A 246,094-nucleotide genomic window follows, 5' to 3' on the forward strand; every position below is an offset into this window, starting at 1 on the left:
TGATTTTTATCAAACTGAAAAAAGTGCATCGAACAATATGTGCTATTGAATGATTTGTTTATAGCCCAAATGGTGGCAGTTCTTAGTTTGGATGCAATTAATGAAAAGGCAGGGGGGAAGGAAGATTTTTACTTTTTGACTTGCTGATTAGCATTCAAAGCAAAGCGAAAGAAAATTGGCTGGTTCTGATAACTATATATCTTCAATGCATCATCAATGATTACTCTTATCTCCACTGAAAAACAAAAAGGAGAACATTTCCGAGGATGAAAACAATAACACTCTTTCAGGAGTTAAAAGGTTAACTATTAACGTTTAGACTTACCCAATCTCAAAAATATTCTCATCTTAGAAAAACAAACTTCTACCTGCATACTTACGCTTTCACTTTAAGCATCAAGTGTTGTACAGAAGAAAAAGCCGTTCAGGAGCCGAAAGACCCGGTTCTTTAAGGTGAGCTGCGCCCAAAGATCCGGATCTCAGAAAGGATTCGGAAGTCCCAGCCCAGCCCAGGAGCGCTGACAGAAAGCTGCGGGAGGAGGAGGCGGTGTGAGGGGGATGGGTCGCTGAAAGATAAAACCAGAGGTGGAGACGGTTCGATATTGTGGTAAATTTATGTCAATAGCCAGTCGTTTACTTTATCGCTTACATGATTATGTTTATGCTTCATCAATGTAGAAGGTGAGGTAGTTTGTTAGCTTTCTGCTAAAGTTACCGTTAAGCTCAATATGCTGACAGTTGCTGACTTCCGAAGAGATAATGAGAGCTAGCTAGCTAAGTCTGCCTACCAGGCTAGCCTGATCAAACTAATGCTCAGTCAGCGTCTCCTGTCTGCTGTGGAGACTACTCTGACTAATGCATGGCTTTAGTAAAAATGTGCTATCCTGTTATTTCAAATTATATTTAACAATTTCAGTGTTATACTCATTCTGCAAGCTAATCATTTCTTGTTAGCGTTAGCCTAGCCTTACTTGAACTCACCTGATTTAACGATAGGATACATTATACTTGCTGGGTGAACAATTGTGCAGTGGGGATTTCCAAATTGCAAATGAAGGATATTGTAGGCCCGTTTTTACGTCTGTTTAAATTAAAACTGTGGGCTTCATCTACAAATAACATCTATGTTTTTATCTTTCTCTTTATCATCAATGTCTCATGGCTCAAATATTTCTTCTGCAGCTTTTTGTTGCCTTGTGTATTGAACAGGTTGGACAGGACAACGTGTTACTTACAGGTCATAAGCTGCATCAAAACCTTTCAAAATCAGACTTTTGGTATTACTTTCAGCAATAGTTGACCAAGAAATGGGAAGTGGCTGGAAGCTTGTCTGCAGACAGTTTCTGTGTATCTGAACGCATCTGTTATTTATGGTTTGATTGTTAAGTGATACACAAACGGTTAACTGTTTATGCTTCTTTCTTTTCCTGAAGGTGACAGCAAGTGAGGATGACGATGCCGCATGTAGGGGCAGTATTTTCAGCAATGGCAGGGATGATGGCCATCCTTTTGCACTCCTCTATTCACAAGATAGAGGAAGGACACCTTGCTGTTTACTACAGGTATTGTTGTGTGTAAATAATATGGCTTTATTTGACACCTTAAAATGTTAAAGTATATAATATCACAAGACTTTGCATTTTTCTTTCTACAAGATCAGTCAGAATAAATAAGTTGTCATATTTAAAAGGGAAAAAGCTCTGATTTGCTGTTAAGTTAGATTGTTAAATCAGCAATTGTGTGTAACTATAAAAATACTACTTTTTCAGTCATTTACAATCATTTGTTTTTCGAGAATATGCGATGCCACTGTGTGTGTGTGTGTGTGTGGGGGGGGGATAACAGTTCGTACACAACTGTTGATCTGGATTTAACTGTTATTTCAGAACTGATTAATTAGTGTTAACATCTTCTGCTAGTGATTGGTGCCATTCACCAATATCTGTGTCTGTTCCCTGTTGAGCTTTACTGTAATTAAGAGATTTCCTGATGATTGCAAGTCATGTCCACGTATGTGGTCAATTCTGACCAAAGCATTTGTTTATATTTGTTTCAGAGGTGGCGCATTGCTGACCTCTCCCAATGGCCCAGGATATCACATTATGCTGCCTTTCATCACCACATACAGATCAGTGCAGGTAATTTCTGTTTTTTTATTTTTAGTAGAGGGGTTGAAAAGGTCTTGCGTCCTTCAGTGATGATTATGATTTACATTGTCATCACAGAGCTACAAGATAAAAAATGTAATTTCTGACAAATTATAATTCCAAGAACATTAATGAACTCATGCAGTTTACATATTTGACAACATTACATTGTTGTTTTAGTTAACATGTTTCAACACTAGTGTTACTTTACAATAATTTGGGCTTTTAATAAGATATTATAAAAATGTGTATTATTGGGTCTCTGTTTCAGACTACGCTTCAGACCGATGAGATCAAGAATGTGCCTTGTGGAACAAGGTACGCCCACACTTAATGATGCAATATCTTTTTGGAAACAAACCCACATCCAGAAAATTATTTTATTGAAAATGTATATATATATTTTTCTGTTCTCTTTCTCTACACAGTGGCGGCGTGATGATTTATTTTGACAGGATAGAAGTGGTTAACATGTTGGTCCCTACAGCAGGTAAAACATGTTAAAAAAGTTTTTAACATGGACATTCACTTGACTATCCTTAGTCTGCATAGTTTTTGCTTTAACGATGCGAATCTGTGTTTTCAGTGGTGGATATTGTTAGGAACTACACAGCCGATTATGACAAAACTCTAATTTTCAACAAGATTCACCATGAACTGAACCAGTTCTGCAGCGTGCACACTCTGCAGGAGGTCTACATTGAGTTGTTTGGTAAGAAATTGGCTTTGCTTTAATGTAGTTTTTAGTTGTTGTTGTTTTTTTCTTCCTAAGTCCTTCAAGTGGTATTGATTGCATGTTGACACAATTTGCCTTTTTGTGTCTCACAGATATTATAGATGAGAATCTGAAGACTGCATTACAGAAAGATCTTAATGCGATGGCACCTGGACTAACAATTCAGGTATTTAAAACAAAAAACGCTTTACTTGAACTGTGATTTCTTCATTTCTCTACTTCATGACACAAAGTTGGTAAATGATTAATCATTGAACTTTGACTATACTATAAAAATAATCAATTTTCTATCAACGCATATTGTTTTTCTTTCCTCTTTACGTTCACTTGTTGGTTAAAGGCAGTCCGTGTTACCAAGCCAAAGATCCCAGAATCTATCAGGAGAAACTTTGAACTCATGTGAGTTTATAATAATTTAGTGCACATTTTCTAGTAAATACTGTTACTTATTTTTAACTCATCCTCTCAGATGAATGATGGCAAAACACTTTCCAAAACTTTTTTTTGTGTGTGCATGTACAGGGAGGCTGAAAAGACCCGCCTGTTAATAACGGCGCAGACTCAGAAAGTGGTAGAAAAAGAAGCAGAGACCGAAAGGAAGAAAGCCATTATTGGTAAGTCTGTTGTTTTACTGTAGATGAATCTGCTAATGTCTTGGTGCAGAGTTAACTGTTTTCTTCCCTGTTTTACCCAACAGAGGCTCAAAAGGTTGCTCAAGTAGCAGAGATCCAGTACAAGCAGAAAGTCATGGAGAAAGAGACGGAGAAGAAGATTTCTGAAATAGAAGGTTAGCATCGCGTGATGAGATTCTCAGAAGTTTCTGTGACGTCTTCGATGGTTTTAAAACCGTTTCTCTGTTTTAGACGCTGCTTTCCTGGCAAGGGAGAAGGCGAAGGCTGATGCAGAATACTACACTGCTGCCAAATCTGCAGAAGCAAACAAGGTAAGAAGATGAATAAATCACTTCTACAGTGGGATCCCAATGGAGTACAATATCATTGAATAGCTAATTTTTGTCGCTAATAAAACTAAAAAAAGGAAAACTATGGATAATATAGATTCAGTGAAATATTTCTTACGGTTATTTCTTGTTTTGATGAGTATGGGTTGCAACTAATGAAATCCCAAAATTCAGTTTCTCAGAATTAAACATAAAACTAATAAAACAGATTTGTTTTTCTTCACTGACTGAAAACTTCACACCGGGCCTCATGTAACTTGGATTCTGTTCCTCTTCGCTCCTCATCTAAATTCTGGGACCTTGATTTCTAAATAAAGTACAAAATTTACTTGAATTTCAGTTTAGATGCTTGTGACGTTGTCTTGCGTTCAGGAATGCAGAAGTGTGATGGCGTTAGTTCATTTCCTCATGTCTGTGTGATAACACTTGAGGTAACGTCTCCAGCTCCCGCCCACACCTTGGGAGCCTCCCTAAAACTCTTTGATTCAATTCAGTTAATTTTTGTGTAAATAAACTTTACAAAAACTGATTCAATCATGCATATATTCCAATTGATGGCCTTTGCTTCACAATCATCTTAAAACTGATTATCCCTGATGCTTCTCCACCATTTTCTACTTTTTCCTTCCACTCAACTCTCCAGTCACATGCCTGCATACAGTCAGGGTTAGGCCTTAACATTCCTGTTAAAAAATAATAATATTTTTTTTATTGATCTCAAGTATTATTCTCCTGAGACTGAATTTAGCATTTTTTTTAGTCGTGAGCCATAATGATAAAAAAGAACATATGCTTTAAATATATCATTATGTGTGAAGAAAATGTATATTTTCTATTTCTTTTTATCAAATTAAGTTAAATTTTTTATTCAATTAATTAATGAAAGACTTATTTGACTTGTCAATAAGCACAAAGCTGCTGTGCGGACAGGATTCAGTTTATACCATCTGACTGACAGAATATTTAAAGACTGAATATTATATTTGATAAATGAGGCCAGATGGCAATTTATAGAAAAAAGCCTTCACATCCTCTTCCTACCTTTTTTATCCTCTAGAAATGTGACGTTTTGATTACCCATAAAATTATCCTCCTCAGCTGAGTCAGATCCTGAACCTGTTATTAACTCCTCCCACCCTCTCAATCAATCAATCAATCAATCAAATTTTATTTGTATAGCACATTTCAGCAGCAAGGCATTTCAAAGTGCTTTACATCATAACAAACACAGAATCACAATGCAATATAGAATCAATCATTAAGTCAAGTTACATCAATAAATTTGTAATTGATTACATTTCAAATACAATTCTAAACAGGTGGGTTTTCAGTTGAGATTTAAAAGAAGTCAGTGTTTCAGCTGTTTTACAGTTTTCTGGAAGTTTGTTCCAAATTCGTGGTGCATAGATGCTGAAAGCTGCTTCTCCTCGTTTGGTTCTGGTTCTGGGGATGCAGAGCAGACCAGAACCGGAAGACCTGAGAGGTCTGGAAGGTTGATACAATAAAAGCAGATCTTTAATGTATTGTGGTGCTAAGCCGTTCAGTGATTTATAAACTAACAACAGTATTTTAAAGTCTATTCTTTGAGCTACAGGGAGCCAGTGGAGGGACTTTAGAACTGGTGTTATGTGCTCTATCTTCCTGGTTTTAGTGAGAACGCGAGCAGCAGCATTCTGGATTAGCTGCAGCTGTTTGATTAATTTGTTGGACAGACCTGTGAAGACGCTGTTGCAATAATCAATACGACTGAAGATGAACGCATGGACGAGTTTCTCTAGATCTGGCTGAGACATTAGTCCTTTAATCCTGGAAATGTTCTTCAGGTGATAGAAGGCCGACTTTGTAACTGTCTTTATGTGGCTCTGGAGGTTCAGGTCAGAGTCCATCACTACTCCCAGGTTTCGGGCCTGATCGCTAGTTTTCAGTTGTAATAACTGAAGCTGTGCATTGACTCTAGATCGTTCCTCTTTAGGTCCAAAAATAATAACTTCAGTTTTGTTTCTGTTCAGCTGGAGAAAGTTTTGGCACATCCACACATTTATCTGTTCTAAGCATCTGTTCAGTGATTGGATGGGCTCTGAGTCACCTGGTCACGTCGTAATGTAGAGCTGTGTGTCATCTGCATAGTTATGGTAGCTAATATTATTTCCTGTTATAACCTGAGCTAGTGGGAGCATATAAATATTGAATAAAAGGGGTCCTAGGATTGAACCTTGGGGTACCCCACATGTGACCTTTGACCTCTTTGATGAAAAGTTTTCAATTGAAACAAAGAAATCCCTGTTCTTTATGTAGGATTCAAACCAGTTAAGCACTGGACCGGAGAGTCCGACCCAACTCTCTAGTCGATTCAGTAATATGTCATGGTCAACAGTGTCAAAAGCTGCACTGAGATCCAACAGAACCAGCTCAAGTTGTTCCAACACCTGTATTGGGTTTATTTTCAGCCATGTCGTGCTAAGAGACACGCTAGTATTTTCATGAGATGATATGCATTAATAATAAGCTGTTTTTCTTCTAAATCTTTGCAGCTGAAATTGACACCGGAATACCTGGAGCTCATGAAGTACCAGGCCATAGCGGCCAACAGTAAGATCTACTTTGGCCAGGACATTCCTAACATGTTTGTGGAGGGGACGAACGGCGCCACTAAACCCGTGCCCTCGCCTATTTTACACAACGCTGAACCAGAACTGCCTAAAGCCAAGTAAAAGTCTCAGTGAGTCCACAGCTGAGCCTCTGCACAGGGCAGGACGACCTGATGCAAAGCGATCTTGTCACTGAACATGTGTTGCTTTGCCGCTAGTTTGGTGAACAGCACACTTCAGTCTTAAATCTACATGGCAAAGAGACAGAAAGCGAAAAGTAAGAGTTTGGGATACAGTGTGAGTCTTACTAGGAAAGAGAACGATGCCGTCTTTATGTCTGGGAAGGTGACAGAAAGTACTTACACCTGCTTTTTTTTTCCTATTTTAATTTTTTTATTTTTTTTAAATCAGTGCAGCGTTTAACTTTGCTTTTGGAGCCATTTTCATGACATATGTGCAGCAGCTGTGATTTGTGATCGCCATGAGTTACTGGTTTTCCAACCTCTGGTTTAGCTACATTGAAACTTGACTGGTGACACTAATTAAGTTGATGGAGACGGTTTCTAAGTAATTAAAGTCATCTGTGCCATTTGTTTTCTTTTAACAAGTTAGTGGTTAGCTGTGCTCTCTTAATCCACGCCTGAGAACCAATTGATTAACGCCTCATGTCCCATGCTGCTCATGGTGAAGTTTTGACACTTAGTCTGGTTGAATACAGATGTTTCAACATTAAAGATACAATAAAAATAATCCCAGCTGTTAATCTTCCTTTGACTCAGAGATCTTGAAGCTTTGTGGAGGAGAGTAGTGGATAAATCAGATTGTTGGCTGTTTGCTTTATTTTTATGGATGATTTTTTTGTAATCTGTTGGTTTGCTGACTTTCTGTGACACTTACTGTGAAGGAAAAGGGACATAACTCATATTTTTTGTTTTATGAAACTAAATTAAGATGCTTAACAGGGAGTAAATCAGTAGAGGTGTGGGAATTTGTTTTGTCAGGATGTCGGCATGCTTGTTTGGTTTTGATTAACAGGGCTATGCATGTTTTATTTTCTTTTGTTGTTTTTTTAATTCAGATAAATAGAACCCATGACTTTCTCCTTATACAGCTTGTTCAGATATAATTAAATGTAAATTCTCAGGACGTTTTATTTTATTCTAATCATTGTTTGATTTATTATTCAGCAACGCTTTGCTTTTACGTAAAAAAGAAAAAGTAAAACAAAAAATTGTATTCAAGCCTAAACTGAACGACTGATGGTGAATGTTTGATTGCACCTAACACCTTTTTGTATGCAGTCAACTCACAGTAGCTGTCTATATTGTGAGGATAAGGTTTTGTTGAGGTTGAATTAATTGCGTAAATCTTCCAATTTTGTCATTGTTTACTTTCTCTGCTCTTAAAACTTGACTGGAAACTTCTGATAATTTGCTGATGATTGTAATGTTGATGGGTTTTCAGGGTCTAATGGCAACACACAGCTCCTGATTAGTAATAAGCTGTTAAACATACAGTTGTGCTCAAAATATAAGCAGTGGGTTTAAAACGGAACGTTTTTAACCTTAACTTTGCTTTCCATTCATCGGAATTATTATTTTTGTTCTCAATTACTATTGAGAACAAAAATAATCGAACTTGCTATAACTCTACAGAAAGTGAGGCTAAGGGAATATTAGAATCTTCAAACTCAAACATTTAATGCAAAAACTGAAGAAAATTCTTGAGGTCTCTTTGACTCGCTGGAATAATATTTAGTTGTTCATCATTGTTCCTAAGTGCTTCACATCTGGAGTCTACTTCTGGTTCCTGTGGTCACGTATTCCAGCCTCCTCAGCTTAGGAAAGTGTTTGGTGGTTAACTGTTTTGTCTCTTTGTCCACATCTTTCTGGTTTTGGGTTCAATTATAAAGCATTTAAGATCATTTTAGCAAAGCAGCCACCATTTAACACACTGTTTCCTTTTTTCCAAGTCAACTTTTTAATCAAATTACTATGAAAATATTTCTGTTGTACTCAGGTTCCATTGACCAATATTTCATACCTGCAAACTGAAAGCCCGCAACTTCTGCCCTTAAACAAGGGCTGCTCTCTTAATTAATAATTAATGACTCAGTAACATGAACACTCATGGCTGTTGTCTCTGTTGGTTTTCTATTACTCCACTACACCTGCCAGCAAATTATTAGCTTTCACCCAGAACAGTGATTGATCTAGTTAGTGATGTTGCACTGCTATTATTTTCAACACAACTGTGTTTGTTCAGTTTGATTGTAATTTAATTTTAATCTAGTCCCAGGAACAAGCAGCTTCATTTCAAGATAAAGGCTGAAATTGCAAGTTGGTGCTAGAATTTAATGGGTTTTTGGGTTTGTTATTCTTTTCTTTCACTTTAGGCTTCTTTAACTTTAATCATCTTTTGCTATACAGAATTCAAGCCTTAATTATTAAAGGGGGTCACTCCCAGAGATACACTCACAGACTGAAACATTTAGTTAGTCCTATAAACTAAAAAATGGCACCACCTGGATTCTAGTTGACTGAAAACGCAGCTCGCAGTGGACACTACTAATGCTCGTTTACCTGACCTCTACGCTCTGCATTGCTTTGGTGACGGGTTCAAATGTTGATGCAAAAGGAGGGGTATGATTCACTTATGAAATTTATTTTTTTTGTTAATATTTTGTACAATCTGTGAAATTGAAACATTGTCTTCTTGTTTTAAAAGGTTTTTATGCAAACATGTTTTCCAGTTTTGACAATGTTCTTATGTAAAAAAAAAAAAAAATAATAATAATAATAAAACCTATTTTGGTACCTCTCCTGTCTGGTTTGATGTGTGTGTGTGTGTGGGTTGGTTGATGGGTGGGTGGTCAGGGTGTAGTACTCCTCAGTGCCAGCAGATGGTGAGTTTACAGTGTGCTGAACAAAGACAGCCAGCCTTATACATGTAGGAAATATTTAGCAAATAGAGGAAGCTGGTGAGAAATAGTCAAACTTTGGGGTTACTGTGTATGAAAGATATGCAGTTTTTGAAAGGATGCTGAAGTTGAATATGTCCAATTTCTCTCGGTTCTGCATGTTGTTTGGATGGACTTTATGGTAAAATAAGTGACCACGTCTGTAACATTAGCTGACTTCAATTTGCATCAATGGCCAGTAAATCCTGTTTAAAACACTAAAAAGTCTTTATTTTGAGATCTTCAGTAGTTCTTAAAGCATTTTAAATGTTTGCAGATTCTTAGCTCCTTTTTGATCCCATTTCATTTTCCTACATCAGCTTCTTTTTAATCTAGTTGAGAATCTAGGAATCTGTCTTGTCTTGCCGGTGGTTGTTTGGGCTGACTCCTCTGGCCCTGTTGAAAGGACTCTGAAATTGGACAACAACTATTTGTTCCATTGCTTGAAGTGTTTTCTTTAACATTTTGTCTTTGTTGTGTATTATTGAAATTACTATTTTTTGTTTGTTTGTTTGATTTACTAATTTGTTTTCTTTTGCATTGCATGTTTTTGTTTTTCTTTGGAATAATTGAGTTGGCCTTACCTCACATGTCACCTTTTCTTTCCATGGACCGAGTAGTTGGCCTGAAGTCATGTTTTTAAAAGAGAAATGTTTTAAGGAAATTGTTAAACTATTGTGTACTACTCAGTCTGTGTTCTGGTGCATCTTGTACATGACTTTTAAAAAAATCCCCACCCTGCTGGTCACAATTTCATATTCCACAGTGAAGCTCAGAAGCTAACCTGACTTTCCAGTATAATGTTAATTGGATAAAATCCATCAGAAAAAAAGATAAACCACATTTTTCAATTGAAAGAACCGTTTGTTTTTAGACTGCAGGATGAGGAACACTTGACTATATTTGGTCATCTCTGATCAATGAACTGATTTATTCTGAAAGGTCATCACTGAACTGTAAAAATGACTTCAATAAGAATCGTGTTCTATCTTTGGATCATTTTCACACTTAGATACTGTTTTCTTGAAAATGTCAGTTTAATTAGAAAATGACTCATACAAACCTACAGCTGCAACTAGTTTGCTTTCCTGTCAAAGGTTCAAGAGCCGCTTGCTCACACATCCAGGGGGAAATTACATAGAAACAAATTACTGCAAGACCTGTAATATGAAGATATTTTTTTAATTGCATTGTTGAACATGCACAAAAATGTACAGTTTTGAAAAAGTGATCCGACTCAGTTGCACATCCCTTAGATCGTGAGTCTGATTTGGCTTTTTCTAATAACTGCACAATATTTCTGCTATAAATTGCTACACCTGAATTTCAACTGTGTCCTAAAGATATTCAAGATCAAATGAGACACATCATTCACATCTATCAATCTGGAAAAGATTGCTTTGACTCTTCTTTTATGTCCAAAGCTCTCAATAATGCAAAATTAATGGGACTGCAGCAACATAATATGACTAATTGCCAGTTACATAAAAATCTTTAGTATTTTAATTTTGGGACAACCAGTCAGATTATTTGGATATTTTTTTTCCCTTAAGAAACTAAATCATTATTTGGAAACTTCATTTTGGATTTCCTAAGGTTGTGGTTGTCTCATACTGAATTGTTTTTTTTAAATGGTAATGGGAAGAAAGGAGCTAAAATAAAACATTTATAATATTGCAAATAAGTTTTGCATATACAGTATCTAATAACTTATATATTTAAAAAAAATAATTTATCATAATTTAGAGCCAAATGTGTTTGAAATGATATAGAATAAAAGGAAGAATGGTCATGCAGTTATTCTTTAATAATTACATCTTAAAACAAATACAGATGTGGCAAAAGACAAAAAAAAACCACCAAGGTTTTTGTCTGCTGAGCCCGTAGTGACTCACAGACAGGTTAGCTGTATTTTACTTTGGTAGAAGACTTGTCAGATGTTCAATGCGCTTGTCCTTCAATTGAATCACCTTCTCCAACTTCCTCACTTTTACCTGAACGTCCTAAGTACAAAATGAAACAGAAAACAGAGACAATGTCAGTCTGGAGGTAGTTCACCTAAGGAGACATGAACCAGAAGGAGAAATTGGAAATGTAGGTCACCATTCTGTTTTTTTTTTTTCGTCCTTTTTAAACCAATGTGGAAAAAGAAAAAAAAAAATTTATATCCACTGAGCCGATGGCGACTCATGGACTGCTGCTGATACAGGGTGTGACACATCACACACACACACACACACACCCACACGCACCCCCCCCCCCCCCCACACACACACACCCACACACACACACGCACTTGCACAACAACATGAGCAAGCTTCCCCTCACACACAGCATTATAAAGAAAGATGGATGTTTTTGCAGATGTTTCACCAGTCAGCAGTTTGAATTGAAGTGAGCTTGCATGATTGTACCCTCAGAATATCCTGAAGTTCCAGGACCTGAAGTTCTTTTTCCACCATGACTTTCCGGCTTGCTAAAAGGCTCGTCTCTGGGGTAAATTTCCCTTTATGCGGTTTCCTTTGTGATTTAAAAGTGAACAAATCAAATGTTGGTTTATTCTAATCGTCATCACAAGTAGAGCAGCTGATTTTTATAAAAACAAAAACATTTAGGTTCAATTCAAAGTGTTTTCCCATACTTTGTTGGATCTGTAATCTTCATCTCTGCCAGTTGAGCCATAATTCCTGGTTCGGCCCTTTGAATTTCTACATCTAACAAAATAAACACACAACAAAAGCAAAGAAATCTTAAGAGATTCAATCTAACAAATCTGGTGAGCATAATAACTGAAAGTAAAGAGGTTAGCAAATAAATGAGGAATACAAAAGGAAACAGACAATGTCAGATAAGAGGACAGAGAGAGAAAATCTGTCTTTCAGTCAACAGTGCTGAGCTCTCACTGCTTGATAAGGACCATCTGGATGTTAGGAGTTGATAAAGAGACCCGAGCTCCCCTTGCTGATAGAGGATGGGTGCAGATGAAGGTGGAAAACGAGAGAGTATTAAAGGGAGGGGGCAGTGGTCTGAGGTCAGCTTCACAGAGTGAGCTTACTGGGGCAAACGATGTGTAGGAAACGGAAGAGACGCATATCCCCAATTCACACCATCGTGCTGTGGCGTTTTCTAATCAGACTTTGGTCTGGTGTCTTCAAAGGAGGCAGCTGCTATATGAGGGGGGCTGTCAGGACGACCAGTGATCTCAGGATTGGCAAGACAATAGATTTAAAAATCACGATAGAGCTAGAAACAGCAGTGATGGAAGTTGGTAAAGAGTTTGTAGAAACACAGAAAGGCCATTTGAAAAACGGATTGTACTGATTGGTCAGCTCAACATAAAAACCTCTTAAAATGTATATTTTTCTTAATCTTGATTTTTTGTTTTCATATCTATAATTTTAAAATCATGTTTCCCTTCTCTTTCCATATTTTTCATTAATCCCAGATTTTTTTCTAGGAAATGATTTTTCGTTGCAAAACTTTTTCTTACTTTATTTCACAGGGTGGTATGTGATCACTAGTGACAACAGACTAGTGGGGACCTGTTTGTTTTATCAGAATATTAAGCTGAGTGGTTTTATTTGAATTGTCATGTAAAATAAAGACACTAGAAATCCACAGTGTGTTTAGTTTTTATACTGGGAGTTTTCCTTTTTATGACCTAGTGGGTCATAATATGGTCTTTTTTACATATTTTATTTCCACTTGAGTTTATAAAATAACATTCTAACAATTTTAGCAAAAGGAACAGATAAAATACATATTATTCTGAATATTTATATTTAAAAAATGTCTTGTTAGTTTAACACCTCTGAAACAAGTTTTTAACCCTGAATTGGACTCCAAATAATATTATTCTCTACTTGATATATTTTTAAAAGTAAATTTGCTTGTTGTCAAATTCATTTATCCACATCATTTGTAAAGAGTAAACACTGCTCGCAACGATCATAGCTTTGTTTGCAGTTGTAAAGTTTGCATTTATTGACTTGTTCAGCCATTTGGTCAACTTCCATTGTTTTTACAAGAGCTCTATAAATAAACTTTGAGTTAAGCTGAGTATAGCACCACATTAGAAAGTCTAAAATTACACTTTTCAGACCAAAAAGACAAAAATAGAAACATTTTGGGCAGTGTCATCTAACATTTTCCACAACATACCCCATTTAAGTTTTAAATCCTGCATATATGGCAGGAAGTCAGCAGAGTCATCACACTTTGCTTGAAATCAGCACTTTAGCTTGTGTAATTACATTTTTGTCATCAACCTAATGATAGTTTTGTAATTTTTCTTCATCACTGTTCCTTCTGAAGCTGCTAAACCCGCGAATGGATGGCACTGTCTTGTGATGAATTGCTCCCATGAAAACCACATTAATGATAAAATAGAAGATTTAAGATAGTACCTGAAAACGCCAGTTTCCCTAACTTCTGCTTGAGGGAAAACAGCACTGGCAGTATCACACAAGAAGTGCTTGAAACAATCTTCTCCACCATGTCCTCTGAGACGTAAAAGTCCAGCTTGTAAAACACCCTCCTGACCATACAGAGAAACATATGTTTCTACTACAGAAAAAGTAAGTCGAAAGCAAACGGCATGCAATTTACTAATGAGCCCACATGGACAGCTATGTTTACAGTAGGGGCTCATAAATTTGTTCTTGGCTGTGTGTAACTCCAGTTACCAGGATGTGGGTGAGGGAGTGCATGTTGGTGTTTTCTGATGACTTGATGAAAAGTCCCAGAAAAAAAATTTAGTTTAACATTTGCATTGCATAGAAAACCAGTCCAGTACCTGAAGACCAGTCTTTCTGTCTTTTTTATAATTTGTAAAAATGGGTTAAACTTGTCTGCGACAGACTGGCGACCTGTCCATGGTGAACCCCGCCTCTTGCCCTGAACGTTATCTGGAGATTGGCACCAGTATCTCTCGACCCCACTAGGTAAAAGGGTGTAAGAAAATGGATGGATAGATGGAGGTAAAACTTGTTTTTTAAAACTTGTCTGCGACAGACTGGCGCTTTTTCACTTTTGAAGACATTTCTATCAGCTCTTATAAAACATTTTTAAAATTTTATATTCATGAGTAATGTTTTGGATTTGATCAGAGTGGCAATGAACAATTTAATCTATGATCAATAAATTCTGGCTTCATATACATGACAAAGCCCCATTTGTTTTAGCCACTGGCTAAAACAAATGCCTTAACAAACTTAACAAATGTTAAGTTGTCTCCTTAACAAGGAGACAACTTCACATTTCTACTATCTACTATGGACAGTGAGAAAAATGGAAAGGATTTAAAACAAAACCAAAAACAAACAAAAAAAAAAAACATGGTTGACTTTTTTTTTGTTTTGCTTTTTTGTTTTGTTTTAAATTACTAGTTGTTTGGAAAAACCTTTTTTGTCCTGCAATGACAAGCCTGAAGCTGCTGGATTTTCTAAAAGCTAATAGGACAACCATAACTGTGTGCTTTGGTTAGTATGGGAAGATTTTGCTTTTCAGCATCAAACACACCATAAATGTTTCAACATAACAAGAATAAATGATGGGTAATCTATGGTGCTGAGGGCCAATTGTTCTGTGAACCTTGTCACCGTGAATAGAACAATAAACATGGAAACATCAGTTTTTAATACTAATCTTGAGGTCATTACTAATAAACTAAAACTTGCTATTATTGGGTATTTTTACAATATAATGATCCAAGATTATTTTTATTTATTTATTTATTTATTTATTTTTAACATATTTTATTTTAGTTATACCTTCACCGGGACCCTGACAGAAGAATACCAGAAATAATTCCCATGAATCAGATGTAATAAAATACAAAGCTGCGGATCGTCTTACTTGTTGAGAAGGTTCCAGTTGTTGCGTTTCTGCTGCGTATTGCAGGAAGTAATATAGTTGTGAACGTCAACAATCCTTGGGAAATAATGCTCAACAATCTCCGCAACCATCACTGCAGGAGGGTCCAGCATGTAGATACACAGAGAACCCATGTCAATAAAAACACAAACTGACATATACAAACTGAATAAACAATCAACTAGCAGTTACAGACACAAGACAAGATCTACCTCCATCACTGAAGTCCCTGCTGACGTTTCTTATGGACCTGGAGAAAGGTATTTTATCTATCCAGGTAAACGTATCCCGCTCTTCCTTATCGCTAAGTAAACGATCCATTCCCAGAACCATACACATCTCTGAGCGTAAAACAATTGGCTGTTAGCTGTCTGCTAATGTGTTTCATAGGTTGCTAGGAAACCACTTTTAACCCCAAACAAATGGCTTCTGAATGAAAACAGGAAAGAATAAATAGTTTGAGTGATTTATTTAAATGGAATACAAATGAAGGCACAATCTTTCCATCACCGTGGTTGCAGACAATTGCGAAGTATAAAATGGGATGTTTATGTAATGTAACAAATGACACCAGAATAACTATTTTAGGACTTTTGCTTACTTTTGCACAACTTATCTGAAAAACAGATATAGAAAACTGATTTAGAGAAAAATGTAAAAAGGCTGCAATGATCAGGTTGCATATGCATCCTTAAATGCTGCATTGAATCATCCTTTGATTTAACTTCACACACACACATAGTTGTGTTTTCATTGTGGGGACGATACATTGACTTCCATTCATTTTCTACAGCCTAACACTTACCTTAACCCTCAACCTAACCATCACAGACCCATAAACCCTAGTCACAAACCATTTCCCCTCATGGGGACCAAGAAAATGTCGCCACAAGGAGCAGTGGTCCTCACAACCCCACATTGTAGACAGAAATAGTCACATACGACTAACATACACACGTGACCACATATAAATATATGGTCACGTGTATGGAAGTCACATAAAAGCTTAAAAGATGAAATGTTATCAAAAACTTGCATCTTGGTGTACAATGTTTTATATCCAAATATGTTTAGAATATAGAATAAAAGGAAGGATGGACATGTACGGTAGTTGTTCTTTAATAATTACATCTTAAAACAAATACCGATGTGGCAAAAGAAAAAAAAAAATAGCCGGAGGTGACTCACGGACTGGCAAGCATTATTTTAGTTTAATACATCTCTGAAAGACTTGTCAGATGTTCAATGCGCTTGTCCTTCAATTGAATGAGCTCCTCCAACGTGCTCACTTTCACCCAGAGGTTCTAAGTACATGAAAACAGAGAGAGAGAAAAAATGTCAGTCTGGAGGTAGGTTACCTAAGGAAAAATGAACTAGAAGGCGAAATTGGAAATGTAGGTCACCATTCTGCTTTCTATGTTCATTTTAAACAGATGTGGAAAAAGATCAACAAAAAGGTTTAAATCCGCTGAGCCGGTGGCGACTCAGACTGCTGCTGACATAGGGTGTGACACATCACACACACATGCCCGCCTCCACACACTTGTGCAGCAACATGAGCAAGCTTCCCCTCACACAGAGCATTATAAAGGAAGATGGATGTTTTTGCAGATGTTTCACTAGTCAGAAGTTTGAATTGAAATGAGCTTGCATGAGTGTACCTTCAGAATATCCTGAAGTTCCTCAATCTGAAGTTCTTTTTCCAGTATGACTTGCCGGGTTGCTGAAAGGCTCATCTCTGTGAAATATATCACTTGATGCGGTTTCCTTTGTGATACAAAAATGAACAAGCCAAATGTTGGTTTATTCTAATCGTCATCACAAATAGAGCAACTGATTTTTTTAAAAACAAAAAACTTCTAGGTTCAATTCAAAGTAACAGTTTTCCCATACACTGTTGGCTCTGTAATCTTCATCTTTTCCAGTTCAGCCACAATTTCTGCTTCGGCCTTTTGAATTTCTACATCTAACAAAAAATAAGCACACAACAAAAGCAAAGAAATCTTAAGAGATTCAATTTGACAAATCTGGTGAGCATAATAACTGAAAGTAAAGAGGTTAGCAAATAAATGAGGAATACAAAAGGAAACAGACAATGTCAGATAAGAGGACAGAGAGAGAAAATCTGTCTTTCAGTCAACAGTGCTGAGCTCTCACTGCTTGATAAGGACCACCTGGATGTTAGGAGCTGATAAAGAGACCCGAGCTCCCCTTGCTGATAGAGGATGGGTGCAGATGAAAGTGGAAAACAAGAGAGTATTAAAGGGAGGGGGCAGTGGTCTGAGGTCAGCTTCACAGAGTGAGCTTACTGGGGCAAACGATGTGTAGGAAACGGAAGAGACGCATATCCCCAATTCACATCATCATGCTGTGGCGTTTTCTAATCAGACTTTGGTCTGGTGTCTTCAAAGGAGGCAGCTGCTATATGAGGGGGGCTGTCAGGACGACCAGTGATCTCAGGATTGGCAAGACAATAGATTTAAAAACCACGATAGAGCTAGAAACAGCAGTGATGGAAATTGGTAAAGAGTTTGTAGAAACACAGAAAGGCCATTTGAAAAACGGATTGTACTGATTGGTCAGCTCAACATAAAAACCTCTTAAAATTTATATTTTTCTTAATCTTGATTTTTTGTTTTCATATCTATTATTTTTAAATCATGTTTCCCTTTTCTTTACATATTTTTCATTAATCCCAGATTTTTTTCTAGGAAATGTTTTTTTTGTTTCAAAACTTTTTCTTACTTTATTTCACAGGGTGGTATGTGATCACTAGTGACAACAGACTAGTGGGGACCTGTTTGTTTTATCAGAATATTAAGCTGAGTGGTTTTATTTGAATTGTCATGTAAAATAAAGACACTAGAAATCCACAGTGTGTTTAGTTTTTATACTGGGAGTTTTTCTTTTTATGACCTAGTGGGTCATAATATGGTCTTTTTTACATATTTTATTTCCACTTGAGTTTATAAAATAACATTCTAACAATTTTAGCAAAAGGAACAGATAAAATATATATTATTCTGAATATTTATATTTAAAAAATTTCTTGTTAGTTTAACACCTGTAAAACAAGATTTTAAGCCTGATTTGGACTCCAAATAATATTATTCTCTACTTGATATATTTTTAAAAGTAAATTTGCTTATTTTCAAATTCATTTATCCACATCATTTGTAAAGAGTAAACACTGCTCGCAACGATCATAGCTTTGTTTGCAGTTGTAAAGTTTGCATTTATTGACTTGTTCAGCCATTTGGTCAACTTCCATTGTTTTTACAAGAGCTCTATAAATAAACTTTGAGTTAAGCTGAGTATAGCACCACATTAGAAAGTCTAAAATTACACTTTTCAGACCAAAAAGACAAAAATAGAAACATTTTGGGCAGTGTCATCTAACATTTTCCACAACATACCCCATTAAAGTTTTAAATCCTGCATATATGGCATTCAGGAAGTCAGCAGAGTCATCACACTTTACTTGAAATCAGCACATTAGCTTGTGTAATTAAATTTTTGTTATGATAGTTTTGTAATTTTTCTTCATCTCTGTCTTGTGATGAATTGCTACCTTGAAAACCACATTAATGATGCAATAGAAGATTTAAGATAGTACCTGAAAATGTCAGTTTCTTCTCTATCTTCTCCTTGAGGAGCAACAGCACTGGCAGTATCACACCAGGAGTGCTTGAAACAATCTTCTCCACCATGTCCTCTGAGACATAAAAGTCCAGCTTGGAAAACACCTTCCTGACCATACAGAGAAACATATGTTTCTACTACAGAAAAAATAAGTCGAAAGCAAACGGCATGCAATTTACTAATGAGCCCACATGGACAGCTAAGTTTACAGTAGGGGCTCATAAATTTGTTCTTCGCTGTGTGTAACTCCAGTTACCAGGATGTGGGTGAGGGAGTGCATGTTGGTGTTTTCTGATGACTTGATGAAAAGGCACAGAAAAAACATTTAGCTTAACATTTGCATTGCATAGAAAACCAGTCCACTACCTGAAGACCAGTCTTTCTGTCTTTTTTATAATTTGTAAAAATAAGTAAAACTCGTCTGCGACAGACTGGCGCTTTTTCACTTTTGAAGACATTTCTATCAGTTCTTATAAAACATATTTAAAATTTTATATTCATGCCTAAAGTGGAGCAATGAACAATTTAATCTATGATCAATAAATGTCATGAACTGGTGTGGTGAAGGGTGGCGAGGCAGACGCAGTAGACCCAGGATGAGATGATTATGGTGATTTAATGGTGAAAATAGGCTCAAACAATATCCAAAGTCCACAAAACCTGGCAGCACAGTTGAGCAGAATGCTAGTGCTCAGCACTGGTAGCAACAGGCTACATGCATGGACAGGACACATAGACAAGGACCCAACAACACACAGAGACACAGGTGAGACTAAATACACAGGAGGTAATTGGGGAACGAGAAACACCTGGGAGCAATCAAGGGGAAGACAGGACAACACGAAGACTCAGAGACACAGGAAACTCAAAATAAACACACAGAAAAACACGGAACATGACAATAAATTCCGGCTTCATATAAATGACAAAGCCCCATTTGTTTTAGCCACTGGTCCCCAGGCTGTTTTTTTTTTTTTAAATTACCAGTTGTTTGGAAAAATCTTTTTTGTCCTGCAATGACAAGCCTGAAGCTGCTGGATATTCTAAAAGCTAATGGGACACTATAACTGTGTGCTTTGGTTAGTATGGGAAGATTTTGCTTTTCAGCATCAAACACACCATAAATGTTTCAACATAACAAGAATAAATGATGGGTAATCTATGGTGCTGAGGGCCAATTGTTCTGTGAACCTTGTCACCATGAATAGAACCATAAACATGGAAACATCAGTTTTTAATACTAATCTTGAGGTCATTACTAATAAACTAAAACTTGCTATTATTGGGTATTTTTACAATATAATGATACAAGATTATTACTACTACTACTACTAGTACAAATTTTATTTTAGTCATACCTTCATCGGGGCCCTGATAGACGAATACCAGAAATAATTCCCAGGAATCAGATGTAATAAAATACAAAGCTGCGGATCGTCTTACTTTTTGAGAAGGTTCCAGTTGTTGCGTTTCTGCTGCGTCTTGCAGGAAGCAATATAGTTGTGAACCTCAACAATCTTTGGGAAATAATGCTTAACAATCTCCGCAACCATCACTGCAGGAGGGTCCAGCATGTAGATACACAGAGTACCCAAGTCAATAAAAACACAAACTGACATATACAAACTGAATAAACAATCGACTAGCAGTTACAGACACAAGACAAGATCTACCTCCATCACTGAAGTCCCTGCTGACGTTTTTTTTGGACCTGGAGAAAGGTATTTTATCTATCCAGGTAAGCGTTTCCCGCTCTTCCTTCTCACTAAGTAAACGATCCATTCCCAGAACCATACACATCTCTGAGCGTAAAACAATTAGCTCTGTCTGGTAATGTGTTTGTTTCATAGGTTGCTAAGTAACCACTTTTGAACCCAAACAAATGGCTTCTGAATGAAAACACGAAGGAATAAATAGTTTGAGTGATTTATTTAAACGGAATTCAAATGAAGGCACAATCTTTCCATCACTGTGGTTGCAGATATTTGCGAGATATATTTAAGAATTACAATCATGACACAAGAAATATCTGATTATTTTGATTAAAAATAAATAGAAACTGAAATTATAATGAAAAGCTACACAATGGATAAAGAGCCAATCATAGTGCTGAATGGTGCATTACAGAGCAGCTTGCGGAGCTATAACGCCTCTGCTACTGATGCTGTAATATAAAACCCACATGATAGACACAAATACCAGGATGAAGAGAGATTTAAAGTATTCTTACTTGCTCTTCTTCACAAAGTGAAGAAACAGTGTGTTTAGCTCAAGATGGGAACTTTTTAAAAGGTACTTGTTGGGTAGGATGTAAAGTTTGTTACCTTGTGTGCAGCAGCAACATCGTTTGGAAGAGGCATGCCCTGCAACCTCTGAGGTGTCGCTGTTTGGTACTTTATCACATGAGGCAAATTCTTCACATTACCGGCAATTACACCTATGAGTATCAGAGATGGTTTTTACAGATTTATAGTGGAAGAAAGGAAATAACGAAAAACAGAAATAAAGGAAAGAAGAAAAGAGGAAGGAAGGAAGAACAAAATAAGGGAAGAGAAAAGAAAGAAAGAGAGAAGAAAAAAAAGAATAAAAGAAACAAAAGAATATAAGAAACAAAGAAAGGAATTTTGCTTACCACATGAGGAGATGAAAATCCATATAAAATAGCCAGAATGTGTCATGTTGCTCTGTTGGACGGACTCTGTCATTGTCAGCGTCCAAGCTCAGAGGAAACGTCTTCAGTTCTCCGCCCATTTGATATGTAATATCCTGGAAATTAACATCTTAAACTGACCTCCCAGGTCAGCCTAAAGAACTGTGCCATTTTTCTTTTTTTTTACGAGTATCTTTTATTATTTTGATGCGAAAAAGTAAGCACAATTACCAACATGTTTTAGTTGCATTACAAAAACAGTCACATTAACAAACGAAGCATTCATACGGTCGTCAAAGTGGCCTCTCAATTATTTGATTATTCAGAATTTTTATTTTATTTTATTTTAATTTTTTTTATTTTCGGGGCCAGTTTGAAACACAAAAGTTTCTTGGTTATAGCATTCAGTTGTTTAATACAGTCACATTCCTGAAATGCCTTGTTATTTTGTCGCCATCTTGTGGTGGAAAATCAAAACGCCTGACTGACGCAATGAAGGAAAATTATGCTTGAAGAAAAAGCTAATAAATAAATAAATAAACTGGTCAAGAAGCAAGATATTTCAGGAGGTCCACAAACCAGATGTAAATAGAGGAAACAAAATAAGATTTTGTTTGTATCCTATTTATAATTGTGAATTTGTGTTAAATTATGGATTCAGAGAAGCAGCAAAAACCACATGATGTTTTACGATGGTTTCGTTTTGTCTGGTGTTACAAAAGACATAACTTTCTAAAAGATAAGAAACAAAAGCTGACTGTTCTAGATTGTGGAAATTTAGACAGCATTTCCACGTAACATTCATGTGACTGAATGAAAAGCAGTTTTGTTCCCAGTTCTGATATTAATTTGACCATCTTTAACGGTGTGAATCTGTGTTTTCAGTGGTGGATATTGTTAGGAACTACACAGCTGATTATGACAAAACTCTAATTTTCAACAAGATTCACCATAAACTGAACCAGTTCTGCAGCGTGCACACTCTGCAGGAGGTCTACATTGAGTTGTTTGGTAAGAAATTGGCTTTGCTTTAATGTAGTTTTTAGTTGTTGTTTTTTTCTTCTTCCTAACTCCTTCAAGTGGTATTGATTGCATGTTGACACAATTTGCCTTTTGTGTCTCACAGATATTATAGATGAGAATCTGAAGACTGCATTACAGAAAGATCTTATTGCGATGGCACCTGGACTATTCAAGATCAAATGAGACACAACGTCATTCACATCTATCAATCTGGAAAAGATTGCTTTGACTCTTCATAATAAGGACCGCCATAAACAAATGGAGAAAACATAGAGAGTAGTGAACTTTCTGAAGACTGATCAGGAGCTCCCGAAACAACACATAATTACATCTAAAGCACTGAAGGCCTTATTTGCCTGACTCAAGCTCAGTGTGCATAATTTAACGATAAGATAAAAACTGAAAAAATGGCTTTTATGGGAGATTCCCAAGGCCAAAACCACTGCTGACCAAGAAGAACAGGAAGGCCTGACTCAGTTTCTCAAAAAACATCTACATTTCCATGAAAAAGAACAGATGATACTTTCAATCAGAAAATCTTGAGGGAGAATGTCCAGCCATCAGTTTGTGACCTTTAGCTTAAGCAAATCAGTGGTATGCACAATGGTCCAAAGCTGATCAGAAAGCCTTAGTTTGAATGGCACAAAAACATTCAGACAAAATCAAAATGTAGGATTTGAAGTTGCCTAGTCAAAGTTCAGACTTAAATCTGGTGGAGATGCTGTGGCAAGACCATTTGGAAATTGGACCTTTCAGAGAAAATAGTTATTCTAATTGACCTTGAATTGAGTTTTCATGTCCAAAGCTCTCAATAATGCAGAATTAATGGGACTGCAGCAACATAATATGACTAATTGCCAATTACATAAAAAGTTTTTGTATTTTAATTTTAGGACAACTAGTCAGATTATTTGGATATTTTTTTCTTTAAGAAATTACATAATTATTTGGAAACTTCATTTTGGATTTCCTAAGGTTGTGGTTGTCTCATACTGAATATTTTTTTTTAAATGGTAATGGGAAGAAAAGGAATGAAAATAGAGAAATTTATAATAGGGCAAATGATTTTTGCATATATCTATTAACTTGTATATTTTCAAAATATAATTTATCAAAATTTAGAGCCAAAGGTGTTTAAAATAATATAGAATAAAACAAAGGATGGTCATGCAGTTGTTCTTTATTAATTACATTTTAAAACAAATTAATTAACGTATTGATACTCCCTCATCTTCAGTATTTTTAGTATATATTCCAGAAAAAATAAAACTTTAGTGACTGGGAGTTCCTTTTTAACCAGGTAGCAATAGTTTAGTTTTGAACACCTCTGGAAGACTTGTCAGATGTTCAATGCGCTTGTCCTTCAATTGAATGAGCTCCTCCAACTTGTTCACTTTCACCTGAAGGCTCTAAATACAAGAAAACAGAGAGAGAGAAAAAGTGTCAATGTGGAGGTAGTTTAGCTAAAGAGGCATGAACCAGAAGGAGAAATTGGAAATGTAGGTCATCATTCTGCTTGTTTTTTTTTCCCTTTATAAACAGATGTGGCAAAAGAAAAAAAAAGGTTTATATCCGCTGAGCCGGTGGCGACTCATGGACTGCTGCTGACACAGGGTGTGACACATCACACACACACACACACCCACACACCCACACCCACACACACACCCACACACACACCCACACACACCCACACACCCACACACACCCACACACACACACCCACTTGTGCAGCAACATGAGCAAGCTTCCCCTCACAAAGAGCATTATAAAGGAAGATGGATGTTTTTGCAGATGTTTCACCAGTCAGCAGTTTGAATTGAAGTGAACTTGCATGAGTGTACCTTCAGAATATCCTGAAGTTCCAGGACCAGAAGTTCTTTATCCAGCAAGACTTGCCGCAATGTTAAACGGCACATATCTGGGGAAAACATCAGTTGCTGCGGTTCCCTTTGTGATATAAAAATGAGCAAGTCAAACGGTGCTTTATTCTAATTGTCATCACAAGTAGAGCAACTGATTTTTTAAAAACAAAAACTTTTAGGTTCAATTCAAAGTGTTTTCCCATACTGTGTTGGCTCAGGAATCTTCATCTTTTCCAGTTGAGCCATAATTCCTGCTTCGGCCTGTTGAATTTCTACATCTAAAAAAAATAAAAGCACACAACAATAGCAAAAAAATCTTAAGAGATTCAATTTGACAAATCTGGTGAGCATAATAACTGAAAGTAAAGAGGTTAGCAAATAAATGAGGAATACAAAAGGAAACAGACAATGTCAGATAAGAGGACAGAGAGAGAAAATCTGTCTTTCAGTCAACAGTGCTGAGCTCTCACTGCTTGATAAGGACCACCTGGATGTTAGGAGCTGATAAAGAGACCCGAGCTCCCCTTGCTGATAGAGGATGGGTGCAGATGAAAGTGGAAAACGAGAGAGTATTAAAGGGAGGGGGCAGTGGTCTGAGGTCAGCTTCACAGAGTGAGCTTACTGGGGCAAACGATGTGTAGGAAACGGAAGAGACGCATATCCCCAATTCACACCATCGTGCTGTGGCGTTTTCTAATCAGATTTTGGTCTGGTGTCTTCAAAGGAGGCAGCTGCTCTATGAGGGGGGCTGTCAGGACGACCAGTGATCTCAGGATTGGCAAGACAATAGATTTAAAAACCACGATAGAGCTAGAAACAGCAGTGATGGAAGTTGGTAAAGAGTTTGTAGAAACACAGAAAGGCCATTTGAAAAACGGATTGTACTGATTGGTCAGCTCAACATAAAAACCTCTTAAAATTTATATTTTTCTTAATCTTGATTTTTTGTTTTCATATCTATTATTTTTAAATCATGTTTCCCTTTTCTTTCCATATTTTTCATTAATCCCAGATTTTTTTCTAGGAAATGATTTTTCGTTGCAAAACTTTTTCTTACTTTATTTCACAGGGTGGTATGTGATCACTAGTGACAACAGACTAGTGGGGACCTGTTTGTTTTATCAGAATATTAAGCTGAGTGGTTTTATTTGAATTGTCATTTAAAATAAAGACACTAGAAATCCACAGTGTGTTTAGTTTTTATACTGGGAGTTTTCCTTTTTATGACCTAGTGGGTCATAATATGGTCTTTTTTACATATTTTATTTCCACTTAAGTTTATAAAATAACATTCTAACAATTTTAGCAAAAGGAACAGATAAAATATATATTATTCTGAATATTTATATTTTAAAAATGTCTTGTTAGTTTAACACCTGTAAAACAAGATTTTAAGCCTGAGTTGGACTCCAAATAATATTATTCTCTACTTGATATATTTTTAAAAGAAAATTTGCTTATTTTCAAATTCATTTATCCACATCATTTGTAAAGAGTAAACACTGCTCGCAACGATCATAGCTTTGTTTGCAGTTGTAAAGTTTGCATTTATTGACTTGTTCAGCCGTTTGGTCAACTTCCATTGCTTTTACAAGAGCTCTATAAATAAACTTTGAGTTAAGCTGAGTATAGCACCACATTAGAAAGTCTAAACTTACACTTTTCAGACCAAAAAGACAAAAATAGAAACATTTTGGGCAGTGTCATCTAACATTTTCCACAACATACCCCATTAAAGTTTTAAATCCTGCATATATGGCATTCAGGAAGTCAGCAGAGTCATCACACTTTACTTGAAATCAGCACATAAGCTTGTGTAATTAAATTTTTGTCATCAACCTTATGATAGTTTTGTAATTTTTCTTCATCACTGTCTTGTGATGAATTGCTCCCTTGAAAACCACATTAATGATGCAATAGAAGAATTAAGATAGTACCTGAAAACAGATTCTCCTGTCTCCGAGAGTAATGCTACGTAGGAAGGAGATAAAAAAAAAATAGACCACAAAAATTTATATTCGCTTCCACATTAAAGTTTTTGACAAAATGTGACTTAAAGTTTTTTTGTGCAAATACAAACCTGTGTCCTTGTTGCTTGTGCCAGTTTATTCTCTATCTTCTCCTTGAGGAGCAACAGCACTGGCAGTATCACATTAGGAGTGCTTGAAACAATCTTCTCCACCATGTCCTCTGAGACATAAAAGTCCAGCTTGGAAAACACCCTCCTGACCATACAGAGAAACATATGTTTCTACTACAGAAAAAGTAAGTCGAAAGCAAACGGCATGCAATTTACTAATGAGCCCACATGGACAGCTATGTTTACAGTAGGGGCTCATAAATTTGTTCTTGGCTGTGTGTAACTCCAGTTACCAGGATGTGGGTGAGGGAGTGCATGTTGGTGTTTTCTGATGACTTGATGAAAAGGCCCAGAAAAAACATTTAGCTTAACATTTGCATTGCATAGAAAACCAGTCCACTACCTGAAGACCAGTCTTTCTGTCTTTTTTATAATTTGTAAAATAGGTCAAACTTGTCTGCGACAGACTGGCGACCTGTCCAGGGTGAACCCCGCCTCTTGCCCTGAACGTTATCTGGAGATTGGCACCAGCATCTCCCGACCCCACTAGGTAAAAGGGTGTAAGAAAATGGATGGATAGATGGAGGTAAAACTTGTTTTTTCCCTTTTGAAGACATTTCTATCAGCTCTAATAAAACATTTTTTAAATTTTATATTCATGCTTACTGTTTTGGATTTGATCAGAGTGGCAATGAACAATTTAATCGATGATCAATAAATTCCGGCTTCATATACATGACAAAGCCCCATTTGTTTTAGCCGCTGGTCCCCAGGCTTAACAAGGAGACAACTTCACATTTCTACTATGCACAGTGAGAAAAAAGTAAAGGATTTAAAAAAAAATAAATAAATAAAAACAAAGGTGGTTGACTTGTTTTTTTTTTTTTTTTTGTTTTGTTTTAAATTACCAGTTGTTTGGAAAAATCTTTTTTGTCCTGCAATGACAAGCCTGAAGCTGCTGGATATTCTAAAAGCTAATGGGACACTATAACTGTGTGCTTTGGTTAGTATGGGAAGATTTTGCTTTTCAGCATCAAACACACCATAAATGTTTCAACATAACAAGAATAAATGATGGGTAATCTATGGTGCTGAGGGCCAATTGTTCTGTGAACTTTGTCACCATGAATCCATAAACATGGAAACATCAGTTTTTAATACTAATCTTGAGGTCATTACTAATAAACTTAAACTCGCTATTATTGGGTATTTTTACAATATAATGATACAAGATTATTACTACTACTACTACTGGTACAAATTTTATTTTAGTCATACCTTCATCGGGGCCCTAATAGACAAATACCAGAAATAATTCCCATGAATCAGATGTAATAAAATACAAAGCTGTCTTACTTGTTGAGAAGGTTCCAGTTGCTGAGTTTCTGCTGCGTATTGCAGGAAGCAATATAGTTGTGAATGTCAACAATCCTTGGGAAATAATGCTTAACAATCTCCGCAACCATCACTGCAGGAGGGTCCAGCATGTAGATACACAGAGTACCCAAGTCAATAAAAACACAAACTGACATATACAAACTGAATAAACAATCAACTAGCAGTTACAGACACAAGACAAGATCTACCTCCATCACTGAAGTCCCTGCTGACGTTTTTTTTGGACCTGGAGAAAGGTATTTTATCTATCCAGGTAAGCGTATCCCGCTCTTCCTTCTCACTAAGTAAACGATCCATTCCCAGAACCATACACATCTCTGAGCGTAAAACAATTAGGTCTGTCTGGTAATGCGTTTGTTTCATAGATTGCTAGGTAACCACTTTTGAACCCAAACAAATGGCTTCTGAATGAAAACACGAAGGAATAAATAGTTTGAGTGATTTATTTAAACGGAATTCAAATGAAGGCACAATCTTTCCATCACTGTGGTTGCAGATATTTGCGAGATATATTTAAGAATTACAATCATGACACAAGAAATATCTGATTATTTTGATTAAAAATAAATAGAAACTGAAATTATAATGAAAAGCTACACAATGGATAAAGAGCCAATCATAGTGCTGAATGGTGCATTACAGAGCAGCTTGCGGAGCTATAACGCCTCTGCTACTGATGCTGTAATATAAAACCCACATGATAGACACAAATACCAGGATGAAATATCAAAAGAAGATCATAAAACACAACAAGTAAAAATAAAACAAAAGGGAAAAACAGTTTAAAGTAATGCACAAAAAACACTTAGCATTCATTGGGCAGCCACACGCCAACCACTCAGTAATAAAAACATAAATAGACATTAAAGTGACTATTTGAAATATAAAACAACCATGAAAGCCCACAACAACAGTTCTCTGTAACATTTCCTCTCAGTTTAGGTCAGGTTAGATCATGTACCAGAAATGCAGTCATGTACATGAAACATGAGGAATCTGATCATTTATTTCCCAGTACATACATGTTTTTTTAATCCTATAACATCCCTCATTATCTCCAGAGATGGTTTCAACAGCATTTTTATTTTTTGTTCTCTAACTATCCAGATTAACATCTTATAGTTAGTTAGCTAGTTTTAATTACCATAAAAAAATAAGAAAATGTGGGGAAAACATAAATGTATAAACAAACAAACTAATTAATTCATCTCATATGGAGACATGTAAAATTAAGTATTTTCATGTTGCAGGATGTCCTGAGAGTCCATTCTTCACTTTGAATTGGACACACTGACCAATGTGCCACAGCTGCTCAGTGAAATCTGCCCCCCCTGTCACTTTCATTTAGCAGAGACAAGCTGTGACAGAATTCAGTGCCAGGTCAAACTCTCTCTGTCTCTCTCTCTCTTGCTCTCTGTAAAGTGTTGCGTAATTTTCTGCTGCTTATTAAGCCAAGCCTAAATAAGTACTTTGTCCTATAATTCAAGTTTACCAAATAAAATGCCAACAGCAAACAGGAAATGGACATACCTCATAGTTGGAGGAAGTTGAAACTTGGGTACCCTGATCAGAATTGTAGGTCACAGCAAAACTTTTCCCAATAAAACCTCTGAAACGGTGACAATATAAAAATTATTAATAGTAATAGATTTAAGAAGAAGAAGAAGAACAAATAGATAAACAAGAATAGACTTAGAGAGATTTAAAGTATTCTTACTTGTTCTTCTCCAGGTGCAGAGTGTGGTTTTTCCCAGCAATACTAACAGAGTACTGAACTACATGGGTATTTCTTCATAAAATCACACAAAGTGAAGAAACAGTGTGTTTAGCTCAAGATGGGAACTTTTTAAAAGGTACTTGTTGGGTAGGATGTAAAGTTTGTTACCTTGTGTGCAGCAGCAACATCGTTTGGAAGAGGCATGCCCTGCAACCTCTGAGGTGTCGCTGTTTGGTACTTTATCACATGAGGCAAATTCTTCACATTACCGGCAATTACACCTATGAGTATCAGAGATGGTTTTTACAGATTTATAGTGGAAGAAAGGAAATAACGAAAAACAGAAATAAAGGAAAGAAGAAAAGAGGAAGGAAGGAAGAACAAAATAAAGGAAGAGAAAAGAAAGAAAGAGAGAAGAAAAAAAGAATAAAAGAAACAAAAGAATATAAGAAACAAAGAAAGGAATTTTGCTTACCACATGAGGAGATGAAAATCCATATAAAATAGCCAGAATGTGTCATGTTGCTCTGTTGGACGGACTCTGTCATTGTCAGCGTCCAAGCTCAGAGGAAACGTCTTCAGTTCTCCGCCCATTTGATATGTAATATCCTGGAAATTAGCATCTTCAACTGACCTCCCAGGTCAGCCTAAAGAACTGTGCCATTTTTCTTTTTTTTTCCCGAGTATCTTCTATTATTTTGATGCGAAAAAGTAAGCACAATTACCAACATGTTTTAGTTGCATTACAAAAACAGTCACATTAACAAACGAAGCATTCATACGGTCGTCAAAGTGGCCTCTCAATTATTTGATTATTCAGAATTTTTTTTTTATTTTATTTTTATTTTTTTTATTTTCGGGGCCAGTTTGAAACACAAAAGTTTCTTGGTTATAGCATTCAGTTGTTTAATACAGTCACATTCCTGAAATGCCTTGTTATTTTGTCGCCATCTTGTGGTGGAAAATCAAAACGCCTGACTGACGCAATGAAGGAAAATCATGATTGAAGAAAAAGCTAATAAATAAATAAATAAATAAACTGGTCATGAAACAAGATATTTCAGGAGGTCCACAAACCAGATGTAAATAGAGAAACAAAATAAGATTTTGTTTGTATCCTATTTATAATTGTGCCTTTGTGTTAAATTATGGATTCAGAGAAGCAGCAAAAACCACATGATGTTTTACGATGTTTTCGTTTTGTCTGGTGTTACAAAAGACATAACTTTCTAAAAGATAAGAAACAAAAGCTGACTGTTCTAGATTGTGGAAATTTAGGCAGCATTTCCACGTAACATTCATGTGACTGAATGAAAAGCAGTTTTGTTCCCAGTTCTGATATTAATTTGACCATCTTTAACGGTGTGAATCTGTGTTTTCAGTGGTGGATATTGTTAGGAACTACACAGCTGATTATGACAAAACTCTAATTTTCAACAAGATTCACCATAAACTGAACCAGTTCTGCAGCGTGCACACTCTGCAGGAGGTCTACATTGAGTTGTTTGGTAAGAAATTGGCTTTGCTTTAATGTAGTTTTTAGTTGTTGTTGTTTTTTTCTTCCTAACTCCTTCAAGTGGTATTGATTGCATGTTGACACAATTTGCCTTTTTGTGTCTCACAGATATTATAGATGAGAATCTGAAGACTGCATTACAGAAAGATCTTAATGCGATGGCACCTAGACTAACAATTCAGGTATTTAAAACAAAAAACGCTTTACTTGAACTGTGATTTCTTCATTTCTCTACTTCATGACACAAAGTTGGTAAATGATTAATCATTGAACTTTGACTATACTATAAAAATAATCAATTTTCTATCAGAGCATATTGTTTTTCTTTCCTCTTTACTTTCACTTGTTGGTTAAAGGCAGTCCGTGTTACCAAGCCAAAGATCCCAGAATCTATCAGGAGAAACTTTGAACTCATGTGAGTTTATAATAATTTAGTGCACATTTTTTTTTAGTAAATACTGTTATTTATTTTTAACTCATCCTCTCAGATGAATGATGGCAAAACACTTTCCAAAACATTTTTGTGTGTGTGCATGTACAGGGAGGCTGAAAAGACCCGCCTGTTAATAACAGCACAGACTCAGAAAGTGGTAGAAAAAGAAGCAGAGACCGAAAGGAAGAAAGCCATTATTGGTAAATCTGTTGTTTTACTGTAGATGAATCTGCTAATGTCTTGGTGCACAGTTAACTGTTTTCTTCCCTGTTTTACCCAACAGAGGCTCAAAAGGTTGCTCAAGTAGCAGAGATCCAGTACAAGCAGAAAGTCATGGAGAAAGAGACGGAGAAGAAGATTTCTGAAATAGAAGGTTAGCATCGCGTGATGAGATTCTCAGAAGTTTCTGTGACGTCTTCGATGGTTTTAAAACCGTTTCTCTGTTTTAGATACTTCAAAAAAAACAAAACTGATTCAATCATGCATATATTCCAATTGATGAGCTTTGCTTCACAATCATCTTAAAACTGATTATCCCTGATGCTTATGCACCTTTTTCTACTTTTTCCTTCCACTCAACTCTCCAGTCACATGCCTGCATACAGTCAGGGTTAGGCCTTAACATTCCTGTTAAAAAATAATAACAATAATAATTTTTTATTGATCTCAAGTATTATTCTACTGAGACTGAATTTTGCATTTTTATTAGTCATGAGCCATAATCATAAAAAATAATATATGCTTTAAATATATCATTATGTGTGAAGAAAATGTATATTTTCTATTTCTTTTTATCAAATTAAGTTTAATTTTTAATTAAATTAATTAATGAAAGACTTATTTGACTTGTCAATAAGCACAAAGCTGCTGTGCGGACAGGATTCAGTTTATACCATCTGACTGACAGAATATTTAAAGACTGAATATTATATTTGATAAATGAGGCCAGATGGCAATTTATAGAAAAAAGCCTTCACATCCTCTTCCTACCTTTTTTATCCTCTAGAAATGTAACGTTTTGATTACCCATAAAATTATCCTCCTCAGCTGAGTCAGATCCTGAACCTGTTATTAACTCCTCCCACGCTCTCAAGTTGTTCCAACACCTGTATTGGGTTTATTTTCAGCCATGTCGTGCTAAGAGACACGCTATTATTTTCATGAGATGATATGCATTAATAATAAGCTGTTTTTCTTCTAAATCATTGCAGCTGAAATTGACACCGGAATACCTGGAGCTCATGAAGTACCAGGCCATAGCGGCTAACAGTAAGATCTACTTTGGCCAGGACATTCCTAACATGTTTGTGGAGGGGACGAACGGCGCCACTAAACCCGTGCCCTCGCCTATTTTACCCAACGCTGAACCAGAACTGCCTAAAGCCAAGTAAAAGTCTCAGTGAGTCCACAGCTGAGCCTCTGCACAGGGCAGGACGACCTGATGCAAAGCGATCTTGTCACTGAACATGTGTTGCTTTGCCGCTAGTTTGGTGAACAGCACACTTCAGTCTTAAATCTACATGGCAAAGAGACAGAAAGCGAAAAGTAAGAGTTTGGGATACAGTGTGAGTCTTACTAGGAAAGAGAATGATGCCGTCTTTATGTCTAGGAAGGTGACAGAAAGTACTTACACCTGCTTTTTTTCCTTTTTTTATTTTTTATTTTTTAAATCAGTGCAGCGTTTAACTTTGATTTTGGAGCCATTTTCATTACACATGTGCAGCAGCTGTGATTTGTGATCGCCATGAGTTACTGGTTTTCCAACCTCTGGTTTAGCTACATTGAAACTTGACTGGTGACACTAATTAAGTTGATGGAGACGGTTTCTAAGTAATTAAAGTCATCTGTGCCATTTGTTTTCTTTTAACAAGTTAGTGGTTAGCTGTGCTCTCTTAATCCACGCCTGAGAACCAATTGATTAACATCTCATGTCCCATGCTGCTCATGGTGAAGTTTTGACACTTAGTCTGGTTGAATACAGATGTTTCAACATTAAAGATGCAATAAAAATAATCAGAGATCAGAGATCGTGAAGCTTTGTGGAGGAGAGTAGTGGATAAATCAGATTGTTGGCTGTTCGCTTTATTTTTATGGATGATTTTTTTTGTAATCTGTTGGTTTGCTGACTTTCTGTGACACTTACTGTGAAGGAAAAGGGACATAACTCATATTTTTTGTCTTATGAAACTAAATTAAGATGCTTAACAGGGAGTAAATCAGTAGAGGTGTGGGAATTTGTTTTGTCAGGATGTCGGCATGCTTGTTTGGTTTTGATTAACAGGGCTATGCATGTTTTATTTTCTTTTGTTGTTTTTTTAATTCAGATAAATAGAACCCATGACTTTCTCCTTATACAGCTTGTTCAGATATAATTAAATGTAAATTCTCAGGACGTTTTATTTTATTCTAATCATTGTTTGATTTATTATTGACCAACGCTTTGCTTTTACGTAAAAAAAAAGAAAAAGTAAAACAAAAAATTGTTTTCAAGCCTAAACTGAACGACTGATGGTGAATGTTTGATTGCACCTAACACCTTTTTGTATGCAGTCAACTCACAGTATCTGTCTATATTGTGAGGATAAGGTTTTGTTGAGGTTGAATTAATCGTGTAAATCTTCCAATTTTGTCATTGTTTACTTTTTCTACTCTTAAAACTTGACTGGAAACTTCTGATAATTTGCTGATGACTGTAATGTTGATGGGTTTTCAGGGTCTAATGGCAACACACAGCTCCTGATTAGTAATAAGCTGTTAAACATACAGTTGTGCTCAAAATATAAGCAGTGGGTTTAAAACGGAACGTTTTTAACCGTAACTTTGCTTTCCATTCATCGGAATTATTATTTTTGTTCTCGCTGGAATAATATTTAGTTGTTTATCACTGTTCCTAAGTGCTTCACATCTGTAGCATGGAGTCTACTTCTGGTTCCTTTGAACGCAGCTCGCAGTGGACACTACTAATGCTCGTTTACCTGACCTCTACGCTCTGCATTGCTTTGGTGATGGGTTCAAATGTTGATGCAAAAGGAGGGGTATGATTCACTTATGAAATTTATTTTTTTTGTTAATATTTTGTACAATCTGTGAAATTGAAACATTGTCTTGTTTTGCATTTTTATGCAAAAATGTTTTCCAGTTTTGACAATGTTCTTATGTAAAACATAAATAAATAATAAAACCTATTTTGGTACCTCTCCTGTCTGGTTTGATGTATGAGTGTGTGTGAGTTGGTTGATGGGTGGGTGGTCAGGGTGTAGTACTCCTCAGTGCCAGCAGATGGCGAGTTTACAGTGTGCTGAACAAAGACAGTCAGCCTTATACATGTTGCTTAAAAAAGGAAAGATTTAGCAAATAGAGGAAGTTGGTGAGAAACAGTCCAACTTCGGGTTTGCTGTATGAAAAATATGCAATTAATGGAAGGATGCAGAAGTTGAATATGATTGAGAAATAAACACTGAAACTTCATAACCTATTTTAAAATCAGAAGCACACATGGACAAAACCATGATTTATTCTATAATTGTTTTGTCCAATTTCTCTCGGTTCTGCATGTTGTCTGGATGGATTTTATGGTAAAATAAGTGACCAAGCCTGTAACATTAGCTGACTTCAATTTGTGTCATTGGCCAGTAAATCCTGTTTAAAACACTAAAAAGTCTTTATTTTGAGATCTTTAGTAGTTCTTCAAGCATTTTAAATGTTTGCAGATTCTTAGCTCCTTTTTGATCCTGTTTCATTTTCCTACATCAGCTTCTTTGGAATCTACTTATTGGTTTTAAATAGTTTGTTTCAAAGCTTTCACAGAGGCACAGTGCATTCCTATTACTTTAACTAAACCTGTAAAATACCAGAGATGAGAGTTTGATCATAAATTAGCATCTTACATCACAATTCTTTAAAAAGCTGTCAAATAACGGCTTGGTGAGCAGTGTGTCCCCACTAATTTGTGGAGGACAAAAAGCGAAGAACATGAGTATTAACAGTGTCCGACAGTCACGTTTTAAGGAGCTGCAAATAAAAACTGACTCATCCTTTAAAGTGTGGCGTTTGTGTTTTATTTTTTAAGCATCTGCACATTTGAGATGCATCAGGAGAGAAAAACAGCTTAGCCATAAATAATTTTCACAAAGACTAAATGGGACAAATCTCTGACTCATCTACGATAAAACACGAAGATAAAATATCCCTAGGTGTTACTGATTGCTGCTGCATTATCAAGAAAAAACTATGACCTTATGCAGTTTATGCACATATAAACCGCAAAAGGTTTAAATGTGCATAAACGGCTTACACACCTCTGTCAAAATGGGACGTTTATGTAATGTAACAAATGACACCAGAATAACTATTTTAGGACTTTTCCTTACTCTGAATGTGACATACACCCTGCGCAAGTTATCTGAAAAACAGATATAGAAAACTGATATGTCTGCAGGGCTCTGCAAATCAGAGAAAAATGTAAAAAGGCTGCAATGATCAGGTTGCATATGCATCCTTAAATGCTGCATTGAATCATCCTTTGATTTAACTTCACACACACACATAGTTGTGTTTTCATTGTGGGGACGATACATTGACTTCCATTCATTTTCTACAGCCTAACTTTGACCTTAACCTTCAACCTAACCATCACAGACCCATAAACCCGAGTCAAAAACCATTTCCCCTCATGGGCACCAAGAAAATGTCGCCACAAGGAGCAGTGGTCCTCACAACCCCACATTGTAGACAGAAATAGTCACATACGACTAACATACACACGTGACCACATATAAATATATGGTCACGTGTATGGAAGTCACATAAAAGCTTAAAAGATGAAATGTTATCAAAATCTTGCATCTTAGTGTACAATGTTTTATATCCACTGAAATTTAACTGTCACACTGTACACTTTACTGTGACTCATCATGTATAGATATATTTCATAAAACAGACATAAGTATTTTGAACAGCTTGATGAGTGATGGCTTCCTCTCGGGCCCTCTGGAGGTCTCTGGCATCCTTTAACAATCAAATCATGAGTTCTTGCTTCCTCAGGGATTGTGGTTAACTCTTGTTTGACCCCTATTTATTTTTTTCCTGAGAGAAATCCAGTCTGTAAGTGGAGTAAATATGAATAAACTTCCTTTTTGGTTCACTGCTCCACTGAAGGTTTGTTTGTTTGTCCGACAGGCTGTGCTAATTCATTTGGGTGGTCTACTTATTTGATATCCGTGTTTTTCTCTCAGGGCTGTGAGGGCTTGTTTCAGCTTCCTGTCTGACCTGTCACTTTTCTTTCCTTCCTTTTGTCCCAGTTCTACCCAAGTCATATCCTATAAGATACAACAAACCTTGGCACTTTCCAGCATGCCCATCCCCAGTTACATGAGGGTGGGGCCCCTCATCTCAGACCAAATCCGGCCCTGAGAAAGCAGTGTGATACCAGTGTGAATCATCCGCAGTAAACTGCACTTTCAATGGTTGCTCTGTTCTGCTGATTTTTCTCACATTCTTCTCCTGTGTGTGTTGTTGCTTTTTCCCAGGATCCCTCACTGATCGAGCTCCTTTTCTGTTTCTGTGATAATTATCAAAACATTACTCAAGACTGCTCTATAATTTACTTTTGTGTGTGTGGCTGATTCTTATCTAAGCCCCCTCCTTACTCTAAACCACTGTGAAAATGCATATGCCTTCTTTTGGGAAAATGATATCAATTCATACAAACCAAGAACTGAAACCTGGAAAACCTGATTAAAGCTACTAGTTCACCTTTTCTCAACCAGTCAAACTAACTGTAGCTACAATCTAAATTTGTCAGATTTAGAATATGACCTGGTAAGATTATTTTGTTTTGAAATGTTATTTAATCAAGATCAAATCCATCCTCCCAAAAAAATACAAACCTCTAAGTACATGTGTCTCTGGTGACATCAGATCAGAGATCTTCTGTGAATATCCATTTGTACATTTGTATTTTTCAAGTTTTTTTTGCTTTGTTTGTTTGTTAGTTTTTTGGGGGGGCATGTTTTGAATCAAATTCTCTGTTCAGACGTGTTTACTTGCTTTCTGTACAGTTGCAGCAACACCTTAGTAATATGTGAAAATACTTAATGGATTCTTTTAGAACATTTGGCAGATGATAAATACATATCATGTATTTATCGGTACATATTTGTATGTACTGCAACTTCAAAACTGCTTAAGTTCTCATAATATTTGCATAGAAAAGCGTAACATTACCCTTCCCTCACTCGTTTCTGCTCACCGATTGTCAGCTGGCTGTTAACAAAACTACTGCACTTTTCTTCACTTCTAAGAAAAAGCTGACTTAAAATATTTCTAGTCATGAAAGAATTATATTGTGGAAACTAAAGGAGCACAACTGATCACTTTTATGAAAATATCATTTTAAAATTGCAATTACCAAGCCACATGAGTGGCTGTATAAGCAGCACCTGCACGATTGTGAATCACAAAGCCAGCAATACTATTCAACCAGATATTATCAGCTTGTGATTCTGGTGTTCCTTACAGGGGTAACAATATTACCCCTGTATCAAGATGTTCCTTGATACACTAAGGTGTATCAAGTTGAGGGTGTTTATTCTCTTTTCTTGAGTCTGTATCAAAAACTTCAATGGTGTATATATGTTATATAATTTTATCAGTAGTGGGAATATTTTTTCTGTTTCTGTTGCAAATAAAAGCACTTCTATCATGATTTTCTTTATATTTTAAACTTTTGTATAGCTAGCATACAAAAAATTGCTATTTATTTTCTGTTTTTACTTCAGAACATAGGAGAATCTCCGACGGACCCTCGTGTGGTGTTTACTAATACTAGCAAATCAGACTGATTATTATAAGCTTTCTGTAATGACACTGATTCAAACACACACAAATCAGAACTAATAGTTATGTATTTAACTAACTATCTTACATAAATAGTTCAATGGTTTATCATGGTATGATATTTCATATTATACAGTGAAGCTCAGAAGCTAACAGGACTTTCCAGTATAATGTTAATTGGATAAAATCCATCAGAAAAAAAGATAAACCATATTTTTTAATTGAAAGAACCGCTTGTTTTTAGACTGCAGGGTGAGAAACACTTGACCATATTTGGTCATCTCTGATCATTGAACTGATTCATTCTGAAAGTTCATCACTGAAGTGTAAAAAGGACGTCAATAAGAATTGTGTTCTATCTTTGGATCATTTTCACACTTAGATACTGTTTTCTTGAAAATGTCAGTTTAATTAGAAAATGACTCATACAAACCTACAGCTGCAAATAGTTTGCTTTCCTGTCAAAGGTTCAAGAGCCGCTTGATCACACATCCAGGGGGAAATTACATAGAAACAAATTACTGCAAGACCTGTAATATGAAGATATTTTTTTAATTGCATTGTTGAATATGCACAAAAATGTACAGTTTTGAAAAAGTGATCCGACTCAGTTGCACATCCCTTAGATTGTATGTCTGATTTGCCTTTTTCTAATAACTGCACAATATTTCTGCTATAAATTGCTACACCTGAATTTCAACTGTGTCCTAAAGATATTCAAGATCAAATGAGACACAACATCATTCACATCTATCAATCTGGAAAAGATTGCTTTGACTCTTCATAATAAGGACCGCCATAAACAAATGGAGAAAACATAGAGAGTAGTGAACTTTCTGAAGACTGATCAGGAGCTCACGAAACAACACATAATTACATCTAAAGCACTGAAGGCCTTATTTGCCTGACTCAAGCTCAGTGTGCATAATTTAACGATAAGATAAAAACTGAAAAAATGGCTTTTATGGGAGATTCCCAAGGCCAAAACCACTGCTGACCAAGAAGAACAGGAAGGCCTGACTCAGTTTCTCAAAAAACATCTACATTTCCATGAAAAAGAACAGATGATACTTTCAATCAGAAAATCTTGAGGGAGAATGTCCAGCCATCAGTTTGTGACCTTTAGCTTAAGCAAATCAGTGGTATGCACAATGGTCCAAAGCTGATCAGAAAGTCTTAGTTTGAATGGCACAAAAACATTCAGACAAAATCAAAATGTAGGATTTGAAGTTGCCTAGTCAAAGTTCAGACTTAAATCTGGTGGAGATGCTGTGGCAAGACCATTTGGAAATTGGACCTTTCAGAGAAAATAGTTATTCTAATTGACCTTGAATTGAGTTTTCATGTCCAAAGCTCTCAATAATGCAGAATTAATGGGACTGCAGCAACATAATATGACTAATTGCCAATTACAAAAAAAGTTTTTGTATTTTAATTTTAGGACAACTAGTCAGATTATTTGGATATTTTTTTCTTTAAGAAATTACATAATTATTTGGAAACTTCATTTTGGATTTCCTAAGGTTGTGGTTGTCTCATACTGAATATTTTTTTTAAATGGTAATGGGAAGAAAAGGAATGAAAATAAAGAAATGTATAATAGGGCAAATGATTTTTGCATATATCTATTAACTTGTATATTTTCAAAATATAATTTATCAAAATTTAGAGCCAAAGGTGTTTAAAATAATATAGAATAAAACAAATGATGGTCATGCAGTTGTTCTTTATTAATTACATTTTAAAACAAATTAATTAACGTATTGATAATCCCTCATCTTCAGTATTTTTAGTATATATTCCAGAAAAAATAAAATTTAGTGACTGGGAGTTCCTTTTTAACCAGGTAGCAATAGTTTAGTTTTGTACACCTCTGGAAGACTTGTCAGATGTTCAATGCGCTTGTCCTTCAATTGAATGAGCTCCTCCAACTTGCTCACTTTCACCTGAAGGATCTAAATACAAGAAAACAGAGAGAGAGAAAAAGTGTCAATGTGGAGGTAGTTTAGCTAAAGAGGCCTGAACCAGAAGGAGAAATTGGAAATGTAGGTCATCATTCTGCTTGTTTTTTTTTTCCTTTATAAACAGATGTGGCAAAAGAAAAAAAAAGGTTTATATCCGCTGAGCCGGTGGTGACTCATGGACTGCTGCTGACACAGGGTGTGACACATCACACACACACACACACACACACACACACTTGTGCAGCAACATGAGCAAGCTTCCCCTCACAAAGAGCATTATAAAGGAAGATGGATGTTTTTGCAGATGTTTCACCAGTCAGCAGTTTGAATTGAAGTGAACTTGCATGAGTGTACCTTCAGAATATCCTGAAGTTCCTGGATCTGAAGTTCTTTTTCCAGTATGACTTGCCGCAATGTTAAAAGGCTCATCTCTGGGAAAAACATCAGTTGCTGCGGTTTCCTTTGTGATATAAAAATGAGCAAGTCAAACGGTGCTTTATCCTAATTGTCATCACAAGTAGAGCAACTGATTTTTTGAAAACAAAAACTTTTAGGTTCAATTCAAAGTGTTTTCCCATACTGTGTTGGCTCAGTAATCTTCATCTTTGCCAGTTGAGCCACAATTCCTGCTTCGGCCTGTTGAATTTCTACATCTAACAAAATAAACACACAACAAAAGCAAAGAAACCTTAAGAGATTCAATCTAACAAATCTGGTGAGCATAATAACTGAAAGTAAAGAGGTTAGCAAATAAATGAGGAATACAAAAGGAAACAGACAATGTCAGATAAGAGGACAGAGAGAGAAAATCTGTCTTTCAGTCAACAGTGCTGAGCTCTCACTGCTTGATAAGGACCATCTGGATGTTAGGAGTTGATAAAGAGACCCGAGCTCCCCTTGCTGATAGAGGATGGGTGCAGATGAAGGTGGAAAACGAGAGAGTATTAAAGGGAGGGGGCAGTGGTCTGAGGTCAGCTTCACAGAGTGAGCTTACTGGGGCAAACGATGTGTAGGAAACGGAAGAGACGCATATCCCCAATTCACACCATCGTGCTGTGGCGTTTTCTAATCAGACTTTGGTCTGGTGTCTTCAAAGGAGGCAGCTGCTATATGAGGGGGGCTGTCAGGACGACCAGTGATCTCAGGATTGGCAAGACAATAGATTTAAAAATCACGATAGAGCTAGAAACAGCAGTGATGGAAGTTGGTAAAGAGTTTGTAGAAACACAGAAAGGCCATTTGAAAAACGGATTGTACTGATTGGTCAGCTCAACATAAAAACCTCTTAAAATGTATATTTTTCTTAATCTTGATTTTTTGTTTTCATATCTATAATTTTAAAATCATGTTTCCCTTCTCTTTCCATATTTTTCATTAATCCCAGATTTTTTTCTAGGAAATGTTTTTTTTGTTTCAAAACTTTTTCTTACTTTATTTCACAAGGTGGTATGTGATCACTAGTGACAACAGACTAGTGGGGACCTGTTTGTTTTATCAGAATATTAAGCTGAGTGGTTTTATTTGAATTGTCATTTAAAATAAAGACACTAGAAATCCACAGTGTGTTTAGTTTTTATACTGGGAGTTTTCCATTTTATGACCTAGTGGGTCATAATATGGTCTTTTTTACATATTTTATTTCCACTTAAGTTCATAAAATAACATTCTAACAATTTTAGCAAAAGGAGCAGATAAAATATATATTATTCTGAATATTTATATTTAAAAAATGTCTTGTTAGTTTAACACCTGTAAAACAAGATTTTAAGCCTGAGTTGGACTCCAAATAATATTATTCTCTACTTGACATATTTTTAAAAGAAAATTTGCTTATTTTCAAATTCATTTATCCACATCATTTGTAAAGAGTAAACACTGCTCGCAACGATCATAGCTTTGTTTGCAGTTGTAAAGTTTGCATTTATTGACTTGTTCAGCCATTTGGTCAACTTCCATTGTTTTTACAAGAGCTCTATAAATAAACTTTGAGTTAAGCTGAGTATAGCACCACATTAGAAAGTCTAAAATTACACTTTTCAGACCAAAAAGACAAAAATAGAAACATTTTGGGCATTGTCATCTAACATTTTCCACAACATACCCCATTAAAGTTTTAAATCCTGCATATATGGCATTCAGGAAGTCAGCAGAGTCATCACACTTTGCTTGAAATCAGCACATTAGCTTGTGTAATTACATTTTTGTCATCAACCTTATGATAGTTTTGTAATTTTTCTTCATCACTGTCTTGTGATGAATTGCTCCCTTGAAAACCACATTAATGATGCAATAGAAGAATTAAGATAGTACCTGAAAACAGATTCTCCTGTCTCCGAGAGTAATGCTATGTAGGAAGGAGATAAAAAAAAAATAGACCACAAAAATTTATATTCGCTTCCACATTAAAGTTTTTGACAAAATGTGACTTAAAGTTTTTATGTGCAAATACAAACCTGTGTCCTTGTTGCTTGTGCCAGTTTATTCTCTATCTTCTCCTTGAGGAGCAACAGCACTGGCAGTATCACATTAGGAGTGCTTGAAACAATCTTCTCCACCATGTCCTCTGAGACATAAAAGTCCAGCTTGGAAAACACCCTCCTGACCATACAGAGAAACATATGTTTCTACTACAGAAAAAGTAAGTCGAAAGCAAACGGCATGCAATTTACTAATGAGCCCACATGGACAGCTATGTTTACAGTAGGGGCTCATAAATTTGTTCTTGGCTGTGTGTAACTCCAGTTACCAGGATGTGGGTGAGGGAGTGCATGTTGGTGTTTTCTGATGACTTGATGAAAAGGCCCAGAAAAAAGATTTAGCTTAACATTTGCATTGCATAGAAAACCAGTCCACTACCTGAAGACCAGTCTTTCTGTCTTTTTTATAATTTGTAAAAATAAGTAAAACTTGTCTGCAACAGACTGGCGACCTGTCCAGGGTGAACCCCGCCTCTTGCCCTGAACGTTATCTGGAGATTGGCACCAGCATCTCCCGACCCCACTAGGTAAAAGGGTGTAAGAAAATGGATGGATAGATGGAGGTAAAACTTGTTTTTTCACTTTTGAAGACATTTCTATCAGCTCTAATAAAACATTTTTTAAATTTTATATTCATGCTTAATGTTTTGGATTTGATCAGAGTGGCAATGAACAATTTAATCTATGATCAATAAATTCCGGCTTCATATACATGACAAAGCCCCATTTGTTTTAGCCAGTGGCTAAGTGAACTTGAACTTTAGCCAGTGGCTAAAACAAATGCCTTAACAAACTTAACATATGTTAAGTTGTCTCCTTAACAAGGAGACAACTTAACATTTCTACTATGGACAGTGAGAAAAATGGAAAGGATTTAAAACAAAACCAAAAACAAACAAAAAAAAACATGGTTGACTTTTTTTTTTGTTTTGTATTGTTTTGCTTTTTTGTTTTGTTTTAAATTACTAGTTGTTTGGAAAAACCTTTTTTGTCCTGCAATGACAAGCCTGAAGCTGCTGGATATTCTAAAAGCTAATGGGACACTATAACTGTGTGCTTTGGTTAGTATGGGAAGATTTTGCTTTTCAGCATCAAACACACCATAAATGTTTCAACATAACAAGAATAAATGATGGGTAATCTATGGTGCTGAGGGCCAATTGTTCTGTGAACCTTGTCACTGTGAATAGAACAATAAACATGGAAACATCAGTTTTTAATACTAATCTTGAGGTCATTACTAATAAACTAAAACTTACTATTATTGGGTATTTTTACAATATAATGATCCAAGATTATTATTATTATTATTATTATTATTATTATTAATATATATATATATATATATTTTTTTTTTTTAACATATTTTATTTTAGTCATACCTTCACCGGGACCCTGACAGAAGAACACCAGAAATAATTCCCATGAATCAGATGTAATAAAATACAAAGCTGCGGATCGTCTTACTTGTTGAGAAGGTTCCAGTTGTTGCGTTTCTGCTGCGTCTTGCAGGAAGTAATATAGTTGTGAACGTCAACAATCCTTGGCAAATAATGCTTAACAATCTCCGCAACCATCACTGCAGGAGGGTCCAGCATGTAGATACACAGAGTACCCAAGTAAATAAAAACACAAACTGACATATACAAACTGAGTAAACAATCGACTAGCAGTTACAGACACAAGACAAGATCTACCTCCATCACTGAAGTCCCTGCTGATGTTCTTTTTGGACCTGGAGAAAGGTATTTTATCTATCCAGGTAAGCGTTTCCCGCTCTTCCTTCTCACTAAGTAAACGATCCATTCCCAGAACCATACACATCTCTGAGCGTAAAACAATTTGCTCGTTAGCTGTCTGCTATCGTGTTTGTTTTAGAGGTTGCTAGGTAACCACTTTTGACCCCAAACAAATGGCTTCTGAATGAAAACACGAAGGAATAAATAGTTTGAGTGATTTATTTAAACGGAATACAAATGAAGGCACAATCTTTCCATCACTGTGGTTGCAGATATTTGCGAGATATATTTAAGAATTACAATCATGACGCAAGATACATCTGTTAATTTTGATTTAAAAAAAAAAAAAAAAGAACCTGAAATTATAATGAAAAGCTACACAATGGATAAAGAGCCAATCATAGTGCTGAATGGTGCATTACAGAGCAGCTTGTGGAGCTATAACGCCTCTGCTACTGATGCTGTAATATAAAACCCACATGATAGACACAAATACCAGGATGAAATATCAAAAGAAGATCATAAAACACAAGTAAAAATAAAACAAAAGGGAAAAACAATTTAAAGTAATGCACAAAAAACACTTAGCATTCATTGGGTAGCCACACGACAACTACTCTCAGTAATAAAAACATAAATAGACATTAAAGTGACCATTTGAAATATAAAACAACCATAAAAGTCCACAAACAGAATCAAAAGTACAAAAAAATTACATAAATGACCAATAAATTGGTTAACAGTGGGCCAAATCAAACCATTCCTTAAAAATATAAAACATAAAAAAAGAAAAAAAGAAGAAAAAAGATATGTAAAAATTAAACACAAAATGATGTAAACTTCTGCTTGATGTAAAATCTGCCAGAGGAGTTTTGACAGGTTTTATTGTTCTCTTTAGCCAGCGTGTCTCTCTGATTCATATTATTATTTAAATAAAGTATAAAAGTACCAGAACCAAATTAGAAATAACTACGAATTTAGTACTCCAGAGATTGTTTACATCCTTTGTAACATTTCCTCTCAGTTTAGATCATGTACCAGAAATGCAGTCATGTACATGAAACATGAGGAATCTGATCATTTATTTCCCTGTACAGACATGTTTTTTTTTTATCTTATAAAAAAAAAACATGCAACCATCTCCAGAGATAGTTGCCACAGTATTTAGATTTTTTGTTACCTAACTATGCAGATTAACATCTTATCCAAGCTTCTGAAAACAGAATATGTGCAACCATGCTTAGGAAATCTAGTCTCATCCAAGGTATGTGTAAACAAAGACATTGATAGTGCAGGCGACTTACAAAAGCTGGGAAAAACCCAACAGAGTGAATAATTTCCCTATAATACAAAATCTGTCATCATCATAGCAGCAGCGCCATTTGTCATCCATTAAGCACTTAAGATAAGTTTTGTCAAACATTGCTCCAGGTACACCAGTTGAAGACTGGCATGAGCAGGACGCAGATAACAGGTCATCAACGGGTGACTGTAACATTCCTGGTTTCATTACAGATCTCCCTGTGGGTCTTTTTCCCAAATGTAAAACAGATGAACGTCTCCAAAGAGGATCTCAGCATCTCTGCCAGAGAATGTCAGTATTTACAACAGTGTGAATTATTCCCACTGTCATCTCGGCCTGCTGGGGGGCATCAACGGAGCTCTCCTACCAAGCTGGAAAAAAAAAAACATGAATAAACAGTTAACACACTCAGTTTAGATAAACGGCCTTCAGTCTTCTTTATCCAAACATGTTCTCCTGTTTAATTCACAGAGCAGCAGTCCCAGTTATTAAGCCCCGGGACGACTCCAACAGTGAGCTGCTGCTTATTCATTACACTGCTATGCTGGGGCAATGCCAAAAGCCACAGATCTCTGTATAAACGTGAATGCCTTTTATAACATGTAGGGATGTCGGGATGGCAATAGCAGCTATGTCAGAGGTTGGAAAGTCTTAATCACTCTGTCTGCTTTGTGATTACATACCAGCTGAGAATGTGGCAGGGCAGACTGGACTGGAGAGGGCTTCGGCTTCAGCGGAGGCATTGGAGGTTTTGGCTTCATGTTCTTAGCGGCAGAATATTAATTATTAAAACAAAATACAACAATGAAATTCATGAATGTAAATAAGAGGACTTGCAACATCACTTACTGGTTTTGATGCAAGCGGGGGTAGTGGTCTAGAAGGTGGCAGGGGCTTATTCTGTCAAAAACAACAACAAAAGACAACCTCAGGAAACTGAAACTATTGTCACACTCATTTTTGTGGGCAATCAGTATATTTGGCAATTAATACTTCAAAATGCTATTGTGTTGATTCACCTCAGAATAAATTGGCAAGTTTGAAACATTTGGTGGCTGCATAAATGTCCTTGCAACCTATAAAAGAAACATTCATTTAACTCTTGCAACACCAGAGGGGCAGAAAATATAAATTGTCATACATCACAACAATCATGGCTTTACAGTTTTAACTTGCACCAAACTTGGTAAAACTAAAATTTACCAAAAAACTCACTAGAAAGTCAAGATATGAGAGAAAAGTTAAAGCACCAGCACAATCATGGCTTTACAGTTTTTAAGGTATTTAAATAAAAAAATTAAACAAGTGTCTATCATTATCTAGTTCATTTTATTTAAAACAGAAAAGCATTAAATATTTGCAAAAATCTAACATTCTAATAGTTTCAGTAGCAATAACGATATATACAATATTTGTTTACTATTTTGATTTGTTAGGTTGCAGAACATAATATTGAATTTTATCAGATTGATTTTCATATATATTTCTCTATGAATAGAGATTAACAAGGATAATTTTCATGTGACGTGGCTGAATATGACTTTTATTCTTAATTGGTGCAAGTTAAGCAACCTGGCTTGAACTAAATATGAATTAAATATACATAGTGTGAAACTTTTCTTCCTTTTTTGTTATTCTGCTCTCTGTAAATTAACACTAAAAGTGAATAAGGGGCTAATATGAGCTCGCAAATTATTTGGGTTATTTGTCTAGGTGGTGTGCAGATTAACACACGTTTCTTATATTTTTCCAACTTTTTAAAATCAGAGTTACTTTAAAAAGAATGAAACATAATGCTGTTATTTTAGTTTCTGCAACATGCTCACCATCTCAATTAAAGGGCTTTAAGCAGCAGGAATGACATATAATTTTAGCCATTTGGCGTATCTTGGTGCAGAAACCTGGCCCATGACTGTAATTGACAAAATACAAAAGAGCAAAAAGAGAAACTCGATTACCTGATGAACCTTTGATAAATGAGATGCAACTGGCTCCTTCTCTGGAGGCTGAAAATTGAAGAAAATTAGAGAAGAAAAAGAAGTAAAACCATTATTATGTTTCCCTTTGGCCTCAGTTGGCAGCCTTAAATTTGTACCCATAACCACTAATGGTAATATTCAGTGTGATGTATCATAGACGATGTAAGTTAAAACACATGCAGTCTCGGGGTGTAACTGCAGCTGGGTGTTGAGGCTTTGGGCTTACCGCTGGTGCTGCCCTACAGGGCTTCAGAGCTCCAGTCTGTGGTTTGACAGCAGCGGAGAACAGAGGTTTACAGGGCTGAGAAACAGACGACTCCACAAATGTAGGCTGGCTGATGTGAGTGGACCCGAGGCGAGAGCTGCCTCTCCTGGTGCTTGACTGAAACACTGGGTTGGATTGTCCTGAGGTCACAGGAAGAAACCTATAAAGAAAACACAAATTAGATCAAATTAAAGACATAAGTGTTAAGTAAAGCTAACTTAAAGAGGTAAACTGCTGTCTCACCTTTTTGTCGGTGTCCTTTTTCTGATGAAGCACGTCAGACTCCCAATAAGAATGACCAGCAGGAGAATTAAGCCAACGATCACTGATACAATGACAATGGCCAGGCCTGACTCTAGACACATGCACACACACACACACAAATACACAACCGGTTATGATGGCGTATGAGAAACAACATACATCATCTGTCCTGGAGACAAAAATTCAAAGTAATGTCATTTGTGTGGACTAATGGGGGAAATTGAATTAATTCACCGTTTGTTTTTGCTCATGAGGACAGACAAACTGTTTTAGAGTCTATGAATATTAAATCATGTAAGAAACAGTCATGTGTAAATCAGAGTCCTAAAAAGGTCAAGCATTTAAAGAGGCAAATTCACATGGGATAGAAAAACATAATAACAATACCTTCAGTCAGCTCTGACTGCTGTACAGCACAGAAAGGCGGAGCCCAGCCTGGATCGCAGTGACATTTACTCTCATGGTTGCATACCTATCAGAGATCCCACTGTTAGCTGCATAACTATGCTCTCACAGGACTTTAGAGAGAGTAATACCTCGTCGATGTATTAAGGCAGGAGCCAAAAGGCATTTTTAGCATGCATAGCTTTATATTTTTACAACAAAGATCAACTATCCAAGAAACATGGGTGAGCTTCGTGGAAAGACACACAGGCAGATCTGAATCTTAGATTTAAAGGAAAGTTCACCAGCAGAGAATCTTTTCATTTATAAAATGCAAACATCATAAGTCTTATTATAAGATGTCTATTTATATGTGGATCCAAAGAGTTTGAGGGTTGTGTCTTGGGAACACCAGTTAGATCGCTGTAGTGCAGTTAAACCCTCAGGAAGTAAATACTGACTGGTTCTGTGGAGAAAACTGAGACTTTCATAATAACTCCAAGGCGCCATAATATTAAGTTTTTACGAGAAATGGCTGGCATTCATGTGCAACAGAGAGACAATGCTGGTCAGAATTGTAATTCAAATTGCAACGACTAATATAACTGCTGCCAGAAGGTTTTACCATGCATTGCTTTTAAATTCCTACGTAGGGTGCCACTTTGTTAAAAATCCCAACTACTGCAATCAAAAAACAGTGCCCACTCCCCTTCCCTGAAATAATCGCTACATAAACCATAAAGAGCAGGGTTGGATCTGCAGGCTTTGCTTTCACTTTGTTTGTAAGAGTGGCCACTGCACTGTACACTGACACCGGAGTTACAAAGGAAAGCCTGGGAAAATGACAGATGGCGTAGCACTGTGGTTTATGACCTTGACAGTTTTACATAGGCACTCACCCCATGGTTGTTACATTTGGACGAGCAGTCATTTGTTCCATATGCTTTAATGCTTTTGATATCTTCACATTTTTGATTGTAGCATACCTGATAGAAACATTACAAAGACATTAGGTCCCATGGGTTTGTAATGACAGGGATTTTGGTTACTTTAACCGTAAAAACTATTATCTCACCATATTGTTGCCACACTTGGTACCAGTGGGTACCATGCCCAGATCGGAGGGGTAGTTGTCCTCAGGGTTCATGGTTGCCTCATTGCAATTTATTATGTTTCCTACTGTGTAAAGGGACTTCCTGGATGTTATGGGAAAGTCCCATCCTCCAGAACAGAAAAGCTTTCCACAAGATTGATCTCTGAAACCACAATAAATACTCAAAAAAAAGATTGCATAAAACATTTTCTTCAATGTGGCTTTTAGTTACATACCGACTGGAACATTTTTGATTGAACAGTGTCCTTCTGCAGGTTCCATACTGAAAGAAGCAAGCATCTACGGCAACTACAGCATCTAAACAGATCCATGAAAATGCAGACAGTAAGGGAAGTGTTAAAATACTGAGACAAAAGAACTCATTAAACAAACTAATAGTTAGAAGTATTTCACCTGGTCCCCAAAGTCTCTTGCAGTGATCTTGCCGAGATGGACACTGCCCGTTGTAGCAGTATCCTCTTCCACGGTTGCACTGCTGGCCGTTTTGGGTGAACGCATCAGTGGGACAGGCAGCAGAAAGGCCCGTGCAGTATTCTGCCAGGTCACAGTCCCCAGCTTTTGGGCGGCAGATGCTGCCTGTCGGCTTCAGCTGTAGTGCGGACAGAAACACAGATGGTGATATACTGACTAGTCAAATACATCCACTCACACAAAACCTGCCAGACAGAATAGTCATTCTGTGTCTAGATATACAGTTACATAATTAGCATCAGTCTGACTCCTCATCTAGCGAGTAGTAGGCTCAGTGAGTAGTACTTACTTGGCATTTGTGGCAGCACTGTCCTTCTGCACACTGAGCTCCTACATTCAGCTTGCAGGTTGTTGCGTTGCAGCAAGGATTCTTGCATTGCTGTCAAGACAAAAACTGCAAATCAGCTTCCTGTGTGTGCTTTCATGCAAAACGCTAACGTCTACCTTTTGAGCGTGAACAAACCTCCACAGTGCCACAGTCACACTCCTCTCCAGGCTCTAAGAAGGCATTTCCACATACTGGGCCTCCGTAGATGCGATCGGTGGAAGGAATATTGAGCAGACAAGCAGGATTGATCTCCTCCAGGAACCTGCTGAGCTGATGTTGACTGCAGCTGCTGAACTGCTTGGGATACACGAGGCTATGGAAAGAGAAATTAAATCTAAAAATCAATAGAAAAACTTTATTTCCACACTAAAGTATTGAAGATAGAGGGTGTAAAGTGAAACTAGCTTTACCTGCTTAAATTTTCATTTACTTCAAAAAATTCACTATGTTGACTTGAATTATCACATAAAATCCCATTTGAAAAAGTTAAGGGGACATGAATTATTTTTGCTAGGTTTGTTTGAGCTTACCCAACACTTTCAGCCATGATGCAGCCTTTCTTTGATACCTGAGAGCCGCAGACACAGTTCTCTGTATCATGGGACAAACCTAGATTGTGACCCATCTCATGTGCTATGGTGGAGGCCACTCCAATTGAATTGGTGTTATGATCCTGTGAGGATAAATACATTTTGGTATGTAGCACTGATACCATAGAATTCTTTAATCACTTAATTTTCAACATTTTCACAAAATTAATTATTTTTCAGCACATCATAATTTATTACCTCATTGACAGCTCCAGAGTTCGAGGTGCACATTGCATTAGTGTTAGCTAATCCGACAGTGGAGCCCTCAAAGTCCACACCCCTGATCGAAGAAGAGGGGAGGGGGTACATTTAGGTAAACAGTCTAGCAGTGCGAACATCAGTTCTTTTTACTGGAATTTTCAATTCATAGCATCTTACGTGATGAACTGTGCGTTGTCGTGTTTGGTCCTTGGCAGGAGGTGCCGCTGACGCCACTCCAGAAATCGACCAAGAGTGACCTCGGGGTTGGTGCTGACCTCGATCTCATCTTTGTATGACCACACATGCAGGCCGACCAACATCACCCGAACACCCACGGAGTGATACAACTGCAACAACAGAGTAGAATCTGCAGTGGTCCGGAAATCATCGTGAGTTTGGGTGAATGTGAACGTGTGTCCAAACACCTAATGCAACGAGTTGCAGAAGTAACAGAAAGTCGCTGCTGAGGGGATATGTGTGAATATTTTCAACTTGGGTGTGAAGACTCGCAGTTAATGGTAGTGAGAGAACTTTTACTTCTAGTTATATTTTAGTTATTAATTAATAAAATATGAGAACAGTTTCCTGCACGTTTTCCCAAACTAAAAGTAGAGATATGTAAAAGACCAAAAATTGTTATCTTTCTGTTTGAAGCTACACTGAAACAAACTTACCTTGTCCACATGGTTTGCTACTTCAAGCACTCTGGCCTCCACTGCCTTCGTGCTACCAAACTTCTTGTACTAGAAGAAGAATTCAAACACGTTTTGCAAACAACTATCTCCTTCCATATTTTCTCTAGTAGAAATCTGTAATATTGAGTTAAAGAATAAAATTAGTCAAACCTCTGTATTGTCCACCACTACTGCCAGTTCCACAGTCCTTGGTTTGCCTTTATGGTCTTTGGTCTGGGCTCTGCTTTTCTAAGTGACATAAAACATAGAAGACATGAACAAAACAATGATAATTGTAATAATTTTTACATTTAATTGCTTAAGTTACTTATTTTTTATTTTTTCCCCCCAGATTTATAGTTAATGAAACAACAGACTCTTGGTGCAAATGCAGAAAAAGCCATAAGTTTTTTTGTTTTTTTTGTCAGATTTCTGTGATCTTCGTAAAATGTAGGATAATTTTCTGGTTTCAGATGATTTTATCTGCATGTGTTTTATTGAATGTTACTTGTACAAAAAATTTTTTATGCGCTTGAAAGATGCACAATGTCTGAAACTGTCTGCACCATGAATTATTAGCTGTGTAAATCCACATAATCTGTGAATGTGTCCGTGCGGCGTCCTCACCAGACTGCCAAGCTGGAATAGTCCAGACGGACGAGCTCCATGGTCATAGAAAGTGGTTGTGTTTCCATGGAAACAGGAGCTCCTCTTCCTCCTCAGGTGTTTGTAGTTGTAAACGGCATGCAGATCGTCGTCACTGTGAGCTCCATCCTGCTGTCCCGTCGTCTCACCAGGCAGGGGTTCAATGAGGTACATCTGGTCTTGGAGAGCAATGAACCCTCTGTAGATGAGAGCAAGAAGGATGAAGTACTGTAAATCTAACTTGTCATGACTAAAATAATGCAATGTGACTGCCATTGCTTAGATTTTTACTCTTCTATAGGCTTGGGCCTAATGAGATCCCAGAAAAAGTACTCTATCTGTGTTTACAGAGCACAGAGTGCTGCAGACTTGCCCCCCCCCCCTCCCCCTCTGTTGCTGTGTGCTGCTGATTAGCTAGCTAATAGAAGACTATTACTTTTTCTCCTCCATTCAGAAAAGACCAACTCAGTTGTTTGCAAATAATTATGGTTATAAGAGTTAAAGTGCAGAAACTGAAGGAATCCCACTCATTATATTTATTAAAGTATTTATGACAAAAGAAAAAACATTAGAAGCTGTTTTTTTCAACCTTTTAAACAAAAAATAAAATAAAAAAGTTTATATTTTATCTCTATTTTTTTGTTATTGTGTGCCCATATCTAGTTTTCATTTGCATAAAATAAACAAAAAAATGGGTGTAGGGGGGAGAACATAAATACTTAAACTAATTAATTAATCTCATATGGAGACATGTCTTGAGAGTCCATTCTTCACGTTGAATTGGACACACTGACCAATGTGCCACAGCTGTACAGTGAAATCTGCCCCTCCTTAAGCAGACATCTGGTGCTGCTAAGATCTAAGAACAACATTTTACTTACTTCATTCCTGAGCACAACCCAATGCTGGCAGAGGAGTCCTCCACTCCTACAACATGTCCATGGTAGTAGCAGTGGACCTAAAAATTAATTGAGTTCCTATTAATGTTGAAGAATTATGAAATTTTCTAAAGAATAAACTCTGCTAGAAAATGTGATGTTATTCCATGTGAATGAGGTAAGACAGGAAATGTACAAATATGTCAGTTCCTTTTCTGAAAAAAAATTCCCTTCCTCACAATGCGGAACTTTGATGATGAGAAATGTATACGTCATCTGATTTCTTTGTAATAATAAAGGTGATTGTGATAGAAGGTTTGGGATGTACAGACCAGTGTGGCCTAGAATTGTAAGAACAGTCAAGGATCTGCCTTTGATAAAAAGGCTTTCTCTTATATTTAGCAGAGACAAGCTGTGACAGAATTCAGTGCCAGGCCAAACTCTGTCTCTCCCTCTCTCTCATTCTCTTTTTCTCTGTCTCTCTCTTGCTCTCTGTAAAGTGTTGCATAATTTTCTGCTGCTTATTAAGCCAAGCCAAAATAAGTACTTTGTCCTATAATTCAAGTTTACCAAATAAAATGCCAACAGGAAATGGACATACCTCATGGTTGGAGGAAGTTGAAACTTGGGTACCCTGATCAGAATTGTAGGTCACAGCAAAACTTTTCCCAACAAGACCTCTGAAAAGGTGACAATATAAAAAATATTAATAGTAATAGATTTAAGAAGAAGAACAAATAAATAAACAAGAATAGACTTAGAGAGATTTAAAGTATTCTTACTTGTTCTTCTCCAGGTGCAGTGTGTGGTTTTTCCCAGCAATACTAACAGAGTACTGAACTACATCTGGGTATTTCTTCATAAAATCACACAAAGTGAAGAAACAGTGTGTTTAGCTCAAGATGGGAACTTTTTAAAAGGTACTTGTTGGGTAGGATGTAAAGTTTGTTACCTTGTGTGCAGCAGCAACATCGTTTGGAAGAGGCATGCCCTGCAACCTCTGAGGTGTCGCTGTTTGGTACTTTATCACATGAGGCAAATTCTTCACATTACCGGCAATTATACCTATGAGTATCAGAGATGGTTTTTACAGATTTATAGTGGAAGAAAGGAAAGAACGAAAAACAGAAATAAAGGAAAGAAGAAAAGAGGAAGGAAGGAAGAACAAAATAAGGGAAGAGAAAAGAAAGAAAGAGAGAAGAAAAAAAAGAATAAAAGAAACAAAAGAATATAAGAAACAAAGAAAGAAATTTTGCTTACCACATGAGGAGATAAAAATCCATATAAAATAGCCAGAATGTGTCATGTTGCTCTGTTGGACGGACTCTGTCATTGTCAGCGTCCAAGCTCAGAGGAAACGTCTTCAGTTCTCCGCCCATTTGATATGTAATATCCTGGAAATTAACATCTTAAACTGACCTCCCAGGTCAGCCAAAAGAACTGTGCCATTTTTCTTTTTTTTACGAGTATCTTTTATTATTTTGATGCGAAAAAGTAAGCACAATTACCAACATGTTTTAGTTGCATTACAGAAACAGTCACATTAACAAACGAAGCATTCATACGGTCGTCAAAGTGGCCTCTCAATTATTTGATTATTCAGAATTTTTATCTTATTTTATTTCATTATTTTTTTCGTTTTCGGGGCCAGTTTGAACACAAAAGTTTCTTATTTATAGCATTCAGTTGTTTAATACAGTCACATTCCTGAAATGCCTTGTTATTTTGTCGCCATCTTGTGGTGGAAAATCCAAACGCCTGACTGACGCAATGAAGGAAAATTATGCTTGAAGAAAAAGCTAATAAATAAATAAATAAATAAACTGGTCAAGAAGCAAGATATTTCAGGAGGTCCACAAACCAGATGTAAATAGAGGAAGCAAAATAAGATTTTGTTTGTATCCTATTTATAACTGTGCCTTTGTGTTAAATTATGGATTCAGACAAGCAGCAAAAACCATGTTTTCCATTTTACCATGTTTTCGTTTTGTCTGGTGCTACAAAAGACAGATAACTTTCTAAATGGTAAGAAACAAAAGCTGACTGTTCTAAATTGTAGAAATTTAGACAGCATTTCCACGTAACATTCATGTGACTGAATGAAAAGCGGTTTTGTTTCCAGTTCCGATATTAGTTTGGCCAGCAGGTGGAGCTAAAACATCATTTTCTTGTCAACTCGGAAACCGCCTGAGTGACGTAATCTCCCCGCGCCAAATTCTAACCAAAACAAACGCAGAAGCCGTTCGGCTGCCAATGATTCAACAAAGAAGTTATGAAAACGTCTGTACGTGATGCTGCAACCAGACTTGCTCCAGCTTATGGCGATGGGAGGAAGTCAAACTCGTAACGGTGACGAAGAAGAGGGTTTTAGAGAAGCGGCGGAGCAGCAGGAGGAGGGAAACCCATTCACTTTTAATCCGCAGCTCCTCCGTCTGCACAGAGACCATGAGCTGTTTGAGGTAACAACTTCACACGGAGCTCTACCAGACGACAAAACAACATTAGTTACCATCTGTAATATAAACCTTTGTTGACAGGATGGAGATGTTTTCAGACACATGTATCTGCAGGACCTGTTCATGTCAGAGGCAGAGGAGCAGCCAGCGCCCAGGTAGCTTACAGACAAAACTCTGGACATCACAGCTGTGACGACAAACCTCTGACACTGATGGAAATCTTGCGTTTCACAAACTTTACTCCATCAGTCGAACTGGTAGCAGTTTGGGTTGACTCTAGATTGCTGTGAATAGCGATCAGATGAAATCAATAATCAGTCTTATTGAAACAGGACAGCAGCATGATTGCTTTGAAAAATAGTGCTGCTTGAAATAGTTTTTCTTTTGCCAGCTTTGGTTACTTCCAAGGAAACATGTTGTGTCATCATCGCTTTGCAGCCCTTCACAGGCAAATATATTATAATAAATAAGGTGGCAAAGAAATTAAAACAAGTGCCACAAATGTCTCCTAATACAAAATCAACTAATTAATTGCCACCAGTGCAGAGCTCGCTGGGGAATGGCAGTAGGCAAGTAAGTGAGGCAAAGACTTTTACATATTGGCCTGATTTCAAAGAGGGGAACAAAGGAGCAACTTCAGTAGACATACTGAGATTTTCTCGAATTTAGCATCCCTCAGAGTGGGATGCTACATCTGGAAGAAAAAGCAGCACAGAGAAGAAAAGGTGGCCCTGATGTTGGCTCAGGTAGTTCTTAGTCAAACTGTCAGTGATATTTCCCCTCTTCCTCCTGATCTCTTCCTCAGTGTTTCAGAGTTTGGCTGTCACATCTCCGGCTGTAGAGCCGTCTTCAGCACACTGGATGAGTACGAGCACCACTACAATTCCCTGCACCGACACGTGTGCTGCTCCTGCCGCCGCTCCCTGCCGAGCGCCCGGCTCCTGGACATTCACATTCAGGAGTGGCACGACTCACTTTTCACCATCCTCGCCCAAAAACAAGACATGGTGAGCCCTGGATAATCTGTTGGTCAAAGAATTAAACAAGTGATTTATTTTAAGCAATATTAAATTATACTTTTTCTTGGAACCTTGATTCCTTTCAGTATCTGTGCCTTGTGGAAGGCTGTGGACAGAAGTTTAGGACAAGTCAGCAAAGGAAGGACCACCTGATAAGACTTCACAAGTATCCACCGGACTTCAGATTTGACAAAAACAGAAAAGAAAAAGGGTAATACTGTACATCCCATAGCACGTCCACTAGATGGCGCTACAATGTTCATATGCTCACTTACCAGGTCTCTACACAGTGTAAAAGACTGTAACCATTTTTTTCTCACAGTCTAATATCAAATCAAACTAAACTGTTCCTGTTTTAGGTCAGGTACGATTATTGTTTTTTGAGGGTTTCATATTATTTTTTTTGAAATTCAGAAGTTTTCATACTATACTTAGAGTTTGGTAAAAGTACATTTTAAACTGTCAAAAACTTTGTTGCATCTTTCCTCAAACTTCTTTCAATAGTTTTCTGTGATTTTCAATATATTTCTGGGATCTTTGGCCCATTTCTCCCAATAGAACTGGTGTAATCGAGTAAGGAATGCTACAAGACTTGCTTACACACACCTGTTCAGTTCTGCTTCCCTAACCCCTTACCCTAACCCTACAGCCCTGTATACTGTAGGAAAAAAGGGCTAAAACGATAAAAGTTTGACTTGAACCTAAAGAGAAATATTGACATTGAAAAAATGTAACTGAATTTTTTTGTAATTCATTTGTATTGGAAGTGAAACAAAAATTGATATTGAACAAAGATTCATTTAAACGCATATTTATTTTACTGTATTTAAAATAAATAAATTGAAACAAATAACTTGTGTGAAAACTCATACGCTAACAAGTTTTCACACTGACTGGCATTTCAGGTTTTTCAGTGCTCCTGCTTTTCAGTTTCACTTATATGTCACTGATTTGGCGTCTGGGTGGCGCCCGAGGGGCGGAGCTTCAGAGTCGTATATCATTTGCATATATTATATGCAGTCCAATGGAATACCAAAGAAATATAACAATGTTACTTTCCTGTGTTTTAGAGGGTCCATCTGAACTTGAAGTAACCATTGCATACATTTTACCCTGAGAATGACCGTAGCACTACTGTCAGTCTCTATAATGTATGCAAATGATATGCGGTCCTGAAGCCCCACCCATCAAGCGTCTGTGGATGCCAAAACATCCACAGACAGAGAATTGGAACATAAAAACAGCAGCACTGAAAAAACTGTCACTGATATCTTGCCTGATTTTGTTAGATTTTTCTATTACATCATCCAAAGGAAGCTGTATGATGTGTTGCCATTAAATACGTCCAGAGGTGTGTCTCCATTTAGGTAATATAAAATTATCTTAAAAATATATATATACACTGCTCAAAAAAATAAAAGGAACACTTAAACAGGTGTTTAACACTTAAAGTGTTCCCTTTATTTTTTTGAGCAGTATATATATCCTCTTTCTTACTCTGGCATTTAGCAAATAGAAATAGTTTTGAAATCCTAGCTAACTTAAAACAGGAAAAGTTACATCAGTGACAAAAGAATTTCCGGTATCCCCTTATATAGGGTAAATAAATATTTTGTTTCAACTCAACAGTCTGTATTTAAAATAAGATCCACATTTTTTTTTTCCTTTTGCAGCTTTGTTGAAATCATTCAGTGTCCTTAGTTTTGAAATTGTGTTTTTCTGGTAGAACCAGAGAAGCGAGCAGAGAGCAGAGGACAGACACGGCCATGGAGGCAGCAGACGATGTTTGTAGGTCGGAGGGTGTGTGTGAGGTTATGTGCAGCGTTGAGTCCAACCAGCTTGAGCAGGAGGAGTCCATGGAGACGCATGCAAGCAGGGAGGAAGCTGCTCAGTTTGAGGACTTTTCTGCTTCAGCTCAGACCCCAGAAACAAACACAGAGCGGCTGAAACCAAAATACTCCTACAGGTTTGTGTTTTCTAAAGCACTAAATTGTATAAAATGTAGTTTAGGTTTGTTTGTCGAAGAGAACCTTTAGTCTGCTAAAGATAAACATTTGATTGTATGTAGTTAAGTCATATTAAAGTAAGTTTTGTGAAGCATTTTCTGCAGATTGTCTTATAAAAAATAACTGACTGTAATTTAAAGGGTTTGTTCTGTTTTCCACAGGGTGCCTAAAACTGTGTGTTTTGGTCACGGCTCGGTCCGAGGCTTTAGAGGCCAGAGGGGCAGAAGGAAATGAAACACAGCATCTGACCACTCTGTTCTCTGTGTTTTAGGATTAAAATATGATGCATTTTGTTGTCAGTAATTCAATTCAATTAAAGTTCTTTTTGCATTCTCAGATGAGATGCGAGATGATTAACATGCTTCCTGTTGGAAAATGTGATAAAAGGATGCAGTGAAGCTCAGCACTTTTATATTAAGGATGTACTTGATTTCACAGAAGTGATAGGAAATTAGAAGAACATTTGCATTTTTTAATAATAGACTTTAATACAAATTGTGTTTTCAGCCTTATAAAATACACTGTACATTAATGACTGCAGTGGGATCGATGGATGCAAAAAAACAACCCAGAATATTTGTAATTATATTTTATAAACTAAAATGAAAGTTCTGAAATCAGCCCTTTTTTTAGAAAAATAAAACATGAGGAAAATATATGGTTTCATTTGTATTGCTGAAACAGACAGGGATTTATGGGTTATAATTTCACCTCATAATATCTTGTGGTTGTGTGAAATGACAACAATTAATTAAGGAACATTTTGCTGTGAAAACCAGTAAAACACTCATAACAACAACAGTCAAAGCTAACAAACAAACTTTATAGAAAATTGATCAAATTCCCTTTGGATATCAATATCTCGGTCAGTTTTTCCAGCTTGTTTTGCTATTTTGTCCTAAATTGTTATTAAGTCAGGATAAAATCTAAATCCAAAATACAAGCTGTCACACATCACATAAGATTAACACGCCTGATCCGAAAGTTTCTAAGTGAGTAAATTTCTGTGTTTCTATTTATTTTGCATGGTTTTGCTTGTAGTCTGTTTAGCAGCAGCAGATTATTTAAGGTGTGTTTAAAAAAAAACAAACAAAAGTTGTTCCCAGATAGTGAAAAGTAAGAAAGCAGCCCTTCCGTTTGGTATTGAGAAAGAGAAAAGTTATTTATTTAAGCTAGTAGGTTGAGTTCAGACCCCTTGCAGTGCTTGCTCGGGCCCAAAAGATTAATGTTGAACCCCTTTCAACTCAAGTGCAACTTTAATTATTCAGTAAAATCTGTCAAAAGTTACTCATCTGTGATGTACTAATACCAGCTGTTCAGCTTTGATGCTTGTGTGTCTTATTAAGTTAATTAGTTCCTCAATTATATAGTATATATAACACTGGTGGACACATTTCTTCTGCCTGGAAATAATATTTATATTTTGGAGCAGCCAAGCTCCAAAACATTCATGTTTTAGAGCCAGAAGTTTGAATCTGACAGAGAAACTCAGAAGACTTGGATTTACCAAAGATGAATCCTCATAAGATCAATAGAAACAACCAAGAAACTGGTCAACAGCTATAGGAAGGGCATCATTGACGCTATGATGCCATACAGATTATTGAAGCGACTATAAATAATTTTCAATTACATTTTTTTTATAATAGTTATCTGTTAAATTGTTACTCCTTTTATTATGTTTTATCATCTTTTAAGAGATACTGGTCTCATTTCCAATCAGGAGCAAACGTTTTCGATGAATGAGAATAATTTTAAATGATCTGGCAAAGGGTGTGAATAATTTTGGGCCTAACAGCAGTGTTTTTAAAATGTAGATCATCTTTCAAAACACAAAAAGTCCATATCAATTTAAAATGGTTCAATCTATTTTTAAAAACTGGTTGATGGCTGCAACAGGTTTGGTGTCAGGTTTGTTTTCATAAATTTTTGGGTCTTTGTATTAAGAAAAAGGAGGATGAGATGTTCTGGCCTTCACTTCTTATACAGGTTTAAAAAGAAATACTTAAGACTGACATTTTTCCAATCTGTAGTCCAGTAATATTTTTGAACAGTACAGGAAATCATGATTTAGACCTTACTTGTAAATTTTCTTTTCGTTTTATTCTTGAAATTAAAATATATTGGTCGTGGTGTCTTTAAATAATTTATGAGCCATAAAGCACAACTACACTGAGGAGTCAGTTTTAGTCACTCTGTTTTAGGGTTACTTTCATGTAATTTGTTAATCATAACGAGGGTAAATATGGCAGCAAAGTTCTTAAAAAAGTAGGAAACGTGGTACTTTGTTACAGCCTTAGAAAAACATTTTCTAAGGCTTTGCAACGTCAAACACGCAAGTCTGGATACCTTTCCAAATATATATATATATATATATATATATATAGTCAATCCAGAACAAGTTGGCCTTTCAAAATAAAAAAATAAGTAATTGCATCTAATGGAATTAAGCTTTAGTAAGTTAAACCGCTTACAACACAGCGGAGTGCGATTTAATTTTCATCTTTTGCGTAAAATGTGCGCAAAAGATGCGCACATTTTACGCATCTTTGCCTAAAAGTTTTTACGCAGCAAACTTTTAGGCAAGTTTGCTGGCCTAAAAATAATTCATCTCTTTATAAACGTGATCTGGTCTGACCTCTTTAAAATCTATTACTCCATCAAATTTGTCTCCAAAGAAATAAGGTAGACCACGCTTGTAAAATATATATATATATATGTAAAAATATTTCTCACACCAATTATAACGATATAAATGTCATTGAACTTACAAGAACTGTAAAAATAAAAAAAAAAGAAAGAGAAAAAAACAGAGGGATATGTTTTGTGACATTTGTTATTTTCTTTCTAAAAACATATTTGATTAACGCTTTTCCAACGCAGCGTCCTGGATATTAGTTAAGACAAGTAATACATCCCGTAAGGCCTGCTGAGTAGTCCGGGTACGGGGAAAGCAGGCCGAGCTCCGTACAGAGGCGCTGCGCTCAGCGGGAAGGGGAAGGCGAACGCCGGCAGCAGCGGCTTTGCGGCCAGCTTTATCTTCTCCAGCTCGGCCTCCTGCAGTCTCTTGGCTTTGGCTCGGCGGTTCTGAAACCAGATTTTGACCTGGGTCTCTGTGAGGTTCAGGGAGTTGGAGAACTCTGCTCTCTCCGCGATGGACAGGTACTGTTTCTGACGGAACTTCCTCTCCAGAGAGAGCAGCTGGGATGTGGTGAAGGGGGTCCTGGGTTTTCTGTTGTTCTTGTGTTTCCGCAGGTTGCACGTAGTTGGGCTTGGGATTCCTGGAAGCAGATTGGTCAAATGAGAAAATGCGTTCAAGATGAATCATGGTTTTTATGTTTGGTTTCCTGTGTCACTTAACAAAACTAATGTTAATCAACCTTTAGTTTTTTATAATGTAAATGTGAGCGAACGGCAAAATCTGCCATCACATTTTGTAGATTTTAAACTATTGCCTATCAGTGGCCAGCCGACATGTGAGTGTGGGCCCCATTATGATTTTTCTTTCAGGTAAAACTTGAGCCAAGAGTTGTCCTGCACCAAAAATACACAAAATGCAAATAACATGAGTCCAGTAACAGTTGGCGCACAATATCAAGCCATTTAGCTTCTCATTTTCCCAAGTTTTTTTTTGGTAATGGTTACTTGTATTGAGCAGAAAACGTCGAAAAAAAAAACTTTCTTGAAGACAGAAAACGTGACATAGTGACCTTCTGCTTGATACAACAAAGTTTTTAAAGAAATCTATTCTGAGACCCATTCAAATCAATACAGTTTTATCATACTTTACGATGAAATCGTAAAGTATTTATGACCGTAAATATCTCTAAAGAGTTTCATTTCTAGACTTTTTTTAAAAAATTGTCCTGTAACCGAACTGAGGTATAACCATAATACTAACACAAATTATTATTAATAGTAGTAACAATAATGATAATATCTCCAACTTACTTGTGTGTGCATGGTATGGATCCTGGAGCCAGGTCCTCTCCTTGTCGCTAAGGTCCACCGCCTCCAGTTTGGACCCACAGATCCCTCTCGGTGACGCACACTCTGTCTCCTCCGTGCGGACGCAGCCTGACTTAAGGTCAGAGGAGCGGGAGCTGCTGCACGGAGAGGTCCTGTCCGATATGAGGGATTCCACACTGAAAGGCAGCTCGAAACCTTTGGTTTTACAGCTCCTTCTGGGTGCCATGTCCAGCTCCTCGGCTCCAGTTTCTTCAGCGGCTTTATCCTGACGCGATGTGTCCAAGGCCGGTGATCCTTGCGCAGGATTCATTACGCACGACTGCGGTGCCATGCAACCACTTTCCCCCCACCGTTCTCCCCGCTGCTTTTTTAATGTTTGCGTGTGTTCACTTGATGAAGATCAGGGTCATCGTTGTGGTTCCGCTGACGCAGCGCATCCGCTGGTAAGCTGAGTTTTACGCACAGGCTCGCATTTTCTTCAGTGAAGAGCCAGAAGTTTCTCTCTCATCTTACCGCGGGCGAATCAGACATTAAAAGTCTTCCACGTGACTCTCCTGGTGCGCGCTCTGATAGGACAGATGGATGATGAGGTTAGTTTGCTGTTGGTGGGCATTGACAGTTGTAAAACTTGTAAGCGATGGCAGATAACTAATTCAAGGAATGTGGCGCAGATGTAAACTTTCCATGATTTACTAGAGACCTAAGCAGCTCAGACCTGCAGTTTTTATTGTACTTCTTATTCTTGTTTTTATTCTTTGTATAGTTTAACGTTATTTTTTGTTGTACAGAGCTTTGTGATTTTATTTGTGTGCAAAGGATTTTATAAATAATATTTACTTACTTTTATTCTTCTCCACTTTTTGGTGGTCAACTATTACTTGAGGAAAGTTTGCATTATATTGAAAAAAGTAGACATTGTGGAGGCAGGACTATTTCTCTGACTTAGTCATTTGTTTCTGGAGTTTAACATTTTAGAGAGTAGCTTAACGGATTTTTTTTTTTTCAGCGCAACTTGATTTGCCAGAATGTTTAACTTTACTTTGGCAGTCAATTATGAGCGTGTCAGACCTGCGTGGGGTCCAAAGTCGGGCTGTTTACATAAACCAATACAACAATTATGGGTTGAAAGCCTATTAAATTCACTCGAAACTGCATGGAAACAACAACTGATTAATTAACTGCGCCGATCCGGACTGTGTGCTCACGCAGTAAGCTAACATAAAGCATGGATCTGTCTCAGCGATTACGTTTTAGAATGTTAACTCCAGTAAAGCCAGTCCAGGGCCAATGGAAAGGGCTGATTTTAACAAGCTGTAAATTAATTTTGCTCGAAGGAAAGTCTATGTCTCTTAATCTAAGAAGGTGTCATAAGTTTCAAAGTGACTACACTCTGAAACTGAAAAAAAAATCACTTCTAAACTAAAGGTTTTTAATATTTACATATAGCCTGTCAGGTGTGTCCGCAAGAAGCATTAACTAAGAAGTCACGGGAGTGTGTGCTTATTTTTTTAAATTCCAATTTAGCACAAACCCTGGAATATCTGAGTTTGCATGTAGGAGCTTAGATGTTAAAAAACTTTAAAAAATTAACAATCGAAATCCCAAAAATGTGTCTGGTGAAAGAATTTCTACTTGCCACAGCACATATGCAGAAAGTCCATGTTTCATTTAATTTCTTTAAATAAGGTGTACATAATAGTTAGCTAATCTACTGATATATTGTAAGCTCTGCAAAGCAATGTGATAATAAAATACTGTTTGCTAATGCCATAGGCCGGCTCATCATTTGATAGCTTCTGAGTATAACAAATAGTAAAGACTTGTGAATCGGTTGTGAATGGGTAAATTCCTGCTTAAAAAGGTGACTAAAAAAAAACAGACCCAAAAACCTCATAAAAGTTGTGTTACAAAAGCTCCTTCTATTAATAGACATTTTCACTGAATTATGTAGGAAAATAAACATAGCTTCAGTATTTTGTTGTAATTAAAAATCAAAGTTTCTCGGTTTATATTGATTATCCATCCATTGTCTTCCATGCTTATCCAAGATCAGGTGATGGAGGCACCATGTCCAGAAGAGAACTCCAGTAATAACTCCCTCTCCTTATAGTGACATCCTCTGGGTCATTCTGCGGGATCATAGTGAGTTCCCACCAGTGAGTTCCCACCAGTGAGTTCTGAATCTTCCCTGGGGTCTCCTCCCAGTGGGTCGTGCCTGGAAAACCCCCTAAGGGAGGGGCCCAAGCAACATGCTGAACCACTGCAACTGACTCCGTTTGATGTTGAGAAGCAGCGGCTCTACTATGAGCTCCCCCTGGATGGCAAAGCCCCTTATCCTGTCTGCAAGGCTGAGTCTAGCCACCCTTTGGGGGAACCTCATTTGTATCTTTGTATCCAGGATCTCGTCTTTTGGTCATGATCCACATCTGAGGTCCATAGGTGAGGCTCAGAATATTGAAGGACCAGTAAATTGAGAGCTTTGCTTTTTGGCTAAGCTCTTCCTTCACCTCAACTGTTTGTAGCAACACCCACATTCCTGCAGATGAAGCTCCAATCTGTCTGTCCATTTCATGTTCCACACCATCATCACTCGTTAACAAGACACCAAGATGCTTAAGCTTTTCTTCTTGAGACAGAGACCAACCTCCCAAGCCAGACGGGGCAGTACACCTGAGCGAGCCCATTCTCCATGGCCGTGGCTTTAACTAGTCCCAGTCAACCCTGGGACTAGTTATTGTGCTGTTCCTTTCCATTTTTTTGTGGAACCACCTCATGTGATACAAGCTGGACCTAGATGGGTTTTTGGTCAGATGCGATTTGATTGTCAGTAAACTGCATTCGTTGATTTACGTCAGATCACAGTAGTTGGTGAGATAACGATAATTCTCTGGTCAAACTTTGAGGTCCAAACCTTTTATCAATAAGAAAGATAAGAGGGCATAGAAGCGACAAGACAACCCCCAACAAACAAATATAACAGAAGATTTTGGAAAAACTGACATCCCAAGGGTACACACGCAAAATGACATCATTGGAGCATCGATCGCAGCACTTTCACGCTCACAGACTGCCCACGTTCTCGCATTCTCCCCCATGTTTCTGCCCATATTCACTCCCACACAGTTAGGAACACACTGACAATAGCAGCACACCCAACTTCGCTAGAACCAAACCAGATGTTAATCAGCTAGAGTGAGACTTGACAATAAAGAAGAGGCTCTTTTACCTGTAGAGAACCACGGCCTCAGATCTAAAGGAGCTGACTCTCATCCTAGCCCCTTCACACTCAAGTCTTCACTCTACAGTGAACGCTGAAGATGCCAACAGAACCACACCATCTGTGAAAAGCAAAGATGAGACCCTGAGTGTCTGAAACCAAACATCCTCCTCTGTGCAACTAAACCTTTAGATCCTGTCCACGAACACCACAAACAACAGGCAGCCCTTTCTCAGTTATTCAAAATAAAATAATCTGATGAGTTTGTGTATACCACTTGTTTAAACTGTTTAAATCTAAGCTGTAGAGCAAAAAGTAGTGACAAGGCTTGTTGAAAGCTGTTATAGAACACAGTAGTTCATGGTCCTGGTTCATTAAAGCAGCATAGCTGTTCAGGCTGTGATTTACCGCTCTCAGTGTATTTCCAAGAGTGATTGTCACTGTAAATTTTCATATCGTGGCCTCTAATTTAATTGTCTATGCCCATATATTTCAGCCTGTTGTGCTCATTGTCTGCAGCCCCTTTGAGAGTCTCTAAAGGGCCTTATTGAAGAGGCTCGTCCAAATTAGTTTTGTTCCGGAGCTCCTCGCATCAAGTCCAATAACTCCCATTGAAACCAAATATGTGAGGCTTTTTTACTCTGCTGCTGGACAGGCCTGAAGCAACACACTGACTTTCTGTCTGTCTCCGTCTTATAGGACAATTGGTTAAATGGAGTTAACTGTTTCCCTCCCTGAGGTATGTTCCTGCTTTGATCCTGCTGTGCCTGGCGCCTGTCTGCTCGGTCTCCCCCCTCTCGCTCTTTGTGTGACAGTGATAGATTGCTGGGTAACCATACAAGCTTTGAATGACTGTAATTTAGGGCAACATTACATTCTCATCTACTTACAGCCAATATTATCACTCTGAGATGAAAGAAGGTGCACGGTTGTCTGTAGTCTTTTTCTTTGAAAACAAAAATGGGTATTTTTATTTCTTTGCTGACAGTTCACATGCAGACATCTACAGCATTGATTGCCTGTATAGTTTTATAGAATGTCTCCTTATGTTTGTTATTATTAAGAATACGATACCTTTTTTTTTTTTTTTGCAATTTATTTGTGGTTGTTCTCTTACATCCTATTTCCTGCTTTTATGCAAGAAGTCCAAAATGTTTCTTCCCTTTGCATAAAAACTTCAACACACTCCTAAACCTATCGGCCTTGCCCCAAAGGAGAATAGCTTAGGAGTTAATTGAGGTTTTCAAAAATGCATTTCCTTTCCAAGCAGACATGTTGTAGCAGGTTCTACATGTTTCGATTTACAGATTTTTGACTCCTAAACCTGTATTAAATGCATTCAGAAATATGAGAAGGAGGTTGAATTTTATTAAACTGACTGTCAGATTGCAAAAAACAACAAATACGATCTAATACAAATGCAAAGACAAATATTACAAAATTTCACTAAAAAATATTTTCAGCACAAAAATATGTTATGAGTTATGACCCACACACAACTATAGGGAAGGCTGCTGATGTATCCATTAGTCCAGCAGATAGTCACAGGTTCCCCCACAAGGAGGTTAAGCTGCCAAAATTCATTGCTAAAGAAGCTAGATGTTCACAGAGTGCTGTGCTGAAAAAGATTAATGGAAAATTGAATGGGAGAAAAAACTGCTGAAGAAATATGTCTCACTCTTCCTGTTATGTCATTTAAAAAGCTGATAAGAATCACATGACAACTTTCCTGGAACAAACTGGGGTCATGCATTGTGCTAAACATACTGGTTTCCACTTCTTGCATTCGTCTTGCGGGTTTGAAAGATTGATGCGGTGTTGCACAGGCTCCAAGAATATTAAAGTGAAGCAGGTCTTGCCTCCTGCTCAGTTTCTCTCAGGCCAATCAGCCAGAGATCAATTGGCGACCCTGAGGTCTCCCCTGTGATGTTCCTCCTTATCTGCAGGAAGAGTTGAAGGAAACTACATCAACACGTCAGTTTCAGTTGCTACTGACTCTGTCTTCACTCAGGTTCCAGTCTAACCTGCTGAACCATTATGACAAAGGTGCAACTTAACCTTCCTCTCTTTGTCAAATTGTCACAGAATATAGCTGAGCCACATTGTTTTCACGGTACAGAGTACACTGCCTTGTGAAGTTCTTCATATCACTTGAAAGTTAGCACCTAGACTCACAATACAAACACAAACCTGAATATATATTATTTGGACTGTGTGAGATAAACCAACACAAAATAATTCATGGTTGATAAGTGGAAGAAAAAATGAGAAATAATGACTGTTTATGTATGTACAGTATATATATATATATATATATACTGTACATACATTAAATGTTACATTAATGTTATTAATGTAACATTCCTAAATAAACAAAGACAAAACCTACTGATGTTTGGCGATCAGCATAAACTGACAGGCTGAGCAAAGAGCACGAATCTGAGAAACAGCCAAGGGATCACAAGTAGCTCTGGAGGAGTTGCAAAGATCCACAGCTCAGGTAGGAGAAGCTATTGACTTATCAATTGCTTCTCCCAGTAGCATAACTTATAAGGTTTTGCCACAAGAGAGCACAGCAAACATGTTGAAGATTCACCCAAAGTTGACCTGGTCTACATGCAATGTGTGACATAAAAGCAACTGTAAACATCACTGTCAACACATGATGTTGGTTTGGTTTCCCTCTGCAGAGATAGAGAAATCGGGCAGAATCGATGGGATCAGATCAAAGTTTGTTGAAGGCTGCTGACGTAGAAGGCGGTTACTCACCCAGAGCGCTACTCATGCAAGAAACCCCACTGCAATGGAAACTCGCATGGCAGATAAGGCTTGAAATTATTGTAATTAGCTGACAGGCTGCTGATTGGTTAAGTGCTTTTCATTTATCTACTATATGTTAGCATGACTTTTAGAGGACAGTGCTGACAGGTGAGCTGAGAGTGGTTTATTGTCCCCCTGTTTGTTTTGTACGTCTTAGTTTGGATTTGGTTACAAGCGGGTGAGTTCCACATGGCGTCTGATGGAGATGAGCTTGCTCTGACAGACGAGGAGCTCTGCACTGAGCCTTGCCCATGGTGCCAGGTGCTAACAGACAAGTGCAGATACATGGATGCCACATTGTTGTGGTTTGGGAGAAAATGGATGAGGACAAAGGGAATTGGACACCCTCTCTGGACTCAGGGAGAGATGGGTGTTATAGCGAGCTCAGTGATGGTGCTGACAGCAAGGGGGTCATTATACTCCCTGCGCTTTGTGATAATGATGATGAGGAGGATGATGATGTTGGAAAATAACCCAGGAAGACAGGTTGGAAATGCTGGTTTATGATGCAGCACTGTTCATGCTGATTTAGTTCCCATTTAAGTGAAAGTCATAGCAAAGACAGCAGGAAATGATGCTGGATTTACAGAGACAAGCGAAAGTTGAAAACTGTCATGATATACTTACATTGAACAAATTTAGCTAAAGAAGTCTCCTTGATGGGCAAAGTTGCTGCTGTTGCTTCTGCAGAGAAAGGCTAGTGCTACAAAGTATTGGCCTACGCAAACTTTTTAGAAGATTTTCAAAATCACTTTTGCTCAACTTCACAATTAACTGACCTAAATGTTACTCTATCACTAAGTGATAGAGTAACATTTAATTTAATTCCAACAAAATGCATCAAAGTTTCTTTTTGCAACATCATCAAATGGAAAAGAAGTAGTATGGATACTTTTACATGGGTTTATAGGCTCATTCAGTCCTAAAAACTCAGATCTAGTTTCAAAAGCAAGATCAGTTTGACACCATCGGCACTGCTGTGTGGAAGGACTACAAATTTGTAATGCATCAACTTACTTAACCTACAGTGTACATTTATTATTTTCAAAAAGTCATATGTATAAATATTACACAGGAGAACCCCTAAAATGCGTGCCAGTACTAAGCAGCAAGATCTAAGATCCTCAGTGTTATTTGCTAAACACTTTAAATAAATAGGTCATTAATAGCCATAAATTATTTGACTACACTTTGAAGGTTGTGGTTTGTTTTGATCTATCCACAGAAGTAGTAACTGCCAGTGCCGACAATGTCCCCCGCCCCCAACATATTTCCTAATCTGTTCTGACTCACACTTGCTTCAAAAGATGTTCCAGGCACGTTGATTATGTCTGTAAATTATGGTTTCATCTATCAGAGCCTCAGATAATGTTCACCACATTAGAAGAAGCCAAAACTGGAACAAATTGGGGTTTCATGCTTTACTCCGGGGCATTGTTGTTGTTCCTCTAAATGGTGGGAATTGCCCATTGGATTTATTTCCTCTCAGTGATAATGAGGTCATATGCCTCTTCAAACTTTAGGAAATAACTGTACTTTTGTTCAACTCCGATGTTGAAGGTCTTGTGTAAATATCTTGCTTAATTTAAAAATATTAAGGTACTAGCTTAATTTTGGGAGTTTCTAATTATATTAAGAGGCTGAACAAATATGCTGAGATTACAATAGATTTCACGTCGTCTCATGGAGCCCTGAAAGGAATAGGAGGGTGCAGCAGAGGCCCCTGAATAAACAACTATTAAATCCCTCCTGCACCACTATGAGGAAAATCTCCAGTCTTTGCATTAAAGCAACCAAAACACAAAGCCAGGTTACAAAGAGAGTTTAAAGAACGAGGGAGAATGAGATGTTTGCCCACCATACCTTTCCTTCATCTTTTTAGGCCTGGAAGATGTTTGTAAACTGGAAAAAAGCAGCGGTAGATGTGTGAAGCAGGAGAGAGGTGGGGGGGATAAAGTAGATGAAGGAGAAGATGAAAGCTTTGTTGTGTTGATGCTTAATGAGCTGGAAAACACAATTGAACTTCTCTGACTGTGGAAATTGCTGTGAGGGCATCGTAAATTAGCACCAGTATGGGAGCTGGCCCGCTGATAGAAAGAGGGCTTTGTGTGGTGAGGACATCCTCAGAGGCCCAAAGCTGCTGAAATCTTCAGCGTTTTCATAGAGAGATCTGTCACCAAAGTTCACCAGTCATTCTTAGATATGGACAGATAGTGTTAGAGTGTTAGCTTGTTTCTCTGCTCTTAAATCTCACTTGATCCCCATCAGCGTAGAGGCCGTATTATTCAAAACAGTAAAGCCACAAAACGGCTAAAAAAAAAGGCAAAGATGTGTCTAATTCTCCTCTGATATTCGGAGAGCTCCAAAGGATGGCTTTGCAGGCTTGGCACATGCCTTCTGTTACTAAGTGGCTTCATATTGAAAGGCTCTGCGGCCACTATTCTCTCTCCCACCGGGTGCCAGCCTCTCTGCCCTGGCAGCTGCTGGGCTTCAGAATGGACCCATAGTTTCAACTCTGCAGGTGAGCTGCACAGCCAAAACAGGGCCCCTCAAAGGCCTTTTCAGAGTCTCAATAGGAAACTGACTTGGGGAGAGAGGAGCGGGCACACAATGGCCGCCTTCTCTGGACACAGAGAAGATGGAGATGAGCTATTGGGCTTGTGCTTTAGTGTTGCTTATAGCCATGTCGGGGAGAGGTGAGGAGTGAAGAGAGGAGAGGATGAGTCCCCCCTTTTTGGGTCTGTGAAGGCGTGGCTCCTTCTGCTGTTGTGATCTGACACCCCTGCATGTTGAAACCAGATGAAGCACCGTGTTTTCTTCCATGTCCAGGAGGACACTGTTATCTACACAATCCTCTTTCCGTACACCTTATTTTCATGTCCTTTTCCTGACAAGTTGGACTTTAAGAGCTCTTCCAGTGTGTGGGAAGAGAATAAAAGACCTGAAATCCTGTTGCTCTTTGCTACCTAATTTTCATAGATTGTTTTAAGTGTCTATTTGCTAAAGACATTACAGAAGGGATAGCAATGGAAAGGCTGAGTGACAGAGGGTGGATATTCACTTAAGGTCAGATAAAGTCACTCTTGATGAAATCACACAAAATTCTAAAAGAAGAGTGTATTATGTAAAATTTACTTTTTTAAAGCTTTATATCATGTTATTTTTATGATGACGAGAGTGTTGCTATGATTCTTTCATGCATGTCTGAGGAATAATCTCCCATGTCAGCTGCTAGGAGGTGCCTAAACGCTTGCTCTCACAAGGTGCCATCTTCACAGAGCACCCTTCCCTGCATCTTCCCCTCTCAGTTCCTACAGACTAGCTGCAGCAGCAATTACCAAACACTTGTTTGAAATGCGGGTCGACTGCTCTTATCATACGAACTACTTCTCAGGTCAACGCTCCCAAGAACGGTTGTAAACAGTATAGTGGAAGAGCATGGTTGTGATGACGTGCTGAAGGCGGAGTGTCGGAAAGAAATTGAGTTTCTTAGAGACGGAAGCCTAATTTCAAGGCATCAAATTGAGAAGTCAAATTTCTTTGAAGTCATGTTTGTTATATACAGCATTTTTGTAACAACTGAAGGCAGCACAGTTACTTGACTGCTCTAAAAAAACACAGGTCAGAGCATCAATGATACATACTGATGAAACTCTGCGGAGATTTTATCTTTTTTCTTCTGGAAGCAAAACAACAATGAAAAGTTTTTATTTTGGTCATTTCCATGGACATATTAAGAGTTTTGAGTTATTTCACTAATAATTCTGACCTTAACTGTAATAAAAGATGGGAAACAGATAAGGCCACTAATTGAAAGATGTCGATGTCGATTATCCTATTTTAGTCATATGACATGGAAAAGCTAGCTGCCTACATGTTCTAGGGGGATTTTACGCAACAAAAACAATGGAAAGGAAAAGCTAATTGGTCCCTTGAATTAGACTTAATATGTTGTAAAACTGTAAGAAAAGACAAGTACTGCTTTCCTCATAACTCTTTAATTTTTTATCCAGAAATTTAATGGGAAAAGTGATAACTTTTCTGCTGTTTCACACGGACAATCATGGGACTGTTTTTTCAGACATTTGTTACAGTCACAGTCAGAAGTTTACCAGCACACATCACCAGATGAGAGTCACAACATTTTGGGGGTTTTATTGGTGCATAATCTTTTCCACGGTGGACATAGAGCATATAATTTTAGTCTCTCCCAAGTCCCGGGAAAGACCCATATCCTCTCTTGACTGTGAACACCTTGGGGCCTTCCAGAATGAGCTGGAAAGGGTTGACGAGGAAAGCAATGTCTGGCTTTCCCATGATGGCTTGTGGCGAACTGCAAACAGACCTTTTCATTACTTTCTCTCAAGAGTGGCTTTATTTTTTACCACTCTATCATAAAATCCAGACGTGTCGAGTGCACAACTAATAGTTGTGTTGTCAACAGATTCTCCCACAAGAGTTGTGGACTTGTGCAGCTCCCCAGGCTCCTCTTGGCTGCCTCTTTGATCAATGCGACCCTTACCCAGCCAGTTCAGATGGATGGCCGGGTCTTGTTAGGTTTTTAGTTGTATCGTGCTCTTTCTATTTCTAGAAAATGGTTTGAGCAGTGATCTCTGGAATGCTTGAAGCTTTGAATATTGTTTTAGCTTAAACTTCTCCAGAGTCTTATCCTCAGTCTGTCTGCTGTGTTTCTTGGTCTTCATGACTCTGTTTGTTCATTAATGTTCCCTAATAAACTTCTGAAGCCTTCACAGACAATCTGGATTAGTAAGACTAGGTTGCACACAAATGGACTTTAGTTATTCTGGGGTGACCTTACAAGCCAATTGGTTTCACCGCAATATAAATCAAGGCATCAGAAACTGTCTAAATATGAACACACGCTCAATTTCTTACATGTTTCTGTAAAAAACAACAAAAACTACACCCATACACCCTTTTCCTTTCGCCTTACAATTATTTGCTAATTGTATAATGTTTGAATAAAATGTATTGAAGTTTATAGAGACAAAACATCAAAGATTCATGCGAGTGTTAGCTTTAAGAGGAGGTTGACTCCAATTAGTGAAATCAAATGTGTTCAAATCAGGACTCCACTTTCATCCTGATGCAGTACTGTAGATTGTTTTGGAAAATTGTGTAAATTCCTGTCAAACTTAAAGATAACAATTGTTATTTTAACTATAACTTTCAGTCCACTGCCAAATGTTTTCATATAGTAGACTTTAGTTATTGTTTACATTTCTGAAGCAGCTAAAGAAACAGCAACTTCTGAGAGATTATTGCGCCTTTAGCTCTCTAATATCATCATACTGGTGAAAAAGATGTTATCAGTCCCTGTCTCGTTTTTCCTCTCTCCTCCCTGCTTCTCTCCTCTTCTTTAATCAGTTCCACTCTGTTATTGCTGGCCTGAGGCTGCTTGCCTCCTTGCTAAACTGCTTTCATAAGCCTGACACCAAAGCCAGCTCAGATGTCCATTAGACCTGTTAAATACTGTGCAGCTGACCTCGCCGTCATTAAGGAATCACTGACATGATGCTGTTCGCACCTTCTGAAGCCAAGAGTTGCTTTTCCTTCTGAACATAGCTGACCACTTTCAAAAGGTCAAGTGAGCTCTTGTTGAAGAGGAGGACGGCTGACCATAAAGGACGCTTTTAAATCCAGCAAAGACAGCTCAACGCGAGTTCTCAGCGGAGACGTACTCATAAAGCAACATGCTTCATGTTTCAGCGAGGGCTTCAGGAGAAAGAAGCATTTCCTGTCATGAGCCCAGCTGGGAGTGATTAAGAGAGGTTGGTAAAATCCTGCTCTGGCATGCGTTTCCTCAGGGAAGTTCACAGGGCTATGTAAACCAACAATGTAACAGTAACCCTCGCAGTAACCCTGCTCAGTCAGACTCATCTTGTGTTGGCGTATTTACAGCGGGCAGCACAATGAGCATCATCATTGTGTTAGTTTAAATCATGGTGACTTTTAAATTTCAATCTTTTCCGTTAGAAAAAGTCAACGGTAATTGCTGAAGCACATTGGAGTAAGCGCGTAAATAAGGAGGAGCTTAAAAGTTTACATGCCTCTGTTGAAAATCCATGATAATTTATTTTAAGCCATATAGGCGTAACATTTATGTACAATTCAACAAAAAACAAAACTATCTGCCAGGGAAAATAAAAAAAAAGAATGCTCAGCATTAAACTAAAGCTTTATTGAATTTTGATTCAATTTCAACAATCACTCTTTCTGTTTGTAGTCCTTCAGCGAGCCCAAACTTGGTTTGGTAAAAATTTCCCATGTCTACTTTGAAGAAGTTCTTTAACGCTTTCCAAATGAGGGGGAAAATTCCTCAAATTCTCAGTCAAATTGAATTCTGGACTCTTCTTAGACTCTTTGACCATCTTTTGAGTGATTTGGATGTAAAGCTGGACCACTGCAATGGCAAGCAAGCGGTTTATGCTCCATCTTCTGCTTTCAAGCAAAAATCTGAAGGTTTAGGTTCAAAGCTAACTGAGTTTCTGCTCCATTCATAGTTCTTCTGAAGAAACTTACCCCATAGCATGATGCTGTTTCACTGTGGGTTTTGGTTTCATCAGACTATAAACACATTCCCTCACAAGGTTTGAATTGTTTCTCTGGAAGGAAAAAGCTTCCCGTCCTATACCTCGGTCCAGTCACATGGACTTATTTGGAAAAAGCTCCTGTTTCTCACAAATTATTTATGTTCTCACACTACAAAGAAAAAGCCATAATAAGTCAATTTTAACCACACAAAATGGGCATGCAAAATCTAAACTTGACTTTTTATCAGACAAGTTTCATCACTTTACTGCAAAGTGTGACTTTATCTGACTTTAAGTCATGGATAATAGTTTATTCCTAATTTCTCTTTAATTTGATTGATTGTGCATCTTAGATTTGGATTTCTGTTCTTCTTTGTAGGCTCTTTAATTTCAGCCTTATTTTAAAAATTATTTTAGCAAGAATAGTGTGGTATTGTTTCCACACTAATCCATATGATAGCATATTTCCAGGTAATAAAAGAACTTCACTAAATTGATTGTCAATTTGTATATTCATCTCTATTTACTGACTTTAATTGTTTTTGATTTTATAGAATACAAACACAGTAATAAATATACAAAAGAATTTTAGTATTCAAATTCACCACAATAAAGAAAACTAAAGAGGTTAAAGAAGACATTAAATTCTTGCCACATTAGCACATGTTTATCTTCACGTCTTATGCATAAATCTGTTTACAACACAATAACTCTCGTCCTCTGTGTTAACAAGGGTGGTGAAGCACCATTGGAATTTCAAAGTTAACGATAACCTTCTTGAAGAGGTAAAATAAAAAAATTCATATGACCAATTTAATATTCTTTGCCAGTAAAGAGTCTATATTTTGTATTTTCATTTTTGCAACACTGGTGTTTGAAATGTGAGGCAAAAACTTCACCTCATATCCTCCCTCCTTGGCTAATGTTGTTTTGTTGTAGTTCTCTTAAAAGACAGCATAAACTAACCAGGTTTGTGTAAAATGTCGTCTGTATTGAAAGCAGAAGGAGGCACATGTTTCTTCAATAATGATGAAAGAACCTTGTTCTTGTAACTCAATCTTTCTGTAGCAGACAGCTTTTCATTAAGGAACAGCAGGGTCCTCTCTTTAAACCAGGAGCATCAGGATAGATGGAGCCTTGACACGCAAACAGAAACCAACACACACTCAGAGCGTGACAAACACACCCTGAGGATCTATGGATTCGGTGAGTCCAGGGGAGTTGGAGAAGTGGAAAAACACGTGTCCCACCTGTATTCGTGCCTAGCACCTGTTCTTGCTCAGTATTTCTTTTCTGTAATATGCTCCCCTCTGTGTTCGTCCAGCTGAGGCTCTGTGATGAATTTTGTGATGCTGGGGGTCAGAGGTGAAAGGTTAAGGGTACTCCAGCTGGCAGCCAGGGCTACTTCAGACTCCAGTCAGGAACCTTTCAGTGTCTGCTGAAGGAGGAAGACTGGGGGATGAAGAGTGAAGTAAAGTTGTCTTTGCCTTTGTGCGTCTTAAAGGCCTTTTTGCCAGCATGAATCATTTGAAAGTATGATCTTACAGGAAAGCCACTGAGGTTTGTGAAGTAACTCTCCTCAAAATGTGGATTCACTTGTTTTACCAATCAATCAATCACATTTATTTGCATAGCACATTTCAGCAACAAGACAGTTCAAAGTGCTTGGCATCATGAAAACATAACGTCATAAGCACGTCATGCAGTCAGCATTTGTGAAAATCCTTGGTAACATTGCCATTGTTACCAAGGAAACAGCAAGAAAATATTATTTACCTTATAAAAAAACTGGGTATTATTTAGAGGTGTCAGAGTGAAAGGGGGCTAAATTAAATTGCACACCACACTTTAGAGTTTTATTTGGAAAATTAATAAAATAAAATGAGAAATTATGTGTAATTTTCCTTTCACTGCACTATTATGCACTACTTTATGTTCTACTATTGTACATAAACACTTTTGCTTGACACGTTTACTCAAATCTCAACTGTGAGGTTTTGTTGCCTGTGGAAACGCAGCAGGGTGCACACACCCTGCAGGCAAACATTTTAAGATGCTTTAAGAAAACAAATGTTACTTCTACATCATTATGCACCAATTGAAGAATTAATTCTGCCTAATAAAGTTTGTTTCTGACAGCATGCTAAACCGTAAAAAGAACTGCGCTGTATCACATTATGAACTACACATAATCAAGTAATTTTTCTAGGAATTTATATTTAACTGTGCAACATCTGTATTTACCGTGGGATTTATTACTTCTCTCTATTCAGTCATTTGGATTCAATTCTGTCCTGTATATCGATACCAACCCCCTCATAGTGGCTTGTATGGTTCCAAAAAGCACACATTTGTTCACTTTCCTGGTTTATTTGCTGTGGAAGACTTACCTTATGCATGAGTCAGTTTATTAGATGCACCTGTTTGTTTACTTGTAAACACAAATAGTGATTCAATCAATCCCATAGCAGCATTTGGACTTTTAGACATCTGAACGTAATAAAGATGACTTGTGTTTTTGTTGTTAAAGGTCAAATGGCCTACACCAGCAGAAGATCGTCTGTCAGTAAAGAACTGGAAAATAAGGTTGCATTCCACAGAGACTCATGAAAAATAAACAAGGGAAAAACATGAAGAAAAAACATTGCCTGGTCCAAATAATCTTGATTTCATTTTCAGCACTCAGATGTCTAGGCAAGGCGCTTAGCTCCAAGTGGCCAACCGAACTGTGTTTCAGCGTAAAAGTGTGTGTGTGCTTGTGAGTGTGAATGTGGTGCTAGTGTAAAGCGTTTAGAGTAGTCAGTATGACTGAAAAAGCAGTATATAAGTTCAGTCTGTTTATCTTTTTTGTGATGCTGGGAGTCAGAGGTGAAAGGTTAGGGGTACTCCATGTTTATTACCATCTGAACATGTTTTAAACACCACATCCTACCTGAGCATTGTTGATAATCATGCTTCTTCTTGTATGAGCACAAAGAAGAATCTTTTGAGAACTACTTTCTGCCAGAAACTCCACAGTACAAAACTCAAATCAGACCAAAATGGCTTCTAGACAATGAAACGTCTTCACTGTACTTCAACGGCCTCCGCAGTCACCAGATCTTAACCCAACACGTAAACGGGAGATTTTCAACATGAATGTGAAGATGACAAATCTGCACCAACCGTGTCATGATGTGAAGCCAATATAAAACAAAATATCTGAGAAATTCTTCTGACACAATTTTCTGTTTTCAAATTTACGCTTTATCAAATTAAGGCAGTTCTCAATGCGAAATGGGTCCATCCTCAGCCTTGTACCAGCAAAGGTTCACCTAATAAAGTGCCTGCTGAGTGTAAGTGATTGCAATATTAAAAAATAACAATATTATGTTTTATCTTTAGAGTCGTGTTTTGATCTGTCAAATTTAGCTCAGTGTTGACACAAATTTCCTTACAAATACAGTGCGCAAATTAAGCTGTTTACATGATGAATTTGACATGAAATACAAGGGCAAGAAACTATTAGGTATAACAGGCTAAAAAGTTAAAAGCTTTCTATACGTGTCTATACAAACATGTGATTAAAGATGAGGTTTTGTGAAGAAAATAGGCTGTGGTTTCCCTTGTTTTTCCAGTGGTTGGTAGATCCCTTAAATTACTGAAGAGAGCCACATGTGCCGCTTATTGGCATGAAGTGTGTTTGATTTAATAGAGTTTTCCAAAACATTAGCTCTCCTCAAGTGGAAAATCTTTTTAATGAGAAGTGCACAAAACATGGTAAATAGCCATTAGACTTACTTTAACAGCTCCCACATGTTTACTGTGTTTATGAGGGGTGTGACTGAGAGAGGAGAAGGTTGTTTGACTCGTTTCTGTATGGGGGAAGAAACTGAGAAAGACCACCTGAGCTTTTCCTCCTCAATTGTATCTTTAATATGATATTTCCATGGGTAAAACACACAGAGTCAAAGCTGTGTAAAGGATTAACTGCAGCAAACAAAAAGACGAACCACCTTCTTATGTGTCTCTCTCCAACAAATAATCTCTACTACCCTGTCATGAGCCTCCTGTGTCTGTCTGCTGTAGAGTGTTGCTGCCCCTGATCCATCTCCTATTGTTACCTAATTATATGAAGTCATCAGACGGCTCCAGATCTCAGACTATCTGTATAATCACACTGCTGTTTTACGCACACAAAGTCTCTCACAGAAACACATTTTTCATTAAAAATCAAAATGTTAAAAGCTTTACAATCGTTAGATTTATTATCTCTGCTCTTCCCTGGAGGTCCTTCCCTCACGCTCTTTAATTATAACTCTAAACTCCATTAGATGTCTGATGTGTGTTTAATGAATGTTGGTGAGGCATCCAACGTTAAGTTAATTGCAGATCATTGAGATAATTTCAGTTATTTAGAAAACCCGCAGCTTTTCCAACTGTTATGAGGGTTGGGGGGGGATTTGACTGCAGACTGAGTGAGCAGACAGAGCTGTGGTTAGCCTCAAATAGAGCCCTGTGCTGTGGGACAACCTTTATGGGATTTACTGACAGTAATGATGCTCATGATGAGGTGTCAGATTATTGTTTTAGAAAGCTGAAGCTCCTTTTATGTTTTTCCTTCCCTTTTATGACAAACAGCCTTACAAACTGTGCTGAGGTTTAGCGTGGAGCCTCCTGTCTCCGGCTGACTGCCACCTGTTAAATAATATGTTCTCTATTTGTTGCTTTACCACCAGAGACGGCTTTGTTACAAAGAAACGTGACAGCTGCATTTACAAACTCGGTGCTATTATTAACTACACAGCACAGCTAATATCCTACACTTTAACTACAGTTAAAAGATAATAAAAAGGTATTTTTATTTCCTGTATCACACAGTCACACATAAAACGTTTTGTGTCTGTACATGAGATACAGTAAACATATACTCATGGGTGGTTCTAGACAGGGGCCAGCTGGGGCCTCTGCCCCTGCAGAACTAGTCCTGGCCCCTGTACTGAAGACACAAAACTAAATCAATTTCTTAGGACGAAATGTACTGGCACAAAAGCCATAGCTAATTGGTTATTTGGGCTAATTAAATTGTTTACCTTCACAATTTTACTTTAAAAATTAATTTGAAATGAAGTTGTTGCCCTTCAGCCTCAGCTGTATTGAGATAGAATCAGTTTTCATCTTCTACATCAGGCGTCAGCAACCTGCAGCTCTCATGAACCATCAACTGGGGACAAATGCCAGTTTCTATCGCTCCAACATCATCAGGCAATGGTTTGTGACCCACAACTGGATGCCGATGGAGTTCCTCTCACCGCACTCCTCATTCCTCAACCCTGTTGGGGAATTTTTCAAAGTGTGGTGGTGGAAAGGAAAGGAAGATTGCACTGCAATTCCTACAGCCTTTAATGTACAGTTTTGGTTAAGGAGATGTTCACATTTCTACTTTTGTTTTCTTTTCTTTGTGCTGTGCAATAATTCTTCACTAAATTAAAAAATACTTGAACTACAAAGAGAAATAAAATGTCATTCAAATTTCTCCAAAGACTTGATGTAGATAGTGATGACTGTGGGCAGGAATATTACAGACTGTAGCAGTCTGTAATACAGTGAATCTGAAGAAGCCTCTGACTGAAGACACCATGTTGTTATATAACAGTCTAATAAAAAGGATGGTCAGGGCTATCCATGTTTTGAATATTGCTATGAAACAATAACAACTATGTTAGACTCAAAGGTCCTGAGCAGTGGTGAGGACATATTTATCATTTATACATGTGTGTATAATAAAACTAGCTGATATAAAATGAGCTGTCACCACAATTCTCCTGATGAGGAAGCATAATACAGCATGTCTTTTATAAGATAAAATACTGCATAAATGCATTATTGCTATTCTGGATAGAAAAATTTAAACTGATCAGTGGTTCACATTATTGTTGTTAAAAGTGGTTTTAGGTGCATGATAAAGACCAGATAAACGATGATGAATTACTCACAAATGCCCTCACTGAGTTAAACAAAATACAAAGGTCAAGAAAACACAGCAGGTTTTATTGCTGGGACTTTGCTCGTTTTTTTTTCCACAGCAGGTGAACGAAGGGAGCGTTTCTCATTGCAAAGCTGACAGCAGAAGCAGACGCCATGATTCGGTAAGTACGTTACAAATCTCTTGAAAATATTCCTGGCTTTTATTTGAACTATACTGGAATTTGAATTAATCTACATTCTTTTCACATGCAGGGTTTCTATCATAGTCAGCGTTTTGCTGATGCTAAGAGTCAATGCAAAGCCCTTGGTATGGAAATGTGCTGTTTAGGTTTAGATTGAATCATAAAACTTTAAAAGCTTTTTCCTTTGGTGATAGATGTCTAATATTTGCTCTCCTCTTCAGAATAAACCTTCAGATGAACACTTGGAGCAAAGGGTTGTGTAAGTTGACATCTTCAACCAAAAGTACAAAACCCAGTGGCCTCTTCAGATGAAGGCTGACACTGCATTGTCGACATTATTACAGGTTCATTGATGACAAAGGGAAGTTGTCCTGGGGAGCAGAGGTTGAGCCTCCAGAGGACATGGACAGGATCGAGTATGAGGTCGACCCTCGTATGAGGATCTGGAACAGCATGAAGGCCAGCGGACAGGAGAAACACTACCTGGAGCCTGAGGAAGATCTGGATAAGATTTACCATCCTTCAACAGTCGAGCTACAAGCTCAGATCAGAGAGCTTGGATACAAAGCTGAAGAGAAGGAAGACGACCAGCATTTGCCTGCACAGATGGAGCAGGTAGTTTATCTGCAGCCTGAGAAAGACATGGATGATGTTTACCACAAAGAGCCCCTCTTACCCGCCCTTCAACGAGACGTGGCTGAAGCTGCTGCCCCTGTTGACATTCCCTCTCAAAGAAAGTACACTGAGCCAGAGGAAGATCTCGATTATCTTCACCATAAAAGGTTTGACATGCCAGTCCTTCAACAAAAGGTAGCTGAGGCTCCTGTCGACATTCCCTCTCAGAGGAAGTACACCAAGCCAGAGGAAGATCTGGATGGACTGTACCACCAGTGATCCAGGCTTAGCATTTATTTAAAACATGTCAGATGCAACACACAGACGCATCTGTGTAATTTGATTCTACTAAACTGCTTTACACTAACATACATGGATCAATCGCTATCTATTTTACATTTCATGTTGATAGAAACTCATGAGAGATTTCAGGTTTTATTTGATGAAGACAAGGAGAGAAGGCGTAGAGGAGAGATAAGGTCATATCTACTGCATATGAGAGCAATTAAAACATATTTTTCATATTAATTGCAGAACAATAAAGTATGATGTTTTCTGAGCTTTCAATAAAAACACAGCCCAAAATAACCAGGTATATATTTTTTTATTTAAACAGAAAATAATTACATTTGTGTCTCAGATTCCTAAAAAAGTATTAAAAATTGGAACCTCTGGCAAAACTACGTTTCCTTCACTGCAGCATCTCAGCAGGAATGACTCCCTTCTTCAATATTAAGTTTCCATAAAGAGCAGTTTCCCTGAGCAAAAACAAAACACAGAAAAATATCAAACAATTCTTTAAAAAAAAATAAGAACTTGGGTGTAGACTTTAAAATTTTTGGAGTTGAAGGCCAAAACTGAAATAAGTAAATAATTAAAGAAGTAGGTAAGAATGGGAAGAGGAAAAATGGAGCTTAGAGTCCCTGAGTTTTCCCACAACATTTATTTCAAATGTTCATGTTTGTTTAAGATGTATGTTACAGTTTCAGAAAAAATAATTATTTTTAATTAAAAAGACTTTAAAGACTGTTGAAGATTTTAAAGAATTGAACGAATCTAAAACATGCAGGACACCAGCTCTTCTGGACTGCACTTGGACACCCCCGCCACCTTTAAGTTAAAGCAGAAAAATACGCACCCTGTTGCCACGACAGCGTATGCCTTTTTAGCTCGTTCGTAGAAATTAAATCTTTCCATTTTCTCCAGAGAGCTCTGCATGTGAACAGCAATCAGTAAAAACTTATTTTGTTTTAAGTTCAGCCCATACGTAATTAGTGTCATACCTGTGAGCCTGCCTGGCTGAGGAGCTGTGTGTAAGTGTCCCACACTGGGACAGCTAAACGTCTCTGCTTGTCACTCTTTACCAGATCCATGACTGCTGCCTGTCGGCAACAAATTTAACATGCAATATTCTTGAAGATACAGTTGTTCTCTTCCTATTTCTGCATTTGTTATGTTTCAGCCTTATTCCAAAATTAGTTTAATTCAAATAGTCCCTCTAAATCTTAGAGAAAATACCACCATAAAATGGCACAATGTCAAATGTTTCTATGGTACAGATAATGTGCCACATTATCTGGGTACATTATCTACCCAGATAATGTGTGCAGGACTTTTGTCTAGTGTGGTGTCCAACAGCAATTGTGTAATTTGTCATGAATGTCAACTAGATCTGTGCTAATAAATACTACATTGAGAAGGGCCTACAGTAGTGAATGCTTATATTTGTGACTTCTTTTAAAGAAAAATCAATTTTATCATTATGGATTATTCCATGTAGAATGCAGAGGAAATCCTACATAGAACTCCTTATTGGAATTGGAATAAGGCTGCAACATAAAACGTCATGGTACTGTAAATACAAAATAGCTGGAGATTAAACTCTGATTTTGACATGCATGTGTGGGCCCTGTACCGGTCTGTCGACGTAGGTATCCAAGGGCAACAACTTTAAAATCGCCTCTAAAAGTTGTGGGATTCCCAGACCTGCAACCAGAATGAGTCAAAAGTTAAAACAACAGTGTAGTAACAATCCGGTATAATGTTTTCATTTCACCATACCATCAGCTCTGATCTCTTTTGGACCACAGGCACAAATAGAAGACGAAGGGAAATTAGCATCTGCAAGTACTGAAGATGATAAAACATGAAATTAGTTTCACTGTTGACATAAATGAGCTTTCTGACCCCGTGCAGTTCAAACACCACAGGTTGTAACCACCGCAGGACATGAATGACACGAATAGAGCTGTGGATCATACCCAGTTCATCCCCATGGCCCATCTTGGCCAGCGCATACAGCAGCTCTGGTGATAAAACAGAGGGGATCCCCTTCAGAACCACCATCCTGCAAGCCGAACAACTTAGAATTCACAGAAGCAGAAATCGAGGCGAACCGAAAGGATTTCCCTGAATCTACTTCCGTCTTGTTTAGCTTTACAGCACCTACTGGTCAGAAAATGAACTACAAACAAAAAATCAAAAGTATTTTTGTCAGGAGCCTCTTTGGTCAGTAGAAGGATGTTTATTTTTTAGATACAGAAAAATGCCCTTTATAATTTTGGCACTTCTGGTGAAGACTGGCAAATGTTTTTAAAATAAAATGTTCTTTTATTGCTGTAAAAACATCTCACACATTGAATTAGTGAAAAACAAAATGCAATTTTCTAAAAACTGCAACTTAAGATTATTTTTAAATGCCGCTCTCACAAATAGCCACGGAAAAACACCATTACATGCTTATGAATACACAAAAACTAAGTATGCATTTTTCCAGGTCAGACAGGTGCAGCAAAAGATCTAAAGTATCCTTAAATGAATCTGTTAGCAAATTTCACACAAAGAAGGTTTTTCTAAGTATGTTTATTACTGATGAAGCCTAGGCGCAAATTCAAACTGGAAGACTCTTTAGCCCCACCTGCATCATCCAGTCGGCGCGTCCCGCTCATCACCACCGACCTATCAACGCTGGACCAAGCCACGTCACGTCCAATCACCGACCAAGGCCCAGTTGATAAGGACCTCCATCCATGGCATCTTCCGCTTTCCAGCTGCGCTCAACCCTCCTCCACCCCTTCTCCACCTCCACTCTTCAGGCTCCCATCCTTCACCGACCCCCACCACCAGTGTCGGGTCCCGGGGGATGACATTCCTAACCTACATCGGGAATGCTCATCCGAGCTGATCGCAATTCACAGCTCAATGTCCTCAGCCGGGGCCCGAGCGCCAAAGAACTTTAAATTCATGCATGTCAATAAACCTTTTTAATCGCTGTTTTTCCGTCTGAGTCTCTCCAGATTGAATTGCATTTGTTGACAAGTCCTGAGCCAACTCAGGTTCTCCTGAGGCCCACAGTCAAGCAGGGAGCCTTAGACAGTTGCAACATTTGCTTATACTGTGGTTCAGAGCTAATGAGAACTAATTTGTGTTGGTCACACCAATTAAAATATGTTCAAGTTTTTGCCTCAAATAATTTAAGCTGCAACGTTGTAAAGTAGTAACTATAATGGTTGTTCATTCATGATTCAGTTTTTCTCCCTTGAACGGAAAAATATAATAAGAAAAAAATATGCATATATATATTTTATATATGTTCAGATGTTACATAAATAGCTATATCTCTTCTATTTTGGGGTCTGTTTGCAGCAAAGTAAAACAACAGACTGAACCTCCTTTTGGAAAAAAAATGATTCTGTATTTTTTACTATGGCTTGTAGTTTGAACACTGACCTAATCGTGTCCATAGAAGCTCAAATAGAGCCAGCAATGTGACTAAATCTCACAGCTGCTGTGTTATTTTGGGAAATAAAAGTGACTTTGGGGGAAGTTATTTGAGGCTGCTGAGCAGGAAAAAAAGAACCTTGCAGGAGTCAGGCCTGTCTGCCAAATCTGAAAGCCCCTTCTCTCTCTCTGGACCCATGCTGCTCTCGCTTTATTTCGGCTTCTTTAAATGAGTTTATCACGCTATGAGGGACTGCGCTGCCAAATTGCAACGTTTTGCCCCCTTTGTGTGCAAGGAGAGCCTCATTTAAGTCTACATTTATTATTTTGACCTTTCGGCAGCCTCAAAGACGAGCTCCTTTTCTGCTCCTCTCAGTGTTCTTTTGTGCTTTCCTGCAGAGTGAGGAGACAAGTTTTTTTTCTATTCCTTTTAAATGTTTTGTTAGAGGTGCTGACAAGTGAGCAAGATCCAGGGGAATATTGAATAATAATAAAAAAAAACAATTAGGCCATTGCCTTGTGGAGATATGAAGCACTGCCGTGTGAAGATCAGAGAGAGAAAAGATGCCTCCTGATGATTGGAGCAACAGTAGAAAGCACACTTTAACCAAATTAGTTCTGGTGGTTCTCTTTGCAGATCAGTAGTTCTGCATTTACAGCATAATGGATTTCTTCAAACAACAAAAATGTGCAAATTTACTAAGTTGGTAATTATTTTTTTTATTTACAACAATATGTATGTTATACAAATGTATCTGAGTAAATTGTCAGTTTATTTCAGTAATTCAATTCAAAAAGTGAAACTCAGACAGACATATTGTTAAATGTTTATTTCTGATTTTTTTTATTCTAATGGCTTCCAGCTAATAAAAACCTAATGGACATTTTCTCAGAATAACATTTTAATATGACAATTTTCCAGCATGTTTTTTTCTAAGCACTAAGCATCTAATAATATGTTTGAATATTCTGTCCATTGTTTGGAGGTTGGACACAATCACCTGCGATGGAAAAACACAAAGGAAAAGAATATAAGCAGGTTGTCTATACCTGCTTATGTTTGGAGGTTATGGGATGGGTTGGTTCTTCTCTCCAGCAATGATTAGGTGAGAGTCGGGATCCACCCTGGACACGTCGCCAGTCCGTTGTAGGACAGCAAATCTAATACAAATTCACACGTCATTTATCACGCTGTTTTCATAGGTTGTCTCATATGACCTAAATCAGGGATGTACAAAATGTATCCTGCATGTTTTATTCCTCTCTCTGGTTCAACACCCTGGTAACAACTTTCTGAGCATGTCCAAGCTCTGCAGAGACCTGCTAATGGACCATCATTTGATTCAGGTGTGTGAACCATGGAGAGAACTAAAACATGCAGGACACCGGCCCTTCAGGATTAACTTTGAACATCCCTGACCAAAACAAAGTGCTTTTCTTAGAGAAATAAAATTCACAATCCGCATTTAGCTTCCACGTAAAGCCTTAAACAGCTCCACCTAGTGGTCTAGCGTAGACAACGCAAAATCACATGCTACTTTACCAACACAGCTAAGGTCATACTAATGAAAACTATGGAACACACCACCTTACATCTTAACATTTTTCAAGAATTCCCACACAATAATTAGTGTTAAAAATTGTTATTTAGCTTTATTTGCTAAATGCACACACAATAAACTGCTACAAACATTTGAAAAATGAAAAGGCAGAACTAGTACAAATTATTCATCCAGCTTCATCCTTCCTGTACACACAGACTATAAAACAGTTTTCAAGTCACCACCACAGTCAAGTCTCCAGATCCAAAACAGCACTTTATTAACACTTGGCACCAGCAGGCTATGATGGGACACTTTTCACTTCACTGTTTATAATTTTCAGCTGGTATACAATCAGTATCTCAGTATTACACAATGCATTACCAGTGAGGGAGTGATCAACTGATTGCCAAAACCCAATGATGTTCTTTGAGCTTTTTATTTACTGGTCCTGGAAATTGGCTTTTCTTTTCTCCACAAATGCAGTCATGCCCTCCTTACGGTCATCCTGCAGACAAAATCAGATTTAAACATCATTGATCAGCTGTTAGAGACAGAGTTAACGCTCACAGTTGATCACCAAACAGGCTTTTCTATTTACCGTTGCAAAGGTAGAATGGAACAATCGCTTTTCCAAGCGATTTCCTTCAGCCAAAGTCAGTTCATAAGCTGCAGTTTAACAAATGATCAAGTTAAACAAAGTTGATGATTCAGACTTTCGTTTGACAATAAATAAATTCTTCACATACCTGCATTCACAGCTTCTTTAGCCATGGAGCTGATCAGCTTGGAATTGGCAGCAATTTTCTCCCCACACTTAACAGCCTCCGATATGAGCTGGTCCACAGGATAAATTTTACTCACCAAACCTGAAAACACACAAAATGAACAATAGAATATGCTTCATTTTACGTCTGACATTATATATTGCATCACATATGGCTCTCTGTGGGTCATTCAGATTAATAAAAAAAAAAATTAAATAATCAGCAGTTACAATTGCTGATTTATCTTCTATTTTAATATATATATATATATATATATATATATATATTTTTTTTTTTACAATTTCTTTCTATATATGCTTCTATTTTAAAGATAAATTTCATAGAATAGAATAAACACCCAAATTAAGAAAATAATTTTCTGTTTTACTTTTCAAGAAGGAACACAAAAAACACAACATTTTAATTAAACTCTAGTGAAGCAAAAACTATTAGCCAGTTTTCCTGTTATCAGGCCTAGCAGGTCATCGGCCAGTCATGTAATGAAACATTTCACTTTTTTTCAAATGACGTTTTAATTGTACATGGCTCTGCGGCATGCATGTTCAGATAATCATCAGGTAAAGTTTAGAGGTGCATGATTTGATGCCTAAATAGGGATAATCTTGTAATCCTTTATTTAACTGTTGGATTCAACGCTAGAATTTATATCCAAAAACCTAAGATTATTATTTTATATATATACTGTATATATATATATATATATATATATATATATATATATATATATATATATATATATATATATATATATATATATATATATACTCTACAAGCTAGTGAACTATAACCACTGACATTCACACAAATGTACAGAGATGAGAAGATATTTTCTGCAGAGGTTGTACAAACTACCAAAGGTAATTTTTGATGTTTGCATTATTTTACTTTACTCACATAACTACATTCATTCCACAAAACAAACAAACAAACAAAAAACACTATGAAGCTCCTTCACATCTGATGTTCCTCTGGCATGACTCTTTATCTTCAGGTCCTTGCATTGATAGGATATGACACATTCAGACACACATTCAGTCTGGCTTGAATGTGTGTCTGGTCTGCAACCCTGCAGGAAGTTCAGATCCTAACTTGAATGAGTCTTTCAGTAATGTTGTGCTCTTTTTCTCAAGTTTAAACTGGTGTGTTTTAGTCCCTGGGTAAAAGTGAATACAGACAGGTTTGATGCCAAATAAAACCAGAAACCGATGTAGATTAAGTAAAGCCTGATCACTGCATCTTTTTCATAAAGTCACTATATACTGTTGCCATTACCTGACTGTTTGGCCTCCTGAGCATTAATCCTGTCTCCTGTTAGTACCATCTCCATTGCCAGGGATTTGCCAACAGCACGAGTCAGGCGTTGGGTACCTCCCGACCCTGCAAGTAAAACAGTCATGGAGAGTCAAAGCAACAGCGCTGTAAGATCTACGTAGGACAGAAAGAAGTCTCTACCTGGGATGGTCCCCAGCAGGATCTCTGGTTGGCCAAACTGCGCCTTCTCTCCAGCATAGATGATGTCACACATCATGGCTAGCTCACAGCCTCCACCCAGCTGCAACAGAATCAGAACAAGGAAGACAATCAGGCTGCATGTGTGCAATTTCCTTGGAAACACGTTTATTTAACAAAATATGAATGTCTGCTGGTTTTAAGGTATTACATTCAACAGTGGGAGTGTGCCATTGTGCACAGAACAGAAATCTGATATGAGGATAAAATAATGTTGAACTCTATAAGTGTGAAGAAGACTTCTAAAGGTGCTTTTCCACTGGCAAGTCGCGCACCAATAGGTTAATGTGTGGTTTGGTTCAGGTAGTGAACTTCTCCATTATACAGGGATTTGCCCTCCTTCCAACCCAGAACTGGTAAGCGTACCTGGGTGTTGCACTGAAGGGAAAATGGGTGCACTACAATAGGACTGATGAAACCTCAATATAGATGGATGGTTTGGAAGCCGTAATATTGGAATAACTTTATGACAGTTAAGGCCTCATGGCTAAGCAGCATTAAAAGGTGTTTGTTTTAAAATGTTAAGTTTTTTTTTCTTCTTTTGGTTGGATTTCAAGTGCTAGACTCTTCTGGAGAAAGATATTAAAAAAAAGAGAAAATAAAAAGCTTTGTGATACTTACAGCAAATCCATTAACAGCTGCGATTACAGGTTTCCTCACTGTGGACACTCTGTTCCAGTGAGAAAGAAAGTTCCCACCATAACATTCCTGAAAAGTTCGATTCTGCATCTCTTTAATATCTGCTCCAGCTGAAAAAACACAACAGCAGAGTTCACCTCTAAAATAATCACTTTAATCCAAACAATCTGCCAATATAAAAACATGTGATGCCACACCAGCAAAGGCTCTCTCGCTGCCAGTGATGACAACAGCGCCAACGTCTTTGTCGGCTTCAAAGGCGTCCAGCGCCTGTCCCAGCTCCTTCATTAGACCGTCACAGAGAGCGTTGAGAGCCTTGGGTCGGTTCAGCTGAATGAAGCCTACATTATTCTTGTCACCTCGCTTTTCCACCAAAATATACTCGTACTGACCACCTGCATGAAGAAGAAACTACCTTTACGATCACGATCCACAACTTGCAAAGTTAGCTGCCACTTTCATCTATCTGGTGGGAGCCATTTTTAAAGTAAGTACACTCATTCTTTTTCTTAAAGTACACTGATGATTGAATTGTTAAGTCAGTCCATCCACCAAGGAGAAAAGGTAAAATTAAAAAATGTAATAAACTGAATGAGAACATTCATTGAACTCTGGTGGATTGTCATTTGTTTTATTGTGTTATGCAACCAGTTAGTGCACTGATCAGAAAGTCACCCTCAGATTAAATGTATTATAATTAGAAAACAAAAGCAAGAACAATGCAATAAAACACATGTTTGAAGTCATCTTATCTGGAGCAAGCCAGCAGCTCTTATAGCTCACATTTGACAAGTTAGATGTATTCACAGCAGAAAATCATAACAAAACGTTGCAAGGTTTGCGCCACCTTTTAGTAAGTTTGGAAAAATAAAAGAGGAACATATGATCAAGTCAATAATTAAAAATGTGTTTTTTCTTCAAAATGAACAAAATCTTGGTTTAAATAAGTGCATTCGTGCTTTTCTGTAAACGAACAAACAAAACAACAATCTAACAGTGCTCTACTGACAGTTGCAACAGCAACATTAAAGTTCTAAAAATATACTTTAAAAGACCAGATAACCTCGTTCCTTCATAAATAAATAAGTGTAATAAAATGCAGCAACAAGGTTAAAGATCCGTTTATTTGCTGCACACTTGGACAGCATCCAGATATCTTGACATTGTCTTATTGCAGCCAGGTGTTCGCCCCGCGGACCCCTGGCTGCTTTCTGACCACACACCTGAGCTGTAGAGGCGGCTGGCGGACAGCAGGGCCGGCGCTGCTCTGGAGGACTTCAGGAGCAAAGCTGCGTTTCTGCACAAAAAGGCCATGACTGCAGAGAGACACTGAACTTCGCAACAAGCTGGTTAGTGGGACCTTCCTCTTACAATTTCTTCTTTGGTGCTTGGTTTTTGTGGCAGCAGGCTAAAAAAAAAGGCTTCACCGCCATCTAGAGTCTCTGGAAAGGCATGCAAGCACGGGTTATGAATTTTTGAAAATCTTCACCTCACTAATAAAATGTTTTTCATTGTGATGTTAACAATCCATTCATCCACCAAACATGAAATAGATACATTTACTTTCATTATATATAATTATTAGCTAAAATAATAATAAAAAAAATCTAAACACACTTTACAAAAACAAACAAATAATAATAATAATCCAGTAAAATTAGTTTTCTCCTAGGAAGGTGACGAGCAGAAAAACACTGGGCCAGTGGGAACCATCTTCCATGAAAAAAAGCATTGAGTATATGGTTGCAAATATTGCATATATGAAGAGAAGTTGGAGAAATTAGCAGGATGAGGAATGTGACCGTATGTCTCTATAGCTTAAGTCAATAGCTGAGGATAAGTTAAGACACTCAAATTAGACATTAGAAGACAAGACGATTTTATTGGTGCATTTTAGGTCAATTCAAAGTGTTTTACATGAATAAAAAAAATTGGGATGTTCCCGTAATTATAAATCAAAGGCAGCTGTAAACAATGTTTCAGTATCTTTGCCGTTTTAGAAGTTATTTTCCAGATGAGTGGAAAAAGGCTTGGGAATGTTTAAGACTCGTCTTAAACGTACTGTGTATCAACAGAGGAGCTGGTAACCACAAGATCTGCAGTTTGTTAATAGTGAAGTGGAACATCGATATCTCTAGTCTAGAGGGTGATTTTTCAGAGATTTTTAGCTTGGTAAAAAAAAAATAACTATGAACAAAATTATAAAGAAATAAAGAGTGTTACAACTGGTTATGAAATTAATAAATGAAAGGAACAGATAATGCCTTTTTTTTTTTAAAATAATCTGACGCGCCTTTAAGAGCGCGCTGCGCGTTCTCGGCATCGTCTGGGCGAGCGCGCCTCCATCAGAGACAATCCGCTGTATCTTCCGTGGGCCACATAAGCAAGGATAACAGCGATAAGGTAAGTATGAATCTATATGTTGTTATATGCAAAATCCCCCTGAGTGAGGCTGCGTTATTTTTAAACGTGAATCCTTCAGGCGGCAGAGGATTATCTAGGCTAATTTACGAGACGGGCTGAGCATCATATGCAAATGAATGGTAACAATGTAACAATGCAAAGAAATGCCTCTATTCCCCTTGTTGCATTTAATTATCAACAAACGTTTATTCTCCAACATTATTTGCACCCTTAATTATAATAACACATTTATATACTAAAACGCAGACATGCCTTTTAAATTAGGGCCTATTATCAGAGACACTGCCAGTGTTTTATCAATAATTGCCCACTGGAAGGGCTTTTATTCCATGCACCGACAATTTTGGTGTTCGAAATAAATAAATATTTCATTTCATTTCATATCATTCTCATACGAGCATGTTGTGCAACATGGACATCAGTCTTTGCTGAGAATATGTTCAGCAGCTCTGGGCACATCACAACACCTCAGATCCCATCATCGCTGATCCACCCTGAGCTCAGTGCAGCGCAAATATCACGATGGGCTGGAGCAGGTGACGCTCGCGCTCAACGAGTCGTGTTTTTCCATCTGTGCCACACAACATTAGAAAAACATAAAGTTCGGTTATATCACTCCTGTGGCCTTATTTCTTCTTCTTGCATAGATGTCAGGAACGAAGCAGCTGGTTGCAACATGCTGGACCTGCCTGCTGCTCTCCGCTTTCCTGTGCGAGCCTGCGCTCTGCAAAGGAGGTCGCGGGGGCTCTCGGGGCTCCTCCCGCGGATCCCCCGCGCGCAGCTCCACAGCGGGGACCTACCGGGGAGGCGGAGCCTACGGCGGCACGCGCTCTCGGTTCAGGGTCGCTGGCCGGACGTCCCCGGTGAGGGTGGCGAGCGCTGCAGCGGCCGGAGCCGCGGTGGCCTTATCGGCAGACAAATGGTACGCGTCCGCCTACCGCCGCAGCAACACGGACAGCTCGGAGGAGGAGCTGGATTACTACAACAGGACCAATTACTTTGATGCATTAATGTCGAGCTCCACTCAGAACGGATCCTTTCTCCCTAATGCTGTCAATGTTATTATTGCAACATTTTGCGCAAAGTATGGACTCGCGTTGGACTTTATACAGTAGATACACTTCCGTCATTTTAAGATACATTTCTGATCTTAAGCCCAGATTAGAAGGACTGCCACAAATACATTATTGTGCTGTATGTATTTACAGTGATTTTATACTAGTGGACACAACATTACCAGCATAGTATTCCCTCACTGTTTACCTTATAAACATATGCACCATGCAAAATGCTATGTCTGAAAAACACAAAGAGCCAAATTCAACTGTTTTCATACAGTTGTAACTATACTGCCAATATTTTTTACAAATGTAAATTTTTATTGCAAAGCTCTCTGCACCTCGCCAACAGATTTATGGGTCGTTTAAGCAGACTTTGATCCAATAATTGTTGGCACATGAACAGCAGACCGAGATCAAGTTGGAACCAACATAATTGTGTCTGAAATTAAAGCTGCTAATCTTTTCTCGAGCTCAGATCAAACTTTTGGACTTTTAATATTTATTGCTTTCATGCACAAACATAATTTTCCCACAACGTTTTGGTTCATGTTCTTATTATCTTATGTCCTAGATAAGCATTTTCCCCAATTTCCTTTTTCCATGTTCTTTTATAGCATCTTGGGTTTTGAGATCTGTCACAAACATCAAGCAGATGTCTTGCTCTTTATAGTTACTCCTTCATCTTGTTTTCTTCTTGTGTTCATACTCCCAAAGGGTCTCTCTCAGGAGCAACAGACTGTTTCATAGCTATAAGTGCACTCAATTATACTCTGCAACTCTTGTGTACATATTAAATAAACGGTTTGTAATCACTGTCTCTCTGCTAATAAATAAACAAACTGTTTTAATCATATTAACCTCCTGCCTTCTGTCTTACAAAGAGAACTTTCCAGGATATTTAAGTTAAATACTTTTATTTACAAGTAGTATGTGGAGGTTGACCTCTGCAAAACATCAGAGGAGACATAAGCAGTCCTCTTTTGTGGACATTTAAGAGGTGAATAAATCTAAAAATGTCTCAGGTCAGTCCAGGAGTACTTGTCCCAGTTCTCCTTTCCTGAATGCTCTGATGAAATTGTAAGCTGCTGCCGTGTAGTTTGGGATGGTGACAGTGATGTTTCCTACAGCAGACAAAAAAAAAAAACAAGCGAAAAGTTGAAGCCCTAACCCTTGAATGTTGTTTTTCTTAAAATTTTAATGTAAAAATGTGTGGAAAGTAGCATAATATCACTCTGTAAAGTCGTTTAGCGGGAAATTAATGTTCCCTTGTAAAAACCAGTTTATTTTTTAGTTTAAATGTAGAAACAATACTGGGACTTTAATTGGTACCATTTGTTTTGGTCAGATGAATCTAAAGCTAAGCTTTGTTAGAACTAAACACCCATTGTTTAGTATAAAACGAGGAACAACTATGTGGAAACGTACAAGATGGCCACTGTTAAGCACAGTGGAAAATCTGTGATGCTGTGGGCCTGTTTCACTTCTTCAATGCTATGGAATGGCATAATGAACCACTGCAAAGGGAAATCTAGCAGATATCAGAAAACAGAAAAATGGGTCATCACTAAGTCTATCAGCATATTAATGATCTAAAACAAGACTGAAATAGTTCGCCCGACACAAAATCAATATTTTTCCATGTTCAGTCCCCAAACATGAAGCCTGTAGAAAACCTGCGGCGTAAGCTACAGAGACTCCGGGTAGAGAGACTCTCCAAAGAGAAAGGATCCATCGCTCTGTCTGCCCCAACCTTTTTTAAATGTTGAAAGACAAGTTCTGTCCTGTTGCCAAACATATTCACAGCACTAACAGGTGTGACACTGGTGATTTTGTAATCATTTCCACATGTGAGAATAAGTGCACTCAAAATAAAGATTGTTTCATAAAAACTCTTAGCGGCCAGAAAACATTACAAATAATATAAGAACTGTTATGGACCTAAAAGACTTCAGACTTTCACATGTTAGCTTTGTACTCTATTGGTGCTGATCAGTAGATTTTATTATCTTAGTTAGAAAACTGCTGGTCATGGTTTCATCTTTACTGTGCAGACAACAACATTATATCAATATTAGACTCAGCATAAAAGCAAACAACTTCCACAAGTGAATATATATTTAATAACAACTGGATGTGCCGCGTAAAAGTGTAAGACTTGCTCTTCCTCACCTACTCCAGTGATGGCTTTGACTCGCTGAGTCTTTCTGAGTTTCACAGCGATACGTTTGAGGACGTGCTGGATGTCGTCACTTGGCTCTTGGAGGTCATATTTCTCTACATATCTGCATACAAACACCCAAACGGTGAAGAATACGACAGGCATGATATAAAGACAACACTCGAGAAATTCAAATTCATACCCAAACCTCCTGAGTCGGTTCAAAGAAAAGAGCAGGTAGTCTGCAATAACATCTTCACCCACCAAATGGTCCAGGATAGTTCCTGAGGTAGAAGATAAAACATTTGCTTAGAATAAAGACTTTCTAGTTGGACCTAAATCTGAACTGTGTTCAGCTCACCACATAAAGCCAACTTCATGCCCGTCTCCACGCTCTCGATCTTAGGGGGTAACACGCCGGGTGTGTCCAGCAGGTACATTAACGGTCTCTCAGAAACCTGAGAACAAAGACTTGTTTAAACATTGCACGGCTGTTAGTGCACAAAGACAATAAGGTCACAGAATAAAACATGTTTTCCACTCACACCTGTATTTTAGTCAGGATAGCTTTAGTTATCCCTGGCTCCCCACCCACTCGCGATGCACGGCCTGAAATTTGCATAAAAATCCCAACATTGACTGCTAAGTAGCCAAAATAATTGAGAGATATAATTTGATTTCACAAGCTATTAATTATTATTCTTACCTTTTTTAACATTTGTTCTTCTCATTGCATTAATAAGTGATGACTTCCCCACATTGGGCACTCCAATCACCATGAGACAGTAATCTCTATTCTGAAAACATTGCATGAGTGAAAGATGACTTAAATAGTCAGTAATTGAAAAAACAGGCAAAATTATATACACTATTGTCAAATTATGTTGATATAATGTAAAATTTATGAACTCATGCTGTTACTGCTTAGATTTGCATTTATCTATGCATTCTGTGAGAGAAGTGCTGTGACAATATGCATGAACTTATCAATAGAGAAAAACAGTCAGAGTTTTTTGTGCCTCTCACTCATACCTCTCAAACTTTCCCACACTTTGCCTGAAATAAAAACTTAACTTGCACATGAGAAATCATCACAAAGTAGTATATAAATGTGAAGTGGAAGGAAAACATTAAAAAAATGTTTTCAAAACCTTGTACAAGAAAAAAAAAATCTAAATTTGTGAGTTTGGATTCAGCCTCCTAAACCTTAAGCACTTTTCTTTGTAAAATAGCTCAAGCTCACTCAGGTTGGTGAGAAAGTGCTCACCAACATCACTTCTTAAGTTGTGCCATATATTCTCAGTTGAATTTGGTCTATTGATGGGCCACTCTAACAAATAAATGTGATATAAAGCCATGTTCAATACATGGCTTGTGTCAGATTGCAAACAAGACTTCTGACAGTTTTCCTTCAACGACAGCATTCTTCTTGCCACTCTTCCACACAGACCAGATTTGCGGAATGCAGGACTAATTAGTTGTAGTGGATTTTATTTTGAGGGTATCAGAGTAAAGGGGACTTTCAGATCTTCATTTTTGAAAACCATGTTCCTTCTCCTTCACAATTTTGCATTGCTTAGTGAAGTTATATCTCATTTTATTATTATATCGCAGTTAGTGGCTGCTACGAAGCTGAGAAAATCTTCACCAGATGTAAATACTTTTGCACAGCTTTGTATTTGGTAAAGAGTGATAACGGCTGAAATATCTGTACTGAAATGTAGAAATAAAGTGTTGTGAGTCAAATTGAAACTCAAATAAAAACATGTATTAATGTAGTATGCCAACCTCCTCTCTGTTAAAACGGTCACTGGTCTTAATTAATTCCATCACCAATGGCACCAACTACAGAAAAATAAGAAGAGAAAGAATTGCACTAATTGCATTTAATTAACTTCAGTAAGCTACTTGTTTACACTGAAGTTAATCTTTACCTTTTTGACGTTGTCATCTCTTTGCTTTAAACAGTCCGTAAAGAGAACATTCCTCACCCCATCATTTTCTAGTTTCTTCAAGATTTTCTGCAGTTTGAATGTGAAGACAAAATAAAGATCTTGTTAGAGATCTTGTTCACTGATTAAAAATATATACTTTTCTATATGTAAGCAAGTCCTTTCACCTGCTTGTTGGATAGATCAGTGAGGTCCATCTTGTTCAGAACAAGGAGATGTGGCCTTACATTCAGCGAGTCCTCAAATATGGGGTTTCTTCCAGACAAGGGGATTTGGTCATTATTAAGAAAAATAGTACATGCTCAAGTAAACCTGTAAAGCATGGCTACATTGCCTGGTCACAGGTGGGACTTTCCTTTAGTTTCCCAATGACAGAATGTAAAAAGAAAAAAAAAATTGCATGTAGTAGAGATCCAGAGGTATATCACAAATTGTCAGCTTTGACTCAGGAATTAACAAATATTCCTCAATGTCTTATAGACAAACGTGTGCATGAAATGCAAACACTATAATCCAAAGCTCTATGAATCCCTCCATGAATACTGAATGTTCAACCCAAGGTTAGGTTATGAAACAACATCCCAAGCTTTGAGCATTTTATAGAGCTCTGTTCTATCAATCATGCAAAAAACTGGAGGGTGTATGGCACAATATCTCTAATGGCACAAAGACATAATGTGGACTTATTTGAATTAAATTAAAAGCCTAATTCAGAACGAGATGCTTTAAAGGATATTCTGGCATCATGGATTTCTAGGATGCAGTCCACATTCTTGAGGTTGGCTTTCATCTGCTTCAACCCTGCAACCATCACATCGTTTCACAACAAATAACTGATCGAGCAAAAAATAATAAATAAATAATATTTACTTAACAAAAGGAAATTTAAACAACTACAATGCATTTTTGTATGAGCCTGGAAGATAACTATAGATGAGTGTGTCACCTTTCGCCATGTGTCCTGGGAACCAGTGAGCCACCTCCCGGCCTCCAAAGTCAAACACTGTCCTGAATCTGTCGACATTTTTGAGAGTCTGGCACAGTTTCATCACCACAGATAGTCTAAGCTAACTTACGTAGGTTAGACTAGCCACTTGTATAAAAATTTATCTACTAAGAAACACACTCCCAATGTCCAATGTGTTACACTGTTTACGTACCGACTCGAATATTTTCCATACAACTACGTTCCGCAGTGCTTCAATGAAGCAATGCCGCCCCCTGCAGGCTGACAGCCACGGAACTTCTTGAACGGAAAAAGAAGGCAGAATAGGATACGTTTATGATCTAAACATTATTTGTTTACCTACATTAAACAAACGTGGGTAGATTTCGCCACTTGTGCCTTTTGAAAACAACAAAACAAAACAAAAAAGAAAAACATACACAATTAACAAATGTCAAATGAGATCTTTCCCATGGGGATCCCTGTGAATAAGGATGTTAAATGCATCCTTATTCACAAAAAAAAAGAAAAAAAAAAGAATAGGGACAAGTCAGATGTCTTAGAAATTTATATTTTCTTGTGGAAGGGTAAGATTATTGATATGCTAAATAAATCACACTAATTTTTAATAATAATGACAATACAAGTGACAGATAATCAAACCCTTTTTTACGGTATGGATTTGGCAACTTCAGCTTTTAAGCCATACAATACTTCATATAAAATATGACAAATATAACATTTATTCACAGTTAATTAATTCATAAATAGCAATTTGATTGATACAGTGACAAGAGAATTATTTAGAAATTAATATGCATTTTTTAAAAAGTAGTTCATAATTAATATGGCACATGTACTCTTATTAAAAATGTACAAAAAGGTCCATATGGCTATAAGTGTAGAGGAACATTTCAGTTAATTGGAATATGTGTTCCCATGAGGCTCATTTCTCAGATTAAAACTTTAAAAAAATAACCTTTAAGCAGATAGTAGACACACTTTTCATAAAACCCACATTTGTGTATTAAAAATGTTTTTATTGGTCCAATTAATTATTATAATCTTATAATTATATCCCTTTCATTAAGTGGAAAATCATCACAACTACTTGAAAACATTAGTTGGTAGGCAATTAAGCAATATATTGTGTTTCACTTAGTGAACAGTTACTGAAAAACATTAACTTTTCAATAACATTAAAATTTACCTGTATGTAAGTGGCATCTTTAAAGCTCTGGATTGATACATCTTCTACTATACAAGCCATTAGCTCATTCAAGCTTTTTCAAATTTTAAGTAACCAATTTTAAATGAATTAGAGTCTAAATTATCTACAAATTCCCCATGTTTTGTAATTTATGTATAATATTTTTTCATAGAAGTAAGCCTTAAATTGCATACATTTGCAGTATCTTTTTATTTTAGCAATCGTGTGGCTCTTTTAAAGCTTTGCCATTCGGCGCCTGGAGGGATTAGTGGAGGAGTAGTGGGAGATGAGTCTGTCAGCTTCTCTCCAGCCAGTGAGAAGCGCTCCATGGACGGTAGAAAAGTAGCAGAGATGAGTGGCTTCTCCAGCAAACAACACCTGCAGGGGCTGGAAAGAATTTTAAAAGTTAGAAAAAGGACTCAAAAATATAATCATACAGTCTAGTTAAAACACTGTAAAGATTCTATCTGTGAGAACATAATATAAAAACACTTGATCAACCTTAGGTGAACAAGAGCACAGGCATGTACTTGACATCTTAGACTGTATTATCACTTTATTAATATGATAATAATAAATGAAGGTAATGTTTGCCTGCATATCAACTCATCAGTGTCCTGGACTGTTGTTGAGATGTTTTAATTCTGTCCTCTGTGAAACATTGTGTCATTTGATAGAAATTAGATTTATGCAAATCTCTCCTAAGATCCACCTCTGATCAATTAAGGTCTGGATGTTGAACAGGCCAAACAATAATTTGTTTTTATTTCAACTTCTTCTTTTTTTCTCAGGTCCTTTTGCCAATTTTTAAACAGAAATGATCATGATTAATTTATTGGACATATTTCTACATTGGTGAGGCTTTTCTTAATGAAACTGCAAAAAAGGCGAATGGACAGATGGAAGGATGAACGGAAAGGATGAAAAAACACTTTAAGTGCAGATTTTTTTTCTCCAGCTTTTAGGAATCTTGAACCTACAGCCTTGTATCAAATTATTTTTTCAAATGAGCCTATGTCAGATGATATGCAACTGTCTACGTCTACATGCACATACTCTGGCTTTCGATGCATTGGATGGCAGAGGCTCCATCATGTTCTCCAGATCCTGCTGTGAGCAGCCCGTTGCCAAGTAGCTGTAAGATCCATTTGTCCAGGGGTTCTGGAACCATTGGGAGCGCAGGATCCTCCGTGGAGTGATGGAAGGATTCCCTGAAGACAAACATTAGATCCAAACATACCGAAGGATCCTGATAACTGAAACTGTATATAGTGATATAAGACTGAGCGGTTCTGCTAGAAAGGCATCCACGTAATGCTATGCAGGAAATGTTTGGAAGACTTTTTCATCACACAATAGAAAGAATAAAAAAAGGCTCACTAATAAGAACTAAAATATAATAATAATAAAACCAACTCAGTTTCAAATGAGGTCCCTTTTTGCATTCTTTATTCTTCAAAACTCACCTGTGAATCTGCGGACAAGTTGTGTGACAACATCTGTGACCTCCTGCTCAGGTAGTGTCTCCATGTACTCAGACTCATGCCCTGCGATCCACCCACAGAGAAGATGACCATACCTGAAGGACATAGCAAGAAAACGCATGTATTACCAAACATGAAATTCAGCATAAGCTGGACAGTGTCAGAGTTATTTGTATCTGAAGACCTTTCAGTGGGTTTGAGCACAGTGAAACCAAACAGCTTCTTTATCCAAGAACTCTTCACATCTGAGACCTGATCCACCAACGCATCCTGATACAAAGCAGAAGAGAAAACAAATATGGAACATAAAGTCATGAGCTAAAGTTTTAATTGACATGTAATCCCTCTGAAGAATAAAATGTCTGTAGGACAACTGCTGCAGATTTTTGTCTCACCTCATCCTCCCACACCAGCTGAATGACATCACAGTCAGCGTCCCACCACGGCTCGTTGAACTCCACAAATATTTTGTTGTTGGTTCCAAAGCCGAGCCTCTGGATGGAGTGCAGCTTGTGAAGAGGGAGAGGAGGGTGGAACAGACGTGAATGGTGTCTCTTTAAGTATCCTAATAAAACAGAAGTTTATGGGATTGTTTTAGCATATTTAGTGTTTTATTTCCAGTTAGGATTGGTAAACTGATCTGCGTGGGACTGCAGAGAATACAATAATAAATGTTTATAGGACAAATATGCCTGAGAGAAATTACCTAAAGGCACTGTTACGATAACATGATCTGCGTTGATCCTCTCCCCGTCCTCACACTCCACCATTACTGAGCTTTGCTTCTCGTTGCTGCTCCAGTAGACACTCCGCACAGGTCGATTGTACTTTACTATATCATCAGGGAGCTCTGACATCAAGTTTGCAATCAGACCTTCATAGCCACTATACAAAAAAGGAAGAAAAATAAAAAAATAAAAGTAGAATGTATAAATTCTGCCCTGAATCAGCATGTTTCTGATTAATAAGCAATAAAATTGCATAAATTATTAAACTGACTTTTGCTGAAAGCCTGGCAGTGCTGGCCAACATTGTAGGCCTGACTGGTAAAGGAGTATAAATAGATGGTGCAGGAGCAATACATTTAATTCTACCCTAATTATACTCCAAAAAACTAAAAAGTTAAAAAATAGCATTTTTTTATCACCTTCTGGACGAATGTGGCAAAGTAGATGCATTCAATTTCCTGTCTAAACACAATCATATTGTTGAATGTGTCCATAAGGATGACAATCATGATTTACCCAAATTTTTCTTACAACTATTTTTTTCCCAACCTTCACAATATACCAACCATTCTTGCTTAGCTTCGAGATCTAATTTGCGGTGGAATAAAGAGCAGCAAACATCCTTCCAAGTAGCCAGAAGCTCAGTATTGGGAGAACTGTAGCAAAAAGTGGTATTTTAAGGCTAGCAAGTCTTTAATATGACCACCAGACACAGGGAGGAATGCAAAGAATAAGTCTTTCTGTCTTACCATCAAATATATAAACATGTGAAGTTTATTAAACTCTATTCTAACTTTAAGTGGAGTCATGCACTTCAGTTAGAAAAGACCAAGAATGAGCTTTTCAGCAAACACTCGGGTGGGTTTGGTTTAAAACAAATGTTGAGAAGCACATCATTTCTGCTGTTAGTTAAAGGACTTGTGATGTTGTGGGCTTTTTCTCTCTTATAAAAACAATGAGAACTTTGTACAAATTTTCCTCTGTGAGACTACGCTACTTCCAGAAATGATTATTGTTTTGTTTTTTGTATTATTTTTTCTAAGAGATAGGCCAACAAATGTGGACAGCACTGTATGTGAGATTGTTCCACCACAACTGCACAAAGTCAAAGTACATACCCTGGGAATGTACAGTCCAATCCAGGAAAGGTCTTGTATTGGCCAAAGGCCCCCAGACCAACCTCATCTAAGCTGTGTGAGCCATTAACACAGCATTCTCTTTTCAGCATGCCGCTGATCACACACAGCTGAAAGGATCTGGTGGCTGAGTCGATGTCTTTCCACTTCTCCACACATCGTTTTCTCACCTCCACACAGCAACAAAACAAAACAAAACAAAAAAATCATATTAGACAATGCAGTCAGCCACGGTGGTTGGAAACCAATCTCGGAAAACTGAATCTCATAGATGAACAGCTAACATTAGTCTTTGGTTAATAATGTAAGAAACAAACCTCTGAGCGTATGAAGTCTCCCACACTGGTATGGGGTTCTCCCATTTGATTCTGAAACTGTGAACTTTCATTCAGCAGCACGGTAAACATCTCCAGAGCTGGATAGATGTCCTTCTCACTCAGCTTCCGACCTGCACACATGACAGAAAGTAAAGAAATATTAAATTCTCCAGTTAATTACATGCATGCCACAGTATATAATCACTGATCTGCTCTTTCATACAGTGATAAAAACACATAGTGTTTTTGGTTTAGAGATAGGTTTGTTTCATTTTTCAAACTAACATAATAGATCTAATAAGTGAGCTGTGTGAGACTCAGAGTGTTGACTACCTGAGCTGCTGAAGATGTTGGTAATCCAGGGTGTTTCTCCTCCCAGGTCGAAGGCCTGGTTTTCTTGGGTCAGAGCCTCTGGGTCCAAGAGCCCATAATGACGGGCCAGACAAAAAACTGGGTTTTCCTCAGAGGGTCCATGGATCCAGTTTGCCCCAATCTCAATGACTTTATCACCTACACAGGACACATTTCAACAATCATTACAAAACTGGAATGTTTTTCTTTCCATTAATTTTATTTCAACAAAAAGAGTAATACCAGTTAAATTTGTCTTGAATATTAAGACTGATCAGAGAAATCATACTGTTGCTTGCTTTGACCATAATATTTATGTTTTTCCATAGCAGAAAGTATAAACTGTCTACTCATAATTTCATAAATAATACCTCAACTACGCTCTCCTCTCTATGACAGTAAGCTGTAGCACACATTTTACTAATTATGTTTTAATTAGTTATATGCTCTTTTTCATTTCTGAAATGTTTGCACAGCTATTGTGTAAATTCATCTGGGTAGACCACTATCTTTCAAGTTCTAAGTATTAGATTAAAACTCTTGACCTCCTTCCACAAAGTAGTAACAAGGGTTATAGATAAGATTTTATAGTTCCGAAGTAAACACAGCCGGGGCGGGGTACACTCTGAAGTCTTTTTCAGTGCCAAGCACAGCACAGCAATGTAAATGCAAAGGTTATAGCTTATCAAATCTAGGAACGATCTTCATGTTTTAGAGATAAACAGTATGGGACACGAGGAAACAAAAAACAACAGGAAGCAGGTGGATCTGAATCACTTTTATGTTGGCTAACTTGCTCTCTTTCAGATCTGACTCAGGCATTCAAATGCACAGAACATTTGCATACACGTCTTCACTAGAGCTGGAACTATTAATCAATTATTGAAATAACAGCCAACTAAGTGAGAAATTAATTAATCAATCAAAAGGTGTGCCTGCCACACCTCTTATTTAAACAATGCAGGTGGGTTCGGTGTTAAACATGGGATGAATATGTTTCACTAAAGCCAAACCAGGCTCAGGACTATGACTATGTAAAGACAGGCTTAAGCAATTTAGGCAAATGCGTGTCCACAAATTTCTTCAAGAGACCACACGGTCGATCGCAACTTTACTGATGCTGTGGATAAAATATGTATGCCATATCTCACACCAAACAAGCAACATTTCTGATGGATAATTATGAGGAATTGAAGCACTTTATACTCAAGAAGGCAAACACTCCAGATACAATAGGAAACAACCATGAATTAATTGGAATGCATAATTAGCCTTAACTACCCCCCTAAAATATCCCCACCAGACTCACACCCTTATCCCATTGGGGTCAGGAGAGGTGCTGGTGCCTATCTCCGGCTGTCAACTATCGAGAGGCAGGGTACACTCTGGACGGGTCGCCAGTTAGCAAAACTATACATTTCTGATCACTTAGAAGGTCTCTCCTACATCATCCTTATTTGGTTTTAACTATGGTGAATTTCTTGTTTGATTTGAGATGCTTTTATTTTGAAGGGACAGTTTTCTGTTTAACTGTTGCGCAAAAGCAGCTTAACAGCGATCAAAAGGCAAGATGAGTTGTAACGGATGATAAAGAAGTACATATTTTAAATATTGTGTGACACCTGTACATTTGTTTAACTATATGCCAAAACTAAAGTTCTAAACGTATTCTGAGTTAACACGTTGTATTGCAAAAGTACACCAGTGAAGTGTTATCATTCATTTGGGGGGGAATTCTACAATTTATATGGCTTGACCTGATTACATCTCCTTTGCTTTATCAGAAATTTTATCCCTTCAACACATACATGTAATTGTTTATTAAAGACTTTCCTGTCAAACTTACATCAACAGTAGGCCTCAGAAACACAGTTGAACAGCAGCAATGCAATCATGGATAAGGTTAGTAATTGCATAGGCTTAGGCTACCATGTTACAATAATACAGGGACTTGACTGAATACCAAGATGAATCAGTGGGACTTACAGGGTGATAAAAGAAAAAGAAAAAAAAGACCAACACAGGCAGATAAAAAATAATAATAAATAATAATAAAAATAAAAAAAATCACTGACATAACACATCACATCAGCGTGACCGCTGACCGAGCAGATAAGGCACCAGGGTTAACTAATCCTGGCTGTTAGCCTGTGCTGTTAGCTCTGGAGCAGGCTAACAGCACAGCATAAATTGCCATGGTAACTTATGTGCTACTGGTTTTGTGAAACCGAATCGATCCCGATGTATTGTACCTAGCGCGTAGTTTGTTCATTAAAAAAAACACAACTGTTGCAAAAGTATATCGCGACATCTCAATTTTGAAACTGAGCGGATCATTTAAAAGTCTTAAGCATATTTGTACCAATGTCTCCAACCTGTGGTTTTAAATTTAACATTCGCGTGGCAGGCTACTTCCATCTGCCAGAGTTTGACAAAAACTCCTAACCTGCCTCTATTGTTAAGACATTTAAATTTCCCTACTGAAATATGTTCATCTGATTTAAAAGGGAACGTCAGAATCAGATACTGTAATAATTAGGATGTGGTTGATTAGTTAGAAAGTTGTTTCTGAGCCCACCAGACTCACCAAATCTGCCAGTTTTAATTCGTCCTCCACTTCTTTCAGTTGCTTCAAGTATGTGGACATTAGTGAACCCAGAATTAACCAGCCTGTGACACGCAGCGATCCCCGCTATCCCACTGCCTACGATAACAATGTTTACGTTCCTGTTTCCAGCCATAGCTGCAGCACACTTGCTCTGGATGACGTTCTCCGGCTACTTCCTCATGGCAAAGACTGGAGTCGGAAATATCTTCTGGTCCACACTTTCAAAATAAAAGCTTTTTAAAATATTCCGTAAGTAAACCACGTACATGAACATATGATTCACAAATTAAACAACATAGCAAAAATACGTAGCTAATTTTTTTATTAGCTTTTATATATATAAGCTAATAAACTATATATATATATATATATATATATATATATATATATATATATATATATATATATATATATATATATATATATATATATATATATATATATATACATACAGTACAGACCAAAAGTTTGGAAACACCTTTTAATTCAATGAGTTTCCTTTATTTTCATGACTATTGACATTGTAGATTCACACTGAAGGCATCAAAACTATGAATAACACGTGTGGAAATATGCACTAAACAAAAAAGTGTGAAACAACTGTAAATACCCCTTATATTCTAGTTTCTTCAAAGTAGCAACCTTTTGCTGTGATTACTGCTTTGCACACACTCTGCATTTTCTTGATGAGCTTCATCAAGAGGTCGTCACCTGAAATGGTTTTCACTTCATAGGTGTGCCCTGTCAGGATAATAAGTGAGATTTCTTGCCTTATAAATAGGCATGAAAATAAAGAAAACCCATTGAATTAGAAAGGTGTGTCCAAACTTTTGGTCTGTACTGTATACATATATATATATACTGCTCAAAAAAATAAAGGGAACACTTTAAGTGTTAAACACCTGTTTAAGTGTTCCCTTTATTTTTTTGAGCAGTGTATATATATATATATATATATATATATATATATGAACAGCTAATATATTATTAGCTGTTCATAGGCTAATAAAACTTATTAGCTTCTGAGCCAATAAGATTTATTAGCTTATATATACAAGCCAGTAAAAACGTTACAAATTATCTTTTCCTTTTTTCTTGTATATGAAAAATCCTTATCTTCAATAATGCTTGAAGACATTAGTCTGCATATAATTTCTCTTCACTTAGTGAATTGTGTTACTGAAATAAATACATTTTCAATTATGTTGTAATTTACTCAATATGACTATACCATATGCAGTATAAAAGTAAAAATCTTATTTTTAATGAATAGGTTTAAAATATTTATCTTAATAAATTTTATATTTATGACATATATGCATAAAACCTGCATACATGTAAAAAAACAATAAAAACTTTCTGCTTTTAACTTTCTATATTAATAATTATCTTTTCATTTTTATGTGTTTTCATTTATTCAGCTCAACTAATGATTTGTTTCACTGAGACTTTATGTAGGTATGCATGTACAATAACACCTACATTACACTTGCTCTTTGAAGCATTCCCAAAAATGATGCTATCATAGCATTACATAAACTGCTCAGATAGTATATCCAGGCTGGTCAATCTGCAAATTTATTTAACTGAATGGTTCTAAAGCATGGCATTAAAAATGACCGTGATTCTGTCCATTTTCCCATAATATTTGATGTAGGTATGAAGAAAACTTTTGGGTTCTTATTATGTTCATCCAAGTCCAGATTGTCCTAAGACGTTTGTTGTTTTCCCGGAAGCAAGCATGGATGACGTCAGGCCCTTCTCTCAACTCCAACCTTGGTGTTTGCAAACTTGGACGCAGTGAAAACATATCTGGAGCTCTATTTCTTTTTACCTTCCACCTCTGAAACATTGTTCTATTTCCTTGCTAGAGAAAAATAGGTACAGAAGCTAAAAAATAACTACAAATATCATTTGACCCGCTGACATCAAAATTATTCACTGAATCCACAGTTAGAGTATTTGTTACTTGTTGCATATATTTCAGGTTAATTAACTGCCTGTTTTTGACTTTGCCTCTGCTGATCCCCTTTCTGTATCTACAGTTTGTGTACCTTGCACCAGAGTTTCCAGCTATCTTAAGGGACACTTATAAAAGCATACATTTATGACAACTCAGGAGTTTAATGTGTTCTGAGAAACAGCTTATAGATTCTTTGTTCAATGATAAAGATGTTCCATAGCTGGTGTCACCTGATTAGAAGGACAGCAATTATAATTTTATGCTGAGCGGGGTTTAATTTTTAACTTTTCTGGTCTGGATGGAGGGGACTGGTTTAAGAGTAGTGAGAGATGAGTCTGTCAGCTTCCCTCCGGCCAGAGAGTAGTGCTCCATGGAGGGTTGAGTAGTAGGACGGATGAGTGGCCTCTCCAGCAAACATCACCTGCAGGGGCTGAAGCATAAACATAAAGTCCATAAATGACAACAGCTTTACAGATGATCTTTTTCCTTTTTTTTGCATGCGAACAGTCAAGATAAATGTAAGCTTGTGTCTAAATAAAAAATGTTAATTTGTAAACCTCCTGCTTTCCTCTGGTTGGCAAGGGCTCCATCATGTTCTTAAAATTCTGCGCTGAGCAACCGATTGCTGGGTGGCAGTAAGATCCCAACGTCCAGCGATCATGAAACCACCGGGTACACTCGATTCTCGTAGGTGTGATGGTAAGGTCTCCTAAATACAGAAAATTAGATTAAAAACAGACTATTTACAAAACATAGACTTGTACTATTGATTGTAAAAATACTAACGCTGATCTCCATGAAAAAACATAAAATAGGAAAGTGTGGGAAAAATACTGGCTACATGCTTTTCAAATAAATAATGAACTCCCTTATTAATTTATTTTTGAGTATAGCAATCTGAAAAGTATAGCTAAATTCTTGTGAAATACTTGAAAGTCAGCTTTGGCTCAGTCGTGACAAGTGGCAAACGTTTACCCTGTGAATAGCAATGTCTGTCAAAATGCTACAGTAACAGAAAACAATTGATCATGGCTCTACAAAAAAGTCATTTTTAATTACTTAAGGATACCATGTATGCATAAATCTACAGGGTAATCATAATTAGACTGTCTAAGTTGCTTTACAGGGAAATGTTTCATAAATTCCTGTTATGAAAACAAGAAAACAAAACCTGTTCTTATTTTTTTCTGAAGTAAGGATCACCTGAGAATCTATGGATGAGCTCTGTGATGGAACGCCTAACTTCCTGCTCAGGAAGTGTTTCCATGTGCTCCGCCTCGTGTCCAGAAATCCAACCGCAGAGAACATGGCTTCCACTATAGGGTTCATAGTCAACATGAAGTTAGATCTTTCACTGCTTTGTGTGCTTGCTTGTTAAATTTCAATTAAAATCTTTTTGAGAAAAACATTGTGACATTGCTGACCTTTTAGAGGATTTCACCACATTAAATGATGAGATCTTCCTAACCCAGTTTTTGCTTATATCTGACACATGGTCTGAAATATCCTCCTGCAAAAGACAAAAAAAGTATCAACAGGATTGACTTAAGACCTGGTTGATGGTGCAGAAGTGTTAGAATAATCAGCAAGAACTTTTTATGCTGCAGAATTCATATTGATTTAGTCTCTTTAGAAAAATCTCTATATTTGTGAAGAGCAGTTTTACAAACCTCATCATCCCACACCAGATAAATGATCTCACAGTCAGCATCCCACCAGGGGGATTCAAACTCAATATGGATTTTGTCACATGTTCCAAATCCTATTGTCTGAATGGACTTCAGCTTCTGGGCAGGAAGAGGAGGTGAGAACAGAGTTGAGTGATGTTTCTTCAGGTATCCTGGATGGAAACAAAAAAAAAACAATAAAAAATTTAATGCTTTCATGAGCTTTAAGGGGGGGAAAAATCAGCTTAAAACTCTAAAAACTTTAAATCTGTAAACTGCAAGAGGCTGTCTGTAGAACTCACTTCCTCTATTTGAACTTGTTGGCATGTGTTGTAGCAACAATCATTTGCAGAACCACATTTTCATTCAGCTCGATTTGTAAGACATAGTTAAAAATCACCTAAAACGTTCTTGCAGATAAAGCCTTTAAGCTGCAAAGGTCAAAATAGCCTAAAAGCCCACCTAGAGACAGGGTGACAATGACATGATCAGCATTAATCTTTTCCCCATCCTCACACTCCACCATCACAGCATTCTCTTCACTCTCGCTGTAGCTCCAGTGAACACAGCGTACAGGCCGACTGTATGACACCAAGTTGGCGGGGAGCTCTGACATCAAGTTGCTGATTAAGCCCTCAGCACCACTGCCAGACAAGAGCATAAACACAGTAAGTCAGACTACTTTACAGGTAGGGAAAAACAACATAAAAACTGTTTGAGCAGTAGGTATTTGGAGATTGCACTGACTTTGTGCAACTCTGTATTTATCGGAGATTACATGTATTGTAATTCCTGATGAGTACAAAAAAATTAAGTGGATTAAACAGCTCTATCTTAGTTTAAAAAAAAATCCTATTAATTTCACATTTTTTGTATTTTCATCTATTTAGTTTTCTATCGTACAGTATTCAGAAATCTACTAACCCTAATTTGCAGAGATGAAAATTGCAAATAAAATTGGTTTTATTTCAGAAACCAAGCGATTTTGTTAGTTATATTTTATTTCTACATTTCAGCAAAACATCCTGCAGCATAAATTCAACGACACTCCCTCAGTCTGGTGACAGCTATTTCTGGTCTAACGTGTGCAAACCTTGGGAATGTGCAGTCCACTCCTTTTATACTCAGGTACATAGAGAATCCAACCAGATCTAAGTCCTCCAGTGAGTGAGTAGCACTTGAACAACATTCCTCCTTCAGCATAGTACTGATGGCACCCAGCAGCACCTGCCTGGTGTGCTTATCTTTATTTTTCCACCTCTTTGCTGTTCGCCTTCGTACCTGCATAAAGGGCAAAAAAATATATCTGACACCTACATATCTCTGTTTTCCTTGCTTTGGTGAAAATAAGGAGATATTTCTTGATTTTTCTTCAAGAAATATCTTGAATGAAAATGTACCTCAGATCTCACAAAATCTCCAACACTGGGCCAGGATCGTTGTTTGTGACTCTTGGACTGTGGAGTATTTTCCAAGATTACATGAAACAACTCTGTCGCAGGATCCATGTCATCAGGATTCACCTTCTGACCTGAATAAACATATATATGTTTTTTTTTTTCACAAGGACTACAACATTTATTTTAATTTTGATTGAGAATGCAACATGTTTGCTAATCCTTTCACCTGAACTGGTAAACCAGTTGGGAACCAGAGGAGGATATTCACCAACATCCACGGCTTGGTTCTCTGGTGTGAGGGATTTAGGATCCAGGAGGTTATAGTCACGGGCCAGACAAAACACTGGGTTCTCTTCAGACGGACCGTGGATAAAAGCTGCACCAATTTCTATCATGGTATTACCTGTGGAGGAACACAATAGATGCAAATGGATTCAATTTAAAGTGTTAAACAGCATTGTTTCAAAGGATTCAAAATGGTTATTCCCTGCGTATAAATTGAATTATAATTATATGCACAACAATTACTCTAATTACAACAACATAATAAAATAATAATAATCTCACAAGATAGAGACTACTAAAAAATTATAAATAGGCTAGTCTACTTTTTCTTAGTTAAACTTACAAAATCTAAGACCTTAAAAAAATCATGTCTAATGGGTTATCTGGTCTTACTGTTTGCAAGTCTCCTAGAAACCAAATTGCAGACATAAAGAAAGGTCTTGAGTTTGGTTTCTTACCCAGTCTGCCAGTTTTAATTCGACCTCCACTTCTTCCAGTGGCTTCAAGTATCCGGACATTAGTGAACCCAGATTTAACCAGCCTGTGAGCCGCTGCGATCCCAGCTATCCCGCAGCCTATGATCACTATTTTTGCATCCACATTCTCAGCCATGTCTGGTTCAGTGAGTCAGACTAACTTCTGCAACGAGTTTTCACCTTTTATTCACCTTCCACACTTCCGCTTCCCTGTTCGTAAAGCCCCACGGCTTTCTCGACTTTACGAGATGTTGAGTGTAGATTAAGTCTGGCTTTCTTGCAAAGTAATTCAGAAGTGAGCGGATTAAGGACACACCTGAGCTGCACAATTTGTTCGAGGCTGAACTGGTTGTTAGAAATTACTCGTATCCACAAAAACTCCCTGTTATCCATAGAAAAGACTCCGAATGCATTCTGGTCTGGTTACAGTACAACACGTGACTTCTTGAATCCCCAAACCCCGGAGGTTGCTTATAATTATGCTATAAGGGAACCCAGAGTTACATATTTTATTGTATTATTTTTCTGGAAGAAGAAGAAGAAAAAAAAACTCTTATTGCAAATGCAATTATTTCAAACAGGCTCCATCTTTATGTATTTACAGAAAACATAAATAAATAACATAATTTGTTATAAATTAGAACGTTATCATTAACTTGTGCTAACAAATTAGCAGCTAAAAGACACGTAATATTCTAAGATGTGAAAGTGCTGTTTTGTTTGATCCTGTTAGATTCATTGAGTTATACTGGCATCTAGTGGACACTAACTAACAGAGCAGAATGTTATAATACCAAATGATATGTCGAATACTTTAAAGATTCATCTTTTTCAATTTTTGAACTTAATTTCGTGAGTAATTCACAGGTTTTACATTATAGGGAGAAATACCACTCCATTGCAATTCAACCTATTTCTCTAATGAAGTCACCAGATTATGTCAGTTTTTACACGTCGTCTCCCATCCTGAACAAGAAGAGGGCAACAATGGAGAGGAAAAGAAAATCCTAAATGGGAAGGAAAAACTTCAATCCAAACCAAGCAAAAGTTCTTCTGTTTTTAATTTGTATGTTTTCAAATGAATTACTTTTTTGTCTCATGTCTTTCACCTTGTTCGGATATTTTGTAAAGTTTTAGCTAGAGAGCGTAAAAATCTTATTTTTAATTAATAGGTTTAAAATATTTATCTTACTAAATTTTATATTTATGACATATATGCATAAACCTGCATACATACATGTAAAAGACAATAAAACCTTTTTGCTTTCAACTTTCTATATTAATACTTATCTTTTCATTTTTATGTGTTTTCATTTATTCAGCTCAACTAATGTTTTGTTTCACTGAGACTTTATGTAGGTATACATGTACAATAAAACCTACATTACACTTGCTCTTTGAAGCATTCCCAAAAATGATGCTATCATAGCATTACATAAATTGCTCAGATAGTATATCCAGGCTGGTCAATCTGCAAATTTATTTAACTGAATGGTTCTAAAGCATGGCATTAAAAATGACCCTGATTCTGTCCATTTTCCCATAATATTTGATGTAGGTATGAAGAAAACTTTTGGGTTCTTATTATGTTCATCCAAGTCCAGATTGTCCCATGTCATTTGTTGTTTTCCCTGAAGCAAGAATGGATGACGTCAGGCCCTTCTCTCAACTCCAATCTTGGTGTTTGCAAACTTGGACACAGTGAGAACATATCTGGAGCTCTATTTCTTTTTACCTTCCACCTCTGAAACATTGTTCTATTTCCTTGCTAGAGGAAAATAGGTACAGAAGCTAAAAAATAATTACAATAGTCTCATATCATTTGACCCACTGACCCCAAATTTATTCATTGAATCCACAGTTACAGAGTATTTGTTACTTGTTGCATAATATTTCAGGTTAATTAACTGCCTGTTTTTGACATTGCCTCTGCTGATCCCCTTTCTGTATCTACAGTTTGTGTACCTTGCACCAGAGTTTCCAGCTATCTTAAGGGACACTTATAAAAGCATACATTTATGACAACTAAGGAGTTTAATGTGTTCTGAGAAACAGCTTATAGATTCTTTGTTCAATGATAAAGATGTTCCATAGCTGGTGTCACCTGATTAGTAGGACAGGAATTATAATTTCACGCTGAGGGGGGATTAATTTTTAACTTTTCTTGGGGATGGAAGGGACTGGTTTAAGAGTAGTGAGAGATGAGTCTGTCAGCTTCCCTCCGGCCAGAGAGTAGTGCTCCATGCATGGTTGAGTAGTAGGACGGATGAGTGGCCTCTCCAGCAAACATCACCTGCAGGGGCTGAAGCATAAACATAAAGTCTATAAATGACAACAGCTTTACAGATTAACTTTTTTTTTTTTTTTGCATGCGCACGGTCAAGATAAATGTAAGCTTGTGTCTAAATAAAAAATGTTAATTTGTAAACCTCCTGCTTTCCTCTGGTTGGCAAGGGCTCCATCATGTTCTTAAAATTCTGCGCTGAGCAACCGATTGCTGGGTGGCAGTAAGATCCCAACGTCCAGCGATCATGAAACCACCGGGTACACTCGATTCTCGTAGGTGTGATGGTCAGGTCTCCTAAATACAGACAATTATATTAAAAACAGACTATTTACAAACATAGACTTGTACTATTGATTGTAAAAATACTGACACTGATCTCCATGAAAAAACATAAAATAGGAAAGTGTGGGAAAAACATTAGCTACATGCTTTTCAAATAAATAATGAACTCCCTTATTAATTTATTTTTGAGTATAGCAATCTGAAAAGTATAGCTAAATTCTTGTGAAATACTTGAAAGTCAGCTTTGGCTCAGTCGTGACAAGTGGCAAACGTTTACCCTGTAAATAGCAATGTCTGTCAAAATGCTACAGTAACAGAAAACAATTGATCATAGCTCTACAAAAAAGTCCTTTTTAATTACTTAAGGATACCATGTATGCATAAATGTACAGGGTAATCATAATTAGACTGTCTAAGTTGCTTTACAGGGAAAAGTTTTATAAATTCCCATTATGAAAACAAGAAAACAACACGTGTTCTTATTTTTCTCTGAAGTAAGGATCACCTGAGAATCTATGGATGAGCTCTGTGATGGAACGCCTAACTTCCTGCTCAGGAAGTGTTTCCATGTGCTCCGCCTCGTGTCCAGAAATCCAACCGCAGAGAACATGGCTTCCACTATAGGGTTCATAGTCAACATGAAGTTAGATCTTTCACTGCTTTGTGTGCTTGCTTGTTAAATTTCAATTAAAATCTTTTTGAGAAAAACATTGTGACATTGCTGACCTTTTAGAGGATTTCACCACATTAAATGATGAGATCTTCCTAACCCAGTTTTTGCTTATATCTGACACATGGTCTGAAATATTCTCCTGCAAAAGACAAAAAAAATATCAACAGGATTGACTTAAGACCTGGTTGATGGTGCAGAATTGTTAGAATAATCAGCAAGAACTTTTTATGCTGCAGAATTCATATTGATTTAGTCTCTTTAGAAAAATCTCTATATTTGTGAAGAGCAGTTGTACAAACCTCATCATCCCACACCAGATAAATGATCTCACAGTCAGCATCCCACCAGGGGGATTCAAACTCAATATGGATTTTGTCACATGTTCCAAATCCTATTGTCTGAATGGACTCCAGCTTCTTGGCAGGAAGAGGAGGTGAGAACAGAGTTGAGTGATGTTTCTTCAGGTATCCTGGATGGAAACAAAAAAAAAAAACAATAAGAAATTCATGCTGTTATGAGCTTTATTGGGGGGATAAATCAGCTTAATAGCCAATAAGCTTAAAATCTGTAAACTGCAAGAGGCTGTCTGTAGAACTCACTTCCTCTATTTGTACTTATTGACATTTATGTGTTGTAGCAATAATCATTTGCAGCATCACATTTTCATTCAGCTGGATTTGTAAGACATAATTAAAAATTGCCTAAAGCATCATTGCAAACAAAGCCTTTAAGCCACAAAGGTCAAAATAGCCTAAAAGCCCACCTAGAGACACGGTGACAATGACATGATCAGCATTAATCTTTTTCCCATCCTCACACTCCACCATCACAGCATTCTCTTCACTCTCGCTGTAGCTCCAGTGAACGCAGCGTACAGGCCGACTGTATGACACCAAGTTGGCGGGGAGCTCTGACATCAAGTTGCTGATTAAGCCCTCAGCACCACTGCCAGACAAGAGCATAAACACAGTAAGTCAGACTACTTTACAGGTAGGGAAAAACAACATAAAACTGTTTGAGCAGTAGGTATTTGGAGATTGTACTGACTTTGTGCAACTCTGTATTTATTGGAGATTACATGTATTGTAATTCCTGATGAGTAAAAAGAAATTAAGTGGATTAAGCAGCTCTTTCTTAGTTTAAAAAATCCTATTAATTCCACATTTTTTGTATTTTCTTCTATTTAGTTTTCTATCCTACAGTATTCAGAAATCGATTAACCCTAATTTGCAGAGATGAAAATTGCAAATAAAATTGGTTTTATTTCAGAAACCAAGTGATTTTGTTAGTTATATTTTAAATCTACATTTCAGCAAAACATCCTGCAGCATAAATTCAACGACACTCCCTCAGTCTGGTGACAGCTATTTCTGGTCTAACATGTGTGCAAACCTTGGGAATGTGCAGTCCACTCCTTTTATACTCAGGTACATAGAGAATCCAACCAGATCTAAGTCATCCAGTGAGTGGGTAGCACTTGCACAACATTCCTCCTTCAGCATAGAATTCATGGCACCAACCAGAACCTGCCTGGTGTGCTTATCTTTATTTTTCCACTTCTTTGCTGTTCGCCTTTGAAACTGCATAAAGGACAAAAAACAAACAAACAAAAAAATACATCTGAGCACCTACATATCTTTGTTTTTCCTTGCTTTGGTGAAAATAAGGAGATATTTCTTGATTTTTCTTCCTGAATAAAAATGTACCTCAGATTTCACAAAATCTCCAACACTCGACCAGGATTGTTTGTCACTCTTGGACTCTGGAGTATTGTCTACGATTACATGAAACAAGTCTGTCGCAGGATCCATGTCATCAGGATTCAACTTCTGACCTGAATAAAACATATATTTGTTGTTTTTTTTCACAAAAACTACAACATTTATTTTAATTTTGATTGAGAATGCAACGTGTTTGCTAATCCTTTCACCTGAACTGGTAAACCAGTTGGGAACCAGAGGAGGATCTTCACCAACATCCACGGCTTGGTTCTCTGGCGTGAGGGATTTAGGATCCAGGAGGTTATAGTCACGGGCCAGACAAAACACTGGGTTCTTTGCAGACGGACCGTGAATAAAAGCTGCACCAATTTCTATCATGGTATTACCTGTGGAGGAACACAAAAGATGCAAATGGATTCAAGTTAAAGTGTTAAACAGCGTTGTTTCAAAAGATTCAGAATGGTTATTCCCTAGGTGGAAATTGAATTATAATCATATGCACAACAATTACTCTAATTACAACAACATAATAAAATAATAATATTAATACTAATGTTATTATTAACAACAACAACAACAACAACAATAATAATAATGTCACAAGATAGAAAGAGACTACTAAAAAATTATAAATAGGCTAGTCTACTTTTTCTTAGTTAAACTTACAAAATCTAAGACTTTAAAAAAATAATGTCTAATGGATTATCTGGTCTTACTGTTTGCAAGTCTCCTAGAAACCAAATTGCAGACATAAAGAAAGGTCTTGAGTTTGGTTTCTTACCCAGTCTGCCAGTTTTAATTCGACCTCCACTTCTTCCAGTCGCTTCAAGTATCCGGACATTAGTGAACCCAGATTTAACCAGCCTGTGAGCCGCTGCGATCCCAGCTATCCCGCAGCCTATGATCACTATTTTTGCATCCACATTCTCAGCCATGTCTGGTTCAGTGCGTCAGACTAACGTCTGCAACGAGTTTTCACCTTTTATTCACCTTCCATACTTCCGCTTCCCTGTTCGTAAAGCCCCACGGCTTTCTCGACTTTACGAGATGTTGAGTGTAGATTAAGTCTGGCTTTCTTGCAAAGTAATTCAGGAGTGAGCGGATTAAGGACACACCTGAGCTGCACCTTTTTTTGAGGCTGAACTGGTTGTTAGAAATGACTCATCTGATATCCACAAAAACCTCACTGTTATCCATAGAAAAGACTCCGAATGCATTCTGGTCTGGTTACAGTACAACACGTGACATATTGAATCCCCAAACCCTGGAGGTTGCTTATAATTATGCTATAAGGGAACCCAGAGTTACAGATTTTATTGTAATATTATTTTTCTGGAAGAAGAAGAAGAAAAAACTCTTATTGCAAATGCAATTATTTCAAACAGGCTCCATCTTTATGTATTTACAGAAAACATAAATAAATAACATAATTTGTTATAAATTAGAACGTTATCATTAATTTGTGCTAACAAAGTAGCATCTAAAAGACACGTAATATTCTAAGATGTGAAAGTGCTGTTTTGTCTTATCCTGTTATATTCATTGAGTTATACTGGCATCTAGTGGACACTAACTAACAGAGCAGAATGTTATAATACCAAGTGATATGTCAAATACTTTACAGATTCATCTTTTTCAATTTTTGAAATTAATTTCGTGAGTAATTCACGGGTTTTACATTATAGGGAGAAATACCACTCCATTGCAATTCGACTTATTTCTGTAATGAAGTCACCAGATTATGTCAGTTTTTACACTTCGTCTCCCATCCTGAACAAGAAGAGGGCAACAATGGAGAGGAAAAGAAAATCCTAAATGGGAAGAAAAAACTTCAATCCAAACCAAACAAAAGTTCTTCTGTTTTTTATTTGTATGTTTTCAAATGAATTACTTTTTTGTCTCATGTCTTTCACCTTGTTCAGATATTTTGTAAAGTTTTAGCTAGAGAGCGTCTTTATTTTTCACGAGTAATTCGTTAAAACTGTGTTAATGTCATTACAACAATAATCTAACTACAACAAAGTCACCTGATTGTGACATCATCGAATAATAAATAGCATTTCCACTGTGGGAAAAAGGAATTGGCCTCCACTCTACATTGTGTAATGTAGATAGACACACATATACATCCCATGGGAACTAGCTGGCCAGCAATGTAACTCAGAAAAACAATGCTATACAAAGTAGATCAGACAAAACGACAAGTATAGTTTTCAATAAAAGCACTTGTTCAACTTTACAATCATTACAGTATTGGGAAATGGTCCCATAGTAAATCAACAGTTATTAGTGTATCTCCCAATCCTTGTATACACACACCCACCCGCCCACAGACCCAATTACATTAGGTCATACAAACAGAAACAGTCATACTCGGTCACTGCTGTGACCTCTGCCATCGAGCTGATGCAGTATCATAGATCTCAGCGCGCTGTACCTGCAGGAGAGAAAAAGCACAAATAATATCACATACAAAGACATAAAGCAGCACATTAATTGATTCATTAAATAGGTTTAATATATTATTAAAATTCAAGGTGGTAGTTGGAGAAAAACTGAAATTAGCTAAAAGTCTCTTTATAATTTTTCACACTGCTGGCCACATTAAACATTAAGTATGATTTGAAATATTAAGAAGTTATTTTGTCATGTAATAAACTTACCTCTGTCAATATGTTTTTCGTTTCTATGCAATATTTAAAATGCTGACTGCATATGTTACAGGAAAGGTTATCTTCTGCAGAAAACAATTTTAAAATGCTTAAGTTTCATTACCTTCACGTAATGAAACATAATACTTGCTGAGTTATTTTTTCCTGCTGAGTTACTGTTCACTTACTTCTTTGTCAGCATTTTCTGAGCCCACCAGACTCACCAAATCTGCCAGTTTTAATTCGTCCTCCACTTCTTTCAGTTGCTTCAAGTATGTGGACATTAGTGAACACAGAATTAACCAGCCTGTGAGCCGCAGCGATCCCCGCTATCCCACCGCCTACGATAACAATGTTTACGTTCCTGTTTCCAGCCATAGCTGCAGCACACTTGCTCTGGATAACGTTCTCCTGCTACTTCCTCATGGCAGACTGGCGTTGGAAATATCTTCTGGTACACACTTTCAAAATAAAAGCTTTTTAAAATACTTCCGTAAGTAAATAAATTAGACTCATAACAAATTTAGGATATTAAATATATTTACCATGTACATGTACTGTATATGACTCACTAATTAAACAACCTAGCAAAATTGCGTAGCTAAGTTTTTATTAGCTTATATAAATAAGCTAAAAAACGAATATACATACTATATATATATATATATATATATATATATATATATATATATATATAGATATATATATATATATATATATATATATATATATATATATATATATATATATATATATTATATATATATATATATATTTATAACCTTATTAGCTTCTGAGCTAATACGTTTTATCAGTTTATATATAGAAGCAAATAAAAACTTTACAAATTATCTTTTCATTTTTTCTTGTATTTGAAAAATCCTTATCTTCAATAATGAATGAAGACATTAGTCTGCATATAATTACTCTTCACTTAGTAAATTGTGTTACTGAAATAAATACATTTTCAATTATGTTGTAATTTACTCAATATGACTACCATATGCAGTATAAAAGTAAAAATCTTTTTAATGAATAGGTTTAAAATATTTATCTTAATAAATGTTATATTTATGATATATATGCATAAATCTGCATACATGTAAAAAACAATATAACCTTTTTGCTTTCAACTTTCTATATTAATACTTATCGTTTCATTTTTATGTGTTTTCATTTATTCAGCTCAACTAATGATTTGTTTCACTGTGACTTTATGTAGGTATACATGTACAATAACACCTACATTACACTTGCTCTTCGAAGCATTCCCAAAAATGATGCTATCATAGCATTACATAAACTGCTCAGATAGTATATCCAGGCTGGTCAATCTGCAAATTTATTTAACTGAATGGTTCTAAAGCATGGCATTAAAAATGACCCTGATTCTGTCCATTTTCCCATAATATTTGATGTAGGTATGAAGAAAACTTTTGGGTTCTTATTATGTTCATCCAAGTCCAGATTGTGCTTAGTTGTTTGTTGTTTTCCCTGAAGCAAGCATGGATGACGTCAGGCCCTTCTCTCAACTCCAACCTTGGTGTTTGCAAACTTGGACACAGTGAAAACATATCCGCAGCTCTATTTCTTTTTACCTTCCACCTCTGAAACATTGTTCTATTTCCTTGCTAGAGAAAAATAGGTACAGAAGCTAAAAAATAATTACAATAGTCTCATATCATTTGCCCCACTGACCCCAAATTTATTAATTGAATCCACAGTTACAGAGTATTTGTTACTTGTTGCATAATATTTCAGGTTAATTAACTGCCTGTTTTTGACTTTGCCTCTGCTGATCCCGTTTCTGTATCTACAGTTTGTGTACCTTGCCCCAGAGTTTCCAGATATTTTAAGAGATATTTATAAAAGCATACATTTATGACAACTCAGGAGTTTAATGTGTTCTGAGAAACAGCTTACAGATTCTTTGTTCAAAGATAAAGACCTTACATAGCTGGTATCACCTGATTAGAAGGACAGGAATTATAATTTCATGCTGAGGGGGGATTAATTTTCAACTTTTCTTGGGGATGGAAGGGACTGGTTTAAGAGTAGTGAGAGATGAGTCTGTCAGCTTCCCTCCGGCCAGAGAGTAGTGCTCCATGCATGGTTGAGTAGTAGGACGGATGAGTGGCCTCTCCAGCAAACATCACCTGCAGGGGCTGAAGCATAAACATAAAGTCTATAAATGACAACAGCTTTACAGATTAACTTTTTTTTTTTTTTTGCATGCGCACGGTCAAGATAAATGTAAGCTTGTGTCTAAATAAAAAATGTTAATTTGTAAACCTCCTGCTTTTCTATCATTGGCAAGGGCTCCATCATGTTCTTAAAATTCTCCGCTGTGCAACCGATTGCTGGGTGGCAGTAAGATCCCAACGTCCAGCGATCATGAAACCACCGGGTACACTCGATTCTCGTAGGTGTGATGGTCAGGTCTCCTAAATACAGACAATTATATTAAAAACAGACTATTTACAAACATAGACATGTACTATTGATTGAAAAAATACTGACACTGATCTCCATGAAAAAACATAAAATAGGAAAGTATGGGAAAAATACTGGCTACATGCTTTACAAATATGAACTCCCTTATTAATTTATTTTTGAGTATAGCAATCTGAAAAGTATAGCTAAATTCTTGTGAAATACTTGAAAGTCAGCTTTGGCTCAGTCGTGACAAGTGGCAAATGTTTACCCTGTAAATAGCAATGTCTGTCAAAATGCTACAGTAACAGAAAACAATTGATCATAGCTCTACAAAAAGTCCTTTTTAATTACTTAAGGATACCATGTATGCATAAATCTACAGGGTAATCATAATTAGACTGTTTAAGTTGCTTAACAGGGAAATGTTTTATAAATTCCTGTTATGAAAACAAGAAAACAACACGTGTTGTTATTTTTTTCTGAAGTAAGGATCACCTGAGAATCTATGGATAAGCTCTGTGATGGAACGCCTAACTTCCTGCTCAGGAAGTGTTTCCATGTGCTCCGCCTCGTGTCCAGAAATCCAACCGCAGAGAACATGGCTTCCACTATAGGGTTCATAGTCAACATGAAGTTAGATCTTTCACTGCTTTGTGTGCTTGCTTGTTAAATTTCAATTAAAATCACACTGTTATGATTTCAATTAAAATCATAACAGTAACATAAATACTGTTATGTTGCTGACCTTTTAGAGGATTTCACCACATTAAATGATGAGATCTTCCTAACCCAGTTTTTGCTTATATCTGACACATGGTCTGAAATATCCTCCTGCAAAAGACAAAAAAAATATCAACAGGATTGACTTAAGACCTGGTTGATGGTTCAGAAGTGTTAGAATAATCAGCAAGATCTTTTTATGCTGCAGAATTCATATTGATTTAGTCTCTTTAGAAAAATTTCTATATTTGTGAAGAGCAGTTTTACAAACCTCATCATCCCACACCAGATAAATGATCTCACAGTCAGCATCCCACCAGGGGGATTCAAACTCAACATGGATTTTGTCACATGTTCCAAATCCTATTGTCTGAATGGACTTCAGCTTCTGGGCAGGAAGAGGAGGTGAGAACAGAGTTGAATGATGTTTCTTCAGGTATCCTGGATGGAAACAAAAAAAAAACAATAAAAAATTTAATGCTTTCATGAGCTTTAAGGGGGGGAAAAATCAGCTTAAAACTCAAAAAACTTTAAATCTGTAAACTGCAAGAGGCTGTCTGTAGAACTCACTTCCTCTATTTGAACTTGTTGGCATGTGTTGTAGCAACAATCATTTGCAGAACCACATTTTCATTCAGCTGGATTTGTAAGACATAGGTAAAAATCACCTAAAACGTTCTTGCAGATAAAGCCTTTAAGCTGCAAAGGTCAAAATAGCCTAAAAGCCCACCTAGAGACACGGTGACAATGACATGATCAGCATTAATATTTTCCCCATCCTCACACTCCACCATCACAGCATTCTCTTCACTCTCGCTGTAGCTCCAGTGAATGCAGCGTACAGGCCGACTGTATGACACCAAGTTGGCGGGGAGCTCTGACATCAAGTTGCTGATTAAGCCCTCAGCACCACTGCCAGACAAGAGCATAAACACGGTAAGTCAGACTACTTTACAGGTAGGGAAAAACAACATAAAACTGTTTGAGCAGTAGGTATTTGGAGATTGCACTGAGTTTGTGCAACTCTGTATTTATCGGAGATTACATGTATTGTAATTCCTGATGAGTACAAAAAAATTAAGTGGATTAAACAGCTCTTTCTTAGTTTAAAAAAAAATCCTATTAATTTCACATTTTTTGTATTTTCTTCTATTTAGTTTTCTATCCTACAGTATTCAGAAATCGACTAACCCTAATTTGCAGAGATGAAAATTGCAAATAAAATTGGTTTTATTTCAGAAACCAAGCGATTTTGTTAGTTATATTTTATTTCTACATTTCAGCAAAACATCCTGCAGCATAAATTCAACGACACTCCCTCAGTCTGGTGACAGCTATTTCTGGTCTAACATGTGTGCAAACCTTGGGAATGTGCAGTCCACTCCTTTTATACTCAGGTACATAGAGAATCCAACCAGATCTAAGTCCTCCAGTGAGTGAGTAGCACTTGAACAACATTCCTCCTTCAGCATAGTACTGATGGCACCCAGCAGCACCTGCCTGGTGTGCTTATCTTTATTTTTCCACCTCTTTGCTGTTCGCCTTCGTACCTGCATAAAGGGCAAAAAAATATATCTGAGCACCTACATATCTCTGTTTTTCCTTGCTTTGGTGAAAATAAGGAGATATTTCTTGATTTTTCTTCAAGAAATATCTTGAATGAAAATGTACCTCAGATCTCACAAAATCTCCAACACTCGGCCAGGATCGTTGTTTGTGACTCTTGGACTGTGGAGTATTTTCCAAGATTACATGAAACAACTCTGTCGCAGGATCCATGTCATCAGGATTCAACTTCTGACCTGAATAAACATATACCGTATATGTCTTTTTTTCACGAGGACTACAACATGTATTTTAGTTTTGATTGAGAATGCAACATGTTTGCTAATCCTTTCACCTGAACTGGTAAACCAGTTGGGAACCAGAGGAGGATATTCACCAACATCCACGGCTTGGTTCTCTGGCGTGAGGGATTTAGGATCCAGGAGGTTATAGTCACGGGCCAGACAAAACACTGGGTTCTCTTCAGACGGACCGTGGATAAAAGCTGCACCAATTTCTATCATGGTATTACCTGTGGAGGAACACAAAAGATGCAAATGGATTCAATTTAAAGTGTTAAACAGCGTTGTTTCAAAGGATTCAAAATGGTTATTCCCTGCGTATAAATTGAATTATAATTATATGCACAACAATTACTCTAATTACAACAACATAATAAAATAATAATAATCTCACAAGATTGAAAGAGACTACTAAAAAATTATAAATAGGTTAGTCTACTTTTTCTTAGTTAAACTTACAAAATCTAAGACCTTAAAAAAATAATGTCTAATGGGTTATCTGGTCTTACTGTTTGCAAGTCTAATAGAAACCAAATTGCAGACATAAAGAAAGGTCTTGAGTTTGGTTTCTTACCCAGTCTGCCAGTTTTAATTCGACCTCCACTTCTTCCAGTGGCTTCAAGTATCCGGACATTAGTGAACCCAGATTTAACCAGCCTGTGAGCCGCTGCGATCCCAGCTATCCCGCAGCCTATGATCACTATTTTTGCATCCACATTCTCAGCCATGTCTGGTTCAGTGCGTCAGACTAACTTCTGCAACGAGTTTTCACCTTTTATTCACCTTCCACACTTCCGCTTCCCTGTTTGTAAAGACCCACGGCTTTCTCGACTTTACGAGATGTTGAGTGTAGATTAAGTCTGGCTTTCTTGCAAAGTAATTCAGAAGTGAGCGGATTAAGGACACACCTGAGCTGCACAATTTGTTCGAGGCTGAACTGGTTGTTAGAAATTACTCGTATCCACAAAAACTCCCTGTTATCCATAGAAAAGACTCCGAATGCATTCTGGTCTGGTTACAGTACAACACGTGACTTCTTGAATCCCCAAATCCCGGAGGTTGCTTATAATTATGCTATAAGGGAACCCAGAGTTACATATTTTATTGTATTATTTTTCTGGAAGAAGAAGAAGAAAAAAAAACTCTTATTGCAAATGCAATTATTTCAAACAGGCTCCATCTTTATGTATTTACAGAAAACATAAATAAATAACATAATTTGTTATAAATTAGAACGTTATCATTAACTTGTGCTAACAAATTAGCAGCTAAAAGACACGTAATATTCTAAGATGTGAAAGTGCTGTTTTGTTTGATCCTGTTAGATTCATTGAGTTATACTGGCATCTAGTGGACACTAACTAACAGAGCAGAATGTTATAATACCAAATGATATGTCGAATACTTTAAAGATTCATCTTTTTCAATTTTTGAACTTAATTTCGTGAGTAATTCACAGGTTTTACATTATAGGGAGAAATACCACTCCATTGCAATTCAACCTATTTCTCTAATGAAGTCACCAGATTATGTCAGTTTTTACACGTCGTCTCCCATCCTGAACAAGAAGAGGGCAACAATGGAGAGGAAAAGAAAATCCTAAATGGGAAGAAAAAACTTCAATCCAAACCAAGCAAAAGTTCTTCTGTTTTTAATTTGTATGTTTTCAAATGAATTACTTTTTTGTCTCATGTCTTTCACCTTGTTCGGATATTTTGTAAAGTTTTAGCTAGAGAGCGTAAAAATCTTATTTTTAATTAATAGGTTTAAAATATTTATCTTACTAAATTTTATATTTATGACATATATGCATAAACCTGCATACATACATGTAAAAGACAATAAAACCTTTTTGCTTTCAACTTTCTATATTAATACTTATCTTTTCATTTTTATGTGTTTTCATTTATTCAGCTCAACTAATGTTTTGTTTCACTGAGACTTTATGTAGGTATACATGTACAATAAAACCTACATTACACTTGCTCTTTGAAGCATTCCCAAAAATGATGCTATCATAGCATTACATAAACTGCTCAGATAGTATATTCAGGCTGGTCAATCTGCAAATTTATTTAACTGAATGGTTCTAAAGCATGGCATTAAAAATGACCCTGATTCTGTCCATTTTCCCATAATATTTGATATAGGTATGAAGAAAACTTTTGGGTTCTTATTATGTTCATCCAAGTCCAGATTGTCCCATGTCATTTGTTGTTTTCCCTGAAGCAAGAATGGATGACGTCAGGCCCTTCTCTCAACTCCAATCTTGGTGTTTGCAAACTTGGACACAGTGAGAACATATCTGGAGCTCTATTTCTTTTTACCTTCCACCTCTGAAACATTGTTCTATTTCCTTGCTAGAGAAAAATAGGTACAGAAGCTAAAAAATAATTACAATAGTCTCATATCATTTGACCCACTGACCCCAAATTTATTCATTGAATCCACAGTTACAGAGTATTTGTTACTTGTTGCATAATATTTCAGGTTAATTAACTGCCTGTTTTTGACTTTGCCTCTGCTGATCCCCTTTCTGTATCTACAGTTTGTGTACCTTGCACCAGAGTTTCCAGCTATCTTAAGGGACACTTATAAAAGCATACATTTATGACAACTAAGGAGTTTAATGTGTTCTGAGAAACAGCTTACAGATTCTTTGTTCAATGATAAAGATGTTCCATAGCTGGTGTCACCTGATTAGTAGGACAGGAATTATAATTTCACGCTGAGGGGGGATTAATTTTTTACTTTTCTTGGGGATGGAAGGGACTGGTTTAAGAGTAGTGAGAGATGAGTCTGTCAGCTTCCCTCCGGCCAGAGAGTAGTGCTCCATGCATGGTTGAGTAGTAGGACGGATGAGTGGCCTCTCCAGCAAACATCACCTGCAGGGGCTGAAGCATAAACATAAAGTCTATAAATGACAACAGCTTTACAGATTAACTTTTTTTTTTTTTTTGCATGCGTACGGTCAAGATAAATGTAAGCTTGTGTCTAAATAAAAAATGTTAATTTGTAAACCTCCTGCTTTCCTCTGGTTGGCAAGGGCTCCATCATGTTCTTAAAATTCTGCGCTGAGCAACCGATTGCTGGGTGGCAGTAAGATCCCAACGTCCAGCGATCATGAAACCACCGGGTACACTCGATTCTCGTAGGTGTGATGGTCAGGTCTCCTAAATACAGACAATTATATTAAAAACAGACTATTTACAAACATAGACTTGTACTATTGATTGTAAAAATACTGACACTGATCTCCATGAAAAAACATAAAATAGGAAAGTGTGGGAAAAACATTAGCTACATGCTTTTCAAATAAATAATGAACTCCCTTATTAATTTATTTTTGAGTATAGCAATCTGAAAAGTATAGCTAAATTCTTGTGAAATACTTGAAAGTCAGCTTTGGCTCAGTCGTGACAAGTTGTCATTATGCGCATGGGTGTGCAAGTGTTTACCCTGTAAATAGCAATGTCTGTCAAAATGCTACAGTAACAGAAAACAATTGATCATAGCTCTACAAAAAAGTCCTTTTTAATTACTTAAGGATACCATGTATGCATAAATGTACAGGGTAATCATAATTAGACTGTCTAAGTTGCTTTACAGGGAAAAGTTTTATAAATTCCCATTATGAAAACAAGAAAACAACACGTGTTCTTATTTTTCTCTGAAGTAAGGATCACCTGAGAATCTATGGATGAGCTCTGTGATGGAACGCCTAACTTCCTGCTCAGGAAGTGTTTCCATGTGCTCCGCCTCGTGTCCAGAAATCCAACCGCAGAGAACATGGCTTCCACTATAGGGTTCATAGTCAACATGAAGTTAGATCTTTCACTGCTTTGTGTGCTTGCTTGTTAAATTTCAATTAAAATCTTTTTGAGAAAAACATTGTGACATTGCTGACCTTTTAGAGGATTTCACCACATTAAATGATGAGATCTTCCTAACCCAGTTTTTGCTTATATCTGACACATGGTCTGAAATATCCTCCTGCAAAAGACAAAAAAAGTATCAACAGGATTGACTTAAGACCTGGTTGATGGTGCAGAATTGTTAGAATAATCAGCAAGAACTTTTTATGCTGCAGAATTCATATTGATTTAGTCTCTTTAGAAAAATCTCTATATTTGTGAAGAGCAGTTTTACAAACCTCATCATCCCACACCAGATAAATGATCTCACAGTCAGCATCCCACCAGGGGGATTCAAACTCAACATGGATTTTGTCACATGTTCCAAATCCTATTGTCTGAATGGACTCCAGCTTCTTGGCAGGAAGAGGAGGTGAGAACAGAGTTGAATGATGTTTCTTCAGGTATCCTGGATGGAAACAAAACAAAAACAATAAAAAATTCATGCTGTTATGAGCTTTATGGGGGGGATAAATCAGCTTAATAGCCAATAAGCTTAAAATCTGTAAACTGCAAGAGGCTGTCTGTAAAACTCACTTCCTCTATTTGTACTTATTGACATTTATGTGTTGTAGCAATAATCATTTGCAGCATCACATTTTCATTCAGCTGGATTTGTAAGACATAATTAAAAATTGCCTAAAGCATCATTGCAAACAAAGCCTTTAAGCCACAAAGGTCAAAATAGCCTAAAAGCCCACCTAGAGACACGGTGACAATGACATGATCAGCATTAATCTTTTTCCCATCCTCACACTCCACCATCACAGCATTCTCTTCACTCTCACTGTAGCTCCAGTGAATGCAGCGTACAGGCCGACTGTATGACACCATGTTGGCGGGGAGCTCTGACATCAAGTTGCTGATTAAGCCCTCAGCACCACTGCCAGACAAGAGCATAAACACAGTAAGTCAGACTACTTTACAGGTAGGGGAAAACAACATAAAACTGTTTGAGCAGTAGGTATTTGGAGATTGCACTGAGTTTGTGCAACTCTGTATTTATCGGATATTTATTGTAATTCCTGATGAGTACAAAAAAATTAAGTGGATTAAACAGCTCTTTCTTAGTTTAAAAAATCCTATTAATTCCACATTTTTTGTATTTTCTTCTATTTAGTTTTCTATCCTACAGTATTCAGAAATCGATTAACCCTAATTTGCAGAGATGAAAATTGCAAATAAAATTGGTTTTATTTCAGAAACCAAGTGATTTTGTTAGTTATATTTTAAATCTACATTTCAGCAAAACATCCTGCAGCATAAATTCAACGACACTCCCTCAGTCTGGTGACAGCTATTTCTGGTCTAACATGTGTGCAAACCTTGGGAATGTGCAGTCCACTCCTTTTATACTCAGGTACATAGAGAATCCAATCAGATCTAAGTCCTCCAGTGAGTGAGTAGCACTTGCACAACATTCCTCCTTCAGCATAGAATTCATGGCACCAACCAGAACCTGCCTGGTGTGCTTATCTTTATTTTTCCACTTCTTTGCTGTACGCCTTTGAAACTGCATAAAGGACAAAAAACAAACAAACAAAAAAATACATCTGAGCACCTACATATCTTTGTTTTTCCTTGCTTTGGTGAAAATAAGGAGATATTTCTTGATTTTTCTTCCTGAATAAAAATGTACCTCAGATTTCACAAAATCTCCAACACTCGACCAGGATTGTTTGTCACTCTTGGACTCTGGAGTATTGTCTACGATTACATGAAACAACTCTGTCGCAGGATCCATGTCATCAGGATTCAACTTCTGACCTGAATAAAACATATGTTTGTTTGTTTTTTTTTTCACAAAAACTACAACATGTATTTTAATTTTGATTGAGAATGCAACGTGTTTGCTAATCCTTTCACCTGAACTGGTAAACCAGTTGGGAACCAGAGGAGGATCTTCACCAACATCCACGGCTTGGTTCTCTGGCGTGAGGGATTTAGGATCCAGGAGGTTATAGTCACGGGCCAGACAAAACACTGGGTTCTTTGCAGACGGACCGTGGATAAAAGCTGCACCAATTTCTATCATGGTATTACCTGTGGAGGAACATAAAAGATGCAAATGGATTCAATTTCAAGTGTTAAACAGCGTTGTTTCAATGGATTCAAAATGGTTATTCCCTAGGTGGAAATTGAATTATAATCATATGCACAACAATTACTCTAATTACAACAACATAATAAAATAATAATATTAATACTAATGTTATTATTAACAACAACAACAACAATAATAATAATAATAATAATAATAATAATAATAATAATAATGTCACAAGATAGAAAGAGACTACTAAAAAATTATAAATAGGTTAGTCTACTTTTTCTTAGTTAAACTTACAAAATCTAAGACCTTAAAAAAATCATGTCTAATGGGTTATCTGGTCTTACTGTTTGCAAGTCTAATAGAAACCAAATTGCAGACATAAAGAAAGGTCTTGAGTTTGGTTTCTTACCCAGTCTGCCCGTTTTAATTCGTCCTCCACTTCTTCCAGTGGCTTCAAGTATCCGGACATTAGTGAACCCAGATTTAACCAGCCTGTGAGCCGCTGCGATCCCAGCTATCCCGCAGCCTATGATCACTATTTTTGCATCCAAATTCTCAGCCATGTCTGGTTCAGTGCGTCAGACTAACTTCTGCAACGAGTTTTCACCTTTTATTCACCTTCCACACTTCCGCTTCCCTGTTCGTAAAGACCCATGGCTTTCTCGACTTTACGAGATGTTGAGTGTAGATTAAGTCTGGCTTTCTTGCAAAGTAATTCAGAAGTGAGCGGATTAAGGACACACCTGAGCTGCACCTTTTTTTGAGGCTGAACTGGTTGTTAGAAATGACTCATCTGATATCCACAAAAACCTCACTGTTATCCATAGAAAAGACTCCGAATGCATTCTGGTCTGGTTACAGTACAACACGTGACTTCTTGAATCCCCAAACCCCGGAGGTTGCTTATAATTATGCTATAAGGGAACCCAGAGTTACAGATTTTATTGTAATATTATTTTTCTGGAAGAAGAAGAAGAAAAAACTCTTATTGCAAATGCAATTATTTCAAACAGGCTCCATCTTTATGTATTTACAGAAAACATAAATAAATAACATAATTTGTTATAAATTAGAACGTTATCATTAATTTGTGCTAACAAAGTAGCATCTAAAAGACACGTAATAGTCTAAGATGTGAAAGTGCTGTTTTGTCTTATCCTGTTAGATTCATTGAGTTATACTGGCATCTAGTGGACACTAACTAACAGAGCAGAATGTTATAATACCAAGTGATATGTCAAATACTTTACAGATTCATCTTTTTCAATTTTTGAAATTAATTTCGTGAGTAATTCACAGGTTTTACATTATAGGGAGAAATACCACTCCATTGCAATTCAACCTATTTCTCTAATGAAGTCACCAGATTATGTCAGTTTTTACACGTCGTCTCCCATCCTGAACAAGAAGAGGGCAACAATGGAGAGGAAAAGAAAATCCTAAATGGGAAGAAAAAACTTCAATCCAAACCAAGCCCAAAGTTCTTCTGTTTTTTATTTGTATGTTTTCAAATGAATTACTTTTTTGTCTCATGTCTTTCACCTTGTTCAGATATTTTGTAAAGTTTTAGCTAGAGAGCGTCTTTATTTTTCATGAGTAATTCGTTAAAACTGTGTTAATGTCAGTACAACAATAATCTAACTACAACAAAGTCACCTGATTGTGACATCATCGAATAATAAATAGCATTTCCACTGTGGGAAAAAGGAACTGGCCTCCACTCTACATTGTGTAATGTAGACAGACACACATATACATCCCATGGGAACTAGCTGGCCAGCAATGTAACTCAGAAAAACAATGCTATACAAAGTAGATCAGACAAAATGACAAGTATAGTTTTCAATAAAAGCACTTGTTCAACTTTACAATCATTACAGTATTGGGAAATGGTCCCATAGTAAATCAACAGTTATTAGTGTATCTCCCAATCCTTGCATACACACACCCACCCGCCCACAGACCCAATTACATTAGGTCATACAAACAGAAACAGTCATACTCGGTCACTGCTGTGACCTCTGCCTTCGAGCTGATGCAGTATCATAGATCTCAGCGCGCTGTACCTGCAGGAGAGAAAAAGCACAAATAATATCACATACAAAGACATAAAGCAGCACATTAATTGATTCATTAAATAGGTTTAATATATTATTAAAATTCAAGGTGGTAGTTGGAGAAAAACTGAAATTAGCTAAAAGTCTCTTTATAATTTTTCACACTGCTGGCCACATTAAACATTAAGTATGATTTGAAATATTAAGAAGTTATTTTGTCATGTAATAAACTTACCTCTGTCAATATGTTTTTCGTTTCTATGCAATATTTAAAATGCTAACTGCATATGTTACAGGAAAGGTTATCTTCTGCAGAAAACAATTTTAAAATGTTTAAGTTTCATTACCTTCACGTAATGAAACATAATACTTGCTGAGTTATTTTTTCCTGCTGAGTTACTGTTCACTTACTTCTTTGTCAGCATTTCTGAGCCCACCAGACTCACCAAATCTGCCAGTTTTAATTCGTCCTCCACTTCTTTCAGTTGCTTCAAGTATGTGGACATTAGTGAACCCAGAATTAACCAGCCTGTGACACGCAGCGATCCCCGCTATCCCACCGCCTACGATAACAATGTTTACGTTCCTGTTTCCAGCCATAGCTGCAGCACACTTGCTCTGGATAACGTTCTCCTGCTACTTCCTCATGGCAAAGACTGGCGTCGGAAATATCTTCTGGTCCGCACTTTCAAAATAAAAGCTTTTTAAAATACTTCCGTAAGTAAATAAATTACACTCATAACAAATTTAGGATATTAAATATATATTTACCATGTACATGTACTGTATATGACTCACTAATTAAACAACCTAGCAAAATTGCGTAGCTAAGTTTTTATTAGCTTATATAAATAAGCTAAAAAACGAATATACATACTATCAGTGTTGTATAAAGTACTGGAATCTCAGAGTCAAGTAAAAGTACAAGTACCTCTCCAAAATACGACTTTGGTAAAAGTCGAAGTCACTGACTGAAATGTTACTTGAGTAAAAGTCTTAAAGTATCTGAAACTTCTTGTACTTAAGTATGGAAATTACTGTAAAAATGGATGTACTCAAGTAATGTAATGAAAAGTACAAGTAAAAAGTAAAACAAGGCAAGTTTGAATGACATTTCTTATATCTTGGTAAACTTGTCAAATAAACTTAAAATAATGTACCCAACCAAGTGCAGGCAAAATGAAACCTGCTAATAAATTGTTCCAGTTTTAAAGAGTAGCACATGTTAATGGTTTGTGGTTTTGAACTTGCATGCCTTTCCTATATTCGTTAAATTTAGTCTAAATTGCTATCGCTATGGCTTCTGTCCCCCATTGAACTAGGGTGACCAGACGTCCTCTTTTTCCCGGACATGTCCTACTTTTCAGACCTAAAAAGATGTCCGGGGGGAATTTAAAAATTGTCCGGGATTTTGGTCAATTGCCTCAAAACACATTACATAGCTTACAGTGGATTATAGGGCACGGCGCTGCGTGTCACGTAATCCCTGAGCCGCGTCAGTGCGGGCAGCACTCTTCTCTGTTCGACCCCCCTCCCACCCGATGCAAGGTGTTCCGATTTCTGATTTCCCCAACAATGGGAGAAGCGAAACAGGTGTATCCTATTGGAGGTGATGAACAAGCCAGGCAAGCAGGCTACGACTTTGTTCGGTAGCCTGCTTGCTAATCAGTAGGTGGGGTCAAAACACTTCGTTTCTCTCTCTCGCTTTTTTGTAACGAGTAACTAAACCACACATTGAAAATGTATCGGAGTAAAAGTACGCAATTGAGTTCGGAAATATAGTGAAGTAAAAGTGAAAGTCATCAAACATTTTCATACTCCAGGAAAGTATGAAGTACTCCAAAATGTACTTAAGTAAAGTAGTGAAGTATTTTTACTTCGTTACTATACAACACTGCATACTATATATATATATATATATATATATATATATATATATATATATTTATAACCTTATTAGCTTCTGAGCTAATACGTTTTATCAGTTTATATATAGAAGCAAATAAAAACTTTACAAATTATCTTTTCATTTTTTCTTGTATTTGAAAAATCCTTATCTTCAATAATGAATGAAGACATTAGTCTGCATATAATTACTCTTCACTTAGTAAATTGTGTTACTGAAATAAATACATTTTCAATTATGTTGTAATTTACTCAATATGACTATACCATATGCAGTATAAAAGTACAAATCTTTTTAATGAATAGGTTTAAAATATTTATCTTAATAAATGTTATATTTATGATATATATGCATAAATCTGCATACATGTAAAAAACAATATAACCTTTTTGCTTTTAACTTTCTATATTAATAATTATCTTTTCATTTTTATGTGTTTTCATTTATTCAGCTCAACTAATGATTTGTTTCACTGTGACTTTATGTAGGTATGCATGTACAATAATACCTACATTACACTTGCTCTTCGAAGCATTCCCAAAAATGATGCTATCATAGCATTACATAAACTGCTCAGATAGTATATCCAGGCTGGTCAATCTGCAAATTTATTTAACTGAATGGTTCTAAAGCATGGCATTAAAAATGACCCTGATTCTGTCCATTTTCCCATAATATTTGATGTAGGTATGAAGAAAACTTTTGGGTTCTTATTATGTTCATCCAAGTCCAGATTGTCCTAAGACGTTTGTTGTTTTCCCGGAAGCAAGCATGGATGACGTCAGGCCCTTCTCTCAACTCCAACCTTGGTGTTTGCAAACTTGGACGCAGTGAAAACATATCTGGAGATCTATTTCGTTTTACCTTCCACCTCTGAAACATTGTTCTATTTCCTTGCTAGAGAAAAATAGGTACAGAAGCTAAAAAATAACTACAAATATCATTTGACCCACTGACCCCAAATTTATTAATTCAATTCACAGTTACAGAGTATTTGTTACTTGTTGCATATATTTCAGGTTAATTAACTGCCTGTTTTTGACTTTGCCTCTGCTGATCCCGTTTCTGTATCTACAGTTTGTGTACCTTGCACCAGAGTTTCCAGATATTTTAAGAGACATTTATAAAAGCATACATTTATGATAACTCAGGAGTTTAATGTGTTCTGAGAAACAGCTTACAGATTCTTTGTTCAAAGATAAAGACCTTACATAGCTGGTATCACCTGATTAGAAGGACAGCAATTATAATTTCATGCTGAGGGGGGATTAATTTTCAACTTTTCTTGGGGATGGAGGGGACTGGTTTAAGAGTAGTGAGAGATGAGTCTGTCAGCTTCCCTCCGGCCAGAGAGTAGTGCTCCATGCATGGTTGAGTAGTAGGACGGATGAGTGGCCTCTCCAGCAAACATCACCTGCAGGGGCTGAAGCATAAACATAAAGTCTATAAATGACAACAGCTTTACAGATTAACTTTTTTTTTTTTTTTGCATGCGCACGGTCAAGATAAATGTAAGCTTGTGTCTAAATAAAAAATGTTAATTTGTAAACCTCCTGCTTTTCTATCATTGGCAAGGGCTCCATCATGTTCTTAAAATTCTCCGCTGTGCAACCGATTGCTGGGTGGCAGTAAGAGCCCAACGTCCAGCGATCATGAAACCACTGGGTACACTCGATTCTCGTAGGTGTGATGGTCAGGTCTCCTAAATACAGACAATTATATTAAAAACAGACTATTTACAAACATAGACATGTACTTTTGATTGAAAAAATACTGACACTGATCTCCATGAAAAAACATAAAATAGGAAAGTATGGGAAAAATACTGGCTACATGCTTTTCAAATATGAACTCCCTTATTAATTTATTTTTGAGTATAGCAATCTGAAAAGTATAGCTAAATTCTTGTGAAATACTTGAAAGTCAGCTTTGGCTCAGTCGTGACAAGTGGCAAATGTTTACCCTGTAAATAGCAATGTCTGTCAAAATGCTACAGTAACAGAAAACAATTGATCATAGCTCTACAAAAAGTCCTTTTTAATTACTTAAGGATACCATGTATGCATAAATCTACAGGGTAATAATAATTAGATTGTCTAAGTTGCTTAACAGGGAAATGTTTTATAAATTCCTGTTATGAAAACAAGAAAACAACACGTGTTCTTATTTTTTTCTGAAGTAAGGATCACCTGAGAATCTATGGATGAGCTCTGTGATGGAACGCCTAACTTCCTGCTCAGGAAGTGTTTCCATGTGCTCCGCCTCGTGTCCAGAAATCCAACCGCAGAGAACATGGCTTCCACTATAGGGTTCATAGTCAACATGAAGTTAGATCTTTCACTGCTTTGTGTGCTTGCTTGTTAAATTTCAATTAAAATCACACTGTTATGATTTCAATTTAAATCATAACAGTAACATAAATACTGTTATGTTGCTGACCTTTTAGAGGATTTCACCACATTAAATGATGAGATCTTCCTAACCCAGTTTTTGCTTATATCTGACACATGGTCTGAAATATCCTCCTGCAAAAGACAAAAAAAATATCAACAGGATTGACTTAAGACCTGGTTGATGGTTCAGAAGTGTTAGAATAATCAGCAAGATCTTTTTATGCAGCAGAATTCATATTGATTTAGTCTCTTTAGAAATATCTTTGTATTTGTGAAGAGCAGTTTTACAAACCTCATCATCCCACACCAGATAAATGATCTCACAGTCAGCATCCCACCAGGGGGATTCAAACTCAACATGGATTTTGTCAGATGTTCCAAATCCTATTTTCTGAATGGACTCCAGCTTCTGGGCAGGAAGAGGAGGTGAGAACAGAGTTGAGTGATGGTTCTTCAGGTATCCTGAATGGAAACAAAAAAAAAAAAACAATAAAAAATGTAATGCTAGAGCTTTATAGGGGTGGTTGGGGGTGGTGGTGGGGGGGTAGGGGTGAGCTTAATAGTCAATAATCTTAAAATCTGTAAACTGCAAGAGGCTGTCTGTAAAACTCACTTCCTCTATTTGTACTTATTGACATTTATTTGTTGTAGCAATAATCATTTGCGGCATCACATTTTCATTCAGCTGGATTTGTAAGACATTATTAAAAATAGCCTAAAACGTCCTTGCAGACAAAGCCTTTAAGCCACAAAGGTCAAAATAGCCTAAAAGCCCACCTAAAGACACGGTGACAATGACATGATCAGCATTAATCTTTTCCCCATCCTCACACTCCACCGTCACAGCATTCTCTTCACTCTCGCTGTAGCTCCAGTGAATGCAGCGTACAGGCCGACTGTATGACACCAAGTTGGCGGGGAGCTCTGACATCAAGTTGCTGATTAAGCCCTCAGCACCACTGCCAGACAAGAGCATAAACACAGTAAGTCAGACTACTTTACAGGTAGGGAAAAACAAAATAAAACTGTTTGAGCAGTAGGTATTTGGAGATTGCACTGACTTTGTGCAACTCTGTATTTATCGGATAATTATTGTAATTCCTGATGAGTAAAAAGAAATTAAGTGGATTAAACAGCTCTTTCTTATTTAAAAAAAAATCCTATTAATTCCACGTTTTTTGTATTTTCGTCTATTTAGTTTTCTATCCTACAGTATTCAGAAATCGATTAACCCTAATTTGTAGAGATGAAAATTGCAAATAAATGTGGTTATTTTTCAGAAACAAAGCGATGTTGTTAGGTATATTTTATTTCTACATTTCAGCAAAACATCCTGCAGCATAAATTCAACGACACTCCCTCAGTCTGGTGACAGCTATTTCTGGTCTAACATGTGTGCAAACCTTGGGAATGTGCAGTCCACTCCTTTTATACTCAGGTACATAGAGAATCCAATCAGATCTAAGTCATCCAGTGAGTGAGTAGCACTTGCAAAACATTCCTCCTTCAGCATAGAATTCATAGCACCCAGCAGAACCTGCCTGGTGTGCTTATCTTTATCTTTCCACTTCGTTGCTGTTTGCCTTTGAAACTGCATAAAGGGCAAAAAAACAAACAAAAAAATACATCTGAGCACCTACATATCTCTGTTTTTCCTTGCTTTGGTGAAAATAAGGAATTATTTCTTGATTTTTCTTCCTGAATAAAAATGTACCTCAGATTTCACGAAATCTCCAACACTCGACCAGGATTGTGTGTCACTCGTGGACTCTGGAGTATTGTCTACGATTTCATGAAACAACTCTGTCGCAGGATCCATGTCATCAGGATTCAACTTCTGACCTGAATAAAACATATGTTTGTTTGTTTTTTTTCACAATAACTACAACATTTATTTTAATTTTGATTGAGAATGCAATGTGTTTACTAATCCTTTCACCTGAACTGGTAAACCAGTTGGGAACCAGAGGAGGATCTTCACCAACATCCACGGCTTGGTTCTCTGGCGTGAGGGATTTAGGATCCAGGAGGTTATAGTCACGGGCCAGACAAAACACTGGGTTCTCTTCAGACGGACCGTGGATAAAAGCTGCACCAATTTCTATCATGGTATTACCTGTGGAGGAACACAAAAGATGCAAATGGATTCAAGTTAAAGTGTTAAACAGCGTTGTTTCAAAAGATTCAGAATGGTTATTCCCTAGGTGGAAATTGAATTATAATCATATGCACAACAATTACTCTAATTACAACAACATAATAAAATAATAATAATGTCACAAGATAGAAAGAGACTACTAAAAAATTATAAATAGGTTAGTCTACTTTTTCTTAGTTAAACTTACATAATCTAAAACCTTAAAAAAATAATGTCTAATGGATTATCTGGTCTTACTGTTTGCAAGTCTCCTAGAAACCAAATTGCAGACATAAAGAAAGGTCTTGAGTTTGGTTTCTTACCCAGTCTGCCAGTTTTAATTCGACCTCCACTTCTTCCAGTGGCTTCAAGTATCCGGACATTAGTGAACCCAGATTTAACCAGCCTGTGAGCCGCTGCGATCCCAGCTATCCCGCAGCCTATGATCACTATTTTTGCATCCACATTCTCAGCCATGTCTGGTTCAGTGAGTCAGACTAACTTCTGTAACGAGTTTTCACCTTTTATTCACCTTCCACACTTCCGCTTCCCTGTTCGTAAAGACCCATGGCTTTCTCGACTTTACGAGATGTTGAGTGTAGATTAAGTCTGGCTTTCTTGCAAAGTAATTCAGGAGTGAGCGGATTAAGGACACACCTGAGCTGCACCTTTTTTTGAGGCTGAACTGGTTGTTAGAAATGACTCATCTGATATCCACAAAAACCTCACTGTTATCCATAGAAAAGACTCCGAATGCATTCTGGTCTGGTGACAGTACAACATGTGACATATTGAGTCCCCAAAACCTGGAGGTTGCTTATAATTATGCTATAAGGGAACCCAGAGTTACAGATTTTATTGTATTATTTTTCTGGAAGAAGAAGAAGAGAAAAAAAACTTATTGCAAATGCAATTATTTCAAACAGGCTCCATCTTTATGTATTTACAGAAAACATAAATAATTAACATATTTTGTTGTAAATTAGAATATTATCATTAACTTGTGCTAACAAATTAGCATCTAAAAGACACGTAATATTCTAACAGGTTTGATCCTGTTAGATTCATTCGAGTTATACTGGCATCTAGTGGACACTAACTAACAGAGCAGAATGTTATATGTCGAATACTTTAAAGATGAATCTTTTTCAATTTTTGAAATTAATTTTGTGAGTAATTCACAGGTTTGACATTATAGGGAGAAATACCACTCCATTGCAATTCAACTTATTTCTCTAATGAAGTCACCAGATTATGTCAGTTTTTACACTTCGTCTCCCATCCTGAACAAGAAGAGGGCAACAATGCCCTCTTCTTGGCATTGTTGCTCAAGAAGAGGCAAAGGAAAAGAAAATCCTAAATGGGAAGAAAAAACTTCAATCCAAACCAAACCCAAAGTTCTTCTGTTTTTTATTTGTGTGTTTTCAAATGAATTACTTTTTTGTCTCATGTCTTTCACCTTGTTCAGATATTTTGTAAAGTTTTAGCTAGAGAGCATCTTTATTTTTCACGAGTAATTCGTTAAAACTGTGTTAATGTCAGTACAACAATAATCTAAGTACAACAAAAGTCACCTGATTGTGACATCATCGAATAATAAATAGCATTTCCACTGTGGGAAAAAGGAACTGGCCTCCTCTCAGAATACTTCCATTGTGTAATGTAGATAGACACACATATACATCCCGTGGGAACTAGCTGGCCAGCAATGTAACTCAGAAAAACAATGCTAATCTCTTAGTGGAAGTCAGGGAAATAATAAAAAAAAGGTTTGGTTTTTGTTACATTCTTTTGGATTGAAACTTGCTGTGATCATTGTTTTGGTGCCAGTCGAGATCCAGGGATCAGCACAACAACTAGGACGATTTATTACAATTTTAATTATTACAAAAACAGGGTATAAATATGTGCAGAAGGAAATTTATCCAAAATGTGTAAATATTAAAATTACATATACAAAGTGTGATAATGCATCAAGAATACATGATACAAAGTAGATCAGACAAAATGACAAGTATATTTTTCAATAAAAGCACTTGTTCAACTTTACAATCATTACAGTATTGGGAAATGGTCCCATAGTAAATCAACAGTCATTAGTGTATCTCCCAATCCTTGTATACACACACCCACCCGCCCACAGACCCAATTACATTAGGTCATACAAACAGAAACAGTCATACTCGGTCACTGCTGTGACCTCTGCCTTCGAGCTGATGCAGTATCATAGATCTCAGCGCGCTGTACCTGCAGGAGAGAAAAAGCACAAATAATATCACATACAAAGACATAAAGCAGCACATTAATTGATTCATTAAATAGGTTTAATATATTATTAAAATTCAAGGGGATAGTTGGAGAAAAACTGGAATTAGCTAAAAGTCTCTTCATAATTTTTCACACTGCTGGCCACATTAAACATTAAGTATGATTTGAAATATTAAGAAGTTATTTTGTCATGTAATAAACTTACCTCTGTCAATAAGTTTTTCGTTTCTATGCAATATTTAAAATGCTAACTGCATATGTTACAGGAAAGATTATCTTCTGCAGAAAACAATTTTAAAATGCTTAAGTTTCATTAGCTTCACATAACGAAACATAATACTTGGAGTGGAGAGTTTTATTTTTTCCTGCTGAGTAACTGTTCACTTACTTCTTTGTCAGTTTAACTATTTCACGTTCCTCTTCCTCTTTGAGTTTCTCTACAAAGCTGTCTAAAACCGGAATTTCAAATTTGATGTACTGAGCAACCTATAAGGAGAAAGAAAAAAAAATCAAATAAAAATATAAATTCATTTTAGCATATGAAAATGCAATAACCTATAGCTTTATTTGTACCTTTCTGTACCTTTCTTTCACTGTATACTTAGAGTTGTCCTGAGAAAATATAAATCTCTATCCCAGTTTCATTTCTTTTGCAGTCTCAAACAACTCTTTGTTTTTGAGCATTGCCCTGTATTTAGAGTCATGCATTTTTTGTCCTGTTATTGTCCTGCTAAATACTGAACCTCAATCCCAGTGTTTTGTGGCCTCTAACATGTTTTCTTCCACTATTTCCCAGTTTTTTTCCCCCTCTATTTTCCAATCTGCTTTGACCAGGTTTCCTGCTCTTGTCCGTGCTGGAAGAACACATCCTGACAGCATGATGCAGCCGCCAACATGTTTCACACTGGGAATGGCGCACAGTTTTTTTCCACAACACATCATATTTGGCATGTAGGCGAAATATTTTGAAGAAACCCCTTTCATGTGTTTGCTGTGTCCTATAAATGACATTAGGTAAACTATAGAGGTTTCATATGGATTTGTTTGTGACTGTTCACTAATTATGTGACTTTTCATGGGAATTGGCATTGGATTTTAGGACTTTAGGGATGGATGTTTTCCAGGGTGTATTGTTAATGAAAAAAACCTTGAAAATCATGGATTCTTTTTCCACCACTTCACAATTATGTGAAAATTTATGTTGATTTATAAACCATTTCCCATTAAATGGCACATAAGTTTTCTCTATTTTTTTAGTCTGCCTTATGAATACTGTACTTAATTTAGGCATCACAAAATAGGAAAAAACATGTATCACTTTCTTCTGTTCAATAATTATAAGCTACTTTGTGTTTGTCTCTTAGATAAAATGAGAATGAAAGCATGGAAGCCTGCGGTTTTATCTTTGCAAAATATGGAAAACTTCAAAGAATAAGAAAGATTTGGAAAACGCTAAATATATCAAGCAGCATCACAATAGATATTCAGTCATCTTAGTCTATTGTTAAATTTGTCCCAAAACAGGATGTGATGTATCAGCTTCCTAAATTTAGCCCAAATATCCTTCATTGGCCCATTGAAACCTATCAAAATATTATAAAAAGCATCACTTATGTAGAACAGTTCCAGAGAACAGTCACATGGTGAGCAAGACTAAGACTCACATCGTATGTCACTTCCTCTCCCAGGTCGGCTTCTGTGATAAAGATTTTGGAGATTTTCTCACAGGGCCCGTACAGCACGCGAGTGACCAGAGGGTGTTCATCATTCTTCAGTCGTGTCCTTTCTACCAGATCAGCACAAAAGAAAATAAACTGCTTACCAACAAAAACAAATACCTATATCTACAAAACCATAGCAATTACAGTCTTACCTCCAGACTCATGTACCATATAAAGGACAAAGTCTTCAGAGTTGTTTTCAACCTTAAATAAAACAAATAATCATTATTTCAAGTCTAATTTATAAGAAAAAACTGAAGCCAGGATCTTGTGCTCACCCTAAACTTGTGTAGCAGCAGGTTGAGGACTTGTCCGGTTGTCATTGAGCTGTTTACTCGAACATTAGTGACCGAACCATAAGCTGGTGTGAAAACAGACGTCTGAATGAAGAAAAACAGATAAACCAGTATGTTTGAGTAAAGTACATTTTGTTTTAGTACAGAACCTCTCGTACACTTGAAAAGTTGAGTGTGTGTTCCTGAAAATGAACACGTCGGACATTTTGGCCAGGAAAGCAACGGGAGAAAGGAAATCCTTTCATCTGCAGCTGGACTCTGTTCAACATCAACATCAACTCATGCTGAATCAAGCAGAAACTAATGCGGGTAACTTTGCCTTAAGTTTGTTTTCTGTGGCTCATAATGAAATCAGCCCACAGCAGGCCATTGTGAAACTCGGCAGAAGTACAGTCAAAGGAAACCACCGCCCGTCTGCATCTGGGGATATCTCAACAAGGGGATTTGTTAAAGTGACCACATAGCTGATTGAGAGTGTTTTGTTCACTGTACCTTGTGGTTGTAGAAGTGGCCGTTGATCGAGAACCTGTGTGTGCGCAGGCGCTGCAGGTCTCCGGCAGTGTGTGTGTTTGACCTCCTCTGAACTCGCATGAAGGAAGCGTCACTCCTGGTCCTCAGCAGCTGGGGGGAGTCCTCTTCCTCTTGACCCCCAATATCACCGTCTAAAGCAAGAAATAAATTATGCTTACACATTTTTAATAAAATACTGTTCCAATGTTCCCTCCACACTCTGCATGACACTATGAAAAAATAAAGGGGATTTCTCAAATAAATATTAGCAAGTGAAATTATTTAGACTTAAAATATTCAACAATGGTTAAATGCTAACAACATTACATTTTTTTGTAAGAAAGAATAATGTAAGATAGTCCCTTTACTTTGTTTTATTACCTGTCTCATTTCCAATTCTAAGAGACAAACGTATGGATTGAATTAAATCCTTTTAAAACGAAATCTGTCAGAAATATGAATCATGCTGGGGCTTAACTGTATCAACTTAAGTTGCCTCACTGCAATGAGGTTTGTGTTGAGAAAGTTTCTGCTTTGGAGCAAGAGTTTGTTTAAAACTTACGTAAGTGTAAAAGACAGCACTAATGTCAAACTTGCTAGAGTGCTTGGAAAATTAACAGCAAGTGGCCAAGATTTTTAACCCTAAATTACAGACTGTCTTAGCTGTTTTAGTCATGAATGGTACCCTGTTAAAATAGGTTCAACAAACACTACTAATTCAGTACCCTTTTATGCGTTAATTAAAAATCATGACTAATAAGTGTTTTTACTGTTTCATTCAGGAAGTTAAAAAGCTTGTTCTTCATGCTATGAAGAAACATATATATATATATATATATATATAAATATATACTGTATATATACAGTACAGACCAAAAGTTTGGACACAACTGTGTGTCCAAACTTTTGGTCTGTACTGTATATATATATACTGTATATATAAATGGTTTGTGATTAAGGTTGTTTGACAAAAAGTGTTGCAGCAATAGGAAAACATTCTCTACTGACTTCCAAAACTGCTAAAGCAAAATATCTCAAGCTGTTTATGTTATTGGAATCTATGAATGCTGGGTATGCGATATGGGAAGCTTTAAATAGTATTTTCTTCCACCCATTTTCTGTTGGGACACAAAATAAAACCAAAACAAGCTTGTGTACAAAAGGAAATCTATGCCACTAGATTTTGAATGACAAAACCCCTTAAATTTTCATTCTTAGACAATCAGCTTGATACAATTATAAACACTACATGCCTCGGTTACTGTATTCTTGTGATCCACTAAGCTGCTTAGACATGTTATTGCAGAGTTGAGTTGCATTTTACATGTGGACTAAATAAAATTTATAAAAGGTGTCACAATTCAAGAACTTTGTTTTTAAAATGCAACACTGTGTCAACACATATAAATAAAATACGCACAAAGAAAGCTTGCATTGTTGCTTATCTGTCGTAGCAGATAGGCGCAACTGACCAAACAGGCTGCAAAAGCCAACGTGATGGACATAAGTAGTGTAATTCTGTTTATTTATAGTGTTGTTGATCTGATTTGGTGTAGCTGGCATATGAGGAACCTATAACACGTGAGGCAAGCTTTCCAAAAGACCTGCTGAATAAAGCAGGGCTTGTGGTGACAATGCAACTCCACAATGCAACAACTGTCAACAATGTTGCATTGTTGACACAATGCAACACTGTGTCAACACATATAAATAAAATATGCACAAAGGAAGCTTGCATTGTTGCTTATCTGTCATAGCAGATAGGAGCAACTGACCAAACAGGCTGCAAAAGCCAACGTGATGGACATAAGTAGTGTAATTCTGTTTATTTATAGTGTTGTTGATCTGATTTGGTGTAGCTGGCATATGAGGAAACTAACACGTGCGACAAGCTTTCCACAAGACCTGCTGAATAAAGCACCTGCGAGGGTGCGTCTCACTACGTGTAATCCGCACTAATCCAAGAGGTCTGGGTGTGTGTGTGTTTGTGTTTGTTAAGAGGGAAGGCATGACTGCACGTGTTTGCGTTCACCAGCCGGTCTAGGTTCTCTGTTCAATGAGTTATTGTTGGATTCTGCAGATGCCTGCTTTGCCGCAGTAGATATTTCATTCCTGAAAGAGAAAAGAACGTTCATTTATTATTTTGTCTTAATTTTATGGCTGTCTGCCTTTTCCTGGAGTGGACAAATAACAGTAAAAGACAAGCCATTGCATGAATATTGATTTAATAAGTTTTTTCAGCACTTAAAATGATTTGCCTGCTTTCTTGAGTGAACACTGAAAGGAAATGTTAGTTTCATAACCCCTCATCTATTTAGCTGTTCACTGAGTCTAAAACACATATTAAAACTGTTCTTATTTCATTATGTCTAACAAAAAAGTACACATATATATTCAAATAAAATTACAATATTTATTAAAAAGACCAACAATTTAAATGTTATATGCTAAGATTTTTTTTACTTGTATTTATTTGCTGTACTTCTTGGGAAAAAGATTTTTTATTCAAATATGTAACGTGTTCAAATGGATCACTAAGAAGTTTGCTTCACTTTCAACTCTTTTATTGTAGCCGAAGGTGTCCCACAAAGATCAGTCTTATCATCACTCCTTTTCATCCGCCATATCAATAATCCAATACAAATTTCATTTTGATGATGATTATAATGTTATGTGGAGCTCTTCATCAATACGCAGCTTTTACTGAGCTGCAATTGGTTTTAGTTCCATACAAATCACCTTTTTTGTCACTTCAGACTAAATTTAAACTCTATGTTATGACAATATTGCCATCAGTCAGTGTTTGTATTGGGTGATGATGAACTCGTCGCCCAATGCAAACACCTGTGTTTTTATTTATTTTTCACATCTGGCTTCCAAATATTGGTCAAAACTCCAAAACTGAAAGCATGTTTTTAGAGTAAGATTACATTTTCCTTGCCAAAAAGGGCAAAAAGAGTCTTGTTCATGCTACAGTGCTGACACCAGACTATGGTTATCAAAACTGCTATAATCTGGGTAGTGGTCAGATAGTTTGACAGCAGTATAATTTAATCTGCAAGGCTATTTTCTCAAGGAAGTGAAAAGCTACAATTAGGCAAATGAAAAAGAGTAATACACTGATATAACTTAGCAACTTTATTGTGATAACAATGACTTTTTCAGGTTTTTACAAGAGAGCATTGCTCTCACATGACCTTCTCTTCTCAGTTGAGCCCATTAAGGCCTCTGCATGAAGTATGAATCAGACGGCTTAACCTGTTGAGACGAAATCTCTCGTTGTCATCAAACATCTGAAGTCTTATTGGTCGGCGCAGACCCCAGTAAATGTTTAGCAGCCCCTCTAGGATGAGCTGTCCATCCTCCTGCACAAAGAGAGCCACGCAGAACAATAATAATCAACAGAAATGTTCAGGGAGGAAATCCTGCTTGGCCGACGGCCACAGCGGCTGAGTTTCAGGTGTACGTGCTGGAACAGTCGCATTCAGCTGCACAGGGAAGCCTTGAAAACTGGAGAAAGTCAGTCAGGTTGGGCTGTCCCCTTTTTCCACAGTGGAGGAGTAAAGTCATGTCTGAGGGGGCATCAGAAAAGAGCAAGTGTTGTAGGTCACGTAGACACAGGGTGAGGCTTTTAATTTAACATAAATGAGAATAACTTTAGAGAAGAAAAATAGTTCTGAATAACCTTTACTTTAGGAAAAACTGTTATAATTTACATCTATAAGTGTAACATATGTAGGAGAAATAGTAATTGTAATGAAAATCTTTTGACCTGAATAGTTTGGCATAAGTCAGCAGCTAATTACGCTTATTTTTCATAAAAACAGGAAATAACACCGCAGCTGTGAATATTATAATTGCAGACTAAGAAGGCTCTTTGTTTCCCCAGTTTGAAAATATGTGTTATATAACCACCATTTCTAAGTCATTACCCGCAATACAACATGGGTCTTTCAACATAGGTTTTACTTGTTTCAATCAGATTGTCACAGACATCTTAACACCAAAGTAAAAAGGATAAGACAAAAATTTGTTTTTATAAGTTAAAAGGTCAGGCAGGTCAGGTGATGCAAGCTCTGAGTTTCTGTTTTGCCTTTGGGTTAAATTCTACTCTACAGAAAACAAACCACTGGAAACATCAAGAAAACAGCAAATGGGAGAAATAAGTCAAGAAATGTTCAAAAAGCTCGGTCAAAATGCAGTAAAGCTTTTGCTTTAATAATTTTCTTTAAAAAGTAAACACAGGAATAAAGGTAAACATTGGCTAAACTTTACAACTGCAAGCTTTCTCATATTTCTTTCAAATTTTTGTTACATTACCACTACAAACTTCCATGTATGTTATTTGACATTAATGTGACAGACCCACACAAAGTAGTACACAATTGTGAAGTGGAAAGATAATTATATAGGGTTCTTGATTTTGTTTTACAAGTAAAACCCTAGGGATATGGCAGTCCATGTCATAAAGTACTCTGCTAAATGTTTCACTAAGCCACTTCAAGAATCAGCCCCATGCTCCCTCCCCTAAAACCAGGGAGGGGACACATGCTGCAACACAATAACCTGGTTTCTAACTTCAGTGACAGTGCGGCTCGGATTTCAAGGAGCAGCTCTGGTTAAAGACACTGTGGTGGGGCAACAAGAAACCACACAGGCTTCCAAAATCAAACCTTAAATAATTTATATATTTTATGTCAAAGCAATCAAAAGTGAAGTACTTTTCAGTCAAGCTGGTCAGGACCTTTACCGTTACTTTAACCATTTTGTCCAAGTTTAATCTCTACTTTAAAAAATACATCTTCGGATGTTAAAGTGATTAAAGTGATTGCATAAGAAAAACAAGAAAAAACTACATATATTTTTCACAAATGCTTACTTGTACGGCACAGGTGTCAAACTCCAGTCCTCAAGGGCCGCTGTCCTGCAGTTTTTAGATGTGCCACAGGTACAAAACACTGAAATGAAATGGCTTAATTACCTCCTCTTTGTGTAGATCAGTTCTCCAGAGCTTTGCTAATGACCTAATTATTCTATTCAGGTGGTGCTGCAGAGGCACATCTAAACGTTGCAGGACACTGGCCCTTGAGGACTGGAGTTTGACACCCCTGTTGTAAGGGAATCTACAATAATGCCTCTTTAAAGTTCTGCAGAAAGAACCCTGTAAGACAGAAAGAAACTGAGGCTGATGGAAAAGGGTTCCTTTTTTCATTACTTCTTGTTTGCCAAGGAGGAGGCCAGAGCTCATAGAGAGGGTGGGATAAAAATGATCCAAATGTAATCAATCATGTAGTCCAGGGGTCTCAAACTCCAGTCCTCGAGGGCCGCAGTCCTGCAACATTTAGATGTGCCTCTGCTGCACCACACCTGAATAGAATAATTAGGTCATTAAGGCTCTGGAGAACTGATCTACACAAGGAGGAGGTAATTAAGCCATTTCATTCCAGTGTTTTGTACCTGTGGCACATCTAAAAACTGTAGGTCTGCGGCTCTCGAGGACTGGAGTTTGAGACCCCTGGTCTAAACCAATCCTCTCTGGTTACTTCTTGAATCTTAATTGTTTTCCTTACACATCGTCCTTTGGCAGATGAGACCCCTTTGTGTCACTTGGCAAATACAAATTTAAATAAGCAAAGGTCATATGTGGAGTTCCTCAAGACTTTTTTCTCAGGCCAAATTTAATCTTTACTGCTCAGTAGAGAAGCCAGAAGCTGAGATATGCAGAAACGATTGGCTCCTTTTGAAGCATGATATTATTGTTTATTGTAGTTTTCCCAGAGAGATTGAAGATTACTTCATCAGTTCATTTGTTTGAAATTAGCTTTTTAATATTTCAAACATTTCTAAATGCATTTTTTGTGATCAAAATGTAATTTTCTTGCAAATTTGTTCTTTTCTTACAAATTAACTTGCCTTACTTGTTTTAAAATATTTTGTAAATCCCATTTGATTAAACTCTATTAGCCAAGACAGTACAAAAAGAAAGAGAGCATTGAATATGACAGACAGGATAAATCCCACCAACAATAGTTCAAAGTTTTGAGGTCCAACGGCTTAAGCCTATACGGGATCTGTTGTCCATCACATTACATTATACAATAAGAGACGCAATTCCTTCTTAAAAGACGGTTCAAGCCATACAATCCTTCAGGTTCAGACACGTTTTATATCAAATCTGCACACACCTTTGGCCATTATTCTTTTCAGCTTCTGAGAGGCGGGTCGAATTAAAACCAGCAACTTGGCCCAGGCAAAAAAAAACAAATCCAGCAAATAATCGGTCCCAACTGTCGTCTGGCCAAAAACAACTTAAGTACGAGCCGTCCCTGATCCAGTTACGAAATCTGACGTCATCAATGACATTTGGAGACGTATGACGGGTAAAAGTAGTAGGAACAGTTGGCAAAAAGGCAAACATGAGATAAAGTGCATGGGATTATTTTTGCCGAGTCAGAAACTCTGCAGTCTGGTGGCATGATGTGACCATTTGACAGTGAGAAGAACAGCTGGCATTTGTTGTTTTAGACATGAATCTTAAATCAAAAAAGTTCAAATACGTCAAGTTTTGCAGGAAGATTTGTTCAACTCCAGCACTTAACACAAGTTGCAACAGGTCACTTATTGACTGAAATGAATAAATTTCCCATTCCTTGAGAATCATTATGTCACCGTGAATTCATCAAAAGCAAGAGCCCCAGTTTTACTGGAACAGCCTGCAGGTTAAGAAGCATAAATGATAAAAACAACATCATCAGCAAAGATAAAAGAAGGGGGGAGAAAAGAGATGGAACCAGAATGAAAAACCATGCACAGTCTTATTACTGTAGCCTGTTTATAAAGGTTTATAAAGACAGGTCATATTTGCCATCTGCCATTCCTACAGCTGTTGTGGCGATCTGACACGGTTGGATGCTACATCACCCCGAGGGCGCACACTGGTTCAAGGCAAACAAGTTCAACATATGTTTAGAAAGCCGCAATTTACTGCATGCAGCTAAACAGCCAGATTATAACTCAGAACACAAGTTAAAACTGTGAATCATTTTCAGGATACCCTGGTCTGCAGGAAACGTTTAATCAATCAATCAATCAATCAATCAATCAAATTTTATTTGTATAGCACATTTCAGCAGCAAGGCATTTCAAAGTGCTTTACATCATAACAAACACAGAATCACAATGCAATATAGAATCAATCATTAAGTCAAGTTACATCAATAAATTTGTAATTGATTACATTTCAAATACAATTCTAAACAGGTGGGTTTTCAGTTGAGATTTAAAAGAAGTCAGTGTTTCAGCTGTTTTACAGTTTTCTGGAAGTTTGTTCCAAATTCGTGGTGCATAGATGCTGAAAGCTGCTTCTCCTCGTTTGGTTCTGGTTCTGGGGATGCAGAGCAGACCAGAACCGGAAGACCTGAGAGGTCTGGAAGGTTCATACAATAAAAGCATATCTTTAATGTATTGTGGTGCTAAGCCGTTCAGTGATTTATAAACTAACAACAGTATTTTAAAGTCTATTCTTTGAGCTACAGGGAGCCAGTGGAGGGACTTTAGAACTGGTGTTATGTGCTCTATCTTCCTGGTTTTAGTGAGAACGCGAGCAGCAGCATTCTGGATCAGCTGCAGCTGTTTGATTAATTTGTTGGACAGACCTGTGAAGACGCTGTTGCAATAATCAATACGACTGAAGATGAACGCATGGATGAGTTTCTCTAGATCTGGCTGAGACATTAGTCCTTTAATCCTGGAAATGTTCTTCAGGTGATAGAAGGCCGACTTTGTGACTGTCTTTATGTGGCTCTGGAGGTTCAGGTCAGAGTCCATCACTACTCCCAGGTTTCGGGCCTGATCGCTAGTTTTCAGTTGTAATAACTGAAGCTGTGCATTGACTCTAGATTGTTCCTCTTTAGGTCCAAAAATAATAACTTCAGTTTTGTTTCTGTTCAGCTGGAGAAAGTTTTGGCACATCCACACATTTATCTGTTCTAAGCATCTGTTCAGTGATTGGATGGGCTCTGAGTCACCTGGTGACATCGTAATGTAGAGCTGTGTGTCATCTGCATAGTTATGGTAGCTAATATTATTTCCTGTTATAACCTGAGCTAGTGGGAGCATATAAATATTGAATAAAAGGGGTCCTAGGATTGAACCTTGGGGTACCCCACATGTGACCTTTGACCTCTTTGATGAAAAGTTTTCAATTGAAACAAAGAAATCCCTGTTCTTTATGTAGGATTCAAACCAGTTAAGCACTGGACCGGAGAGTCCGACCCAACTCTCTAGTCGATTCAGTAATATGTCGTGGTCAACAGTGTCAAAAGCTGCACTGAGGTCCAACAGAACCAGCACTGTGGTTCTGCCACAGTCCGTATTTATATGGATGTCATTGAACACTTTTACGAGGGCGGTCTCTGTGCTGTGGTGAGCACGAAAACCAGACTGGAAGGAGTCAAAGAGGTTGGTTATAGTTAGGAAGCTAGTTAATTGTTTACACACAGCTTTTTCAATAACTTTGCTGATGAATGGGAGGTTGGAGATCGGCCTGTAATTCTGCATTAGTGATTTGTCCAGATTGTTCTTTTTTATAAGTGGTTTGATTACTGCTGTTTTCAGAGCCTGGGGGAAAACGCCTGATGAGAGCGATGAGTTTACTGTTTGGATCAGATCAGCAGCAATAACAGGCAGGACTTTCTTAAAGAAATGTGTGGGTAAAACATCCAGACAGCAGGAACTGGAGCTTATTTGACTTATAATTTCCTGTAGGGTTTTATAATTAAGTAGTTGAAATTGGGTCATTTTTCCTGTATTTGTTTTGTTTGGGCACAGCATTGGTACTGGCTTTATAGTGGATGTACAGATTAATGCTCTGATTTTTTGAATTTTCTCTGAAAAGAAGCTGGAAAACTAGTTGCAGGCAGCAATACATTGGAATTCAGGTGGTAACATCGCAGGAGGGTTTGTGATTCTGTCAACTGTTGCAAATAAAGCTCGAGCATTGTTAATGTTTTTGTTTATGACATCTGCAAAGAAAGCCTCTCTTGCATGTTTTAGTGTTAAATGATAGTTACGTAGTCTTTCTTTATAGATGTCACAATGAACGTGGAGTTGAGTTTTACGCCATTTTCGTTCTGCCCTACGGCAGAGTTGTCTTGCAGATCTAACTGTTTGTGCATTTCTCCATGGAGATTTCTTTTTACCAGACACAACCTTCATTCCACAAAAGTTGGAGTTTTGTACAGAGTTACAGTCAAAGTTCGTTTGTGGCCTTTAACCTCAATTCCAAGATACTCAAAAGAGGTGAAGTGACCCAAAGAGATTTTACTACAATTTATGGTATTCTTAAATATTGAAGCCACGCCTCCTCCTTTTTTGTGTTTTCTATTCTCACTGAAGAAATTGTAGTTTAATGTGGTCAAATCGCAATTGTCATAGCAAAATTAATCTGTGTAGTATTCAGGCCTTCGTGGACCTGAACTACAAACCCATTTAAGCATGGGCAATATCGACTTAAAGTTTTATCCTGATGTTTTGTGGTACTATTGTAATAATGACAAAAATGAGGATAAGAACCATTTATTATGTCCTCTTTTAGGTAACTATATGGCTGCATCCCCACAAACTCAGATAATGCCCTTGAAAACCATTTGTAATATACGTCTCTTGGACAAGAGTCACATAAAAGAGTCTAACTTGTTCCACTGAAAAACACACAGTAACTGCATTTAATAATTTAAATTTTTAATTTTTTTATTGAAACTCCTATTGAACAAACAGTGGAGAAAAAGTAAAAAATAATCCCAACAAAACTGACAATTATTTGGATTTTGCTGTGACGACGATAAATCAAAATTCTTACCACAAGTAATTGATCACTATTAATGATAAATGGTGCAATAAATGGCCATTCCTACACCCTATTATGCATAATCAAATGTCTCAGGGTTTTGATTTTATCTGGAAGCTGAATCAGCGCTCTGCTGTCGCACTGAACACTAGTATTAGAAGCGCTACTTCATCCAAAGTTTTGAAATTAGGGAACATTTCTCCAAGTGAAGAGATCTGAAGACGTTGAGCTATATATACGTATATCTTCACACAAAAAATCAAGAGCTGCTTTTTTTTTTTTTTACCTAAGCACATCTTTCATATTTCTAAATAAACAAGAAACATTTATTTTCCCTGAATGCCTCATGATTGACACATTTTTCCATTTAAACTCTAACTGGTCTGTCATAGTTTCATAACAAGATTAAATTTGTAGTTGCCTAATGGAAAATATCACATTCAGCATGTAAACATTGTTTTTGACTTCATTTTAGACTGAACAGCATAAGGAAAGTTACCTCCAGGCAAAAACACTGGACAGAAATATTTCTGTGTGTGTATGTGCGGTTACTCCAGGGCTTCATTGTTTCTGCTATGTAAACACAGAGAGCAGCTGCAGCACTGGACTCTTCTAACCCACCACTCCTGAGTTTCCTGAGCAAACACAGACACACCCTCAAATGTACACGCTCGCACCAATTCACATAGATGTGAGTAAGGTCAGCGAAGCTATTTTTGGATAAGGCGGTTAATCACTGTGTTGTAGCCAGCCTATAAAGCCTGGACACATGCTCAAGTCCTCTCATACTCTGCTGCACGGATTAGACGGCGCTAAGTTTATCCCAGCGTTCAAAGAACCCAAACTCAAACATTGAAGGTGAGCAGGATTCTTCTTTTTAATCTTTGCTTTATATGATACTATCAAAATTTTACAATTTAAAAAAAATAGCAAAGTAGAACTCCAGTGTTTTACCAGCATAATATTTAAGTTTTTATTGATAAATTAGAATAACAACGAACACAGGTTTAATAATCTCTAACAAGTTCGTTTTTCTTCTTATTCCTGCAGCATGAAAAACAAGAGGCTGCTAATGTCTCTGCCTCTACTACCCACAATTACCGAGACACTGGAGGACCTGCCTGTCCATCCCTCCTCCTTGCAACAACCCCAGGGATCCCACTCGCTGGACGACTACATGTCAAGCATCCAAGCCCTTGCGCGTCCTGTCGAGGACACGAGCTACGGCCCCGTCAGATTCCAGAGGTCCCCCCGGCAGCATCAGCTCTCAAAAACTGCCCGTGTGTCTTCGCGCACACCAAGGACTTCCAGAGCAGCCAGTCTGCCCTCGCACAGCACAGAGGAGTTTTCCCTCAGGATGAGCAGAGAACGAGACAGCAGGGGCAAAGACCCCGTGGACTGGCTCTTTGGACAAATAAGGACTTGAAGAGAGATGCTGCTATTGTCGGACATCATGTGGGTACTTTGCTGGAGCGAGGAAATAAGTTCGGAGGAACCTCAGGATGAACTGCTCCGCCATGGCTCATGATAATAGTGCAAATGTAACTTATATATTTATATTTTTATTTAGTAAAGACTCTATGTGATCTATGTGTTTACAGAGTTTAATATTTTGTTAAGACGTAAGATGTGGTTTCTAATAAAATGATAAAATATCACAATTTTCTTTCTGGTTTATTTCCTTCAAGCAATTTATATCATTCTGTAACTTTTTTGTGCTGTATAAAAGAATTATCAGGAGGAGTTAACAACAGAAACAAAACATTTATATATATACATATATATACCTGTAGATGTACCTCAAACTAGATGTACCTCGTTTGAGGTACATCTAGTTAAACTATTTAAAGCATGACTATTAAAACTGTAAGTTAAAAAATCTTTACATAATTTCTACCCAATTTCATTTTTGTAGTTTTTAAAAAGCTGTGTTTCTAGACATGTTTTCTGTGGGTTCTTAACAAGTAATTGCACTAAAATCTAGTACACTACAATCTAAAGTCAACATTTCAGAGCCTAAAATGCAAGATTCTTATGTTTATATTAACCATTTGATGCTGATACGTTTTAAAATGAAGGATTTCTAGACTTTAACTAAATGTAAACGTCTTTAGTATTTTTTTATGACATTTGCTTCTACTCCTACATGTACACTTTTATTGTTATGATTACGTTTTCAGCTTCAAGTTGATTTTGTTTTACATTTTTAGCAATGACTTTACCGCCATCTAGTGGTGGAGTTCAAACTTGAAGCCAGATATACTACACATAGCCACAAGGGGGCGCTTCGTGGTTGTCCAAATGATAATTTAGTTTTGGGTCACTACAGTAAAGAGTCCAAGGCAAACAGTTACTTCTGTGTTTTATTGAGCGGTGAGTCAGAGAAGCGGTGAATTATCTTCATTCAGTATCCAAAGAGGCTGTAAATATCAGTATAATACAAGATACAAAGGAAGGAAGCACATATTCTACATTTATTTAAACAGCTCTAAGATACACTGTTTCATGTCAGCTAAAATTATTTAAGGTGATTAGCTTTCAGTTATAGAGATTCTTCACATTGTTGTGTCTTACAATTAAGAATCAGTTTTCCTTTCACTAAGCTTACATATCCTTAGTCAACAATCAAATAATTTTAGTACTAATTCAGCGTGAAATTAAATTAAAATCAAATCTTGTCAAAAGACTGAATGTGTAATAAGTCCTGTCTGTGAAACTTTGTGTGCTAACAGGTCAAACAGGGGCTCTAGCACTGAAAAACACAAGAATAGAAGAACATTCTGAAAAGTCGTACATGTTACAGCTCGCTCCCTTCTCAACGTGGTTTGGTTCATTTGCTTTACCTGACGGCTGTAAAGTCAGTCCTACTAACATGTCCACTCTGAAATGACTAACGCACATCACCTGACCTGATTATGATCTAATCTTGACTGTAACCTACAAATCTTCCTGTGTCAACCTGCCTCTAATTTTCACACACAACCTGTTTATATCACACCGCTCTGTTTGGCAAAGAGGAATGACGCTGCATGTTTGCTACATCTAAGCCCATTCATATGGTCTATATGTTTACTAGAAATTTCTGAAATGAGTTTCCAAACTTTGGCTTTTGGGCAGCATACATGCATAACCAAAGAATGTTACTGCTGAACAATGGTCTGACCTTTATAACCACAAAATATCCAGTGACTAAGTCTCCAGTAGCCTTGCATCAGCTGGGTCTGCAGCTGAGATGCCCCACATAAATGTACCGTACATAATCTGATCTAAATATCTAGTCTAGACGTCAGCAAAGTATTTTAGGGGTCATACATGTAATTTTATTTTGTTTTTTAAATCAAAGCATACAACAGAAACCAAGAAGTTTTATTTTATTTTAGTATTTCAAATGAAATTTTTTTTCTGATTATTCTTTACAGCTCATAAAACTATAAAATTTGAAGATTTGCATATTACCTAAAACAATAAAAAATCATTTTAGTTACTTAAATGTTATGTTGTGGACTCACAACAATATATCAATATGAACAACCAGCTTCTTTAGAAGCATGTTGTGTTTAAGCACATTAATGGAAAGTTGAGTGGACAGAAAAAGACAGATGGAAAAAGTTGCCCAAGCTATTGGGTAGTGGTTCCCAAAGTGTGGGGCGCGCCCCCTGGGGGGAGGGTGCCCATTGCCCCCTGCAATGGCACGGCGCCCCATTGCAGGGGGGGCGCGGGAAGCGGTATGGGTAGAAAAAAAAAACAGTTACACATAAGGGTTTCACTGTAAAGATGGTTTGTAGTGTGTTTTGTTGCAACCTGAAGTGTGAAATAAACTTTTATTATTTCCTCCACTCCACTGAAGTTTAAAAACTTCAGTGGAGTGGAGGGGAGGCAGGAAATTAATATCCTAGAATCTGAAGGAAGAGTGAAGTGACATATCATCATCAAAATGATGTCCAAATTTACTGCAGTCATCTACCATAAAATTATTAGAAGATTCATAGAAAAATGCAGCTTGGACTTCCTTAGCACCTCACAGAGCCCCACAGAGATCACCTCCATGCCATGACGCACTGATGCAGAGGTTTACGCAAAAGTAGTCCCAAACAAATACAAATACTCTACAATATATATGATTATATATTGTAGAGCACATGGAAATACTTTTTAGAATGCCCACAGTTATGTATAAATATCCTCTTTGTTGGTCTTAATAGTCACATTTTTCAAGAAACTTTTTCATATTTTAAACAGCTATTGGTCACAGTCATTAAAATTAAGAGAAATAAATACTTCATATACTGTATATCACACCATGTATAAGAAATCTATTTTTTAATTAAACTACTGAAATAAGTTAAACTACTTGATGATACTCTAATTCCTTAAAATATACCTGCATTGTTGTGCTATTCTACTAGAAGTCAAGCATCATATTTTACTTTTAGCTTTTTAAAGAAAAGATAAAGACCTTTGTTAAAATTAAAAAATTGGTAACTGTGTTTTCTCCCTCTTCCATATCACCAACTTAGAAGGAGCTGAACCCGTTAATTAAAAATGAAACGTTTGTCAATTTTGATCAAGTAACATGAAGAAACACAGTGGCTTATATGCTTTCTTTGTGAGTATTAAATAGTTAGCACTACTTTCTGAAAACACAAACAAACTTATTCTCGTGTTTATATAAATCATATCAACATTATCATCCAAAAAGGATTAGATGTTTACAGTTTGTAAGTCCAGCATTTCTGCCACACTGGAATGGTCAAGTGATATTTTGCATAAACTTTTTTCTCATAAAGAGCAAATTGACTAACCTAAAAGGGTTATTATGTTCAGTGTGTTTCAAAATGCTTGAGCTATCCCTCTTTGCTTCATTTGTTGCCCTAGAAACGAGCCTGTTTGAAGAGATTTTGATGAAGTTTCTCTTTAGGCTTTAACTGCTTTTTCCACTCATTTTTATTCCAGTCTCTAACAGGAATATTTTACTTATGACTCATTCAGGCAGGAAAAGCCTTTTAAACCCAAAGGATGCATCTGTGTTGATATACAACAGACAATTTAACAGAGAACCTATTCTTCATTTAATCTTTAGGCACTCTGTTGCCAGCAGCCTGTCACAAATTGTTCAAATTTCTGTATTTAAGTTCAGTTAGAAAAGAAAGAAAACATACAACATATACTAGTATTTTGCCACTTAAATAAGATTTTTTTCTTTTGTATTTTTCAAAGACATGAGTTCTAGATTGATTTAATGAAAGTTCTTCAACTTTTCCAGCACTCTGTGCACAGCATGCTATGCTATGATTGGGCACTGCACAACATCTGGATGACAAGTTGGAGAAAATGTCCAAAGGAAATCTTAGAAAAACTTCAGTAAGTCAGTAAGACCACTTAAAGTTATAAGAAGATTTGGCTTCTTGGAAGCAAAGTCAATAGAAATTAGGATGGCTTAAAACAATTTCACAGACCATTGACTTGACTGCAAACACACAAACGTGCATCTCTGGACACCAAAGACAAGAAATTATTTTCTTTGTCTTGTGATTACTAGCAAGGCTGTACATGCCAAGTAGGTCAGCACTGTGAAAGAGCTAAATACACATAATCTGTAGAATCAGAGTGGACAAGTCTGTACAGTCATAACAAAGAGATGCAAGTTCAGGAATCTAACAATGACTGATTATTTGACTCATGCATATTTACAGATTGACCTTCCACTGCCACTCTATGACTTACAGTTACCAATAATGATTTTTCCTAAGATTAGTGATAAGGTGCTTAGGTTTAAGCATATCTAAATTTGCAATATACGATCAATTGACTTTAACTGTAATGTATTATAATTGTGATTGTATGGGGCTATTGTATGGAGCTTGGCAGAAATTGTATTGAGATGACATTTGGTATTTCTTGCTTTATAAACACAGTTTTTAACTCTATCACACACACAACATGCAGCATCACAATCCATTTTTTCAACTTTAAACTCTGTAAATGATCCACATTTCTGACCAGTTTTAATTTTTTGTACAACTGAAGATAAATGCTTAAAAATGTCAAATATAAGCAAAACCTATGTAAAAAACAAGGGAAAAAATATTACTTTAACTAAAAGATTTCCCACCTCTTGTCTGGAAAGTACAACCTCCCAGCCAGGAGTGCTGGAGGGGTGTCGTTTTTCAAAATGTTTTTACATAAAAACCTGGCAGATGCAGTGGGGAGAAAATCCTGCTGAAGGGATAAATATTGTCAAATAAGTTATTGTCCTGCTCTCATTAGGATTATTAGCTTAAAGTCACACATTTTTATAAGAGGAATTTTGAATGCTCATTGGTTATGTCTACCAGGACAAAATATTGATATTATCTACTTATTGACCAGCTACTTAGCACCCATTTAAATCACTGAAACAGTCTGTATTCTGGGCTCTTACATAAACCCACGACAGAACAAACGCAGCCATCTTTAGGGCTTAAGATACAGGACATTCAGGACCAAGTAGCATCTGTATTTATCTATTTATATAACTATTATATCTATATATAATGCATATTTGTCAACGTTTTTGTTGTCTGGGCAAACATAATGTTATCTTTCTTAATGTAAAAACTGTTTGTCATGAAAAGAATAAAACTGCTGTCTCATCATCTGCCCCAGTATGTCTTGTGTGAATACTTTATAAAATAAAAGCAGTTCACAGCTAAATCACTGAAGAACCTACGTTTTAGAACCGAAATTATCCATTAGTCTTACAGTACAGTTCGGTTAAGTTACATAAACACACTTTTCCTTTCATTTTTTTTCATCTGCATAGCTGAAAGATGACATAGTGCTGCTTTCTGACATCAAAGCAGGACTTACAGGGCTGAGTCAATCTGTGCTGGATCACTTTCTATTCACTTGGAATGAGGAGAAATTTGGTAACATTTTATCTTACATGATATTAGAGTTTTGAAGGCGGCTAAACTGTTGTTTTCTTTGTGGCTGATATCGCAGAAATATTTTTATAGCGGTTTCCTCTGCCCATCTTGTGCAGCTGTGTGGGATTTCCCCAGAAAGCGACAATGCTATTTTTCTGTTTATGTTTTTGTCAGGTTGTGGGTCTGACTAGGGAATAAAAATGAGGGACACATCTTGACCACTGTGCCCTGCCCTTGTACTGTATAGACACTGAGAAATATGCATGGTCTCCCTGGAAAACCTGCTGGTGAACACAAAGGGGAACTCCAAACCACAAAACCCTTAGGATAATTATCAAATAAATGACCGAACCACTTTACAGAAAAAGAGCTTACTGTGGAAATTATTTCTCTAAGAGTTTTCTACTGAAAGACAGGCCTGCCCTTCTCATTCTGTCTTAATTTTGAGGAACAAAGGGGCTTTTTTTTTGGTTTCTTACCCACTTGCCATGTTGGGAAGCAAGTCAGGAATCTTGAAGGGCTTTGTGTCAACATTCACAGCCAATGAGGCTTTTTTGGTTCTCATATCTCTTAGAAAATCAAATTGCTGTGCTTCAACATGTGCGAGGCATTTCACAATAAGGCACAGCAGTTTGCATCAGCTATTCCGTTCTTCCTTACATTTCCAGCAGCAACGCGGCATCTCACCCTTACCTCGCGAGTCCGCAGCTGAAAGTTTTTTCCCTCATGATAGCAGTTGTAGGTTCTCAGCAGTGACAGGATGTCAGACCTGAATATGAACACAAAGGGTGGATTAGTGCTGTCAATTCACCCACAATGCAGGTATTGCTGGCGATAAATGAAACGTATCACGCCTAATCAACACACTGACTTTGGTTTATTGTCTGTGTTCACTAAGCACTTACTTTGGTATGAGCTTCTCTTCACTGAGCTTTACAAAGGTCTGACGTTCACACATTCTCACTGGAGAAAACGAGACAAAACAGTTTATATAGTCTCTGTTCATAATCCCAAATAACAATTTAAAAATAAAGATCTGAAGAGAGAAAGGCACAATGTCATCTTATGCGGGTCATTTATAATGGCAGCAAAGAAATCAGTGTAGTTCCTAATAAATGTCTTCACACCTATTCCACTTTTTCATACTTGATCACATTACAATCTTAAATACTTTAATTTGTCTCTGGGGGGTTTGTATTGTGAACCAAAGCAAACTAGCACATATGGATAGGAATGAAAAAGATGCGTTACTACATTCTTTAAAAAGAAAACAAGTACAAGTGTGGGGTGGATTCGCATCCAGACACCTTGAAATTCATCCAATTAAATCCCAATGCAACCATTTTATTCTTCAGGTCAACAAATTAAGAAGCAAACTCTCAATGTTTGATCCACCATTTAATCTCAATAAAAGCTGCTTTGTGAGGCCTAGGAGTTTTGTGAGAGAAGATTGGAAAACAAAAAAAGTATTTTGAAGGAACACAGAAGCAAGGTGAGGGACGACGAGGACAAGTTTAAAACAGGACTTCTCTGATCGGTTCCTTATGTGAAAAGGAAATAGTATCATACAACTGCAAACCCGATGTGCATGTTAACACTAGAGGAGCTGCAGAAATCCACAGTTCAATTCAATCTCACTGTGAAACGGAGTAGTGGCAGCATCATGCTGTGGGAATCTTTTTCTACCACAGGAAATCTACCACAGGGCCTCAATACAGAACAATACTGATTTAGATCAAAGCATTTTCATGAGTCAGAATGGCCAAGTCAAAGTCCAGACTTATTTCCAGTTGACAACTTGCCAGGATTTCTGTTCACAGATAGCCTTTCTCCTGTCTGTCCTGCCTGAGCTGTATTTGAAAAGAATGAGCAAACATTTACAACCCTGTATGTACAAAGTCGCTACAGACATATCCCCAAAACACCTGCAGCTGTAAAAGCAATGACAAGTATTTCTACATACTCAGAATGATGAATACATATGCAAGGCAACATCGTTTGATTTTTATTAACTGAAAAAAGAAAACTAAACCATAAAATATCCCCTTTCCACTTCACATTTATGCAGCACTTTGCGTTGGTCAATCACAAAAAAAATCAATAAAAAAAATCAACCCACACAATGTGACAAAACGGTAACAAGTTAAAGGATATTTAATAGTTCTTTACAACCTGAGCGGAATCTTTTCTTACAAACAAAACCTCTGGAAGCTATTGCTTCAGGGTTTCATGTAGGGACACTGAATTAGGAGAAATCACATGGGGTTGTTGACACCGAGCCAACAGAGGGAAAAAAAAAAACTATTACCTTGTGCTAGGGTTACAGAGAGCCTGAGGAGGAATGTCTTTGTCTCATTCAGGGACAAAATCTGCCTCTGCTCCCAAAATAATAATGAAATGTAAAGTAGACTTTAGTTCTCTGGAACTTTAACAAAAATACATACATAAATAAATAAAATCCAGAGAACTTGAGTTTAATTTTCTTTTTGTTGCACAGTAGAAAATAAGGAAAGTTCATGAATTACTCATTTATTAAAAAATATCACATGGCACATCCTGAGGAAAGCTGTGCTTTATCCATGTATCCTAGTTTCAGGAGCAAAACGAGGGAATTTCCTAGTTTGGAAAACCCGTCTCCTGAGCGGAGTGGTCGGGGGAGGAGCATGCTGGTATAAAACTCCAAAACGGAGCTCAGTGCAAACGCTTGTCTTGTCTCCAGCATGGCGCTTAATCTTCAGGCTGTCTGTCAGTTCGCTCTCCTGAGCCTCTGCTGTCTACTCACTGCAGGTAAGAACATGTTTATAAAACAGTTCTTAATAAAGCCAAAGTACATCATAGCTTCTGCAAAAGAAAAAAAAAAAGCTGGGTGAACAAGGACTCTCACTCTTGCTGTGCCTTAGTGGATTAACCTTTAATCTTGTTTTTGTGTCTGTGCAGTGAGAGAGGCAGACGGCACATACGTCCCCGGAAGATGTTTGTGTCCAGAGACTACAAAGAAGATCGGGGGGCAACTAACAGACCTTAAGGTTTACCCTATAAGTGCCACCTGTAGCAACATTACAGTCATGTGAGTTCCAGACGCTGCAGGCAGCCATACATCAGCCAACCTTGAAATATATTAAAAGTTGTAGTAAATGTGTTTTATTTTTCTATGTGCTTTTCAGAGTGACACTGAAGCAAAACAACTCAAATGTTTGCTTAGATCCCGAGGCACCACTAGGGAAACAGTTGATTCGATGCTGGAAAAGGTAAGAATCTTAACAAAACACTTATCTCCAGAGTGTCCCCAGCAGTAATAGTTGAAAATATTGCATCTTTAAGGGTTTATTAAGGAAATCAGAATGAAAGGTAGCTTTTAAAAACAGTAAGCGAACCATATAATACTTTCAGCTTAGAGGTAAATTGAAACTAATCTGGAACAGGGTGGGATCCTACTTCACATAAATCACTCCTACCTGTATTTGATTGTTCTCAAACTGTTTTTGTATATACAGAGCACCCAGTTTAGCACTTTGTTGATCTTTCCTACAGATCATGTTTAAGTGTTTATTTTCCCATTCAAATGCGTGATATTACTTCTAATGCTTTTTATTTCCTTCTCAGAGCTCAGAAGTTGGGCCGCGATGTGAAAGTGTGTCTGCGGAGGAGGAGACGGCGAGGCGGGCGCCGGCCGAGGCCCCAGCAGAAGGCAAGGAGGCACACCAGAAGAACATCATCCTCACAATCCAAATAGTTCAGCAGGTTGACAAACAGCATAAAGCTACTGTGTGGAGGGAAGAGTGTACGGACTGATGGCTGCTGCATTGCAGGTTGTTTTTTTGTGACTGCAGTACAACAGTGCCTGTTTTAAACACTTTTAAAAAAAATCTATAATAGTAAAGCTCCTCCTCATCATGCTCCCTTTAGTTTTTATCTAAGCTGAAAATCTGTATTAGTTGGCAGCAGGGGGCTTTGCCCCCCCCCAATGAGACTGATTTTATTTCTATGAACAAAGTGACTGGTTTCACTTCGAGGAATTGAAAAAGGAACTGTTTATATGTAGTTACAAACAGCTGGAAAAAGTGTGCCATGTATTTATTTTTATATATATAAACTTTTTGAAGTTTTTTTTCTAAATAAATATAAAAGAACAGATCTGGTATCGTGTGATTTTTTTAGGCTCAAGCTTTGATAGTACGTCACAGTAAAAGGAAGGAGAGGATAAGTCCTTCCTTAACAGGACATGAGGGGTCAGTGGCACCCTGGCCTGTTTAGTTAAAAAACTCCAGGATGTGAGTCAGCAGCTGCAAGAAAAACAAACTAATCTTTCTTAAAATAGCTGTACAATAATGTGTATTTAAGCTATAACAAAAGGAACTATATTAAGTCAATTCACAGTAGAATTTGAGTAAAGCAGGACTGTCAGATTGATCTAAAGATGTAAAGAAAGAGTTTTACAGCACAGATCAGAGTACAGTAATAATGTTTTATACTTTTATTGTTGGTTGTGCACAACAGACATTCCTGTTTGAATGAGCCACTGGATGTGGTGTTAACTCATAAATATGCTGCCTGAGAGGTCTTGTAAAAGTATTTCATAAGCTACATCCAGTAAGAGCCACAAGAAAGGACCTGTGTAAATAACACAGTTATCCTTCAGCCCAACATTTAATAACAGATGCAAGCTCCAACCTGCACTGCTCCAATCCTGAAAAATAAGAAGAAATCCAAAAGGCTTTCATATAAACTCTTGCGAAATCATCATGTGATCGCTTTCCCACCAAACGGCTAACAGAACATGGGTGTGAAATGGAAAGTGAAAGTAAATTTTACAACAGGATAGGCATTGTTAGAGGGAAAGGAAATGTGGGAGGGATTTTCCATAACTGCTCTGTTATCACCACAGTGAGTGAAAGTCAAATATTATGGAGTGAGGTGGTCTGATTAAACGTTAACCTGCAAAAATGGCAAATTAACGGTAGAAAGTTACAAATATACATGTAGGTTTTAATCTATAAATACAAATTTTGGCTAAATGTTCCATAGCAAGTCACAAAGGATGAACATGGTTTTTGTAGCCACAAACAATACTCTGGCAAACTTTTGGCAGAAAATTTGATCACAGGCAGAGTGATTTTAATTAATTGGTTTCCTGGCCTGCACCCAGCTTTTAATGATGCTTTAAGGTTGTTGGCAGCTTAAGGTTAGTGCCATTCCAGAGACTTGATATTATCCTGCTTTATTTACTCCAAAACGGTTTTGACGAGTGATTAAGAACATGTTTAACAACTGGTACACTGTTCCTAGGATTGAAAGCTTTACTTTGACTCCTCCAAAAATCATTCTCGTTCTTTGTGGACAAACAGCTCAATCGCTGTCTTATTTGATGGTGAAAACTTTTCCCCAACATTTGGCTTGTATAGAGAGTTAATCCAACTTTCTATCCATCTTGCAGCTGTTGATTTTGGAACAGACGCTTCATGCTTGGGCAGCATCTTCTTAATCTAACGAAAAGCAAAACTCCCTTCCTGTTAATAATGTTACTGGTGACTAAATCTTTACAAACAGCAAATTTGATTAAATGACAACATTTATTTATTGCCCAGTCTTATTTCAGATGGACCTTCTGACTGACTGACTTGCATTTCTGATTAAAATGACTTAACAACCTACTGTAAGAAAAAAGATTTTGTCTGCAAATATTTTTGGTTCTATGATTTCTAATTTCCTTTTCTTCATACAAGGCTGCCTTTGAAAACACATTCCACATTGGTTGGGCTGCACTGCACAACCATCAGAAGTCACTCCCTTATCAAACATTAATAGAGATACTGCAGGAGAACCGAGAAGACAACAATAGACTCATCCCACCTACCACCTGTTAGACCTGCTGCGCCCTGGCAGGCGCTACCGGCCCATTAGAACCAGGACAAATAGACTTATGGGACAGTTTCCTCCCATAAGCCACAACATCACCCTGAGTGCACACATGCACTGTCCAGTCCAACCCCCATTTATCTTTTACCCTCACCACTGTCACCTGCACGAGGCAATGACTAATCTTACAATGCAATACAAGCATCCTATTTCTATTTCTAACTCAATAAACAAATGAAATTATGCAAAATTGTATTTGAATTTTAAAACATTGTGTATCTCATAATCTGCATTTGAAAGAGAACATCCTCCATAGACTATTGCAAACATGTAATCCCACAGCATCGTAAAGCTGAGCCTAAGTATATTTGCCATTTGGCCTGTGATCAACCTTTAATAACACACATTCTTTAGACAAACCCTCTCGCAACCAACGTGAACCTTTCAGAGCAAAAGAAGTGTCCTATTGATAAGATAAGATAAGATAAGATAAGATAAGATAAGATAAGATACGATAAGATAAGATTTATTTGTTATTGTCATCAACAGATTACAACGAGATTGAGATTTGCTCGACTCGAGTTAAGATGCAGGTTATGTGTATATACATAATATACAAAGATGAGGTGCAGCAGAGACAGGGTGTGGTGCTGAAAAGGACTTCAGGACCATTTCCAGAATATACACTCTGTTCAAAACAGGAGAGAACATGCAACCAATTAGCTTTTCAAATATATTGACAAAGATACATTTCAAACTGAGAAACTTGCTCCCACACGCAAGAACGGTTAGTAGAATACCCTCTGCTGCAGGGCAGCAACAATAAGGAACAGCACCCAAACAAAAGATTATGGTCTTATTTGCACATATAGGTGCATACTGTAATGCACAATGTATCAAAGTTTATTGTTATTGTATCATCACTGTACGCAATTTTCATTTTGTAAAGAACTGCCTGGAGAGTAATAAATGGAAACTAATTATACAAATACCATGAAGTCAGGCTCTCTATGCCTGTCCAATTTTATTGTTGAAATGGGGGTATTACATAAACTTGCCATTTTGAGCTCTATCATCTTATAATGTTATTCTCTAATAAAAAAAGAAGTGTTGAATGATACTTGAATCTTCCATTCAAGTATCATTCGGAGGTGCCAAGATGTTTGCTCTCACAAAGTGACGCATATTTCCTAAAAGTTCCTCACTGGAGCTGCAGTCTCCAGTTGACAGTCCCCTCGGAGAGCACATCTCACCTTCACAACTCCTCCAGACTAGCAGCAGCAGAAATGAGCAAACATCTGGTGGAACAACGTGTCTGCTGAGCTCATCATACGAACTACTCCTAGCTCCTAGAACTAGTCCGATGCACCTAAGGATGGTTGTACAAGGCTTAATGGAGGGGCATTGATGAAGGCGGAGTGTCAGAAAGAGTAGGAGCTTCTTAAAGAGACAGAGACCCAATTTCAAGGTGTTTAATTGAGGAGCCAAATTACTTTTAAGTTGTCTTTGATATATACAACATTTTTATAACAACTAAAGGTGACATAGTTACTTGATTGTGCTATAATATATGATGTGCCTAGAAAATACATAATACCCCTGTCTTTAACATGTTTTCCTAAGATTGTACAGCGCAATCAAGAGTGTCCTAATACATTTCTTCATAAATCAGTCAGTATGCTGCATAATATGACAGTTCACACAACGATGTTCCCACTTCACTTTGGCTTAGTGTTTTGATGAAGTGACGCGTGTAACCATTCTTCTTCCAAAAATGGTTGTTGCAATAGCACTAAAAGAGTTCAGCATTGTCTGCATATGATCAGGAAATGTTCTTCAAGTCTTTTACTAACTTGTTTTAGTATTGAGTAACAAAGTTTAAACAAGTTTCAACACACACTTTCTTCATTGTTTCTAATTGCAGCAAATGTGCATAGAGGAAACTACAGTTGAGCGCATTACTTGTTGCTGTCATTAGAAAAACTGTACCTGCTGCCTAAAGACCTTCGTGAACCTCACTGTGAGAGAGTGAGTGAACTTTTTAATCATTCTTTGGTCTAGGAGAGGCACCTGGCCAAGGTTGGTGAAATGATCTTTTCATTTTCAGATTATGAAAATTATCAACTGCTCTTAATGAAACATTAAAAAGTTTAGAAATGTAGCTGTAGACATTGCTATTAGTATGTTATGTAACAGTAAGACATTTTCTGAAAGTTTCACTGATGTGTCCTAATACATGAGTGTAACTCATGGTTAATGGTAAATCTTTTATAGACCACCAGTTAATATTAACTCTGCTGACAAGGATTTGCACATAGCAGAAAGAAACATTATTAAATATTGACAGGATAAGAAATCTCAAACCACTGACTCACATATAAGCATGTGTAGTTAAGGAGTTAAAAACTTCTGATAGATTTAACACTGTGATGCTGATGATCCAATGGTGTCACCTAGTGTTTACAGCAAGAAGTGCACCCTTTTGTCACAGATGATCCACTAGGCCTGCGACAGACTGGAGACCTGTCCAGGGTGAACCCTGCCTTTCGCCCAGAACGTGAGATAGGCACCAGCACCACTAGGGACAAGAGTGTAAGAAAATGGATGGATGGATGGATCCACTAGGCAGCGCTTCATATAATCTGATCTCAAGATTTCAAAGGCAAAGCCAGTTGAATGGAAGAATATGACTTGCTTAACCCTCTGTGACTAATAACTTCACAGACCTTTCCTAACAGGGATTCATTTAATTTCTGTGTGGTATCGGAATACAGTAAAAGTAAGAGGAAGTACTGTTAATTTAATGGTGTCAAGTTATTTTTTAATAAAAGTGCTAATATTGAATATTTTCACATGTTCCATTGTGGGCCATTAAAAACTCCTTCAAAATAAATGACAGAGTTTATTCTAGAGGCAAATGTATGAGCCAGAGTACAGATTGGTTAAGGGGAAGAAAAAAACAAAAACAAAAAAAAAACAGTAGAAAAAATTGCTTACATTAGCAGTAGCAGCTGCCACAAAAATCAGGAAACAGATAATACTGTCTGGGTTTGAGAAGTGATGTGTAAAACATCTGATGGTAACTCATCTAAAACATAGAGAGTATGAAAAAATGAGACATTCTTTCCTTTCACACTGGTGTTTTACTTTATACTAAAACAAAATACACCATGACCATTTTATGTAAAAATCCCAAACAGAGGCCACATCAGCACATCTGATGACCTCTGTTCCTTTCCACTGTCAACCAGCCAGAGAACTGAGAGAGGATATCCATAAAAGGATGTCCAGACTGTTTCTAATACATATTTATACACACTAAGAGGTGCATCAATTTTCCATAACTTAAAGGATTCTAGTCTGTCACCATTATGATAAATAATTTAACCTTCACACGTGTCTGCACAGAAGATGGACTAAGCTTGATGTATAGTGCTTTACAAAAGTATTCATACGACTTGCAGCTAAACATTTTGCTTCAAGTCTAATGTTTATCTATAGGTTTTTAAGGTAGGCCACACAAGGCAGTGCTTTAACATAAGAAAAACTATGCATATTTTTGCCTTTATTAGGTAGTTTTTATTGCAATATGGTTGCCTTTTTTTCTGGCACTCCTGCAGGAGTCAACAAACTATTAAATGGTGTCCAAAATTATTAAAATGTGTATTTTAATCTTAGATAAACTAACTGCCCTTGAATATTAGTAGGCAAACTCCAAATGTTTCATCCATCTCTCAGTGTAAAGCTGCTTTGTGGAGGTCTTACAGTATTGCTACAGAACATTAGAGGACAAACTAACACTGCACATCACCCTTAACCTATAGAAACAAGCACCACTGATAGGAAGAGGGAAGGAAATAAATACAGGGCAAGGGAAACTTTTGAGAGGAGGTTTACCTCGCAAGAGTATAACAAACCTAAACACATATCAGTGGTTCTTAAACTTTTCATAATAAAAATACCTCAGTAAATAACTGAGGTTTCTTAGTTGTGTTATTTTCCAGAGACAGTGCAGAAGAAAAAAGCACAGGTACAACATATGGCTGCCCCATGTTAAAAGCATATTGATCGTTGCACTAATAAACATTTCTGATAGATATGTCATCAAATCTTTCACACACACTGTAATGTACAATTTCCACAGGTACCTGCAGTGTTTAAAAATATAAAATGTAATGAGAGGATACACAGTTTTTATGGCCTATTGCAAATTATAGTTAGCTTGTCTGTGAGGACAACAGCTAGCATATTGCACTAGGGAATTGAGAACATCAGATGCTCATGTTGGGTTTGGTTTGGGTTCAACTTCAGAAGTGATTGTGGATTTAAAGAAAAAGTCCAGTACACCTGATGCTGGAATTTGACTGTTTGAAATTAATTGTCAAACTGTATAATGTGTCCAATCTAATGAGTGTTTTGGGACAATCATTGATTCAGGAATACAATTTGATGTGAATTGTGAAGCAGCACACAGAAAATGGCATCACAGTTTGTCTTTCCTATAGAGACTTTTCCCCTTTCATAATTACAAGACTAGTTTTACATTATTACAGATATTTTATTGAGTAGGTTTTATCCTTTTCATCCATGTCTTGGTTCTGAATGATAGGGACAAACTTAATGAACTTCATGAAGTTGCCAGAGAACATGTTTGATAAAATTCATTTTAACCCAAAGTCTAAATAAGTATTGTGCATATGTCAAAATTTTTTATTAAGTTTATTTATTAATTATGTGTATTTCTAACAAAATCTTGCAAATCTATTTCTTATAGTCCTTTGCACCATTTTTGGTGTATTTTGTAGTTGAAAGGTTTTACATTCTGTGGTTTTATTACAGCCTGAAGTACTTTCTGTTTATTTTTTCTCTATATTTTCTCAATGTGAATATTATCCATTGTTTGATTTTCATCTGTGATATCATAGATAGATGCTCTTTTAACTGTTAACTAAATAAGCAGCCACATCCCATTGTACTTAGTTATTTACTGTTCATTTAGTGTAAGTTCTCTAAATGTTCTCATCTGTACTTCTCTTTTTCTTAGTTTCAATTTGACTCAAAAATACATTTTACTTGAACAACTCATCAGTTTTCCAACTTGTTAAAAATTAAAGTTAATGGTTGATGTCAGTATTTCCTATGGGCACTACAGTCAACTTGTGGTACTTATATCACTGTTTTATGGACTTTGATCAAATCTTGCGCATGTGTCAGGATGGTCCAGTTAAAGTCCACAAAATTGAGATTTTGTGGTAGGTTACAGCTTCAAAGTTGCTCAGATGCTCTACTTTCAGCCTAAGTGTTTAGGAGTATGGGTTAAATTTTGGGGTATCAGAGAAAAGGGGGATGGATACAAATACATAGTAACTTCTAATTTGGTTTTCTAAAAAAGTATGTTTTAACACATCACAGTTATCTGTTGTGTTACTCCATCAAATTCATTCTCGATGAAATGCATCAAAGCTTAAGACTGAAACGTAACAGTGTGAATTAGTACTGTGGCCAATGCAATATATTGTTCTTTCTGTATTAAAGTGATGCTCAGCTCTTCTCTTTGAGCCGTCTCTGTCCCAGTGTGTGTGCTCTCCCGGTGGACAAAGAACCCTCATTGCAGCCTGTGATTGGTTTGATCATCCCGAAATCCGCATCTAATTATCGCACCTATAGAGGACAGCGGCGCCCAAAGACAAGAAACGTCAAAACAAAAAGCTCCAGATGGCATCCAAAGATTGCGCAAAAATAACGATTTGAGCATAAAAACCCACATCAGAACAAATGTGGGTGAGGAGATGCACCTTCAGATTAATTGATGTGGTCATTTCTAGTCTTGCGGCTATCGCTGCACAATTGACATGAGAGCAAAGCGAGCAGGAGCTCACTAAAGTTACATTAAAGCCACTCCCTTCTGTATTAATAATTTTAGCACAAAAAGTGGAAATTTACCGCAATCCAACTTCCGAAGTGATATTATTTTTTTATAACCACAGTAAACTTCCCCGCCTCTTCATCTTGCTGTACAAGCTCTTCCTGTAGTAAAATTAATGATATTGTCTCCTACCATAACAGAGTGCGACCCCGTCCTCTTCCGTGAGACTACCAGCGATGTATTCTCCTTATCTTTTCTAGTGTTATGCCTTTTTGCTCAAGCGGTATTCTGACAAGGGACACAAAACGAACAAGGGACAAAGCCAATAGAAGCAGGCGTCGCCTCTCCTCAGCCAATCGCCGTTCAGTGTGGGCGGGACCGTATTTACGGTACTCTCTAAAAAACCATGCAGCGATAAAGCTTCAGTATCTGATCGTTGTCTCAGTAAAATACATAATCACTGAGAACTTAATTTGGTTATTAATTTCAAAAAGTGAAATATTATATAGATTCATTAAACACAACTTGGATGAACAGAGTTTAGACTTCTAAAAAAATTAAAATACAATTTAAAATAAATACAAATTAGAAAAAATACATATGATCAAAAAGGTTTGATGTAGAAATGTTTTGTTCATACAATGAAGGAGAAGACTGTTCACTTAAAAGGTGTCTAGCCAGTGACACCCTCCTCAAGATAAGTCGCTAAAGAAACGGTCTCTATACAACGTGATGTATCAGAGCATATTATGGGAAAGTTAAGTGGAAGAAAAACAGAGTTTTTTTGGAGTTTCATGTGACGTGGATTGCTCAGAACATCAAGAACCATCACATACAGATGTATAGTATGTCACATTTCCTGACAATAAATCAGAGAAAAATACCATAAGTGTTTCAATAGTCTATGAAGTAAAAATGACAGAACTTATGCTTAGAGGTCCAAAATCCTTTTTTTTATGAGAAAGTTATTATTTTTATTTTTATATATAAAAAAATAAAAATAAAGATTCCAGAGTCTGAAGGTCCTGAGGAAGGATGCTCAGAATCCAAGTGGCTAAAGACTCAGTATGAAGTTTCCACAATCAATGATAATTTTAAGAGCTTTGCAGTGCGCCAAGATCATTAAAATAAATAGAAATAAGGGGCACCAGGTGGCTCAGTGGAGGAACATGTGGACCATATGCAGAACTTACAATCTCAACAGGCTGTCCCAGCTGCATGTTCTCTTCTTCTCTCTCTGCCCTGCTTCCTCACAAGCTGCTGATGAATAGACTAGTCAAAAAACTGAAAAAACGACAACAAAACAATAGAATTAACACCATTAAGTGCATTCCTCCTTAGGTAATGAATGTACTATATGAGTTTCAGTTTTCAAATTGAATTACTTACATAAATTAACTTCTCAATGACACTCTATAGATAGAATATTCTAAGGGTATATGCTTTCCACTTGTCCCAGTGCACAGGTTTTTCTTATAATTTATAAAAATCCTCATATTGAACTGATAAGTAAACAAACAAAACCCCCACACAGCTTGAGCTAGTGCATATTATTCTCTGACGCTCCTGCAGCCTGGGAAGATTTATTTCACCCATCCTGTTTTTGAGTCTGGATCTGCCATCTCAGGAACTATGTCAGGGTGGAAACAAGAGCTGAAGGAAGTCTCTCTAACCCTGCGTCTGAATGGGAGCTATGATTTACCATGCACAAAGGAAGTGAGCTGTTCCAACAGCTGACCAACTTCCCTCTTAGAGAACAGCTCTCTGTAAAAAAAAAAAAAGGGGAAAAGATGGTGGAGTGCTTATGAAAATATGCAGCCTGATTATTATGGGGTCACTCTGCTGCTAATTTACCAGAAATCTTTGTGAGGGAAATAACACAACTCAGGATGTGGGCCACCGAGTGAATTCAGCATGCTCTACACAAAGACTCTCTGTCTTTTTCCATCTCATCTCGCCTGACTCGATTCACATGTTAAGACACAAAGCAATCAAACAAAGCAACGGAGAGAAGTAGCTGCAGGGGATGTGATTTGTTTCACTTGTTTAAGCTTTGGGATATTTCTGTGTGTTTTCACGTGTTTGACACCAGATATATCTGTGAAGAGCTTTTTTTTGTTATGATGAATGAGGTGCTCTGTTCTTATTGATTCCCTCTGCTGAGAGATTGCTGTTTTCAGCCATACATGTTTCACACCTGCAGCTGAGTGAACAAAGGACCAAGAGGTTTGGGGTGCATTCTTTGGCAAAATAGCACTATTGATTTACAACCTGAACAAAAGGGGATCGTGCATCTTTCATACCCTGATAAAAACCAGAAGAAAACAAATCTTTTTCTTATCACCCAGGCCCACACAAATATGCTAATTTCATGATTTATGAAGCTATGTTATGATCCCTAGACCACAATAGCAGCCACAGTAGCATGAGCTACTATTAATCCATATTGCGGTGAGACACAGGCCTGTGATAGTGGTTGTGCAGGCTATCTTACATTTCTCTAATCACCATAATAACATGGGCTCCCCTCCCAGAGCTCCGTCTCCATGGTCACCGCTCACACATGACATACACACAATGAGGAGGCTTGAATGTGACTAACACATGCGTCCACACACGTCTGCTCTTTCTTTTACACACTTCTGCATATTTCTTTTTTCCTCTGAATGAAGAAATCAGCTGATCTAATTTATGAGCTTATGAATAATGCATGCTTCAGTAACTGCATTCGTCCACCTTAACATCTGCTCTTCAATCAACGCTGGCTTAGCAAAAACAGGCAATCAGACTAAAAGCTACCACATGCTCGTTCAGAAACAAATGGTTTTGTTATTTTTTTATTATTGCTTTTGCAGTGATATTTTGGACATTTTTGAAGGGCAAAAATAAACAAATTTGTACATTTACTGCAAATGGCAACAATCAGTATCTTAGCCATATTATCAGAGCAAAAGGAATGAACAACACCATGATCGTTTGGCTATTTTCCACTTTTGCACCAAGTCTGAATACATTATGCGTGCTTCGCAGTTTGCAAAAAGGAGTATCACTTGTTCAGTCGGTGATCATAGGTGCAGTGTCTGAGGTGGTGTCTGGTTCAGACTCATTCAGCTCCTCCATCTCTCTTTCCACAGGCTCCTCCCTCTCTCTGAACCAGATCATCTCTTTCCACCCCCTCTTCCTCCTTTCTGTGTGCGCAGGTGCTACTGTTTGCACCTGCTCCAGCATGGCCTGGACGCTCTCTCCTCTGTCCTGTGGCTCAAAGCAGTGATCTGGGTCTGTGAGGGCCATTTCCCCTCCCTTTCTTCCCGTCACTGCTTGGAAGAACGAGGACGTGCCGTTGGAGCCAGATCTTTCTGTTACGCAGACAGTTGTTCGGCTTTGGTCACCATTGCTCTCTGGTGGACTCTTGGGAGACTTGGTCTTTGCTTTCTTGCTTAGTATGAAGTTGAAAAATGCTGTTACCAAAAGCATTGATCCTGCAGTCAAAAATTACATGCCTTTATTTATGGGTTGCCAACAGAATACTGGATGCCTTGCAAAAGTATTCCCACCCCTAAACATTTTCCATATTTTGTCACATTACAACCACAAACCTTGATGTATTTTTGTACAACATAAAGCTCAGAATTCCATAATAATGCAAAAAGACAAGTTTTCAAAAGGTTAGATAGAAGGAGAAAAAATACAGAGCAATCCTCAACAAAACCTGTTAGAAGCTGAAAGACATCTGAGACTGGGAAGGAGCTTCAAATTCCAGCAAGACAACAAAATTAAACATTCAGCCAGACCCACGGTGAAATTAGTTAGAACCGTATTCATGTGACACAATGGCTCAACCTAACTCAGTTTGTACAATTTGCAAAGAATGATAGATAACAATTCCTGTACTTAGATCTGTTGGAATTTAACATTTCCTAAAAGATCAGCAGTTGGGCTAAAGGCAAATGAATGCAACACCTTATTGAGATTTGAATTAAAAATACTCAAAAATCATGTTTTTTTTTTAAATTTCATTTCACATTTATACCTTAATTTGTCTGTTATCTAAACTATCAAGAGAAGATACCATTGCTTGTGGTTGTAACAAACTGTGAAAAAGTTCAAGGAGCGTAAATACATTTGCAAGGCTCTTTTATTTTCATGGTGAGAATAAATGACGCTTTTAAAAGTGTGCAAATTTTTTCTTACTGCATCAGATTCAGGCATTCCACACTTACCTAAATACGAAGCCATCAGGTTTTAGAGCAAAAGTATTTACAGCCGTTAATGTTGCTCATGCTATTTTTTACCTGGGATGATTGCGTGCCAAACCAACACAGGGTGCAAGAAGCAGACCACTGACATGATGGAGTAGTAGAGGAATTTATGAAAGCCTCCAACACGAGCCATCTTCCCCCACAAGACAAACACTTGCCAGTTTGGAGGACAGCTGCAGATTAAAAGGGGAAATCATGAGAATAGCAGCTGTAAAGTACAGTCTACAATGGGTTTTACATATAGCGTTCTTTCTTAAAAATCTGAGACAATTAGAACAGGTAAAGAAAGACAAGTCTGCCCTCTCCTGGACATTCAAGTTCGGTAATAAACCAGAACATGTGCTCCAGATGCTTTCAGCTGAGATTGTGTGTAGCGGTTTAGCAGACAGTATCTTACATGCAGTGAGAGTAAACAGCACCTACTTGGAGAATCAGTGTGACATTCTTATTTCTTCTTGGGACGGATCCTAGTAGGAAATTTTCTCAAACTAAAGGAATATAGCCTTAAATGACACAAGCAGTTTGACAAAATGTTATGTTTAATCAGCAGGCATTTGTATAAATTTCCACTGTTGTTTCTGCTCTTGTTAACGTTCCCATATTGGCCACATCCAGTTAGCTATGAGTAATTTGCAGCTGCATGGGAGATGCTAATGCATTCCAACACTGATCAGCCTTGTCTTGCAAGCAAATGGTCAAAATCCACAGCAACAACGATTCTGGTTAAACTGAGAATGAGAAACTGGTCTTTTTTCACATTCTCAGTTGGGGGGAGATAAATGATCATTTGTAAGACAGATCATAAAAACATGACTGTTAGGTTAATTGGTCTATCTAAATTCTCCCTAGGGGTGTGTGTGTGTGTGAATGGTTGTTTGTCCTGTATGTCTTTGTGTTGCCCTGCGACAGACTGGCGACCTGTCCAGGGTGTACCCCGCCTCCCGCCTGGAACGTAGCTGGAGATGGGCACCAGCAACCCTCCCGACCCCATTAGGGACAAAGGGTGAACAGAAAATGGATGGATGGATGGATGGATCATAAAAATAACTGTTAGATGTGAACTCAAAACATTAGAATTATTTTTTTTTTAACAAAAATGATAAAAACTCTCAATCAAAAGTGAACAATATTAAAACACATAGTAAGACTGTGGTCACTTTAAGTGCCAGAAGGTTTATCTTAGAGTTTTGTTGATGATAGAATTTGTCTCACAGCTGTGTGGTTTATGGTGCATTCAATTTGTCCTTAAAATTCACAATTTCAAAGTTCAAAGTTGCTTAAATAAACAAACCAACACCCTGCAGTTGGGTCTCAAAGTAACCCAGAGTTCAATTGAAAATGGCTGCTTTGCATGTAAAACACATTCAATTTAACCAGTGCAAACTACATATTTGCTCTTCTGGTGGTTTTTATGTCACTAAATTAGAACCAAACATGGCATAAAGCAGGGAACATGGTCCTTTAGTGTTTCAGTTCTCCAAATGGAGGGAGATATGCTGTTATTAGCTGGTACTCCTAATATTACTCATTCATTCACACATTCATTTCTAAAACACTTTAAAACAGAAGGGAACCAAGTGAAAAAAAAAATAAAATAAAAATACAAGATGACAAGTTAGTGAATTCAAAAGGTTTTCCAATTTGCTACAAGACTGAGCTTAACTAAGTACTGTCACCTATCTAAAACCCAAATTTAACTGGACATTACTCCATCGTTATGTATGTTCCTTATTCAAAAGTTCCAAACAAATATTTTTAGGATGGTTGTGTACTTACGGAATACACATGGACAGTAGGGAATCCAGAAAGTATGCCAACTCAAACATCATGATGCCGACAGAGGATGTTCTGCCGAAAGGGAGAAGCATGTCAACAAGCAGCATGTCAGTGATGCAACAATTTTTATGTGCTATAAACTGCATATAAATAGCTTGGTTTTGCATTTTTGCAGACACTTGTAAATTATATTTTGTGTGGAGACAGCTTGTGTTGTGTAAAAACAAAATAAACTGTCTCTGTCCCAGGAGAGACATTTTCCTCCAGTTTTGTGGGCGTTTGGCTTTGATACAGAATAATATTAGGAGGAGGAGGAAGACAACTCCCCCTTCTGCACTCTGCACCTCTGTTTAGCCTTTTGACTCCTTCCCATCTCTTTTGCAAGCCTGCAAGTGTTATCATTATAAGACAGATTATAACCAAAAGTAACTTTTTAAAAAGCCCACAAACCACTTTTATTCTTTGATATGCCACATGTTGCAAAGAAGTGGTACAAAAGTAGAACAGAATTAAGTTTTGTAGAAATAATGCAGCATGAAGTAGCTTAAAAATGTAAGCACTTACATCAGGTAGATGCCAAGGCTGTTGAATTCTCCCTGTTGGACTGTCTCTACTCCCACCGCGCACAACACTGAACAATAAAAGAATAAATGACTTACTTAGTGTTGGAGTAATGAGCAGATTTCTTCCACCAGATGTCAGAGTAAGATCATTATTTGCTGGAGGTTCTGCTGGACTAGGATAAAGACCTCAAACTAAGATAAATATGTTTAATATTTTCACAAGCAGACTTTGTTCTCTGTTTTTCCCACTATATTTCCCCACACTACTTTTCTGTATTTTTCGCAGTCTTTCTTGAGGCTCTTATGTTTTTCTTTTTAGTTTGTGTATAATTAGAGTAACATAAAAACTAACCTAAACTTTGCCTTAAAGCCTATTTTTTCATTCTAACCCCCTCAAACAGAGCCAACTTAAAATCATCCATTAAATTAAGCACCAGTATTTTTTGTAATTGTTTCTATTTATTCTCTCATTGTCACAGAACTTTGATAATAGCTTGCTCATGCTTGGAAAAAGACTCAAGCACTGGTGTCAACAAATGACTTCACAATGAGTCAATGACAAGTCCAGTGTCACAAAGCCAGTTTGCCCAATTTTCTAGAAAAGGAATGCTGCATCATGCCAAAAGTCTGTGCATTAAATTAGATTTGTGCTCTCATAACAACATCCAGATGTCTGAGATTCAAACCAGCTGGTACACAATCATGACTAGAAAAAAGTCTTGGACAATTCAGTGGTTTGTAATCACATCGATTCATAAAAACTTGATTTGTAAACATCAAGAAATGTTGGCTCCTCAGTAATGCTAACAATACCGTCCATTTCTACATTCTTGCAAATAAGCTAGAGCAATGCTATCTGGTATCACATATTTCAAAATGAACTTTGGAAGAAAAGATAAATGAAGAACATAGGTCTTGAATTGCCAAAGAGGTGAAAAATCATAAGTTGCTCATGTAAGATCTTTAGAAAGTTTTCTCAATCAAAACTTCAGTATAATTAATTTTGAAGTAGAAAAAGAAGAAAATACATATGTAACACCAAGCACCAGCTTGTTCAAAAACAACATGAAAATGCCCAAATTTCTGTAAGATTGTTTACAGACTTTGCAAACTATAAAAAAAAAATATTACAAATTTTGCATATAAGGGGTCTCTTGTAATCTTAACTGATCAAACCCAGAGTAAAACTGAGTCTACTTAAATTATCTATTTATGCAGTGCATGTCTTATTTCAATTGAAAATATCAGTAAGAAAGACAAAAATAGCCTTGAAATAAAGTTGGAGCATAAACCTTCTAAAAAGCAGAAAAAAGCCCACAGAATAGGTGGGAAATTCCTTCCTGGTTTAAAGGAGCGTTTACAAGCTGTGATACTTGCCAAAGGGGTTGTTTCTGAACATTGACCATGTCCAATGGCAACTAAGATTTTGTTCCAGATCTAACACTAATAAAAAAAAAAGAAGAAAGAATTATATTAGCATACTGAGGAAATAATACATGTTACTTTTTTGACTTTAAAAATCAGGACATTTCCTTTTTTAGCTGCTTTTTTATAATACTGTAAAAATGTTACTCGTGAATTTTCTTCAGGCCACTTCACTCACAACTCTAAATGGATATCCTGCAAATTTGATTACTGACTAAAACATCTTTGAAATGACTGTGAAACCCTCTTTGTATAATAACCTGTATTTTCCCTATGAGATAAGCTTGGCAACACAACGATCGCTGTTTAGCACATGGAAGCAATTTCTTTGGCTGGTGTTCTCCAAAATCCAGAGATGCAATCGTTGCTGGAGGGAAGCTGTGGGAATGTGACTTAAACATGTTCTGGTAGTTTGGAGAGTGAGAGGGGAATTAACGCTGCATATAGCTCAGCTGGACATTAACATACATGCGCTCCCTGCATTAATGTCTGCAGCGAACACACACTGAGGCCAAAGGGGTGACTCAGACGTGGAGACGCGTGAACAGGGCAGCTGCTCAGACAGAGGCACATGCACACACGCACCATAAGCATACATACAGTACATGTGTTTTTACACATAATAAAAAAACAATGCACACAATCCTGTTGTGGGCGTAAATGTAAAACAGCTTGTTCAGTTAAGCCCTATAACCCAGCTGGATATGAGACTTATAGCTGGTATGATGTGAGGCACATGTCTCCAAGTTAATGTTAATTGTCTGCAGCTGTCTGAATTTAAGAATAGGGGTCCCATGTTTTTCAAGGAGGAACCTAAGAGCTGCTTCTTCCATGTAGGTTTACTGTGTTGTGGGTAATCGGGTGTCTGAGGAAACCACAGGAGGAGGAACAATGATAGCTTACCATCAAGTGTGCTTTTATGTGTGCTATATATCAACAGAGTGGTGTCCTTTGGGGTCAGGAATACAGTTGACCTTTGTTGAAATATGATCTGTTATTGTAATACAATGTCTTGTAAAAATATGCTTACACCTGGAACTTTTCACATTGTCCTTACATTGTAACCACAAACGTCAACATATTAAAGAATTTAATGTGATTTATAAACTTTAGAAAGTTGAAGAAGTCTTCTACGATAATTCAGATTTTCTACAAATCCAGAACAGGTAAATACTTAGCAGATTTAAGAATCTCAGCACCTGTTAGATGGAGATCTGGTCAGGTGTTAACCTCTCAGAGCAGGGAGTTAATTGGGAGGAGCTTAGCACCTTGGATAATGATAGTTAGGTAAGTTTTCTGTCAGGATTGCCCTGCACTTCATCTTCCAATAATCTACCCTCACTTGCTTTCCTTTTATTGCTTAAAAAAGCATCATAACAACATGCTGTGCTTCCATCACCATGAGATGCGCTCAGAAGAGTTATGCAGATTTGCCTTTCCTCCATAGATAGTGTTTTGCATTTAAACAGAAACATCTCATCTGACCAGAATAACTTATGGCCATCTTTCATCTTAGACCTTTTAGATACTTTACTGCAAAATTCCTGGCTTCTTCTCCAAATAATGCTGTCCTTTTCTGACCTATTAACTGAGGTGGCAAAACCATTTTTTCAGCATGTGGACAGTTGTGTAATACTGTTTCCTTTTTTAGATTATGGTTTAAACATTGCTCTTTCAAAATATTGTTTTATAACCAAACTTTGCATTAGACTTCTTCATAACTGTATTTTGTCTTCTGTGCTCTTTAGTCTTCATTGATGTGGTTTGAGTGCTAACGTTCTCTAGCAAACCTCTCAGATCTACACAGAAAAACTGGATTTGTATTGGGATTAAATTAGACACATTTGTTTACTAAATGGGTGACCTACATACAAATGCGCACAGTTTTTAGAAGTTTTTTCAGTGTTTTTAAAGAAATCAGTTTTTCTCCTTCCTCTTCATAATTAGGCACTAATTTTGTTCAAAACATAAAATCCTAGTAAAAGACATTAAGTATAATGACTGTGATATTTCAAAAGTAGAAAGAAAATCTATTTGTATAAATAGTTTTGTAAAGCACTTTACAATTTAGAATATCCTTTCAGTCATAGCAGCAGTTAAAACAAAAAGCCCTGGTGTACTGCATGTTCTGAATTTTTAATAGCCTTTTTTTGCTGCCTTGATCCCCAAAAGTTCACAGGGTTACCGTGAATTGGTAAATAAATCCCTTACATTTTAACTGAATCCCTCTTTAGACATTTCTTTTTTTGCAACACTTTTCAATAAGGCCCACAAGTCTTACCTGTTGCTGTAGAAACACCAAGGATCCTGCAAGCGCACTCCACCACAGTCCACCATACGCTCCCGGAGTTTCCCATATTATTTTCACTGGGTTTTTTTTTGTTTTTTGTTTTCAAATTCAGCCTCTATTTGTGCTCTCAGAGTCTCGTCTCTAAAGATGCATTCTACATGGACAGTTGACTGATAGTTTGGCGAACAGTAACAGCGAAAGTCGTGTAATCCATCAGTGTCGTGATGCGAAGCCCCCCGGAGAGGACAAGCTCACCTAAAGAAAGTTTGTGGCTCACTGCTCCTGTTGCTCCAGTAACTGCTAATCACTCTCACACAAGCACGCAGCACAAGTTTTACAAAGGCTTTCTGCTCTTGCACCAAGGTGAAACTGTTCAGCTCAGGGTCATTTGATCAGCCAGTCGCATTTTGCATTTAAGCTGGTTAAAAATTACCTCTGAAGAACTAATATGAAACTGCCCTACATGCACATATACAGCATTAACAATAACTCCAGTCAAGCTTTGAAAACTAAAAGAAATAAATGACCAGAACTCCTTTATTCTCCTTTTTCTCGAGTTATTTTAAAACATTTCCAAGCAGTGTTATCTGCCCATCTTAAAGGCATCCATCAGTGCCTACAAGCTCACTGATTGCAGCTCTGTTTCAGCATGAGTGTGCTCTGACGGCATGCAAACTACAACTTGCGTCAGCATACATAAAAGCAGCTTCTACAGTTTTGGAGATATCATAAACAAAATTCACTTTAACGCACCAGTGAAACTGTGTATTAGGAGTAGATTAATGGATGAGGGACAAAGCAGCACAGAAACAAACGGACCGCCTCTGACATATTCACACATGCATGAAAGTCAGAACAAATAACTGGCAGGCCTGAAACTTGGCGGAGGTGTGAGCTTGTTCAGGCACAGCAAAAGTCTTCTGAAACAAGAAAACAAAGTCACAAAGTTCACAAATGCAAACACACACGGATTCCTGGAACAGGCCAAAGTAAGCTAAATAAATCTCTCTAAATCTTCAACAAAGACCCTTTTGTGTTATTGTACCAGTTCCGCTTGTTTCTAGCTTAGGAATCAGGTTATTTGTGGGTTGCCACTGAGAAGGTGTGTGGCCAAAACTGCAGACAGGAAATATGAAAAAGGAAACTAATCCTGTAAGTGACACTGAATAATATATACTCCTTCATTTTCACTTGTCCCCTTATGGTCTTGATAAAACACAGTCCCATTTATTGCTGTAAAATTTGCCATGTTAAACGATTGCAGTTAGATTTTAAGGTAATACTTGGTGGTGGACATTTCTGCCATTTTGCAGTGAAGCAATAAGCACATAGTCAGCAACACAATCTGATTGGCCATTAGCCAATCTGCTTAAAAAGCTGCTCAGTCAGTTGCACCAAAGAAAACAAAATTGTCCGAAGTGATTCACAGACTGGATCATGACACCAAAATATGCAGCCTTTGCATTACACATATGTTTAACTGGTCTTGGTTGAAATATCTTGCAATCTGTGGTGTGTTTTAAAAAATGTTCTACAAGCATTTTTACTTATATGCATTTAAATGTGTTTAATAGACTGTTTATGTCTTCAAATGTCTAACTCATTATGGTTATAAAGGGTACAAAGGGTATAAAGAGCAGAACTTAATGTTGTAAAATTGCTATAGTATGAACGCTTTTTATCTACACTCCTGATTCAGAACCCGCATCTATAAAAGCAATGTTTATCAATTCTGGTCCTCAGAGACTACTGCCCTGCATATTTTAGACACGTGATTTGAATCAGAACATGTTATTCAAATGATTGCAAGATCTCCTCTGCCTGCCATCAAGTGCTACAGAAGCCTGTTAATAACCCACCTGTTCAAGTCAGGTGTATGGAAGAATGGTGACACCATGCAGGCAGTCATCCCTGAGGACTAGAAGTGAAGACACACTGCTTTAACCCTTTGATGCACAACATATGTACACCCCTTCTAATGCACAACATGGGTCAAAAATGACCCGCATTCATTTTCCATGTTATTTCATGCTGACTGAGTTTTTCTTTGCTCTGTGTTTCGAAATCAATTCATTTTATGATTGAATATTCCAAGTATTCTTTAAATATCTTGTTTTTAATTACCACAGATCATTAATTTATTTTTTTATTTCCTACTTTATGAACAAAAATAATTTTTATATTACTATACATGGGTCATCCAAGTGTGATTTAAAATTAAATGTCTTAATACTATAAAAAACAATGTTTCAAGTAATTACTTTAGCAGTGAATGGGGCCAAACAATTATTTATTTAATACTTGCAACACGTTTGTCATTTTATCACACATACACATAAATCCTGATAACAGATAACAGCTATTGAACTGAACTTTATCTGTGGTTGAACAACTGTAAACTGGTGAAATGTGACCAAACAAAATAAAACACAACTGAATACATTAGTAGAACACAAACTGCCATCTCAATTTTTGCATGCCTCACAAATGATCACAAATTTTTTGTGCTCCTTGCACACTGGCCTAGTGCACTGGGAACACCAGCTGCTGGCTTTTCTGTCTTTCGAAAATGGGCAGATCGCGCACCTCTTCCTTTTCCTTTGGCCCTCCTGTCTGATGTCCTCTTGTAGCTGAGTGGTGGCTGTGTCTTTTTTTAACCCACACCTTCCCATTGCCTCAATAATATGCTTCTGGAGTTTGGGTGTGCCCTCCATGCGCCTCTTCATATGTGGCATGACGAGCTCTTTGCCCAGCTCCTTGATAAATAGTCGTCATGCATTACTCGCACCACCGATATAATCAGGGTGTTGTGCACTGAAGTTGGTGTAGGCATTGAGTGTGGCAACATCCAGCATATTGTACCAGAGAACCATGGGCCACCTCCTTGTTCTCCGCAGACATGTGTAGTTGCTAACCATTTGATCCATTGTGTCCACTCCTCCTTTCGTTTTATTGTAGTACTGGATCACTTCTGGTTTCTTCTTCTGACTGCTGCTATCCACTGCTTTGTCATCATGCATGGTGCTCAGTAGGACAACAGCCTTTCCTTTCTTCTGCACATAGCTCACCATGGTCATGTTGCCATGGAATCCAAATTCCGAGCTATGAAGCTCCCGTGATTTGGATGGCTTCATGATAGATGGTATGTCAGGTTTGTTCTGGCGAAGAGTCCCAACGATGGTCAGATTGTTCTTGAGGAGCTTCTCAGCCAGAGGGACACTGGTGAAAAAGTTGTCCATTGTCCATGTAGAATTACAAAAACTGTGCTTGTTTATAACTTAAGAAAGAAAAAATAAAAATGATGATTTGTGGTAAACAAAAACAAGATATTTACTGCATATCTGGAAAAGAACCATACATGAAGTAACCTTGTTAAATGAATGCGGGTCGTTTTTGACCCATTTTGTGCATTAGAAGGGTAGTGATACAAAAAGGGTTTTTGTTCAAAAAGTAAGAAAGGAAAAAATTAATTAAGGATGTATGATGATCAAAAACAAGTTAATTGAGGAATACCTTGAATACTGAATGATGAAATTAATTTATTGCAAAGATATAGAAGATAAAAACTCAGCCGGGTCACTTTTGACCCATGTTTTACATCAAAGGGTTAAAGGAAGACACCAGCCATCTTGGTACTTGAAGGCCACATCATCAAAAGACTGAGCCAAGATTAGACCTTTGTTACTTGAAATTATTTCTCAGTTTCAGTAGCTTCACATTTATTCAAAATTTTCTTAAACATTCTCAAAGTGCCTTGAACTGTGCACTCTCTCATCAGTCACATATAATCACAAACTTTAATGTATCCTATTTACATTTACACACATTACTGAAGAATGGAAAAACTACTCACATGTGCCTTTTTATAGGTTTTATGAATCAATTCTGCACAACATTGTATCAGTTTTGGCTGATGTTAGAGACAATGTGAAGGACAGAAAGAAACTCAGATGGCTTCAGAACTGCATGTTGCAGACCAATCTGAATTTCAAAATGTTGGTAAATAATATATATTCTAACAAAAACGAAACAAAAAGAAACAATTCCCTCCGTTTTTTAACTAAGTGACTTCAAAAGGCATACACTGGATTCTATATATAGACTTTTGAGATTTTTCTTGTAAAATACTTTTAAACCCATCTATTCTCTTCCTTCTAGCTTATAATTATCTGCTGGTATTTGTAGGTATGACTAATTAAATTCTAATAAAATGCGTTGAAGCTTGTGGTTGGAATGAAACAAAGTGTGGATACTTTTTGGAAGTTACGATAAACAGATGGTGTCAAAAAAAAAATCAATCTGTGAAGCAAATATGGTTCAGCTTCACTGTTGAAAGATATCTGATCTTTGAACGAGAGGAGACTGAACCACAAACTCTTCTTGTGTAGATGGTGTGCAGAAAATGATAGCATAAAACAATGAAATTCTGAGGACATCTTGAATGAGTCAAATGGATGTTTTGACTGTCGAGTATTGTACGCTTAGAAAATAATAAACAAAGATGAGTCAAGAATGTGTACTGTCTAAGCCATGCCATAGTGTCTGCAGCTCTGAAGACTAGATTGTTGTTGTAGTATTATGCTTGGAATATTCATAGTGTGCATTTCTTTATACATTGTAAGAAGTAACATTGCTTTTCAATCATCCTTAAGTGCGATTTAATCCCCTGCATCTCCATTTATTGCTTCCTGAAACTAATTTGTTGCCTTTTTTTGTGTGTTTATTGACCAATTATTAGAGTATGCCTGAGGGAAGTCCTCTTGGAAACTGCCAATTTTTATGAGACTGTAGTCTAATGCTACGGCTTAAATATGTTCCTTTGTTTTCATTTCTGTGTAGCAGAATTGTAGACAACATCACTGACCACCAGATCCTCTACATCCTCTTGGTTTCTTCCCTCTGCCCGTCGCCCTGTAGTTCCTTCCACATTATGCATTATCCTAAGACTTTTTATTATCACCATTTTGCATTCTCAGTCTTTTTTTTCCGAATGTGCCTATTGGTACTAGACATGAGATTAACCAGGCTTTGCTCTCTGAGACCTCTCTCTTATTTTTCCCTGCTCAGTCACATTCAGCCCGGCGTGGGTGTCTGGTATGTGTCAGAACCAGTAAAAACAGCTCTAATCTTAATTACACAAGCAGCTTTATTACCCTGCTCCAGTGATCTGATAAATCAATAAACAAGTCTTCTTTTAGAAGCAGAACGATCACAGCATATTTCAGTGCCCTCCACACTTTTTGCACATCTCTGGTAAATGTGTGGCAAAAACCTCAAATTCAATAATCTTTTATCACAGTAGCTTATTTACACATTGTAAATTATCTGCTTCAGGTCTATTTTTTTTAGCAGATGGTCTCTTGTTTTACTAAAGCATTCTCCAATACACAGCAAAAAATAAAATGGCTTTTGGGTAAGCTGGTCAGGTGTTCTTGCAACAAACATTCCCAGATCATGGCACTTCCTCTTCAGTTCTTTGCAGTCGGTATTGGGCTTCTGTTCCTGGAATGCTTTCGAATGTCCACATAATTCAGCTCTAAGTGTCTTCTGTCCAACCAACATTGTTCCAGAAGTGCTGGTCTTTGTCTTAATGTTTTTTCTTAGAGAGTAAATGTTTCCAGTTTGCATACTGTCCCAACAAACATTAAACCGGTGCACGTGCCGTCTGATTGTACTGACATGCATTTTCATTTCAACAATAAGAGGGATTTCTTGAACGTCCCGTACTGACATTTTGAGGGGATTCTTTGTTTATCATCTTTTGCGACGTATTCAGGGTGGTCCTGCTTAGAAAACCTGCCCTGGACGTATTAGAAGTTGTTTCTGATGTTTTTCACTTGCAGACTACTTTCCAGACAGTGGAATGGGTGATGTTAAATCCCAGTACAATCCTCTTTTCAAAGGCCTCAGACAGCTCTTATCATCTCACCATGGATTTAGTGGATTGTCACTTTAACAATCAAGAGCATACCAAACTGAATGTCTGAGGTTTAGACAGGGTAAACCTCCTAAGTAATGGTATTCTAATCATGTGTGTCAGGTGTGATACAGCTGTGTTCAATTTTAAGTAATTAGTTTGGAATGAAACTAGTTCTTCACAAGAAATTGTGTTTTGTTTAAAAAATCCATTTACAGAAAATATTAAAAGGTACTTTTTTCAGTTTTTATATTTACATTAATGTGTTGCACTAAATGTGCCTCAAATGTTTACACTTTTAAATAAGTAAGAAAAGCACAATAGCTTTCATATGGTGTAAAAGCAAATTTCGCCTGACTGTGCTTTACAAGTTACCAATTATTCTGCAGAAACCAAGAGACAGTTCTACAAATATCAATGCAGGGAGTCACCTAGTGGTTGAGAAGTACTGGTACAATTCAGGACAGAAACTAATGCTTACTGATCAGCAACAAATACAGACATTTACAGGAAGGAATGTTTTCTTTCCCCCTTTTTCAGATGCTTCTAATAAGAGCAACAAAGGGCAACTGCAGAGAGATGAAGAGCAGACATGGGAGGAGCAGGGAATCAGAGGTTGTGAAACAGAAACAAATCATGCACAAAGATTTTGCGAAGACAGAAAAGATATGTCATGTCATTCTGCTCAGTATTTTACCGTAATCTCAAATTATGTTAATCATTATCATGCGTTAAAATGCACTGGTTCAGCTCCTCACAGTTTAGAAGATGTCTGCAGAAAACTACACAAGTAATGATTGGGTCAAAGTCTTTCACACTAAAACAAAATGCAAATGGTTTGCATCATTAAGGTGTGGAAAGGGAACAATAAAATAAACATAGAACACCTCCATAGAAAAACAACATGGCCATTTTTCATGTTGAATGTATTTTTAGTGTTAACTAACCTGATCCTACTTTGTGTATTTGTACCTGCAGACTGTTTGCATTATTTGTGGCAGTTTTTTGTCGTTACTGAGCTGTCTCACAGTGAGGCTTTTGTCATATTATTGGACTTGTCCAACTTCTTGGACCGCTGCCGGCGGTCTTTGCAGAGCTTTTCAGAGCTTTTCAGAGCTTTGCAGGCTTTGTGAGGCTTGAAGACTGATATAATTCATTTCTTTATTTGCTGCTGTAAAAATACCACGCATTGAGAGCCATACCGGTTAGGCAGCTGAGTGTTTTCACTTCAACTGTACAGGCAGGGGCGCCACCAGAAATCTTGGGCTCCCTGACAAAAAATTTTATAGGGCCCCCCTCCGCAGCTGCTGTTACAATTTTTTGAATCTATTTGACCCATAAAAAGCATCACAATTTTAAAGGCTTGCAACTTGCTTTCTTTGGTTCAATACTGATACTAACACAATATTTACTGCTCATGAATTTAACATCCAACAGTCTGCATACAGTATGCAAGTAGGTTGCTTAAATTTTTTCTACTAGTTTTAGCTTACTGAAATGTCTCTCCCCACAAGCAACAGTCAAAAGCAACGTGCAAAATACACATAAAGCAATCCAGACTTCTCAAAAAATGCTATGTAGTTTAATTTTATTGAAGCTGCAGTACATAATTTTAATAAAAAATATGTTTTCTCCATATTTGTTAAAGCTGGCACAACGTCTTGTCAGTTTGTTATGAGACAGATAATCTGTGAAAACGATCAATCTCCTCCACCTCCTCCCTGAACTGCTATTACTGGCTAAAGTAATGCACCGTTCTGACCAAAAACAACCAATCAGAACCAGTAGGAGGGTCTTAGTGCTGTCAATCAACCTCATTCACTAACTGCTAAATGTGCTAATGGTGGAGAAACAACATATTATTACAGGAAACCATTTATCTGCCGTCATTGGTAGCTATGCTAACTAGACTGAGCATTCACAACAGGCTGCACTAGCTGCAGCATAGCACAGAGCGAGGGGGAGGAAGGATGAGCAGCCACATGAGATTGTGACTGACAGCACTAAAACTTTCCTGCCACTGACTGGTTGTTTCTAGCACTGGGAGAAGGCAGAGAAAAAAAGATTTTTCACAGATTATCTCTCATACCATACTGTCACAACATAATGACAGTTTTAACAAATATGTAAAAAAAAACTTTTTTTAAACGTTACGTACTACAGCTTTAATTTCACTTAGGAGAGGTCAGGTCAGGAGGGTCGTGGGTTAGAGCTGCTGCTGACTGACTTATCTGTTAAGTGTGTTAAAAGGTACAAGGGACAGGTTAAATATATGAATATGTTGGTAATTTTTTTGCCTTGATTCATTAAATACTAGTGAAAAGGAGGCAAACAGTAGTCTGTAGCTAAGCTAATTATGCGAAAAGGTTGATATTCTCACACAGTCTGTCCACCTCTCGGAGAAAAACTGGGTTACAAATTGACACTCTTGCCTTTCTCTCTCTCTCCCTCTATTTTTTTCTTGATTTTATAATTTTTCTTAGCAGCATAGTAACCACCAGAGTCATTCTTGTCTTCCTATCTGTCTGCTGCTGAACACCGCCACCGTCAAGTGCGCCAAGCAGGAACGAACATTTCATGCAGATCCAGGGGGGTGGTCAGGGCAAATGTGGATGTCTGCTTTTTGGTCTGGGAGTGGGAATAATACATTTTTACTGCTAAAAACAATCTTTGAAAACACAATATGATTAATTTTGTAATTGACAAGGCACCAATTAAATAAATAAATAAATCATGGAGGGCCCCCCTGTCGGTCAGGGGCCCATAGGATTGTCATAACTTTCCCCCCCTATACTATGCCCCTGTGTACAGGCATAGCCTTCCCTTTCTGTAGATAAAGAAAGAGACAGAGAGAGCAATGTTGGGTGGTGATCTAACAACAGATGGTTGTCCTCGGATAAGTTATTAAAACGTCTAGTTTAATCACGAATCTCTAAGTCACATCTCCCACGGCTTTCCAGATAAAGCTGTCTGTTTTTCATGAGTGCAGACATAATAGATCAAAGTTTTTGTCAAAGTTTTTCAGGGGTTTTTATTTCCACAATTTAAAGATTCAAAAGATTAAATAATAATTCATAATAATTAATGATAATAATTAATAATAAACTATTTAAATAATTTTCTAATCAGACATAATCAGGAATTCAAAACAGCACTGCCTTAAATTAATTGGATTAAGTTTGCAGCAGTAAAAAAAAGGCAAATTTAATCTGCTCATTTAATTAACTGTATTTTATTTACCAGCATGGTGGACTCAATTATGCAGATTTTGGAGAGTTCCTTACTTAATCAAAGAGAAATCTTTTAAATAATGTTGAGGGTTTTCTTAGCTTACCTGCTATAAAACCTTAATAAAACCTGCAATAACACCTGATTCATTCTACATTGTACACTATAATCATGCATTATATGGGTAACTATGAGTAAAATAAAATTCTGACAGTAGAAGAAAGACTGATGGATTATTTTGTAAGAAATATTCCTATCTGGAAATGTAGCAATTGCTCCTATGTTATCAACTCCGTTATTGTGATCTCAAGCTGGACAAACATTTATTTTCTCTGCAATCTTTTGCCATGTTTTGTCATACAGCTGCTCCTTCAGCGCCAGGAACATCAAACGAAAACATTTCAGCAAATACAACAGTTTTACTTATCCAGTAGGCTCATTGATTTGGCTTTTGAATATTTAAACAGAGTTCATTTGAAAAAAATATAGCTTATATAAAACTAGTTATCCGTCAAAGCCTCTTTTGCAGAGGTGCTTAGTTATTATTATGACAATTAAGCAGAGGGTATTGTTTGAAAGCCATATTTAAAAATTATTTGAAATAACTGGTCATTTTTAAAATTATATTTCTTAGTATGACCAAATCTGTAATATTTATCCTTACAAGCAGTGCCTTCAGCTATTTACACTGCAGAATCCAGGTGAACTGCTGCCTTTCTGCAGCGACTTTTGGACAAGGGACAGAGTTTATCCTGGACAGTCCACCACAACACAGAGACAGACAACCATGCACGCACACACATGCAAACAAACAAGAGAAGTCAATTTAATTGACAGACATGCTTCTGGGCAGTGTGAGGAATCCAGTGAGAATCCATGGATGCAAACGTCTTGCCTACAAGAAACTATTTGTTTGACTTGTTAAATCAGGTTTATAACAACTGCAGTACAAAAAGTGACAGTGTAACAACAGGAACGATCAAATATGTTGGCTCTATGTTACATTTTAAACACCCTGTCTCTGACAGTTATTATAATAGTGGTATTAATCACTAACATGTGGGTGACGGCAAGCAGTGTTGAGAAATTTGTTTCATATTAGCCAACCCTGATGAAAGGAGTTCTTTTGTGAGTGAAATAACTGGTGGGAAAATGTCGATCAAACAGGCAAGCAGCTTGAAACAGGCCACATCACAGGGCTTTTTCAATACAAGCATGGAAATGTTTCATATTGTATTGCACACAGAAAATCATGACAACTCTGTCAGAAGCTTTTTGTACACATCCAGTTATCTGGACTATTGAGGAGAAAGTCCATGGCTCTTTTTTAACTCCTATTCCACCCTTGCATGATTTAAGGAGACCTCAGCACAGAGACTCACATGTTCTGAGATAAGAGAAGCCTGTAATGACTTGTCAAGACAGCAACTTTTCATTTCAATGTGATCTTGTTCATTTTATGTCAAATTCTGAATGCAAATACTTTCATCTTTCATATGGGACTAATTAAAAGGAACAATGTAACTCTTTTATTCTACTTCATCTGACAAATGAAGTCAGATGAGCTGAATAGATAAGAAAGGATCTTCCATTTGGCCGACAGGAGGGTGACAAGAGACCCCGGCGGAGTCTAATGTTTCCTAAACCTGACCGTCGTCTTGAGCACTTACAGAGCTGCAGTGCCCTCATATGTTGTGTAGCAGAGGCAAGGTTCAGGAATGTGGTATGAGGGGGCAACCCAGTTCCAGCTTAAACTCACACATAAAAGCTCACATTCAGATTCACACAGTGAAACAAACCAGCAAGCAGTGCTTGACCTTTGTACGAAAGAAATCTGATAAGTTCCCTTTGTTTTCATGTTAGAACAGAGAATAATGAATCATTTTAGTCTGACTAACATTTGTGATAAGGGTTCAGAGTATTTAAGCATCAAACACTTGTCATTTTAACCGAGAGGTTTTTCAACCAACGCAGGGTCTTAATGTCTCATTCAGACTCTCTGCACCCTCATATCGCCTATGCGATATTTTGTGACACTCAGCTCTTTAAACTATACAAATTAGACATAAGGATGTGGATCTAAAATGAATTAGAAAACATGGATAAAAGATTCAATGAGAGCCAGAATATTTTCCCTTCGAACCTTGTAAAGCACATCCCCTCATCTCCAGGCTGATAAGATCTGAGAAGGTGCTGAATTTCAGGACAAATAGAAAAAAAAATACAATAAAGTTGTTTAATGATATCCAAACTGTAGAGGCAAATCTGCTTTTCATTTGAATATTTTTTTTATTCTCGATTCAGCTCAAAAATAAATTTCACAAGGTTCTGGCACTGGTGTAAAAAGAGGTCCACACAGTCATAAGCTGTTCTTTAGAAATCAAGAAGCTTTCAAAGAAGAAAGAGCTGATAAAGAAAGCAAAACTAAATGATACTTTGGAGTGCAATACATTATAATAATACGACAGTTGATGTGATAGGTTCACTCTTGTGGGAAATCCTGATGTATACATCAGTCGTCTCCACGAGGGCCACAGAGCAAACCTGAGCATTTGTGCTCACATTGCATAAAACATCAAGGGTCTATTTGGGGTTTCAGTGGAAAAAACGCCCACTTTATTGTGCATGTGGGAGTTGTAAATGGTTCTCATGCAAAACACGACTGCCAAATAGGATAAATTTAGGAAAATATTTCAGAAAGAGAATACATGCAAACTTTAAACTATCTTCAGAGTTCAAGTGCACTGAGAGTCGCTTTATGTGCATGCAGGGCTCTGGCTTTTGTAGTAAAACAAGTTTGGAGATACTGAAACTTGAATATTAACAGTTTAATACCTTAGGGATAGTTTGGGAAATCCTGTCAAGGTAAAAGACTAAATTGTGCTAAATGGTGGAAGCAAATATTTCTGTGTGTTGTGATTCAAAATTGTTTGTTTCTTATCTCTCACTTGTGTTTGTATTTTATAGCTATTATCATTAGGGTCTCTTCTGTCTTGAGTTTCTTTTGTGTTTCTATAAATTACTTAGGTTTTGGTCTATAAGCTGTTCACTCTCCAACATGAACCCATCTCTGTCCTCTGTCCTCCCAACATGACACCCCGCTGCCACACACCTGGAATAAATGAAATGGTGGTGCAATCATCTGAATTTGGCGTTCTGGAGGACATATATTTTAAACATGAAGGATAGTAGACTTTGAGGACCTTGGTTGAGAGGCACCATGCTTCTTTGAAAGCTTCTGGTTTAGATCAAAATATAGAATAGCGCAATAAAAGTCCAGAGCTAAATCTAATATATGGCAAGACTTGAAAGCCTCTGCTCAATGAAGCTATATTGCAAAGAACAATGGCCAAAAATATCTTTACATGTGTAAAACTGGTATGGAAATACAAATAGACTTTTAGTCAAAAAAAAAAAAAATCAACAATGTAATCATGTAAAATCCTAGCATAATGTGATAAAGCTTGTGGTTAGAACATGTTTTAATGCTAGTTTTCAAGGCACTTATTACACAATATATCTGTAAACTCCTTCAGGGCTGCGGTGTTCTGTCAGTTTTAGCTCCAGCACAAATGATTCAAATGGTCCAACTAGCTCAGTATGTAAAAGTTCTACAGAGGATCTGCTAATGAGCTACCATTTGATTTATTAAGTCAAACAAGGGAAACAGCTAAAACATCCAGGATACAAGCCCTTAATAACTTTGGAGACCCCTGGTCTACAGGTTTGAACCAAGAGGTTATTGTGAAAAAGCAGTGCTTGTGCGTTTCACAGGAGGAAAAAACAGTGAAAGCTTAAAAGATACGATTTGCACTTGTTGTAATTTGTACTGTGACAATCTAGCCAACCTGGCATCCCACCCATTTTGTGCTACAATGGAGTACAGTAGCCATGCAAGTTTATGTTTTCTCTAAATGAGCGATGTCAAAAGTCAGTGCTCCAGGACTGGTATCCTGCATATTTTAGTTCCCTCTTTGGTAGTAGCTACCACTACCTCAGCATGTCAATGTTCTGCTAGCGAGCCGTCACTTGATTCAAGTGTGAATCAGGGACTCCAGTTCTTGAGGACCGACTTTGGACAACCCTGCTGTAAATGTTGACCATGGCCACAAACCAGACCAAAATTTATTTAAACTTTCACACAGTCATGAACAAATAGTACCGTGTCCAGCATTGCTTCTGTTTGACGTTATACTGTAATTTCAATGTTTGAAAAGCTCTGAGATTTAATAAAATAAAATTAGCGTTGCTGGGAAAAAAAACAGACCATGGATTTATTCCAGTAAAAATAACAGCTGAACTCTCCAAAAGCACCATTTCTCATCTGGTGGTTGACATTTAGTCATTAAATCTGCTATTAAGATGGCTAATAAATTGGATGGATGAATTCAAGATCCACATAAGAAAGGGAGTCATGTCATATAATATCCCATAAATACCAAGTTATTTGACATGCCTGCTGTCTTCATTGTCACTACCCAAAGGGAAGTCATCATCCTCACAAATCCTCTACATGTGGCTGGATTTTATAGATTTGTGTGGCGTTCAGGGTGAGGGCCATCCTTCAGCTTGCTTAAACGTTTCCAGGCCGACTGAATTTGCTAACTTTAACTGCTTTTGTAATTGTACCAATGGGATGAGGCCTGAACAAGGACAATTTGTAAAAATAAAAAAAAAAAAGGATTGTTTTGGCTGCAACAAAAGGATTGTGTGAATGGAAAAAATGGCAAAGATTTGCACACATGCGCATGATAATGATTGAGATTTTAGGACATGATGAGCATTCAAATTAAATACAAATTGTTGATGGTGTGGTTAGGGTTGTGTCGAACATCGTAAAAAGGTTGTTTTTTTAAATCTGTTGTTAGATTAGTTTAAAATAAAGAGAAAGTACAGGTGGGCCACTGGGATACAGTTCAAGTAGCCAAGAATGAATATTAAGTTCTTAAAAAACTAAATTTGTAATGTTAAGACAAATTTAAAAACAAATATGTTCTGGTACAAACAAATTCAGAGGGAATCAAAGGTTTTCTTCAGTGAGGTTTTAACATCACAGTGGTGGGAATGTGCTTTAGTACAGAGAGGTTGTATATTTGCTGACACCTGTCACCTCTATAAATCTCATCAGAAATAAGAGGACACTCGGGAAGAATGTTCTATTATTACTCACTTCAATAGCTTGATTTGCTAACAAGGTTTGAGTGACGACAAACTCTATAAATCAAATACCAGGAGGCAGGAACTGCTTTCATATAAACTATGCCAGAAGACCAAAAATGCCTTACTTTTATGATGTTTGCTATGGGTTGTTTTTGCAAAATCAACATTGCATAAAAACAAAACAAACAAAAAAAACCAAACATGTTTTCTCCATGCACTTGATAGATTTGTTGGTGTCCTGTAACCCCCTGCCTCACCTTTCACTGATCCTTGCTGAACCCCTGACCCTCTATGACCACACACAAGCACTGCACTGGCAGGGTCATGACCGAGTTTTAGCCCTCTCTGTTGGTCCACCTCTAAGGTGTTAAAGGGCATACATAATCAAATCATTTTTTACAACTTTTTCTTTTCAGATGTCTTCAGACTTGGAGTTCACTATGCTTATTATAATTCCAATGTCCTAAATCAAGAAATATGTAGAAAACTGTAACAAATGGCAAGCAAGCACAAGGTAGCTGAGATCACAGCCCAAAGTTGCTGAAAAGTGAAAATGTTACAATTAAAACACCAAATCTGGCCATCGATGCATAAAACAATGGCAACCCAAGAAAAGGAAGCAAAGCAAAGTTTCCATAAAGTTAACATTTACATTGTGATTTAGACAGTGTAAAGAAGGGAGCTTTCTGATTTTAGTTTTTGTAAACCAAGCAACCCAGAAACCTGTGGATGGATTTAAAAGTGCTCTGATGCGTAAACCACCACAGCAAAGAATGACCACTTGTGATAAAAACTGCAGCTTGAAACACTTCATTATTGGCAGCCTTCATTCATTATTGGCAATGTTCAGTCAAACATTACAATTTCTGCATCAGAACTTTTCACCCAACAGTTATGTCACCAGAATATCTTATTTCATTTATGTGAAGCATGCGCTGATGTGCAGGTCTCACCTTTTTTACACATAATCAGTCTGTGTTTACTCATGAAGACTGAGTAATGTTGTTTAAATGTCATTTTAAAGACACTGTGCTTCATGTGAGCCAAATTCTATAAGTTTGTTTCTTTCTTCAGGCTAACTTGACATTCACTTCAAGCTAATGCTGCACATGTGCGGGTGGACAGGAAACTATAATGTCAACGTAAAATCAAGGTACAGCTGCAGTTAAGTGTTCCCTCAATTGTTTGTGTGAGACAAAGAGAAAAATCAGGTGCAATTGTTTAATGCAGAGTGAAGTTGTTGATGTATTTAGCAGCACAATCTGGGGGTATCAGCATATGTATTGGGTAGAAAACACTCAAAAATCAATCAAAAACAAAAGCATGTTCTTATGTGCAAAACTCATCCACTTTTCCTTCACAGATAATCTGTCTCGCAAAAATGCAGACTACATCTTTTGACATATAATTGTTAAGTTTTTCTTTATGAGGAAAACAATCAGTTTTGTCATTCCAAACTTGCTTCTTGATTTGCAGGGTGTGAGTAAAAAGGTAAAAAAAAAAAAAAATGTGAAAATTTGTCTTAATTTACTTGTCAACTGAGAGGAATACTGAAAAGGCTGATTGTAATTTATCTGTTTTATAATTTTTATTTATTTTTGTTTTCTATCTCCAAGTATAATGAGAGTTGGTCTTGAGTCTTTGGTTCAGCAGCAAGTCCTGTTGAAATGGAGCAACAGCACAGCGATTTATGGTATAATGTGAATCAAATACATAGAGGAAAAAGTGTAAAGAATCATGCAAGGTCTGTAAGGTTTGTCTAAATGTCTTGGGTTCATTGGATCTGGTGAATGTGAGGTGCAAAATTCCTCAGGCCTCTCTTAGCCTGTATCATTTGTCAGAATGAAGAAACTCAGCACATTAAGCCATGTATGAAATTTGTATCCATCCCTAACAATATGGAGCAACAAAGCATATCCTGAGTTAAACAGGCGCCAGGGTTGTAAATGGTTGGGTAAATAAGAGAGAACACGATTCGGTTACACTTCTAACATTGCTAGTAACGACTTTAATTGTTTCCCCGTTGTGCCCGGCGTTGATCGCTGACAAAACCTGCAAGAAAGGGGGGTTTCCACTGAAAAGAAAACTTAAATCCTGATTATTTACTTTACTATAACATGAATCTGCAGCATAACTCAAACTCCAAATATCGTGAGCACATAAACATCAGCGCCTGATTAGAGCATGTCTGGTTTTCATCTGAGCAAAGCTAAGTTTCCTGTGAGACACTGCAAAAACTGTGACTTTCATCACCTCTGAAATCCACCTGTACAGAGAAAACATCCTAAAACTAAAAATAAAGTCTTTAAACTGGTGTCGATATCTTCTAACTCATTCTGCTCTTTATCATAGGAGGGGACAGAAACACAGCTGGTTACGTCCTTCTGCAATCCATATTAGTCTAACTACCCGAAATATCGTAAGGTTTATAAATTTTCATGTCCTGGTGATATTAACATTCCCAAAGTGCAAAAAGTGATACAAAGATTGATCGTAATGTTCATTAAATCTGTAAAACAAAGTTATTCAGCCAAGCACAAGAGTTAGCAATAACTGATAAATTCTCACACTTGTGACTTAATGTATCCAGAAAAATGGGACTTGGTTTGTTATTTAAAAAAAAATGCAAATTCTTCTATGAACTTGAAGATGCTTGTTAAAATGTAAGTTTTAAAGTTTAAATTTTAAATGAGTGAATCTAAACTGTGATACTGGCCAATAAGGAAACTCTGTCACAAAGTTGAGAGAAACAAGGATTGGTGTAAAAGCAATGACTCCACGCAGTCTGCTACACAGATAACATTTTATCACCTGGCTTGATATAATCATCTGAATTTACATGTATAGTTCTATGAAGGAGATTGAATCAGACTGTATGTACTTAAATCTGAACATGTCAAGATTTGAGGTTTTGTGAAAGAATATCGTGCAGTCCGAGCTCACTTGCGATAAACTAGAGCATTTTAATCAGCAAAAGAAAACGAAACTTCTAAAAAGAAAATGATAGATATACAACGGAAGAATCCAGCATGGAATGGGAGAAAATGAGGAGATTGATTACTGGAGAGCTTGATTACTGACAAGATGCATGTGTTCGATTACAAACAGGGTGCAGCTGGGAGAGAAGGCGGAATGAGGAAATGTAAATGAACACTAAAACAGAACTGGATTGAATAGGGACTCAAAGGATCTAAGACCAAAAGAAGAAAAGAAGTCTGACAAATGATCTAAGAACACAAGAATAAACAATGAAGCTAAATATAAAGTGATGAACATATACTGCAATATATACTGCTCAAAAAAATAAAGGGAACACTTTAAGTGTTAAACACCTGTTTAAGTGTTCCCTTTATTTTTTTGAGCAGTGTATTTAAAACAATACCAATAAAATATGAATTATGATCAAATCTGTTGAGATTAGACTGTACTTGGATGAATTGGACTGAGCTATATCAAAATTATCTAAAAAAAACTTGCTGTAGAATGATGATGACATTTGTTGCTATATAAACACACTTAACTCATGTAAACTTATAATCAATATTTTTTTTAGCTCTTTAATCCAAAGAAACATGCTCTAACACTCAGAGGAATGCTTCCCATGACCTCGGGAGAATCCAGCAAGCTTTCTTCAATCTTGGCATTCCAAGTGTTGAGAGGAATTTGTCGATTAGACCATGTGTGATGCCCGATACCACACCTTGTCTAGATTTCACGGTTACTTTGTTTGATGGGGGTCGCGCTGTGATATAGCTTTACACTTGTGACCTTTGACACTCCGGCCTCTGGTGAGTGCGTAGAAATGGCGAATGAGTGATCCAAACATGATGTGGGATCACAGTGAGAGAATTGCTGTTGACAGTCGCAGAACACGTTGCCTTAGCGCTGTCACACAAGAGGCCTTATCTTTATTTACAGTATTCTGTAAAAAACAATGCCATTGTTCAAAGAGGGAAAGAATCAAACTGATTTAAAAATGGCAAGTTTTATTTATTTTATCACACTAATCTAAATTATTTTTCTAGATGCAGATAGCAGACTGTGATCACTGATGAAGGGGGTCATTGTTTTTCTTACAATAACAAATTAAACCATTTGTCATAGAAGATGAAACACACACAAAAAAAAACATTAATCAGAATAAACTAGTGTTTTGACAGAAATTTTATCCATTGAATTTTCTGTACAAAAAAATGATAAGAAGTTACTCAACACACTTTTATGCCTTCATGTCAAAGTTGATCGTTTTCTTAATAGGACTGTTTAAAGGCTCATTAAATTGAGCAAATAAAAATCATACTCCGTAGTGCAAATAGGCTTTTAGCAAAATGTTTCTCTTGTTGATTGCATAAAGCAACACGCTTCATAAAATTGTCATGCACAATGTAAGTTGCTTTATACGCATGACAATTTCATGACTGGGAAGTAAAATCAAAGCAATAAAATGTAAGACGTATTTCTATTAACACCTTTCCAGAAAAACCCATCCCTGTGGCCTTCCTCTCCGTCTCCCTGCTTGATGTAGAATCTCGCCCACACTGGACAAGGACCAAAAACAAAAGGAGGAAAACAATTCTATTTTAGTTGAAGAGAGTAGATTTGTTTCATAAAACGAGTCTGAGTTTGAGAAGTCTCTCTGTGGATTGCATAAGAAACGGCTGATCACAGTCTAAACAAATTCCAGACAGATAAGCCTCCAGCAAACACACTCAGATACACTGAGCACATCCAGATATTTATAAAGGAACTCTTAATATCTCAAAAGTACTCGGTAAAAAACTATAGAAGTTAGTAGGAAAACAGTTTACCAAATATTTACTACTATATTTAATCAAATAAAACTTAAAGCATAAGTTTTGTATTTACTAAGTAAATCATAAAACCAACAAATGTTTAAATTGTGCTCAATAACTACAATACTTTAATTGACGAAAGCAATTTGTTTCTTTCTTAAAACATGGTGGAGAGGTGAAGCACCAGGAAAAGGATAATTTTTACATTTTCTTTTTAAACATTTGAGCATTAAAATAATCTGTTTAGTGAATGCTGCAACTGAGCTACTGTTTAGTTTCTCAAATGTGTTTACTGTGGATTCAGCATTCAGTTTCTATGCACTACAAATCTGGAACAAACTTTCAGAAAATTGTGAAACAGCTGAAACACTGAGCTCTTTTAAACCCACCTGTTTTGAATTGCTTTTGAACCATAATAAATGAAACATTGACCAACATATTTGATGTGTATGATTTTGGTGACAGGACTCATAGAAATGTAATTATTCCCCCCCCCACTTTAAACCTTGGCCTCTAAACGTCAAACTTGGGTCTTTGTCACAGTTAAAGTTGTTTTAAACGTGATTATTGCTCCGTCCTTCTCTGAGCTCAGATCTTGAATCTGGAATTTGTGTTGGTAATCCAAACTACAGGAAGTGAATTTAAACTCCTTTTCAAGACTCTTTGACCTTTTGAACACTTCACCTTGGGATGTTTTTACAGTTTAGGTCATAGTTACTTAGTCCATACCACTATATGTGCTTTTGGGGGGCGGGGAGCAGCATGACAGGAAACCAACTTAATCCGTCAGGATCAAGCTATTAAGCTCCAGACAGATTTGATTAAAGAAAAAATTAATTACCTTACCAACGATAGCACAACACAGAAATAAAAATACTGCCTCAGACACATACCCTCTCTGGACATGTGGCCATATATTAAACATAAGAGAATTTCACAGATAAAGATTTAAGCCACCTCAACGGGAAACAAATGTTGCTCTCAGTGTTCACTGGAAATATCTCTGTCAACTCAAACTAATGCAGAATGTTAATAGGTTTCAAATTAACATTGCCTAGTTGTCCAAATACCCAAGTCTGTTCTTGCAGCATGGACCAGCTGCGCAAATACGAGCAATTTACCCACAGGGAGTATGGATTTCATTTCATACTGCAGCCCTTTGGCACGGAGTGAAAGACAAGGTAATGCAGTTGGAGTTCAAATGCAATCCGTAGAGGAGAAACTTTATGATTTCAAGACAACGGTTACTGCCAAGAGGAGCCAAACTCATAGATATGGAGCCAGTGACAGGCAGGGTCCCTAATCTCTTCCAGAAGCAGCTATAGAAACAACAAAAAAAAACATCTTTTGAGTAATAATGACATATGGTAATGAAGCATTTATTCTTCAAGATATTGAACTGAACCATGTCTGCAATTGTTACCTCTATGTCTCTAGGACTCCATGACAATAAGTTGGTAATGCTACTTTAAAGTCATAAGAAATTAAAACTTGATGCCACATATATTAATAGTACCATAACTTCTATTTTACCCTTTGCTCTCAGACTTTTACTTCATCATAGATATTAAGCTTAAAAAAAACATAACAGAGACTAGAGGATAGTTACTTACTTACTTACACTTATTTAGCAACCCAGAACAGGGATTGGAACTTGGAATTCAGAAAAACTACCTTAGCAACTACTTTTTAGACTCCTATTCTTACAAACCAGAAAAGGAATTAGACCAGAAGATACTTACTTACTGCGACAGACTGGCGACCTATTCAGAGTGAACCCCGCCTCTCGCCCGCAACGTTAGCTGGAGATAGGCATCAGCACCTCCAGACCTCACTAGGGAGAAGGGTGTTAGAAAATGGATGGATGGATACTTACTTGTACTTATCTACCAACCCTGAATAGGAGTATCTAGTTTATTTACTTTGGATCAACATTATTAGCTTTTTCTTCTTTTGCTCTTTCTTTTGGTTTGTTATTTTGCTTGTATTTCCTTTTAAATCCTGTAAAGCACTTTATATTGCCTTGTTGCTGAAAATGTGCTATACAAATAAAATTACCTTTACCTTTAAGTGAGGAAGAACAGCAATGTGCTTCCTTTGCCTTTTGTCCCCAAAGCTCTGTGATACGAGGGTGTCTACAAAAACCCTCAGAGCTACATGAAATATTTATTCTAATGTGTTTAAAAAACATAAAAACCTGTTTTAGCAGTCTCTCTTTAACTTTCTGTAGATTTTCTGGATAAATCCTTCTGAATTAAAGCTACTTTAGTGCATTTTCTTACTGTCTTGATTTTGGGAAGCTATTTATCTACTACATTTGAATGTTTTTAAGCCAAAATGAGCCTGTGTCTGCTCTATCGAATACCACAGATATAAACCTGCTATGTAATTGTGTTTGAAAGGTATGGAGGCAAAGAGGGGATCAAAGTTGATCTGCTTTGAACCAGAAGTCAAACACACACCTCACCAACCACCAATGCTTTTTCAGCATTGATCATTATGTGATGTTTGAAAGCACACTCATCTACATGGTGATGACACCTCCTTTTGGTTCGCAAATTCTTAGGAAAGTAGGCAAAGGCTCTGTTTTCACAAGGTAAGCATTGTAGTTAAACTTGAATTCGATTGTTTTTGTTTTTCCACAACATAATCTTCTCTTTTAGTCACTCACACATGTAATAAAATCGTCCAGTGAAGTCTGTGTGGCTCTGGCTTTCATAATGAATCCCAGCACAGAGGAATAAAAAACGTTCTGGCATCTAAGTCTCTGAAACTTAACAAGTGTCACATGAATGAGCACACAGAGTACAGCCATGCTTCTCTTCAATGCAATGGCATATTATATTGTCATGTAATTTCCTCTGAACTCTTGGGCAGCAGGAAGATAATACAGGCTCATTTAGTGCCTCTTTATGCAGGTCTGGGAGTCAAATGTCTCTTATCAAAGTCCCAGTGTGACACAGAGCTGCTAATCAATCTCACCTGATAGCAGTAACACAGATAAAGCAGAGGAGACAGCAGAGATTGAAGGAACCAGTCACTTATAAAAAGGAAGAGAAGCATCAAAGAGTAAATTAGCATAAAGAGTTTGATCTGGAGACTAAACTCTAACGATCTCTAAATATGTTAATGATGTGATAGAGGCCAACAATTTAATTATGCCATCAAAGCTCGTCAGTGTGAAAAACCAAATGCTGCTCTTATTCCTCAACACTCACAGGTTTGTAGTATTTGCTTAAAATATGTCAATATGTCAGAATTTGATCATGTTCTCCACATGGGGCCTCGAAGCTCAACCTTGACTTCTTCATTAGCCAATAAACCGTAGCCAAAATTAGAGAGAGGAAAATGTTCCAGGTACATATGTGTGTGTGAGTCATACAAATAATATGTGCAAACTACAAAATAGAGCCTATTTTTTCCCTGATTTACTATTATTAGATGGTATGGACATATTAAGACAGAAAGAACAAGATCTCTAAAAGAGATTTAGGTGATGGGAGGGAATACAGAAACTCTGTACTTTTTTTGTGTCCCCTTTAATAGGATTCAAGTTAAAGCCGCTGTTACTGAATGTCTGCCACACAGTCCACAGAAAGACACAGTTCTAGCCAGCTCAAATTTCAACAGCCAGCCAACATCTGAACTGTGGATTATCACAGCGTCTTGGCTATTGTACACCTTTTGAATGGTCTTGATTCCCTGTAACTGGCAGCCACACATTTGTAAAGCAGGGAAGTGAAAGACATAGTAGAATTAGAAGAAAAGAGAGAACTTATTTCAAATTCACCTCCCCAGAAAAAAAAAAAAACCCTTTTCACTGCACTTGCAGACTGCAGACACAAAGCTGCTTTTGTGTGAAGAGTTTGGGGTTAACAAAGTCCTGTTAGGCTGGGAAGACAAGGCTGCTGGGAACCTTTAGGATCTTTGTGCATCAACACAATTCCCTTTGCAACAAACATATAAACAATTGCAATCACAAAAATAGGAGCAAGGTGTAATAAGTAACCAATGTCCGAAGCAGCATACTTCTATTTACAGAAAGGATCTTGAAATTATTTGTCTAATTGTGTGACAGAAATAAATCCTCTCATAATAAAACAATTAACAACGTATGTTCCACTTCATCTCAGTGTTTAGATACACCTGCTTATATGAGCAGAACATTGACTTCTTGATGCAGGTGTGTGTCACATTCTTGCCATTTACGAGCTATAAAGCACAAAGTTTCATGCTTTCTCAAGTGTTCATGCCACATGTAGAGACAGTTGAAAAGGAGTACTTTCAGTGGTCAATCTGGCTACTTCAAAGACCACCCATAATTAGACTGCATGCTCCAGTTTGAATACTGACTCTTGTCTTCAGTGCCTTTTAGGAAGAGACTACAAATAGGTGGAAAGCTTGAGCAGAAAGAGAATCTTGCCACAGCTCCTGTATTTAAAATATATACAAATCTAAATTAAGAATATTATTATGTGCACTAAAGGCAAGATTATGACATACAATAGTGTGAGGTTTCACAAATGGCATACTCCAAGCCCAAGGAATGTGAAACTGAGTAGGAAAATTACTCATAAAAAGAGAAAACTTTAAAATGTCCATTTGTATTTGTTCATTAAAAACACCAGATTATTTACAGTATATGAAAATAAAAATAGCTGTGCAAACAACAGAGGTGTGCAGAGATATAATCTGAAATTAGTAAAACTTTGCAAATAATGGCAGGTACAAAAACATTTATAGTTTGTTTGATGGAAGTAGGGATCTCCTGTAATACTGCTTTGTGCACTTAGGATGCAGCAGTCTGTCTCTGAAGGAGCTCTTCAGATCAGCAACAGCTTTAAGAAACAATTCAACAATAATAATATAAATCAAGCACATATACTAAGAAAAGAAACAAATGACTCATTTATCATTTTTTAGATTATCTGCTGTCTAATCATTTTTATAGTAAATTCTATACAACTAGTTAAATTAAAACTATTATAATTTGTTGATTTACTCTAAAAACTACTGATTTGAACAGAGTTTCTAACCCAGGCATGGATTTAACATAGACCAATCTAGGACTAAGTTGGACAAAAAATGTTTTCAACCCAAAAATACTTAAAAGTGCTTAAACTCTGAGTGGACTGAAAGGAAACCGTGGTGCCTGTCTTTAGCGGGCAATGAGTGAGAGGCAGGATACCTGTCTTGTGATTGACTGATTTACTGCTTGTTTGACAAGCAATTTTAACAGGTGTATTTAATAATATGGTCAGTGAGACCTTTCTGACTAATTCTTTGGACAAATTGCGACCCTAGCAAGCACTAGAGTCTATATGTCACCAGTGGGTAAAATACTAACATTAATATCATTACCCATCAATTGGAATACAGCAGGGGTCTCAAACTCCAGTCCTCGAGGGCCGCTGTCCTGCAGTTTTTAGATGTGCCACAGGTACAAAACGCTGGAATGAAATGGCTTAATTACCTCCTTCTTGTGTAGATCAGTTCTCCAGAGCCTTGCTAATGACCTAATTATTCTATTCAGGTGTCGTGCAGCAGAGGCACATCTAAAAGTTGCAGGACTGCAGCCCTGGAGGACTGGAGTTTGAGACCCCTGGATTAAAGAAATAATCCTGCATCTCTGCTTACTGCTACATGCACACAAGTTGATGTCTACTTTTCTCTCCTCACTTCAGGAGCCAGCTGTGATAAAGATCTGTAAAACTGCCATTCCTTAAATCTTCTTCTCTCCGATAGAGATGCCAGTGTGCTTCTTCGCAGATGTGATCACAGGCTGCTCAGTGATGATCGCTTTATTCCAGGGGGTATATTTTAGATCAGCAGTGGGCATGAATCCCAGAGAGGAAACTACAATCAGATCAGAAGCTGTTTTTGAATTATGGCAACCCTTGTCTTAAAGGTGGAAAGATGCGGCGGATGAATTTAGGCCCACTGTCTAACCTCCCAGAAAGAGCCTGCACCGTGGCGAGGTAATGAGGAACAGAGCGCGGTTACAGTCGCTAATCAAAGCCAGCTCTGGAAACAGACCTGCTCATTTTTCTCTCTCACTTCAGGTTACTTTGCCTTTCTTGTAAATCACATGAAACTCTCCCCTTCCTTTCTCTTCACCCATCATTGACTCAGCTTCCTGTTTTCATCCTTTTCTATCTTTCTCTCCTATCACGTTCATTTGTCACTCTTCTTTCTCACTGTGCTGGTGACACACACACACACACACCCGCACACGCCTACTTTTCTGCTTAAGTCAAATGGAGTTCTCTGTGATCATACGGGTTTTTAGGAACAGCAGATGAGCAGAGGCAAATGCCTTCAAGCCACCCAACCAGCATGTCAACACTTGTGGCTCATGCAATCACAATTATCATGTAAGATTTGTTCTTCCACAGCACTATGTCCAATAAATAAACCAGTCTTAAAATGCTTGCACACCTTTACTTTCAGGTGTTTTTGTGTGTTCTGGCACATGCAAGCCAACTTGTACACATGATCCCGTTCATGTTCACTTATGCACTCGTGATAAATAGCCCTCCATTCTCCAGCTTGGGAATTACATCAAAAGCACCGCGGAGGATGGATTACATGTAACAATATCTCATATTTGTCAAAGTAAAAGACGACAAGACAGTATGTCTTCGCTTTCCTGGCGTTGCCTTTTCCCCTGTCTGATTAATGGGTATTTGATTGCAGACGCAGCCCCGTGCCCGGGAAACACTGGGCCGCCTACTATTATAGCCAGCTAAGTTACAAAGGAAGCACATAAAAGTGACAGTCATGTTTAGACACTCAATCATTCTGACTGACAACTGTAGCCTCTTCCCTTTAATGCCCTTTGAGTGTTTAATGTTGGGACATGGGCATAAAGAAGCAGGACAGCAGCTGTGACGTTACGGCTCAACGGACGGCCGAGAATAGAAGGACCTCGGGGGGGTTGTTCCCTAAAACAGAGCAAGTGAGCAGAAAGGGGTTAAGATGTGGCTAAATTGGGGAAGAAAATATGCACTGATGCAACTATAACTGATAAGTCTTGGAAACCAGATATGTCCAGCACTCCTTAAAAAAACCCTTCAGCACTCGAGTCCAGTGGCTATTTTGATTGCACCATGTGCAATTATTTTTAATCTGGAAAATCTGCAAGCTGTGCTGAAGCTGAGACAGAAATTTATTTTCCTTTGTTAGCAAACACAATTTTTCTCAATCTTCTCATTAGCCTTCAATGAGTTTCTGATGCGATTTCCAAATTGCAGATACGTCTCTCTGGGAGTCTGTTGGCAGATGAGAGATTTCTGCACTTCATAGTAATGCTCTAATTTACCAAAAGTAAGTCTTTGTTAGGGACCATTATTGATTAGTAAGACAATCTTTGGAGGGCTGACACTTCTCAGCGGAACTGTGGAAATAAAATATTGTGACCCAGATTTTTAGTTTAGACTAAACTGGAAACTGACTGAGTGATTTTCTGCTGTTAGAGTTAAACTTTAAGTTGCTTCACCACCTCTCAAATATGCTAGCTTAATAACTATGTGGATATATTTTGGGCAAGAACTTTTAGTACTAAAATCAGCCAAATTAAATGTCAGAAAAAAATGGAGTTTGTGACAGAAAATTATTTATCTAATGAAAGTGATTTGTTATCTCTAAGTCAGACGTCACGTTATTAACACCTAATTACAAAGAGGAAGTACAGATCTCAGCTGCTCTTTTTTTAACCACTTTTACCAACTCACTAAAGAAAGTGATTGCTGGTTTTCCTAAAAGCCTATTGTTGCTAAATGATGCCATCTGCATCATTATAAATTTGAGTAATCTTACTGATCTGAAACAGGAAAAGTTAATGATTGAATGTTAAATATGTGTAAATATCTATTTTCATTGTGCATCAAGCTGAAAATCAGGAAACCAGTTTCATTTTACAATCGAGGAGACTCTCAGTAACATTGTTCCACATAACATACAATTGATTTTACAACTCTGTTTGTCCCAGATTTTTACACATCCCATAAACGCAGCAGACAAAAGCAGAAACTTTCCACGAATAAGGTCTGTACCATCTCTCTTACTGTTTTTAGACTTTTCTAAATCACATAAAAAAGATTTGGTACTGCATCTAAAAATATAAACTGTCAGATAAATTGTATAACACAAGTGATGAAGAGACTTCAAGAACAAGGAGTTAAAAGTGGAAGGGGGTTTTGTGTCGTTCCCTTTGTCAAGGTTTAAACATGTGGCCGGGGCCGAGGAGCGGTCCGTATTGTTTGTGTTGTGGTTTTTGATTTCAGTGATAGAATAAACTACAGGAGCTTTTGCTTGTGAGAAAAAGTGTGTTTGTGTTTGCATTTCTGTCCCTGTATTTAATGCGTGTTTATGTGTCGTTGCAACATGAGGAACAATCTAGTTGACAAATTCTTCTATATATACAAGTTCGCGGTTCACTGATTGCTACTTACGCAGAATTGAGAAACCTCTACGAAGGAGCAAAGCTGAGCTGACGTGTTTAACAGATGAGATTAGACTGAGGACATTTTGTTCAAATCTGAAACTCCACTTTTACGATGTGTCTGTGATTTTTTCCGACAGCAAACCTCAAATATTTTTAAAGTAGGGAGAGAAAACTTCTGAAAAGACTCAAGATGTATTGCAGCTGGAGTTTTAAACTGCAAAAAAAAGAAGGAAAGAAAGCAAAAATGCTGTACGACAACAACATATCATGATACTTGATTTCAAAAAGTTGATTCAGTAGTGTGACTTTGAAGGTTAATGTGCCTTTGAGTTTTTTCTCAGCTCCGCCTGGAGAACATCACTGGAGCAGCTGAGGGGCTCTTTTTCCCGTGGTCATTCAGCACCAGGTGTCAAACTCAATGGATTCACCATCAACCAGTGAACCCACCAGCTACACACCAGCTGTCTTTCATGTGGTTTTCACTGGCATAAACGCACAGCTGAAATCATAAAAACCATAACAACCGACATTTGCTTTAAATCTCACTTTATAGCGAGTTGTAAAGTGAGCTCTTTCTCACCGAATCTCAAGGATTAGGAGAATGCAAACGGTGTGTTTATGTCTGTTGCGTCTCCAGGCAATAGTTTTTGAGTCACGCTTGCAAGCAGTTAGCAGTAAACACTTAAAGCAGAACTATAGGTGATGACAATGCTGTAAAGGGGAAACATATTCTGGGTTCTGCCAGAAAATTAAATATCAAAAAGACAGGACAGAGAGAAAGCAGCAAAATTGGCAGTTTTTTCAATTTTTGTTGTATCTTAAAGATTTTTGATATGAAGCAAATATTTTCTACTGCATTTTTTTTCATTGGTTTAACACCCCTGGCTAAAGACTTTCCTGACAGCCTATTGAGACGGTCCATATGGTGGCATGGTGAACAAGGCTCGTGACTCTCTTGAGGATGTAGGGAAAACCAGACAAAAGATGGAGCCAGCAGGGCCTTGGCCACTCAGAGCTTCAATGGAGCGGTGGGCGATCCCCTACTGGGTCCAGTTGTCTGTAAGTCCTCAAACTAAAGTCTGATCTATGGAAACTGGCAACTGCAACCTTAATACGTTCAGCCATCCATACTCAAGCATCCCCCTCTGGGCCACACGGTCTCTTTTTAAAAGTAAATGGCTCTTAAGGAATGTTTAACAAGAACAAGCTATTGGCATGTGAGACATTTGTGTTTTTCTGTTTCATCATCAACGCTATTCAAGATTTCTTTATTACCATAGCAATGGAAGCCATGTGCCTTTTTATTTTCAATAATTTGATAAAAAAAAATTTTTAAACTGATTTATAAAATGTAGTAAATTGACATTAAATTGACAGGTTTGGAACTCAAACGTCTTGACAGAATCTGGGAAAGAGAAATCAGAGAATCAGCCAGAAATAATTAAATACAGTATGTAGCAAAAATGTGTTACTGATTTTTGTCTGGGCATACACTAGGCTTTTTGTATGAGAACTAGTTAGGTTTATTATATATACCCATATCATGGCAAGACAAACTGACTGTCCTGACACAGGTGCACGTTGTACATTTTACACTCTTTATCTTATATGCAAGAGGACTTGCTATTTACAAACAACACTTCATTTTTATACATCTACACCCACAAAAAACATTTAAATATATGCTAACAGGCAAAACAGAGAAAAGTGCAAGCAGCTTTGGTGCCATTTTGAGTTGCTGTTTCTTTTATCAAGTCTGAATTGAGTTTTGCAGCTACAAACATGTTGAAAGGTTTGTGTGTTTTAATTTTTCCATTTTGGCTTTGTCTTTTTTGACTGATTAAAACCAGCCTCAATTTTATGCTTTAGAGATTCCACAGTGTCATTAAACAGCTTTAAAACCGTGTCAATACCAGATTGTTTATATGATGGAACTGAATCTAAGAGTGGACTTTATGTTATCCAAAAGTGGTACCGTGTATTATGAGGGTGCCAAATCCCACACCATGTAATGGGAATAAAGTTCACTAATATCTCTGATGATTAACATTAATTAGGCCACTTCACCCTGGAGATAGTTAAGATACATGGAGTCCTTAACAAAAATTATTTTTAGTATTCCTGCTTATTCCTGGTGAATTCCCTCTTTCACTTCATTTTTATTTTTCCTGTATTCATCATGTTTTGTTTTTTTATCATCCATTAATTACATAGCATCGGTGTGCTACTGTTTTCTCTTTAAAAGTATTCTGTACCCTTTAATCTTTGCTTAATCTGTGTTTATTGACAGCTATTAAAACTAGCTACAGTTTAGGAGCCACAGCTTATGTTTAGACTGCCAGTCTGTCAACAAATAATGAAACCACCCTCATCCATTAGATTTGCATCAGGTCCTCCAAGTGCCAGTATTAGTGCAGTCCCTCTGGAGCCAAACTTGGCGTACTGCTCCTTCTTCACGTTTGAACAAGATGCTGTCGTAGCCAGCGCACAGTTATTATTGCCCAGGCATCTCTGAGAAGCTGTTTCCAACTCATATTTGAAATGAAATAGATGTGGTCTACCACGCAAAACATGCTATAACACATCTGCAAATCTACCAAGACAGAAATTTAACTGCGTATCAAAATATATTGATTTTTGTGGTTCAAATGGGGCAAAATATGACAAAGAGGTTTATAAATACTTTTGAAAAGTTTTTAAATGTTCTTTTAAACAATGACATGCTAAAGATCATTCTTTACTTCAGTTTTTAGTAGCAGAAAATCCTTCTCTTAATTTCTGATCAGTACTGCATAAGTTACCTGACAAAATACCAGAACATAAAAACCGAATACTACCATAACTGTCTTTTTCATTTTTTTTCCGTTTTCCTCTATGGTAACTCTTCACACACTACAAGATATGTCCTCGGTTGTCATATAATCGTAATAAGACAAAACAAAAAAACGTAATTTATTAACTAAATAAGTCAGGGTATTTTAAAAAGCTGAACGATACCTGCTAATTTTCTTTAACTTCAGGGACAAAAAAAAAGTCTAAGTAAAACAGCATATGATTTGCCTCTGCTGTCAAAGAGAGGCTCTTTGAGACTACAGTAGGAAGTGGCTCCTGCAGAGAGCAGGAGATGGACCCCTGCAGTGAGACCTTCCTCAGCAGGCCGTGAGACACATGGTGAACAGAGCACCACACCACAACTCAAACAGAAGCTGGACAGTGGACAGGTGTGTGAAACACATAACAGGTACTGTGCATTTTTTGACTGTGTGTCACAGGTAGTTTAATGACACACACACAACATTATCACAACTTTGGTCCTATAGACAAATACAATTATCGGAAATTGTATTTCAGTTTCATTCTCAAACAAGTTTCGCTTTTACTGAAATAACATACCGAGAAACCAGCTGTTTCATTTCTAGTCTTTTCTTTAAAACACTCACAGTCGTTGCAAATTCAAGAGTGAAACAATTGGGCAAGAACATGTGCTGCTAAATGTGCTTATGTAACCACTCGACAAGTTTGTTGGCCTCATTAGGAGAAAATAAATCTCTCCCAGTGTGACAGTAATGTTGAAATACTTGGATGTGCTCTGATTTCTCTCCCATGACATGCTGCTGGTTGTCTTGTCATTTACAGTTTTCATATGCTTGTGCATGCATGAATGTGGGTGTTTAAAAGAAATCACTTCCAATTGCACAAGTGCTTGCACAAAAGCCCAACATGGGCATTTGTTGTTTGCACAGACTCGCACATTTCTTTTTAGTGCAGAAATAATAGAAGTAAAGAAACTAAGGGCGGCATCCTGTGTGAGGCAGCTGCACGCGGATGGGATGGTGAGACGGCAACGCTTTGATCTGAAAAATTTAGGTGCTAAACTTCAACCCAGGCTGAGAGAATCTAACTTAAACACTGACTTTCACTCACACACCCAAACACACACACGTGTAGACAGCTTTTGTTGCTTGTGAGAGAAGTCAATATGTCCTCTCAGCTGTCAGCTGGTTTTGACTTCTTCACATCTCTGTCTGTCTGTCTGGTCTCCATGGCTTCATTCACAGAACTGTTCAAGACACAAGACAGAGCAAACAATTTACAACAATACATTTACTAAGTTATTGAACAAAGAATTTGATGTCAATAATTGAAAAGTTAATTTATTTTAGTACTTACATTTGTAAAAACATATTTTATATATTACACATATTTCTCACAGATTGGAGTGTTTTTTGTGTAAATGGTAATGATTATGGCTTAATAATAAATGAATTTCTGTTTCTAAGTCTACTTCTATTAAAACTAATAAAAGCAGAACATAATGGCGAGGCTCTCTTAATATTAGGATATCAAAATGACAATAAAAAATTATTTTAGATGTAGCGTTGTCATGGCCTAAACAAGACTGCTGACTTGACAGTTGTCCAGTTGACACAAATACAAGACAGGTAAGCCACGAAAGGTCATTCGTAGATAAGGGGAACATTAACAAAGTTCCAGCAAATTTATGGAAAGATGAGTGGACTGAAAAAGGTCACCAGAAAGCAATAGAAATTAGAGATTTTGATGCAAAGCCCATTTCAAAGGATGCAGGACTGGTGACTGTGCTTTGGGAGCTGCAACAAAGACACATCCAGGACAGGAGGCAACGTCAGAAGCGTCCTCTCTGACCTAAATAAAAAAAGAACTGGATTGTTGCTTAGTGGTTCAAACTCCTCCTTGCAGATAAAAGAAAATTTTCCACTATATTTGAAAATTAAAGTCCAAGAATCTGGAGGAAAAATGGACAAACGCCAAGTTGCTTGATGTCCAGAGTGAAGTTTTCATAGTTAGTGACATCTGCTGGTGGATCTCCATTGCATTTTGTAGAGCGTTATTATGGCGATCTTGACACCTCTTCACACTGCCAAAAGTACTGATGCCTGGGTTAAAATGTCCATGGTATCACTGTGCTTAAAAGGCCACAGGGAGTGCATTATCAAGAGAAAGATGATAAACATCAGACCCAGAAATGCTGGCAAGTTGACTTTTTAAAGATAAGTTAACATTTTATCAATCAATTAGACAAATATCATATGTATGTATTTACATTACTTGGACACACTGGTGTAAAACACAGTTATTCCTCTTGAGTTATTCTTTTCTATTCCATCTCACATATTTTTATGCTGAATTGTGCTGTCATAAAGTGATGTGCGTTCTCACAGTTGATGGATGTGTAGGTACGTCCCCAGATTGGTGAATAAAAGGCCGAATAGAAAATCCAAAACCAAAGATTTATTCATATTATTCATGTTGCTCTGAGATCCAGACAGAAATGTAGCACAAACACATCCTCAGTCTGTGTAAATAAAAGCTTTTGTGATCCTCCAACAGAGAGGTTTCAGGTTATATTTACATTGTGGGGTTCCACTTAGTCTGGTTGTGTGTGTTTCTCTACAAAAGTCTCTAAAAAGGCAAGTCAGGCATTAATGCATGACTTGGCATATAAGAAATATTTACCCGAAGCTCTAAGGTTCCGTTGTGTTGTGAACAATAAACAGCAAAAGTATTCATATCTCTTAAATCTTACCACAAGTTTGTTAGAGAACGTCCTCTAACAAACTTCTGAGGCTTTCGGATAACTCTTCTGTTTATATTGAGGTTAAATATGAGACAGGTGGACTTTATTTATAAGTTGACTTCTGGAAGCAGTTGGTTGTGTTTGGTTAGATTTAGGATTGTCAGAGTAAATGAGGCAAAGTATAAATGCTTGCTACAAGTTTCGGATTTTATTTTAAAATCTTTTTAGCTTCCACCTAGCAATTATGTGCTGCCACGTGTTGGTTGTGTCTCATATGAAACTGCAGCAGTGAGTGACTGTGACCTGACTAAATCTAGAAAAGTTGAGGAGGTGTGAATACTTTTGCAAGGCAGCGTATTATGCACGCTTTAGCATGCAGTGTGAACCATTTGTAAAGGAAGATGAAAGACAAACATCTGAAGACTAACATCTGCATCCCGTTTAATGCTCCAATAACACCTTAAACACCAACATTCTGCAAGCACCCACACCCACACTGGCACATGCACACATTGGAGTATTTTAACACGGTTTTACTAAGCCAATTCTTTAGGAATTCACTTAAACTGAGAACAATTTAGTCATTTATTATCCTGAAGCTAATAGGTGCCAGTTTTTTGGTTCATCACATTTTATGTTTTAGAGCAATCAAAGTAAGATAGCATCTTATAAGTCCTATTCAATAACAATTAAATATTTTAATTATTTTGGGATCCTGAAGTTCATCTAAACACAATGATTCAAGTATGTTTTCTGGAAGTTTCCTTTTTTCTGGTCTGTATTTAAATTTTTCAATGTGTTTTATTTTTTATTCATTTAATTTACATTATTTATTTATTTTTTTTAGCAAATAACAACTGCACTTAAGTACATATGCTACGAACTCTACTTTACATTCCCCTGAAAAGAAGGTTGTCATCAAGATGCATTTTAAATCTGATCACCCAATACAAAAATAGCATGTAAATCACTCTAATTCTGCTGATACCCCACACTATGATATCTTGATATACTGTAGTTTCTTTATTACGCCACTTGTTCCGTTTGGTGACTTTTACTTTTACATCTACCGGAAGTCGTCTCCTTTTGTCGGTGTGGCTTGACTGTGGTGCGTAATTTAGCTCTCCGCCAGGGCCCCCATTGCCACAGTTCCTCTGGACTTTACCCTGAACACGATCGGGTCGCGGAGATTTTAACGCAGAATCATGGATATGAAGCTACTGGCCGTCGTGGCTGCACTGACAGTGGTGATATACTCGCCTCCATCTGAAGGTACGGCTTGCTTAATTAGGTTCCGTTTTTATCATTAGTTTGCTGAATTTATTAGGAATCTGCAAGTTTTTTCGATTAATTATAAACGTTCACAAAATAGAAATTAAAAATGCATAGAAATGCAACAAAAAGTGCAATTTCAGTTGGATTGTTGCTGTTGTAAAAGTTAAACAGAAATTGTAATTGAATTCACGTTTCTGTTAAGTGAACACACAGCTTTTCGCACTTTTTAAGTGTAGGTTTAGTACAGCTTTTATAATGCTGAACCATTAATTCCTATTTTAACTTTTAGTTGTTTATTTAATGAGCGGGTGGGTTTCTCAAGCGTGGAGAGAGGTGCATATTTATGCCGTGCGTAAAAGCGCCAACTCTCCACACATGTGGCTGCGGCAGCAGGAGAAAGCCAAATCCCAGTTTGGTCACTGAGCAACATCTTATCAGCTCATGTCCTCTTTGTTTTTCTTTAATTACGCATAAGTGAAGCGTACGAGCGCTAGCCAGCGCGGCGTCACCGGTCACCCCATATGTTGACTGATACTCTATTGTTATCATGGTAGCACCTCTTAGATCAGGTGTAAAAAATAATTTGCATAGGATTTAATCTGTTGTGACACATTCAACCATTTGCTGCGTGAAATGTGGCTAGTTTGAACAAATCTTTGCATACAGACAAAAGGTCATTAAAGCATTTCCTTTTTAATTCCATCAACCGCATCTGCGCGGAGTTCACATAATTTTATTACGTAAAATTTTCCATTTAAATGAAGGAAATTTGAGGAAACGTGCTGTATTTATTTTTTCACGTAGACCAGCCATGAACGGTTACGCATAAACAGGAAACCTAACGCTGTAACGGAATGCCCTTTTATCACAAGAGACCACACAGTGCAAGACTACGCAAAGACCTCTGCATTTTTGCATCTTGATGCTTCCTCTGCGTGAAATCAAAACATGGATCAGTGATGGAGAAGACTGAATGTTTTTCAGAGGTGGTCATCACGCAGATTTCGTGACTGTGTAGGAGGAAAAGTAATGAGCTGTAAAAATGAAGTTCAAATCTAAACAGAACGATGCCTGACATCGATTAGAATGCTTCACTCTTGCTTCAGCTTGTTAGTCCATCAAAGAGTGATTTTCCTTTTTTGCCCTGAATAACTTTCAGGCTATCTATTGGTCTAGTAAATGTTTTTCTTCTTTCTTCATTTCAACAGGACATTTATAATCTAAAGTTTCCTGATACAATCAATGGTTTAATCTTTTATCACTTGCTGTAAAGATCCTTTCCTGTAAATTCTGTCTCATCTGACTTATGTCCCCCTTTGCTTTCACAGCAAAGCCCATCAGCCTGGTGGAACGATGCTACTGCCGTGCAACCATTAACAACCTCCCGAAAAGTTTTATCCGAGAGCTCAGATTCCTCCATACTCCTAACTGCCCCTTCCAAGTGATGTAAGTGGGTTTATTCTTTTTCTTATTATTATTATTATTATTAATGTTGAGTTCAAAGGCAAATAGTTTTCTTACTCCACTATGAAAACTCAGTCAGTTTGTCTTGTCTTCGGGTATTTCTCACCATCAATCTCGGAGAAGTGACAGGCCAGAGAAAGGAGTTGCGCATGCATATGTACACACACACACCCCTCTGTCACTTGCTCACACATACACTCAGAAAAAGTGAAACGTTTGTACAACTGGCTCACTGAGGCATCCACAGGAAGTGATCCTTTAGAGTAGGTTTGGGGGTGAAAATTTAGACAGAAATATATGCAGGTTGGCTTTTAGCAGGAAAACATTAATAAGGGGGGTTTGTTTATTCTTACAGTTTTTGTAGGCAATTTATTAACAACTGCAAATTGCACTGAAAGCACAAAATGATCTGTTAAACAAGTAAGACCTTCAGAGATCACTTGAGAGGAAAATACTAGAAACATAGCAGTTTTTTAGGTAGCTTGTAATTTCTGGTTTTTGTACAGACAAAACTACCAATATCAGTTTTAGATGATTCAATCTAAAATCATCCCCCAAAAATGTTCCAGCTTTCTTTTCTTGAGGCATCATTGATTATTTATACTTGCAGGAGGGTTTGACCATGTTTTCTTTGTGATTGATACCCAAAATGTGGTTTATCACTTGCTGTAAAGTGAGTTTTTTTCTTAAACATCACTTGATATTTTAAGCTGTCGTTTCTATCTTAAATTAGCAATAAGCGTGATTAGGATTATTTTGTGATGAAATGCATATCCTTACATTAAGGCTTCCAAAGATTTCCAAAAAGCTACCAAATTGTCTTAATCCAGCGCATTCCACAAGAGAAAACACCTTTGTTCTTCTCAATTCATCTTTAATGTTATCTCCTGTAATACTTGCTCTGTCTTGGTCTTTTGCTGCCTACATAAAATACAGACAAGTCTTGACATGTAGATAATACAAATAGTACAAGATGATAAGCTTCTTACATCTCTGTGCTTTGAATTGACTTTAAAAACCTTACTGATATCGACATTAGCTGACATTGAGTCATCTTACATTGGTAATAGTAGTCATAACAAGAAAAGTGAAGTGTGTTCCTGTTAGCATGACCCGGTATGGTTCATTGATCCCAAAAAATTGGATTTATGAGATTCTAACTAGTCAGGACGGGCCAAGCTGTAAGTTGACTGATTCCAGTCAACATGTTACTGATATGTTAATGTGTTGGTGCATCTGTATTAAAAATTATTGGCAGGTCTTATAAAACCACATAAAGAGCAAGTGAGCCCCTAAATATCACCCAGTTTGCTTAAAAAGAGATGTGTCCTTCATCTTGGCAATTTTCTTTACTTTGCATGAGATATTTCAATCACATTTCTTTAATCTGCATAAGCAAACCTAATTTATTAACACTGTCTCAGGTCACAGGAATTTCTGCAAAAAGCTTTTTACTTGTCTGGGTCAAGCTAACCAGACCATGTTAATTTAGTCAGTTTGATAAGTGTGTTAAAATACCCACTGCTGATGCTGATTTGGTTTACATAACTATTTTACTTTTTGCTTTAAAAAAAAAAACAACAAAAAAGATCTTTCTTTTTCCAATCAGTGCCAAGCTGAAGTCAAACAAGGAGGTGTGTTTGAACCCAGAGATGCGGTGGCTGAAGAATTATCTGAGGAACGCCATCACCAAGTGAGTACCAGCAACACAATACACATTTCCGTCTGCAGCTGTTGAGGTTTAACTTGCAGCTCATTTGATGTGCCGTTAACTCACTTCAAATTGGGAGACTTAAAGCAGACAACACACAAATGCGCATCTGGACAAGCCATTGAGAGATTTTTGTTGGAAAGACAGGTTTCAAATGCTCAAACTCAAAACGTGCAGCTACACGACCAAGTGGGAGTATGAACTAATTCCACTTTAGCACAAAAGCTGTGGTTTGATGAGGGACAAGACACCCACTTTCTAAATCTCACTTAGTTGAATCTGATGGGGAAAAATGCTGTTCCTGGAGGAGAAATGAGTTAAAATATTACACTTGTCTCAGTTATTACAAAAAGCAACACTTCTTTGAGTTAAAGACCTCATGTTGTAACAAATAACTTGTTACAACCACATGACAAGAAAAGTCATCTAATTGGACATGTCATTTAATTAATAGAACATTTCAGTTTTATACTTTTATTCTAGGCGGTGAACTGAAATATGAACTTTAAAATCAATGGTGTTCTTGGGTTCATGTTTGCAACAATTAGGAAAGAAACTGCACTACATCAATTTATAAGACGTGTTTAGAAACAGTATTTGACCAATTTTATTACTTCACTCTCATTTACCATACAAATCAACAGAACAACATAATGCAATCAATAAAATGTCAAATGTACAGCAGAAAAAAAATGCAAAACTCTAACACACTCTTGCATCTATTTAACTATACCCATAACTTGACGGATGCACTCACAGTTCTGCAGTCAGGCTGGCTAAGGGGTGATTTCCGAGACCTCAATTTGCAACGTGTGAACTGCTGACTGCATAACAGAAAGCGGCTTGCATAAAGAGCAGATCATTCCCTGTTTACAATAGATCAGAACCTAATGTGTTTCCAATTACGCATTTAGCCAAAGGGGAGTAGAAAAGGATAAACTTTTTTATAATGTGAGAAATTCACAAACCTGAACCTCATTCATTGTCCTGTTCTACTAAAACAAACAATTATTACTTTTTTTTCATTAAATAAAAAGCTACCCCAAGTTGAAAATATATGCTATTAAATACTTTCTGCAGCTGAATATGACATTCATTTTTAGAAATTTAATATTATGTCAAAGCGTAAAACCAAACCTGCCGCTACTCAAATGTTAATGAAAAAATGTTTGAAATGCCAGATGTTTTGTTCTTAATTTAAAATAGTAAAAAAATAGATTTACAGTGAGACAGCTTTTTGTTTTTGACAGTCTGGAACAAGATTTATTCAGCATCTTGCACAAATAAATATTCATTTTCAAGTTGGTGTTTATTGCTTAGAAGTCCATTTTAAATTCTTTGAGAGGCACCTCAAAGCTTAATTCTTGGCTCACTATTAATCAATATCTGTATACGACCCACTTCCTGCATCCCCTCCCTTTGGTCAGATTATGGAGTACAATAAAAGCTCTTCATTTGAAGATCATGTCAGTTTTATATTCTATGTAACAAACAATGCGGCGCTGTAACCGATGTACAATTTAAGTCTTGATTTTTCTAATTTATTTTTATCTGAAAGAAACTGATTGGGATGAAACAGGTAACTGATTTTAAAGAGTGACTGCAAGTGTGCACATGTATCAAAGTAATCCACAAATATCAAAGACCAAAATTATTATATTTTATGTTAGCAGCAGCAGTGTAGGCAGTGTTGTTTTCCATTTTCAAATACAATCATTTTGATAATTTTTGGTATTAATGCCATGTGTGTTCGGTTATGCTTATGGTTGTAAGAATTTTCTTTTGAATGTGTAGACATCAGAAACAGACAGAGATAAAAGCGGCCTCAGTCATCATTCACACCATAACTCCATTAAATGTTTGTATCAGTCTCTCCTGCCTTGAGGCTGTAAAACCAGGAGAAATCCACCATGCGACCACAATCCACTGAGTCAGTGTATCCATTATATCAATGATTAAATGGGTCACAGGAAGTCATAAATTTGTTACTTGCACGAAAACAAGGTTAGAAATAAGCATTTGACTAAACTCAGTGATGCTAAAAACCACAAAGGATGTGTAGAAACTGTATTAATCATACTTTTATTTACTGATGAAAGGATTTCCAGGCAAATTGTTTTTTTAGGAGTTTAGAATTTTGCAGTGTTATGTATTTTCATGTCCATGTTGAATGATCGATTAGGCAATTCGAGCTCATCCAAATGCTGCTTCTGGAGTCTTGTCCAACACTGAGAAAGTGGTGTTTTACACTGGTCTATATACTGTATATACTGTACATATACAGTATATACTCCTTGATTTAAATACATTTCACAGCTGCCAGATATGAACCTTTAAAGATCCTGCAGCAGATCATCAGACGCGGGTTTATTCAGTGTTTCCAGGAATTCAACAAAACAAAAAGTGGCAGCATTTAGTTTCTACACTTCTCAGATCCAGAATTCCCTGGAAATTGTTTTAAGATAGCATTTGAACAGTTTTGTAATGCAATGTGTAAATTTAATGTAATTTCCTTTATCTTTGTGTCTTTATTACCTCACAAAGACTTTTAAATTACCTTGTGTATAAATGATTATGTACAAACAAACTTGCCTTATAGTTATAATCATTGTCCTCATATTAATTTTTCTTTTCTGTTCCAGGATGAAGAAATACAAGCAGCCCAACTAACATTTCTGCAAGAGATTCTCCTGAGTCACTGCAGAGGATTTTGGCCTTCATCACATATATAAACATAAATCGAAAGATCTTCTGGTATGTCATACAGCACTTATGTTAGCTGCTCTGCTGCAGCCTTTTTGCATGGATTGAATCTCCCAACTCTTCATGAGCAGCAGTTCCTGGAATTATCTTCTTCATCACGACTTTTAACAAATATCTTTAGTGTATCTTTAGAGTGTATGTTTTGCTAAATACATTGTATATATTTTTGGACTTTCCATTTAACAGTAAAGAGATATTTTTTAAGATTCAGTTGTCCCTCTGGCCTGTCTGTCATTAAAGAAAAAAAAAAACTGGGCCCTGAGTGTTTAAAGATGAGGGATGTATGTCGCAACATCTCCTGTGTTTGTCAACCAGGAAATACAGGTAATTGTAAACATGCTTATCCTGATGGTTTGTGACGAACGAGCGGCTCCTTATACAAAAATAAAAAACTAAAGAAAAACACAAGCTAATTGGCTCCAAGGAATTTCAGTGGGTGCCAGCTACGCCTTGATTGAACGTAAAATGTACATAAAATCCTAATAAAAATTTCAATTCTGAATGTTTTTAATGGAACTTTGGAGACCTATAAAGATGGAGCATTTCCTGAACTCTGACTGCGATTATGTAATTGATCCATTTGTAATTTTTTCTTAACTCATGGCAAATAAAAAGACAAAACAACAAAACAAAGCAAAAAAAACATCTGGTTTCCAAAAAGTTTTAATTGAGCAGCCTATAAATTAAAATGTACTGGAACCATAAAGTTGAATCAGTTAACAAGAAGCCTGGAGAACAAATCACAGTGATCCCTGGTCACATCTGGGAGCCTTTGTGTTTCCGTTTGGTTTGTGTTAAACAATGATGCATAACAGTTTGGCAGCAGTTTCTCCACTGGCAATTAACACAGAGAGAAACACTGTCAGCTGTACAGAAAGCAGTACTAAAATGTACATGAATGTGACTATCTATAACCGCCACGCATGTAGCGATGCACTTTAAATGTGATGTATTCCTGTGTTGACAGAAAACTTTTCTAACCATGCCTATTTACTTCTGTCTTAGATTTTTTTTTAGGTTACATTCTTTCTATTTTGGTCACTGAATGTTTAGCTGCAGCAAACGTTAAATTTGGGAGATGCATCCATGTATTCATTTAATTGTCCTGCTCATATGTAATATTAATGATATACAAATGTTTTATTTTTGTACTCTTACACGTTTAAACATTTAAAATGAAGGACTTGTACTCTCACAACTGAGCCATGCAGCTTTTTTATATCGTGAAACTTGTATACATCTGTTCAGTAAAAAAAAAAAAAAAAAAGAGAAAATCTTTGTAAAGTTTTAATGTGTGGTTTCCTGTACATGCTACATAATTACACTTGCACACAACAGCACAGAAACTAAAACACTCCTTATCTAGGTCACTCTTTACATTCAGTGTCAACGTGCAGCTGCTGAATTTTTACCGTATGGAAAGGTCAGAGACTAAGTCTTTCATGTAAGAACATGTGTTTGGCTCTCCTCGCAAGGCCAAATTAAAGGCAACGACTGGGATCCTGACTGTGATTTAACTATTAACTCAACAAGCAGCTATTAGGAAAACATTAGAGCTAAAAGAGATGAACTTTTAACTTCCCTCCGAGGGCATTTTGATGTGAGGGTTGTGTGCTGACTGAAGCATAAAGGATAGATAAAGGGATGCAAGCGGTGGCCCATTTTGGAGCTAATTGGCATTGATGTCCAGGTTGAGCCATAGCGAGTTAAACAGTAGCACCATACCAACAGGCAAGACTGGAAAAATAATTAGACATAATCACCGAACTGAAAGGCTGCTTTGAACTAAACTCACAGAAAGCTGCAGGTCAAAACAGTGATGTTAAGATTCAGCGACTTGCGCACACAATGGGCTCTATAATTTGGATCACCCCTGTCAATCTTTTTGAGGGGTATGTCATTTTCTGATCACATCATGGATTACATTATGAACCACAATGGGCCCCAGTGAAGAAAACCCAGGAGGGCTTCGCCATTGACAGAAAAACAAAGAAAAAAAACCTGGCAAGAAATAGATGTCACAAAAGTTCTAGGAGAAAAATCTTTGGATTCATGAGACAAAATTTGTGCTTTTTTGGTGAGAAATTGAAGATGAAAGCTGAAAAAAAATCAGCTTCCAAAGTAAGGAACACTATGTAAACTATAAACATGGGGTGGGCTTGGTTTTGTTTTGGTGTGGCCATGCTTTGTCTGGCATGAGGAATCTTTAATCTTTGCAGAGCACAGTGAAGTCTGGAGATTTCCAAGGCTTCCCACCCAGTACCAGAAAGCTGTCTTATATGCAGTTCATAGGTCCTCCAACAGGATAACAACCCAAAGCATACAGCTAAAAAAATGGCAGAGAAAGAAGAACACTATTCCTGAATGACCCTCACATCTTAATCCTACAGTCATAGATCTGCTCTGACCAAGCAACCTGTTGGAAGTGCAAAAATATTAAAGGGAGTGACAAACTTTTGTCAGTTCTAGATTTTTCAAAGATTTTTAGTTTCTGTTAATTGTGGAAGGTTAACAATAAAATTGTCACTTAAACTGTATTTGTTCACTTAAACTGCTTCCAATTATTTCACTTTAAGAATTACAAAGTTGCATGTTATTTTCCTTTTATCACCTACATCTTGATTTATCCTAAATGACTACAGTACTGACAAATGAGAGCAGACCGCCCAGAAACACTTTAAAATATATATATATATAAAATACAAAAAAGTTGTGTTCATTGTGCTGTGAGGATCAACGCATCCACCCACCAGTTAAACTGTGCAGGTGTTGAAACTGGTTTCTCAAAGCCTCAGGAAATGTAAAGTGTGGGTGTAAAAGATTAAACTTTCAATTTTATGAGCACATCAAATATGCTTTTAAACTGAAAATACTAGGGTAAATACACCTGAGCAATTTTCAAAGTGTAAAGCGTTAATAACCATTGTATTCATATATAATGTGCCATGTTCTAATGTTTCTGCAGGATAGTCTTGAAAAAACAAAATGTTATGGAAAGTTAAGGAGATGTATTTAAAAAAACTAATCCATCTCTAAATCACGTTTGCTGAAGTGGAACAGAACATTGTGATTATATAAATGTTTGGCAGACATCATCACGGGGCCTAGTTTGTAAGTGAAGCTAACTGGGCAGTGATCCTAAATAAACAAACTATAGATCTGGACACCCATGGTGTCTCTCATAGTCTCCACTGATAGAGAGAGACAAGCTATTATTGAAAATGTAATCCTTTGTGGCTTGATGAATTGTTGTAGATGATAAATAGTACCTTACAGGGTTAAAATTTAAATAAAAATCCAGTCTAAAAGTCCATAGTAAACATACTATTGTTAAATTTTAAAATAGTTTATATTAAGTAAGTCCATATTTGTTCCTACAAATATGGATTTATTTTTGTGAAATAAATTGCTTATGCAAATATGGATTTAAATATATACTTAGTGAATTTTTGCCAAAGGATGTTTACTAGTTAGCTTTTGCAGACGATAGCCTCCCCTTCACACTGCACTAAGACCATATCACAGAGGAGAAAAGCAGTTAAGACATGGATGGTCTCTGCAGGATCTTTGAGAGGTCCATAAGGGTTGTTTCAAGTACACTGCGCCTTTATGAATAATAAAAGTGTGGCTTTTTTGACTGTTTTCATCAAGTTCAAAACTTCTGAGGTGAAGAAGAAATCTCAGGTTACCTATCATTTCAAGCCATGTGGATCCACATAATGAATTTGCATGAGGATTTTAAATTCTATCCATATTTTAAGAGTAGAATCTAATCACACAACACATAATTAATGTCAAGTATTGCTATGAGGACCTAACACTCTACAATAAGAAGGATCTCAAGTTGCTGAAGCATACTCTTCAAAAAAATTAAAAAAATCATACATTCCTCCATGATACCTGTCTATACCTGCTTATTCTTGGATGGTCACACTGTGCGTGCTATGGGTGGTGCCTATCTGGGTCAGTGGGCAAGAACTGGGATGTACATTGAGCAATTCCCCAGTCCTTCAGAGGGAAACAAGACAAACAATCATGCATACACACATACCAGGGGACAATTAGAAGACACCATTTAATTTAGCATGCATGTTATTGCATAGTAGGAGCAAGACAGACGCAGTCAACCTGCAAGTTCCATGAAGAAAGACTTCAGCTGGGATTTGAACTTTGGTCCTTCTTGCTGCATTGCAAAAATATTAGCCTGGCTGTTCCTGCACAATTCCACTCGAAAAAAAAAAAAATCCCGCTTACAGTACTGTGTGGGCTTTCTCCGCTTGACATGGATTGTCTCCAGTCAATTTTTGATCGGGCCAATCAGCAAACAGAAGGAGAAGTTGTGAATGATGACGTCGATTTTCTGCGCTATTTGAGAATTATAGTCTGCCTGTAGTTTTAGCAATGGAGGAAGTGAAGGAAGCCGTCCGTGTTGGCCACTCTTCCAAATATTGAATTAACATTAACAGCTGCCTCGTTCGGATCAGCACTTCTGTCTTTGAAGTGAACGACAAAGAGGCAATTTCTGGTAAGTTTGTTATCGTTGACCTGACGCATTACATGCATGTAAGGCAAACATTAGAGATTGGATAAAATTTTGAATTTCAATATAGTTTATGCCAACAGGAAGCAATTGTTTCTCAAAAGCCAAGAGCCCAGACCCTCCATGTGAAGCAAAATGCAGTACAAAGAGCTGGTTTTTACCAGGCTACAACAACATGCAATCACTGAAAAAACATAAACACCAAGAAAAAAAACCAGCACATACATCCAAAAATGTAATTCTTAAGTTCCTTGCTAATACTGATGATGATCAGCATTAGCTGCACTTTCATTGAATTCGAGCTACAAGATGGGTATTTGTGCTAAATTTCCAAACTGTACATATCAGTTAATAGACTGAATGTGAAAGTACTGAATCATGATTATTGTGCAAAATGCCATTCTCAGTGATGCATACAAATCTATTCAAAATAATCCCCTCACCTGCATTTTTTCATGCAGACGATAAGCTGATATGTGTTTCCTTCTCCACAGTAAGGCTCAAACATGTGGTTGAGGTGTCAAAACCTCCCACATTTGCATTGAAATCCTACAGATTGTGGGGAAACATCATCTTGTAAATGTAATAATCAAACCATTTTGACAGGATGGTAGTAGCATAAGCAGCAAGAATAAATATATGGGGACATGGCAAAATTTTTTAAGAATAAAAAGGTGACATACACCGACACTGAAAGATTCTTCAAGTCATCAAAAAAAATAATCTGTACATATGTTTGCCAGCTGAGCTGGAATATCTGATCCCAGACTATGCTCTAAATTGAAAACCTTTGGCAGCAGTGTTTTCACCGGAGGCAATGTCATCAAACAGTATGTAGATGGGTTCTTTGACTGACAGAATTGCAAAAGATTTTAGAAAATATTCAGAAAACCAAAGGACCAGGCACAAGCACATCGTTTTTGGATAGAGCTAATGGCTCAGGAATGAGCAAGACATAAGAAGACAGATGAAATCCATATCCAGTATATTCTTCAAAATTCTGCTGGGATTTAGAGTTTAACCACCATGTTGGGGGAAAATTTGACACCTTGAAAAATGAAGAAAGATCTGTCGTGTGATATGGAAAGAATGACAATATAATGAGGGACGTGGTGAGTATCTGTGATCGTCTAACTTATGGCACGTATTCCCACCGTTTTTAGCTGCAAGAGCTCCCAGATGTTCTGTCAATGAAACTCTACTTATCAGTTATTCATCATGAATTTAAACCATGGAAATGTAAAATATTAGTGTGTCTGTGTGTTCATGTGTGGAAGAGGGAAATGGGGGTCATAAAAAGCCACTTCAAGAAGGTCCCACAGAACATAGCTTTCAAATATGTATGTTTATATTAAAAACAGCAAAATGGTAATGTTGACCAAGGTCAGATTTTAAGTAGCTACATGTGCTGTACATACAGTATTTCAGGCACACATGGTCATAAAAAATTACATCTGAATAAATTAAATAGAATTTAGGTCTGTCTTGTCAGACAAGAAGTTGAGTACACTATTTTAGCATATTTTCACCTAAGGTATTAAATAAACACAGAAATAATATCCCTGGGAAAACTTTGAAGCCTAGGTGTCACACATTTGGGGATAATTAACTTGTTTAATAAAGCTGCAAATGTACTCATATCTTTTGTAAAATGCAATTTGTGGAAGAAAATTCCTCTCTTTTCATATCTTTATAATGAAATCTTTATTCAAAAAGCTAATGTGTTGTTGGATATGTGCACAACACTTTGTGCTGCAGTAAACATTTTCATAAGGAAGGAGGAAATAATTTTCCTTTTGACTCCTGAGCTCCCTTTGGGAAACCTGACATTTTCTCTTTGACCCCAGTTTCCAATTAGCTCAGAGCACAAGGTCAGCTACTGCCGGGCAGACACTTGGATGTCATGTTGGATTGATCTTTGCTTTTTTCCGGTTGAATGTTTGTCTTTCCTTCCAAATCCCTTAGCACTCTGTTTAAAACTCCAACACAGAGCAATAGGGCAAAGACAGGGAAGGATTTCATGATAAATTAATTTGACTTGAAGTCCTACAAATAGGAAAACTGACATTGCTTTAGACCTTAGCCAGAGGCTTCTGTAAATCTTTTCCACATTGTGAAGTTCATTTAAATCAAATAAACATTTTAATCCACTTTTAATAAGTAAACAGTAATTTGTGATTTTGTATACGTAACATAATATATTTTTTAATTATTCAGATGTTCCAATTTTTCTTTTGTTGAGACATTTTTTCAGAGAGGCACAACATTTATCACATCTTCTGAGAAATGTCACCTATAATGAGGTGCTTTGGTTAGCAATGTCTGACCTCTTTTTGACCTCTGTTACGTTCCCATGATTACTAATTCCTGTACTGGATGGTGGGTAGTGGAAGACTCAACTTTTACTACACCTGCCCCCATCACTGCTTCAGCTTTAAAACTCAGATTTGTACCATAGTTTAAGAATATATACAGTTTTACAGCAGACCCAGAGGTTTTGCTGTTTGGATAGAAGGATGTTGGCTGAAATCAATGGTATTTTGTAAAGGTGATATAAAACTAGTTAAAAGCAAAATACAGGAATGTCTCACCTGTGAGTATTGCTTTTATACTTGCAGTTTTAAATAATCTGTTATCTAGGAATGGCTAGTGGTAGGAAAATTATGGTACTTATATGAATTTATGAATCTTTGAACCAAAAATCACAGTTTAACTAGGTGGCTATTTACAAAAACGCCAAGGATTATTTACTTGGGAAATGGAGGAAGATTATGTGCCTCAGTGAAAGGTATACTGAGAATAGTATATTGTCACCTTCCTTTTTTGCCAAAAATGATTTTTTTTTTTAAAATCAACCCTATTTATGGCCAAAACATGATTTAGGCAATACAAGGCACTTCTGGAAAAATGACTTAGGCCATTAGGAAGGTTACAACATGCAAAGCATTTGCCATCAAAGTAAGTGTTGCCTAATTACCCAAAATATTGGGTTTTTAATACAAAAATCCATGTAGATTGTTGTATCTAGATACAACAATCTACATGGGTTTTTGTAGCCCTTGGAATGAGAATGTTGTAGCAGTTTACACAGCAAACTGCTACAACATTTTTGAGGTCAAACTTGTTTTAAGATAGTAGGAAGTCAACTTTGGCCCAATCTAGTTGGATTAATATGTACAAAATTCAGTGAGAGTTATCTGCTGCAGAAAAATATTATAGTACTTTAAGAGAATCTCACTTCAAAAATCCTGAAATATCTCATTGATATTATTATTTTTCCTTAAAGATTGCTGTTAAAAAGCATTTGATTATTTTTTATATGTATAGCATATATAGAGAAAATCAGAGTTTGGTAGGAAGTAAGTCAAACATAGAAAACCTTGCTGCTATCTGGCATGTAGACAAGTTAGTTTGGGAATTTGCTGACCAGAGCACTTTTCAGACTTTTTTATGTGTAGTCATTAGCACCGGATCCGTCTTTTCATTACTGACTTTGATTTCTGCTTGTCGACAACCTTTTTAATTATTTAAAATCACTATTTTTCCTGCTCTTTTTTAACCTCCTTCTCTTTTCTTTTGTCATTAAACTCCCCTGCCCCACACCAGGCCACTGTCCTGGGGCGCCATGTGCACTAAGTTCAAGCTCCCAAAGGGAAACATTAGAAGACTTGTAGCTGTTCTAGTGTCAAATGACTTGTTGGCCATTACCGCAACTCAAAGTAATGATTTGTAAATGACCTGCTGATTGTGTGAAGGAGGGGCAGTCAGTGTTGTGAAGTGCGTTAACACTGCCATTGACCCAGCAGAACATTAATCATAATTATGACAAAATTATTCAGCTTGAGCAGCGGATGTTGAAAGTGACCAACATGCACCGTGTAACAGCAGCATCATGTGTGTGTCTGTTTGCGAAAAGTTGGGGGGCTAATGGAGGGGCCTCTATGAGAGGTAAAATTGGCCCTCCTGCAGTCTCTCTACCTTTCATGTGCTAATATCACCAAGGTTAGAAGCACCAACACTATCCATCTCCGCACAGATGTTTGCTCCGAGAGCAGCCTTTCCGTCACGTGAAAACATCAGCCGTAGTTGAAAATCTTTGGATGTGTTTTCAAATCCAAATGTGGAATACTGGGTGTGGACGACACACAGAGGGGTCACATTCTGAAGGGGACAGTAGGAGGCCTCTTTCTGTGGGGCCCAGAGAAGCTGAAACATTATCAACTTTAAGCTTCACCCACATATCTCACACTGTGCTTCCCCCTCATCTCCATTCCTCTTAGGATTATCACCCACATCATCATTGTCAGATCTGTCTGTGAATGATGTGCTGAATGTCACCAGTATGAGGCTCTACTCTGCATGTGACACTCAAAGAGAAGGAGAATTAAGACCGTAAAGGATGAGACCAGCCATAAAGAAAAAAGGCACAATCATACTATTATCTAAAGATGAAGCCAGCAGACTGTACTGGTCTCATCTCAGAGCTTTTTCTTTTCAACCATGAGTGATTCTATAGAGAGCCTTCTGTCGGCCTAAAATGTGAGTCAGTGCTTGAGCATGTCGCCCATATGTGCCGGTCAGGGAGGTCCGATGGCTAACAGCATCCACCAACATTGCCCCCCCCCCTCAGACAATTTTATTTTGTAGAAACAAAGTGAGCAAACATCAGTTCCAGTCACAACACATCTGAATGTCATTTCGATGTAACTGACACCCCGCAAACTATTCGGGTTTGCCTTTATTCCATTAGGTAGTTAGTTTTGCTACTTTGAGCCGATTTTAAATTGGAAAGGGGTTATTTAAAGTAAGTTGGAGATGAGCATGTTCCTATGCAGATGTTTAAGGATTGTTCAAATAGGTTTTTGTGTTTACACCCAAAACCTTGGGTTTTGGTAAACCAAACCAAAACTTGATTACCGTTCAAGTCTGTCAGAGCTATTGAATAATATAGGCCTATTTACATGTTTTAAAGCCAGAAAACCCAAAAGTATAAAACATAAATAAATTACACTCAGTCTTTCTACTGTTTCAGAAAACAAATCATTTGAAAACATGCTTTAGAGGCTTTGGAACCACTCCCCTCTAATAAACTGTTTATAGTACTTTAAGAGAATCTTACTTCAAGAATCCTAAAATATCTCATTGATATTATATTTCTTTAAGGACTTCTGTTCAAAACCACTTGGTTATTTTTCATATGTATAGAAAAACTGAATTTGGAAGGAAGGAAGTCAGACACATGATGACATGTTTTCTAGAACCGCACAAATAAAGTGGAGACTGTTGTGGACTGCTGCTATATCGACATTTCAACTTGATGCCAAATCACCACATGTAGCATTTACTTCAAGTGATTTTTACAACTAAACATGTTGTAAGAAAACTGTCGACTGACGTATAGATTTTGAGTTGTCTGGCGGATGATGTCCTCAGAATAACTATAGCCCCCTTACTATAATACAATAAAAACCTAATGAGCAAAATACAGCCATATAATGTGTAGAAAAGTGAGCTTTAGACAACCACTGCATGACAAGTTATTTTGGTATCAGCTTATCAGGTTAAGAGCAAAATGACAATGAATAATGCCAAGATTTTGATGTTTTGTTGTTCCTAATTTTTGTACAAGTGGTCATTTAGCATTTTTAATTTTCTGGGTGGAATTTTCTGGTTTGTCATTGTTCCACGCTATTACTCTCAGAGGAGACACAAGGGCCAATGGAGCAAAAGTCTTGCTTCTGTAAGCCTGCCCCAGGGCAGCTGTAGCTACAATCCAGTAGCATATCATCATCAGTGTGTGAATGTGTCCTTTGAGATTACAATTTGAGATATAAAAGCCATTATTAATAAAACTGATCATTATCAATTTTATTTGATAATAATACATTTTATTTATTATTAAGATTTCTGATTATGTCATCCTCCTCATCGGATGAATTGGCATTTAAATCTTTCAACAAACAAAGACATTTGAGTTAGAGGTTTTCCATTTGGGGTCCCATTGTGTTGGCCCATTGATGCCCAAGGGTTTAAATCGTAATGACATCACCCTTTGGCAACTCTTTCATTCTTTCTTGCTTTCTTTCGTCATGGAAATGAATGTATTTCAAGATACACAACTGAATATGAAACACTGCAAATAAACATAATATACACAGTTAAGGTTAATAACCAAATTATTCTCAATTATATTGTGGTTCATCTATAATTATTATTAGTGTCTAATAGCTGTGTGAATGACTGAATGTACTGTAAAGAGCTTAGAGTCATTTGGACTAGATAAAGAACTATTCAAGTACAGGCCATTTACCATTTATAAAAGAAAGGCTGTGTTTAGTAATATTTTTGCCATTCACGCACATCCTGTCTAATCAAAAGAGTGAATCATAAAATTCCTGTGTATCTTCACAGTTTGGCCAAAGCAAAGATCATTTTCAAACATCTAAATCACGAAGAGGTTCTTATTTCATGATGTGAGAAATCTTGGCCTGCAGTGACTGAAGAGCAACAACCCAATTCAGCAACACTTCACATTTCACAGAAGGCAGTTCCAGCTTCACCTCTCTTCTTTCACAAGCTTCCCCCAAGGCCATGTATTCAACATGTAAACCACAGGATGCACAAAAAATAAGCAAAGCTGCAGGCTTAAGAGAAGCGTCTTGTAAAAATTGTCCAGCTTGAAATCTTTCTGCCAAATTTGTTTCCATCCATCTGACAGATTTCACAAAACCTTGTTAGTGGCGAATCCAACCTCACAGACAGACAAACCACTTTTCTACTGCAGTTGACCAAAAACCACGTCAAAGAATCTAGAACAAAGGCTTTTTAGCATCCAGACTGAAACAAATTATTGATCAGTCTGGTAAGAAAGATTTGATGCATAAAGCCTTTTTTTAAAGCACAAAATGATTAATCAAATTCACTCCAGCCCAGTTACAAATCTATAGAAGTGAAGTCAATTTAAAAGGTTCAGAGATTAACCTTAATGTTACTGAACAAGCTGGCGAAATACAATAAACATAGGAAATTACAAAGATGGATTTGGCACAAATTTATCTCAAACTTGGCTTGATAGGAATGTTTTCTCAAAATTTAAATGATTATACATATGGTACAGTTCTTCATCAGACTTAACAGTTTCCATTCATATTGGCATGTAAGTTATATGAACTTTGGCAATAAGACAAAATCACTCGTGTATAGATAAAAAAGAGAACACAAAGAGACATGCTCTACACTTCCTGACATCTAACAGCTGCAAAAAACCTTGAACAGATACTAAGTAACAAGAAAAAAGCTACTCAGCACAACTAGTGTTTTCACAAATTAAAATTACACATTCATATTCACAAAGATTCAATTCATACATGGAAATCCACTTTTGGTTACATTGTTTGAATAGGGCCACAATTGTGGGTAATAAATTCTCAATTAGGAGTTTCAATTTATGTCAATATCTAAATTCAAAACCAAAAGCATTTGACTGATAAAGTACAAACAAGAAAACAAGAAAACAAAACTACCTTCCTAACACCAAAGGAAATTATAAATCACTTAACTCAAAACTGATAGGGAAAAAATTATTTTCTTACTCATTCACCACCGCATTTCATAAAGAAATTTCAATACTCTTTTTTCTCATGCTAGTTTCAAAGAGGGATGCTTTGCTTTCCTAAAAAGGAAATGTGAAAGTAAAAGTTTGTATAGCTGCCAGGATGTGGATCCTCTACACTTTGAGTGGCAGGTGAGATGTTTCCCCCGGCTGTACTGTGAACTGTTTCCTCTCACACTGTCACAAGCATTAAAAAAAATCACACTCTCTTTCTATCACTTATTTTGTCTTCACAAGCTAAAAAACGGTGACTGAAAAAAAATCAGTTGCCAGTTTTGGACTGTGCAGAAGGTCGTTTACAACCTTAATTTACCAACCTTACCTTAATTTGTTTGTGAATTGCTATTGAAGTATGAACGGATGGATGTGTTTCTACTGAGAGGCCAGGCAAGAACAGCATTATTCAGAGAAGCAGCCAACATTCCTGTGGTTGCTCTGGAGGAGCTGCACATATTCAGGTCTCAGGTGGAAGAATCTATTGACCCATGAAGTATTATATCTGCAGTCAACGAACTAGTCCTTATTGAAGAAAGGTCAGGAGAAAGTCAATACAGACAGAATTCCTTTGTCTTCAGCTTGGACAAACAAGCTACTCATGGTTGATAGTATGTACAAACTGCAGTAAATTTACTCAAAAACTTCCATAATTCATATACTGTATCAAGCCATGCTGGATGTAAGTTATTTCCCTCCCACATTTTCCCAAAGCAGAAAAGGTTATTCTAATCGCATTTAAATAAGTCATTTTCCCAAAGCAGAAAAGGTTATTCTAATCGCATTTAAATAAGTAGTTCAGTTTTTCTCCTTATTAACTCATTTGCTACATGCTGAAAGCTAACATTTAAATTAGGCTATTGGACTCCAGATTATTGTAGTTTTCATCAGTCTGTTGGTGCAGTTTAAAAAATGAGAAAGTTCAGCAGAGTGCACAAAAGGTTTCCATCTTCTTATCCAACCACATGAAGGTGTATGACCATGAACTCTTTCTTTAATGTGAAAAAGTAATTTTTCTTTTGGAGCCGCAGCTCTGCTGTCTTTCATCAACAGGCAAGAAGCTAAATTCTCACTAAACGGTTTGTTTCTCTGTCTAACACAAAGCAGCCAACAATATTATTCTTTCATAAACTTGCCAGCTTTTCAGTACTTTACTAACAGAAACAACCCTTTCAGACATCACAGCCTCTTTTACTGACATGACGCAAACCCCCACTGCTGAAAATGCCCCTCCTGCCATCAAAAGAGGCCTGTAATTTTCACAGTTGCGGACAAATCTCTCTGTTCTTCCATAGCGGTAGGAGTTGAATTCAGTTTTGTGAAAAATGTTGCTTTGACATCTATTATTCGGTCTCTTTTGATGGTTGGCTCAACACACAGTTCGTTTTGGCCGCCATCCCCTGCTGAGATTTTAAAACTTGCATCCAACCATCAAGACATATTAAAAGAAATAGATTATTGTCAATATGTCAACAGTGAATTTCCATACAAAATACACTGACACAAAAGTAAAAAGCTGTGGTTAATAATTGTCAAAACAAAACTCACAACAATTGAATTGCAGCAGACAAAAAAATGGCCTTTTATGAGTTTCATCAGCGAAAGATCTTAGGACAGAAGTTTGTCAACAACAGACAAAGCTGTTCATAAAGAAATGGTGTGTGAGAGGTGTTGAACAGATTTTACAAAAATCACAAACTAGTAAACATGTGAAGCTATCAGTCTTAAAGTTGTTAAAAGAAAGCAACATTCTTAAACTTTTTTGGTTTTTACATATTTCATGTATATCATCTCTACATATGGTTATTGGGATGCTATATATTTTTTTTTAATAAATACAAAAATTATTTTAAAAATGTCATGTGAAGTTTCATGTTAATGAAATAAAGTTTAAATAATTTTAGAAACTAACAATGACCAGGGCATTAATATGTTAACCTTAAAATTTGAAGGTGTATTTTACTTTTTACCGTCAGGCACTTGCAGAGGGGGCAGAAGGGGTTTTAACACCTGCCCCTTTCATTGATGCCTCAAGTGCCTTTTTTTTTCTTTTTTTGCATTATTTTATGCGACTATATGGATGCTTGTCTGTGGCTCTCAATTCATAAATTCAAACAAGTCTAGTAACATAGACTTGCTTGTGAATAAAAACATAGATTATGATGTTGAAGTCACAAAAAACTATTTTTATTTACTTTCCTTGTTGTCCTGGCAGTAGCGGGAAAAGCCCCTCCCCGAACCCCCTAAAAGCCTTGTGCAGGCAGGGAGAAAAACATACGCAGTCCTAGTCGGTTCCTCCGCTCGGTCAGACAGCCTGGTATAAAAACATCAGGGTGCTGTCTCTCCATAAACTTATAGAGAGTTTATATACGTTTAATCTTAGTTTACAGAGAGTGCTGTCTCTCGATACAGCACTCTCTAAACTGTATCGAGAGACAGCATCCTGCTGTGTTTATATCAGGCTGTCTCCGTGACGCACCTCAAAGCCCCGGTACCTCCTGCTTCAAGTTTCTCTCTGCTTCACCTTCACTGACGTCACTACCGGGCGTGCCCTCACAGCTGTAGACAAGATTTAGACTGGCTGTGAGTAGAAGTTACTGCAGAACCGCAACTGCTAAAGAAAGGTTCGGCCCTTCGCATTTGGAGCTCGAAGTTTCACAGTCAACACTGTTCCAACAATTTCGACCGCAGCACAAAGCCAAAGGTGCGATGATTAAATAAATCAGGATGTGCCAAAATTGATACATACACATGTGAAATTTTAATAAAAGTTGACAGTAAATGAATGTGAATACTTTCTGGGTGCGTTGTAACTAAAGTGAAACACACTTGAGAGGAAGTTCCCGAGTCAGGGGAGAAGTTTCCAAAGAAAAACGACTTTGTGACTCTCTATCTCGTTGTCTCAGTGGGTAATATTATTATTTAGTGCTTTTTGGAAGTGCTGGAGCCATAGTACATATTCTTTTTTCTGGCCAAAACAGTTCTTTGTGAGATACTGTCTTTCGGTTTGCCCAACGTCACTTCTTAAGTCTCACAGCATGTTGCTCCTCTCGAGTTTAATCAAGGCTTAACGCAGTTCTTGGTTTCTACAACCATTTATTGTGGACACGTCTTACAAAGTCCCCAAAAATGCCGTCAGAACTAAAAACAAAAGGTAACACAAACCCAAATCAGTTCACAATAAATGGAGTATTTACATAAATAAAAGATACAAATAAACAAAACCGTACCTCATTAGCCGCATTGACTCCAGAAGAATAAAGTTTCAGCTTCTTGAGCTTGAATGCCCCATGTGGCTCTAAGTGCGCCAGCTAATGCTTCCCCGGGCAACACATGGTCTGTGGAACAAAATAAATGTTCCCCCCACATTTGAATGTACACTTAATCGAACTTAATGAGCATCAACACAAATTTACTAAAACTACCACACATATTAAACTTAATGTTTAATATTAAATAAACTTTAACTACTGCCACCTTAAACCAAACATCAAAACAATAAACCAGATGCAGTTGTCTTGACAGCAGCTACACAGCACATTGGATAAATTTGCTGGATTGTGCTGCATTTCCATCACTTTTATAAAGCCGGGATTAATGCAGCACACGGAGCTTCAAATAAAATGGGTTCTTTATTGTAAAAAATAACTTTTCCCTCTGAGTTGCAAAAAATTAAAAGAATGAGGTTCAATACATGGAGAAATGAATAACCCGTATTTCATCGGTAGAAAGCCTTAGCTTCAGTGAAATGGCGGGCTAACAATGCAATGGACCTTACCAAGCTCCGCCCACAACCGACCCACTTCACCGCAAGTCTCACAAACAAAGCCTTGCAGCTCCTTGTTTCTATGTAAACATGACTCGATTAGTGCATAAACCGGATTTTCACAATATATCAGCTACTACAATGGACAGAGGAACTAACAAGTTCATGTCATCATCTGGGAGGAGGTTACTGGTTTCTCAGTCACAAACTGGTTGCAAACCTGAGGCCAGCAGGTGTCAGTCAGTTATGGTAGATCTGACATTTGGTTTGATGACCTCAATGTGAGAAGCTACAGACTGATAGGAGGAACCAAAGAGCTCTGTAAAGGTAAAGGCAAATCTTCTGAAGTTGGGATATAATTAATTTAATTTCACATAATTACCTCGGTAGAAGCCATTTGTTTGTTAAAATTTTATGAAATATATTTGTTCTATTTGATGTTTGTTGTGAATGACGTAAACTCACAAACGATCGAGGTAATTAGTCCAACATTTAGAAACTACAGCGGCTGTAATGCGCCACAGCAAAGGTAAACAAAGGTAAAACAACCCGAACAGGTGATCAACTCAAAACCACTCTTACCTTTTTACTCTCTCTCTCTCTTTGTAGTTTAAGCACACCTGTTACCGTGGCAATCGCCTGCGCCCTGTAAGACGAGCAAAGATTACGTTAAAAACATAACATTCAGTCCGTTACGATATCAAGTTTCCAGGCTTGATATTTATTTCTCGATTATTAATCACGGCGATGGTTGATTGACTAGCTGTACTTGGTGCTAGTGGCTAAAACGAGTAACAGTTTAGTCCAAAGCCTTTTCTGCTAAAATAAAATCTTTAGTGTATGTCAGATACAGTACAGATTGCATATTGATCTGTTTAGCTAACGTAAGACTGGGTAGCAGGCAGGCTTCAAGGTGTAGAAGTTGTATCAGTGCTGCCATTATGCTGTACTTAGCTAACAGTACACAAGTGTGTTCTCACAGGTGTGTTTGTGAGACGGCCACGCACGTGACCATGTAGAATGGGCATCAGCCAATGAAAAGCGGCCCCTCTGGTAAGGTCCATTAGCACTCAACAGAGTAGCAACGCAGCTGCACATAAAAGCTGAAATCTAACAACGTATAACAAACGGCAGTGGCACCTCTAAAAGAGGACAAACAGAAAAACATAACATTAACATCATCTCTGTAGCTTTGTCCACGGAAGATAATTCAGTTCAAACATTAATTACCGAACACCTGGATTCTTCGCTCATGTGGCCATAGAGTCGTCTTTTCCAACAGGTCTCGGCTCAAAAAATGTCCTTCTCTTCCGTTTTACCAGTTAAGAGTGCCACGGTACATAAACAAGAGGTTTTTTCCGGTAATTTTAGACCTCTCTGTAACAACAGCACCACATACTGACAAAAACAAGAATTACAACCAGTTGGTGAAAAGCAATAGGGAAAATGTTTGAAAAAAATGAAAAAGCATTGTTTCACATGAGAATGCAAATAAATACAACAAAAGTGGAGGGTGATACCAGTTCTAAGCATGGCAGCAAGCTGGGCACATAGAACTTTATTGACAGCACAGTATCACAGAAACAGTGGCTACCAAGAGGAAGACAGCTGGTCATTTGAAGCACTTCATATACTGAGATGTTTATCAGAGACATGCCATGGAGCTCACACAGCATATAGTGAGCAAATCTGTGCTCTCTTCATGTTGGATGATTGAACTCCATAATCATACATGACCTGGCAGATTTGGAACAAAGAAATCTTGAGTAGTACATCTTCACATCCTCTTTCAAAGCATTTTCCATTTAAGTTGATCTCTGTGTTGATACGGTGTGGTCTGTGGTTTGTCATTTTGTACAGCTGAGGTTAGATCTGAATAATTTGAGATCCTGATGCAGATCAGGGCTAAGTTTCAATGCACAAGCCTTAGAGCTGACAGAAAGTGCACTTTTTATTTTTTACCACAAATACATGGCTTTCAGGGTTGATCCAATGTTAAGCTGGATTCCTCACATTTCATCAGGGACGAAGACCATGTCTAATTCCTGTCTTAAAATACTCTCTTCCTGAATGTTTTTTGCTCATAAATCTCAAAGCGTATATGTGAAAGCTAATACAATTCTCATACCAACATTGAATATTTTTTCCCAGCACAGTTAATCTTGACATTTCCCACATAGCTTAATACTAGCAACTGAAATTCTCAGGGTTCAGATTAGAAGAGCTCACTGTTGATCCACACGATAAACAACTATAATTATGACCTGAACGTTTCATTTACATCGTGCAGCTTCAGCAGGTTTAAAGACGCTGGAAGGTTGAATGTCAACAAACAAACAGTGCTAATGTATTAGCATTATCCTATTTATTTTCATTCCCACCTTATTCTTTTAAGAGCATTGGAGGGTTGGGAGCCTTTGCCCAGCTGCCACTTGTTAAGAGTGTGTCTGACATTCATAGGTCAAACAAAAAACTAATGTTTTTTGGACTGTGGGAAGAAGTTGGAGTACTCAGACAAAAGCCACTGAGAAGACAGAAAGTAAATACAAAATAAGTAAAGCAAAAAGCCCGACAATGATAATGTTGCTCTTGAAAATCTCGTACAGTTTCAAAGGTTTAATGTTTAAGGTAAAAGAAAAGTTGAATTACAAGGTTCATGTATTGGGGATCATGAATCATGCTTTCAAGCTTTATCATTTTACCTATTTTGTTTTGGATCAAAAAGCCTCTTGCTATGGTAGATTTGTCTTACTTTTTGGTATTATAGAAAAGAAACAGTCACATCAATGAATCATTTAAATAGATTATCATGAGTTAGTCATACAAGTAAGAAAATACAAAAAGAAAAACCCATATGTGATTGCGCTGTCATGGTATTTTTTGTACTAACTGCATCATCGGAGAAGCAAATAAAGCTTTTTATATCAAACTGAAACTGTATTTGAACTCAATTGTAAAAGGACAACAGACAAACATTCACAAGAAATGGCAAATCCTAAAATTAGAGCTTAAAAGCTGTTTAAAAAAAAAAAACAGAATATGTTTATGAAAAATGAGAGCTGTGTTTTGAGTAGACTCCTGGGTGGAATCACTGCTCTCTTTACAGACAACCACAGACTCTGAGATCTAGAGCGTGGAACACAGTTTAGTCTTGCAGTGAGACTCTACTGGTCCCTGACACCAAAGGCGGAAGAAAGATAAAGCACCACTGAGGGAAGAGAAAAAAAGTTTTTATTTAGGAAGAAAAAGTAGACGAACTTGCACAAAAGCGCTAGTGAAGAAGAATTACACTGCAGAGACTGATCTCTGAGGAATTCTAACCCTTCATTTCGTTTTCTCAGGTTCTGGGAAAATATTTTTACCTTCATCCAAGGGGTTCTGCTTTCTTTTCTTTGTCCGGAAGATTAATCTATTATCAGGTTGACTTCCTGCTTTATCAAACAAATATGTTCTCATTCTCTTTATAAAAAACTGTGTTTTGTTAACCAAACTGATGAATGTTTTAAAACTGGTTGCTCTGATTCTTTTGCACTTATTTAGATATTAAGTCAGGTAAAATTATTATGGTCTGGAGACACTTTGTAGATTACTATGTTTCATTTTTGTTTACAAAAAATATAACGTTGACCTAATTTCCATGACAAACTACTTATTTTAAAGAGTGTTGATCCTTGTCTGACTTTACAACAGACCAAAAAGTGTGTCCAAAATAGAAATCTGAGAATGTCATAGATGTATGTAAAAAATGGATGCATTGTACAGGTTAACAATTGTTTTTTTGTTTTTTTTCAACAAAAACATTTTTCAGATTTTTTCCAAACTGCAAAATGGCTGGATATCAGATGTAGTCAATGATACCTGATGTTTTTCAAGTAGATGCCTCTATTTTTCAGTGTTTGCAAATTTTTAAGTCTATAAATTGATTAGTAAAGTTCATATACCCTGCTGTTTTATAAACACCAAAGTAACAAGTTTAAGATTTAATTTTATTGCAAGGTAGACTAGAAGCAGAGAAAGGAGCAGCAAATGGGGTCTGAGATGTAAAAAAAGCAAAAAGAAGAAACAGGAAAGAGGCAAAAATAAAATTCACAGCACTTTGTATTTGGCTTGTTTTCTACAATGAATAAACAAAAGTTTTTATCAAAACTTTAACTAGTTATTACCCATGAGACTGAAAGAATTTTATTAATATTTTACATTGATGTCCCTCCAACTTTCAGTGCTGGAAAACATGACTTTGTCGTGTCTTCTGGATAAACTGTCCCATAGGGAACTATAAAATTTTGACTCTCTCCATACGAACGGAAAATAACACAATACTTGGCAACTAAACACGTGCCGCTGTAAAGAAACACTTTTCTTGTGTAAACAAAGGAGGTCACGGCACATGTTCAGATGCTTTAGGGATCTTTTCTCTAGGTCTTCACTCAGGTCAGTTTTCGAACATCTAAAGCTGGAGAAAAACACTTTGAAGTTTTTTCCAAAAGAAAAAAAAATACACAGAATTTGGACAGGAGGTAAAACTTAATCTAAATCAGTTGACGATATTAACAAGGGCAGATTGTTGTGACTTATTGTTCGGGTTATGACCTTCTTAGCTTTAAAGTGAAGCATACGTCTTCCATTAGAGCACCTAAGTAAGCCAAGTGGCCATATGTGTCATATTTTAGCAGCTCATCATGCAGTTTAGGGAATTTGCAGGATCACCGTGGAGAAATAAGGGAACAGGATTCATTGTTTTTCCAGAATAATCGGCTCTCTGGGGAAGCCTGGTATCTGTTAAAACAGATACCGAGTTTGTTGTTGTACCTGTGGGAGGGAGAGAGGATCTGTTTTCAGATGCAACTGTGGGGGAGCTGGAGTGGAGGTTTATTTGTCTTTCATCAAAGTCTTAAGTCTGAAAGATTCACCTGAGGTCCTTTTGCTACTGATCATCATAATCCCATGAAACACCTCTGTTACATACGTGGTACAACCTCTAGCTGCTGCAGGTCCTCGCAAGAAAAACTGTGTTGAGATTTAGGCAAGCCGGCTAAATCCATGTCAAGTGACAGTAACCTGTGTTGGTCAGCTTGGTAACTTTGAGGATCAAGTTTTTGGATTGCATTTAGTCCAAACACAACTCCAGATTTGACTCAGTTGATGGGTTCAAGAAATACAGAGAAGAAACTAATTGCCAATAACTGGATAGATATTCCCAATTGAAAATATTTTCACTTTGCCCTGGAATTTATTTACATAGTGATGTTCAGACATTCAGACAGTCTGGCTAGAGGCCACAAGAGTTGTTGAGAGTTGGGAAACTTTTAGGATCAGGAAAAATGTCAAAATATCAGTTCTGCAGTCCTGAAAAGTTTAGTAAACAATTGTATTCTCTATGTACAGAATTCTTCAGAAATAAAATAAAAATAACTTCGATAGTGGATCCCAAAAAGACCAAATGTGATTTGATTGATTTGAAAAAAATCTCATGTCGGAAAGTTGAATATATTACAGAATCAGTTCATTATACAAGCAAAGGAGCTTACTGACTGAATGTTGCCCGTGTTTGACCTCACCACTTGCCCCTTGTCATAAGGGTTTTTAAGAACGAACACGAGATGATAGCAGCAAACAACAACCAAGTTTTAAGGTGAACAACTAACTTTGGACATAGTCTGACATGACTTTTGATGCACTTTCAAAGATGGCAAACTATGAATTTCATAGGCTTAATGTTAAAGTAAACTGCATTATGAGTGTAAGGAGCTTTTTCAACAGAGCAGAGATTCCTGTGATTAATTATAACCATAATATTTCGCTTAAGAAATATAAGCAAACTCTTGGAGATTGGGTCTGATGCAAACTGCCAGTATTAGAAAGGATGTTTAAATATTTTGTCAGAGGAACCCCGACGGCTTAGAGGGAATTGGCATCGGGGGAACCACAAGGCACCCCTGACCTTCAACCTCTCAATGGGGCTCTTAAAACACAGAGGGCACTCCTGTTTTTTTAACACAAAGATACATGTAAATGTATAAAGAGGCCATGAGATAATGGGGGAGCTGAGAGAGAGGAGCACAGGAAGGCAGAGTGTGGCCTTCAATAAGTGTTAATGATAATAAAGACAGACTTAAGAGGTTTTAGTGTCTGTTGGTGGATAACAGCAGGACAAATGAGAGGTTCTGTCTGCCAGCAGAACTCGACTGACGCCAGCTGAGTAAACAACAAGGCACGAGAAAACAAAAACGTGTGAAAAAATCCCTCTCATCACAGACAAGTGAGAATATTTAAGTGGTTTATGCCCTTTCAAAAACAATATGACCTGACCAACAAAGTTTTTATTTGCATAACTTT

General features: G+C 37.1%; 25 protein-coding genes and 1 long non-coding RNA gene across 33 annotated transcripts; 7 read left to right on the forward strand and 19 right to left on the reverse strand.

Moving 5' to 3' along the window:
* The first annotated feature begins 492 nt into the window (after positions 1 to 492).
* On the forward strand, positions 493 to 8,978 carry erlin1 (ER lipid raft associated 1). Of its 2 annotated transcripts, XM_032553498.1 has the most exons (12): positions 493 to 607; positions 1,434 to 1,562; positions 2,057 to 2,138; positions 2,419 to 2,465; positions 2,576 to 2,637; positions 2,734 to 2,859; positions 2,976 to 3,049; positions 3,224 to 3,282; positions 3,406 to 3,497; positions 3,581 to 3,670; positions 3,747 to 3,826; positions 6,376 to 8,978. In XM_032553498.1, exons 2-12 carry the CDS (start codon positions 1,450 to 1,452, stop codon positions 6,553 to 6,555), a joined length of 1,005 nt encoding a protein of 334 aa, XP_032409389.1. In that variant the 5' UTR covers positions 493 to 607; positions 1,434 to 1,449; the 3' UTR covers positions 6,556 to 8,978. The 2 variants fall into 2 exon arrangements, with proteins under 2 accessions (XP_032409389.1, XP_032409390.1); XM_032553499.1 differs by lacking the exon at positions 3,747 to 3,826.
* Positions 8,979 to 10,554: 1,576 nt separating this feature from the next.
* On the reverse strand, positions 10,555 to 20,843 carry LOC116713362 (sperm flagellar protein 1-like). The gene is made up of 7 exons (XM_032553506.1): positions 20,743 to 20,843; positions 15,478 to 15,644; positions 15,248 to 15,359; positions 13,798 to 13,928; positions 12,033 to 12,105; positions 11,806 to 11,911; positions 10,555 to 11,394 (listed from the first exon to the last, which is right to left on the reverse strand). Exons 2-7 carry the CDS (start codon positions 15,602 to 15,604, stop codon positions 11,305 to 11,307), a joined length of 639 nt encoding a protein of 212 aa, XP_032409397.1. The 5' UTR covers positions 15,605 to 15,644; positions 20,743 to 20,843; the 3' UTR covers positions 10,555 to 11,304.
* Positions 15,718 to 20,784, reverse strand: LOC116713361 (sperm flagellar protein 1-like). The gene is made up of 6 exons (XM_032553505.1): positions 20,581 to 20,784; positions 20,351 to 20,462; positions 18,882 to 19,015; positions 17,159 to 17,231; positions 16,927 to 17,032; positions 15,718 to 16,569 (listed from the first exon to the last, which is right to left on the reverse strand). Exons 1-6 carry the CDS (start codon positions 20,753 to 20,755, stop codon positions 16,477 to 16,479), a joined length of 693 nt encoding a protein of 230 aa, XP_032409396.1. The 5' UTR covers positions 20,756 to 20,784; the 3' UTR covers positions 15,718 to 16,476.
* A 2,899-nt stretch (positions 20,844 to 23,742) lies between the features above and the next one.
* LOC116713357 (sperm flagellar protein 1-like) lies at positions 23,743 to 28,315 on the reverse strand. The gene is made up of 7 exons (XM_032553501.1): positions 28,112 to 28,315; positions 27,882 to 27,993; positions 26,526 to 26,670; positions 26,383 to 26,416; positions 24,651 to 24,723; positions 24,425 to 24,530; positions 23,743 to 23,989 (listed from the first exon to the last, which is right to left on the reverse strand). Exons 1-7 carry the CDS (start codon positions 28,284 to 28,286, stop codon positions 23,873 to 23,875), a joined length of 762 nt encoding a protein of 253 aa, XP_032409392.1. The 5' UTR covers positions 28,287 to 28,315; the 3' UTR covers positions 23,743 to 23,872.
* A 35-nt stretch (positions 28,316 to 28,350) lies between these two features.
* Positions 28,351 to 55,394, reverse strand: adam8a (ADAM metallopeptidase domain 8a). 2 transcript variants are annotated; one of them, XR_004337864.1, is made up of 26 exons: positions 54,963 to 55,394; positions 54,655 to 54,767; positions 54,485 to 54,558; positions 54,304 to 54,382; positions 53,706 to 53,782; positions 52,807 to 53,023; positions 52,351 to 52,428; positions 52,180 to 52,248; positions 51,683 to 51,852; positions 51,503 to 51,584; positions 51,245 to 51,387; positions 50,850 to 51,027; positions 50,676 to 50,765; positions 50,309 to 50,504; positions 50,131 to 50,212; positions 49,877 to 50,057; positions 49,701 to 49,787; positions 48,805 to 48,889; positions 48,397 to 48,508; positions 48,115 to 48,313; positions 47,868 to 47,915; positions 46,929 to 46,985; positions 46,759 to 46,809; positions 46,593 to 46,673; positions 44,963 to 46,280; positions 28,351 to 28,497 (listed from the first exon to the last, which is right to left on the reverse strand). XR_004337864.1 is itself a non-coding variant. In XM_032553495.1 (25 exons), exons 1-25 carry the CDS (start codon positions 55,033 to 55,035, stop codon positions 46,236 to 46,238), a joined length of 2,667 nt encoding a protein of 888 aa, XP_032409386.1. In that variant the 5' UTR covers positions 55,036 to 55,394; the 3' UTR covers positions 44,810 to 46,235. The 2 variants fall into 2 exon arrangements, 1 of the variants encoding a protein (XP_032409386.1); XM_032553495.1 differs by lacking the exon at positions 28,351 to 28,497 and having other exon boundaries at positions 44,810 to 46,280.
* Positions 31,001 to 34,752, forward strand: LOC116713363 (erlin-1-like; the record flags this gene model as incomplete). The annotated part of the gene is made up of 6 exons (XM_032553507.1): positions 31,001 to 31,148; positions 31,265 to 31,338; positions 31,513 to 31,571; positions 31,698 to 31,789; positions 31,873 to 31,962; positions 32,801 to 34,752. Coding segments are annotated over 6 exons (519 nt in total), but the record flags the coding sequence as incomplete, so codon positions are not given.
* Positions 40,136 to 44,791, reverse strand: LOC116713360 (sperm flagellar protein 1-like). Its single transcript, XM_032553504.1, has 7 exons — positions 44,565 to 44,791; positions 44,335 to 44,446; positions 42,844 to 42,988; positions 42,701 to 42,734; positions 40,971 to 41,043; positions 40,745 to 40,850; positions 40,136 to 40,381 (listed from the first exon to the last, which is right to left on the reverse strand). Exons 1-7 carry the CDS (start codon positions 44,689 to 44,691, stop codon positions 40,265 to 40,267), a joined length of 714 nt encoding a protein of 237 aa, XP_032409395.1. The 5' UTR covers positions 44,692 to 44,791; the 3' UTR covers positions 40,136 to 40,264.
* Positions 55,395 to 55,888: 494 nt separating the features above from the next.
* Positions 55,889 to 60,259, forward strand: znf511 (zinc finger protein 511). The gene is made up of 6 exons (XM_032553500.1): positions 55,889 to 56,161; positions 56,240 to 56,313; positions 56,964 to 57,165; positions 57,264 to 57,388; positions 58,904 to 59,143; positions 59,345 to 60,259. The coding sequence occupies exons 1-6, from the start codon at positions 55,994 to 55,996 to the stop codon at positions 59,415 to 59,417; spliced, it is 882 nt and encodes a 293-aa protein (XP_032409391.1). The 5' UTR covers positions 55,889 to 55,993; the 3' UTR covers positions 59,418 to 60,259.
* Positions 60,260 to 62,001: 1,742 nt separating this feature from the next.
* On the reverse strand, positions 62,002 to 63,642 carry msx3 (muscle segment homeobox 3). Its single transcript, XM_032553502.1, has 2 exons — positions 63,135 to 63,642; positions 62,002 to 62,464 (listed from the first exon to the last, which is right to left on the reverse strand). The coding sequence occupies exons 1-2, from the start codon at positions 63,481 to 63,483 to the stop codon at positions 62,082 to 62,084; spliced, it is 732 nt and encodes a 243-aa protein (XP_032409393.1). The 5' UTR covers positions 63,484 to 63,642; the 3' UTR covers positions 62,002 to 62,081.
* An 18,160-nt stretch (positions 63,643 to 81,802) lies between these two features.
* On the forward strand, positions 81,803 to 82,884 carry LOC116713838 (uncharacterized). The gene is made up of 4 exons (XM_032554121.1): positions 81,803 to 81,871; positions 81,963 to 82,017; positions 82,114 to 82,151; positions 82,237 to 82,884. The coding sequence occupies exons 1-4, from the start codon at positions 81,864 to 81,866 to the stop codon at positions 82,784 to 82,786; spliced, it is 651 nt and encodes a 216-aa protein (XP_032410012.1). The 5' UTR covers positions 81,803 to 81,863; the 3' UTR covers positions 82,787 to 82,884.
* A 208-nt stretch (positions 82,885 to 83,092) lies between these two features.
* On the reverse strand, positions 83,093 to 84,950 carry fuom (fucose mutarotase). 4 transcript variants are annotated; one of them, XM_032554123.1, is made up of 6 exons: positions 84,769 to 84,950; positions 84,569 to 84,637; positions 84,423 to 84,493; positions 83,791 to 83,889; positions 83,646 to 83,719; positions 83,093 to 83,265 (listed from the first exon to the last, which is right to left on the reverse strand). In XM_032554123.1, the coding sequence occupies exons 1-6, from the start codon at positions 84,851 to 84,853 to the stop codon at positions 83,199 to 83,201; spliced, it is 465 nt and encodes a 154-aa protein (XP_032410014.1). In that variant the 5' UTR covers positions 84,854 to 84,950; the 3' UTR covers positions 83,093 to 83,198. The 4 variants fall into 4 exon arrangements, with proteins under 4 accessions (XP_032410014.1, XP_032410016.1, XP_032410015.1 ...); XM_032554125.1 differs by lacking the exon at positions 83,646 to 83,719 and having other exon boundaries at positions 83,157 to 83,265; XM_032554124.1 differs by lacking the exons at positions 83,093 to 83,265; positions 83,646 to 83,719 and adding an exon at positions 83,272 to 83,617.
* Positions 84,951 to 87,854: 2,904 nt separating this feature from the next.
* On the reverse strand, positions 87,855 to 92,110 carry echs1 (enoyl CoA hydratase, short chain, 1, mitochondrial). Its single transcript, XM_032553921.1, has 8 exons — positions 91,928 to 92,110; positions 90,902 to 91,099; positions 90,687 to 90,814; positions 90,009 to 90,108; positions 89,829 to 89,933; positions 88,518 to 88,637; positions 88,370 to 88,437; positions 87,855 to 88,276 (listed from the first exon to the last, which is right to left on the reverse strand). The coding sequence occupies exons 1-8, from the start codon at positions 92,016 to 92,018 to the stop codon at positions 88,211 to 88,213; spliced, it is 876 nt and encodes a 291-aa protein (XP_032409812.1). The 5' UTR covers positions 92,019 to 92,110; the 3' UTR covers positions 87,855 to 88,210.
* Positions 92,111 to 92,655: 545 nt separating this feature from the next.
* On the forward strand, positions 92,656 to 95,046 carry sprn (shadow of prion protein). The gene is made up of 2 exons (XM_032553923.1): positions 92,656 to 93,107; positions 93,776 to 95,046. The coding sequence occupies exon 2, from the start codon at positions 93,776 to 93,778 to the stop codon at positions 94,241 to 94,243; it is 468 nt and encodes a 155-aa protein (XP_032409814.1). The 5' UTR covers positions 92,656 to 93,107; the 3' UTR covers positions 94,244 to 95,046.
* Positions 95,047 to 95,086: 40 nt separating this feature from the next.
* Positions 95,087 to 99,480, reverse strand: mtg1 (mitochondrial ribosome-associated GTPase 1). The gene is made up of 11 exons (XM_032553920.1): positions 99,246 to 99,480; positions 99,036 to 99,100; positions 98,467 to 98,571; positions 98,282 to 98,368; positions 98,136 to 98,192; positions 97,054 to 97,144; positions 96,895 to 96,956; positions 96,709 to 96,805; positions 96,550 to 96,631; positions 96,359 to 96,471; positions 95,087 to 95,310 (listed from the first exon to the last, which is right to left on the reverse strand). The coding sequence occupies exons 1-11, from the start codon at positions 99,346 to 99,348 to the stop codon at positions 95,213 to 95,215; spliced, it is 960 nt and encodes a 319-aa protein (XP_032409811.1). The 5' UTR covers positions 99,349 to 99,480; the 3' UTR covers positions 95,087 to 95,212.
* Positions 99,481 to 99,795: 315 nt separating this feature from the next.
* Positions 99,796 to 107,266, reverse strand: LOC116713685 (peroxisomal N(1)-acetyl-spermine/spermidine oxidase). Its single transcript, XM_032553911.1, has 10 exons — positions 107,059 to 107,266; positions 104,454 to 104,630; positions 104,121 to 104,251; positions 103,786 to 103,973; positions 102,646 to 102,824; positions 102,335 to 102,504; positions 102,124 to 102,209; positions 101,922 to 102,034; positions 101,512 to 101,666; positions 99,796 to 100,842 (listed from the first exon to the last, which is right to left on the reverse strand). The coding sequence occupies exons 1-10, from the start codon at positions 107,210 to 107,212 to the stop codon at positions 100,690 to 100,692; spliced, it is 1,506 nt and encodes a 501-aa protein (XP_032409802.1). The 5' UTR covers positions 107,213 to 107,266; the 3' UTR covers positions 99,796 to 100,689.
* A 1,917-nt stretch (positions 107,267 to 109,183) lies between these two features.
* Positions 109,184 to 113,269, reverse strand: LOC116713686 (peroxisomal N(1)-acetyl-spermine/spermidine oxidase-like). The gene is made up of 10 exons (XM_032553912.1): positions 112,853 to 113,269; positions 112,336 to 112,512; positions 112,110 to 112,240; positions 111,803 to 111,990; positions 111,172 to 111,353; positions 110,713 to 110,882; positions 110,467 to 110,552; positions 110,246 to 110,358; positions 109,600 to 109,751; positions 109,184 to 109,472 (listed from the first exon to the last, which is right to left on the reverse strand). Exons 1-10 carry the CDS (start codon positions 113,004 to 113,006, stop codon positions 109,356 to 109,358), a joined length of 1,470 nt encoding a protein of 489 aa, XP_032409803.1. The 5' UTR covers positions 113,007 to 113,269; the 3' UTR covers positions 109,184 to 109,355.
* Positions 113,270 to 114,688: 1,419 nt separating this feature from the next.
* LOC116713691 (peroxisomal N(1)-acetyl-spermine/spermidine oxidase-like) lies at positions 114,689 to 118,946 on the reverse strand. The gene is made up of 10 exons (XM_032553916.1): positions 118,615 to 118,946; positions 118,043 to 118,219; positions 117,819 to 117,946; positions 117,505 to 117,692; positions 116,876 to 117,057; positions 116,412 to 116,581; positions 116,166 to 116,251; positions 115,945 to 116,057; positions 115,300 to 115,451; positions 114,689 to 115,172 (listed from the first exon to the last, which is right to left on the reverse strand). The coding sequence occupies exons 1-10, from the start codon at positions 118,766 to 118,768 to the stop codon at positions 115,056 to 115,058; spliced, it is 1,467 nt and encodes a 488-aa protein (XP_032409807.1). The 5' UTR covers positions 118,769 to 118,946; the 3' UTR covers positions 114,689 to 115,055.
* Positions 118,947 to 119,680: 734 nt separating this feature from the next.
* LOC116713699 (uncharacterized) lies at positions 119,681 to 120,907 on the reverse strand. Its single transcript, XR_004337906.1, has 2 exons — positions 120,673 to 120,907; positions 119,681 to 120,270 (listed from the first exon to the last, which is right to left on the reverse strand). It is a non-coding gene; the product is annotated as an uncharacterized LOC116713699 (long non-coding RNA).
* Positions 120,908 to 122,362: 1,455 nt separating this feature from the next.
* On the reverse strand, positions 122,363 to 126,478 carry LOC116713687 (peroxisomal N(1)-acetyl-spermine/spermidine oxidase-like). The gene is made up of 10 exons (XM_032553913.1): positions 126,062 to 126,478; positions 125,541 to 125,717; positions 125,312 to 125,442; positions 125,003 to 125,190; positions 124,371 to 124,552; positions 123,912 to 124,081; positions 123,666 to 123,751; positions 123,416 to 123,528; positions 122,777 to 122,928; positions 122,363 to 122,649 (listed from the first exon to the last, which is right to left on the reverse strand). Exons 1-10 carry the CDS (start codon positions 126,213 to 126,215, stop codon positions 122,533 to 122,535), a joined length of 1,470 nt encoding a protein of 489 aa, XP_032409804.1. The 5' UTR covers positions 126,216 to 126,478; the 3' UTR covers positions 122,363 to 122,532.
* A 1,419-nt stretch (positions 126,479 to 127,897) lies between these two features.
* On the reverse strand, positions 127,898 to 132,240 carry LOC116713690 (peroxisomal N(1)-acetyl-spermine/spermidine oxidase-like). Its single transcript, XM_032553915.1, has 10 exons — positions 131,864 to 132,240; positions 131,268 to 131,444; positions 131,041 to 131,168; positions 130,727 to 130,914; positions 130,103 to 130,284; positions 129,641 to 129,810; positions 129,395 to 129,480; positions 129,174 to 129,286; positions 128,509 to 128,660; positions 127,898 to 128,381 (listed from the first exon to the last, which is right to left on the reverse strand). The coding sequence occupies exons 1-10, from the start codon at positions 132,015 to 132,017 to the stop codon at positions 128,265 to 128,267; spliced, it is 1,467 nt and encodes a 488-aa protein (XP_032409806.1). The 5' UTR covers positions 132,018 to 132,240; the 3' UTR covers positions 127,898 to 128,264.
* A 4,117-nt stretch (positions 132,241 to 136,357) lies between these two features.
* On the reverse strand, positions 136,358 to 140,562 carry LOC116713688 (peroxisomal N(1)-acetyl-spermine/spermidine oxidase-like). Its single transcript, XM_032553914.1, has 10 exons — positions 140,271 to 140,562; positions 139,750 to 139,926; positions 139,525 to 139,652; positions 139,214 to 139,401; positions 138,588 to 138,769; positions 138,103 to 138,272; positions 137,857 to 137,942; positions 137,607 to 137,719; positions 136,968 to 137,119; positions 136,358 to 136,840 (listed from the first exon to the last, which is right to left on the reverse strand). Exons 1-10 carry the CDS (start codon positions 140,422 to 140,424, stop codon positions 136,724 to 136,726), a joined length of 1,467 nt encoding a protein of 488 aa, XP_032409805.1. The 5' UTR covers positions 140,425 to 140,562; the 3' UTR covers positions 136,358 to 136,723.
* Positions 140,563 to 141,728: 1,166 nt separating this feature from the next.
* Positions 141,729 to 174,728, reverse strand: rassf4a (Ras association domain family member 4a). Of its 3 annotated transcripts, XM_032553919.1 has the most exons (12): positions 174,609 to 174,728; positions 174,413 to 174,503; positions 162,403 to 162,460; positions 162,191 to 162,266; positions 148,001 to 148,107; positions 146,775 to 146,854; positions 144,725 to 144,894; positions 144,215 to 144,316; positions 144,089 to 144,140; positions 143,880 to 144,001; positions 142,604 to 142,701; positions 141,729 to 142,194 (listed from the first exon to the last, which is right to left on the reverse strand). In XM_032553919.1, the coding sequence occupies exons 3-12, from the start codon at positions 162,453 to 162,455 to the stop codon at positions 142,125 to 142,127; spliced, it is 930 nt and encodes a 309-aa protein (XP_032409810.1). In that variant the 5' UTR covers positions 162,456 to 162,460; positions 174,413 to 174,503; positions 174,609 to 174,728; the 3' UTR covers positions 141,729 to 142,124. The 3 variants fall into 3 exon arrangements, with proteins under 3 accessions (XP_032409810.1, XP_032409809.1, XP_032409808.1); XM_032553918.1 differs by lacking the exons at positions 174,413 to 174,503; positions 174,609 to 174,728 and adding an exon at positions 173,412 to 173,528; XM_032553917.1 differs by lacking the exons at positions 174,413 to 174,503; positions 174,609 to 174,728 and having other exon boundaries at positions 162,403 to 162,518.
* Positions 164,151 to 165,629, forward strand: LOC116713698 (C-X-C motif chemokine 2-like). Its single transcript, XM_032553924.1, has 4 exons — positions 164,151 to 164,284; positions 164,435 to 164,564; positions 164,662 to 164,745; positions 165,101 to 165,629. The coding sequence occupies exons 1-4, from the start codon at positions 164,218 to 164,220 to the stop codon at positions 165,228 to 165,230; spliced, it is 411 nt and encodes a 136-aa protein (XP_032409815.1). The 5' UTR covers positions 164,151 to 164,217; the 3' UTR covers positions 165,231 to 165,629.
* A 1,312-nt stretch (positions 174,729 to 176,040) lies between the features above and the next one.
* tmem72 (transmembrane protein 72) lies at positions 176,041 to 183,953 on the reverse strand. The gene is made up of 5 exons (XM_032553922.1): positions 183,524 to 183,953; positions 179,819 to 179,885; positions 179,255 to 179,326; positions 177,512 to 177,651; positions 176,041 to 176,698 (listed from the first exon to the last, which is right to left on the reverse strand). Exons 1-5 carry the CDS (start codon positions 183,597 to 183,599, stop codon positions 176,274 to 176,276), a joined length of 780 nt encoding a protein of 259 aa, XP_032409813.1. The 5' UTR covers positions 183,600 to 183,953; the 3' UTR covers positions 176,041 to 176,273.
* Positions 183,954 to 185,471: 1,518 nt separating this feature from the next.
* On the reverse strand, positions 185,472 to 186,795 carry LOC116712812 (piggyBac transposable element-derived protein 4-like). The gene has a single exon (XM_032552650.1). The coding sequence runs from the start codon at positions 186,769 to 186,771 to the stop codon at positions 186,304 to 186,306; it is 468 nt and encodes a 155-aa protein (XP_032408541.1). The 5' UTR covers positions 186,772 to 186,795; the 3' UTR covers positions 185,472 to 186,303.
* A 30,971-nt stretch (positions 186,796 to 217,766) lies between these two features.
* On the forward strand, positions 217,767 to 225,124 carry cxcl12a (chemokine (C-X-C motif) ligand 12a (stromal cell-derived factor 1)). Its single transcript, XM_032553768.1, has 4 exons — positions 217,767 to 217,905; positions 219,237 to 219,354; positions 220,982 to 221,065; positions 223,726 to 225,124. The coding sequence occupies exons 1-4, from the start codon at positions 217,839 to 217,841 to the stop codon at positions 223,751 to 223,753; spliced, it is 297 nt and encodes a 98-aa protein (XP_032409659.1). The 5' UTR covers positions 217,767 to 217,838; the 3' UTR covers positions 223,754 to 225,124.
* Positions 225,125 to 246,094: the final 20,970 nt, after the last annotated feature.

Source organism: Xiphophorus hellerii, chromosome 22, assembly GCF_003331165.1.
Source record: "Xiphophorus hellerii strain 12219 chromosome 22, Xiphophorus_hellerii-4.1, whole genome shotgun sequence".
Lineage (NCBI taxonomy): Eukaryota > Metazoa > Chordata > Actinopteri > Cyprinodontiformes > Poeciliidae > Xiphophorus > Xiphophorus hellerii.

Coding starts and splice junctions, on each gene's coding strand:
- LOC116713362 (XM_032553506.1), bottom strand. CDS start 15,604: ATGTGTATGGTTCTGGGAATGGATCGTTTACTTAGCGATAAGGAAGAG. Junction 12,106..13,797: donor AGGGAAACTGGCGTTTTCAG/GTACTATCTTAA, acceptor TTATTTTGTTAG/ATGTAGAAATTCAAAGGGCC. Junction 11,395..11,805: donor AACTTCAGGATATTCTGAGG/GTACAATCATGC, acceptor TTTTGTACTTAG/GACGTTCAGGTAAAAGTGAG.
- znf511 (XM_032553500.1), top strand. CDS start 55,994: ATGCTGCAACCAGACTTGCTCCAGCTTATGGCGATGGGAGGAAGTCAA. Junction 56,162..56,239: donor GAGACCATGAGCTGTTTGAG/GTAACAACTTCA, acceptor CTTTGTTGACAG/GATGGAGATGTTTTCAGACA. Junction 57,389..58,903: donor AAAAACAGAAAAGAAAAAGG/GTAATACTGTAC, acceptor TTTTTCTGGTAG/AACCAGAGAAGCGAGCAGAG.
- fuom (XM_032554122.1), bottom strand. CDS start 84,853: ATGGTGGTTCTGAAGGGGATCCCCTCTGTTTTATCACCAGAGCTGCTG. Junction 84,638..84,768: donor GGGCCATGGGGATGAACTGG/GTATGATCCACA, acceptor TATCATCTTCAG/TACTTGCAGATGCTAATTTC. Junction 84,494..84,568: donor AAAAGAGATCAGAGCTGATG/GTATGGTGAAAT, acceptor TTCTGGTTGCAG/GTCTGGGAATCCCACAACTT.
- LOC116713361 (XM_032553505.1), bottom strand. CDS start 20,755: ATGAAACAAACACATTACCAGACAGAGCTAATTGTTTTACGCTCAGAG. Junction 19,016..20,350: donor AACTGGAACCTTCTCAAAAA/GTAAGACGATCC, acceptor CTGTATGGTCAG/GAAGGTGTTTTCCAAGCTGG. Junction 17,033..17,158: donor AAGATTACAGAGCCAACAGT/GTATGGGAAAAC, acceptor TGTATCACAAAG/GAAACCGCATCAAGTGATAT.
- sprn (XM_032553923.1), top strand. CDS start 93,776: ATGTCAGGAACGAAGCAGCTGGTTGCAACATGCTGGACCTGCCTGCTG.
- echs1 (XM_032553921.1), bottom strand. CDS start 92,018: ATGGCCTTTTTGTGCAGAAACGCAGCTTTGCTCCTGAAGTCCTCCAGA. Junction 88,438..88,517: donor TAAAGAAGCTGTGAATGCAG/GTATGTGAAGAA, acceptor GTTAAACTGCAG/CTTATGAACTGACTTTGGCT. Junction 88,277..88,369: donor TCCATTCTACCTTTGCAACG/GTAAATAGAAAA, acceptor TTTTGTCTGCAG/GATGACCGTAAGGAGGGCAT.
- LOC116713691 (XM_032553916.1), bottom strand. CDS start 118,768: ATGGCTGAGAATGTGGATGCAAAAATAGTGATCATAGGCTGCGGGATA. Junction 117,947..118,042: donor CAACTGGTTTACCAGTTCAG/GTGAAAGGATTA, acceptor TGTTTTATTCAG/GTCAGAAGTTGAATCCTGAT. Junction 115,452..115,944: donor GCTCATCCATAGATTCTCAG/GTGATCCTTACT, acceptor GTCTGTATTTAG/GAGACCTGACCATCACACCT.
- LOC116712812 (XM_032552650.1), bottom strand. CDS start 186,771: ATGGACAACTTTTTCACCAGTGTCCCTCTGGCTGAGAAGCTCCTCAAG.
- rassf4a (XM_032553917.1), bottom strand. CDS start 162,503: ATGAACAGAGACTATATAAACTGTTTTGTCTCGTTTTCTCCAGTGAGA. Junction 146,855..148,000: donor GAGAGATTTCGTCTCAACAG/GTTAAGCCGTCT, acceptor TTTCTCTTTCAG/GAATGAAATATCTACTGCGG. Junction 144,002..144,088: donor TATGGTACATGAGTCTGGAG/GTAAGACTGTAA, acceptor CTGATCTGGTAG/AAAGGACACGACTGAAGAAT.
- LOC116713357 (XM_032553501.1), bottom strand. CDS start 28,286: ATGAAACAAACGCATTACCAGACAGACCTAATTGTTTTACGCTCAGAG. Junction 27,994..28,111: donor CAGGGACTTCAGTGATGGAG/GTAGATCTTGTC, acceptor ACCCTCCTGCAG/TGATGGTTGCGGAGATTGTT. Junction 24,724..26,382: donor ACAGGAGAATCTGTTTTCAG/GTACTATCTTAA, acceptor TATTTTTTTTAG/ATGTAGAAATTCAACAGGCC.
- LOC116713360 (XM_032553504.1), bottom strand. CDS start 44,691: ATGTGTATGGTTCTGGGAATGGATCGTTTACTTAGTGAGAAGGAAGAG. Junction 42,989..44,334: donor AACTGGAACCTTCTCAACAA/GTAAGACGATCC, acceptor CTGTATGGTCAG/GAGGGTGTTTTCCAAGCTGG. Junction 40,851..40,970: donor AAGATTACTGAGCCAACACA/GTATGGGAAAAC, acceptor TATATCACAAAG/GAAACCGCAGCAACTGATGT.
- LOC116713685 (XM_032553911.1), bottom strand. CDS start 107,212: ATGGCTGGAAACAGGAACGTAAACATTGTTATCGTAGGCAGTGGGATA. Junction 104,631..107,058: donor AATTAAAACTGGCAGATTTG/GTGAGTCTGGTG, acceptor TGTCCTGTGTAG/GTGATAAAGTCATTGAGATT. Junction 104,252..104,453: donor CAACATCTTCAGCAGCTCAG/GTAGTCAACACT, acceptor TCATGTGTGCAG/GTCGGAAGCTGAGTGAGAAG.
- LOC116713690 (XM_032553915.1), bottom strand. CDS start 132,017: ATGGCTGAGAATTTGGATGCAAAAATAGTGATCATAGGCTGCGGGATA. Junction 129,287..129,394: donor GTGGTGAAATCCTCTAAAAG/GTCAGCAATGTC, acceptor TGAACCCTATAG/TGGAAGCCATGTTCTCTGCG. Junction 128,382..128,508: donor CAACCAGAGGAAAGCAGGAG/GTTTACAAATTA, acceptor TTTATGCTTCAG/CCCCTGCAGGTGATGTTTGC.
- erlin1 (XM_032553498.1), top strand. CDS start 1,450: ATGACGATGCCGCATGTAGGGGCAGTATTTTCAGCAATGGCAGGGATG. Junction 3,050..3,223: donor CACCTGGACTAACAATTCAG/GTATTTAAAACA, acceptor TGTTGGTTAAAG/GCAGTCCGTGTTACCAAGCC. Junction 3,671..3,746: donor GAAGATTTCTGAAATAGAAG/GTTAGCATCGCG, acceptor TCTCTGTTTTAG/ACGCTGCTTTCCTGGCAAGG.
- msx3 (XM_032553502.1), bottom strand. CDS start 63,483: ATGGCACCGCAGTCGTGCGTAATGAATCCTGCGCAAGGATCACCGGCC. Junction 62,465..63,134: donor TCCATACCATGCACACACAA/GTAAGTTGGAGA, acceptor ATCTGCTTCCAG/GAATCCCAAGCCCAACTACG.
- LOC116713686 (XM_032553912.1), bottom strand. CDS start 113,006: ATGGCTGAGAATGTGGATGCAAAAATAGTGATCATAGGCTGCGGGATA. Junction 112,513..112,852: donor AATTAAAACTGGCAGACTGG/GTAAGAAACCAA, acceptor GTTCCTCCACAG/GTAATACCATGATAGAAATT. Junction 109,473..109,599: donor CAACCAGAGGAAAGCAGGAG/GTTTACAAATTA, acceptor TTTATGCTTCAG/CCCCTGCAGGTGATGTTTGC.
- adam8a (XM_032553495.1), bottom strand. CDS start 55,035: ATGACAGAGTCCGTCCAACAGAGCAACATGACACATTCTGGCTATTTT. Junction 54,383..54,484: donor CTGCACCTGGAGAAGAACAA/GTAAGAATACTT, acceptor TCACCTTTTCAG/AGGTCTTGTTGGGAAAAGTT. Junction 46,810..46,928: donor ACTTGCCAATTTATTCTGAG/GTGAATCAACAC, acceptor TGTTTTTGACAG/AATAAGCCCCTGCCACCTTC.
- mtg1 (XM_032553920.1), bottom strand. CDS start 99,348: ATGAAACTGTGCCAGACTCTCAAAAATGTCGACAGATTCAGGACAGTG. Junction 98,369..98,466: donor CTGATCTATCCAACAAGCAG/GTGAAAGGACTT, acceptor TTCAAACTGCAG/AAAATCTTGAAGAAACTAGA. Junction 96,806..96,894: donor CTATCCTGACTAAAATACAG/GTGTGAGTGGAA, acceptor CTTTGTTCTCAG/GTTTCTGAGAGACCGTTAAT.
- LOC116713687 (XM_032553913.1), bottom strand. CDS start 126,215: ATGGCTGAGAATGTGGATGCAAAAATAGTGATCATAGGCTGCGGGATA. Junction 124,082..124,370: donor CATTGTCACCGTGTCTCTAG/GTGGGCTTTTAG, acceptor GTTTCCATCCAG/GATACCTGAAGAAACATCAT. Junction 122,929..123,415: donor GCTTATCCATAGATTCTCAG/GTGATCCTTACT, acceptor GTCTGTATTTAG/GAGACCTGACCATCACACCT.
- tmem72 (XM_032553922.1), bottom strand. CDS start 183,599: ATGGGAAACTCCGGGAGCGTATGGTGGACTGTGGTGGAGTGCGCTTGC. Junction 179,327..179,818: donor AGCCTTGGCATCTACCTGAT/GTAAGTGCTTAC, acceptor CCCTTTCGGCAG/AACATCCTCTGTCGGCATCA. Junction 176,699..177,511: donor TTGGCACGCAATCATCCCAG/GTAAAAAATAGC, acceptor TTTTGACTGCAG/GATCAATGCTTTTGGTAACA.
- LOC116713698 (XM_032553924.1), top strand. CDS start 164,218: ATGGCGCTTAATCTTCAGGCTGTCTGTCAGTTCGCTCTCCTGAGCCTC. Junction 164,285..164,434: donor CTGCTGTCTACTCACTGCAG/GTAAGAACATGT, acceptor GTGTCTGTGCAG/TGAGAGAGGCAGACGGCACA. Junction 164,565..164,661: donor TGTAGCAACATTACAGTCAT/GTGAGTTCCAGA, acceptor TGTGCTTTTCAG/AGTGACACTGAAGCAAAACA.
- LOC116713688 (XM_032553914.1), bottom strand. CDS start 140,424: ATGGCTGAGAATGTGGATGCAAAAATAGTGATCATAGGCTGCGGGATA. Junction 139,927..140,270: donor AATTAAAACTGGCAGACTGG/GTAAGAAACCAA, acceptor GTTCCTCCACAG/GTAATACCATGATAGAAATT. Junction 138,770..139,213: donor GTGGACTGCACATTCCCAAG/GTTTGCACACAT, acceptor CTTGTCTGGCAG/TGGTGCTGAGGGCTTAATCA.
- cxcl12a (XM_032553768.1), top strand. CDS start 217,839: ATGGATATGAAGCTACTGGCCGTCGTGGCTGCACTGACAGTGGTGATA. Junction 219,355..220,981: donor AACTGCCCCTTCCAAGTGAT/GTAAGTGGGTTT, acceptor TTTTCCAATCAG/TGCCAAGCTGAAGTCAAACA. Junction 221,066..223,725: donor CTGAGGAACGCCATCACCAA/GTGAGTACCAGC, acceptor TTTCTGTTCCAG/GATGAAGAAATACAAGCAGC.
- LOC116713838 (XM_032554121.1), top strand. Junction 82,018..82,113: donor GAGTCAATGCAAAGCCCTTG/GTATGGAAATGT, acceptor TCTCCTCTTCAG/AATAAACCTTCAGATGAACA. Junction 82,152..82,236: donor CACTTGGAGCAAAGGGTTGT/GTAAGTTGACAT, acceptor ACATTATTACAG/GTTCATTGATGACAAAGGGA.